The sequence below is a fragment of the Monodelphis domestica genome, chromosome 4 (genome assembly GCF_027887165.1).
Source record: "Monodelphis domestica isolate mMonDom1 chromosome 4, mMonDom1.pri, whole genome shotgun sequence".
Taxonomy (NCBI): domain Eukaryota; kingdom Metazoa; phylum Chordata; class Mammalia; order Didelphimorphia; family Didelphidae; genus Monodelphis; species Monodelphis domestica.
In genome coordinates, this window is record NC_077230.1 from 83,311,930 (window position 1) to 83,599,383 (window position 287,454).

Genomic DNA, 287,454 nt, shown 5'->3' on the forward strand with positions numbered 1-287,454 from the left:
ACCTCACACCTAGCAGATTGGCTAACATGACAGCAGAGGAAAGTAATGAATGCTGGAGGGGATGTGGCAAAGTAGGGACATTAATTCATTGCTGGTGGAGTTGTGAATTGATCCAACCATTCTGGAGGGCAATTTGGAACTATGCCCAAAGTGCGATAAGACTGCCTGCCCTTTGATCCAGCCATAGCACTGTTGGGTTTGTACCCCAAAGAGATAAGGAAAAAGACTTGTACAAGAATATTTATAGCTGCACTCTTTGTAGTGGCCAAAAATTGGAAAACGAGGGGATGCCCATCAATTGGGGAATGGCTGAACAAATTGTGGTATCTGTTGGTGATGGAATATTATTGTGCTAAAAGGAATAATAAAGTGGAGGAATTCCATGGGGACTGGAACAACCTCCAGGAAGTGATGCAGAGTGAGAGGAGAAGAACCAGGAGAACATTGTACTCAGAGACTGATACACTGTGGTACAATCTAAGGTAATGGACTTCTCCATTAGGGACAATGCAGTGTCCCTGAACAATCTGCAGGGATCTAAAAAACACTATCCACAAGCAGAGGATAAACTGTGGGAGTAAAAACACCAAAGAAAAGCAACTGCTTGACTACAGGAGTGGAGGGGATATGACTGAGGAGAGACTCTAAATGAACATCCTAATGCAAATACCAACAACATGGAAATGGGTTCGAATGAAGGACACATGTGAAACCCAGTGGAATCGTGCGTCGGCTATTGGGGGGGGGGGAAGAAAATGATCTTTGTCTCCAATGAATAATGTTTGGAAATGACCAAATAAAATAATGTTTAAAATAAATAAATAAATGTTAATCTAAAAAAAAACCACCAAAAAAAAAGGAATACTAAAGTGGAGGAATTCCATAGAGAGTAGAACAACCTCCAGGAAGTGATGCAGAGTGAGAGGAGCAGAAGCAGGACACCATTGTACACAGAGACTGATACACTGTGGTGCAATCGAAGGTAATGGACTTCTCCATTAGGGACAATGCAATGTCCCTGAACAATCTGAAGGGATCTATGAGAAAACACTATCCACAAGCAGAGGACAAATTGTGGGAGTAAAAACACCAAGTAAAGGCAACTGCTTGACTACAGGGGTGGAGGGGATATGACTGAGGAGAGACTCTAAATGAACACTCTAATGCAAATACCAACAACAGGGAAATGGGTTCGAATGATGGACACATGTGATACCCAGAGGAATTGCGAGTTGGCTATGGGAGGGGTGGTGGGAGGGGGGGGGAAGAAAATGATCTTTGTTTTCATTGAATAATGTTTGAAAATAACCAAATTTTAAAAAATAAGCACATGAAAAGTGTTCTAAATCCCTCCTAATCAGAGAAATGCAAATTAAAATAACTCTGAGGTACCACCTTACACCTAGCAGACTGGCCAATATGGCAGTAAAGGAAAGTGAAAAACCTTGGAGGGGATATGGCAAAAGAAGGACACTAATATACTACTGGTGGAGTTGTGAATTGATCCAACCATTCTGGAGGGCAATTTGGAACTATGCCCAAAGGACGATAAAAGACTGTCTGCCCTTTGATCCAGCCATAGCACTGCTGGGTTTGTAACCCAAAGAGATAATAAGGAAAAAGATTTGTACAAGAATATTCATAGCTGCGCTCTTTGTGGTGGCCAAAAATTGGAAAATGAGGGGCTGCCCTTCAATTGGGGAATGGCTGAACAAATTGTGGTATATGTTGGTGATGGAATACTATTGTGCTCAAAGGAATAACAAAGTAGAGGAATTCCATGGAGACTGGAACAACCTCCAGGAAGTGATGCAGAGTGAGAGGAGCAGAACCAGGAGAACATTATACACAGAGACTGATATACTGTGGTACAATTGGTAGACTTTTCTTCTGGCAGCAATGCAGTAATCCAGGACAATCTAGAGGAATTTATGAGAAAGAACACTATCCACATCTAGAGAAAGAACTGTGGAACCAGAAACAGAAGAAAAGAAGCTGCTTGATCACATGGTTCCATGGGGATATGGTTGGAGTTTTGGCATTAAAGATCACTCTATTGCAAATATGAATAACATGGAAATATGTTTTGAACAATGAAAAATGAAAAAAAAACCCAGTAGAACTGCTTGTCAGCTCTGGAAGGGGGGAAAGAAGAGGGATGGGAAAAATCATGAATCATATAACCATGGGAAAATATTATAAATAAATTAATTAAAATATATTTTAAAAAAGAAATTTTGGTAGGCAAGCAAAAGAAAAGACTCTCAACAAACTGAGCCACCTAGCTTTCCCCATACAGACAATTTTTAGATGAAGAAATCAAAGCTGTACATAGCCATATAAAAGATGTTCTAAATCATTATTGATTAGTGAAATACAAATCAAAACAACTCTGGGATATCATCTCACACCTATCAGTTTGGCTAAAATGATAAAAGGGCAAAATGACAAATGTGAGAGAGGATGTGGAAATATCCTTGGGGATTGGTCAGGACTATGAACTGATGCAACCATTCTGGAGAGCAATCTGAAATTATGACCAAATAGTTATAAACTTATGTATACCCTTTCATCCAGAAATGCCACAATTATGTTTGTTTCCTAAGATGATCAGAGAATAGGGAAAAGAACCTATATGTTCTAAAATATTTAAAGCTATCCTTGTGATGTCAAAGAACTGGAAATTATTAAGGGGATTCCATTAATTGAGGAAAGGTTAAATAAGTTGTGGCATATGTTTGTGATGAAATACTACTGTGCTTTTAAAAATGATCAGCAAGTTAATTTTTTTTAAATCATGAAAAGATCTGAATGGAATTTTGAAGAGTGAAATGAGCAGAACCAAGAGAACATTATTTATAGCAAAATAAATTCTGTCTGCCCACCCCCAGAGGAAGAACTGATACATAAAAACAAAAAGATATAATTAAGTGTGTGTGTGTGTGTGTGTGTGTGTGTGTGTGTGTGTGTGTGAGAAATGATGCCTTCTTTAGTATGGGGAGAGGATATAATTGGGAACTTTAATGTAATAAACAAATAATTATTTTTAAGTTGCCCTTTGCTGGCATAGGGTTGGGAAAGAGAGAGAGGGAAACAGCTTGGGACAAAAATAAAAATATATTTAAAACCATTAAAAATTTAAAAAAAGTAAAAAATAAAAATTTTGTTTAGAGATGAGGGACTAAATAGAAAGAATTACCTTGTTCCAAGGGTTTGTTGGATCTTGATGCAGTCTTTTCCCTAGGGTGTGACATCATACATTATTTTCTAATCAGTGTAAAGGTGAACTTAGGTGCTTTTGTTGCAATTTCCTCATTCTCCTTTGCTAACTTTTGACCAAGAGAATCATAGATTTAGCTTAAAGGGACCTTAGAGGTCATCTGTCCAAGTCATTAATTTTATAGGCTTGGAAACAAGACCAGGAAAATTAAGTGATGTGGCCAAGGTCACCCAGGTAATGTTAGATTTTTTGATTCCAAATAACAGGTGGCAATGTGCTGCTAAATATTTGTTGGCTATCCAGAAAAAAAAAAGTATGTACAATACACTCTTAGAGATATATTAAGAGCACAGAAAATCCAACCATCCTCAAAGTATATTAAAACTGAATTTAATTTGCATTATTAACATTTTCTCCATCACTTTAAGTCTAGACAAAAAACAAAACAAAAAATTAAGTCCTACTTACATCATTTGCTGAGAAAATTAAACACTAGACTCTCAAAAGCTGGTGAAGCTGGTTCTAGCACACCCTTTGGCTGTGTGCCTTACCAGGTAGGAAAAAATGGTGTTAGGGAGTAGCATAAAGTATTTTTACCCTATTAAATTACTAGAAAGAACAGAAACTGTGGGTCATAAGGGACTGTATTCTAGTCCCAACTCAGACAAGAGCTGACGAGACTATATGATCTTGGACAAAAATAATTTACTTTATTTCTCTGAGCCTCAGGCTCCTATTTATTATTTGCAAGGGGTTGTGTTAGATCAGAGATGGTGAATCTTTTACCGACTGAGTACTGGACCCCACCCCCTAGACCAAGTGCCCCACCCCCCACCAAGTGCTGGGAACTCCCTGCCTCTCCCCTACTCTACACAGGGGAGGGAGAAAGCACTCCCATTGGGTTGCTGAGCAGATGGGTGGGTGATATAAAAAAATGTCATCAGGTGCTGTTGAGAAGGGGAGGGGAGCAGCTCTCCGAGTCCCTATGCCTTTCTAGACACAAACTTTGGTGGGGGTGGGGGTAAGGGGGAGGGTGACTGTGTGCCCAAAGAGAGCCCATTGCATGCCATCTTTGGCACCCATGCCATCACTGTGTTAGATTTGTGTTAGGTTTGCCATCACTGTGTTAGATGATCTCTAAGTTTCCTTCTGATTTCAACATTGTCATTCAATATCTATTATCTTATAATTGGGTAAAGATGTATAAGTGTAAAGGCTACTGGTTTGTGTGGGGACGGAGAGGTAGATGACAGGCATGTTGCGGTATACACTGACATGTATGATACATATTGAAAAATGACTGAGGGCCTATCTTCCCATAAATTCCAGAAAAATTCCTATAGAGTTCTAAGAAACTTCTTGGCACCAAATAATAACTTCTCAATATCTGGGAAATTCAGAAATTTCAGTAAGCTTAGGGAAAAGATGGGCTGTAACTAACTCAGAAAGCCACTGGAAGAGTAGGTGGGGAAAATCACTTTCAGTGGTTGCTTTGTTGTCTCTTATACCTGAAAGATTGCCCCAGATTTCCCTTCTTAATCACAATGGATTTAATGAGATGAATATTCAAGTTAGTAATATCTCAATGTATCTGTACAGGGAGTGGCCCAAACGCATGCTAAGGGCACTCATGGGGCTAATAATTTAATGTTTGAAATGCCATCAAACAGGTAAAGTGAGGTTATTATAGTGCAGAATCAGGAATCCAGAAAGTCCCTATCCCAGGTCTATTTTTTTTTTTAATCTCTATGTATCTGTTTTATTTGTGGTGTTGGATGCTGAAGAAAATCAGAAGACCTTAATTTGAACACTGGCTTTGGCACTTCCTAGCTGAATGACTATGGACAACTCATATGACTTCTAGGAGCCTTATTTCTTCATCTTCAAAATGGGAATAACTATATCTTCACTGTATCCAAAGGACTATTGCACAAAAGTGCTTTAAGGTTTAAAAATATGATTTTCAAACTGACAAATATGACTAAAAAGAAATAATCAGCATTGGTTATTTAGAGAGTGGGGGAAAACTGGCACACTTTTATACTGTTGATGGATCTGTGGACTGGTTTAACCTTTGTAGAAAGCAATTTGGAATTTCACTTTTTCTGTTTCTGTCTCTGTCTTTCTTTCTTTACCCACATCTTTATCTGTCTGTCTCCGTATTATTGATCTATGCATCTATCATCTATTCATCTCTATCTCTATATATCTACAGTATATCCTTGCCTATTGTCCCTAAGGGGAGCCACTCCAATCATATACCTCAAAGACAGAAAGAAATAGCCCACGTGATCTGAAATATTCATAGCAATCTTTTTTTTTTTTTAATAGCAAAAAAGGGGAAACAAAGTAGGTGCCTGCCACTGGGAAATGATTAAACAGATTGTGGCACATGAATGTAATGGAATATTATTTTCCTGTAAGAAATGATGAATATGAAGAATTTAGAGACTGTTGGGAAAACATATAAACTGATACTACATTAAATAAACAGAAAGTCAGGAAAAACAATATTTGGAGTGACTACAACAATGTAACCTAAAAGAACAATAAAATCAAACCAAACTAAATGCTATGTCATACTCATGATCAGACTTGCCTCAATGAAGAGTTGAGAAAAACACACCTCATGTAGAATATTGTTTATTCTGTCAGACCTGATTGTTGGACTTTTGGCTTCCTTCCTTCCTCCCTCCCTCCCTCCCTCCCTCTCCCCCCCCCTTTCTTTCTTTCTCTGTTTGTTTGTTTCTCTCTCTCTGACTCTGTCTCTCTGTCTCTCTGTCTCTCTGTCTCTCTTTCTTTCTTTCTTTCTTTCTTTCTTTCTTTCTTTCTTTCTTTCTTTCTTTCTTTCTTTCTTTCTTTCTTTCTTTCTTTCTTAATAAGTCCATCCTTTCCATTTTAGGGTCATACAGTTAGGAAGTGTCTGTGGATTGAGCCCAGGTGATCCTACCTTTAGCCATGGCTCTCCCCAGTTTCTTTTTAATCTTTGTTACAAGGGAGGGCTCCTGAGAAGGAAAGGGTTATTTGGAAATAAGGTGATTTAAAAACAAAATACATCCATAAAAATAAACTTTAAAAAAGAAAAGGAAAAAATACAAAATGAAAAGAAAACGACACCCCACATTTAAAAAAATAAGTGATGGGCTCTGAATAGGGGAGGAGGAAGGACATAATGGGAAATGAACTGATGTAAGAACAAAACTCATCAATAAAAAATATGACATTTGTTTTCTTAAAGAAAATATGAATGCATTAAACTCGGACAGCTCAAAGGCTCCCCACGATCCCTTTTGAAAGGATGTGCCTTGCAGGCCATCCTAAGCCTTTCAAGATATCCTTCCTTTCTTCTTGTTTCTGCCTGGCCTTTGGGTGAAGTCTTCCTCCCTTCCCCCGGCTCAGTTTTCTCATCTGTAAAATAAAATTCCACTTGTAACATTCTCGGATCCTCCGACCATCTTTTACACATTCCTCAGCCCTTTCTGGAGAGGTACAAAGGGGAGGACGAAGTTCGTTCTCAGGGGTTAGGCGGTAGAAGATTCAGAAAGCGAAAAGTGCTCTGGGGCTCCGCTGGCCCGCCCCTGCTCTCGTCTTTCTTGCAACCCCCAAGGGCGCGGCCATCCTGGCCATAGCCTTCCCCTTTGCGCGGTTCTCTCATGGTAAGATCCCGAGCGGGACCAGAGCAGGCGCCTTGAACTTCACCCGATTGGTTGGCTGCCTAGGCTAAAGCTGTGCCCTACCCAAGACCATGGCCGAGTTCCAATCCAAGAGAGCTTTCTCTTGGACGCCACCCGGCCTGGCTTGCGAAGTGGAGGTATTTTGGTGGGGAAATGGGAAGGGGGACTTTGTCTCTCCGTGGTCTCCTTGGCACAGATACGGGGCACGAGCACACGGGGATTTTCCCAGGGATCCCTACGGCTACGCAACTAGCTGTGTGGGTGCCGGGTGCCCGGATCACAAGGCGAAATAGTTTCTGTTCCTTGTGTTTGGAGGACTCTGTGCATCGCCTGCTCTGGAACCACAGCGTCGAGCCAGGATTTCCTGACAATTGCGTCCAAAGCCCTGGATGAGGCTAGTGAGGGGCAGCCAGCCTCTCTCTTTTGTTTCTCTGCCTACGAAACCCCGGATTGTCAGGAAACCACTGTCTGGGCCTTATTTTAGAGCTTCCGATTCTGTAGCTGTGAAAGCGAAGGGGTCCTCACTCAGCCGGCTTATTTCCAAAGCATGCCCTACCCCCGGACGATCTTTCTGTAGGCTATGGTTTAGAAGAAGCAGCAAGAAATTGCGCTGTGGGGTCAGGAAAGGTTTGGGTTCAAAGATCAGTTCTGAGACTTATTTAGTTGTACGATTGCTGGCAAGTCACTTAATGTCTTGAAACTCAGTTCTCTTATCTGTAAAATGGAGATAAAGGCTCCCTACTTACTTGAGGAGGGAGAGCTAAGTCTGAGCAAATGCTGGCTCACCACTTACTGTTTATGTGGCAATGGGCAATCAGTCTCCCTGGGTCTCAGTTAGTTGCCTTATCTATAAAGTGAATGGGTGGTAATACCAGCTCTCTGTCTTTGATCTTATTTACCTCTGGAGGCCTCAGTTTCCTCATCTGAAATAATAATGATGATAGCTGGCATTTATACAGCACTTTAAGGTTTGCAAAGCATTTTAGAAATATGTAATTTGGTACAACAGAGCAACCCCGTGAAGTATTGTTGTTGTTCAGTCGTGCCCAATTCTTTTTGACTCCATGCCCTTCTGTGCCACTATCTCCAGAAGGCTAAGCTCACGTCCATTGCTTCTATGACAGTATCCGTGCATTGTATCCTCTACTGTGCCCTTTTCCTTTTTTCTTCAATCTTTACCACTTATGAAGTAAGTGCTATGACCATTCCCATTTTTGGATAAGTGACTCACCCAGGATCACACCCTTAGTGTGAGGCTGAATTTGAACTCAGGACTTCCTGACTCAAATACTCTAGCTATTCATGGATTAGATTAGATGACTCTTCACAATCCTTCCAGCTCTAAGTCTGCAATCATGTGACCTTTTTGAGTTGTTAGAAAGATTAAAGAAGGAATGTATGAAGTGCTTTATCATGTTAAATCTATTTGTAAATGGTAGCAACACAGTTTAAAGGCTAAGGCCCTGGAGATGATGTCAAGGAAGACTTGGGTGTCCATATTCTGTCTCTGACACTGACCATGTGATCATACCTGGGCAAAGTTCCTTCTTTTCGCTAAGTCTCAATTTGCACATCTCTGAAATGGGCATAATACCAGTAGGACATTTTTCACAGGGTTGCTGTCAGGTTAAAAATTAGATAATGGTAATAATAAATAACAAATTTGCTCTTTGCAGACCTTGAAAGGCTATGTTCAGTTGTTTCAGTTGTGTTCAACTCTCTGTGACCCCATTTGAGGTTTTCTTGGCAAAGATACTGGAATGGTTTGCCATTTTCTCTTCTAGTTCATTTTATAGATGAGGAATCCAAGGCAAACAGGACTTGTGTGGGGTCACACAGCTAGTGTGAGGCCAGATTTGAACTCAGGAAGAATCTTCCTGACTTCAGGTTTGGCAGTCTATCCACTGCCACCTAGCTGCCCTGAAGGACTATATAAAACACAATATCATTTTTATGATTGTTATTAGAATTGCGATAAAGACCATCTTAAATACTTGATGATGTTAATGGTAAATTGACCAATGACTGTGAAAGAAAAACCACACCTGGAAAGTTAGGGTACTGGCTCTGAAAATTCCCAAAGGAAAGCCCAGAGAAAGTAAAAACCCACCCAGTCTCTAGAGGGATTCGCCAAGAAAAGTTAGACTATTTAGGGTAGAAAGACCACTAGTTTGACAATCAGAAGTTTATAGATTAAGAGTTGGAAGGGGTGTTAGGTTTATCTATCCAACTCCTTTGTTTTATCATTGTGGAAAATTAAAACTAGAGAGATTGAGACTTGTCCAAGGTCACATGGAGAGTGATTGGTTGAGGTAGGATTTGAACTGAGGGCCTCTCACTGCAGATCCAATAGTCAAGAAGCATATTTAAGGGCTTATTATATATGCCAGACATTGTGCCAAGTGCCAGAGGTACAAAGAAAGGACAAAAACAGGCTTTCCAGGGGCAGCTAGGTGGTTCAGCTAGGACAGTCAGGCCTGGAGATGGGAAGTCCTGCATTCAAATCTAGCCTCAAATATTTCCTGGTTGTGTGATCCTGGGCAAGTCACTTAATCCCAATTGCCTAGCATCTACTGCTCTTCTGCCTTGGAATCAATATTAGTATTCTTTCTTTTTTTTATTTTTATTTTTTCAATTTCAAACATTGTTCCTTGGTTACACAAATCATTTTCTATTCCTCCTTCCCCTCTCCCCAACCCTTGCATATCCAATGTGCAGTTTCACTGGGTATCCCATGTGTTCTTGATCAGAACCCCTTTCCATGTTTTTGGTATTTGCACTAGGATGTTCATTTAGAGTCTATATCCTTAATCATATTCCTTTGACCCATGTATTCAAGCAGTTGTCTTTCTTCCGTGTTTTTACTCCCACAGTGTTTCCTCTGGATGTGGATAGTGTTTTTTCTCCTGTAACCCTCTGAGTTGTTCAGGATCACTGCATTGCACTAATGGGGAAGTTCATTACATTCGATTGTACCACAGTGTATCAGTCTCTGTATACAATGTTCTCCTGGTTCTGCTCCTTTCACTCTGCATCACTTCCTGGAGGTTGTTCCAGTCCCCATGGAATTCCTCCACTTTATTATTCCTTTTAGCACAATAGTATTCCATCACCAACATATATACCACAGTTTGTTCAGCCATTCCCCAATTGAAGGGCATCCCCTCATTTCCCAATTTTTTGCCACCACAAAGAGCGCAGCTATAAATATTCTTGTACAAGTCTTTTTCCTTATTATCTCTTTGGGGTACAGACCCAGCAGTGCTATGGCTGGATCAAAGGGCAGACAGTCTATTATCGCCCTTTGGGCATAGTTCCAAATTGCCCTCCAGAATGGTTGGATCAATTCACAACTCCACTAGCAATGAATTAGTGTCCCTACTTTGCCACATCCCCTCCAGCATTCATTACTTTTCTCTGCTGTCATGTTAGCCAATCTGCTAGGTGTGAGGTGATACCTCAGAGTTGTTTTGATTTGCATCTCTCTGATTATAAGAGATCTAGAACACTTTTTCATGTGCTTATTAATAGTTTTGATTTCTTTAACTGAAAATTGCCTATTCATGTCCCTTGCCTATATATCAATTGGAGAATGACTTGATTTTTTTGTACAATTGATTTAGCTTTTTGTAAATTTGAGTAGTTAGACCTTTGTCAGAGGTTTTTGTTATGAAGATTGTTTCCCAGTTTGTTATTTCCCTTCTGATTTTGGTTACATTGGTTTTGTTTGTACAAAACCTTTTTAATTTGATGTAGTCAAAATTATTTATTTTACATTTTGTGTCTCTTTCTAAGTCTTGCTTGGTTTTAAAATCTTTCCCTTCCCAAAGATCTGACATGTATACTATTCTGTGTTCACCTAATTTACTTATAGTTTCCTTCTTTATGTTCAGGTCATTCACCCATTCTGAGTTTATCTTGGTGTAGGATGTGAGGTGTTGATCCAAACCTAATTTCTCCCACACTGTCTTCCAATTTTCCCAGCAATTTTTATCGAATAGTGGATTTTTGTCCCAAAAGCTAGGATCGTTGGATTTGTCATAGACTGTTTTGCTGAGGTCATTTACCCCAAGTCTATTCCACTGATCCTCCTTTCTGTCTCTTAGCCAGTACCAAATTGTTTTGATGACCACTGCTTTATAGTATAATTTGAGATCTGGGACTGCAAGTCCTCCTTCCTTTGCATTTTCTTTTCATTAATTCCCTGGATATCCTTGATCTTTTGTTCTTCCAAATGAACTTAGTTATGGTTTTTTCTAATTCCATAAAAAAAGTTTTTTGGAAGTTCGATGGGTATGGCACTAAATAAATAGATAATTTTGGGCAGGATGGTCATTTTTATTATGTTAGCTCTTCCTACCCATGAGCAGTTAATATTTTCCCAATTGTTCAGATCTAGTTTTAGTTGTGTGGAAAGTGTTTTGTAGTTGTGTTCATATAGTTCCTGTGTTTATCTCAGCAGATAGATTCCTAAGTATTTTATATTGTCTAAAGTGATTTTGTATGGGATTTCTCTTTCTAATTCCTGCTGCTGCAATGTGTTGGAGATATATAGAAATGCTGATGACTTATGTGGGATTATTTTGTATCCTGCTACTTTGCTAAAGTTGTTGATTATTTCCACTAGCTTTTTAGTTGGTTCCCTAGGATTCTTTAATTAGACCATCATATCATCCGCAAAGAGTGATAGCTTGGTCTCCTCATTGCCAATTTTAATACCTTCAATTTCCTTTTCTTCTCTAATTGCTACTGCTAGTGTTTTAGTACAATGTTAAATAATACAGGTGATAATGGGCATCCTTGTTTCACTCCTGATCTTATTGGGAATGCATCCAAGTTTATCCCCATTGCAGATGATGCTGGCTGATGGTTTTAGATAGATATGGTTTATTATTTTTAGGAAAGGCCCTTCTATTCCTGTACTTTCTAGTGTTTTTAATAGGAATGAGTGTTGTATTTTTTCAAAGGCTTTTTCTGCATCTGTTGAGATAATCATGTGATTTTTGTTGGTTTGCATGTTGATATGGTCAATTATGTGTTTTATTAGGTTTTCCTAATACTGAACCATCTTTGCATTCCTGGTATAAATCCTACCTGATCATAGTGAATAATCCTCCCGATCACTTGCTGGAGTCTTTTTGCCAGTATCCTATTTAAGATTTTTGAATCTATGTTCATTAGGGAGATTGGTCTGTAGTTTTCTTTTTCTGTTTTTGACCTGCCTGGCTTTGGAATCAGTACCATATTTGTGTCATAAAAGGAATTTGGTAGAACTCCCTCTTTGCTTATTATGTCAAATAGTTTGTATTGTATTGGGATTAGCTGTTCTTTGAATGTTTTATAGAATTCACTTGTGAATCAGGCCCTGGAGATTTTTTCCTTAGGGAGTTCTTTGATGGCCTGTTTGATTTCTTTTTCTGATAAGGGATTATTTAAGAGTTCTATTTCTTCTTCTGTTAGTCTAGGCAATTTATAGTTTTGTAAATATTCATCCATGTCACCTAGATTGGCATATTTATTGCCATATAATTGGGAAAAATAGTTTTTAATGATTGTCTTAATTTCCTCTTCATTGGAGGTGAGGTCCCCCTTTTCATCTATGATACTATTAATTTGCTTTTCTTCTTTCCCTTTTTTAATTAAATTGACCAGTACTTTGTTTATTTTGTTTGTTTTTTCAAAATACCAGCTTCTAGTCTTATTTATTAGTTCAATAGTTCTGTCACTTTTGATTTTATTAATTTCTCCCTTAATTTTTAGGATTTCTAATTTGGTTTTCTGCTTGGGGGTTTTTAATTTGGTCACTTTCAAGTTTTTTGATTTGCATGTCCAATTCATTGATCTCTATCCTCCCTAATTTGTTAATATATGAACTCAGGGGTATACATTTTCCTCTGAGTACTGCTGTGGCTGCATCCCATAAGGTTTGAAAGGATGTCTCGCCGTTGTCATTTTCTTCAATGAAATTATTAATTGTTTTTATGATTTCTTCTCTAACTATCCGATTTTGGAGAATCATATTATTTAATGTCCAATTGATTTTTGATTTGGCTCTTCATGTACCCTTACTGATCATTATTTTTATTGCCTTATGATCTGAAAAGTTTGCGTTATTATTTCTGCTTTTCTGCATTTGAATGCCATGTTTTTATGGCCTAGTATATGGTCAATCTTTGTGAATGTGCCATTTGCTGCTGAAGAGAAGTTGTATTCCTTTTTGTCCCTATTTATTTTTCTCCATATATCTATTAACTCTAATTTTCCTAAGATTTCATTCACCTCTTTTACCTCTTTTATTTTTTGATTTGATTTATCTAAATTTGATAGTGATTGGTTCAGGTCTCCCACTAGTATAGTTTTACTATCTATTTCCTCCTTCAATTCTCCTAGTTTCTCCATTAGAAATTTTGGGGGGGGGGTGCTATACCATTTGGTGCATACATGTTGATTAGTGATATTTCCTCATTGTCTATACTCCCTTTTATTGGGATGTATTTACCTTCCCTATTCCTTTTGATCAGGTCTGTTTTTGCTTTGACTTTGTCAGATATCATGATTGCAACTCTTGCCTTCTTTCTGTCAGTTGAGGCCCAATAGGTCTTACTCCAACCTTTAATTCTGATCTTGTGAATATCTACCCGTCTCATGTATGTTTCTTGTAGACAACATATGGTAAGATTCTGGATTCTAATCTACTCTGCTATTCGTCTATGTTTTATGGGTGAGTTCATCCCATTCCCATTCAAAGTTATGATTGTCACTTGTGAATTCCCTAGCATTTTGATATCCTCCTGTAGTTCTGACCTTTCTTCTTTTTCTATATCCTTTTAAAACAGTGGTTTACTTTTAATCAGTCCCCCTAATCTCCTCCCTTAATATGCTTCCCTTTCTGGCCCCTCCCTTTTTGTTCCCTCCTTGTTTGTTTTTTTTTAGGGTCTGTTAATTTCCCTCCCCCCTCTTCTTCCTTCCCTTTTTGTATTCCCTCTCCCTAACCCCTTAGTTTTAGCTTCTCCTTTACCCTGCTGGATAAGATAGAATTCAATATCCCAATGGATCTAGATGCTCTTCCCTCTCAGAGTTGATTTCACTGAGAGTAAGGTTTAAGTATTACCTATTAGCACTTTCTTCCTCTCCTTCTTGTAAGAGTATTCTTCCCTTCCCCTTCCCATGTGTATCTTTGTGTGAAAAAGATTATTCTATTTAATTTATTTCTATTTCTTCAAGTATCTCTTGGTACCATCATTGATTCCCCCCCCAACTCTTTTTCTTTTTGCCCATATCATCTTAATGCCCCAATCTTTCCCTATGCGTGATTCTTCTAATTACTCTAATAATGAATACAATTTTTGAGAGTTACAAATAACATTTCCCCATAATATTAATATATATAATCTGATCTAATTGTAGCCCTTAAAGAAGAGAGTTTGAATTAAAAAAAAAACATTTTCCCCTTTTCCTTCTCTTTCTTATTTACCTTTTCATGTTTCTCTTGACCTTTGTGTTTGGATATCAAACTTTCCACTTAGTTCTGATCTTTTCTTTACAAATACTTGGAAGTCTACTATTTTGTTGAATGCCCATACTTTCTTCTGGATGTATATAGTCAGTTTTGATGGATAGGTGATTCTTGGTTGAAGACCCAGTTCTCTGCCTTTCTGAATATAGTGTTCAAGGCCTTGCGGTCCTTTAGTGTGGAAGCTACCAGGTCTTGTGTGATCCCGATTGATGTTCTTTGATATCTGAATTGTCTCTTTTTTGACTCCTTGTAAAACTTTCTCCTTAGCTTGGAACCTCTTGAATTTGGCAATTACATTCCCGGGAGTTGTCTTTTGGGTATTTAGTATAGAGGGTGTTCTATGAACTCTTTCAATGTCTATTTCCCCCCTTGTTCAAGAACTTCAGGGAAATTTTCTTGGATGATTTCTTGTAGTATGGTGTCAAGATTTCCATTTATTTCTGGTTTTTCAGGTAGACCAATGATTCTCAAATTGTCTCTCCTTCCTCTGTTTTCCTGATCTGTCACTTTGTCAGTGAGATATTTCATGTTTTCTGGTCTTTAAAGACTGGTTTTCATTTTCAGTTTGGTCTGCCCTGCGTTTTGTGGCTTCCAGCTGTTTCTCCAATTGGGAGTTCTTGTCTCTCAGACTGTTGATCTCTCTTTGTTGATCTCCCATTTTTCTTGCCAGATCTCAGACTGTTGATCTCCCATTTTTCTTGCCAGAAGGTTTCCATCTTTTGGATAAGCTACAATTTGATTTCTTCCAGAGTTTGTGGACAATTTCCATTTTCTTGTGAAGGTTTTGATTTTGTTTGAATTTCATCCTCTTTTTCCTCTGTAGCTTGGGTTTTCCCTCTATAAAAATTTTCAAGGGTCACTGTCTCCTTCATGTTTTTTCTTGGAGGGTTGGACTTGGGCACAATGAGCCATCCCTTAGGTGATTTTCCCTTTCCTTTTTAGTCAGAAATCTGAGTGAGATGAGCAGTTTCTCTGTTTGTAGATTTAAGGAGTGAGGCTTTTGCCTGAGGCAAGCTCTCTAATCTCCACAGCCTTCACTGTTCACTAGAGTGCCCACCGTCTGTGCTCTCTCCAGTGCACAGAGGTTTCCTGTGTAACTGCTCTCAGGGGTATGTCCCCGGCTGTCCTAGTAAGCTCCCAAGGACCTAGGAGTGCCCCTTCCTCACTCTAGAGGAGTCTTTCCCTCACTCGCTGTTTCTGGTGCGTGCTGGTTCTGACTAGATGAGGTGGGGGTGGGTAGATCGGCTCACTTTGGGTGCAAGCTTTTTCTCCTTCTTATAGTGTGGAAATGCTCAAACCTCACGCACCTTCAGTGTTGTACCCTACTGTAGAGTCCCTCCATTCTTCTGAAGATGGTTTTTATGTTCTTTTGAGGTAGTCTATTTCGTTGGGTGCTGGGGAGAGGAAGCGACTCGCATCTAGATTGCCGCCATGCTTACCCGGAAGTCATTAGTATTCTTTCTAAGACAGAAGGTAAGCATTAAAAACAAAGAAAAACAGTGCTGCCTTCAAGGAGTTTATATTCTTAAAAAAAAAGTTTTTTGAATGAACAAAAATCAATTTTCCTCTATTGCCCCTACTAAAAAAAAAAAGACCAACAAAATCTCTGCAATACACCCAGTCTAGTAAAACAAATTCTTCCCTTGGCCACGTCCAAAGAAGTTACATTCTAATATGACTTAAACAGCCAAGTGGCAAGGAAGATAGAATACCGGGTCTGAAATCAGAAAATCCTGAGTTCAAATTTCCTTGCTATTGAATTCAGACTTGTCCTTGGACAAATTACTCAAGTCCTATTTGTTCAGTGTCCTCCAGTGTGCCAGGAGAATGATAATAACACCTACTTCCCAGGGATGTTCTGAGGACTAATTGGGACAACAGTTTAAAGCCATTAGCACAATGCCTGGCACATAGCAAATGCTAATTAATGGGGGTCACTAATGTAATACAATTAATAAAGGTTATTAATGGGGTAGCTAACATGGACATAGAAAGGCCAGTGCATAATATATAAAGTCAATGTAAGGTAGCATCAGATGGTAAGGCACCATATATTTTGAGGACATGAAGAAGGTGGTTTGTGAAGTAAGACTGGAAAGGGTTCAGGGATTCTAAGAAATAGAGATGAGAGGGACAATAGTCCAGTCCTGGGAGAGAGTAAAAACAGAAACTAAGGTTTCCATTGCAATAGGTTGCATGAGAAGGAATGAAGGACTAAATTCAGTGAACATGATGCCTGGCAAATAGTTGGTGCTTAATAAAAGTTTATTGAATTGAACTAAGCTGATAGCTGTGTAAGGGGAGAAAAAGGGAAGTATGCAAGAGATGTTGTGGAGAAAGAAATTCTATGATTTGGAAATTGAATATGGTAGAATTAAAAGGGTTTGGGGGAGGGCAGCTAGGTAGCTTGGAGAACCAGACCTAGAGGCAGGAGGCTCTAGGTTCAAATCTGGCCTCAGACACTTCCTAGTTGTGTGACCCTGAGCAAGTCACTTAACCACCAGTGCCTAGCCCTTACTGCTCTTCTGCTTTGGAATCAATACATAATATTGATTCTTAGTCAGAAGGTAGAGCTGTTTTTTTTTAAAGGCAGGCAGGGAGGCAGATTGGGAAAGACTTTCTATAAAAGATGTGATTTCAGTTGGGATTTAAAGGAAGCTAGGGAGGTCTGTAGGTAGAGCAGAGGAGGGAAGGTGTGTGTGTGTGTGTGTGTGTGTGTGTGTGTGTGTGTGTGTGTGTGTGTACCCGGAAATTATTTGCATAAGAAAAGAAAATTGAACCCACAGGAGCTGATGAGATCATTGAGTGAATTAGTAAATATATATGTGAAACTATGACAAAGCCTTGGGGGATTGTTGTTGCTCAGTGGTGTCCAACTCTTTGTAACCCCATTTCGGAGTTTTCTTGGCAAAGATATTGGAGCGGTATTCCATTTCCTTCTCTAGACCATTTTATAGATGAACAACCAAGACAAACAGGATCAAGTGCCTTGTCTAAAGTCACACAGCTACCAGGTGTCCGAGGTCAGACTTGAACTCGGGAAGATAAGTCTTCCTGACTCCAGGTCTGGCACTCCAGCCACTGCACCACCCTGATGCCCCAGAAAAAGACAAACCTAAGGATAGAAGGAAAAGGTATATATAAAAGGTCTTGGCAAAGAGAAAGGTCACAGTTTCAACAGATGCTGGAGTTGAGGGAACTCTCAGGAGATGGCTTCCATAGTTTTGGTAACGTATGTGGAGAGGTCTTCAGTGAACAGGGTAATGGCATCAGAGGCTTGAGGAGTGGAAAAAGGGGTTCGGAACAGTCAGTGTGGTTATTTGATAAGATCCAGTAACCCAGGGTGGACACAGTCTTAGGCAAACATACCGTCTACATATATTGTGTGCAGAATACTGTATGAGAAACTAGCAAAAATATAAGTTTGGGATAGGAAACAGAGCCTGTTCTCAAAGGAGTTTAGGATAAGACAACATCAATAGCTATAACATGCAAGATTACATGCAAAGTATAAGGCAATTAGAGAGGAATGAAGCAAAATGCTTTATGAGATCTGAGGAGTACAATAATTCTGAGTATGCTACTTGTAGGCACTGTGTGACCTGTTGGATATTTCAAGAGCGACATAGTAAAAGGAGAATATTATTTAACTAGACTGGACCTCTTACAGAATTAAACTGGACTCATAGATGGACTGTTCCTTTCCTTTCTATATTGTACAGATTTCCCCAAAGAAGACACACCATTTGGGACACATCATGTCCACAGGACTGCTAGAGAGATATGTGGCTGCCATGGTATTAAGTGCAGTTGGTGACTCCTTGGGATACTTTAATAGGAAATGGGAGTTCCTGTTGAATGGGGAGCTAATCCACCAGCAGCTTGCCAAGCTTGGAGGACTGGATGCCATCAACATTGAAGGCTGGAGAGTCAGTGATGACACAGTGATGCACCTGGCAACGGCAGAAGCCCTCATAACTGCTGGGAAAGAAGAGGACTTGACTCGGGTGTATTCCCTGATAGCAAGACACTATAAAGAATGCATGGATGACATGGATGGCAGAGCTCCAGGTAGTCATTGTTTTGGGGACTGGGAAGTTAAATATGTTTATGCAGAAGAGAGATGTTGGTTGAATTAGATTGGGATATGGAGCAATTCTTCTGGTCCTTCAACTATTCCCAGTCCATTTTATAAAATAGATGTAACTCCAACAAGAAAAAATGGAAGAACTCTAAATTGGAGTCAGCGGACCTAGTTTCAAGTCCTGCCTCTGCTATTTGCTACCTAGGTAACATTCGGCAAATCACAACTTTTCAGGGCCTTAGTTTTCTCATCTGTAAAATAAATTATCTGACTAGGATGGCTTCATTTCCCATTCTAAATCTATCATCCTATAACATTACAAGGAAATTGATGCAGGCCAGTTTTCCTGGAGGTATTTAAATGACATTTTCTAGCGAATATAATCTACTACTTTTGTTGCCCTTGCCAAGGAGAGGGGTTTCCTATATCTGGAATCCAGTCTGCTTTCGTTTTTCCAACATTCAATATCTTGCATCAGCTATTTCCTGGATATATTCTCTTTGATATCACAGAGTAAACATTAATTCAGCATGCCCCACATTGAACAACTCATCATCTTTTCCCCTGTGAATCGCTTCTCTCCAATTTTTACTTCTCCATTTCTGTGGATGATTCCACCACCTATTATCAAGTCATAGTTTCTTTTGACTCTTCTATACCCGTTACTGTACCTTCCACCCAATTGCCAAGTTTCTTTGACTCTACTGCCTCAATATCCCTTACTTTCAATAAAGGCAGCTTGTTGGGTTAGAGGCAGCATGATATAATTCATAGTGTTGGATTTGGGAGTCAGGAAGGCTCCTGAGTCAAATTTCACTTCAGATATTTACTAGCTGTGTGTGACCCTGGACAAACTTTTCATCTCTTAGTGCAATCAGTTTCTTCTGTAAAATTGGGGGGATGGACTTGATCATCCCTAAGGGCCCTTTTCACTAAATTTAAGATTGATCTTTTCTGTTCCCACTGCACCTATAGTTTAGACCTTCCTTTTTTCTTGTATCAACTTTTATAATAGTCTTCTAACTTCCTACCTCCAAGCTCTTCCCTCTCTGATGAATCACCCAAATCACCTTCTACTCTGATCCTGTCCTTCCTTTTCCCAGAAACCTTCAGGAACTCTCTACTGCCTACCAAAGGCTTTCAGTTCTTGTATTTACGACCTTCCACAATCTGATACTGGTTGACTTCTCCAATCTCATCAGACTGTCCTATTATACATTTTGCCTCTTTTTGCCTTTTATTTTCTGTATGCCATTTGGCATTTGAACCTTTATTTAGACTATTCCTTATGCCCGAAATGGACTTCTCCCACTCCATCCTTATCTCTATTTGTTGAAGTCCCTCTTTTCCTTTAAGGCCCAGCTCAGGATCCACCTCTCCTAGGAAACCTTCCTTCCACCTCCATGAGTGAAAGGCATCTTTCTCATGAACATTTCTCACAGCACTTTGCCTAAACCTCTTCGTTGTCCTTTAGTACAATCTCACGAATCTTAGCTAGTTGTATATACAGACCTTCCCTATATAGGCGAACCGTCCCCACCTGCCTGCTTAGATTTTAGACATCTTTTCACCTTTCCATCCCTAATGCCTAGCGTAGAGCTACTTGTCAACGATTAGATAAGATACGTACCCAAAGAGCTTCACCCACTTAAAAGCTGTAAGTGCTAGCTGTTATTATTATGGCAATTATTGTTGAATTGAAATAACTCCTTTGAGAAAACATAAACTTTCCTATTTCAACCTGCACTGGTACAAGGCTTTGCTAAAAAAACAAACAAGCCATCACAAGTAACCTATCTCAGACTATTTACTGCATCAGGGAGAGGGGGAGAGAATCTGAATCACAAAATGTCAGAAAACAGTTGTCCAAAATGGTTTCTACATGTGTTTGAAAAAAGATTTAAGTTAAAAAAATGTAAACTCATGAATCTATTAAGAAAGAACCCCCACAGGACAATGTTCAGATTTCTGAAGTCTACACTAAATTAACTGTATCTGGTTTCACATTTTTAATAGTTTCTTTTTTCTACTTCATTTTTAAAAGATTTTATTTTTTCAGTTATATGTAATAACAATTTTCAACATACACTTTCTGAAATTACAAGCTCTAAATTGTCTGTTTCTGTCTTTTTCCTCCTCCCTCTCAGAGATAGTAAGCAATTTGATCTGGATTATACATGTATTATCATGCAAAATGTTCTGATTTCAATCTTGGGCATAAGCCCTAGGAGAAAAACATGACCAAAGTAGGAAAAAAAATTGGTTTTAGAGTTGGAAGACTTGAGCTGACATCCAAAATCCAACACTGACTGGTCCTGGCACCTTGGGGAAAAGATTACTTTTTTATGTTGCACTTGAACATAAAAGCAATAATACTTTGACATAAAACTGCCATAAAATTAAAAATAGTAATGATAGCTTGCATTGCTACATGGCAGATTATAGGATCATACATATAGAAATAGAAAGAGTTTTAGAAGCCATTATCACAGATAGTATTTATATGGTACCTACAATGTAGCACCATGGATAGAGTCAGAAAGACCTGAGTTCAAATTTGACCTCAAAAACTTACTAGCTGTATGACTCTGGGTAAGTCATTTTGCCCTGTTTGCCTCAGTTTCTTCATCTGTCAAATGTGCTGGGGAAAGAAATGGTAAACCATTCCAGTATCTGCCAAGAAAATCCCAAATGGGGTCATGAAGAGTCATATACAACTGAAACAATAACAATAACAATATGTGCCAGGCACATAGTGCTAAGTGCTTTAGAAATATCCTCTGGTTTGATCCTCACAACAATCCTGAGAAGTAGGTGCTATTATGATCCCCATTTCAAAGGTGAAGAAACTGATGCATACAGAGACTTAGTGACCCAATGATTTATCTGCTGCACCACTTTGTTGCTATCAGGTTAAAACTCTGGTTTACCAATAGGTAGGCTGAGTCTCAAAGAGGGCAAATGATTTTCTAAGGGTCATCTAGTAAGTGTTATGGGTGAGATTTGAACTCAAGGCTTCCTGATCCCAAGTCAAGTGCCCCATTCTTTAATTGATGCTGCCTCCCTGGGTCTAGAGTCCATTCTTTTTGATGTCTACTGCTCTTTAGACCTAGTTGTCTTCCTGTGATTCTTAGAAACTACAGTTGCTAAAACTTCTGTTAGAAAACAAATTCATCTGTTGTCTAATGATGTTGAATGATAAGTTGGATTGAGTGACTTTAAACTTTGCTGTGTGCTTTGCCTTTTCCTCGAAGGTGTTTCATAAGCCTCAATCCTCCACTTCTTTTTGAATGCAGTTTTTTGTCTCAAGTCTTATAAGTGATGGAAAAGAAAAGGGAGCTTTAAAAAAACTCTTTCTTTCCATCTTGGAAAGAACATTGCATATTGTTTCCAAGGCAGAAGAGCAGTAAGACCTAGGCAATGAGGGTTAAGTGACTTGCCTAAGGTCACACAGCTAGGAAGTATATGAGGCCAGATTTGAACCTAAGATCTCCTGTCTCTAGACCTGCCTCGATCCACTGAGCCACCTAGCTGCTCCTAAGGAAGCTATTCTTGAAGAGTGACACTAACACTTGGGGACATTAGTTCTGAAAGAATGCCAATGGGAAAGAGCATAGGTATTCAGCCTCCATTGTCAATAGTTCCATGGGTAGCATACAGCTGAAGGATGCTGATTCTGATCAGAGGCCCAGATCCTTACAAGCCCCAACTATCTAGAGAACTTTTAGACAAAGAGCTGGTATGGCAGTAATAGGAGGCTTCCCTATCACAAGTAAGGGGATAAAATGGGGTAGTGAGGATCAAAACAAGGATATTCCCTGGGGCTGTCTAAGGGAAATGAGAAATGAGAAGCAGGGACCCAAGAGACCCCAGGAAACTTAACTCCAACTGTGCAGAGGCAGCTGGTGACATGGTGGTAACCTGAGCTCAAATCCAGCCTCAGACATTAGCTGTGTGATGCTGGGCAAACTGCTCAATTACCATCTTCCTCAATTTCCCCAACTGTAAAATGGGTATAGTAATAACCCCTCTGAGGTGTGGGCAGCTAGGGGGTACAGTGGATAGAGTGCTAGACTTGCAGTCAGGAAGAATCATCTTTTTGAGTTCAAATCTGGCCTTCCATGTGACTCTAGAGTAGTCACTTAACTCTGTTTGCTTCAGTTTGCTCATCTATAAAATGAACTGGAGGAGGAAATGGCAAACCACTCCAGTATCTTTGCCAAGAAAACCTCTAATGGGTTCATGAAGATGGTCACAACTGAAATGACTGAACAACAACTCCCAGGGCTGTAGTGAGAATCAAATGAGATGATATTTGTAAAGTACTTGATACAGACTTTTCTACTTTCTTCCCCCTTAGTCCTCACTAAACACGCTCAGGGAAGGGGGAGCAACCCATCCAGGTTAATTAAGCCTGACTGTACAGGCACCCACAAGGCTACAGACAAATTAGTCCAATGGGTTTCCCCAGCCCACAGCTGGTGCTGATGTGCTCCCTACCCTAATCCTTTCCAGGTACTGCCAGTGTGTCCAATGCATTGAAGTTGGAGCCAGATGAACCCGATGGTTGGAGGATTCCATTCAACAAACATGAAGGGGGCTGTGGCGCTGCCATGCGTGCCATGTGCATTGGACTAAGGTTCCCCCACCCTGAGCAGCAGGACACTCTGATCCAAGTGAGCATCGAGAGCGGCCGCATGACCCATCACCATCCCACTGGCTACCTTGGGGCTGTCGCCTCTGCTCTCTTTACTGCTTATGCAGTGAATGGCAAGCCACCTCAGGAATGGGGAAAGGGATTGATGGAGGTGCTACCAAAAGCCAAAAACTACATTGTCCAGGCTGGTTATTATGTGAAGGAGAATCTCGAATCCTGGTGAGTCAGTATGCATGTGTGTGCTATTTGATGGTTTCCAGGATGTCTTGGTCACATGGTGGGATTAACAAAGTGTTTTCCAACCAGTGACTTAGAGTTGGTACCTTTATCTTCTCCCTGAGTCAGACCCCTCTTTGTCCACTCAGGTTTTCAGGTTTATTTACAGCAAAAGCTACTAAAAAGTTGGCTCTAGTGAGAGGATCTCAGTTTCAATCTTACCCTTAATGTTCATGCTTTCAAAGTCTATGTAAACCAATGATAACCAAGGTGATCCACGTGAACATACAAATGATCGATCTAAGCCTACCTACCCCCTCTGCCCCCAACCCCCCATTATTTGCCTACTTAACTAACATAGTGCTTTCCAGTTTCCATTTGCTGAGTGGCATCTACACATTGTGGTGATTTTCATGACGTATTTGTTTGTGTAAATGCAAAGATATCCTTTTTTCCATCTCTTGATTCATGATGCTGATGTAATTGCAATACTTGGTGACGGTCCTTGAGAACTGACTTTTTTCCACTTGCTAATTTTGCAGTGTAGGAAACCAGTTGGGAGTAGCTACATAACTTCCTTTTCTCCCTCATGTTCTGGAGTTCACTCCACATTACTGTTTTTAGAATAAGAAAGGCACTGCAGATTTCTCCTGAAGTCACCCATTGGTTGTGGTTTGGTGAGAGTCTAGCGTTCCCCCTTAAAATGTGAAACCTAACATAACACCCCTCCCCTCCCAACAGCTCCCGTGAAGATCTGAGTTTCATTTCCTATCTTGTTATTCATACTAATCTACTTTGTATCTGTTTCATATGTTGCCCCTCATTCACCTTAAGAGACTTTAAGATTCTTGGGATCAGGGAATAGTTCATTTTTCTCTTTGTGTTCAGGTCATCATAGCTCAATTCTTGTCCTATAGGAAGTACTCAGTGCTTGCTGAATTGAATTCCTTTAGTTGCAAGAAATCCGATTTTGAGTGGATAGATATTTGTATCTGTAGGTATAGACATGTCTCATAGATCAATGCCCTCATCTTACCTTTGGGAAAACACTCCCAGAGAAATTAAGTGGCTTGTCAAGGTCACACAGATAGTAAAAAATAGAGGTGGAATTTGAACCCAGATTCTCTAACTCTAGAACCATTATTTTTCTCTTATACTTTACATCTACCTACCTACCTACCTACCTACCTACTTGTCTCTCTCTAATTATCTATCTACCTCTCTCTCTCTCTCTCTCTCTCTCTCTCTCTCTCTCTCTCTCTCTCTCTCTCTCTCTCTCTTTCTCTCTCTCTCTCCCTCTCCCTCCCCCCCCATATAGCCATGTCATATATCTATCCATGTTTGCCTGCCCGTCATCTATGTCTATAAATTATATATCTCTCTCTATCCATCCTTATTTATCTGCCACGTATACCTATCTGTCCATCTTTGTCTACCTTGTTTTGTCATCTATCTTTGTCTCTCTCTATCATCTGCCCATTTATCCATCTCTATCTTCTGTCTGTCATCTATCTCTGATCATCTCTTTCTTATCTATATCCATCTCTGCCTACTTTTCTATAATCTTTCTGTTATCTAACCAACTGTCTGGCTCTCTATCATTTGTCTATCCATATCCATCATTCTATCATCTATCATCTCTGCCCATCCATCTCTGTCTTTCCATTCCTCTATCGTAGTGTCTATCTAATCTATCTAACCATTGCTGTCTATCTTCTGTCTATTATCTGTCTAGACATCTCTCTCATCTGTATCCTTCTTTGTCTACCTTTCATCTGTCTGTCATGTATTGATCAATCCATCTCTCTCTCTCTCTCTCTCTCTCTCTCTCTCTCTCTCTCTCTCTCTCTCTCTCCATCCATCATCTGTCTATCTTTCTATCTATCTCTATCCATTCTTATCTATTCATCAATCTACTTATCTACATCTTTCATATGTCTAACTAATCATGTCTGTCTATCTAGCCATCCTTATCTATCTATTTTTCTGGAGTGTTTTGTTTGGAGCCCAGATTCTTGGGTTCAGATCACAACTCTGATTTTGCTTGTGACCATGGGCAATTCATTGATCCTCTCCAAGCCTTATTTTCCACTTTCGTAAAGTGGGGAATGTCACGTGCACTATAGTACCTACCTCTCAGGATTGTTGTAGGGAAAGTACTTCCGAAATCCCACTCAAGCTTCATAGAAATGTGAATAATTTTTTTTTTTCTGCAGGCTACCAGTTTGCAATTTTCTTTAGTAAGGCATCTGCCCTGGCTTCTTACTGTTGCTCATTGACTATGGGATTCAGAGTTTCCTATAGATTTTTTCCTTATTTTTTTACTACAGGGACTACTTCCAAGATCAATGGGAAAAATACTTGAAACTTCGAGGGATTTCAAATGGTGGACCTCCTACTTTTCCAGAGCTCTTTGGTGTGAAAGAGAGAGACGAATTCTATAAGTCAGTGAGTTATTCTGGCTGGGGAGGCAGTAGTGGACATGATGCCCCTCTAATCGCCTATGATGCCATCCTTGCTGCAGAAGACTCTTGGAAGGAACTTGCTCACCGGGCTTTTTTCCATGGTGGAGACAGTGACTCTACAGCTGCCATTGCTGGCTGCTGGTGGGGGGTCATGCATGGATTTAAAGGGGTTAGCCCCTCCAACTATAAAAGATTAGAATATAAAGACAGATTGGAGAAAGCAGCCAGGGCTCTGTATGCTCTCCAGTCAAAGGAAAGTTCAGTTATTACCCATTAGGAAGAAACACAATTTTTTCCTCATTGGTTATACCTCTTGGTTGAGAGAGAGATTGATCATAAGCCCCTTTTTGTCTAATTTAGCACTCAGTACAGTATCTTTCATACAGGAAGCACTTAAACGTTTACTGAATGACAGATTGACAATGATGCTTCACCTTTTCCAAAGCCAAGAGATTTAACTAAGTAGTCAGGAGAATCTAAAGCCTTAAGTTGTGTTACCTTTGGAAGATTGTTTCATGGCCGTCCTATTTCCTGGCCCATATGCAGTCCCATACCGGGGGAGCCATATAGTCATTATTCTCTTGAACTTCAAGAGTGACATGGCCAGAATTCTAAAAGAAATCTGATCTAGTGCTTCAAGAGAGAAGGTGGAGACAGTAGTAGGGTCTTGGCCTTCTCTTGCAAGCTTAAATCAAAGATATAGAGCAAATATAAATATAAAGATATAGAGTAGGGGAGTTGAGGGAGGGGGGAAGGAGAAGGAAGGGGAGAGCTCAAATATGGACACGGATTCACAGGATTTTGAATTGCATCTATTCACTTGGGGATCTATTAAGCATCAGGAGCTGGGGACAGGGCAGGTGAGGCCATCGTTTGTTTTAATGGCCAGTGAAGTTGCTAAACAATACCAATGGCAGGGGCAGGAGGGTGGACGCTGTGTCTCTGTGTTGTGCTTTAACATTGATTATCACCTGGTTGCAGACCACAATTAAAAATGTTTTCAGTGGCAGAGGACATCAAAGTTTCTTTGTTTCAAATGGCCTCTAGGTCTTTGCTAACAGTAGGGTGCATGTTCCAGCTTTCCAGTTACATCCACCAAGACAAGAAAAGGAACTGTCTTTTAAAAGAAAGGGCACAAGATCAGAGAGTCCACTCATATTTGATTTAATTGCGTGCAAATGTGGTACATGTCTACACTGCTTTATTACTCAAGGGAATACACTCTTAATATAGGGAAAAAGAACAAAAAACAAATAAAAACTGGTCCTGGGATGTCATGCTGATTAGATGACTAACCCACAAGTAAAAGTAAAAGGGAGGAGATGTGTTACTGCTGTTTCGCTTCTGTAGCTATATTTGCATACATGTGCAGGCACTCAGGGAGACAGAAAATCAGGTGAAACATTGCCCTGATCTCACGAAGTTTAACATCTAGCAGTGTGGAGGAATTTCTTTAACGGAGCTTGTTCAAGCTGCTTCGTGCATTAAAAAAACAAAAACAAAAACAAACAAACAAACACAAAAAACCAACCCTTACAGTCCATCTTAGACTCAATACTGTGTAGCAGTTCCTATGGAGAAGAGTGGCAAGGGCGGGCAGTGGGGTTAAGTGAATTACTCAGGGTCCACAGCTAGGAAGTGTCTGAGTCTGGATTTGAATCTAGAACCTCCCATCTCTAGACTGGCTCCCAATCCATGGAGACATTTAGCTGCCTGCCCCTTGCTTCATGTATTTTAAAGCAAGGTGTATGTGGAACCATGATTATAGTCTGTGATTTCTGTGTGTTCTAGTAAATGACATTTTCTGCGTAGGCATTCATAACAAAATATTTTGACCCGCGGGATTTTCATAGGGCCCACCTTTCTGTCATCTTGTTCCCCTCAGCCTTACTCACTTCCCTTTACATAGCTTCTATCTCACTAATTGAGCAGACTGGAACATCTGCCTCCCACAAGTTTCTCTGAAGAAGCCTTAGAGTACTATGGAATGAAAAGAGCCCCAGAAAGGAGACCTTTATTGGGTTTTAAATTTCCAAAGGTGTGTCTTGACTTCCTTGAAGTCCAAGAGCATGTGGGTTGCCCTCACTGAGTACAAGCCTCCATATGTCCTAGATGCTCCTCAATAGTTCTGATTTCAGATAAAACCTGGAAGGACTGGATCATAGAGTTTTGTACCCACCACTTGTAGCAGATCTCTCTCCAGGTCTGTGATTCTGGTTGGGCACAATCCTGGGAAACCTGAGCTTTAAAAAGCAAAAACTCCCTTTTCTTACCTACATTGGCTCACTGAACCTCCTACTCTAGTACTACCAGGGATAAATCCCATCTCATATCTAGGGTTTTCCCAAAAAAGAGAGAGTAAAAAAAAAAGCATACAATGTACAGAATGAGTAAAATATGAGCCAGGTAATTTATGCCTATATATTGAACAGAACAGGATTGATTTAATCATTTTTTAAAACCTCATCTTCTGTCTTAAAATCAATACTAAGTATTGGTTCCAAGACAGAACGGTGGTCAGGGCTAGGCAATGGAGGGGTTAAGTGACTTGCTCAGGGTCACATGGCTAGGAAGGGTCCAAGGTCAGATTTGATCTCATGAAGATGAGTCTTCCTGTGCTCTACCCCCTGTACCACACAACTGCCCATGTAACTACTGGTATAATGGGCTGGGAGGGAGACACTTAAACCACATCAGAACATAATGTAGTTTATAGCACTGCTACTTAGACATTGTATACTTCCCCTTTGCGTTGTGCTGTCCTTATCCCTCCTAGTCCCTATCTGGTAAATTAGTGAGACTGGGGATGATCCTGTTGTTGGTAGTCGTCTTCTCTGAGGCAGAAAGTTGCTGCTTCTGCAATGACCCACTCCTCCAATTGGACTCGGGGCCCCTGGACCTCTGCAGCTCACAAGGTCACCTCTGAAATAGTGTAGAGAGTAATGGGCACACAGAGAAATAAATGTAACTAACTATTGAGAGCTAGTCCTATTTACAACATCTCCCAGCCTGCATGGCAATATTGGCCCACCTCAAGAATGGTGTTTGTTTACCCATTCCCGAAGGCAAACACAAAGCAGAAAGAGCACACATTCCCACTCTCTCCACAAGAGAGACCAGGTGAAGCGCCCCTCCTTGCTAGACAGAAGAGTGCAGCCAAAAGGCTGAACTGGAAGCTGAGTATCTTTTCATTGATTCAGGTAGTCATTCAGCTAACTAGCACTTAGTAAGCATCTGCTTGTGCCGGACACTGCTTTAATTGCTAGGGATACAAAAAGGGGTGAGACACCCCCTGTTCTTGATCCCCTCATCATCGAATGCAGCCCCTGCCCTTCCCCACACCTGCTGTCAGGAGACAAAGGAACAACCAATGCATCCCTCAGTAGTCACAACATTATTGCAATTGTTGATTAGTCATTTCAATCGTGTCCAACTCTTCGTGATCCCATTTTGGGGTTTTCTTGGCAAAAATACTGAAGTGGTGTGCCTTTTGCTTCTCCAGCTCATTTTACAGATGAGGAAACTGAGGTAAGTAGGGTTAAGTGACTTATCAAGGGTCACATAGCTAGTAAGTTACTTACTTTGACCTGCCCAATGGTAAGTCCAAGCCTATGGTCCTTAAAGAGCCAGAATGTGGTTCTGCACCCAGTGCCATGACAACCTTGTTGGCCATGATGGGTACCATTCTTCTTGTTGGCATTTCCTTCCTTGCTGTCTGGAAGCTGTTTGTCATGACTGAAGAGAGTTTGTGAAGTTCCAGAGTGAATGCTCCAGGGCACAATATGAAATGCCTTCCAACCCTCTCTATAGAAAACTAGCATCTACCCTCACTGTGGATTTCACCTTTAACAAACTCAGCAAATCCTACAATGGCACTGTGGACTGATGTCACTTTCTGAAGAGGTATTGGGGGGAAATTTTTTTTTTAATTCCAAAGACTGGAATACTGTAGACAAGTGCTTGACTGTATTACTGCTCCCTAAGCAGCAAATGATGAACAATCCTTTAAAGTGGCCTGGACAAGAATCCTTTTGTTTAGGTAGGAAGGAAGAAAATTTAGTTTAGTTCTAGATGGTTAATCATTTATTTATTCATTCATTCATTCATTCATTTATTCTTTCATTTATTTATCCATTCATTTATTTATTTATCTTAAACCCTTGCCTTCTACCTTGGAATCAGTATTCCAAGGCAGAAGGGTGGTAAGGGCTAGGCAATGGGGGTTAAGTGACTTGCCCAGGGTCACACAGCTAAGAAGTGTCTGAGGCCAGATTTGAATCTAGGATCTCCCATCTCTAGGCCTAACTCTCAATCCACTGAGCTATCCAGCTGCCCCCAGGTTTGGGAACATTTTGATGAAATGGTTAACAAATTCCAGTAAAAGAAGATTAAAACCAATTCAAGCCTTTTGTCTTCCTTTAAATTTTTTTTTGGTTACATGATTCATATCCCTCCCTTCTTCCCTTCTTGCTCCTAGAGATGGCAAGCAATTCCACTGAGTTTTGCACATATTTTCACTCAAATCCTATTTCCATATTTATTTTTTGTGATAACGTAATCTTTTAAAACAAAAACCCCAATTCATATAAACAAATGATAAATCATATATTTTCTTCTGCATTTCTACTCCCACAGTTCTTTCTCTTGATGTGGATAGCTTTCTTTCTCATAAGTCCTTCTGGATTGTCCTGGATCATTACATTGCTATTAGTAGCAGAGTCTATTACATTTGATCATCCCACAATGTTTCAGTTACTGTGTATGTTTTCCTGGTTTTGCTTATTTCACTCCACATCAGTTCATGGAGGTCTTTCCAGTTCTTGTAGAAATCAAGCAGTTCATCATTTCTCAGAGCACAATAGTATTCCATCACCATCATATACCACAATTTGTTTAGCCATTCCCCAGCCAAGAGACACCCCCTCCTATTCCAACTTTTTGCCACCACAAAAAGTGCAGCTATAAATATTTTTGTACAAACAGGTCTATCCTGTTTTGTTTTTTAAAAATCTCTTTGGGATACAAACCTAGCAGTGGTATTGCTGGATCATGCAATCTTTTAAAGCCCTTTGGGCATAATTCCAAATTGCCTTCCAGAATGATTGGATCAGTTCACAATTCCACCAGCAATGCATTAGTGTCCCAATTTTGCCCCATCCCCTCCAGCATTTATTATTTTCCTTTACTGTCATATTAGCCAATCTGCTAGGTGTGAGGTGGTTCCTCAAAGTTGTTTTGAATTGTATTTCTCTAATTAGAAGGAATTTAAAACGTTTTTTTTCATATGATTATTGATAGTTTTGATTTCTTCATCTAAAAATTGCCTATTCATATCCCTTGACCATTTTTCACTGGGGAATGTTTGGTTTCTTATAAATTTGATTTAGTTCTTAATATATTTGAGAAATTAGACCTTTCTTAGAGAAATTTCTTATGAATTTTTTTTTTTTACCATTTTGTTGCTTCTAATCTTGGTTGCATTGGTTTTGTTCTTTTGTCCTTCTGAGGTGACCTAATAAGGTTAGAACTCATTTTTGGATGTCCAAATCAAGAAGTGGCAAGGTCAGAGCCTCTTACCTCAATGTGTCAATATCTAGAGTGTGTGACCCAGGAAATGTCACAATTTCTAGCATTGCAGAAGCTTTTAATTTTTTATGAAATTATATCTTTCCTTGCCTATTATGAAAATTAATAATTTCCTTATGTACTATTATACTTATACACAGTCAATTTAATAACTAGGTCTAACTTTTTCTATAGATCATAGTTATGGTTTCCCAACTAAAGGACTATGTATGATTGTATATTCCACTAATGATTATTAATAATATAAAAACAATAAATGGCAGTTTCCTTTTCATTGGAAGATTCCCTACCATTCATAGCATGATTTATGTTACTACACAGCATTTGTTCATTATTTTAATTTGATCCAGCCCCTATCAAGTAGCCAAACAGAGACTGTCTCCGTTTTGCAGATTGGGAATTAAGGTTCTGAGAAGTTATATACTTGTTAATATCCCAGGACTGGTATGATCAGTTCTCATCTGTGTCAATGTGGAAATCTAGAAGTCCCCAGTTTATTTAGTTGGGAGGTAGAAACTCCATCTTTTGACCTTGTCCTGTGACATCTGCAATTCTTAATTTTTTTTTCTCCACCTTACCCTCCATCTCACCTCCAAATTTTGTCTCAAATTCCAAGTTTCTACTCTTTTCCCACATTTTGGGATACCTAGCTCACATTTTGGTCTAGCCCAGAGCCTAGCTGTATGCTGATAGGCTAAGGCCACAGGACCTGGTGACTTTCAACAATCTGTCCATCATCTTCTTTCAGGTTTGTCCTAGATTCTTTGCTACAAGACCTGCTTTCTTGATAGGGGATCTTGGCTCTCAGTGAAGAACAGATTCATGAAGAACAATTCTATTTTTGCCTCTATGCTAAGGGATTTTCCCAATTGAGGGAGTGGCAGGGAGGACATAAAAACTGATACCCAGAGTTCTACAATTGACTCAGGAATGGGCAGTGTTATTTCCACATAGAAAAGGAAACACAAAATATTTCCACAAATAAAAGGGAACACAAAAATGATTACAGATGATTATGATTATTTGAAGCCCTACTATACAGACCTCCTTGGGACATCTGCAACAGGGCTGCTCATTAGCTATTTAACATTTCACTACCACTGAACACAGCCCAAGTGGGCTCTTACTTTTCCTTTCCTTTCCTTTCCTTTCCTTTCCTTTCCTTTCCTTTCCTTTCCTTTCCTTTCCTTTCCTTTCCTTTCCTTTCCTTTCCTTTCCTTTCCTTTCCTTTCCTTTCCTTTCCTTTCCTTTCCTTTCCTTTCCTTTCCTTTCCTTTCCTTTCCTTTCCTTTCCTTTCCTTTCCTTTCCTTTCCTTTCCTTTCCTTTCCTTTCCTTTCCTTTCCTTTCCTGTGATTTGACTCTTTTTCTGGGTGATTCTCTCCTTCTTTTGGCTGATTTTCCAAGGTCTCTGCTGCCACCAATGTTTTTGTGACCACTGCCTCAATAGCTGATAACACACTACTAAGGGATTCAGGAATGGAGAGGGGAAGATGCCAGTTGCCCTTTTTTTTAAACCTTTACCTTCTGTCTTCGGATATAAGAATTCTGTTTTAGAAATAACTGTTTATTGATTCCAAGGGAGAAGAGTTCTAAGGGTTAGGCAATAAAGGTTAAGTGACTTGTCCAGGGTCACAGAGAGATAGTGTCTTGAGGCCACATTTGAACCTGGGACCTCCCGGACAGTTGCCTTTTATGATCACACAAAGCCTGGAGGAAAGAAGACACAAAGGAGAGGCTGCCTTATTTTAGATATAGGCGTTCCTAGGAAACCATGTACTCACAGTTAGGCCTGGTAGGGAATGGATCTCAGGGAGTCATCCTTGCATCTGGAAGCTAAAGTTAAAGTTAAAGAAAAGACCTCAGGAGTAGAGAGGTCTGTCCTTTTTTTCATAATCATGAAAGTTGGAGTTCTGGCTCAGTAGCCAATTAAAAGTCTCCATGGTCGAGGGGAAGCAGTCAGAGGATATCTAAAAAGTATATTTAGCCCACCACTAAAGAGAGGAAAAGGGAGAATTTTCCTCAACCTCACCACATATCCTTTTAAAAATGTTATTTATTTTTATATAATATATAATAATAATTTATTATTATATTATATTTTACATGCAATAACAAATTTCCACACTGGTTTTTCAAAGTTATATGATTCAAACCATCTTCCTCCCTCTTCTGGAGCTGACAAGCAATTCAGACTGGGCTATATATGTATTATCATGTAAAACATTTCTATATTGTTCATTTTTATAAGTGAATAACCTTATAAAACCAAAATCCTCAAAAATGCACCCGAATAACCCAAATAAACAAGTGATAACCAATATGTTTTCATCTGCATTCGTACTCCAACAGTTTTCTCAGGAGGTGGATTAGCATTAGCATCATATACCACAGTTCAGCCATTCCCCAATTGCTGGACATCCCTTTAATTTCCGATTCTTTTCCACCACAAATAATTTTGTACAAACAGGTTCCTTTCCCATCTTTTTTGTGTCTTCTTGGGATACAAACCTAGTAGTTCATCACATACTCCTAATGGTACTACACTGGAAATACATCTGGAAGTTAGAGAGTGTCTTCTCAGATTAAAATAGGCTGGGGGAAGGAGGCAGAGCTTATTTAGACAAAGCTAAAAAGCAGACAAAACTTGTTCTCTCCTCTTTTTTTCAGCATCCTTTTTCTATCATGGGAATCTTCCTTCTCTACTCCATTCAAGTTTGCTGGTGACTTCATGCAGTCAGCTCTGTAAGCCAGGATCCTCTCTCTCTCATACTCCCAATTTTGCTTCCCCTTTCCCTTTCTTCCCCCCCTAATTAAAATTTGCTTCCTTTGTCACTTAGGACCTGATAAACTTCTTTGCACAAGGGGTTAAAGAGAAAGATTTGTCCTCTTCCTGCCTCTTTTTAGGGCAAAGCATTAACTCAGCACTTCTTACACTGAGATTCATGAACTTTTTTTTTAATGTTACAGTTTCAATATAATTGGTTTCCACCTTACCCTATATATTTCATTTTATGCACTTAAAAGACGATTCTGAGAAGGAATCTCTAGGTTTCACCCCCACCCCCCACCCCCTGCCAAAGGAGTCCATGATGCACAAAAAGTTAAGGTCTCCTGATTAACTTCAGCAATGAGTCTCTTGGTAGCCTTTTAGGCATCAGTGTGAGGGAGGAGGACAGGGATATTTTTAGACAGGGGAAGCAACATAGTAGAGAAGAAAGAACATTGTACTTCCAGTCAAGATATGTGGGCTCAAGGCTCAGCACCACTGTGTTTTGGGGCAAAGTGTTTCACCTCTTTGACCCATTTTTCTTATCTATCTATTCGGGATGACAATGTCTGCCAGGTTTAAATCTGGGAGCTGCAGGAAGGATTAAAGGAAATAATAGATGTGGAAGAAAAGTACTATATAAAGTTGTAAATGAGTTAAGGCTTTTCCAAGAGTCTTAAATGCCACCAGTGTAGGCCAGCCCTGGGTTGAGGGAGCGGAAACCTGAGGACCTCAAGCGATAAGCAATTTGTGCTGACTGGGGTGTATACTTCTCTTCACTGCCTATTAAAGATTCCAGGTAAGTTCTCTCCTTTCCTTAATAGTAAGCCCCCCCCCCAAACCTAATATTAATTATCTAACAGACTGGGGCCCAGGACAATCCCCAGTCAGCCTGTTCCTAGACTGGTTACTGTCACAGCCTTGGGTAACTTTTAACTGTCACTGTCTGAGAGAGGAAAGTGGGCAGCAGGGGGTGGGTAGTGGGTGGGTGGGGTGGGGGTGGGGGTGGGGAGGAATTTCTTCTCTAAAGATACTAACTTGGGAATCAAAAGGTTTTCCCCTTTCCATTCTACAAAGCTCAGCCTCCTACCATAGGTTCACCCAAGTAGATCTCATACAAAATTAGTTGTTTAAAAGTAAATGCAATGGGATTGGGGTGGGGGGGATTATAGGAAATAAACATGGGATCATAGAATGTTAGAGCTGGCAGAGATTTTAGAGATTATATCGTCCAACCTGCTCATTTTATGGAAGCTTATAAAGATGACTAGCCCAAGGTCACCCAACCATGTGGTGGTAAAAAAAGGACTAGACCCAGTTTTCTTGGATTTCAGCCTAATGTCCTTTCCACTGAACTTCGCTGTAGCTTAATGGACTAGTTGCAGGTGTAAGCCCTCATAAATCATTTTGTTCATTATCAGCCAGACCATATTCCATGTAAAATATAGACTCAGAATTTTAGAGTTGGACAGACCTTAGAGGTCATCTAAAACAAATTCTCACCCAAAGTAGGAAATTTCTGTTTCATTTCTGACCGATAATCACCCAGCTTTGGCTTGTAACAGTTCTAATAGTAGGTTTTAAAAAAAATCCTTCCTTATAGTCATACAAAATTTCCTTCACTGTAATTTCCCCCATTCTCAGTTTTTCCCTCTGGATATATTATATATATATATATATATATATATATATATATATATATATATATATATATATATATATATATATATATATATATATGGAACAGACAGATATAGATAGATAGATAGATAGATAGATAGATAGATAGATAGATAGATGGATAGATAGATAAAGCAGATGAACATTTATTAAGCACTTACTATATGTCAGTCAGGGCAAGTAGGTGGCACAAGAAAAGGCAGCAGACCAAGAATTGGAAGGACTTCTCTTTCTGAATTCAAATCTGGCCTCAGGCACGTAATAGCTATGTGATCCTGGTTAAGTTACTTAACTCTGTTTGCTTCAGTTTCCTCATCTCTAAAATGAGCCGGAGGAGGAAATGGCAAACCATTCCCATCTCTTTTCCAAGAAAACCCATTTGGTGCAGCAGCTATGTTGCTCAGTGGATAGATATACAGCCAGGTCTAGAGAGAGGAGGTGTCGATTTTAAATCTGGCCTCAGACATTTCCTAGCTATTTGACCCTGGGTAAGTCACTTAAATCCCAATTACTGTTCCTCTGCCTTGGAATAGAAACATAGTATTGCTTCTAAGACAGAATGTAAGGGTTTCAACCAACAAACAAAAAGTCCCAAGTCAGACTACAGAAAAATGACTAGACACCAACATCAGCCACCCAGCTAAGAGCTGAGTTTACAACTATATGCAAATATGATGGATCTTACCCTCAAAGAGCTTACATTCTAATGGGGAAAAACATTATTCAAAGGAAGACTGAAAAGTGGAAGAAGTTACCAGACTTGGAGCAAAGTTGGGGGAGGATGGAGGGGAGAAGCAGAAGTCAGGAGACTGACTTGAGTGAGAATGAGGCAGTTTAGCTAGGAGCCTTCCCAAAATGGAAGTCGGGTGAAGTAGTCACCAATCAGGAGATCAGGACCTCAGGGCAGAGGTTTCTCCAGTGTGGGAAGGTTGCTGCTGAAAAGAAATCCAGACTCCTTCAAAATCTTTGAAAACAGTTAGGTTATTCTCCCTTGAATCCACTCTTTTTTTTTTTTTTGCAAAGGACTAATCATTTCCAGTTTCTTTAAAAGGTTCTGATCTCCTTACCCTTCATTCTATTGGGGGGGGCAGGGGGAGTCCTCTACTGGATAAGCTATAGTTTGTCAACAACTCTCTCAGGATCTTGTATCCAGAACAAAACACAGTAATCCCCAGGTAGCAGAGTGTATGATGGTAGGCAGGAAGCTGACTCTAGAATGGGAGGTCCTGAGTCCAAAGAGATGAATTTAAGAGATGAAATAGCAGGTAGTAGGCAGCGTGGTGCAGTGGGAAAAGCCCTAGATTTGGGTCCAGAGAAACTAGGTTCAATTCCTGGTCATGTTACTTATTACATATGGGATGTTGGGCAAATCACTTAACCTCCTTTAGCCTCCATTTTCTCATCTGTAAAAGGAGAGAAATAGTCTAGATAGTCTGAGGTCCCTTTTAGATTTATGAATCTGTAACAATATTGCTTCCTTTGTTCTTAATGCTAACTTTTGAATAAGGCAGCTAGGTGGTACAGTGGCTAGAAAGCAGCCCGGAGTCAGGAAGATGTGAGTTCAAAATATGACTACAGACACTTACTAGCTGTGTGATTCTAGGCAAGTTGCTTAACTGTTTGCCTCAGTTTCCTTATCTATAAAATGAGCAGGCAAAGGAAATAGCAAACTACTCCAGTATCTTTGAAAAGAAAATCCTAAATGGGATGACAAAGAGTCAGACATGACTGAAATGACTAAATAAGAGCAAAAAACTTCAAATAATACTGAGTACTTCCTCAGTTGGTATCCTTGATATCAGTGTCCTCAACTCTAAGATGTGGCTAAAGATACTTGCATTTTACTTGCCTCACAAAGTTATTGTAAGGAAAGAACTTTGTAAACGGTATGGTGCCATATAAATATAAGTGATGATGATAAATCATTGTTCACACTGAGCTTGTAGACCTATAAGACTTTTTTTGTCAAATAAATCACTATTAAGCTAGCTCTTTACTTCCCCTGAACTTATTTTTTTAAAAAACCTTACCTTCTGCTTAGTATCAGTTCTAAGTCAGAAGAGCACCAAAGACTAGGCAATTGGGGTTAAGTGATTTGCTCAGGGTCACACACAGGGGTGTATGGGGTGTTCAGGGAGGGGTAGTATCTCTGGTATGGAGGGCTTGTCGTGCCCTCCTAGGGCAGCTCTCCAGCCACTGACCCCCACCTGACATCCAGCTCTCACTTGTGACTCCTAGTAGCTGCTAGCATGCGGCAGCAGCCACATCCCAGGCAACGGCTTCGACAGGCCGGCTAAACCTTGTGAGGGTAGCCATCGGGTTGTCAACCCCTGGTGAACCAGGGCTTTGCTCACCCAGCATGTGAAGACTGCTTTGGCTGAACAGACGGAAGAAACCAGTAAGAAGGTTCAACGGCTGAGAGGGCGACACAGCAAAGCACTGTGGAGTGCTTAGGACGTGTTGGAGCACAAAAGACAACGCGGCCATCCAATGCAGCTGAGGAAGTCTCCAGGTGTAATGACTTTTCGTGCCACTGGACCCAGGCTTCCAATGCTGAGAGAGTGGGACTGTCTCTGTGCATCGACTCTTCCACTTAAATCTCTGTCTTTGTGCACACTCATCTAGCATAGATGAAAAAGCACAAAGACAATCATCATCCTCGATTACTGAGAGACTACTACCATCAGGGTCACACAGCTAGGAAGTATCCAAGGTCAAATTTGAACCCAGGACCTCTCAGCTCTACGTTTGCTACTCTATCTATTGTGCTATCTAGCTGCCCTTTTCTCCTTTACTCATACAGGTGAATTTTGAGCTGAAATGAAATGCTTTTCATTTATGTGTCTTCTTCGAAAAAACAAGTAATTCCATTCCCTTTAAGCCTATTCTTTTTTGGACTAACCCTCTCCAATTCCTTTAAAAGGTTCTGATCTTCCTCCCCTTCACTCTCTTGGTGGGTCTGTAATAGATAAACTGTAGTTTGTCAACAACTCTCTTAGAATTTTGTGTCCAGAACAAAACACAGTAATCCCCCATGAATCTTCACTTCTACTGATTGGAATTTAACCAGACTAAGTTTAAAATAGTTATATGGATGCAAACCGCAGCCCTAGTCAGTCCCAACTCGGTTATTTGCTAGTCCCAGAGGGGCTAGCAGAGACAATGGGGATGGCTTTGTGTAGTTCATTTCAACCACCCAGAAAACAAATCAAATGTGTGTGTCCTGCTGATGACAGCTTTGGCCAAGCCCAGTCCACTGCATCTTGCGCATAGTTAACTCCTCTTCAGTACCACTCTGACTGCCCTCATCCTGCTCTGGTTGCAGGTTTGCTATGGGGAGGGAATGAAACCTGAGGGGCCAGAGCAGCTGCATTGAACCCCCCCACTTCTCCACCACCTCTAGCGTCATACTGTGTGTGAGGAGGCAATTGTAATGCCAATTCTCATTCAAGATGTGCTAGTTGCCCTTTGGTCACAGAGGCGTTGGCATCATTCAGCAGCACCCATTCACAGTTTTTATAAGTCTTCATTTAATAATCCTCCTGTTCACCTCCTTGCCTGAGGAAGCAGAGGTTTGAAAAGAAAAGTCCAAGAACTAGGAAACACCAGCATTCCATTTCCAGCTCTGATCCTAACTTAGGCGTATAATAAGATAATACAATTTTCCCTGCCCAGCCAGACCTCATTTTCCTCCTTTCTGTAATAAGGAGGTTGGACAATACCAAGAGTTATTTACCTTTTACGTGTCATGGTCACCTTTGGCGATCGGTTGAAACCTATAGTCCATTGCTCTCAGAATAATGTTTCTAAATACATAAAGTGAAATACATGAGGCTACAAAGAAAACCAATTGTATTAGAAAACAGTTCTCAGACTAATAAACTGTAAAACATTATGTTCATAAACCCCCTCGGAGAAGGACAGAAAGATCTAAAAGCCAAGACTTTACCTATTAAAGAGTTTTTCCAACATTCCAAGTTGAAAGACACCTTTGTTGTAATTCTATTGTTATAGACACATTATAATGGGAAGTGGGAGAGGTACAGGAAACAGTTTCCTGAAAATGTTTGTTTCAAAGAGGAAGGAGAATATGTTTAAATAGCCTTTGGTTCTAATAACAGAAAGGGAAAAAAAATTCCAGTACATTTATTTCCATTGGGGAGAAAAAAAAACTTTATCCATTAAACAAACATGGGCTGTCTATTGTTGCATTTTTCTTTGGGGGGAGTCATAAGGTCAGTTAATGATTAGGATAGCATCAGCAAATATTCCTGCCTGTCAGGGGCTGGCTTATTTGGCCCTTCCACTAAGTAGGAGTTCACTTCGTCTTCAGGCCCAAGGAGACCTATTTCACCATGGCAAGCAGCCTCATAAGATGCCTCTGTTTCCTGGGGATACTACTATTGTCTTCTAAAGGTTCAGGTAAGGCTTTTAAAAATCTTATTCTTCTTGATATCTTTTGTTTATATATTACATTCATTTCCAAATATATCTTATCCTTCTCTCCTCCCCACTGAGCTATCTCTTGTAGCAAGGATTGAAAAGGAATGAAGAAACAATTAGTTTAGCAAAAGCAACACATTAGCCATATGTGACAAGCTAGGGAATATTCTCCCACCGCCCCAGAGAAAGCAGCCCAGGTAAGATTTTCCTAGAAGTGGCAGACCCCTTGTTGACTTTGATCAAGTAATTACTTTGACTCTCAATAATTATATTAATTTTGTATTAACTCTGGGATGTCCCAAAAGAGCCTTTTCCCCCTAGGCAGTCTGATTTCTTTTTTAAGTTTGATAATCACATGATTGACAGTAAAGATGGCACTTTCTCATTCTAGAAACACCAACTTCCCCCAGGGTGTCTGACTCATTTTTTTTTAAATTCAGCATTACTCAGATTCACTGGTTAGCTTTGGAAGGGGCTATGGAGGCCATCTAGACTAAGCTCTTGGCTCCACATTTTTTTCTTTACTCAGTCTACTTAGGATGATAGAATCCTAGGTGGATCTGGTAAAACCTATACTGAACCCTTCTTGTAATAATGTTTCCAAATGCAGAATAAATAAATAAATGAGATTACAAAGGAAGTCAGTTGTTGATATTAAAATACAATTCTCATAATAATAATATAGTTGGAAGGGACCTCAGAGCCCATCTAGTCCAACCCCCTTGTTTGACAGATGGAATTGAAGCCAACACGTTAAGTGACCTGCCTAAGGTCTCATATGCAGTAAGTGACCTAGCCATAGTTGCAACCCAGTTCCCCTGAGTCCAAATCCAAGGCCCTTTCCATCATGCCACAATGTGTGGTAGGTACCATTCGCTGCCTTGTCTCTTACAGTTATTCCTTTCATTCTGTTCGTTCTTCCACTACCAAAATCCAGTCTGTTATCACTTCTGGTCTCTACAACAGTAGAGACCTACAACAAAAGAGTCTCTACAACTGTCTTGTCTCTACCTGTCTCTTTCCACTTCTTCTGTTACTTTCTCGCTACCTTAATGTAGTTAATTAAAACTATTCAGCCAGGTATTTAAATTCCATCATAGTCACAAACTTCTAGGACACTAATTTCTTGCTCTGTCAAGTTCCTTTCAGATCCTCTGCTCTGACCTCATTAACTATAACAGATATTACATCTGTTCCACTTGTTTGTTTTTGAATGTGTTACTATTTATTCCTGGAATCTCTCCTAGCCCCTCTTTCTTTCCCTGTCTTTCCCTGCCTTCAAAATGAGTCCTATACCACTCAATTTTTTTCTTCCAAGAAGCCTTCTGTGATTGAACTCAGGCCACCATCTATTTTAGTGCTCAAAATATCATTAACACTAAAGTTCTTGTTATACACTTCAGTAAATTTTTCCCCCTAAACCCTTACTTTCTTCTTGGTAACAACTCTAAGACAGAACAGCAAGGGATAGGCAATGGAGGCATTAAGTGGCTTGCCCAGGGTTACAGAGTTAAGAAATGTTTAAGGCCAGACTTGAACCCAAGTCTTCCCAACTACAGACTTGACACTCTACCCATTGAGATACCTAGCTGCCCCAGTTGAGTATGATTGACTTGTTGCTCTGTAAATATCTTATTTTGTTCTTGCCTGAGAGGTCCTTTCGAGGACCTAGATTCTGCTCCAAGTTCTGCCACATATTACCTATGTGTCCAATTCTTTGGGATCCCATTTAGGGTTTTCTTGGCAGAGATACTAGAGTAGTTTGCCATTTCCTTCTCCAAATAATTTTACAGATGGGGAAACTGAGGCAGAGTTAAATTACTTGCCCAGGGTCACACAGCTAGTAAGTATCTAATGTCATATTGAACTCAGGTCCATCCTGACTCCAGGTTTGTCATTCTATCCACTGTGCCTCTTAGCTGCCTTTGCATCCTCTGACACAGCTACAAAAGTGATTTTCCTAAACCTGGGTCTGATCATGTTACTCTTTCATTTAAGAAATTCCAGTGGCTCTCTATTACTTCTAGGATAAAATATAACCTTCTTTGTTTATATCCCAGCCTGGTCTCAATTTATTCTTCTAGCATTATCATGCATCACTCCCTTTTTGGTATCCTATGGTTCAGCCAATTTGCCACTCTTGATGTTTCTCATACAGGACACCCTAATTTCTTATCTTTGAATCTTTCCATTGACTGTCAGCTATTCCTGGAATCTCTCCTCCCCTGCAGTCCAAAATCCTTTGTTTCCTTCTAAACCCATTTCAAATGCTGCCTTTAAGTAAAGCCTTTTTTGATTTTCCTACCTACCCAGGTTCTACTTAGTGCCCTATTAACAAATTACCTAGTGTTTATTTTAGAAATACAATGTTATAAGTAGATGTTATGTCCATGATAGGGTGAAAAGACTATTTACACTTTGTCTTTATATTCCCATTGCCTAGCACACAGGGGATACAATAAATGTTAGTAGATTGACTAATTTAAATAGTTTTCCTATTCTTAACACAAACATTCACTTTACGTTGCCATTCCTTGCTGTCATTCTATGTCCCTCCAGACTTTCTACCTCTAGACTTTCTAGGCCAAACTCCAAGAACTAGCTACATTTCTTACCTCTAACTTCCTCACCACCCACTCATTTCTCATCTCTTTTCAACCCCTAATACTCAACTGAAACCATTTTATCAAAAGTTGCCAGTGCTGGCCTCAGAAACTTCCCAGCTTTGTGACCCTGGACCATTCACTTAAGTCTCACTGCCAAGTCCTTACTGCTCTTCTGCCTGGGAACCATATATTGATTCTAAAATGAAAGGTGAAGGTTAAAAAGAAAGTCACTAGTGATCTTTTCATGGCCAAAATTGATGTTCTTTTCTGAGTTCTCACCCTTCTTGAACACTGTAGTTTTTGCTTGATGATAATCAAATTCTCCTGGGAATTCTCCCCCCCCCCCCCCCTTGGCTTTATAAAGCTCTTTTCTTCTGGTTTTCTTCATACTTATAAGATTGAGTTGTTGTTGTTGTTGTTGTTGTTTTCTGGGCCATCTCCCTTCCCCCAAGCATGGATGTCTTCTGAGAATGCTCATGTTTTCATCTGCATTTCTACTCCCACAGTTCTTTCTCTAGAGGTGGTTAGCATTCTTTGTTATAAATCCCTCAGAATTGTCCCCAATCATTATATTGCTGTTAATAACAAAGTCTATTACCTTTGATCATCCCATGATATTTCAGTTACTGTGTGTAATGTTCTCCTGGTTCTGCTTATTTCACTCTGCATCAGTTCATCCTTCCAGTGGATCCTTCCAGTTCTTATAGAAATCAACTGTTTCATCATTTCTTATAGCTCTTATAGTATTCCATCACCATCATATACCACAATTTGTTCAGCCATTCCCAATTGAAGGACAGTCCCTCAGTTTCCAATTTTTTGCCACCACAAAAAGCACAGCTATAAATATTTTTGTACAAACAGGTCCATCCCTGTTTTAAAAAAATCTCTTTGGGATACAAACCTAGTAGTGTGGTTGGTGTACTGTGTACTGTGATCCAGTAGTTGCTGGATCGAAGGGCATGCATTCTTTTAAAATCCTTTGGACATGATTCCAAATTGTTAAGGCACAATTCTGACCAGGTCATTCACTGATTTTTTTTAAAGCCCTAACTTTCTGTCTTAGTAAAAACTCTAAGAGAGAAGGACAAGGGCTAGGCAAAAGGGGTAAGTGACTTGCCCAGGGTCACAAAGTTAGGAAATATGTGAGGCCAAATTTGAACCCAGGCCCTCCCCACTCCAGGTTGTTTTATCCACTGTGCCACCAACCTGCTTTAAAAAAATAACAAAATTTCTGGAGCTACCTGTTGACTTGAATAGAAAGTAAATTGGCAGTAAGGCTCTCATAATCTAGCTGCAATTTACATTTTCCAGCCTTATTTCCCTCTATTGCCCTGTATAAATTCCTCTAAACTGGCATTACATCTGGTCTGTACATTTGTATAAGCCATTTTCTTCCTAGAAACCCATCCCTTTATTAATTTCTGACTCTGCATATTTTTCTTCTGTAGAAATTTAGCTCAAATGCCATTTCCTTTGTAGAGCCTCCCCTGATCTCTCCATTCCCCTTGAAGATGGTATTGCTCTCTCCTTTTTAAAAAAAATCTCTTATCTTCAGAAGAGGCAGAAGAGTAGTAAGGGCTAGGCAATGGAGGTTAAATGACTTGCCCAGGGTCACACGGTTGGGACTTGTCTGAGGCCAAATCTGAACCCAACACCTCCCATTTCTAGGCCTGTTTCTTAATCAACTGCGTAATCCAATCAACCTAGCTGCCCCTAATAAATATTTTATTTTGTTGTTCTGTCCTGTCCCATTCTTTGTGATCCCATTTGGGGTCTTCTTGTCAGAGATACAGAGTAGTTTGCTATGTCCTTTTCCAGCTTGTTTTACAGATGAGAAAACCTGACCAAACAGTGAAATTACTTGCCCAGGGTCACACAGTTTATTTCTGTGACCAGATGTGAACTAAGGGAGTTTTCCTGATTTCAAGCATAGTGCTCTATCTACTGAGTCATCTAGCTGCCCCTAGCATAAGGGCTTTTAAGCTAAAATTATAAAGGGGAAGAGTGGAGCACAAAGCAAGGTAAATAATGTCATAAATACAAAAAATGATTGGTTACAGAATTGAGGTACAGGGTACAACATGATTGATTAGAAATTTGGTCCTTGAGACTAGAAACATATCCCTCTTTTCCCGTAGGACTAAGAAAAGCTTAGTTGTTAGAGTCCAGGTGTAGATGGAAGCCTAGACTTTTGGAGAGCAAAAAGGATAAAGGATAGCATGGTGGTTAAAGATAACAGCCCAAACAACTCTCTTTTTTTTCACATGGTCCTCCAAGGCCAATAGACCTTTGTTCAGGAAAATCTCTACGTTAGCTTTTATGTTAGGTTAGCAGGAGAGCTGGATTTCTAAATTTAACCCAGTTGAATTCTGACTAATACTTTCCATCATCAGTTTTCAGAATGAAAAAATAGGCACCATCAAGAACTTTTCTAATATTTCTATTTCATTCTTGACTAAGAATTGCAAATGGTAGGGCAGCTAGGTGCCTCAGTGGATAAAGAGCCAGGCCTGAAGATGAGAGGTCCTGGGATAAAATTTGACCTCAGATACTTCCTAGGTGTGTGATCATGGGCAAGTCATTTACTCTCAATTGCCTAGACCAGTAGGCAATTTAAAGACCAAGTACCCAAACTGCAACCCTTATGACTGCCACATGTGAGCTCCTCTTTGCCTTACTCCAGACAGGGCAGGGAGGAAAGCACTCCCGTTGGGTTGCTGAGCAAGGGGTCAGATGATGAGAGAAATGTCCTAAGGCATGCGTGGAGAGGAGGAGGGCATGTGTGCCATGGATTTGCCAACACAGATCTGAATCTAAACACTTCTGCTTTGGGAGCCATACTGAACATTGTTTTTAAAACAGAGGGTAAGGGTTTAAAAAAAAAAGAATCATAAATGGAGACTGTCCTCAGATTCAAGGATTCCTTTATTTTAGTACTGATACTTAAGCTCCTTCCCAAGTCACCACAATCGTCTTGGTGCCACATAGTCATACCAGTAAAAAGGCTGAAGAGATTACAAAGTTTCAAAGAATCAAGGTCATTATGTTGCCAGTATTATCACTTTGGCAATGAGGTGGGCCTTTAAAAAATATTTGGGAGTACCAAGGGGTGGTATCAGTAATTTTGTGCCTCTGAGAATCTTTCTATAACAGGACATTAGATCCATCAGGGGTATGCTTAAAAAAATTAGTATGCCTAACACAGTTTTAATATTTAATCTGCATAATTAACAATTTCTTCATTACTTTCTTAAGTTTAGAAATCAACAATAAATGAGGCCCTGATTTGTATCATTTGTCAATTCTCAAGGTGTAATGATGCACACTGAAAATCTAACAGCTTGCATGCTCGTTAAGCTAACTCTAGCATACTTTCATACTAAATGACCCTCAGTTCTTGTACCCTCAAACAAACTGTTATAGGCAGAAGTCATTGAAGATGAGAATTTAGGACCACTTTCAATGATTTAAAAAAAGTTACAAGTGACTTTTGTCTTTATATTATAATTATTTTTGGAGAAAACAACTCTTTGCCCCAGCTCCAATATATTGAATTCACCCTTGGGACAAAAAGAAAATAATAATGAATACCAACATTAGATACCCTGATGGTACCTAATAGTATTCTCTCTTAGAAAGAGGGAGAAACATTTCATCTTCTGTTCTCCAGAACCTTTACTGGTTTTTCTTTCATAAAAGTTAATTGTTAATGGTTTATTTAGCATTTGGGTCAGTATGACACTGAAAGAGTTTGCATTGCTATACAACTCTGGAAGCTTTTTCATTATGTAGGTAGTGATAATAACTCGTGTGTGCGTGTTATACAAAATCAGATCTTGTAGAAGGGAAACATGCTATGGAATTCATAAAGACAGGAGCAAATGGGTTCAGCAAAGAACTCCTTTATGCTGTTTCATATCAAAGAACTAAGAAGTTGTCCAACAAAATAAAGATTTACAGAGATTCTTTGGGATAAAAATAATTGAAGCAATATGTGTACACACACACACACACACACACACACACACACACACACACACACACACACACACATATATATTCGCATGGAGGTTGAATCTATTTTATACCAGCTACTTAACGGCTACAGAAAATGAATATTATGTAGCACCAGTATTCAAGTAATAGGTTTTTTTTTTAAAAACCACAAAGAACCACCTTCTCATTTCTCATTTCTAACTTTAGGAGACCAAAGTATGTTCACAGGTTTTACATTTCTGATTTATAGTTAGTTCTCAGTCACTAATCAGATGAAGAATTTGACCTACTTGAAAAGCACATCATATATGCCCCTTATTTATTGTCATGATCTTTGGACATTTGCGTCCAATTCTTCAGTTGTTTTCGGTCATGCCTGACTCTTCCTGATCCTATTTTGGTGGATGGGTGGGTGGGTGAGTTCTTGGCAAAGAGAGGTTTGCCATTTTCTTCTTCAGCTTTTTTTTATAGATATGGAAAGTGAGGTAAAAAGGGTTAAGTGACTTGTCCAAGGTTACACAGCTAGTGAGTTTCTGAGTCAGGATTTGAACTCTGGAAGATGTCTTCCCAACTCCAGGTCCTGCACTCTATCCATTACACCAGTTAGCCTATATGGCTTCTAAACTTCTCTTCCAGCTCTAGCTCAGTCATCTCATGTCTCTTCTATTGTGTAGGAATGTAAGGGATAAAGGATAGAGAAAAATTCATAGATTGTCTTTAAGAGGAAAGGAGGAGAATTTGGATACAAGCCCTGGGGAGAAAGATTCTGGAAGGAGAGGAGGATCTTGGGATTTGACTGTTTTTAACTGTCACTCCTGATTCCTACAGTTGAATGTAAGCTTCTCTTAGGCAGGGACTATTTAATTTGTTCCTTTGTTTGCTCAGCACTTATTGCAGTGCCTGGCACATAACAGGAATTTAATAAAGTTGGCATAAACTACTTTAGTGTGGCATTATGGTACAATTGAATGAATGTTGGGATAGGAATCTGAAGATCTCAATTCAAACCTTAGTTGTTAAAGATATGTATAACTTTAGGCAAGTCACTTAATCTCGGAGCCTTCATTTTTTTTATCAGTAAAATAAGTGAGTTGGACAAAATAATCTTTGAAGTTCTCTTCCAGCCCTAAGCCCGCCCGCCCGTGATCTATATTGATAAACCTTTGTACTAGAAGATCATGGGATGTTGGGGCTGGAAGGAGCCTTCAAGATCCTTTAATCCAATGCCCTCATTCTCTAGATGAGGAAACTGAGTCTTGAGAAGAAAAGTGTCCTGCCTAAGGATTCCTTGGGAGTAAGTAGAAGAGCTAGTATTCCAACACAAGTCTTTTGATTCTAATCCAATACTCTTTTCTTGCCCTTTTTGACTTTGAAGGATGGCATCTTGCCTCCACATCAGCTGCACATCAGCATGACCATGCCCTGGCCCTCACTATAAGACACTGCTCCTTATCAGAGATCCCTCACACAGCATTTCTTCTCTGATCACAACCTTTCTACATGCAATTTCTCCCAAATTAGCATGACAACTGTTCATCTTAAATCACTTTACCTTTCCTATTTTACATGATCCATTAGTCCCTTCCTGCCTGTGTTGGATCTCTCTCCCCCTGACCCCATTCTAAGACTGGTCACTTTATTTTTTAAAATTCTTATTGGTTTTGTTTGTTTTTATGCATATCTTTCTTTCTTTTTTAAATTCTCGCTTTCAGTTGTAGAATCAATACTGTGTATTGGTTCCAAGGCAGAAGAGTGATAAGGGCTAGGCAATGGGGGTTAAATGATTTATCCAGGGTCACACAAAAAGGAAGTATTTGAGACCAGATTTAAACCCAGGACTTTCTGTCTCTAGTCTTGGCTCTCAATCCCTAAACCATCAGCTATCCTACTATGCCTTTATTTTTAAGTACAGTCCTTTCTTTCATTCTATTTCTTGTGACAAAGAACTAAAGAAAAGGCAGCAAAACTAGGAAGTTCTCAAAAAAAAAAGAAAGCACCAACAATCAATTTAAAAGATGCTCCAAATCACCCATAACAAGGGAAATGCAAATTAAAACAATTTTAAAGTTCTACCTTACATTCATCAGGTTGTCAAAGATAATTTTTTAAAAAGGAAGTTGGTAGTTGTTGGAAATGCTATTAGAGGAAGAAACTACTAATGGAAGAGTCATGAATTGATCCAATCATTCTGGGACACAATTTGGAATTATACTTAAAAATCATTAAACCATGAATAATGCCCCTTGACACAGCAATACCATTACTAGGCCAAAGAGATCAAAGAACCAGGAAGTAGACCCATATGTAGCAGAAAACAAATGAAAAAAGTGGTGCCCATCACTTAGAGGACGTATGAATGAAAAGGTGACATGAATTTGTATATTGTTCTGTAAGAAATAATGAAAAGAATGGATTCAGAGAAATATGAGATAGCTTATGTAAACTGATGCAAAGTGAAATGAGCAGAACCAAGAGAATAAACTTATTCAATGACCACATCATTGTAAAGTAGAACAGTTTAAAAAGATTTAAGATCTCTGCTCATTGAAATAGCCAACCACAATTCCAGATGGCTGATGATGAGGTATGTTTTCCTGCCCTTGATAGAGAAGCAATATACTTAAGTGGAGCAGAATGAAATACACACTGTGGACCATTTTGCTTGACTATACTTATTTGTTACAGAAGAGGACTTTTTTTTTTTGAGGACAGAAGGGAGAAGTAATAGTAGTGCAAAAAAAAAAAGAAAAGAAAAATGCCTATAAAACTCTTTTTAGTGCACAAAGAGAAGGAAATTTTGAGAATAACACAGATAAGCAGAATAACTTTAGAATTAATATGTTGAATTTGTTTTATACTTTCAAAAACTGTACTTCATAATCCTTTTTTCTTGACACGTGTTAAATTCATGATAATTAAAACCTCTTAAAGAGGTTGTAAACTTTAAATTATAACCCTACATTCCTTCTTTTGTCCCCCAAAACATGAATAAAAAGCTATTAAATTTCTTGATTTTCTATAGATCATAAGATTCCCCCCACCCAGAAGCAATGCTCTGACTTTCAGAATGCCAATCTCCTACGGGGCACCAATCTCAAGGTTCAATTCCTCTTCTTCACTCCTTTGGATCCTACTTGTGGGAAGCTGGTAAAAGAAAGTAATGACCTTCAGAAATTTGGATTCAATATCTCTCTGGAAACCAAGTTAATTATCCATGGGTTCAGGTAAGAAAGAGAAGTGAATAGGAGCTCCTCAAAGAGCCTGCACTTAGTTATTGTGTTCAACAGTAACATGAATGCACAATAGAAAGAGTACAGTAGAGAGAAGAGGGGATGGATTGACTGCCTGACCACCTGTTCAGATACTCAAGATTTTAACAGTGCTATATATATACTCACATGCATATACTATCCCTAGTTTCTGAACAGTTACTTATAACCTAACCTTTCTGTACCTCAGTTTTCTCAAATATAAAATGAGGATATGAGAATAGATAATATCAAAGATTTCTGTCATCCAACTATCTGCTGACATGATTTTCCAAAGTGATCTTTCAAGTTTGACTATATCACCACCATTACTACTGCCTTGCCTTTCCAACTCAGTAAACTTCAGTGGCTCCCTATTACCCCCAAGAGCAAATATAAAATCTTCTGTTTGGCTTATAAAGTCCTTCACAATCTAGTCCCTTCCTACCATCCCAGTCTTCTTATACTTGACTTCTTTCCCCTCCTCATCTTCTTCTCCTCTCTTCCCTGGCTTACTTTCTCAGCTAAAGTCCTTCCTTCTGGAGAAGACCTTTCCTGATTCCTCTTCTTCCACATCTTCTGGGGCTATCTCCCATTTCCAGCCATTGAGAAGTAATGTCTATATCTTATATGTACATAGTTTGCATGTCACCTCCTCTATCAGACCAGCATGTGAGCTCCTTTAGGGAAGGTATAGTAACTCTCCTAGTCAGTCAGTATTTATTAAGCATCTACTATGTGCATGGCAATAGTAGATGCTTAATAATTACATTATGCTTTCAATAGCCATTGTTGTTTCAACTTTCTGTCTTAAAATCAAAACTATGTATTGGTTCCAAGGCAGAAGAGTGGTAAGGGCTAGGCAATGGGGTAAAGTGACTTGTCCAGGGTTACACAGCTAGGAAGGGTCTGAGGCCAGATTTGAAAGCAGGACCTTCCATTGCTGCCTCTGGCTCTTGATCCACTGAACCACTTGGCTACCTCTAAGGCTTTTTGTTCCTATATATAATAGTCATTTTTGGAAATTTCACGCCCTCCTTGTTAGCCTCCTTGTTAGCACTTGTCTCTAGGTCTGCCTTGTTTCACTCATGACCTTATAGAGAAGGCTTCTAATTCATCCCTGTCACATATAATTTTTGATGATGATTTGCAGGAGGGGGGAGAGGAAGGGAACTATACGGGAACTTTCATGTAACAAACAAATAATTAGTTAATTAAAGAACTAAAACTAGATGATTGCATTATGACAATTAATGATGAATGCTTGATGAAGTTATTGGAACAAAGGAGCCACTAAATATACAACAATTCTTGACTGAGTTGCTTCAGTTCTCTCCTTGGTTGGCATCCTAACCTCCATAGAGCCAAAAATACACTTATTTAGCTTTCTTCTTCCTCTCTCATGATTTATTATTTTTTTAAAAAATTTCCTGACCTAATAAGGCATACAGTGTCCCTTTTCAGTTCAGTTCACTAACAGAGATTTACTGAGAACTAAAAGCTACATGCCAGCCAACCTTAAAACCAAAAAGATGTGGGTTCATTTCAGACCTCAAACACATACTCATTACCTGATCTTAGGCCAAACACTTAACCTTTATCTTTTAGATCATTCTCTGAGATTACATGTCACAAAGCAGGTGCTAGCCTGTATTGGTAGTAAGAATTTCCTGTGGTGGCGAACCTTTGGCATATATATGCCAGAGGGGCCACTCAGAGTCCTCTCTGGGCACGTGAGTTGTTGCCCCAGCACAGAATTTGCCAGAGTTCCTTACTAGAAAACCAGAGGGACACAGAACTGAGCTGCTCCCCATCTCCTCTCCATGGGCTCTTGAGATCATCACCCATCCTTTTAAAAGGTTTGCCATCACTGCCCTATTCCAGTGAAATCACAGGTCCAGGCTTTATCCCTACCCTATGTTTGGGGCCCTCAATGAGATAGGGCATGAGAAGGAGAAGATATAGAGAGTCCTAGATTTTGGAACTGGAAGATATAACAAAGGCCATCAGGTCTAACTTGTCATTTTACAGATGAGGAAGTTAATGAGGCATAGAGAAGGTGTATATGACTTATCCAAAGTTATACAGGTTATAAGTGCTAATACTGGAAATAAAATGATTTCAGCTGCCCAGAAGTTCTAGGTATATTTTCAGCCCACCTTTAGGAATAGCTCATCATTGTTGTTCAGGCATTGTCATATCTGACTCTTTGTGACTCCATAGACAATACTGTCCATTGGATTTTCTTGGCAGAGATACTGGAGTGTTTGCCATTTCCTTCTCCAGTGAATTAAGGCAAACAGAGGATAAATGTTCCCAGGGTACAAATTTTTAAAACCCACATTCCCCTCTGTGATCCTTTAGGAGACTTGTCTCCCCAATGGATCATTTCAAAATTTGCAAACTAAAGATACATACATTTTGTATAAGGGGAAAATACAACAACCTAGGGATAAGGAAACAAAGGGGAAACAAGAACAAAACCAATTAGGAGGAAATCCCCTTTCACACAACATACAAAAATAAAAACATTTAACAAAAAAATTCAGTTAATAAAAACAAATGCATTTTAGCAAAAACAAATGGATTTAAGTCTCCCCTCCCCCCTTCAATCTTGCATATCCTGTTTGCTCAGTATTTCTTTTCACCACCTCCTGTAGGGCATTAGGAACCAAGCCATCATGGATTGACAAATTAATTCACACTCTTCTGCGTGTGGCAGATGCAAATGTGATCGCAGTGGACTGGGTTTATGGATCCACAGGTGTTTATTTCTCAGCTGTTGACAATGTGATAAAACTTGGTCTGGAGATCTCCCAGTTCATCAGCCATCTACTGGTAAGACCCAAAGAGAATGGCTTGTGTAAAGGGGGAGGTAGAGGTGAAGAGGGCAGGGACTGGGGCTGTTAACATTTCAGATGACGAAGCCTTCCTAGAGTTTGACTGAAAGGTCTTATCTCCAAGGTTTGGACTAGTTGAGGAACTTCTTGGAATCTGTGTTGGATTGCTGTAGCATGATTCAACTTGGCTAGCTCATTCTGATTATCCCATTTCAGGTGCTCGGAGTGTCAGAGTCCTCCATCCACATCATTGGGGTCAGCCTGGGAGCACACGTTGGGGGAATGGTAGGCTACTTCTATAAAGGCCAACTGGGAAGGATCACAGGTAATGTTCTACCTTGGCTTTGGGATCATTTGCTCGTGTTTTGAAATAATCCCATTAGACTGCATGTTCCTTAAAAACAGGGACTGTCTTTTATCTTTCTTTGTAATCTCAGTACTTAGCAAAGAACCTGACATACAGTAGGTGTTTATAAATGCTCCTTGATTGACTGACAGCACTACTAACAGCCCTGAGGTAAGAAGAAGGGATTATATCACACTGCTGATTTTTACCTGGTAGTTCCTTTTCAAAACAATGTTATTCTACTATATCGTGACATAAACCAATATGGCATAATAGATTAGAGGGCCAGTTTGGAGATATGGAAGACCAAGGTACTCATATCAGCTATGTAACCCTGAACAAATTCTCTGATCCCTTGGGGTCCCAAGAAACTTTCTCAGACTTTGAGTTTCAGAGAAGACATTGACCTATAATTGGTAAAGGAATTTTTCATGGGGAGCCTTCTATACTGAGATCTGGTTAAAAAAGCATGTACATACTTACACTGGAGTGGTTTACCATTTCAAGTGCTGGGCCTGGAGTCAGTAGGACCTGAGTTCAAATCAGGCTTCAGATACATCCTAGCTGTGTGACCCTGGGTAAGTCACTTAGCCTTGCTTGTCTCAGTTGCCTCATATGTAAAATAAGCTAGAGAACAGCATAGTGCATAGAGTGTCAGACCTGAACTTTAGAGGACCTAGGTTCAGGACTGGACCCAGATACTTCCTAGCTATGTGACCCTAGGCAAGCCACTTAACCCCATTGCCTAACCTTTGCTGCTCTTCTGTCTTAGAACTAATACTAAGGAAGAAGGTAAGGGTTTAAAAAAAGAAAAAGAGCTGGAAAAGGAAATGGCAATACTTCGGGATCTTTGCCAAGAAAATCCCAATATGGGAATCACAAAGAGTCAGACAAATACAAAACAACAACATATATACATGCATAAATATATGATAAATATAATAGTGATATTATATTTTATTATTTATTAATATTAACATTAAAATGTAATAAAATATATTATACATATAAATATAATAAATATACATAGCATGTATGAGAGTATATATGTATAAATGTTATTATATGAAAAGCTGTAATTATTATTAGTATCATAAATCTCAAGTTGGAAGAGACTTCAGAGGCCATCAGTCTAACATGCTGGTTTTACATCTGAGGGAAACCGAGGCTCAGGGAGTTTTACTGACTTGCTTAAAATCCTACACATAGTAAGTGTTCAAGGTGGAATTTGAACCCATCTCCTTTGGCTCCATAACCAGTGCCCTTCCTATTCCTTAGACTTCCTCCCAACCCCTTTTCATGAATAGTTGTGGTGGGGAGATAGATGTGATAGAAAGAGGCCAGGATTTGGAGTCAGCGAACCTGCTTTAGAGTCAGGCCTCTGAAATGTGTGACTTCTGAAACTTGGGGCCATTTAATTATACAAATATTTATGAGGTAGAATGTTCAAGGCACCCCTGGACACTGGAGATGCAAAGTTCTGTTGGGTTTTTTTTTTTAATAACATAGTTCTTGCCCTCAGAGCACTCACATTCTGTAGTCAAGTTCCTTAAACTCTTTAGGCCTCAGTTTACTAATTAGTAAAATAATAGGGTTGGACAAAATCATCTCTTCAACCCTTTTTGCTCTAAATCCTCCATCACTATAGTATAGAGGGAAAAGCTTGAGTCCTTGACCCTGACACTAGCTTTTTTTGGTCACAATTTTTGTCACAATTTTTTTGTCACAATCTTTGAGTTTATTTTTTTAAATTATTTATTTATTTATTTTATTCATTATTTTATTTCTGAGTTTATTTCTTTATAAAATGGAGAGATTGGCAATACTCGGCACTCCATGTTCCAGGGCTATTGTGAAGAAATACTTTGCAAGCTTTATAGCATTAAATAACGTGGGACATTATTATTATTATTCAGTGGTAGTTTAAGCCATTTCTAATTTTATAGAGAAAAAGAGGAGTCAACAATAGCCCCAAATTAATTTTAATAAAAAGCAGGGGGAAGTGTCTGCTGTAAAGTTAATCCTGAACTAGTTCTTTCTCCCAAAGGATAATTAGAACTTTTTTTAATGGGATATGAGACATTTGGCTTCTTTGGGGTGTGGCCCTTTGGGACACTTCTGCAGGGTGGGGTGAAAAGACAGTGCTATTAATACCCTTGAAATCTTCAATCCTAGACAATATCCTAGTTTCCCTACCCTAGTTAAAGCTATTTCCTCAGCCAGCCTCAATGAGCCTTTACTAAAAGACTACAATCTTCAAGAAAGCAACAATGCCATTCCTTTCTTGGATTCAAAATGCATAGCTCTAGGAGTGGCACCAATCCCAGCTTCTAGATGGTTTTTCCTCTTGTGCCAGGGGAAGGTGTTTCTGAAATCAGAGTTTTTATTGCCAGGACTGGATCCTGCAGGACCAGAGTACACCAAGGCCAGCCTTGAAGAACGACTGGATCCTGGAGATGCCCTATTTGTGGAAGCCATTCACACAGATACAGACAGTAAGTTCTGGATTCTTTCCTTCTTTGGGTCTCAGGTATAGTGGGGGGCAGGGGAGTGAAACCCAGAAGACTTGAACTCTGGCTATGACCTTGCCACTAAGTAAATCTGCCTATCTCGGACAAATCATTCCATGGGCCTCAGTTTCCTCATCTGTTCAATGGAAGGGAGGGATAGATAATCTCTAAGGATGCCTCCAGCTTTAAAATTTCTTAAAACTTAAAAATCCAGTGATTAGAGCATCACTGAAGCTAGTGATTTTATTTTTAGCTCTCAGTGGGTAGGAATATTCTCATTCATAGACTAGAAATGTTTCTTTGGAATTCTTGATTTCTGACTCAGGCCCAAACCCCATGCTGATAATCATAAGTGGGAGGGAAAAGGAGAGAGAGAAGGCATAGCACTGCTTTTTTGCTCTTCTGTGGTTTGGGGGGTTTCATCAACGCAATAATAGCCTCCTGTGTTACCAAGATATACTCTGAAAAAAAACCAGCTTAAGCCTTGATTCTGGTGAAGAGAGGGGTCATTTTTATCTTCCATAGTGAATTGTGGAGAGAGAAGAGTGGCCTGGCCTTGGAATTCTGCTTTTGACACATTAGATATGTGACCCTGGGCAAGTCACTTAACCCCCATTGCTCAGCCCTTAGCACTCTTCTACCTTAGGATCAAGACATGGTATATTGATTCTAAGACAGAAGGGAAGGGTTTAAAAAATACTCATTTATTTCACCAAGGGCTCCCACCTCTCAGGTCTATATTTCAAAGGTCAACTCAACTCAAGAAGTATTTATTCAATGCCTCCTATGTACAGGGTTCTGGAGGATCCAAAGACAACCATAATTGTTTTTTGCCCTTACGGAGTTTATATTCTACCAGATATTGGCTGGCATCTCTTCCCAGGGTACCTGAAAAAAGTCAGTTTCAGGACACTACCCCAAAGGGCAAAGGAGGGAGGCACTGCTGGTTACCCTGAAGAGGAAGGCTCTCACTATTCTGGGCTCTTTCCCCCCACTTCTTTCACCTGCTTTGAATGCATTCAGAAGAGCATTGGAAAAGAATCTTCATTCTGCTGTTTACAACTGAATAATTTGGGGTCAACATCTCCCCTCTTTGAGGTCTGGAATTGTTATACCCTTCAGCTCTACTCCTTTTAATCGTTTTCTTTGCTATTCTACATCTTTTACTTTTCCAAATGAAATTTATTATTTTATCAAATTGTATAAAGTAAACCTTTGATATTTTGATTGGCGTAGCATTAATGGGGCAGTTAGGTGAGGAGGTAGATGGAGTGATTGGCCAGAAATCAGGAAACCATCTTCTGGAATTCAAATCTGGCCTCAGATACTAGCTGTGTACCCTGGGCAAGCCACTTAACCCTGTTTACCTCAGTTCCACGTCTGTCAAAGGAGCTGGGAAAGGACGTGGCAAACCACTCTAGTGTTTGTGCTAAGAAAGTTCCCCTGAAGTTTCCTGCTCTGTAAAAATGAGGAAATTGGATGAGGTGATCTTGGAGATCTCTTCTAGCTCTAAATGAAGTTCCAAATCTATGTCCCATTGTCAACGTAAGCATCAAAATGTGGTCTATTGACAAAAATGACACTAGAGTGGGAAAAGTGCTGAATTTAAAGACAAGAAGCTTGACTTCAAGTGCTATAAAATTGGAAGTGGACCCTCTCACCTGGAAATGACTCAGTGAGACAATGTGGAAATACATCCTAATTGTCCTTTTGTGTGAGCAACATAAAGGCATCTGATTCATAAACATTTCTTTAAAATTCAGAAAAGGAATAGGAAAATTAAGCAAGGAAACAAGCATTTAGCAGCATGTCTTTTGCTTCCTCAGTATGGAAATATCTACCAGAGGGCTGGTAAAGGTTTATTTTATTTTATTTTATCTTTTTGTTAAATCCTTACCTTCTGTCTTAGAATCAGTGCTGTGAATTGGTTCCAAGGCAGAAGAGTAGTAAAGGCTAGACAATAAAAGTTAAGCGGTTTACCCAGGGCCACACAGCTAGGAAGTGTTTGAGGACAGATTTGAACCCAAGATGGCCCATCTCTAGGCTTTATTCTCAATGCACTGAGTCACATAAATACCCCCTAGAAAAAGTTTAACAGGCTCTTGAGAAAAAAGAAGTGCAATATATTTTAAAGTTTAATCTTCATTATTAACATTTTCTCTATCACTTAAAAAAGTTCTTATTGATATTTTCTGTTTCTTATCACTGTAGTTATCCCAAGTATCTCTCCCCCCCAAGAAAACTATCCTAATAACAAATTATATTTTTGAGAGAGTAAAAAAATTCAGTGCAAGGAATGAATACATTTTAAAATATCTGAAAACATGTGAAATGTGTAACATCGGTGGACCTCCCACCTCCTCAAAGGAATAGGTTGGGATGGTGTCCTCTCATCTCTTCAGGTATGTACTGTTTGATTTTTATAATTTTATTACATTTGCTTTTGACTTTTTGGTGTGTTTTTCCCCCTCCATTTACATGGTTGTGATCATTGTGGATATTGTTTTCTTGACTGCTTAATGCATTGTATCACTTTACAAAGATCTTCCATATTTCTCTGTACTTATCACACACATCATTTCTTACAGCGTAGTAATATTCTATTATGTTCATGTACCACAATTTGTTTAGCCATTCCCCAGTCAATGGACATTTGTTTCCAATCCTTAGCTATTACAAAAAGTACTGCTATTAATATTTTGGTGTATGTAAAGACTTTCCTCTTATCAGTGGCTTCCTAGCCCAAGAGTGGAATCTGGTTCAAAGGATATGGACTTTTTTTGTCACTTTATTTGAATAATTCCAAATTGCTTTCCACAAAGGTTGTACCATTGCACAACTCCATCAACAATGAGTTAGGGTGATAAACATTTGACAAATCCTCCAACATTGATCACTGACATTTTTGCCAATTTCCAGGTATAAAATGAACCCTTTGGGTTATTTTGATTTGTATTTTTCAATCAATTAGCAATTCAGAACATTCTTTCATGTAATTGTGAATACTTTGCGATTCTTCTTTGGAGAAATACTTGTTTATACTCTTTAACCATTTATCTATTGGAAAATAGCTATGTTTTCTATATATTCATTAGTTATTTATATATCTTGAATACCAAACTCTTATTACAGAAATTTAATGCAAAGATTTTTTCCCTTTTAGATCACTTCCCTACTTTTTAAAAATTAAAAAATTAAAATTAAAAAAATTCCTAATAACAAATTTTCATATGTTTTCTGAAGTTATATGATCCAGATTGTCTTCCTCCCTTCTTCCCTCTCCCCCCCTGGAGCTGGCAAACAATTCGCTCTGGGTTACATATGTATTATAATGCAAAACCTGTTTCCACATTATTTTTGTAAGTTTTTTGTAAGTGAATAATTTTTGTAAGTGAATAATCTTATAAAATCCAAATCCCAAAACATATACCCAAATAAACAAGTGATAAATCATATGCTCCCATCTGCATTCTGACTCCAACAGTTCTTTCTCTGGAGGTAGAGAGCATTCTTTGTCTTAAGTCCCTCAGAATTGTCCTGGATCATTGTATTGCTGTTAGTAGCAAATTTGATTGCTCCACAATATTTCTGTTACTGTGTACAATGTTTTCCTGGTTCTGCTTAATTTCACTCCACATCAGTTCATGCAGGTCTTTCCAGCTCTTTCTGAAAGCACCCTATTAATCATTCCTTAGAACACAATAGTTTTCCATCACCATCATGCCACAAAAGAATTAGTTTCCCTCAATTAGGTAATGGCTGAACAAATTGTGGCATATTAAGGAATATTATTCCTTAGAATATTTTTGTAAAAGTGGATTTGTTTTTTGTAAGCAACAAATTTCAGAGTTTTCTCCCGTATTCAATTCATCACTCTTTGTCATTTTATTGGATGGCTTACTTAATCCATTCACATTTTAAATTATGAGGGGTTTATATTTTCCTCCATTTGTCACTAATATTGTTTTTTGAAGTTATGATTCTCCCCCTCTTCTGTTATAAACACTAGTATGCTCCTTTAGTTATTTTACCTTAATTTTTTTTAAGTTAACCCCTATTCACTGGCTTTTTTCTCCTTCTCCTCCTTCTCCTTGATCCTCTCCTCTCATTCATTTCCCCTTTCCCTTTGAGAATTTGCTCATTAGTTCCTTTTTCTTTCTTGCTTTTATCTGGTTATATTAATTCTTTCCTTTTTCTCTCTTTCAAATAGATAAGTAGATTTTCTCTTCTTCTCCTCTTTTTTTCCTGTCCCTTTCCAAAAAGGATTTCTCTCACTGTTCATTATCTATCTTTTCCTTCTGTCTACTCTAGACCCTCATTCTGACTCCTTACTGCTATGACTTTCTCTGTACTCCTTATGCAGTCAAAATTTCCAAGGAATCTATTCCAGGTTCTCTCCTAGAGGCAATTTTCACCGTTACATTTTAGAGTTTGTTTTGAGTATTGTCCTTTTTCATTGGACCTCTTTCCTAGAATGATGCTACTTATTTCAAGTGTCAAAGAGGATACTTCCCATTGGTAGAGCCACTGCAACCATATCCCAGATTATCCATCCCACCACTGACCTATACTCTCCTCTTGTTACCTTCTCCCCATCCCCACCCCCATTTTCCTCACTTCTCCTCGATGGGTCCATGCTCTCTTCCTCTCTCAGGTTCTAGTTGTTCCTAGGAGTTCCAACTTCCACCTTCCAGAGATAGGACAAGTAAGATTTTCAATCACAAATTCCCCTGATCATAGCCAGCATAAGATCCCCACCTCCTTTCACAGATCATCTCTCTTCACTGATAGGAGCATTCATCAATAGAACTCTCTCCTACCATCAAAGCAAGACCTCCTTCATTCCCCAAATTTTCAATCCTTCAGTCCTCCTCATCCTCTTCTTCCTCCTCCTCCTCCTTCTCCTCCTCCTCCTCCTCCTCACCTGTAGGCTCTTGTCTTTCTGAGACATAAGGGTCACCTTCTCCTCATTGTTTGCCCTAGATCTGAAAAGAGCACATCATGTAACCCTCCTTATTCCTCTGCTCTCATCTCTCCATTCCATTTACTCTTCCATGTTGTAATATATTCTGACAGAACAATAGCAAAACATTGATTCATTGGTAATTAGGGTGTTGCCAGATAATGTCCATAATTCCCCAGGCTCATATCTTCATTGTTACCTCCACAAGATTTATTACATCTCTTTTTGTGTACATTTAGAAAGAAGTTTCTTACTGGTCTCTCTGATGCCACTTTATTGATGCTGGCCTTGGCTGCTGTGTGTATTCACTCCTCTTGCATTTTTTTAAGCCTTTACTTTCTGTCCTAAGAACAATTCTAAAACAGAAGGGCAAGGGCTAGGCAAATGGTATTAAGTGACTTGCCCAAGGTCACATAGCTAAGAAGTGTCTGGGGCCAGATAGAACCCAGGGCTTTTTGACTGCAGGCCTGGCACTCTATCTAATGTGCCACCTAGCTGCTCCCTCCTCTTGTATTTATATGGGCTACTTAACAAGCAAATAAACTCTTGGTTTTCAGTTTTTTTTTAAAATGTTTAAAACACCTTTTTATGATTAAACATCATCTTTTTTATTCATAGTTAAGCTTGGATTTGCAGGGTAGGCCACCTTGAGGTTCATCTAGAGCTCCATTGCTCTTCATAACACATTATTTCATTCCCTCCTACATTTTCTGGGAGTACAAAATAGTCTTGTATGATTCAAATGTCCTTTCCTTTGTATCTGAAGGTCTTTCACTATCTCAACATCTGTATTTGAAAGGCTTCTCCTGATGGCTGACAGAACTTCTGGTTTCTGAATTTAATTGTTAAATTTAACCACTATGAAGTTTGCAACTTTGAGTTTTTTCAGGAAGTGATCTGTGAATTTTTAAAATTAGTATTTTAGTTTTTATGTTCAGAAGTTCTGGGTGTTTCTAACATTTACTGCATTCTGATGTCAAGGGTTCTTTTTGTGGTTGTCACTCTGCCATGTTTTTTTTTTTTATGTCATATTCCTTGAAGAGACCTGTGGGTTGTAACTATCCTGTCTTTCATGTCATTATGTTTTGCTTGCATTGTGAGCATATTTTCTTTTAATATTGTTGTTTTTTGCTTTTCTTCTTCTAGATTGTCTTTCATTTCTGTTTATTTGTATTCTATTTGTATTGTATTATTTGTATCTATTGTTCTTGCTTTTGTTTCTTTGGTGAGATTTGCCATTGGAGGTTCCAGTTTTTCTATTTTATTTATTATGTTTGATTTGCAGGTCATAAATTCTGCCCTTATAATTTTTATTTTGCTTTTGAACTACAAAGAAACAGTGCATTGTTCCATGTTTTCATATTCTACAGGGTCCTCTATCTCATCAAATGTTGGATCATCTTCCTTTGTTTTGCAGTATTTATTCATACATGCCTAAACATTTAGTATCTAAATGTAAATAATATTAATATATAAATAAAATGGTTTACATTTAGTAGATCTAGAGGACATTTTTTATTCTATTGTAAATTTCCCCCCCCTATTGATTATCTGCTCATGTTCAAAGTCTTTGAGTTCTTCTTTTGTAATCTCAATCTTATTTCCTCCAATCTTATTTCCTTCCACTTTCTGACTTCCTCTGCCTGCCCCTCCTCCCCCACCTTTTAAACTTACCTTCTGTTTTAGAATCAATACTAAATATTTATTTCAAAAGCAGAAGAGTGGTAAGGGCTAGGCAATGGGGGTGAAGTGATTTGCCCAGGGCCACAAAGGTAGGAAGAGTCTGGGGCCAGATTTGCTCCCTCCTCTTTGAGGATGGTTTCCCTGAGGGCTAGATCTTAAAATGTTTCAGATTCTTTCCACACTGCACAATTCACAGTTCACCAGTGTAGGTCTCTGTCCTAAGTGACTTTTGGGTGTTCAGAACTACCCCCAGTTCATTTTGAAGAACAAAAGATCAAGAATATCCAGGGAAATAATAAAAAAAATACAAAGGAAGGTGGCCTTGCAGTTCCATATCTCAAACTATACTATAAAGCAGTGGTCATCAAAACAATTTGGTACTGGCTAAAGATACAGAAAGGAGGATCAGTGGAATAGACTTGGGGTAAATGACCTTAGCAAGACAGTCTATGACAAACCCAAAGACCCCAGCTTTTGGGACAAAAATCCACTATTTGATAAAAAAAAAACTGCTGGGAAAATTGGAAGACAGTGTGGAAGAGATTAGGTTTGGATCAATACCTCACACCCAAGATAAACTCAGAATGGGTGAATGACTTGAACATAAAGAAGGAAACTATAAGTAAATTAGGTGAACACAGAATAGTATACATGCCAGATCTTTGGGAAGGGAAAGATTTTAAAACCAAGCAAGACTTAGAAAGAGACACAAAATGTAAAATAAATAATTTTGACTACATCAAATTAAAAAGGTTTTGTACAAACAAAACCAATGTAACTAATATTATAAGGGAAGCAACAAATTGGGAAACAATCTTCATAATAAAAACCTCTGACAAAGGTTTAATTACTCAAATTTACAAAGAGCTAAATCAATTGTACAAAAAATCAAGCCATTCTCCAATTGATAAATGGGCAAGGGACATGAATAGGCAGTTTTCAGTTAATGAAATAAAAACAATTAATAAGCACATGAAAAAGTGTTCTAAATTTCTTATAATCAGAGAGATGCAAATCAGAACAACTCTGAGGTATCACCTCACACCTCGCAGATTGTCTAACATGATAACAAAGGAAAGTAATGAATGCTGGAGGGGATGTGGCAAAGTTGGGACATTAATGCATTGCTGGTGGAGTTGTGAATTGATCCAACCATTCTGGAGGGCAATTTGGAACTATGTCCAAAGGGCACTAAAAGACTGTCTGCCCTTTGATTCACCCATAGCACTGCTGGGTTTTTACCCCAAAGAAATCATAAGGAAAAAAGACATGTACAAGAATATTCATAGCTGCACTCTTTGTGGTGGCAAAAAATTGGAAAATGAGGGGATGCCCATCAATTGGGGAATGGCTGAACAAATTGTGGTGTATGTTGGTGATGGAATACTATTGTGCTCAAAGGAATAATAAAGTGGAGGAATTCCATGGAGACTGGAACGACCTCCAGGAAGTGATACAGAGCCAAAGGAGGAGAACCAGGAGAACATTGTACACAGAGACTGATACAATGTGGTACAATCGAATGTAATGGACTTCTCCATTAGTGTCAATGCAATGTCCCTGAACAATCTGCAGGGATCTAGGAGAAAAAACACCATTCACAAGCAGAGGACAAACTGAGGGAGTAAAAATACTGATGAAAAGCAACTGCTTGACTACAGAGGTAGAGGGGACATGACAGAGGAGAGACTCTAAATGAACACTCTAATGCAAATACCAACAACATGGAAATGGGTTTGGATCAAGGACACATGTGATACCCAGGGGAGGGGTGTCAGGAGGGGGGGGAGGAAAAGAAAATGATCTTTGTCTCCAATGAATAATGTTTGGAAATGACCAAATAAAATAATGTTTAAAATGTAAAAAAAAAAAAAAGAACTGCCCCCAGCTAAGTACTGTGGCTTTCCTCTCAGTCTTAGTGGAGGGCTGCCTGGTCCTAGTGTCCTCTCACAATCCCTCTGGGCAGTTCAGAAAGGTATCATGCTGGTGGTGCTATGGCATTGTCCACCTCCACATCAGCAATCAGCGCTTTGCAGTGCAAGAGAGCTATGTCCTGCACACAAGAGCTGTGTCCCCCAGCATGACTTTGCTCCTGAAGAGCTGTCATCTGCTACAGTCACCTTCTCTCATGGCCTGGCAGATTCTGCAACCTGGAGCAGGGGCCTCAGTGGCACTGGAAAGAGGGAGGAGAGACTAGGGTATGGGGTTCACTTTTGTTCCAAGTCCTGACCCAGATGTCAGGTCCTTGATGCCCATAGCCATAGTGTGGGAGGTGGGCTGGCATTCTGAGTGAGCGAAGAGTCAGTAAGCTTCTCTTCAACGGTTTTTTTTAAACCTTCTTTTGGATTCTGGGTGTCCTAGACCATGGAGGGAGCTGAAGTTGCTCGGTTTTTGGTGCATAATTTCTATTTTGGAGATGTCTGAGAGAGCGTGGGAATCAGAGAAAATGTTTAGCCTTTCATCTTGTTCCTCATATGACCACTCCGTCACCTCCTTAAGTCTAGACAATCAACAAAACAATACATCAAGCCCTATGTGTAGCATCTACCAGTTTTTATAAATGTAAATTTCTTATAAATGTTCACTCTAAAAATTTAACAATCTGCTCTCAGGAGCTAGTTCCCACACACCTACCAAATCTATTTTAAAATTACAAAAAAAAATTAAAGTTCTTTCAAGTATGAAACTGGTATATAGTCATAGATCTTGAGCTGGAAGGGATCTAAAAGGTCATTTAGGCCAATGTACTCATTTATAGATAAGGAAATGAAGGATGATTTGCCCAAGGTCATACAGATCAGAGGCAGGATTGGGATTCAAGTCTTCAGTCTCTAGAACCAGTGCTTTTTCGACTCTCCCCAAACCTTTCATGTATAACCTGCATAGTTTGAAATCTGACATTAGACTCAGTTAAAGTTTATTCTTCAACTCTCAGGGGAAACTGAAGTGACTTTGGGCCTTGGAGAAAGAGGCTAACATATTTTTTTATTCCTTTCAGATTTAGGTATCCGGATTCCAGTAGGGCACGTGGACTATTTTGTCAATGGTGGCCAAGACCAGCCAGGGTGTCCTTCATTTATTCATGCAGGTATATTGGCATCTAACCTCATAGATGAAGAAACAGAAGCAATGTCAGCTATCAAGTCTAACTCCCCTACTTTATAGATGTGGAAACTGAGATCCAGGAAAGCTAAACAAAGTGAGAATTAGAAATGGGTGTAGAAAAAGCTGCTTCCTCTGATTCCAGAGTACTTTCAACTGTCAGCTAAGGAAAGGAGCCCCTTAGATTCCCCCTTAATTCAGGAAATAACTGACAACCAGTGCTGATCTTGGGAATAAAGTCCTTAGACCACAAGGGCTGAGGCTACAATTTCCCTTGCAATTGCTTCCTTCTTAGGATGATATTCTGGGCAAGGAAGGCTTTTGAACAGGTGCCTGTGAGCCCCAGGGCTCTGGTAATGTTTTTGAGACTGGGCTGTTGAAAATAGGAATAACTAAATAAATGCAAGGGAAGGAAAAGCAGATTTGGCTTGGAAGGCCAAATGCAGGAAGAGAATTTGGAATTCTGGGGAGTGTTCTGGTACAGTTAACAGCCAGCCAGGAGGAGGGGGAGAGAGAGAGGAGAGAGACTATCGCAGCAGTTGGACTTAGCTCTCTCTCTCATCCACATCTCCAATTTCCTGCTTTGGTCCTGTGAGCTCCAGCCAGCAATTCCTTCATCCCAGAGACATCTTTGAACTCCTGGGAAGACTTCTCTTCTCATCTGTCTGCTCCTCTACCTCTGCTCACATCAGCTGAACCTTTGGGGCCTCGACCAGCCTGGTCACTAGTTTCCTCCTCCAGCTACCAGATTGGTACTTCCTCAAAGACTCTTTGGTGGTGGGCACAGACTAGGCAGTTAGACAGAAAGCTTGGGAAAGAGGTAGAGAGGCAGTTAGTGTAGCTCCAGCTTTGCTGGAGGCCGAAGAGACCCTTGCGGGTCAGAGGGATCTGGGACAGAGAGGTCTTCAAAGCTTAGGGAACTTCCTAGCCCACCACCCTGAGCCAGCTCCTCCTTTCAACCTCAATCCATCGGCTGCTTGTTTAAAGGATGAAGGCAGCTTGTTTTCAAAGCTCCAGGCCTGCGGTGGCCATCTTGCCTTGCCCATAGGCCAGGGACCATCAACTGCCACAAGTTGATGCTTTACAAACCTTTTGTAAGGGTACAAGTGCCATCTTCCGCTCTGTAATCCAGAGTGCCCAGCCAATTTCTATTTTAATTTTTTAATTTCCTTTTAAATTTATTTTTTAAGTGGATAAGTATAAACAGAGATCAAGGGAGTCTTCCCATGCCAATTTTTGACTACCCCCAGCCAGCATTGCCTTTCTCCTTGACTTTTTGGCCAAGACCTCCACCCAGCAGAGTAGAATTTCTCAGTTGCCTGACAGCTGGGTTGTGGGGTGGGGAAGTGAGAAATAGTTATGTGGGTGACTAAGGTGAACTTAAAAGTGTACTCTAGGGGACACTGAAGGACATTTTTTAGAGGGCAACAAAATGGAGTCATTTTAAGAAAGTGGTATAGAATTTCCAACAAGATGGGCAGAAAGCTACTTCCCCCTTAGCACTTTCCCCAAGATGTAGAACAGTTTAGAAGGCCCAATTTGAGATCACAGTGGATAGAGTGGCCAGCCTAGAGTCAGAAGGGACCTAGGTTCAAATCTTACCTCAGATACTTTCTAGCCGTAGGACCTGGGGCAAATCACTTAATTCCAAATGCCTAGCCTTTTCTGCTCTTCTGCCTTAGAAATGATAGTACTGGTTCTAAGGCAGAAGGAAGATGAGGTGTTTGTTTTTTTTTTCAAGATCCCATTTGATCCTCAAAAGAATCCTAAGAGGTATTATTATTCTCCAAAATTTACATTTGAAGAAACTAGGACAAATAGGCAAACAGGCCAAGTGATTTGCCCCCGGGGTCATACAGTTAATAAGTATCTGAGGCTAGATTTGAACTCAAGTCTTCTTGACTCCAGATCCAGTGCTTTATAGTCAGGCAGTGAGGTAGTAGAAAGAGCATTAACTCAGGATCAGGAGAAAGAGATTTTGTCCCAGCTCTTATACTAACTGATTATTTGACTTTGAAAAATTCATTTCTCCAGGCTCAAGTCTCCTCTTCCTTCAGTCTTTTATGCTGCTCCTCTCCCTGTCCTATCCCTCTTTGGGGCCTCTAGGTGGTAGAGTGGGTAGAGCTCTGACTTTGGAGTCAAGAGGACCTGAATTCAAATCTAACCTTAGACACTTCCTAGCTATGTGACCCTGGGAAAGTCACTTAACCCTGTTTGCCTTAGTTTCCTCTTCTGTAAAATGAGTTGGAGAAGAAAATGGCAAGCCACTCGAGTATCTTTGTCAAGAAAACCCCAAATGGGGTCACAAAGACTCAGACTCGACCAAACAGTCCTGCCCCTTCATGCTCATCTTTTAACCTTAGCTACCTGGGCCTCAGTTTTTTTTCCTCTCTAGAATGGAAAAGAAAACTGTTATCTAGGCTACTTGCATGGTGTAGTGATAAGAGAATACCTGAGTTTATTTTTGGGCAAATCTCCCAACCTCTTTATACCTGAGCTCCACAGTCTGTATGGTGAGAGTGGTTGAAGGGGATGCTCTCCTAAGACCCTTTCAACTCTAGGATCCTTTTAGCAAAGGTTCTCTAAATTAGGAGGTGAGAGTGAATGTCTCATTTTCACTTTCCATGACAACTTCTTTCAGGGTTTATCAAATTTGCTCTCTGTAAAAGGAGAGGTAGACTGACCTAGGAGATAAGAAGCAGGCTTCCAAATGGGAATGATTTGGTTCAATTCTCACCTTTTGCTAGATTTCTTAGCCTCTCTGGTCTTTAGGCACCTCTCAAGCTATAAATGGCTGAGAAAGCACCTATCTGTATGGGTGGAAGAAATTCCTTACCCTGAGTTCCCAGGGTAGTCTCAATCTTCCCCTCTCTACCTCCTTACTCTCAAAGAAAATACAATGACCTACAAAAGTAGGCAACCAGTGGATGGCCTTCTCCAATGGAAGCATGTAGATTGGAATGCGAAGACTTCTACCACTTTAGGCTGTTGATACAGTACAAGCCTGGAGTCATGAAGACATGAATCCAAATCTAGCCTCAAATACTTCCTAGCTCTGTGACCCTAGGCAAGTCACTTAACCTGTTTGCCTCAGTTTCCTCAACTGCAAAATGGAGATAACAGCACCTACCGCACAGAAGGTTGTTGTGAGAATTAGGTGAGATAATGTGTAAAGTTCTTAGTACATTTTCTTAGCACAAAATAAGTGTTATGTAACTGTATATCCCTTCCCTTCTTTCCCTCTGGAAATCTACCTTTGAATACTATTTGTTTCCATGTGGGAATCAGTCTCCAATTGAATAGCTGCTTCTCCACTATGAAGGGGAAAGGGAAGAGGAAATAAAATCCATTCCAAACCATATATCAGTTAACATTCAAAGTAGTGTTTTCAGTGGGACAGTCCCGAGTACTTACAGTCTGCCAATTTAGAGGTGAAGGGGAGTTACTGGCAGTCAGTGGAGAGGGGGGAATTTCCATTTGGGGCCTCACTTTTATATTTCTGTTCAGGTTACAACTATCTGATCTGTGACCACATGAGAGCTGTTCATCTTTACCTCAGTGCCTTGGAGAATTCCTGTCCACTGATGGCCTTTCCTTGCACAAGCTTCAAGGATTTCCGTTCAGGACAGTGTCTGGATTGCTCTCATCCCTTTCAGCATTCCTGCCCCAGAATTGGTAAAGTCTTCATCTTTGCAATGCTAGCAACTGCCCTAAATTTAAGTCCTGATTTTTTGTGATCAAGAAAAATCTTTTCCCTAAAGGAAAACAGGAAGCAACTGATGAAATTCTAAACTAATTCTCATTTGTAGTTGTATTCTGCATTCAGCTCCCTACCATTCACTGATTTAGCATTTCATTTATTTATTCATTCATTCTGCAACTATCATATGAAAGTTGCTGGAATGTAATAACATCTGAATACTTTCACTTAGAATTCCACTGAATTCGAAATCAGACAATCTAGTTTCAAATTCTGGCCCTTTTACTTATTTACTTTTAGAGTAAAAAAAAATAATTTTTATCTTCCATCTTCGAATCAATACTGCATGTTGGTTCCAAGGCATGATGCATTCTGATTCCAAGTCAGAAAAAGGGTAAGGGCTCGGGAGGTTAAGTGATTTGTCCAATGGCAACAGCTGAGAAGTATTAGCTGTCAAATTTGAACCCAGGGCTTCCTGTCTCTACTCCTAGCTTGCCATCCACTGAGCCACCTAGCTGTCCCACCCCACCCACCCAATATAAAGTCATCTTAGAGGAGAAGGAACTAGTCATTACAGTATCCGAAAAGGCCCCATGCAGAAGGTAGCATTTGAACTAAGTCTTGAAGGCAGGGAAGAGGTGAAGATGAGGAATGAGTGTGTTCAGGCATGGGGGACAGCCAGTACAAAGATGCGGAGGTAGGAGATGGAGCTTTGTGTGAGAAACAGTCAGTAGGACTAAACTGGAGGGGAAAAATACACAAGAATATAGGAAGGAGCTAGGTTGTAAAGTACTTTAAAAGTGAAAAAGTTGATATTTGATTCTAGAAAAAATAGGGGATCATTAGTTTCTTGAATAAAAGGATAACATAATCAGACTGGCATTTTGGCATCTAAGGGTAGGATGGGTCAGCAGGGAGAGATTTGACGCAAAGAACTACCTTAGAAAGCTGTTTCAGTAGTCTAGGCAAAAAAGGTGATAAAGGCCAGCCAGAGCAGTTGTTACATGAGGGGAAAGAAGACATTCTATTCAAGAAATGCCATGGGGGAAAAGTATGAAATTTGCCTGTTTATGTGGGGTGAGTGAGTGAAGAAGACAATGAGGATGTGAACCCCAGTACTTGGAAGGATAGTGGCTTCCTTAGCATAAAAGTTCAGAAGAGGGGTAGGTTTGGGGGAGGAGGAACAATGAATTCCATTTTGGACTTGGGTTTGAGATGTCCAACTGACATCCAGTTCAAAATGTCCTGAAGACAATGGGTGAGGTGGCCCTGGAGCTCAGGAGAGAGGCTAGACCTGGCCATTTAGATCTGGGAATTATCTATATAGGCATAAAAACTGAATGCAGATGGGTTGGTGAAAGAGGATAGAAAACGAGAAGAAAGCCCAAGATGGAGCTGTGAAGGATAGGTACAATTAGTGCATGTGACCTGGATGAAGACGGAGAAGGAAGTCATACAAGTAAGAAGATGAACAAGGAAGAGCAGTATCACCAAAACCCCAAGAGGAGGGAGTATCCAGCAGGTGATTAACAATGTTGAAGACCACATAGAGTCTGAGAAATGAGAAAAGATCAATATATTTGACAATGGAAAGATTATTGGTAACTTTGGCTTGGAAGGAGAAATTTTATTTGAGTGATGGAGCCAGAAACCAGATTGCACAGGGTTTAGAACTGAGTGAGGAGAGAGGAAAGCAGAGTTAGTTGAGAAGAACGGATGTAGGAGAATAGTGAACAGGAAACGTCAGATCAAGTGAGGGTGATCTGTAGACAGCAAGAAAGGAATCCAAATATTGGAAGAGATTAAAAATGAAAGAGACACAGAGACGGAAAGAAAGACAGACAGACAAAGAAATTAGGCGTGATAGTGAGAGCAATCTTTTGGAGAAAAGGCAAGAGGGGAGGATCAAAAGTTGATCTTAGAAAGAAGGGTTTACGTCTTCATCTAAGAATTAAGTGAAGGAGAAGTTAATGGAGGGATGATACCAGATAGATATAAAATAAGGAGAAAAGAGGGGGTTCACCCCAAATTACCACAGTTTTTTTCTCTTGTATTTAAAGAGCCTTAGCTGAGAGAATAGGTGAAGGGGTTCCATGGGAGCCTAAAGAGAGAAAAAAAGATTTGAAACAGCCACCATGGTGAGTTGGAAAGAGACTCAATTAGGAAGGAGTAGCATTGTCTAACCTAAGTGAAGGTCCAGCTAAGATTAGAAAAAGTAGATTGGTAGAGCCCCAAGTCAGGACATACTTGTGACCTTCTCGAGCACCATTTAATAGTGTATGAGTAGGAACAAAGAGGGTAGATAGAGGAACTGCTAATCAATCCAGGCTTCACAGAGATAAGATGAGGATATTAAAGGATTCAAGAGCAGAAGATAGTGAAGAATTGAATTAGTTCAGCAAAGGGATGTGTGTGCAGTGGGGGTCTCACCACTATTCAAGAGACCAGGAAAGTGTCCATCACAATGCAGTTGTTTATTGAGAGAGAGAGAGAGAGAGAGAGAGAGAGAGAGAGAGAGAGAGAGAGAGAGAGAGAAAAGCCTGGGGAAAAGTCTCTCACATCCTTGACCTGCTTCCTAGTCTGTTGGAACCCCCTCTCAAACTCCCACAGAGTTCAGTTAGAACGCTCTCTTGCCAGTTAGAGGTTCCAATTTATATTCTATTGGAACACTGATCAGGGTTTGGCTAGAGGTTCTAAACTGCATAGCAGAAAGATATATGGTACATAGGGTAAGGTTTACCGAAACTGGGAGAGAGATGCAAACTTACTCATGATTTAAAATATCAACTTGAAAGATATATCCCACAATTCCAAAAATACTTTGTATAGTATAGTAAAGATATACGTTGTTTCTGCTCCACTCAGTTAAAGGTATTGAACTTGCCTTCTTTTCTGAATGCGGTGAGGCAATCCAGGGAGAGACTAGTTGTTACTAGGGTCCTAGGGAAATTCATTTGGGATATATTCATAATGATTACCTTGGGAATAACTCACTTAATTTCTCACTCCACACAGGATGGATATTGTTGAGGGAAGCAAACGCTGCCAGAGTAGGGGTAATGGCCTAGAAAATACTGAGAGGCAGAGGAATTAGATATTACTGTGAGAGTTTGGGAGTCAAAAGGCAAAGATGCAGTGAGAGAAGAGAGCCCACTTCCAATTACATTATGATTCGATAAAGAAATTTCATAGTTCTTGAACTATGGTGGAACACTTATGGCTGATGGCATGGTCAAGGGTGTGACTGACCTGTGAGCAAGTAGCAGAGATTGAGCTGGAGGTCATGGAGTTGAGTAGATTGAGGAACTGGGAAGTTGGCGTATTTGAGGACCTTAATTATATTTTCAAAATCCTATAGTATGAGGACAACAGTTGGGCTAGAGAGGGAGGCTGTGAGCAAAGCACTGAACTTACTGTGAAAGAAAGGAAATTGTCCTCAGAGTCAGTAGATGATGACTGCCTGGATCTGGATTAGGTGATAAATTTATGTAAATATCAAGGGAGAAGCTTTTGAGTGAAAATGGTAGAGTATTCCAACTTCTTCAGTGAGACCTGTGAGTTGAGGAGCATGAAAGGAGATGTACTCAGACGTGGAAAGGGTAGTTGAGAATGCAGTGCTTTGGAAGGAACCAGTCTTTGTGAATGCCAGAAGAGGAAAGGAACACGAGAGGACTGTGCAAATATTATCTCATTTGAGCCTCATGACAACCCTGTGGAGTAGGTGCTATTATCCCCATTTTATAGTTGAGGTAGCTGAGGCAGGCAGAGGTTAAGGGACTTGCTCATAATTATACATCTGAGTCTAGTATTGAACTCTGGTCTTCATGATTCCAGACTCAGTGCTCTATCCACTGTGCCACCTATTTGTCTCTGTGGAAGAGGCAGGCAGAGTTAAATTAAGTAGGACCATGTGGATTGAGGTGGATGCAAATAGGGGAAGGGACAGCTCTAGTTGGGGAAGAAGGCTTGTTTTTTCCAAAGATAGAGGTATAATATCTCTGAGATGGGGAGAGGAACACTGGAAGGGATTATACTAGATGGAAAATGCATCTAAGCAGAGTATCAGAGGTTGGGAGGAGGTCTGCTCATGAAGGCAACTTTTTAGTAGGTTCAAGATCTGCCGGGCCAATCCTCAAGGTGGTCTCACAGCTTCTGACTCTGGAGATATGAGATAGTGTTATGTCCTAGGGCAGTGATAGTGAACCTTTTAGAGGCCTTGTGTCATGTCCTGGACCCCCCTCTTCTCCCTTATCTCAGATAAGGAAGGGAGAAAGTGTTTCCATTGGACTGCTGGGCAGAGGGGCAGGTTTGGGATTAGGGTTAGAAATGAATTTAGGGTTAGGATTAGAAATGACTTTAGGGTTAAGGTTAGAAATGACTTTAGGGTTAGGGTTAGAAATAAATTTAGGGTTGGGATTAGAATCTAGTGTTAGAGTTAGAATTGAATTTAGGGTTAGAGTTAGAAATGAATTTAGGGTTAGCAATAATTTAGGATTAGGGTTAGGGAGGGGAATGAGTGCTCCCCTCCCCTACAGCTCTGTTGCCTGTCACCTGCCCACCTTATCCCAGACGGGAGGGATTAAGTGGACTGCTGGGCAGATATGTGTGTCAAATAAAAACAGAATGTCCTCAGGTCTATTGAGAGGGGAAAGAGAACCGAGTCCCTCTGCCTTTTTAGTAATGAATTCTGGAGGTGACATGCTCAGAGAGAGGTCTTTGTATGCCTTTTCTGGCATATGTACCATAGGTTTGCCATCATGGTCCTAGGGCATCTGGAAGATTGATCAAAGAGAAAATATGATGCAGGCCTGGCAGTGTTGGGTGAACATACACAATTGAAGGGTCTAAGATTTTCTTAGTGTGGAAACTCTCCACTGATACAAATCATATATACCATCTATGACTTAGTAGACAAATTCTAGGGAATTGCTTGAGTTTCCCAGTGACTTCCCTGAGAATTATCCTGCTACTAAAAGTCAGAAACAGGATTTGAATCCAAGACTTTTGGACTCCAAGCAGCCATATCAGTGGGGTTAAACAAATAGTAACAAAGCTGCTAAATACTACATAAGGATCCCTGTGGGCCACATGTTGATTTAGAAAACCACAAATTGAGGGGGCAGCTGGATGGCTCAGTGGATTGAGAGTCAGGCCCAGAGACTGGAGGTCCTGAATTAAAATCTGCCCTCAGACCCTTCCTAGCTGTGTGACCCTGGGTAAGTCACTACCCCCATGCCTAGTCCTTACTACTCTTCACTGCACAGTACTAATTCTAAGATGGAAGGTAAGGGTTAGGGGGGAAAAATATAAGTTAACATTATCTATGTTATTATTATCTAAGTCTGGCTCTCAATCCACTGAGCTACCTCACTGTCCCCTTCTCAATTACCTTTTAATTTGGTTCAGGACACACTCTGGAGTGCTACTGTCAATATGGACCATGCGTCTGACACCTCCACACTACCCCATACTACCTTTCTGATGTGTGTATTCCAGACCAAAGAGCCCATGAGAAACACACTCCTCTGTCAAGGTGTCACCTAAGGCTTCCTAATATAACTACAATGGCCAAGACCCTTGCCTTAAGAAGAAATTTGTTTTGCAGAAGTTTATCAACATTTCTAAAAGATAAAACAAAACTTCTTATCTGCAAAATCAAATCAAATCATAATTTTTACTACCAGCCAGAGATCAGTATTTCCTCTAAATAAATATGGCTGCTTGCTGGGTTGCTGTGATGACAATGAAGAGAAACCAGAACATTCTTGCTTCTTGACTTGGGCCTTCTCAGCCTCAGTTATTTCTCTTTCTTTTCTTCTAGGTTTGCTGGAACAAGGAGGTCTCAATATGGAAAAACCTCCCAAAGAAGTGAAAGTTTACCTCATGACCACTTCCAAGGCTCCATACTGTTGTGAGTAGCAATGTCCTCTTCTCCCAAATAAAATCAAATGACAAAAATAAAAAAGAGGGGGTCTCTGGGTGGCTCAGTAGATTGAGAGCCAGGTCTAGAGACAGGAAGTCCTGGGTTCAGATCTGAATTAGACATTTCCTAGCTGTGTGACCCTGGGCAAGTCACTTAACCCCCGTTGCCTAGCCCTTACTGTTCTTCTGCCCAAGAACCTATACACAGTATTAATTCTAAAATGGAAGGAAAGGGTTTAAAATGAAATAAAAAGAAGAAATATCCCTCATCTCAGAATCCTAATATTGTTATATTGGCTCAGCCATCCCATGGGCAATTAATGTTTTTTGAATTGTTTAGATTTGACTTTATTTGTCTGAAAAGCATTTTATAATTGTGATCATATGCATCCTGACTTTGCCTTGGCAGATAGACTCACAATTATTTTATATTATCTACAGTTAATTTAACTAGAATTTCTTTTTTCTCTTTCTTGCTGCTGGGCTTTGTTGGTAATGTAAAAATGATTGACGATTTATGTAGGATTATTTTATATGCTCCAACTTTGCTGAAGTTGTTCCTTATTTCCACTCATGTTTTAGTTGTATTTCTAGGATGAGAATCCTAATATTGAAAGTAGTCTAGCAGGAAGGAAAGAGAATAGTCTTGGCTCTGTCCATTAAACAATGCCACATGAGGTCTGACTCAGGAGTCATAGGACTTGCATCCACATCTCACTTCTGCTGTTGACTACTTCTGTGATTTGGGCAAGCCATTCCCTGTCTCTGGACCTCAGTTTCCTCATCTAGATGACCTTTAAAGTCTCTTTCAGATCTAAAGCTATGATTGTATGATAATACAAGGGAGTTATAGAAGTGGATGTTTAAAGTCAAGTCCATGGCTCATGCTCTTCCCAGACATCTCTTCCCTCCTGTACTGGGGGAGAATCAAGTTCCATGACAGGTGACAGACCTTTTCTCTTCGTAGTAGATTGTGCCTTGATGGGCAGACATGAGACAAGGCACAAATCTTTAGAGATAAAGTTTGAGAATTGGCCCTCTCTGGGTATTACTTACTGACCAATAGAAGCTCTCTAATACATGACTCCACTTACCACAAAATAAATATAAGCTATAATAGAACAGCAATAAGCATTTATTGAGCACCTACTATATACAAGTATTGTATTAAGTGCTGGGGATACAAAAAGAGGCAAAAGAAAGTCCCTGCCCTTAAGGGATTTAATATCTAATGGGGGAGATAACATGCAAGCAAATATATGCAAAGTGGCTATACATAGGATAAATAAGAAATCATTAACAGAGGGAAGGCACTAGAATGAATACTGGCTATGGAGTCCGAAGATATAGGTTCAAATTTTACCTCTGATGCTAATGCCTGTGTATTCCTGGGCAGGTCACTAAATTTTTTGGGTCTAGTTTCCCTCAGCTGTAAAATGAGAGTGGAAGAGATGACCATGGAGGCACCTTCCAGATCCAGATCTTGGATGCTCTGGCTTTATTCAAAAGTGCCTCTTTGTAGCCTTGTTCCTTCCAGGAGCTGTCCAGATTCCCTAGCCCTAGCCCACGTTCAGATGGACTGCTACCTTTGCGTGATGCAAGTACAAAGTCGAGCCTCCCTAACCTTCCCCAACAGTCTCTTTCCTAAGTGCTTCTCCCTGCTCTGTTTGGCTTTCCTAGACTACTACACCCTCGTGGAGTTTCATTTACAGACGGTGAGAAACAAGAACACCAACATTGAAGTTGCTTTGCATAGCAGTAATGCCACAACTCCCATTAAGATCACCATGTAAGTAACCCGTGTGCCTGACCGCTCCTCCCTTGGGAACTTCCTTTCTTTTTCTTCTGTATGTGTGGTCTTGCCTGATCAGGTCAAGAATTGTGTCCCCTTTTCCAATGTGTCTCTAGTGCCTAGTATGGTCCCTCACATATAATAGGTGTTAAATAAGCGCCTTCCAATTTTTTTCATTCATTCATTCCTGGCATCTGAGGCTAGAAATAGGGATTATGGGGCATCAGGGCACTTTTCTTACTAAACACCTGGTTGGGTAGCAAGAGTAGAAGCTTTCCTGACACAATATGGCACCATGCTATTCTCAAGAAACTCCCAGTTTCAGATCATACACTTAGAACTAGAAGGGAACCAGAGGTCATCTAGTCAAACCTCAGCATTTTATAGAAGAGAAAACTGAGTCACAGAGGGCCAAGGGTTTTGCCTGAGGCCACACAGGGAGAAAACAAAGGAATTGGAACTGTACTCTCAGCATCTGTGTGCCTGACTAATAGGACACAGTTAAATAGTGAAAATAAATAAATAGGGGGCAGCTGGGTAGCTCAGTGGATTGAGAGCCAGGCTCAGAGATCCTGGGTTCAAATCTGGCCTCAGACACTTCCCAGCTGTGTGACCCTGGACAAGTCACTTGACCCCCATTGCCTAGCCCTTACCACTCTTCTGTCTTGGAGCCAATACACAGTATAGATTCCAAGAGGGAAGGGAAGGTTTAAAAAATAAAAAATAAAAATAAATAAATAAACAAACAAATAAATAAATGAATGAACAAATAAGTAAGTAAATAAATAAATAAATGAAGTTTTACAAAGCATCCGTTGGGGTACAATTTAAAGTGCTGGACATACTGTCCTAGAATCCTGCCTCTCCTACTTGCTGTCTTTGAGATCTCTGGCAAGTCTTTAACTTCTTCAGGCCTTACTTTCCTCCTTAGTGTAATGAGTGGGTTGGACTATCATCAATCAATGAACACTTATTAAATGCTTAGGGTGTCCCAGGCCCTGGGTTAGCCCCAGGGGTACAAAGACAAAAGTGAAAATGCTTTCTGCCATTGAGGACCTGGGGAGTCAATATGTACATGCAAAAGAATAACCAAAGGGGTGGGCAGCTGGATGGCTCAGTGGATGGAGAGCCAGACTTGGAATCAAGAGGACCTGGGTTCAAATTTGGCCTCAGAGACTTCTTAGCCATGTGTCCTTGGGCAAGTCAACCCCATTTGCCTAGCCCTTACTCTTCTGTCTTAAGAGTTGTTACTAAGTCAGAAAGTAAGGGTTAAGAAAAAAAGTTTCCATTCTAGCTGGAGACTATATATACATGCATATAAAATAATGAGGGGGTGGCAACAGGAAAGACATCAAATATTGTAGACCAGAGGTGTCCAACATGTAGGCCATAATATTCCTGTTCTAATTAATTGAGAAATATTTAACAAATTGAATAAAAATACAGTAGTTCATAATTTTTCTAAATATGTGGTTTTCTGTGTTCATCTGTGACTCTAAGAATCCATATGTATGGGTTAGTGGCCCTGTTTTTATTTGATTTTGGCACCACTGTTGTAGAAAGTGAATGACATTTGAGCCAAGTCTTAGATTTAGAGATTTTAAGGACAGAGGTGAGCAGAGAATGATTTTTTTAAACCCTTACCTTCTGTCTTGGAGTCAATACTGTGTATTGGCTTCAAGGCAGAAGATGGTAAGGGCTAGGCAATGGGGGTCAAGTGACTTGCCCAGGGTCACACAGCTGGGTAGTCTGAGGCCAGATTTGAACCCAGGACCTCCCATCTCTAGATTTGTCTCTCAAACCACTGAGCTACTCAGCTGCCCCCCAGAGAATGATTTTTAAAGAAGAGAATGAAGGATGATGTCAAAGGGTTGTTAGATGTAGGTGTAGGGGCAGGGGAATAGATGCCCTCTAAATAGATGCCTTGCAGGGCAGCTAAGTGGCACAGTAGATAGAGTGCCAAACCTGGAGTCAGGAAGATTCATCTCTCTGAGTTCAGATCTGGCCTCAGACAAGTCACTTAACCTTGTTTGCCTCAGTTTCCTTATCTGTAAGATAAAGTGGAGAAGGAAATGGCCAACCACTCCAGGATCTTTGCCAAGAAAACATCAAATGAGATCATTGAGTTGTACATGACTGAATACAACTCAACAACATCACAATTCTCCTTTTAAACCATGGTCATCCAATTGCGGAAGCAAAGTCCCTTGATTTCTGAACCGATAGCTTGTTATCAGATGTTTGGAAATGAGATTTTAATTTTGTCACAAAGCCTCATCAATTCTAAGTGTCTGACTTTGGACAGACCCATTTTACCTATCTAGGTCTTTGTTTGCTTTTAACCTTAAAATGGGGATGATGATATTTGTTACTTGTCACACAGGATTGTTGTATCAAATGAGATTTTATTATATATATAATCTCCAGCTCAGTATTATGGCCCAGAGATTTCTTTGTTTCTAACAGTTAGCCCTTTCTTCTGAAGTTCTGTCTCTCTCTGTCTCTCTGTCTCTCTCTGTGTCTCTCTTTTCTCTACCCCTCCCTCTCTTCTCCTTTTTCTTCTCTCTCTCTCTCTCTCTCTCTCTCTCTCTCTCTCTCTCTCTCTCTCTGTCTCTCTCTCTCTCTCCCTCTCTCTCTGTCTTGCTTTCATTTTCTCCAAAACACTATTTCCCTCTCTCTCTCTACCCTCTCCTTTCTTTCAACAATTTTTATGGAGTATTTTTAGTAAAAAAGAAATTGGCATGTCTCAATGGTACAGTCTCTGCCCTCAAGGACTTCCTAGTCTAGTATCATAGAAGCCATCAGAGCATTTTGAAACAGGAAAGGAACTTTAAGGGCCATGTAATCTACAAGTCTCAAACTGGAAGGGTGTCAGTGCTTTCAATGTCCCCTTACTCCCACCAGGTAAATTACAAAATCCTTTGTTCCTTTCTTTGTTCTGAAGGTAGTCTTATACATGTAACTAGAACACTGGATTTGAAGTCAGGGTGATGGGTTCTAAGCTCTAAGAGTGATAAGAGGTAGGCAACAGGGATTTCAAGAGACTTGTCCAGAGTCACAGAGCTGGGAAGTATCTGAGGCTAGATTTGAATCCAAGACCTTTTTGTTTATAAGCCTGGCTCTCAATCCACTGAGCAACCCAGCTGCCTCTATCATGAGACTTTGAACAAGTTATTGAACCTTAGCTTTCTGATTTGTAATATGGCTTTGGCCTACCCACTGGGTTGTGGTGAGATTTAAATAAATTAAGATCTGGAAAGCACATAGTAAAGTTTAAAACCTATATTAGCGTGAGCTATTAATATTTATTTATTCAGAAAGATATCAGAATCGGATAAAAATAACTCTAGGGACAAAAACCAAAATCTATACATAATTAGTATACAATAGATTCATGTAAAGCAAATTTGAGATTAACCTCTACCTGCAGCATGAATCATCCTACTGAACATCCTAGATGAGAAGTTATCCAGTGACATAAATACGTGTAATAAAAAAAATAAAAGGCATCAACAAAAAAAAAAGAGAAATCTATCCCCAGCTTGAACAACTTGAACAACAGTGTCAGGAAGCTATTGAGCTGAAAATCCAAAACACATGTTAAATTGGGGGTTAATTAAAAGTATCAGATGAAAGGGCAACTAGGCGACTCAGTGAATTGAGAGCCAGGCCCAGAGATGGGAAATCCAAGGTCCAAATCTGACTTCAGATACTTCCTAGCTATGTGACCCTGGGCAAGTCACTTAACCTCCATTGCCTAGCCTTTAATGTTCTTCTGCAGTGGAACTAATATATAAGTAAGAGGTTTAAAAAATATCAAGTAATATATGAAAAGTCTTCCACTATAGGCTTGCTTTGATGACTCCATATGGGGTGGAAGAGGTATACCTGAGAATTCCAAGCTCCAGAGGGTCTTACCAAGTGAAAAAGTTTCTAGTCCCTGACTGTCAATAGTCATTAAACAGTTAGTGCCTACTGTGTGCCAGTCCTGTGCTAAGTTCTGAGGATACAAAGAAAGATAAACGATCATCCCTACCCTCAAGGAGCTCATAATCCAATGGGAGAGACCACATACAAATTTCCACGGTACAAATAAACTATATTCAGGACCAATGGAAGATAATTAATAGAGAGCAGGCACTAGCACTAAAGGGTACTGGAAAACATTTCTGGAAGAAGGAATTTTAGCTGGGACTTAAAGGAAGCCAGGGAATCCAAGAGGTGGAAGAACATGGGGGACACCCATGAAAAGACCTAGAGTCAGGAGATGAAAATGCCTAATATCTTATTTGAGGAACAGCAAGGAGGCCAACATCACTGGATCTTAGAGTTCAAGATGGGTTTCTAAGAGGTAGAGGAGGAGGCAAGTAATGCAGAGCTTTGAATACCAAACAGAGGACTTTATATTTGATCCTGGAGATGACAGGGTTTAATTAAAAGGTAGCTGGCATAGTCAGACCTGCACTTTAGAAAGATCACTTTGGCATCTTAATGGAGGATGGACTGAAGTTAGAAGAGACTTGTGGCAGACAGAACCACCAGCAGGCTATTGCTTTAGTAGAAGCATATAGTGATGTTTCTGTGAGCTGGGGATCAATCTAGCTAAATTTAGAGCTTTACTGCTAGAAAGTTGGCCACTGGTGATTAATTTGGGAGCATAGCATTTAATGGAGACAATCTCCTAAAAGAGTGGTGTGTAAACAACCTTATTCTATACTCCTGAAAAAGTAGTTGTGAGGGCAATTCCAATATGTACATATTTATTTCTTTATAAATTATATACATGCTCTTTTGTAGTATTAAGCATATTATAAAACTTACATGAAAAAGAAAACTGTTAAAAGGGTGAGATAAAGATAAAATAATATTTGATCCTAGAGCCATTGGGGAAGCTCCTGGAATTTATCTGAGGTGGGGAGGATTAGTGACCTGGTCAGATCTGCAGTTTAGTACAATTACTTTAACATCTGCATGGAGGATGAATTTGAGAAAGAAGAGACTTGAGTCAAAGGTGGTAGGTAATGAGAGTTCCAACTAGAGTAGAAGCTGGATGAGTGTAGAGAAAGAGAAAATGTGGGAGATGTGAAGAGAGAAAGATTTCACAACTGATTGGTTATGCAGGATGAAGGCAGATGAAGGAGAATGAGGAGTTACAATGACACTGACAATGTGAGCCTGGGTGACTTGGAAGGCTGGTGTTGCTCTCAATAGAAACAGGGAAGTTTAGAGGAGGAGTGGGTGGAACATCACAACTCATCCCTACTTTCTCAATTTTTGTGCCTCACTCTATCCCAGCCAAGATGGAATAGGAGTAGGGCTCTTACTCGCTAGACTTTTCCCTGTGGCACAGAGATCACCAATCCTCTGAGGAGGATCTGTAACAGTCATAAAGTGATATGAGGGTAGGAGGTAGGTGTGATAAGGGGAGTTTCTTAAAAAAGCTTTCCACTGTGCATGCCTGGGTGGTAGCTAATTATTTTCAGTTATGACAGAAAAAGGCAGCAAAGTACAGAGGAAAGACTTTCAATCCTACTTCTTCTCATTATCCTAGAACTCTGGGCATCTCATTACCTAAACTTTTTTGGGTCTTCAATCTTTTCATATATAAAATGAAGGGTGTGAACTAAATGATCGCTGAGATCTTTTCTAGCTCTAAATCTGTGATCCAATTTCCTCCTCCCTGTTTCCCCCCCAAATTACCCACCCAATCCCCAATAAAGAAAAAGTTGGGAGAGCTTGTACAACAATGGGAGGGGATAGAGTGTGGGTATTTTAGGGGGAGATGTGATCGTACTGTAGATAAGCCCCAGGAATGGTTATTGTGAAGGGGGTGAGATATGATCCATCTTTCCATCCCAAGCCACACCCATTGTTCTGAGAATTAGAGGGGTTTCTTTTAGCACACATGGAGGGATCATTCATATCAATGAAATAACAAATCTTTAGAATATAATATGGAAATATATAAGTACCAAACAAGTGGCCCGGGCAATAGTTTATCTAGGTCTTGACTCTCCTGCTTTCTTACAGACCTAAATTCCAGCTCTTTGGCAAAGGACTGATAGCCCACTCAACCCCACATTGCCACATAAATCAAGTGCTTCTGAAATTTCTTTCCTCCAAAGTTTGGAAAAATGACAAGGACCCCATCGTGAAATTCTGCGCCATCCCCTTGCCTGCTAACCACAGGTAAATAGATCCTTTTGATGACCATTGTCAAGCCCAAATATCTATCCTTTCCATGTGACTATAGCACTTCTAATATAGAAATCTCTTTAAAACAAGATAGGGTGAGGAAGTAGGCTTGTTCGGGACAAAACCTATTTTAATATTGGCTAGCTAGTTCTGCCCTGGGATGTCATTCTGAACTGTTAAGGCTTCTGGGTGATAGCACCAATATGGCCTCATGAAATCTGATACGGAAAGATGCCATTCAGTCACAGATTTCCCATAAGAAAATATACTAATACGAGTCAGCCATGATCATGAGTAAGTGGTGATCAAGACTTCCCTGTCCTGCTTGGTACCAGGTTCTTCTAGCTTACCACGCAAAGCTAAACATATTCTTCTGAATCAGCCCTATGGTTGTTCCCATTTGTTCTCTCTATTTCTCTAAAGTTCTCATTTGTCTGTGACAAACTAGGCCAGCAATAATTGCCAATGTGACATTTCAGTGGCCCAGGGGCTGTTTTTGATGAATGATTGCCAATGAGGATGGGGCAAAGGGAAGAGAGGAATAACTAACTTGAGGTGGGAAGCCACTTATTATAGTCCATCAAATAAATATTTGTTACTCAAAATAGAATTATCGTCTACGATGCTCACAGAATCCAATTCTTGGATGAATAGGCTAAAGACATGTTTGTTTCTGTCTAAGAGGTAGAGGATTTGCTAAGGTTCTAGTGGCCTAGAGACACTCTGAAGCTTACCACCTTCACGGAAGGGTGACTTCAGCCCCATTAACCTCCACTGTTGTCCTTCCCAATTGAGGGCAGACCAACATAGACTGAAGAACAACCATGGGATCTCTCTGCATCGAGAACATATAAAGGAGAATCAGCATGATAGAGCAGATGACATGGTGAACTAGAGTCAAGGGAAACAGACTATCTTGGAGAAGTTAAGCCCAGCATCAGTTTCCTCATTTGCAAAATGGGAATTAAAAATAGCACCTGGGTTCTTGTACGGCTTGAAGGAGGCGATAGCTAGTGCTTCACAAGCCTCAAAGTACAAACTAGACAAGTCTGAGCTATTACGATGGTTATTATTGACTTGGCAACTAGAATCATACTGTGAGTGAGAGGCTCATTCCTAGGCAATGCACGACTCCTGGCCTCAGAGTTGGCTGAAAAAGGGCACCCTTTTCTGTAGAGTGGCATGCCGGCTGCTTCAGTATAATAGTGTCGAAATCTAAAAACATAAATGGTAGCTCTGAAAAGTAAAATGACTAGGTCACATAGGTAGTAAGTGGCAGAGCTTAATTTCTGTCCCCTCTCCCTGAATTTTCCCTAATGGTTGCTTTTCAATATTCTGAATAATAACAATAATAGCTTTAGAATAGTACTTTATGCAAATCACTTTGCACACTTTATCTCATTTGAACCTCAAAATTTTACTTGTGAGGCAAATCAAAGGATCATACATAAATTAAGAGCTAGAAGGGACCTAAGGGGGGGAGGGTAAGTGCAATGCTAGCTACTCTTTCCAGGTGAGAATACTGAGGATTAGAGAAGTTGTTAAAGGACTTCCACGTGGTCACAGCTGGGAACCATCAGAAGGAGGGTGTGAAGTCTGGTCTCTAACTCCAAGTCCAGTGCTCTATCCATCATACCACACTGCTGTAAGGGCTTCATCGCTTAGGCTTTAGAGTACTGATCTTGTAACCCTTTTTTAACTCCAAGATTGTGAGTGTGAATCTTGCACTTGCATTAAAACGGGCTCAGAGGGACTTATAAGAAAGGGTATAGTTGGAAAATCTACAAAAGAAGGCTATCCACATCTAGACAACCAACTGTGGGAGTAGAAATGCAGAAGAAAATAGGATTTATCACTTGCTTATATGTGTATAGGATTTGGGATTTTGGTTTTAAAAGATGACTCTCTTACAAAAATGGAAATGGGTATTGAGTGATAATACATATATAACCCAGTGGAATTGCTTGTCCACTTGGGGTGGGGGAAGGGAGGGAAAAGGGGAGGGAGGCATGAAGCATGTAACCCTAAATTTTTTTAAATAAAATTTAAAATAAAAATAATCTCCACATCCTGAAAAAAAAACAACCAAAACCAGACTCACAACAACCCAACCCACCTCTAATCTCACTTGGCCCGCTATCACTCATTTTGCCCAGTTAATCATCTATGCCTTGATGGCACTCCTAACCCTTTGCTCTTCTTCCCTTGCAGCACGAAGATGTGGTGTGTTTCTGAATCGATGACCTTGAAAACAGATAAAATTACTTATGCAAATCTGGAAATACCATGTACATAGTATAATACCTGGAGATCTTTGGGGAGGAATGAATGGTTTTTGTAAGAGACTCCTAAGAGTCTTATAAGAGACGGCTCTCATCCGAAGGATAATATTTTTCTGCTATTATCTACTAAGTAGCACAAAACTACCACTCAGTATATTTTTATCCATGGATTTTGTTTAGATCTAGGAGCCTACTAGTTCGCAACAAACAGTGCTCTCCCTTGTCATGGACCTTTCTGTTACAAAACAATAATTAAGCAAAGCCATCTAAGATTGCTATTGTGACTGACAGTGCATGTACTTTCTCACTCTTCTAGTTTCTTTCTTAATTGAAAGGAAATGTTATCTGGAACCAACAGTGACCATTGGGTTTGACCCAAATTCCTTTGCCTTTTAGTGTTGTCTTTATTTGCATTATTAAAATCATCATAATATATATTATTCCTTTGGTTTTGCTTCTCTCATTCGGTATATGTCTTCCCATGTTTCTCTAATTTCTTCATATTCACAATTACTTACCATCCAAAAATATTCTGCAATAATTCGTTTGGCCATTCCCAAATCATCGGGCACAATTTGTTCCTAATTTGTATTATAAACAGTGCTGCTATGACCATTTTACCAACTTTGGGGCTGTTCTTTCTGTTGCCAATGTCCTCAGGGAGGTGGATAAACCCAGTAGAGGTCACAGTGCCTGACACTTAGTAGAGGTTTAAGAAATGCTTTGTTGATTGACTTCAAAGAGTATGAGCAGTTTAGAAACTTTTCTTGCGTAATTCTGAATTTTTTTTTCAGAATACATGGACTAGTTCACTGTCCAGCCAGCAGTAAATTAGCATGTCTGTCTTCCAATACTGATTTTTTTCTTATAAGCAGAAGTAACTTATATCTTTGGACTTTCTACCTAGAACTGTACCTGTTATTCAGCAGAAACACTTAAGGGGGAAATCCCACAGATTCCACAGAATAGAGAGATTGTTTTGTTTTAATAAAATTGTGCAAGAGTAAGCATAGGACCAACAACAAGCACATTTGAAATCTGTAGGACCTAAAGGAAAAGGAGCCAAAGTGAATCTTCTCCGTAGTCAAGTGCAAGAGAAAGGCACGTTCTGAAGCCATAGGAGTATCATTCACATACCACAGTATCCCACCTCTCTGTGGTCCTCCTTCGAGTTCCAGGATCCTTTTATTTATCTTGTATTTTGGTGGCTGCTTTGAGAATCTAGATGGGTCTTCTCTAGGGAGCTTGAATGTTTAAGTGGACAGACATGAAGAGAGCTGCTGGGTAACTTATTTTATGGCAATAGGAGTGAAGCTTGGCTAGTCTCTCCCAATTTATAATGCAAACAAGCGATCGAGGGCTTTCATCATAATGAACTTTATGGACAGGGATCAGAGAACACTATCTAGGATCCAAATAAAACAGAATAAATATACCAATGTTATATTAAATATAATTACATAATATAAATATTTAATAAAACATTTTCTTTAACCATTACAACATGAAAATGGCTCACTTAGAATCAGACTGCAAGAGAGGATTTCAGAATTTATCTAGTTGAACATCCCACCTAATATAGAAATCTCTATCTTTGTTGTTGTGTTTTAAAAAACCTTACTTTCCAAGTTGGAATTTTCTAACCTGTTTAAAGTTTTTCCAAATAAAGCATTTGAGGATTTTGAGTCTATTAAAAACAGATGTGATGCCTTCTATTTAGTTTTCAAGAACACTTGTTTGGCATTTGGCAATATGAGGGATTGAAAAATGAGGATCAATTAGTAGATGCAGTCAATAATGAATTTCTTTTATTAGTATCTATGCATCTCTGTGAGATCTTTTTCAACTATGGTAACCATTAAAACTAGTATCAAGGGGGCAGCTAAGTGGTTTAGTGGATTGAGAGCCAGTCAAGTCTAGAAACGGGAGATCCTGGGTTCAAGTTTGGCCTCAGATACTTCCTAGCTGGGTGACTATGTTGATGGGGAAATGGAGGGAAAAGGGAAAGGAAGATATGGGGGGGGGGGGTCCCCTGCTCCAAGTAGGGAAATTAACCAGGTTTTTCTTTTAGCTATAATTATGGCTAGGGAATTCAAGCCAAACTCTAGGGATAATTAGATAGGGTTTATTTAGGTTAGTAAAGTAAAGGTTTGGGGGCTAGAGAAAGTTTGATCTCCAGCCCAGGAGTAAAAGGGTCTCTGGGCAAAAAGACTTCTCTAGAAAAGGCAAAGCTTCTCTCTTTTATACTTTCTCAGACCTTCTCACAAAGGAAGTGGGAGATGTCTGAGGAAGTTGGGGTAGAGAGTCCTGAGAGATGTAGCCATTTTAAAACACATATGACCCTGGGCAAGTCACTTAACCCCTATTGCCTAGCCCTTACTGCTCATCTTCCTTGGAACCAATACACAGTATTAATTCTAAGATGGAAGGTAAGAGTCTAAAAATAAAACCAGTCTTGAATAAAAAAAGATTTCCAAATAAACTGAACTTAGAACCAGAGTTTCTTTTTTATTAATTGTTGTCATGCAAAACACTTCCATATTGATCATTGTTGTAAGAGTGCACTCATGCATAACCAGGACTCCAAAATAAAATAAAAAATACACTGATGTGAAAGACAACTCCAATAGTTCTTTCTCTGGAGGTAGAGAGCATTCCCCATCATAAGTCAGGATTGTTCCAGATCAGTGCATTGCTGAGAGTAACCAAGTTTTCACAAATAATCATCCAATATTACTGTTACTGTGAACAAGGTTCTCCAAGTTCTGATTTATTTTACTCTGCATCAATTCCTGCAGATCTTTTCAGCTTTTCTCTGAAATCATCTTGCTTATCACTTCTTACAACACAATAGTATTTTATCACTCACATGTACCACAATTCGTTCAGCCATTCTGCAATTGATGGGCATCCCCTCAATTTCCAATTCTTTGCCACCCTGGAAAGAGCTGCTATAAATGCTTTTGTACAAATAGGTCCTTTCCCCTTTTCTATTCTCTTTGGGCTACAGACCCAGTAGTGAACCAGAGTTTCAAATTGCTCTATCACAAAGTTTCTCCACTGCCTTCTTCCTCTGGCCCTATGAGCCACCCCCTTCTTCCACTGGTGTGTTCCTCCCAAAACTTCCATTTTTGAAGAAGTGCCAGGTCAGCCATCCCTTCTTCCTTCTCACCCTGACCACATTCTACCCTTTTTAGCTCCCTTTTATATAATGCTTTCTCCCATTAGAATGTAAGCTCCTCAAGGGCAGAAACTGCCTTTCTTTTTGCCTGTATATATATCACCAGACTTAAGGCAGTGCTTGGTACATAGAAAGTGTTTAATAAATGTTTGTGGATTTGTTTAACTAAGAATTGAAAGAATAAGGAAGTATATCCAATCACGATGCTTTTTCTCACTAAATATGAATAACATTAAGAGTAAAAAGTTTTTTGTACCATTGATAAATGAAATATTTTAAAAATGTTATATCATCTGTTATGTTCTATTTTATGTTTTATAATGCATATATTTTTAGTATAGCACAGATATATAATTTCTAAATCAGTAGACATATATATATATATATAATATTGGAAGTGGGTACTCAAAGTCATTTTTACTGAAAGGAATACATGATCAAAAAACTTTTTGGAGACCATTGACTAATCTAATTAGACTCTTTGCCCCCTAGGTCCCCTCCTTACCCCTTCTCTCCATTTAGGAACCTTTGAGCCATTTTACCCATTTCCATGTAAAGTCATAACATCGGAGAATTATAAATTTAAAGTTGGAAGGGATTTTAGAAGCCATCCAATTCAAACTCCTCATCTAACAAGGAAACCAAGGCTCAGAGAAATAAGGTAACTTACCTGTCCAAGATCTCACAGATAGGAAGGATTAGGATTCAGTCCAAGTTGGAGAGCTAGGTAGCACAGGGGACAGAGTACCAGAGCTGGAGTTGGGAGGTCCTAGGTTCAAATTTGACCTCAGATATTTCCTAGTTATGTGGCCATAGGCAAGTCATTTTACCCCATTTGCTTAGCCCTTGCCCTTCTGTCTTAGAGTTGATACTAAGAAAAGGGTTTTAAAAAAAAAGTCAATCCATGTGTTCTGATTCCAAATCCAAACCTTTCCCCAGATCACAGTGTCTACAGTTCTTTAATCATATCAGAAATGAAAAAAAAAGTGAAATGAATAAAAAAAGAATACATGAAATTATCGAACATTAGGAATTTCTAAGCTGCCTGCATTTCCTCCCAGAGCAAGGCATGTATTCTTCTAGGCAAGCCACAACTCAGAGAGACAGGGCTCAGCTTCCCACCTCTTTCTGCTGCTTCAGAGAAGGCACCAGTTGCTCTTGAAGTCTCACAGACTTGATATTCAAGGTGCCAGGTGCCCCAACTGGATCCTGCCAAGCTACTCTTCTGCCAGTTACACCTTCATCTTCGCCCCCATTCTGCCTGCTGCCATGGCCCTGCTCTCTTTACTCAAGACATTTCTCTCCAATCTCACTAGGTTCTACACAAATTCCCTGTTTGCCGTTGGGCAAATTCATGCCTTGGGACCTAGCCTCATTATTAAAGTTTTATTATTGCTCTCTGGTAATCTTTGAGTCTCCTATCTCCAATCTGGCTCTCCAGCTACCTCTTTGGGACCTTAAGCTCCTGACTGGGGGTTGACTGAGACCCACCATGCTTCTGGTCTCTAACCATCTTCATGCCATACCACCATCTATGCCATGTGTATGGCCTCCCAACCCTTTCTAGCTCTAATTTTCAGAATATTAATCAAATGAATAGTGCCCTTTTGGGAAAGGATATGTCGATGGATTGCTTTGAGGCTCTCCTCTTATTTCCCATTCTGAAATGTTCCTCCCTGAAGCTGGAAAGGACCTTAAAGGATATCTAGCCCAACCACCTTCATTTATAGATGAGGAAACTGATAAATTGGGAAGTGATTTGCCCAGGGCCACAGAATCCTTAAGTGTCAGAGGCTGGATTTGAACCTAGCTCCCTTGCCTTGAGAATCACTTTTTACTGTATCACTCTGCCTCCTTGGATTTGAAGGCATATATCAGCTTCTTGTTGCTGTTCTAAAGTTTTAGTAATGTTTGACTCTTCATGACCCTGTAAACTTCTGTCCATGGGTTGTTTTTTTTTTTTTTGGCAAAGAAACTGGAGTGGTTTGCAATTTCCCTTTCCAGGAGCAAACAGAGGTTAAGTGACTTGCTTAAGGTCACACAACTAGGAAGTTTTTGAGGTTTGATTTGAACTGAGATTTTGCCTGTAAGCCCAGTGTTCTATCCATCACGCATCTGCTGAAATGCAGAGAATACTTTATAAGCTGTTCCCATAATACACTGAGACAGTTTGGACCAGAAACGAAATGTATTTCAGTTTTCTACTAGCTGTCTCCTGTCCCCATACATGTAATGCTCTCCCTCCTTCAACCTTCTGGCTCCTCTGGCTTCCTTCAAATACTCAGCCCAAATCCTACTTGCTATAGGACTTTTTCACCTACCTTTAATGCTTTCCCTTTAAAATTACTTTCTACTGTATAGAACTTGCATTTGCAATTTTTCCATGTTGTCTCTTCTATTATAATCTGAGCTCCTTGAGAGCAGGGACTGTTTTTTGACTTATTGATTGATGAGTGAGTTAGCACCAAAAAATACCAACGAGAGAATATGGGTCATCCATACTGCAGCTCAAAACTCTATGGAATTGGTTAGGGAGTTTACTCTCTGATAGGATGGTGTGGTAGAAGCAACATCTATCTAGGGAATCCTCTACCAGGGAAATTCGTATTTTCTCTGTAAGGCAAAGTAGCCATCCCTGAAGTTTGATTGGTCCAAGGGGCTAAGTAAGGCCTGAGCTGTTGATTCTTCTCTGTTCCTGTGTGGAGATGAGGAGGATGAATGTGCTTGAGGCAGTGCTATATCCTTCCTGAGTACTCTTTCCATGCTATGACTGAGTAAACCTTTTACTGTAGATGTCTACAATTATCTCGTTACGTTCTCATTTTGAACCTGAAGCTCTAGACTGGTCTGAATCAGATTTGGCATGGAGAGTTCTCTATTTTTCATCATTGTATCCAGCTCTCCCATATTAAGCTATGCTAAGATCAAAGAGGAAACTTTGTTCTTTGAAGAAGAGTGTGCCTGTAAATAATGCTATTTAAAGGCAAGCAAGGTGTGATTGAAAAGGATTCCAAGGGGTTCTTTCTGAAAACACCCAGAATCCCAGGGGGTTTTCAGGAGGAGAGCCCCACTTGGTTTTCAGGAGAAAGATGGTCTAGACACTGCAAGCTTTTCTGAGCCCATCCCTTTTTAGAACCAGACAAGCAGAAGAATTTTTCAAAAGAGCTGCGGAAAAATCTCCTGATAGATCAGACGCTGAGGGCTGGGGATGGCAAGGCAACCCTTGCCTGATTTGTTAGGAGAGGCCTGGGTGAAAATGGAAAGAGGGAACAAGGAGAAAACATTCATATGTTTTCAGGTTTTCACTCTCTCTAAGTGAGAAAAAGCTCTTTACTTTTCACTAATACATTTCTTGACTACGGCCTTGAGAAATGACCTTTGAGAAAGTGTGTTCCCAGAATCATATAAGACTTCACAGTAAAAGCCCTGGAGAGGACTTTACCCGTAGATAGAGCTTCTCTTTGAAGCCTTATTTATGGTCTTAAATTCAAATTCAAAATAAGCATTATTCAGAATGCAAGAGGTGTGTGGTGGGTGTGGGCAGGCTGTGATACATAGAAAATAAGGAACTCTGAGGAAGAACCAAAGTAAAATATCTCATCCAAATAATGTGTGATTAAAAAAAAATAAAATGGTCTAATGTTGGGAGCAAGAACTAATTGGCAGAGAGCCTATAAGCATCACTGGTGTCTTCTTGATGTTGGAAAAAAAAAAAGGGAGCAATTTCCCAGTATGCTGAGTAGACCCACTGTGATGAATGAATGAATAAATAAAGGGGAAAACCATTTATTGTCTGGGAATATAAATATACAAAAGGTAGCTCTTGTGCTTAAAAAGCTTATATGCCATAGGGAAGAAGGGTAGCATTACACGGAGAGGAACGATGAATGGAAAAGGATGTTTTTGGGGAAGTCACAGGACAGTTATTTGAAACAATCATTTCTGGCAAAAACATTATCAAAGCAACAGTAAGGAATGTGGAGAAGGCTGGTGCCAGCAGTACAGAGCTAAGTAACCTAGTGGTATGAGTAAGGATTCATCAGACCTGAGTGACTTAGCTTCTTGTGAGCATCAGCCTCTGAAGATCTGTTCTGGAAGGTAGAGTAGCAGTAGTGAAATGACTGGGGTGGGGAAGCATGGTGGATTGATGAGAATGTGCAAAAGAGTCACACAGGCTTACAAGGCTGCAATCTATATTGCTGGGGAGAATATATATATATATATATATATATATATTTTTTTTTTTTAAATAAACCCTTACCTTCCATCTTGGAGTCAATACTGTGCATTGGCTCCAAGGCAGAAGAGTGGTAAGGGCTAGGCAATGTGGGTCAAGTGACTTGCCCAGGGTCACACAGCTGGGAAGTGTCTAAGGCCAGATTTGAACCTAGGACCTCCTGTCTCTAGGCCTGTCTCTCAATCCACTGAGTTACCCAGCTGCCCCCGAGAATAGTTCTATTAATGTGGTCACGTTCATTTGAGTATGGCTTTTCTTGTTGTAGAAGGGTTTAAGGTTGCCCTTTCATGACTGTTCTTCAGTTTTGGGAAGTTGTTATTTAGAATCCAACTTTTTTTAATGAGGAAGTTGAGTTTCCAACTGATGATGGCCAAGGTCACAGAACTGATTAAAGGAGTTCCTTTTATCTATTGTTTAGCTCATTGAACCACAGATTCTTCAAGAATAGATCATAGGATATTTGAGCTGGAAAGGGGCATTAGAGACAGAGATCACCCAGTCCAAACCTCTTATTTTGTAGATGTGGAAACTAAGGTCCAGAGAGGTCAAATAACTTTGCCGTGATCAGAGTTAACCAGTAGCAGAACCAGGGTCTGAAGTCAGGTTTAGGTTATTCAGATTTCCAATATTTTCCACCCAGACCAGAGAAGGTTGTGTTCTTCATCCTTTTCCCAATTGTGTAGCATGTCTCCTGACATCCCATCAATTCCCTGTTCACCTTCTCCCTTCCACAAGTTCTTCCATTAGCTGATATTTATTGCCCAAATCTGTTTTGTTCAAAGATGCACCAACATCACCCAATCCACAACTATAGGGTTGCATTATAATTAGAGAAAAATCATCAGTGCAAAAAGTGCATCAGAGCAAAAAAACAAAACTGTCTGGCTAAGCCATATATATAACTAGAGGAGAAACTAGGGAAAGGAAGAAGGAGAAAGAAAAATAAAAGTGGAGCTGATGGTAGTTAGAGATGGCTTGTGTTTGTGCACATAGATGCAGGACTTCTGGGAGTTCCCCAGGGACCTTAAGGCAGTTTCCCTTGGTCAGTGGTCCACAAACTGTGGCTTGAACACTTCAGCAATCAGCTTCCCTCCAAGGGCTGGGGATGTCCTCCCACCTATCCACTGGCCTCTGGTATATTTACATTTAATTTGCCATATGAATGTGAACATCCGGAGTGTTGACTGCTACTTGATCTAGTCTTGAATCTGTACATTTCAGGGGACAGTTTGAGAGTGGGGAATCTTTTTGAGCCATTCTGGGTCTCTTAAACTCTGTGACTTCACTCTTTTCCCATCATCCAGCCCAGTTTTCAGTTCTATGGTTCTTCTTCAGGTTTCTAACTGATGTGGACAGTCTTTATCTCCTTCCTGGTTTTTCTATTCCCTGTTTGAGGGAAGTGGCAGGAGGCAGAAAGGAAGGCTTCCTTCCTCCCAAAGAGTAAATATCCCCTTTCAAGCTTTTGTTTGAAAAGAATTTACTACCATCACTACAAGAGAATACATGTATTAGAATAAAATAACAAGGAAAATTACAGTGGTAGTAGTGGTCCCCCTTCTAATCATAGAATCATAGATTTAGACCTGGATGGGATCTTGGAGGCTGTCTAGTCCAGCCTCCTCATTTTATAGAAGGTTCTTTATTCAGTCAATCAGTCAACAGGCATTTATTAAGTGCCTACTATGTACAAAGGCACTGTTAAAAGCATTAGGGATATAGAGAAAGGAAAAAGACAGCTAATGAAAGATTTAATTCAGGAAGAGGAAAGGAATGAATATTTATTTGGCACTTCCTCTGTAACAGGCACCATGCTAAGCACTTTACAGATATTACATTTGGTAGCTTCCCTCAAGTTCCAACTAAAATCTCACCTTCTAAAGAAAGCCTTCCCCAATGTCTTTTCATTCTAGTATCTTCCCTCCTTTAATGGTTTCCTATTTATTCTCTCTATAAAGCTTGTTTGTTCATATCTATTTACTTGTTTTGTGGGTATTAAAAGGTGATTTGGTTAGTGAAACAGACAAGGTATCTAAGAACCAGAGGCAATCAGATAGGATTTTCATTCATCTTTTTTTAAAATATCAATTAAATTTCCCTCCTCATTTTTAAAAATAGAAGTAGACCCTTGAAGCCCAGGGAGATTAGGTGACTATTCAAGGTCATAAACTTCGATCCCCAGACCCCTATCCAGACTGGCCTGCTTTACAAGTTGATGTATTCCAAAGGGTCCAGGGCCTGCTTACCCTTGATAGATGCACTTGAAAAGTTCTAGTTCTAGTGAAAGGAGCAGAACCCGGAGAATGTTGTACACAGAGACTGATACACTGTGGCACAATTGAATGTAATGGACTTCTCTACTAGCAGCAATGCAATGATCCAGGACAATTCTGAAGGGCTTATGAGAAAGAATGCTATCCACATTCAGAGGAAAAACTGTGGGAGTAGAAACACAGAAGAAAAACAACTGCTTGATTACATGGGTCAAGGGGGATATGATTGGGGATGTAGACTCTAAAGGATCACCCTGGTGCAAATATCAATAATATGGAAATAGGTTGTGATCAATGACACATGTAAAACCCAGTGGAATTGTGCATTGCCTACATGAAGGGGTGGGGGAGGGGAGGGAAAGAAAATGATTCATGTAACCATGGAAAAATATTTGAAATTAATTAATTAAATAAATAGATTTAGTTTAAAAAAAAGAAAGAAAAATTCTAGTTCCCTCTGTTTTTCCCCTCTGCGCAAAGAGAAGTGTTGTCCTATATTAGACTGCAAGGTCAGGGGTTTTTACCTCTTTTTGCAGTCTGTGGGTTTAATACAGTGTCTGGTACATAGGAGGCCCTGATTTATGAATTGATTCTCATCAACCTCTGTTTCCACTCAGACCTAGTTTGCAGTTTAGAACTGACATGGTTTTCTTTTTTCTTTTTCTTTTTTTTTAGTGATTTAAAGCATTTTTATTTATTTTTATTTTTTTCCATTTGAATTAATTTATTTAGTCAATTTAGAACATTATTCCTTGGTTACAATAATCACATTATTTCACTCCCTCCCCTCCACCTACCCTTCCCACAGCCGATGGGCAATTTCATTGGGTATTACTTGTGTCCTTGATCAGAAACTATTTCCATGTTGTTGATGTTTACCCTAGGATGTTCATTTAGAGTCGACATCCCCAACCATATCCCCTGGACCCATGTATTCAAGCAGTTGTTTTTCTTTGGTGTTTCTACTCCCACATTTTTTCCTCTGAATGTGGATAGTGGTTTTTCTCGTAGATTCCTCCTACCTGTTCAGGATCACTGCATTGCCACTAATGGAGAAATCCATTGCATTTGATTGTATCACAGTGTATCAGTCTCTGTGTACAATGTTTTCCTGGTTCTTCTCCTTTCACTCTGCATCAATTCCTGGAGGTTGTTCCAGTTCACATGAAATTCCTCCACTTTAAGGAATAATAATTCCTTTGAGCACAATAGTATTCCATCACCAACATATACCACAATTTGTTCAGCCATTCCCCAATTGAAGGGCATCCCCTCATTTTCCATTTTTTGCCACCACAAAGAGCACAGCTATGAATATTCTTGTACATGTCTTTTTTCCTTATGATTTCTTTGGGGTAAAAACCCAGCAGTGCTATGGCTGGATCAAAGGGCAGACAGTCTTTTGAGCATAGTTCCAAATTGCCCTCTAGAATGGTTGAATCAATTCACAACTTGACCAGCAATGCATTAATGACCCAACTTTGCCACATCCCCTCCAGCATTCATTACTTTCCTTTGCCATCATGTTAGCCAATCTGCTAGGTGTGAGGTGATACCTCAGAGTTGTTTTGATTTGCATTTCTCTGATTATAAGAAATTTAGAACACTTTTTCATGTGCTTATTAATAGTTTTGGTTTCTTTAATTGAAAATTGACTATTCATGTCCCTTGCCCATTTATCAATTGGAGAATGGCTTGATTTTTTGTATAATTGGTTTAGTTCTTTATAAATTTGAGTAATTAGACCTTTGTCAGAGGTTTTTGTAATGAAGATTGTTTCCCAATTTGTTGCTTCCCTTCTAATTTTGGATGCATTAGGTTTTTTTTTTTTTACAAAACCTTTTTAATTTGATGTAGTCAAAATTATTGATTTTACATTTTGTGATTTTTTTCTAGCTCTTGCTTGGTTTTAAAGTCTTTTCCATAAGTCTGACATGTATACTATTCTGTGCTCACCTAATTTGCTTATAGTTTTCTTCTTTATATTCAGGTCATTCACCCATTCTGAGTTTATCTTGGTGTAGGGTGTGAGTTGTTGATCCAAACCTAATCTCTCCCATACTGTCTTCCAATTTTCCCAGCAGTTTTTATAAAAAAGTGGGTTTTGGTCCCCAAAACTGGGATCTTTGGGCTTATCATAGACTGTCTTGCTGAGGTCATTTACCCCAAGTCTATTCCACTGATCCTCCTTTCTGTCTCTTAGCCAGTACCAAATTGTTTTTGATGACCACTGTTTTATAGTATAGTTTGAGATCTGGGACTGCAAGACCTCCTTCCTTCACATTTTTTTTCATGATTTTCCTGGATATCCTTGATCTTTTGTTCTTCCAAATGAACTTTGCTGACCCTGGTTTTCCTTTTTTTTTTAAATTTTTTTTAAACCCTTACCTTCCATCTTGGAGTCAATACTGTGTATTGTCTCCAAGGCAGAAGAGTGGTAAGGGTTAGGCAATGGGGGTCAAGTGACTTGCCCAGGGTCACACAGCTAAGAAGTGTCTGAGGCCAAATTTGAACCTAGGACTTCCCATCTCTAGGCCTGGCTCTCAATCCACTGAGCTACCCAACTGCCCCCTCTGACCTGGTTTTCTTGAAACTCTCACATGTGCTGCTTTGGCTTTCAGAGATCAGAAAAGACAACTGAAAAACTGAATGACCAATAAAATCAGATGAATATTTTCTGAATGTGTGTACCACCACTGATTTGCATATAGTATTATCAGAATACTTTTGGGTAATAGTTAGATTTAAGGAGTATGGGAAATTTGCTTCTATGCTATATATCTAGAATTGGACTAACTCAGTTTTACACATTTCCATGCCTTAGTAAATAGATTATATTGCATGTCATTGAAGTTTTCCATAAGGGGATACTGTTCTTGACCTGTGATATCATTAGCCCAAAGAGTTTCCTCCATCAATGCAGATAGACAACTGTTCTAGGATTTATATATAGTCATAGGGAGTTGCCTCAGATGCTCCTAGATTAAGCTCTGGATTATAGCTGGAATGTTGCGGAGGCTGTATTTGAACCCAGTCCTGTCTGACTTCCAGAAAAAAAAAAAAACGTTTACTAAGTGCCTATTATTCCATTTAACCAGGTTGCTTCTCTTTAGCACTATGAACACAAATTACAGGTACTATAATCTGGCGATCCCTTCAGAGCTTTGTTCCTGAGATATTGAAGGCTCAGTTTGCCCCTGCACTCAGTAACCTCACAATTCCAGGGACATTCTAGGTGCTGACTCTTGTTCTTCTGTCTCTTCCTTGGGGCCAATTTTGCCTTTTGTTGTTACCGATTAAGGAGCCCAGTAGGGTCTGCTTTTCCCCGTCGCTTTCTCTGCTATTCATTCTCCCACTCTCCATTTGCAATATAGAGAAGAACTAAAGGCTGCCAGGGGAAAGCAAATCTCCAAGAGGGTAATAAATAGTAAGTGAAATTGGCACTTTGCCTCTGAAGGGAGGCAGCAGCTGTACTCCTCTCACAGAGCAGAATGTGTGGCTTTGACAAACTCTCTAGCGGGAGCCTTTGCTTTTTTTCTTATTTCCAGGATAACTTTCTCTTCCGGATAGCTAAGGCTGCCGGATGCTTCACTTCCTAGCCCTTTACACATAGTTTCTAGGCGTCATTCAGCAGCAACACCAAATGTAATCTACACGGGGGCGGGGCTGACACCTTGGACAGCTTTAGTCTGTGTGGGGACGAGGTAAGTGAGTGCCTGTTCAGTCAGCCACCTCCAGAAAGAATTAACTTTGACCCTTTTGCCATCCCTGAAAGGTGGAAATAATTAGCCAAATCAGCCACACTGAATCGAATTTGAGCTCTAGTTTCACTGATAAAAAGTAGATGTTTGCAGGGAAAACGATACTAGAAAATATCAGATCATTTTGGCTATGGCTTCAACCTCTCCCCCCAGGGGGTGGGGGTGGGGGTTCCCCAAACAATTTGGAAAACGTTTCTATTTGTTTATATCCTGGGGTGAAAGTGATGGGGAGGAGCAAAGCGCCTTGGGCAGAGGGCCCTTCAGTTGGCCAGACTGACTTCCTCTCAGAAAAGGGAGGGGTAGAAACAGGAGACCTTGGCAGAGTATCATCTTTCCCACAGGGGGTTAGGTTCTGCTGGGAATACTCCCAGAAGCTCAAAGGAATCAAATTTGGACATATACCTCCTGGAAGGGGGAGGGGGGAGCTATGTTTCCCTCACCCAGGGGTGGGGGTTGGGAATCGTGAGAATGGTAGATCAGTCCTTTCTACTTGGGAATGTCTGGTCTTCCTAACAGAAATGACAATGCCTCTTGTGGGGGATAGGGGTGGGGGTAGAGGGAGGCACTAAATGGCTATAAGCCCATAGGCTTGTCCTGGCCACAGAAGCCACCCATAGACAATTCTTGTGAGACACCCCAATTACGTGTCTGTCCCACAACCCTGAGGCATCACTACTTCCCAGTTCTACATCTTACCATTTCTATAACTGATAGCTCCAGAGCAAGGAGGCACTTTCACAATTGGTCCCAGAACCCAGGTTAGAAGAGGTGAGAACCATAGCAGAGGCAGACACTGTTTGATCTGAAGAAAGCTGTAGGCATCTACTATGAAAGTCTGTCCATTTGCAGATGGTCAGAGGAAGTATTTAGGGTCATTTGAGTACATTTGTTCTGACCTGAAGCAGATGACTTTTTTTTTTAAATCACTGTTTAAAAATAGATTTTATTGAATTCTTCCATTCTTATATTCCCATCTTTCACAGGGAGTCTTCCCCACCCCTTAAACCTAGTGTCTCTCTTATTTATTTCCTATGTATCTTGCTTTGTATATTTTTGTTTCCACGTTGTCTCCTCCATTAGATGGAGAGTTCCCTCAAGGGACTGACTATTTTACCCCCTTTTGTATGCCCAGTGCTTAACACAATTCCTGGAATCTAATAGGTGCTTGGTAAATGTTTATCCATGATGAAGTAATGAAGAATGAAATGAGTAAAACCAAGAGAACATGACATATGATGATAGGATGAATATTTGAAGAATGCTTTGTGAATGTCCACCTCCAGAGAATGAACTGAAAAATAGAAACAAGAAAGACACACTCTATGTATACATAGCTTTTTGTCAGATGACACCTTCTACGGTACCATGAGGGGAGGGAGGGGACACCTGGAATTAAATTCTATGCAATAAATGATTTTTTAAAATTATCAATCTTTAAAAAGTCTTATGATCAAAAGTAAAACAAGTAAATGTTTATTAATTGATTGATATTGCCTAAATTTCCTCTATATCCTTTCCCTTTCCCTTCCCAGAGAGTCATCCCTTCTAATAGAATTTTTTTAAAAAGAGGAAGGAGAGAAAAGAAGTTTAATAAAACTGATAAACACATTGAAAAAGCATATGCTACATGCAATATTATATGCCTGGAGTCCCTATCCTTTGCAAAGGAGGGGAAAGGGAAATATCATCTCCTTTCTCTTCCTCAGGACCACTTTTGTTTAATTTCCCAAGATTCATTTTTGATTGCCTTCTGGTGGTTGCTCTTTCTATTTCTATTGTGCATTTTGGGGTTTGGTGTTCTGTTTACCTCACTTTGTATCAGTGTAGATTCATGTAAATCTTCCCATGATTCTCTGTATTCATTACACACATCATTTCTTATAGCACAGTAATATTCCATTACCTACACATACCACATTATGTTTAGCCATTGTCCAAATGATAGGCATGTTCTTTTTTCCCAGTATTTTGCTACTATTGTAAAAATGGACTTGAATCCAGGACTTCAATCCCCAGAAGTCCTTGCTCCACTTCCCCAAAATGCTTTGTAATCTCACTGAATTCTCACCTGGGCGGAGAGCAAAATCATTATTTAAAGGGTCTCCACCCACAGCAGGGCTCTTCTCTTCCTGGCTCTTCTGGCAAACAGACCCGTCTCATGATGTGAGTGAAATTTGGGTGGGCCTCATGGCCTACCTAGCACGTGCTTCTCTTGCTTGTATTTTCTTTAACCCTTGACCTTTAATAAACCTCATAAAATAATACTCCTTTGCAGAGAGAAACTAATTTCTACCTGCCTCAGCTTCCCCCAAATTTTAATCTTTACACTATAGAGCACATTGCTATAAATATTTTGCCACATATGGGGATCTTTTGTTTTGCCAATAACCTCCTTGGGGAATAAATCCTTGTTAAGCTACTTTGAAAGACCTTTGTCTTCTCTTATTTGTCAAAATAAATTTTTATCAATACCTTTTCCTGTATCCTCCCAGGGACCCATTTCTTATTATCAATGATTTTAAAAAGAGGAATTAAAAAGGTCCTTATTAGAGACAAATGATACAGATTCCTGTCTCACCCCACCAGCAGCTGATCATTTACCCACTGAGCCTTTTGTTTAGTCATTTTTCAGTTGTGTCAGGCTCTTTATGATACCATTTGGGGTTTTCCTGGCACAGATACTGAAATGGATTCCTTTTCCTTCTCCAGCTCATTCTACAGTGGTGCAAAGCCAAGATGGTGGCTTTTAGCAGAAAAGCTGACAATTCTTCCAAAATAATCTTTAAAAAGTGCTTCAAGATGGCAGGTGTCAAGAACCAACAGCAAGGTGGACCGAGGGGGCTCTGGCAGAAAATTGATTTTCACAGGATAAGGAGGATCTGGAAGTAAAACTATACAAAGAGGAGTGCTGGCCAACCACCTTGCCACCTATTGTACTAGGTTCCGCAACTGGGCATAGAGCTACTTCAGAATCCCAGGACCTGGGCTTAACCAACAAAAGAGCCCTTGGTTCTCAGGCCCTGGCACCAGGCTATAGTGAAACCCAGAAGTCCATAGTGCTGGGCCCTTTCAATCCTGAACTGCTGTGGCAAAGACCTAGCTCCAAGGCAAAATAGCTCACAATGCCTAGCCCTGCAAGCCAGCAGCAGAGGAGAGTGAATTATCAGCTTTCAGAACTCCCAGTCCACAGGCAATAAAAGACTGGGGAAATGAGCAAAAGGCAAAAGAAATGCTTAACCCTAATAAATGTCTATAGCCACTAAGAGCAAACCACAGAATGAATAAGGAACGGTGACATCCAAGCAACAACTTGCAAAACTTCAAAGAAAAATGGAAATTGGTCATAAGCACTGGAAGAACTCAAAAAGAAATTAAAAAATCAAATAAGGAAGGTTAAAGAAAAATGAGAAAAGAAATAAAAGTAATTCGAAAAGAAAGTAACAACTCCAGTTCATTTTATAGTTGGGGAAATTGAGGTAAACAGGATTAAATAACTTGCCCAGGGTCACATAGCTAGGAAATGCCTGAGGCCAGATTCAGACTCAGGATTTGAAATTACCTTAGCCTAGCTGTATTAATTTTGTGGAAATTAGGTGCCCCAGTGGAAAGACTGCCAGACATGGAGTCATTAGGACCTCAGTTAAAGTCTTGCTTCAGACAATTCAGACACACTAGCCTGTGTGACTACAGAAAAGTCACCCAACAATTCTCTGCCTCAGTTTCCCCATATGTAGAGTAGGGAAAATAATACCTACCTTACATTGTTGTTGAGTCAAGTTAGATAATTTATGTTAAAGTACTTTGTAAATCTTAAAACATTATATAAATGCTAGCTTTTTTTCTCACTCAAAGTCATAAAATCAAGGTTCTCAAAGTCTGAATATCTGTAGGTAGCTTTTTGTGAATTCATAGAATCATGGATTGTTGAAGAGGCAACCTGGACTTAGAGACATAGAACAAAAGATCTGAGAGTGCTAAGGAAGCTCCAGCCAGGTAATCCATCCCAGGCCATTATAGGATTATAATAAATGGTTACCCAGTTTACCCTTGAAGGACTCTTCTGAGGGGAAAACCCACTACCTCAAAACCAGAAAGATCTGATTTGAAATCTTGCCTCTCCAGTACTAGCTTTGTGGCGTTAGACAAGTCATTTACTCTTTTAAGACTAAAATTGTGCATGTTGATTGATGAACACTTATTAAACACTTACTATGTATCAGAAGAACTATGCCACCTAAATGGCATAGTGGATAGAGTACCTTCCCTAGAATCAGGAAACTATTAAAATTTGTACAGTATTTACAAATTCAATAATCTGAAACTGAGAAAAAAGCTTAATTGGGCTTGAAAGATGTTCAAGAGCATCCTGTCTTGATGCCCTGCCATCTTGCCCTTGACCTTCAATGCAGGAGGTCCAGTGGGCACAGGTCTGACAACTGGACATCTGCTCCTGTCTCAAGCAGTATGAGCTCATTGAGGATCCTACTTTGCTTCATTGTACCTATGCAAGAAAAGCAAATGGCTACCCCAAGTTCCGTCACCTCAAACCTCATTCTTGAGCATTGTTTTTGGAATTGGCCCCCTTGTCTTATGCTTTTAAAACTGATAGGATAGAAAAGAAAAGCTTATTCAATGGAAAGACCACTGAGCACCATTTATTAACTCCATGGAAATGTGAATAACATAAGATTGGTATGTATTTAAATCATCATATTACACATCTTGTCAAAAGATGGATTCTTGCTTAAATAAATCTTATGATACTCATTAAAAAAGTCCTTTGACCTATGTGCCTCACCCTTGCACTTCTGTCTTAGAATTGTTTCTAGGACAGAAACTAAGAGTTTTAAAGAAGAAAAGAAAGAAACAAAAACTCAAGGACACACAATGGTCAAAGGTGGAGATGACAACTAAAGCTTCTGCCCAACCTGGAGGCACCCAGTGATTCTTGCCATGCTATTGACAGTAAAGAAAAAAGGCTGAAAGGCTGACAGAGGAAGCGTTTGGATCCTTTTGTATTGTAGTAGATTCAGTTCTTTCATCAGCCCTTCTAGCTCCAAAGCCAACCTGAGTTTTTTGTTTGTTTGTTTGTTTGTTTTTGGTCACTACAGAGCCCCAGACCCTCAGACCCTCCTGGAAAGAAGAATTCTCATTGAACTTCCACATGTTCAAATTAAAAATAGGTGAATGATAACTAAATTAAAATTAGATGAATGTTGAATATACTTTATATAACCTACCACAAAGGGTAGATATGCACCTCTACTAAGGCAGGATTTTTTAACATTTTTTTTGGTATTATAGACCCTTTTGGCAATCTGTTAAAGCCTAGGACTCCTCCTTAGAATAATTTTTAAATGCATAAGAAAATATATATAATTACAAAAAACAACATTAGTGTGAAATAAAGATGTAATTTTTACTATACAATTTATAGACCCCCTGACATTTGTCTGGGGACCCCCAAGTTAAGAATCCCTGCTCTAAGACCTGGACCATCATTGATTAGTCTTCTTTCACATATATAAGGAAGCTGAGACCCAGAGAATTAATTGTCTTGTTTGAGATCACCCAAACCAAGTGTTCTTTTCAATACACACAAAAAACATCCTAAGATGATCTAATCTGACACTCTTATTTTACATATATTGAGTCTTTTTAGATCTAAGGAAGAGAACCACAACTTTACCTACAGGGTGCCTACTTAGCTCTAATTCATTGATTTTTAAACAAAGGTTATAGGGAGAACACATAACCAATGTGTGACATGGCCAACTACTTAGGTCTCTTTTGTTCAATGCTGTTGACATCTCTTTGAATCCTGATTCTTTCATCCAATGTATTAACTATCTTTCCCAGTTTTTTAGCATCTACAAATCTGATTAATATTTTGGACTAGATCTTTTAGTATTAATATTTCAACTAAATCTTTTTCCAAATCATTATTTTTCATTCACTTGGTTCCAAAAGCCCATAACCTCACTATCATTTAATCCATGTCTTCATCTTGTCCATAAATTTAGGCTTGGGGGTTCCAGTCCCACCTTTACCACTTAGTAGCCATAGCACCTCATTTTGGGGAACCTTCATTTCTTTATCTTTAAAATGAGGATAGCACAGTTATATCTTTGTTACCTAGTTCACAGGATTATTATGAGGTTTTCCTGTGGAACAGTGAAGGTTGACATAAATGCAGATTATCATTTTCGCTGGAAGGGACTTTAGAAGCAATCTTTTCTAAGCCCCCTATTTTACATTTGAGGAAACTGGGACCCAGGGATATAAGATGACTTGCCTAAAGTCACCCAGTGAGTTAGTGATGGAGCTGAAAGTAGAACCCAGATCTAGATCATTAGAAATTTCAGTGTTCTTTCCATTGAATCAGTGCCTCATTTATTGCTTGATGGATTCTAAGGAGGGAAAATTCTAAATCATTTGGTATTTGTATCATTAATAAATTTTTCTTCTTTTTCATAGGCAAACGGGGTTAAGTGACTTGCCCAGGGTCACATAGCCAATAGGAGTCCAAGACCAGATTTGAACTAAGGAAAAGGAACCTTCCTGATTCCAAGATCAATGCTCTATACACTGTGCCATCTGGATGATGTTAGTAATCCTTTTTCAAATATTCATTGAGAGTTCTATTGTTTGGAAATAGGGGAACACAAATAAATGATGGAAAGGCACAGTAGGACCACAAAAAGGGGGTATTTTGAGGACTGTAAATTCACCATGAGTCAGCAGCTTGATGTGGCAGCCCCAAAAGGTACTAGGACCATGAACTACAGTAATCAGGGCTTCATGTCTCAGGTTCCCAGGCGACTCTCCAAAACTTCAAATGTATTCCAGAGTAGGGGCCAACCTACATTGCTGGAGGGAGTTTCCTTATTGGGAATTCCCTATGCCCAGGAAATCAGTCAACAAGCTATGAGAAAAGTCCTGCTCTGTTCTAGGAACTCTACTAGAGGCCTGGGGAGAAAAAGACAAACAGTGAATCCATCCAGACTCTCCAAGAGCTTACCTGTGTTTGGAGAAAAGAACACACTTATTTAAATAAGCATGAGGTATTTGGAGAAATAGAGCACTAGCAGTTGGAGGGAGGGCAGGGACAGGAGGAACCACAAGAATCCTCATGCAGAAGGTGCTCATGCACTGCTTTCTTTTTTTTAACCCTTACCTTCTGTCTTAGTATCAGTTCCAAGGCAGATGAGCAGTAAGGACTAGGCAATAAGGGCTACCTGCCCAGGGTCACATAGCTAGGAAGTGCCTGTAGCTAAATTTGAACCCAAGTCCTTCTGACTCTAGACAGGGCTCTCTATTCACTGAGCCCAACTGCCATTGTCCTGAATTTTGAGGGAAACTACTTTTTTTTTTTTAAACCCTTACCTTCCATCTTGGAGTCAATGCTGTGTATTGGCTCCAAGGCAGAAGAGTGGTAAGGGCTAGGCAATGGGGGTCAAGTGACTTGCCCAGGGTCACACAGCTGGGAAGTGTCTGAGACCAGATTTGAACCTAAGACCTCCTGTACTAGATTTTTGAGAAAGCAAAATTCTGATCCTCTGAGCAAGGGCACCATCTTCTGTCCTGGTCAGATGGTTTATGAAATATTGTGTTCAGTTTTAGGCATGATATTCTAAGAAGTGTGTTGACAAATGGGAGATTGACCAGAGTGGGATGGTAGGACCATAGATTAAGAAGTGGAGGTTGATTTTAGAAGCATTCTAAGTCCAATCCTCTTGTTTTCCAGGTGAACAGAGGTGCAGTGATTTACCCAGTCAGTCAAATTGCTCTAAAGATGGGTTTTTAACCTGGATCCTCTGACTGCCAGAACCGATGTTCCACTTGTCTCCCACTGAACAGTGAAGGACTTTGAGTCTACATCATAGGAGGATGGGTTGAAGAAACCGGAAGTGTTTCGACAGAAGACTTAGGAGGGACAGAATATTGGATATGTTCTAGTAGAGTTTCATTCCCAGTGTGGGCTGTAGCAGCTCCATACAGAGGTGGAGAGGCAGCTACGTGGTACAGAGGATAGAATGCTAGGTCTGGGTAAGAAAGATCTGAGTTCAAAACTGGCCTTAGATACTTCCTAGCTGTGTGACCCTAGGTGTCATTGTTTTGCCTCAGTTTCTTTAACTATAAAATGGGGATAATAATAGTACCTACCTCATGGGACTGTTGTGAGGCTCAAATGAAATAATATTTGTGAAAAAATGCTTAGTGCAATGCCTGGCCCATTGTAGGCACTTATTAAATGCTTATTCCTTCTCCTCTCTTACAACCAGAGGTATGCTGGAGCCAATTCATACTAGTTTGTGGAAGGTGATTGTTAAATTATCCATGAGCCTTTACATCTCAAAAACTGGCAAACCCCACAAATAAGAGTTGGATTTGTTTTGTTGATTAGCTAGAATAAGAAAGTGATAAAGGAAATGTTATAAATTTGAGTGTTCATGCACATATTATGTCCCAGAGTCAGTTGTTAAACATTTGCCATCATACCTCTGCTTTCAACTCTAAAAATTCTATGACTGTGAACATCTGCTACAAAGGTAATCCTTCCTCCAAGGCAGGGCCAAGACAGGTAGACCCCAATTCTACCTACATACTAGGGGGTTGTCCAAAGCACATGTTGAAGTGATTTGTTGTTAATCAAGTCCAACTTTCCTGATCCCATCTGGGTTTGGTTTTTTTTGGTAAAGAGACTTGAGTAATTAATTTGTCATTTCCATCTTCAGCTCATTTTACAGATGAGGAAACTAAGGCAAACAGAGTTAAGAAACTTGTCTGGGGTCACATAACTAGTAAGTGTCTGAGGCCAGATTTGAACTCAAGAGGAGAGTCTTCTAGACTCCAGACCCAGCACTCTATCCACTGTGCACTTGGCTGATTTGTTGGGTCAAAGGAATAGTGAGTCATCAGAGGTTTGAAATCAGTTTTTTCGGACTCTAGATCCAAAGTTTTCTATATGCACTAAAATATCTGCTAATTTAATTGAACATTTTCAATGAACAAGAACATATTTTTTTGCTTTCTCCCATCACCCTTCCCCCAACTGAAAAAAGAAAAAACTTCTTGTGACAAATATGTGTAACCAAGACAAACACATTTTGACTATGTCCAAAGATGGGTCTTGTTCTTAAGTCTGTCAGGAGACATCTATAATTTACTTTGTGATTGGTTCCCTGGAATGGTGGTTGGTCATTGCATTGATTTAAGTATTTGAAAAGTGTTGTTGTATAAATTGTTCTGCCAATTCTCACTTCACTGCATCAGTTCATGAGTATTCCCAGGTTTCTTGGAAACCATTCCTCTTGGCACAGTGGCATTCCATTGTATTCACTTCTTTCCTGGGATTTTTTCCACTGTGGCTTTGGGCAGGACTCATCTTGTCTTGTGAAGACAGGAGAGAGGTCCAGCTCCTGCAATAGGTATATTTCTCTGTGTATGGGTAGAAAGAAGAACATATCACTCCCCCTCTCAAGCTGCTTCCCTGGGGTTTTCTGGCTCCCATAGTCCCTCCTGAAATCCCCTGGGCTACTGGTATCCACTCTTTGCCTGCCCCTGCAGACAAATAGATCTAGAAGATAAAGGAGAAAAAGGGAAAAAAGAGCCTGGTAAAGATCCTGGATAAGCACAGCCTGGTGTGCTGATATCCAGTTGCAATGACATTGAGGGCTGTGTGCCCTGAATAGCATAGCAGGGCTCCTGAGCCCCTCTTTCCTGCCCCTCAGAATCTTCTGATGTCACCAGCCAAACTTTTCAGCCCTCGGATGCTCTCCATTGTGGTTTAGACCTGGATCCTGGGTCCCTGGAGGATGTCCAGCCCCAGGTGCCATGCTGCTTCTGTTTTCCCTGAAGTAGGCACAGGGAAGTTAGTAAAACTGTATAGAGACAAGTATCTGCACTTCAGAAAACCCAATGAAACAAAGAAACAAGAAACCAATCTTGAGATACTGTGGGACAGTAGCCCAAGCCAGAGATTTTTAACCTGGAGTCTTAACACTTCTTGGGAATCCTTGGAGATATTTCAGTGCTGTGAGGAGGGGGGGGGGGCTCATGAATTTGGATGGGAAATAGATTTATGTCTTTATTTTCACTAACTTCTCATTGAAATTTACTATTTCCTGCAAGTGTTTAAAATCATTCTTCTAAGAAGGGCTCCATAGGTCTCACCAGACTGCCAAAGGGCAACATGACTCAAATAGAGGCTGAAACTTCTTGTCCTGGGGGACAGCAAGGTGGCTCAGTAGATAGAGAGTCAGGTCTGGAGACAGGAGGTTCTGGGTTCAAATTTGACCTCAAATATTTCCTAGCTTGTGTGACCTTAGGCAAGTCACTTAGCCCTCCATTGCCTGGCCCTTACCACTCTTCTGCCTTAGAACCAACATATAGTATTGATTCTAAGATAGAAGGCAAAGATTAAAAAAAAAAAAACACAAATCTCTTGTCCTAAGCTATATTCAACTACCCTCTCTTTTCTCTGTTTACATTGCTTGAGTCACACCTAAAGTGGCAGAAGCTGAGGGGACCAATGAATATCTTATTGCAGGTGCCAATTATATTTCAATTTGAGGATAGAAAGCAGACATTACTAATTAAAACTAATATCTGTTGGTTGGTTGCTGTCCTCTGTACTTGAAGGGGACCACAATGACATCACTGGGTAATGTCTTCTGACTCACACATAAATTGGATTTAAGTGAGGTAGATGCAGGCATTCTCTCTTCTAGTGATCCAAGTCCAGTGGCAGAAGTCATGTCCACTGGCAATGGCCCAGGATGCAGTGGATGATGTTGGCATTTTTGACTTCTAGACAACCTTTCGGCACTCCAACGGGCCTGTTTCAACCACCTTTGTGGCCATTAGAACAAATTGTTCTCATCCACTCCTTCCACAGGGGGAAGTCCTGTTGGTTACCCTCAAAGTAGTTAAGCCTGCCAGCCAAGATGGTATGCAAGGGTGTGGCCTACAGCTTCATGAAGCCACTCTGAGAGATGGGTGGTAGGTGGGCACCAAAGGAAGACAATCAGCCTAGAAAAGGACTCGGTAGGTCCTCACATCCGTAGATTTCTGGGGAAAAGATAAAAGGAAAGAGTTGTCTCTCCCTGTAGGTAGTGACTTTCATTGTTGGATTTCTTTGCCCATTGCCTAGCATAGTAGCTAGCACACAGTAGGTACTTAAATGCATGTGGGTTATTCATTTGATTGTGATTCAGAGAAGGTATAATGTAGAAAACTTCATCCCTTTCTGCAAGAAATCTGGGTAAAAAGAGACAATGTGGAAAAAAGGGTAGTAAAGGAAGCAGGCCTGCCAAATCATGGGTTGGCAATAGAAATAAAAATAGGGGAACAGTGAGAGAGAGAGAGGGAACAAGAGGTGTTTCTAGAGTTTTAACAAACACTGGCAGGCATCTCCATCGATTTCTGCTCTCTATTCTTAGTGTTTCCTAGGCAAGACTGGCCCATATGTCCTCATTTTGGAACTATTAACTTCTGGGGTCAGAACCAAGGATGTATTTTTGGCTTGTGCCATGACAGAATATACTAATGCTTTAGGAGTATGTGCCTCAAATCACCAAATATTTGCCCATGCTCCATCTGGGAGCTAAAAAATAAAATAGATAAAATCTTCCCCAAATATATATGGCTTCACAAAATGCTCCGGTGGGTCGGGAATGTGAAGATTGTAGTGAAGATACAATGGAATGAGGGAGTATGCCTGGAAACCACAGATCATTTTGTTTTTCTAGAGGAGCTGTGATTCCATTGATAATAGGAATTCCCAGTGAGGTAATTCCCTCTATCAATGCAGACCAGCAGCTGCTCTGAAAATTACAACCTTAGAGAGTTTCCTGGAGCACTGAGGGGGCTAAGGAGTTGTCTAGATTGATATAGACAGTATATGTCAAAAACTAGACTGGAACCCAGGTCTTTCTGATGCTGAGGACATTTCTGGGTCCTCTATGTTGTGCTGTCTTCAGGAAAATTTAGTTGAAGCAGTTTTCAAAGAGAAAGAGGGAAAGAGCCGTGGCTTGAACTGAAAATTAAAAAGGAGCTGGCAAAGGAGAATTAGAAATGTCTGTAAAACCCTGTTTTATATCAAACTGGGCTGAGAAACCTCATTGTAGTAATTTACTCATTTTGGTATTTTGTACTCTGAGATAGATGAAAGTTGTTTTGCACTTCAAATGCCTGAAGTGGAACTATTAAGGCAGAGGAGATACCTCTGAGTACTTGAAAAAGGGACCCTGGAGAAGAAATTCTTCAGTAGTAAAAACTTTAAGAAAATTTTATAGAATAGTTTATTTTCTACAGATCATAGAATCTTGGGGATTCAGAGGCACAGCGGAGTTATAGAAACGATCTTCATTCAGTTTAATAATACGTCAGACTTCTTTCATCAAATCTATCCTTGTTTCCCTCCTAGGTCAGCCCATATTCTTTCTCTATGTATATCTCTCTTTGCCTGTCTCACTTCTCAGTCTCTCTCCCTTTCTTTATCTCTCTCTGCCTCTCTCTCTTCTTTCTCTCTTTATCTCTCTCTGCCTCTCTTTCCCTCCCTCTCTCTCCTCTCTTTCTTTATCTCTGTCTCTCTGTCTGTCTCTCTCTCCATCTCTGTCTCTCCCCTCTCTCTTTATCTCTCTGTTGCTCTGTGTCTCTCTTCTCTCTTTATCTCTCTGGTGCTCTCTTCTCTCTCTTTATCTTCCTCCATCTATATCTGTCTGTCTGTCTCTCCTCTCTCTCTTGCTTCATCTTTATCTTCCTCTGTCTCTACCTGTCTGTCTGTCTCTCTCTCCATCTCTGTCTCTCCCCTCTCTCTTTCTTTATCTCTCTGTTGCTCTGTGTCTCTCTTCTCTCTTTATCTCTCTGTTGCTCTCTTCTCTCTCTTTCTTTATCTTCCTCTGTCTCTCTCCATCTCTGTCTCTTCTCTCTCTCTTTATCTCTCTCTCTGTTGCTCTGTGTCTTCCTTCTCTCTTTATCTCTCTGTTGCTCTCTTCTCTCTCTTTATCTTCTTCCATCTATATCTGTCTGCCTCTCCTCTCTCTCTTGCTTCATCTCTCTATCTCTGTCTCTCTTTTTCTTCCACTTTTCCTTTTTCTTTGTCTCTTGCTTGAGGTCTGGCCTCAGTTTGTTTTATCCCAACAAAATGTTCCCTTCGGGGAATATGACCTACAGAGAAATCAGGAGCAAGTAAGGCTGGTGTGGCCAACAAATGATATTTCATAGTTTCATCTTAGAAATAAAAAAAAAAGACTGTGAGACTGCAAGCTTAAGTGGAGCCCACTTTTGCTAGTGTTCCTTAGCAGTGATTATAGCCTTTTCTTAGTTCATTGCTCATGTGGGTTCTGTCACTGAAGCTTGAGTATCTGTTTCTATTGTATTAATGTTGCTGTGGCAGAGTAAAAATGATGCTGGACTTGGAGCCAGGAGACTTGGGATCAAATCCTCTCTCTGCTGCTGACTTGGCTTGCTATGTGACAGTGGACAAATTGCTTCACATCATCTTCAAAGTGGGAATAAAAATTCCTGAACTAATTATCTAGAATTAGATATAATAAAGAAAGCATTTGGTAAACCTTTAAAACCCTCCATAAATCTAATTATTTTTCTATGATTTTGTCAGTGTGTGTGTGCTAGCATCACTGAGGGAAACTGAAATTGCTCCTTATTAGTGTTAACGAACTTCATGGGCTGTTCTGGCCCAAATAACTCATTACTTGCTCGTACTAGACCAAGATAATTTCTTATATGAATTTCAAGAATTCTCTAAATTCTCCTGAATTTTACTGTCTTATTCTCTAATCCCTCTGTAGATTCTAGGGTCTTAAAAATACTCTCCAAGGCTGGTTCCAAGAGCTAGGTGGCTCAGTGGAGAGAGATCCAGGGAGGTCCTGAGTTCAAATCTTGCCTCTGACACTTCTAGCTGGATAACCCTGAGCAAGTCACTTTACCCCTTTGCCAAGCCTTTCCTTAGCTCTTTGCCCTAGCTCTTCTACCTGGGACCAATACACAGTATTGATCCCAAGAAGAGAAGGGTTTAATAAAAAATACTCTCCAGATGTATGATAAGAGACCAAAGCTTCAGTCTCCCTCCTGAAATCCCTGCATAGGGATCAGTCCCTGGTATCCAGAGCTTCTGAATCTCTGGTAGCACTACAGATATGGGGCCAAACTGTGACTCATTCCCTAAATAATAATAATTAATGATAGCTAGTACTTTCGTAGCATTTTAAGATTTGCAAAATACTTTATAAATATTTTCTCATTTTATACTATCAACAATCCTGGAAGGAAGGTGCTATTGATTTATCCATTTTACAGATGGGGAAACAGAGCCAAAAAGGGACACACTGATTTGTCCAAGGCCAGTAAAGTAAGGATTTGAACTCTGGTCTTCTTGATACAATTTCACCATGCTATCCCTTGGTGCCACTTGCTTGCCAAACTCAGCACAGAATTGGCTCCAAGGAATCACTCTTAGCACCATCTTGGTGATACAAACTATCAAAATGAATCCATGTCCAGATTTTTCTTTTCTTACCCTCAACCAATCTCACCAATTCTACACACATAGGACCAAACATACACCATTCATGCTTTCTCCCTCTCAGTCTCATTCTCCATGGCACTACTCCTAAACCCCTTGGGCTACTTTGGGGTACCCACTGCACCCATCACATAACTATAGGGAAGTTTGTAGGGTGGTAATCAATGAGCGCTGACTACTACTCACAGGTTGCCTCTTCACCCACAGGTATAGATGTCTTATCTTCTACTCAGTTTTCTTGTCTTAACAGCTAGTCTTCAGACAATATACATATAGTCCTTTTGTTCAGTCATTTCAGCAACATCTGATTCTTTGGGAGCCCTTTTGGGGTTTTCTTGGCAAAGATCCTGGAGTGGTTTGCTATTTCCTTCCCCAGCTCATTTTACAGATGAGGAAACTGAGGCACACAGGGTTAAGCAACTTGCCCAGGATTGTACAGCAAGTAAGTGTCTGAGGCTAGATTTGAACTCAGGAAAATGAGTCTATCTGATTCCAGGTCCCCATGAGGTAGGAAATGTAAGTTTGATTATCTTTATTTTACAACTGAGGGAACTGAGACTTAGGGGGTTTATGATTTACCCATCATAGTATACCTACTAAGTTTAAGGGACAGGAATTGATTCCAGGACTTCTATTTCTTTTGCTTTCTGTCGTAGTAACAACTTTAAGACAGAAGGGCAATGGGCAGGCAAATGGGGTTAAGTGACTTGTCCAGGGACACATAGCTAACAAGTGTCTGTGGTCAGATTTGAACCCAAGTTCTCTCAGCTCCAGGTCTGGCACTGTATCCACTGTGCCACCTAAATGCCCCCTCCCCCCGCCTTTTATTTTTAAGATCAGTTCTCTTTTCAATCCACTTTTCACAGTCATCCTGTTCATTCCCACTATCATCTTCTAGAACTTTTTACCCCATTCCTGAATGATGTAGCCTCATTATTAGTCTCTTAATTCATCTTCTTACCTTCAGTTTCTTTTTCCTCCAATTCATTCTACATTCACTCACACAGATTTTTGTACGTATATCTTTAATGATGTCATTCTACTGCTCAGAAACCTTTGATGGTTCTCCATCATCCTCTGTTAATAAGGAAGACCAAACTCTCTTGTACTCAAGGCTCACCATAAACTTGTCTCATCCTGTCATTCTGCTCTTATTTCCCAGTATATCCTATATGATTCCTATGTTCCACCCAAACTGGATAAGTTGCCATTCCCTGAAAATATTCTACATCACTTCTAAGGTCTTTGATCAGGAAGTTTCCAGTCTCATCTTGCCCCATATTTAATCAAACATTTTCCTTATTCATCAAGACGAGACTCAAAGACCACCTCTTTCATGAAGTCTTCCCTGATCACACCACATGAAAATAAATTTTCCCTCAATTGAACTGCTATATAATATTCTGTTTCTACCAAATTTAGGTTTCATCCCATTTAGTCTTATATTGAAGTAATTTCTGCCTATTTTTGGTCCTTTAATAGCTTCTTGAAAGGTAATTCTTTGTGGCTTCTACAATATTTTGGATATAGGAGATGCTTAATAGATATCGATTGAACAGGTGAATAAACAGCCAGTACTGGACTAGATTTGGAATATGTATTTTGGACCATATATTGAAGAATTTAATCTTAACTACATATATGCAATATTATATAAATCTATGACATTATAGAATAGAGCTCCCCAATTTCCCTACCTGCCTCTTGACCCTAAAACTATGACCAGACAGATGGGTCTTGCCCCCTGGGTGCTGAAATTTAGAGGGAGTCACTGTTAGGATTTTCAGTCTTTTGGCAGCATGAAAACTAAGTTTAACAGTTAACAACAATAACTGGTTAAAATATGAAGCCATCAGGTTTCTAACTTTCTCCTCCCAACAGCCATACTCACTTTAGCTTCTAACTATTCCAGTTCTGCTTCCTTACTGATAGAAGCCTCATGGCATACTGTCCTTTTCTCCTTCTACTCTCTTTTTTTAAACCTTTACCTTCTCTCTTAGAATCCACAGGTTCCAAGTCAGAAGAGAGGTAAGAGTTGCAATTGGGATTAAGTGACTTGCCCAGGGTCATACAGCTAAGAAGGGTCTGAGGCCATTTCTGAACCTAGGACTTCCTGTTTCCAGGTCTGACTCTCAATCTATTGAGCCTCCTAGCTGCCTCTCTTCTATCTTCTTTTAGAGGTAGTTAAAATAGTAGAAAGACTTGGAATTAGGAAGATGAGTTTGAATCTGGCTTCATACATTTCCTAGTTGTATGATCCTGGCCAAATCATTTAACCTCTGCCAGCCTCAGTTTCCTCAACTGTAAAATGCAGAAAGTAATACCCCCCCAGGTTGTGAAGATAAAATTAAATAATATTTGTAAAGTCCTTCGCACAGTGCTGGGTACAACATAGAGTTGTTGATATTCAGTTCTGTATGACTCTTTGTGATTCCATATGGGGTTTTCTTGGCAAAGATACTGGAGTGGTTTGCTGTTTCCTTCTCCAATGGGTTAAGGCAAACAGAAGCTACATGACTTACCTAGGGTCACACCACTAGTACATGACTTTTAGTCTTTTAGACTCCAGGCCCAGAGGATAATCCACAGAACCAACTAGCTGCCTCTACTTAAGAGGTGTTCATAGGTTCTTTCTTCTTTTTCTTTCCCTCTCTAAACCAAAAAACCATCACAGGTTAGAACTTACAGAGGTCTTGAGAACAAACTGGTCCAATCCTCCTATTTTATTGATTGGCCCAAAAAGGTCAAGCGATTTCCACAACTTTAGACAGCAAACCCACAACTGTGGTCACTACATGAAAAAGAAACATGAATCAAAAAAGACTTTGTTGACAGCTTAATCACATGGTACTTTCTAGGCATTTTAATTCAATGACCCAGAGGGAAGGAGTGGGAAGAATACAAAATGGCGCACATCAAGATCACTGTGAAGTCACACAGGTGCAGGAGTCTTGTGTGTCTCAAAGGCAAAGTGCAGTGAGTAACCCGGTGCATGAAAAGTCAGGAGGTCAAGTTTGTGAGTGGCCTCCTTGTGAAAATAAGCTTGTGTAGTCAGTGGGGCTGGTCGTCACAAGAACCATTGATCCCTAAAGTTCAGGGGTATGTGTTGGAGCCAAAGGGGCCTGTCCCTTTGAGCATTTGGCTTTAACATGAGGTTGACTCCTAAGAGGACTTCCAGAAGCTAGAAAGAGAGAAAAGAAAAAAAAAATCAGAACTGTAATTGCCAATAGTTAAGCGAGCTCCAACTGGAGAATTTGCTAGATTTTGTATATACTCTATCTACCCTTCTGTTTTCTACCTCAGTTGCCCACATTGTAACAGTCAAGATATAATGTTTTTAGCTAGCAAAATAGTTCATAGAACTATAACTAAAAGAAGCAATTTCAAAACCTAGTTGGTGGTATTCAGATTTTTTTTCCCTATCCTATTCAGAAACAGATATTTGGGCTGTATAGTAAACTCTGGGTTATTTGGAGACTTGATCTCTCAAATGTCCTCAAAATTATGTTAATCCAGCATGAACTTCGTCTATGATCAAGGTACTATTCCCATCTCTGTTTTCTATAGTCTCATTTTTTACTTTTTTTTTTGAGCAACACATGAGGGTCTATGAAATTAGAATATAAATGTGTTGGTTTTACTGTCATTGATGGAGAAGAGCTTGTCATGGATGTCATCACGGATATTTTCTTCTCTATTTTTTTTTGTCTATTTATTGTTCATCCACTTGCATCTTTAAATGCTCTTAGGATTATCTGGCTTCATTGGGTCCCATGCCAAACTTTCTATAAACACATTTTTCTCTTTCTTGTTTTTCTGAGATTTATAAGATGATATTACTCATATCTTTCCATCATCCTCTTATGTAAGATTTCACAAATAAGTTTATACTCTAAACCAATGTTGCCCTTGTCTACTATATTTCTCTGCTTATTAGATAAATTTTTGTGACCAAGGCAATTTCCAGGCTCTTTTGTTATCCACACTTTGGGGACAATTTTATGTTACAGTTTTTTAAAGAAATAGTAATAATCTATGTAGATGTCTGTTCCTTTATCCATTTTCCATTTCCAGATTTTAGTTACCGTGTCTAGACACCATAATTTCTTATTTTTATTCTTTTTTTTCAATTTGGTATTTTAAAATTGTTGCTCTAGTTAGTGGTCTAATTATGTATAGACAACTGATTTGGAAATAATTTCATCAGTAACCAGTCATTTCTCCTCTTTTAAAATAGAATCAATTTCATTATTTATGATATTATTTTCAAAGATATTTTGTTTCTTTTATTGTCAAAAATATTATAAGTATTTGACCAATTTTGTTTTTTACCCTTAAACTATATTTGTGTGTGTATACACATGTATACACACAGTTACACATTATATATGTATGCATGTATTTTTACTAGCCATCCTCTATCTCCAACTTTGTATTAAGGTCACAGAGGATCAATATATATGGTGATTTAATTTTGCAAGTCTTATTGAGGTTTTAGGCTCTTTTGGTCTCCCTCTCATGGGTGCTGACTTGCATTGGCTTTCTCATATTTGTGTGCTAACAGAAAAGATTCAAAACACAAATAAAGTTGCTGGAAATACTATTAGCAACTTCCTATCTGGTCTCAGTTTCTCTATCTGTAACATGAAGGCATAGGACAACATGAACTCTGAAGTCCCTTCAAGTATCTAATTTTGTTTTGTAGATACAAAATGCACATCACATAGAAGATTATGTCCCCAGAGTGATGTGTGCTAGATTTTGGTTACTGCTTCCTCCTCTTAAGTTGTAGGAAAAGATGAACACACAAAACTCTGGATAAAGACAATATTGGTGACAGGGCAGGATGCTTTGATGCTTTTTAAAAAAAACTTTAGTAGATGTCATGGAGTTCTAAGGACTCCTAAGTTTGAATCAACTGTAAAGTGATACTAACAGGTGCAGGATGATCGGGAATTCCAGCCACCAGGGGAGTGTGACATTCCAAGGTCACTAGATCTTATTTAGTGACATGAAGAACACCATTTCATATTGGAGAAAAACCCCATAGTAGCCCAAGCTCAGCCACTGAATGAATCATTGTAAGAAACAAGGATGTCACCTAATTATTCTTTTATAAAATTGAAACAATTATAATAGTTTTATTAATAACATGTATTTAGTAGTTTAAAGTTTTAGTAATTTTATTTAATATGCTATTTATTAAATATTTATTATTTTGTAATTATCAATATATGTTATTATAAATAAATTAGTTAATTATTAAATAATTTTATTGTGGCTTGATAATATTTATATAATATTTGTCTATTATGTATAAAAGTTATAATTTAGAATTTGTTTTATAAATAAAAATTTAAGTATTTAATAATAAGACTTTGAATAATTAATAGCATGTGTTTAGTACTTTATGATTTACAAAACACTGTACATATTATATCATTTGATCCTCACAACATCTCTGTGAGATGAGTTCTATTATTATGACCATTTTACAGGTGAGGAAACTGAGAGTTTAAATGACTTGCCCAGGATGACACAGTGAGTAAGTTCCTCTAATTTCAACATCCTATCCAACACCCAGAGGCCTCTTTGCTGAACACTTTAAAGGGATGAATGAATTTTAGGTCTGAAGAGGTCTTGAGGGACTACCCAATCTGGTGCCCTTATACTCAAGAAGAAAAAAATAAGGCCAAAAGAGGTTTGCAGAAGAAGGAAGAAGGAGGAGGAGGAGGTGGGTGGTGGAGGAGGAGGAAGTGGAGGGGGAGGAGGGGGGAGGAAGAGGAGGAGGAGGAGGAAGAAGAAGAAGAAGAAGAAGAAGAAGAAGAAGAAGAAGAAGAAGAAGAAGAAGAAGAAGAAGAAGAAGAAGAAGCAGAAGAAGAAGAAGAAGAAGAAGAAGAAGAAGAAGAAGAAGAAGAAGCAGAAGCAGAAGCAGAAGAAGAAGAAGAAGAAGAAGAAGAAGCAGAAGAAGAAGAAGCAGAAGCAGAAGAAGAAGAAGAAGCAGAAGCAGAAGAAGCAGAAGAAGCAGAAGAAGAAGAAGAAGAAGAAGAAGAAGAAGAAGAAGAAGAAGAAGAAGAAGAAGAAGAAGAAGAAGAAGAAGAAAGAAGAAGCAGAAGAAGCAGAAGAAGAAGCAGAAGAAGCAGAAGAAGAAGAAGAAGAAGAAGAAGAAGAAGAAGAAGAAGAAGAAGAAGAAGAAGAAGAAGAAGAAGAAGAAGAAGAAGAAGAAGAAGAAGAAGAAGAAGAAGAAGAAAGAAGAAGCAGAAGAAGAAGAAAAGTGACTCAGTGAAATTCATACAGTTGTAAGAGCCAGGTTTTGTGCCTGCTTCTACTGACTCCTAATTCAGCAATCTTTCCATGTTGTTATTTTTGTAGAATGTAAAGTAGGCCAACATGGTCACTGTAGAAGGAGGCTAGACAAGAACAATAAGAAAAGCTGAACATGAACAGAATGGAAGAAAGGAAGGGAAAGAAAGCATCAGGGTGGATCTAAGGTGCTCAACAAAGTGGCAACAGGCTTCAGGATTTGCTACTGAACCAAACCTCTTACATATCTCTCTCTGCTGATACCTACTGCTTTTGAGATATACATTTTATATCTACAAAATCAAATTATAGTTCTCAAACTTTAAGGAACTTTGAAGATCATCTAATCCAAGCCCTCATTTTGCCAATGAGCCAGAGAGGTGAGGTAATTTGTAGAGGTCACACAGCTAATAAGTAGAAAGACTGAGACTCCAAATGGCTCCAAACCCAACGTTCTTTCCCCCTTTCTTACTCAACCTCTCCTCCACAACTCTCCAGCTCGTTCTACAATAATTAACAGGTGTGATGATTATTATTTAGGTAATTTATCTCCTAAAATGTGCAATCGTTCATTAATCTCTGTAGCATAGTATAACCCTATCTTACTTTGAAGCCATGAATCTAGAGAAACATCACTCACTGATCCCCTTTTTGAGCAGAGAAATTTATGGATAGCATTTTTATAACTAGAAAGGAAAATATTCCTAGTGAAGAAAATTTAGAGAGTGAAAGTCCAGAAGTGAAAGTGACTTTGAGCTAGCCTGACCAGGATTGAGGATGTGTGGTGGGAATTAATGGGAAATGAGGTTCAAGGGGCAGGATGGATCTAGATACTGGAGGATCTTGAGATCTAAATAGAAAGATTTGTTTAGATAAGGTAATAGATACCAGTGTGCTGGGCAGGATGTGACAGCTCAAAAGAACTGATTATTAAATTTTCAGTGTATTTACACCTTAGAAATTGTCAAATGCTACAAATCACAGCTTAATTTATTGTTTTGTTCATTGTCTAGATTTAAGAAAATGATGGAAAATGTTAGTGATGCAGATTAAACTCAAAAGTACGTCTTGCTTCCTGAAGGACATCTCCTCCCCTCCAGCTCTCCCCACATCTTGACAATTGTTAAAATTGCACCAGAATACTCCTAGCAATAGGCAAAGAGGAGTTCTGTGTGACTGTGACCCAATTTTACCAGCCCTCAGTTTCCTCATTACTAATATGAGAGGGTTGGATTGGGTTGTCATCAAAGTCTCTTCTGGTTGGAGCATTCTATGACTCTGCACTGTTCACTCAAAAGTGTTTTCTGGGAGATGTACAATGGGATTTTCCTAAGGAAGACCCATGCAAGGTCTGGCTGTGACTAGGTAGAGTCCCTTGGGGAAGTATTAAAGCCTCCTGAGAGATCACTGTGAGATAATAAGCCAGCAAGTCTGGAATTCATTCAGCGGGAGCTTCTGGGGCACTGTCCCCTACTGGGAGAGGAAATCCCACGATCAGCCCCAGGCTTTATGAGATCCCTTTGAGGAAGTGCAACTGGGCCACCTTGATATGCGTAGTTTTCAGGGGAATGCCATCTTCTGATACACCTTAATTCACTAACAGGAGGCTCTGGTCATGGTGGTGTCCTGCTTCCTTCCTAAGGACAGTGGCCAACAGATCCTCCTCCCTCTCTTTGACAGTAAACTAGCCCAGCATTGTTGATCCTCTGTGGGATGGGTATTTTCCAAGTATAGAGACCATCCACCTCCATCCCTCCTCACACCCAAGGGACTTTTGGCATATTTCCGGTGCTAAACAAATAAGACAGCCTGCTCAAAATTAATGTCACTTTTTTCTGTTCAACTCATAGCATAGAGGAAATTCACCTCAGCCCTAATGGTAGCATCTAACGTTAAAAACAACTTTGCAAACCAAAGAGAGCCATCAGCCAGCCCGCTCAAGTGGTTAACCAGCCCATAACCCATAAACACAGGGACAGGAAATGGAGGAAACTCTCCACCAGTGCAGGACAGGAACACTCTTTGCAGCATGGGGTGTTAAACAGTGACCTAGAAAACTCAGAGATTAAGTGATTTGATGAGGGTCCCAGGCAGAGACAGGATGTAACTCCCATCTTCTCAGCTCCAAGATCTGATTTCTGTCTACTAAACCCCACTATAAATCACACACATGTGTCTATACACATGCACGTACATATATACAACACACACCTGCACACACATGTGTATACTACATGCAGGTGTAAGGTGTATATACACATGTTACAGGCATACATTGTGCACACACCAAATGCACAGTTATGGGTGACTATATAAGTAGACTTGTAACACTACATCATATCACAAATTACATGCAACCCACACATGTACATGTATGTTTAAATACACATAGATCATATGCACACAGAACACATGTATTGTGTGTATATTCAAGTATATACTTATAACACGATCACATTATAATGTGCATGCACATACATATTACAACATGTAGAATAAGGTAAATGCACAAGCATGCATATGCATAGGTTACATGACAAACTACACAATATATGCATGTTTGTGTGCACGTGCTACATACATGCAAGTTACACATGTGTAAACCACACACACATAGAACACAAGTGTATTGTGTTTATTTAAATATAGTCTTATGAAAGGGAAGATTTTACACGGAGTTGAAATGGAATGCTGGAGAAGCAGGCGGGACAGACAGGGCGCTTGGAATGGTTGGGGGCAGGGACTTCTGGGAACCAACGAAGGCTCTGAGGGAGTTCAGTTTTGAGCTCTGGAGTGAAACAGCTCCAATTCCCACCTCAGGATTGAAAGCCCACCACTTGCTGAGGATTTCCTGATCACAGCCAATGCCCACGGGGAGCCTGACTCTTAGCTCATTCCAGATGTGTGGGTGGGCTGGACCTTGAGCTGCCCTGCACGGTTTTACCCTGAAGCGGGGCTGAGTCAGTCCTGAAGCCTGACCGTCTCCCTCTGTGCCAGCTTCATCTAAAGACAATTGTTGTTTCTTTAAGAATTGATCAGGGTAGCCAGCGTGGGGGAGTCCAGAAGACAGAGGGGCGCCCAGGCCGGCCGGCTATTGGCCAAAGCCGAAGGGACGCAACATGAGCCTGTGCTTTTAGCCTGGGGATCTCCTGTTTGGCCTCTCCCCTAACCGCCCTTGTTGTCCCACCCCAGATAAATACTGTTGTTCGTAAGTAGCCGTCAGAGCTGTACAAGAGCAAAGGGAAGAAGGGCGGGCGAGGGGCTCCGGAGAGGCGGTTCTAATAGGTTCGGGTTACGCCAAAGCCTGAACCGGAAGCCGTTACTGTCTCGGACAGGCGACGTGACGAAAGGCCACGGAGGGGTGCGGGGGTGCGCCGAGTCCCAGCAACTCGCCAGTACTCTGCCCCAGGCGTGTCCCGGTTGGTTTACAGACTCCTGTTTTAGCTGGGCCTCCATCTCCCGGGATCAGGGGCAGAGGGCAGCGTCAGCTCCGTCCCGACAGCGGGAGAGCTCACCGACGCGCTCTAACTAACCAGGATGCCACCCTCCCAGGGGCGCCTCCTTTCTTCTTTGGAACACTTAACACTATCGCAGTATAATGCATAAACCCACATTACACACAGAATAAGGCACGTATAATCTAAGGATATTTACTACACTATATACATAAACACACACACATTACACACATAAATTATATACATGTAAAGTAAACGCATGTAGAGCACACAAGTATAATGTGGGTATATTCAAGTATATACAGATAGCATCATTGCATTATAGTTTACATGCATATACATGTCTGAATAAGGCAAGTGTATAAGTATGCATATGTAGGTATAGAGGTGTAGATTTACCATGTTACAAATTACACACATTTACACCTGTTTATGCACACACACATTACATACATGTAAATCACACACATCGAGTACACAGGTGTAGTGTGGGTATATTCAAATATACACATATAACACGATTGCATTATAATTTACATGTATATACACTACACACATATAGACCAAGACAAGTATATTATAAGGATGTCTATGTAGATATAGACGTATATATTGACTATACTATAAACTACATATATTTATACACATTACACGCATACATTATATACATGTAAATTACACACATGTAGAACACGCGTGTTATGTGCCTTTAGATACTTATAACACTATCATATTATAATTTACATGCCTATACATATATTACACACATGTGGGATAAGGCAAGTATATTATAAGGAGGTCTATGTAGAGATAGATGTATATATTTACTATGCTATAAACTACATATATGTCTACATATTACACACATAAATCATATGCATGCACATTATACACATAGGACACGTGTGTTGCATACATTTAAATATATGCAGATATCACATAATTTGCATGCACATACACGCTACACACGGAATTAGGCAAGTATATTATAAGGAGGGCTATGTAGATAGATGTGTAGATTTACTATGCCATAAATTACACACATACCTGCAGACTACACAATCCAGAATAGCCAACTATATCGGCTATGTACATACGTGTATCTATAACTACACCCGTATACATCAATATATCTGTTCTGGACTGCAGACAAAACTACTGTTCACCCCCTAGGAAACACTCTGAGAGAAACGGAAGAGCACGCAAAGCTGGGTTAGTCTCTTCACTGCGGAGCCCGTTAGGACGGAGCATCGCTAAGGCGAAACGCCTCTCAGATGCTTGGCGCCTGGTCCTTGCAAGCCAAGTGAACGCTAAGCTCTTGGCACAGCCGCGCAGCAGCCACGGCAAAGGCGGGCACGCCGAGCAGGGCCCCCTTCCTGGGGTGGCAGGTACTTACACGGGGGTCTCAAACCAGATGGCTGTGCCCATCTTAGAACTTCCCTCATCTCATATACTCCCCTTCACTCCCATAATCCATAAAGGATCCTGGCAACTCTGCAAAATCTTCCAACACAAGGCTGGTAGAGTCCTCACCGAGGCCATCGCTGCCCAGACGAGACGCCCTGGCCGGGCCAGGAGGGGCGGGACCCGAGGGAGCAGGGGCCGGGGGAGCTTTCTGGACGGTCGAGGTGGATACCGGGTGAGGCGGAAGGGCCGGTTCCTTACTCTCCTCGGCCTCTTTCTCGGCTTCGGGCTCTGAGGAAGAAGAGGCAGGACCCAGGACGTGATACAGGCTGGGGAGGCGGATGTCAAAGCGGAGGCCAAACTTGGCAAAGAGCTTGTCGTTGAGGGCGTACAGCTTCTCCGAGATGTCGTAGCCAAGCAGGGCCGAAAAAAGGCGAGAGATGTAGCGCTCTTTGGCCAAGAGGTTGTAGAGGGTCTTCCGGGGCCAGGAAATGTAAGTACAGTCTGTCTCGGCGGTCAGGGTGACCTGGGGGTGGCAGATGGCGCAACGAGAGGACCATTAGGCGAGGATTTCCCGGTGCCATGGACAGATGAATAGAAAATTACTTTGGGTGAAGATCGTGGGTGCTGCATTAACTTACCTAGGGTCTCGCACCAACCGATAAACATTTACTAAGTGACTACGATGTGTCAGGCACCGCGAAAAGCATTGGAGATACAAAAAAGGGGCCAAAGGCAGTCCCTGCCCTCAAGGAGCCTACACTCTAACGGGAGGGAGGAATAACCTGCAAAAGGGTCTATACAAGCTTTCCTGATCCTGTCACTACTCCGATACAGGCTCTCATCACCGCACACCTGTTTGCCTTCAAGGAACTTACATTCTATTTTGTAGAGAACAGATAGCTGCTCCGTGATGCTGGGCACCCAACCTCCGGGGGCTTTAGTCTGCTGGAAAAGATAATGGCAGACCACTCCAGGATCTTGGCTTTGGCTTTATGTTCTAAACCACTGTGGGTGAAGCGGAGGCAGGCACTGAAGTGGGGGAGGGCTGCTCTGTTCCCCCTCTTTCCAGTGCCCCAGGAACTTTTTGCATGCCCCACCCCTCTGTCAGGTCTGCTCAGAGCAAGCACTTTCTCCCTCAACTGGGGTAATCTGGGGAGGCTGACAGATATCATAAATTTGCCTTCTGGGCACTCAAACTGGGAAAAAGTTCAGCAACCTTGTTCTCTACAAAATAAATGCAAGGGTAAACAAAAATAAACAAATGATCAAATAAATAATAAATAAATGAGTGAATGACTAAATGACTAAATAAATAAATAAATGCAAGGGGGCAAAGAGGTGGCTCAGTGGATAGAGAGCCCTAGGTTGATAACTGACCTCAGATACTTCCCAGCTGTGTGATCCAGGACAAGCCATTTAATCCCCATTTTCTAGCCCTTACAGCTCCTCTGTCTTGGCACCAATACCAAGTATTAATTCTAAGATGGAAGGTAAGGATTAAAAAAAAAAGCAAAAATAAAATCAATGCAAGGTAATGGTGGAAGAGGGCTAGAAACTGGAGTAGAAAGAAGGGGCCAAGAAAGGCTTCCTAGAGTAGGCAGCATCTAAGATTCTCGAAGCATTTTACAAATATTATCCCATTGGTCCTTGCAAGGACCCTTGGAGGTAGGTGCTATTATTATCCCCATTTTATGAGATGGAGAAACTGAGGCTGAGAGAGGTTAAGTGAGGATTGTTACAGGGCTTCTGTTCCACCTAGCTGCCTGCCATATCTCAGCCTCAATAGGGTCATACAGATATCAAGTGTCTAAAGGCAGGATTGGAACCCAGGTCTTCATGCCTCCAAGACTCATGCCTTATCCACTACCCCTTGCTGTCTCTTTAGTAAATATTTAACAAATGCTTTTTTCATTCATTCAAACAATCAATCAACCAATTTAGAGATTATTTTAAATTATTCTGTAGCAACCATCCCAGTGGGCCTCCTAATTACCTGGAATATCCCTTCCTCCGATGGTTGCAATGATTCCCACTCTGGGGAGTCCATGAACTGGTAGGGGAAGACATAATGCAGAAACTGCCCATCCTGGCTCACACGAATCCTGAAGAATGGAGAGAACACAGGGATTAAGAAATCCAGATTCTAGTCCCACTTGTGCAATTTGGAGCACATCACTTAAATTTCAGCTTCATCATAAAAACTGCACAGGAAAGGGAAAACACATAATAAATGACCTTTTTTTAATGCCTTAAAGTTTGCAAAGTACTCTGCATAGTTATCTCAGTTCTGAGGAAGCACTACAAGTATTGTTGTCCTCATCTTATACATGAATTTAAGAAAGAGGAGGGGTAGGTATCAGGAAGACCTGGGTTCAAATCTAGCTTCTGACACTTTCTGGCTGTGGGACCCTGGGCAAATCACTTAATCTCCAGTGCTGAGCCCTTACCGCTCTTCTGCCTCAGGACCAATACACAGTTTTGACTCTAAAATGGAAGGTAAGGGTTTAAAAAAAATTGAGGGTGGGCTCAGTGTGCCTCAGGGCCTGGGGAGCTGCAAGCCCTGGCCCAGCCCAGAGGGAGGGCTGCTCCACTTTCTGGATGCATGGGTGGGGGAATGGCGGGGGTGGTGGTGCACATCAGGCATCTGGGGTGCGTGGGGCTACCACAGGAGCAGGAGATGAGGAGCGCATGAGTGGAAGGAGCGTGAGCTTGTTTACATGGACAGGCAGGCTGGCAGGGGGCAGTGCTGCTCTCACAGTACACCCCCCCGCCCCCACCAGCCAGCTGGGGAGGAGTGGGGCAGGGTGGGGGCAGAGCAGGTGGAAGATCCATTACCAGACACTTTTAGCACCCTAATAAATATAGCAATGGCTTTACTCACAATTTTTCCCTCTACATACTTTTGTGAGACCTTATTCTCAGTGTTAAATCATATCAAAACCAACAAAAGAAACAGACTGACAGATGAAGTTAGTAGCGCTTGCTTGGGCTTGAAGTGTACAAAATACCAACCTTCAATTGAAGATTTAGCCAATGAAATTCAACAACAAAAAAAGTCACTAATAGGCAGGTTAGTTAAAGAATTCCTCCTCCCCCTCACTCATCTTAGTTCACAGCACCCCACACAAGTTAAATAACATCAAGACCAACAAAAGAAACTGACTGAAGATGAACAAAACTTCCTGACTCCAGTCACTAAGCAGATAAGTTAAATAATTAGTTTTGGGTTTATTAAATACAGTTATATATTACAATTATACATTTTTGTTATTTAAACAATAAATATTATGAAATTATGTTTTGTTTTGTTTTGTTTTTCTCGAAGTGACACACCACCCGAGTTATGCTCAGTTTTTTGGCGAATTTTGACACACCCAGCTCAAAAGGTTGCTCATCACTGCTCCAGGGTTATACATAGCTATATTAAACAGGGATCTTCCAGAGGAGTCAATCCAGTCCTGACCCTATGGTTGAGAAGTTCAACATGGTGCTTCCTTATCTTCTCATTGCTCATGCCTTGCCAAACCTCAGCCCTGGATGACTCCCATTATCTGCCTCCTCTCCTCTCCCTGACCTAGGACTGAATAGCAAGCTAGCTGGGTCCACCTCAAAATGATGTACGTACGGCCCAGGTGTTCACCTTCCAGAATCCCCAAGAAAATTCCATACTTTTCCTGAAAGGTAACTACCCAGAATACCTTTGATTCTAACCTTAGGAGAAAGTGTATAGAAGATACAGAGGTGGAAGCCAAGCCAAGAAAGTAAAGCACACACAAAAAAAGTGAAAAAGAGGAGAAAGTAGATGATTTGGTATCTGGTAGGCTAGGAGCAACCTACAGGAGTCCTGAACTGTAGGGTATTGAGGACAATACAATTAGCAGTTAGGCTGGAGTGAACCTTCTGCTGTTGCTCCCCTCTATCCTGGAAATAGTGACCAATGACCTCCTTACCCCACAATTCTTTGCCACTACAAAAAAAAAAGCTGCTATACATGTTTTTGTACATATAGGTCTTTTCCCATTTTCTTTTGATCTCTTTGGGATACAGACCCAGGGGTGGTTACTGGTCAGAGTATTTATAGTTTTAGGGTCTTTTGGACATAGTTCTAAATTGTTATTCAGAATGGTTGGATCATTTCACCGTTCCTCCCATAGTGCTTTAGTGTCCCAATTTTCCCACATCTTTTCCAACATTTGTTATTTTCCTTTCCTGTCAGCTTGGTCAATTTGATAGATGTGAGGTGATACCTCAGAATTGTTTTAATTTGCATTTCTCTAATCAATAGTGATTGATATTTTTCATGTTTTTTTTTTCATTTTTCATTTAGAACATTTCTAGCTTAAGATAGAGTGATTTGTTCTTCTGAAAATTGCCTTTTCATACCCTTTAACCATTTGTTATTTGGGGAATGGCTTTTCTTCATTGTAAACACTTAACATGCTTACTGACAAAGTACCTGATCATTCCTCTTCAGTTTCTTTTGCTAGATTAATATTTATATCTCACCCTAAACTAAGGATGTACCTCCCGGGTTTTCTTTTCTCTCTATCCTGTCTCTCTATGATATCATGAGCTATGTGGATTTAATTACAATCCTTATGCAGATGTTCCAGCTCTAGAAACAAGGCTAGTTGCTCTCCTGAGCTCCAGTCCTGTACCACCAAGTGCCTATTGTACATTTAGAGCTGAATAGGTTGTAGGTACCCAAAACTCACCACGATCAAAATAGAACTCATTATCTTTCCTCTCTCCCAAACCTAACTTATCTGTTTCTGTGAAGAGTATCACCATCATTCCAATCATGCATTCACAATTTTAGAGTCATGTTTGGCTCTTCATTTTCTTTCCTTCTCTCCTCATACACAATCAGGTGACAAGCCTAAAGTATCTGCCTCTTCCCTCCCCTTTTCTCCCGTTACATGGCCAGCACTCTAGTTCAGATACTCACTACCTCTTCCCTAAATTATCATGAGCTTCCTAATTAGTCTCTTTGCCCTCAGTATTAGCCCTCTCCAATCAATCTTCTATAAAGCTGCCAAAATGATATTCTTAAAGTAGAGAGGTGCATGATATCATGAACCTGCTCAGGAAATTCCACTGGCTGCCTCTTGCTTCTAGGTTCAAATATCAACTCCTTCATTTGGCATTTAAAGCATTTCAAAGCCTTTGACAACCTGGCTCCAACCTTACCTTTCCAGTCTTACTAGATGTTACTCCTCTTCATAAACCCTTTAGTCCAGCCAAACTGACCATTTGCTATAGTTTACACACGAAATTCCATTTCTCAGCTCCATATTTTTGAATTCATGGTGCCCCCATGCCTGAATACATTTATTCTTTACTTTTACCTCTTAGAATCCTTAGTCCTCTTCAAAGCTCAGAGTCTTTCTTGACCCATCCAGCTCTTTGTACCTCCTCAAAAAAAAATCACCTTATGTTCATTTTGTGTGTATTTATATGTATGTATACATGTTGTCTCCTCTCGTACCAAAGATTCTTAGTCTTTTGTGTCATGGATCCCTTTAGCAGAATTTGAACCCCTTCTCAGAACCACTTTAAAAAAATTCAAGACTGAAAGAAATGCTACCTCTGTAGACATACATTTAAAAAAACCTTCTCATAGTTTTACTTTTTAGGCTTTAAGTGGGGCCCCATTGTGGAGAGGGGTTATGTTATGTTTTGTTTTGTTTTGTTTTGTTTTGTTTTGTTTTTGGTAACTACCAATATTACAAGTCAACACAAATGACAAATTTAGATCTACTTCCCCTCCTACTGATGACCAACTGCTCAGATTTTGCAACCCAGGCTTAAAAATGAACCTTCTAATTGTGCTGCCTTCTGTAAATGTTTATGTGACTAGGGCCAATTAGAACCCTGAGCTCAGGCTATGTATCCGTAACTCATTTGTTGAAAAAATGAAGCCTTTCAATGTTGTCGAATTAAATGAATTGAATTGCTAAAAGAATGAAATATGGAAAGAATAATGGATTTTTATGTTATAGGGAGGCACCAGGAGCTGGTGAGTCAGAAAAGGCTGCTGTGTAGGAGGTGACATTTGAATTGAGCTTTAAAGGAGACTAAGGATTCTCATAGGCAAAGGAAAGAGTTAAGTGCATTTCAGGCAAGGGGAGACAGCCTATGCAAAGACATGGAGATGGGAAATGGAACTTCAAGTGGAAGCTGGCAAGAAGGCCAGCTTGGCTAGACTAAAGAGTATAGGAAGAGGAGTAATATCTAGAGACTAGACTGGGAGTTTGGAGCCAGGCTGCAAAAGACTTTAAATGCCAAATGGAGGAGTTGGTATTTGATCCCAGGGGCAAGAGGCAACCACTTACTGAGTAAGATCATGACCACATGGTCTCACCTCTGTGATTTAGGAATATCACTTTGGCAGCTGTGTGGAAGATGGATTGGGGAGGGAAAAATAGAAAGCTCTTAAGATTACTCATAATTTGTAAGATAATTGTGACAATTTATAATTCAGCTACATGACACAGTGGATGGAGTACAAGCCTTAGAGTCAGGAAGACATTTACTCATACATTTACTAGCTGGGTGACCTTGGGCAAGTCACTTCACCCTGCTTGCCTCAGTTTCCTCATTTGTAAAATGGTTTGGGAGAAGGAAATGACAAACCACTCCAATGTCTTTGCCAAGAAAACCCCAAATGTTGTCATGAAGAGTTCAGCTCAACTGAAAAAAAAAATGAACAAATGATAATTCAGGGGAGAGGTGATGAGTACCTGAGCTAGAGCACAAGCCTTGAGAGTGAAGAAAATGCGATGGAAGTAAGAGGTGTTGCAGAGGTAATTTTGAGGAGACTTGTCGCCTGGTGGAGGGAAGAAGGAAAGTGAAGACGGTGCTGAGATTGTGCATCTGCATCACTAGAAAGATGGTGCCTGGCACATAGTAAGTACTTGCTTGTGTTGATTGATTGATTTAAGGTGTTAGATGAAATGGCCTGTAAGGCCATTTTTAGCTCCAAATCTATTGCTTGGTGATATTAATTGGGTAAAAGAATCCATTTGACTATAGTGCTGTGTAAGGAATGATGAACAGGATGATTTCAGAAAAAGCTGGAAAGACCTACATGGACTGCAACAGAGTGACATAAGCAGACCCAGGAGGACAGGAACAGCAATATTGTAGAATGATCAAATGTGAGAGACTTTGATATTATCAGCAATAAGATGATCCAGGACAATTCTGGGAGACTTATGAAAATGAAAGCTATTCATCTCCAGAGAAAGAACTGCTAGAGGCAGAATGCAAATTTATTTGGGTATATATTTTAGGGTTACTCACTTACAAAAATGAATAATATGGAAATACATTCTGTGTGATAATACACATTTAACCCAGATTCAATCACCTACTGGCACTGGCAGGGGGAAGGAAAGGGAGGAAGGGAGATAAGTTCAATCATATAACTTAAGAAAACTTGTGTGGAAATTCGTTATTACATGTAACTGGTTTAAAAAAAAGAATCCACTTGATTATTCCTGGAGATAATTAGCAATAGCATAAAGCCTTCAAATGCATGTTTGGGCTTTTTATTTATTTATTTATTTATTTTCACAAAGAGGGTTTGTTAGAGTCAAGAAAATGAATTGTTGCAGGGCGAATAATCCTGGAATTGGTAGAATATGAAGGAACCAGGGAGGAAGGGAGAGGTGAAAATGGGCTTTAGCAGGTTTGAACAGGTACATGTACATGTAAAGATGGGCTGATTAGAAAGCCATGGAGATGAGGACAGAGACAGGGAGATGTGAGGAAGCAAAGGGGGCAGGAGGGAAAGGAGAGATAAAAATGACCTTCAGGTCAGATTTTGAATTTTAGATCTGCAGTCCAGCAGGGTGAGTTTCACCCTACTCTATCCCTTTCCCTTAGCTTTGCTAATAACTCTGTATTGGCTCCTTCTCCATCTCCTTTAGGAGTGGGAACAGACCCCCAAATACCTCAAAGATTGATTCGCTTTATTAATGATACCTTATATTTCATGTGAGTTCAGTTCAGTCATTTTCCAGTCATGTCCAATATTTCATGATCCCATTGGAGTTTTCTTGGCAAAGATAGTGGAGTAGTTTGCCATTTCCTTCTCTGGATCATTTTACAGATGAGCAAACTGAGGCAAATAGGGTTAAGTGACTTGCCCAGGGTCGCTCTGCTAGTATCTGAGGCCAGATTTTAACTCAGGTCTTCCTGACTCCAGTTCCAGGGTTCTATTTCCTGTGCCACCTAGCTTGTCTTATTAAATGTGAACTGAACTATAATTGGACACTTTTGCTCCCAGAACAAGCACGTCCAAGATAAGCATGAAGGAAAGATGCAGAACTGTTTATCTGGAGTGTGGGCCAGGGTTTAGGGATGCCAACTACCTGATGGCTTCTATTTAAACTGATTATTCTTAATAATTGGGTAAAAGCTCAGTTATTTCAAGTACTGTCAGCATCCCCCAAATTTTGGTGCTCTGCTGTGAATTCTCAGTTTTCCCTCCTTAGTATTAGCTCTGCACATTAATACAATTATCTAATAAAATACAGATATTCAGATACATACATAAACAGTATAACATAAGACATCACATAAAATACAAATTTGTACTTCTATTCTCAAAGGGATGATGAGTCCAATTATTCCCTTGTTCTAGTCACGGAAAGCCACAATACCCTATTTAATACTTCATTAGTTCGTCATCTCTGTAATTTCTTCAGGGTAGGTTCTTCACTCCAGTGACTCATCTCTCTATGACTTAGTAGCCCATTGATTTCATGAGTTAGGACCAAATACATTTTTCACTCATGGAAATGACCTTGTGGCCTCAAAAAAGGGAAATTTACTTGGCTTCCTCTATGATTCATTTTTTCAAATCAAATATTCAAGTTTAAAAAATGTTAATGGTGTCTAATATGCTAAGGGGAAAAAAAAACACTTCAACATTACCCAATAAGAGTCATGGTGGGGGGGAAACCCAAAGTAGAAAATTTTTATAAAAAGAGGGAATGACTTCAAAGTTTGAGGTAGTTTCACCAAATAAGCATGAGGGATGGGATTCTTTCCCTCTAACTATGGCTGAGAGCAAAAGAAAGCAGGATTTTTTTTTTCTAGCTCAGGGATTTAGATAAAGAGGGAAGAACACTAATATTAAAATGCCTGGAATAAAAGATCCAAAGGAGAAAGTCTCATTTTACAGATAGGGAAACTGAGACCTAGAAAGGATTCAAACTCAAATCCTGGGTCTCTAGGCTCAACACTTTCCACTGCACCATTGTATTTTTGTTTGTTTTTTTGTAGCTTTTGCACATTGGTCTGGGAACTTAACTATAATTGTTCAAATTTTTTTTGCATTGGTAAAAAGCTCCAAACAACTGATTTACAAATACATTGGGAAGTGTCCTCTCTCCCTAGAAAGTTATTTGGTGAGTTCAAGGGACTGTTAGGGTGGTAGAAAATTATGGGGGAAAGAACCCCGACTTAGTTCAAAGAGACTTGGGTTACCTACTTACTAGCTATGTGACCCCTGGAGGTCACTTTTTATTGTTTAGTCATTTTTCAGTTGTGTCCAACTCTCTGTGAACTCATTTGGGGTTTTCTTGGCAAAGATACTGGAGTGGTTTGCCATTTCCTTCTCCAGTTTTTTACAGATGGGAAAACTGAGGCAAACAGGATTAACTGACTTGCTCAGAGTAACACAGCTAGCAAACTAGATTTGAACTCAGGAAGAGAAATCTTCTTGCTTTCACACCTGGAACTATATCCATGTGACACCTACAAGTCACTGAAAATCACTTAATCTCACTAAATCTAGATGCCTCAACTGCACAATAGGGATTATTTTTTGATTACCTACTTCATCAGATGGTTATAAAGAAAGTAATTTATAAGTTGGTCATGGGGGCAGCTAGGTGGCACAATGCATAGAGCACCAGCCTGGAATCAAGAGGACCTGGGTTCAAAACTGGCCTCAGACATTCCCTACCTGCATGACCCTAGACAAGTCACTTAACCCCATTTGCCTAGCTTTTGCCCTTTTTTCTTAGAATTTCTCCTAAGACAGAAAGTAAGAGATTTTGTTTTTTAAAAAGGTTGTACAGTGCTCTAGGCACTGTAGTATAGTAAATCAGGACCCAATCTTAGGAAGATGTGGGTTCAAATCCTACCTCTACCCAAGCTGGCTGTGAGACCCAGAAATTAACCTTTCATTCTGCCAGGCAATTTTCTCAGATCATAAATTACAGAATAATCACTGATCTGCACTGTCACAAGGGAATTTTCTATGCCAATAGTGTTAAACTCACATAGAAATGGGGACCACTAAATCGTGCAATCACTGTGGGCCACATATTAACTCAGTTGTAACACATAATATTATTATGTTTTAGTGGATTTTTATTTATGTTGTTAAGTATTTCCCAATTACATTTTCATTTGATTTGGACAGTATCTGGGAGTTCTGGGAGCCCTGTAGGGGCTGTGGACCATGCATTTGACATCTTTTTCCTACACCAGTGAAAATAAAAGTCTGGTCCAATCTGCCCATCTCCACCCTGTGTTGTTCTATGCCTGTCTAGGTCCAACCAAACAATTTTATTAGATCCTTTATCCCACGTTAGTGCTGATATCAGACATATCAGACAGGTATGTATCAGATCATACATATCAGTGTATGATCACTAAATGTTAAGTGATGATGGATAGTCCCATCTAGCTGTGAAATGGCTTAATCATGCAGTTTGATAAAAGACTACACAGTTTTCCACCTCTAAACTGATCATGGGATTTTTGTTGTGATTGATCTTGACAAAAAACCATTTCTAACCAGTTTGCTTAAAGGTCTACCATTTAATGAGCTATGTATTTTTATGAAACTCTTAGTGGAACAATGATGAATATCATGAATCTTCTTCTCTTGAATATCAAGCAGTTCATAGGTTTATGGATTTGCAGCTGGGAAGGACCTCAGAAGCCATCTAGTCCAACCCCTTCCTTCATTTTGCTGATGAGGAAAGAGAGGCTGAAGGACTTTCCCAGAGTCACACAGCTAATAAATAGTAGTTCAAGTCAACAAACATTGTTTAAGCACCTAATATGTGTAAGGCCTTAAACTAGGTACTGAGGATACAAAGACAAAAAAAAAAGGGATAGTCTCTGGCCTCTAGACATTTATAGTCCCCTGGAAAGATACAACATGTAAATACAGAGAGATAGAGGAGAGAAAGAGCATTATTGACTAGGGAGATCAGGGAAAGCTTTAAGCTAAAGGGGGAAAGGAAGATAAGGATGCTGCAAGGCTAAGATTCCCGCAAAATCAGAGTAGTCAGGGGGAAAATAAATCTAAATCTACAACAAAGGCAAAGTACTTCATAAGGAAAAAGTTTGGAGAAGGAAAATTTTGTAGAAGGGAAAGTCCAGAGCTATGATTTCAGCAAAAAAAAAAATTGGATAACATGTAAAAGATCTTGGAAAGCTTAGAGTACTATCTGCAGATTAGGCTGCAGTAGTAGTAGAAATAGTAGTTATTTTGTTGATTTAGGGAGCTCCTGGGGAGTAAACCCTCTCTACTGTATTTTCTCCTTGGACTTTCAGACCACTGCTTGGCCAGTGCCCTTCCTAGATTTTTATGGAATAGTTGCTGGGAGTGGGAGGAGGAAGAGTGCTGGGCTGTAATGCTTCCTCACACTCCTCTGCCTTTGTCTTTTCCCTCTAGAAATCCCTCTTCCAATGCAGATCTGAAATTGTTTGACAATTTAAAGTTTTAGGGAGTCGCTTGAGGCACTAAGAAATTAAATGACTTGTCCATGATCACCCAGATAATATATGTCAAAAGTGAAACTTAAATTTAGCTTTTCCGGAATCCAAAGCCAGTTCTCTATTCTCTATGCCCTACTGACTTTCAAATCCATTGTTATTGCTCTTATTTTGTTACAATTGATGTTACTATTATTATTTGTTTTCTTAACTAAAATGTACATGGTCTATCTCACCTGAGTACCTTGCCCCTTTATCCTAATTCTATTCATATCCAGCCAGTCTTCACCCAGAGGCCACCCCCACCTCTGCCTTTACTGCTTCTGCCTCTAGGATGCTAAACAATGGGAGAAGTGGTCCACTGCATTGAGTGGGAACACTACAAATTTATGGCAACTCAACCCTTACTTCTGCTTAGCAAAACTTTCATTGTTTCCTGATTGACGCACTCTCCTCCCCAAAACAGCTTCTGTAAAACTTCCCCTTTCTCCTTGCAAGCTCACCCCAACTCCCACACTCTTGTTTCTCATCTGATGACGTCCTCTCTTCTTCTGCTAAGAAATAATTGTGGACAGATCCAACCATTTCAGTTGCAATTATGGCCAAAGGGGCTATACAACTGAGTATACTTTTTGGCTCAACAATACCGCTCTTGTTTATTTCTGAAGGTGATCAGGGAAAAAGGAAAAGAACCCATATGTTCTAAAATATTTCTAGCAGCTCTCTTTGTGCTGGCAAAGAACTGGAAAGTAAAGGAATATCCATCAATTTGGGGGATGGCTGAATAAAATGTGTCATATAATTATGATGGAATTCTACTGCACTATAAGAAATGACTGAGCAGGTTAATTAAAAAAAAATGGAAAGATCTACATGAAATTTTAAAGAGTGAAATGAATAGAACCAAGAAAACATTATACACAGCAACAGGTGTTGTTTAAGTTTGCCTCTAGAGAAAGAACTGATAATTACAAACAAACAAGATATAGTATTATTATACACATACATATATCTTTCTTTAGTAGAGATATTTTGTTTTATCAATACATGTAATAACAAATTTCTGTATAAGTTTTCTGAAGTTGTATGATCCAAATTGCCTGCCTCCTTCACTTCCCTCTTCTTTCCCAGAACTGGCAAGCAATTCAATCAGGGTTATACATGTATTATCATGCTAAACATGTTTGCATATTGTTCATTTTTGTAAGAGTACTCATATAAAACCCAACCCCCCAAATAAAAATCCAAATAAACATATAAAAAATCAGATGCTTTCATCTGCATTCCGACTCCAACAGTTCTTTCTCTAGATATGGATAGCATTCTTTTCATAAGTCCCTCAGAATTGTCCTGGATCATTGTATTGCTGTGATTAGCTAAGTCTACCACAATTGATCATTCCACAATATTGTTACTATTATACTGTCATATCTTTTTGTCAAATGATGCTTTCTCTAGTGTGGAGGAGGGAAGGGAGGAAGGGAGGAAGTTACCTGAATGTTTTAATGTAACAAACAAATAAATACATTTTAAAAAGAAAGAAAGAATATACAGGCAATTTGTTTTCTTAACTTCATGAACTCCTTTAGCTTTCCCCATTTGGAACCTCTTGGAACTTTGGAACCTCTCTGCATATTTACTTATCCTCTCCATCTTTGCTCCATTCTCTGAGGAAGAGGTAGCTTTGCCAAAGATAAGCCTTTGGTTTGTGCCCTCAACCCTAACCCTTCCCTTTCCTTCCTAGAGCTTACCATCTCCATCCTTTCATGCCTCTCATCTTATGTCCCCCCTCCAAAATTGGCTCCTTAATCACTATTTAATTATTATTTCCTTGGGTACAGAAATAATAAAGGGGTCTCAAGTCAGGAAGACTCATCTTCCTGAGTTCAATATGACTTCAGACACAGGGATGACCCTGGACAAGTCACTTAATCTTGTTTACCTCAGTTTCCTCATTTGTAAACTGAGCTGGAAAAGAAAATGGTAAGCCACTTCAGTACCTTTGCCAAAAAACCCAAATAGGGTCCTGAAGAGTAGGAAGTGATTGAAATAACTGAACAACAACACAACTATCATCGTCATATCATTTCATATAAAATCTTTGAAGATAAGAGATTCATTCTTGTTCTTATAGCCCAAGAACATAGCAGCAGAGTACATGGAACATAGTAGGCATTTGCCTATTGTGTTTCTCACATATCACTAAATCTTTCACGGTCACACCGCCGGTAAATAGCAAAGCCAAAACCTCTGCCTCCAAATACAATGTTCTATGATTCCAGATGCCACTACCTGCCCTTCGCGGGAGAGGTTCTGAAGTCCCTTCAAGGAAAGGGAACAGGTTGGAAAAGGAGACTTATCAGCTCTGGGAGGGGGGAGGAAAGAGAGGACGGAGAGAATGGAAAAATATTCCAAAATAAAAAACATTTTGTTAAAGAAAAAGGAGACTTGCCTGCCTTCAAGCAACAGGGAAAGGCGGTTGATAGGTGTCTCCCCTTCCACAGCATACGTCTGCTCCGTGGCTAAAGCCAACACTCGACCCTCACAGCAATGGACAATTTCTTTGTACGTCTGCCGGGGTACCTGTAAGGGCATGTACAGGGTCTTGTACAGGTGGTCGAACTCTTCCAGGAAGATGTCCTTCCGCAGTTGGTACACCAAGTGAGCCAGCTGGGTCAGGCAGACAATGGCCAGTAGGAAACTCCAGACGAAGATGTCCAGCCCGCAGGCGAAAAACCAGCCCCAGAGTGCATAGCACAAGAAGCCAGTCGCTAGGAAACTGAAGAGATAGAAACAGCCATAGACACCACTTCCCGCCATGAAGCCCAGCAGTAAGAAGCAATTGGCCAGGTGATAAAGCGCCCCTTCCAAATCCTGCCTCCAGCGTTCACAGAGGGGCGCCTGCCAAAGGAACTGGTCCGAGATCGTGGTGTTGGGACCCATCTTTCAGAGGGCTCTGCTCTCTGAGTACTTGACTTTAAAACCGCCCCGACATGGGAGATCCAGAAAATAAAGGAATCGGCCTCTAAGAACTTTCTCACCTCCTGGCAACTGGCTGGTCCACCTCTGACTGCCTTCTTCGGGGGGAAAATGTCAGCCCAGTTTGGGAGTTAAAGGCACAGCAGCTTCCCAAGCCTGGGAGATAAGGGGGCTTTTTTCTCCTTGGCACTTTGTGCCGGCCCTTCCCACTGTGGCCCTGGGGGATCTCTGGCTACAAGCCCCTGGCGACGCCACCCAACTGCTCGAATTGGAAGAAAAGAAAAACCCAAGAAATTTGCATCAGAAAAAAAAAAAATTATGGCCCGTGTCTGAGATTTCTCCAGGTTATTGAAGGAAGCCAGGCTCAGGCTGTTCACTGCTTCACAGGAGGGAGAGTAAGGGGAGAGAGAGTGAGAGCATTCCCACGTGTTTCACTTGGAATGCCTATCTCCTGGCCACGGAAATAGGAGTGACCCCACATGGATACCATGTTTGGAATTAGAATGCAAGGAGCAGGGACGGTGAGAAAAAGCAGGGACCAGTAGGACAGGCGGACAGGCAGGCAGGGCACTTAACATAGCTCAGGAAAATTAGATAAGCCCATAGCCTAAGAGAGGGGGGAAAGGGTTAGAAGGGAATAGAAGTAGCCCCTTTATTTAGAAACTAGTGAAGCACACCTACTCTCCATTAGGAATCTCATGGCTTTCAGCGCTGAGGTTAATAGGAGTTTGAATTAAAATTGGCCCAAGCTTGTAGGAATGCCTTCCCATGATAGGAAGGTTATTCCAGAATATAGCTATACATTTTAACTGATAGTTTATGAGGGGGGGAAGGGGGACTGAGAAACCATTGTTTACGTAGTCTAGTCTACCCAGTATCCCCATGAGGGTGACTGAATGCCTCTCCTGAGATAATATAATAGAGGAAAGAGAATATTATGTTTGCTAATGCATTACAAAAATATGAGATTATTGGGGGGGGGGGTAGAGGGGGACTGTGTTGTCTCGTGCAATCTAGTAAACTTACTTAAATTCTACCTCAGTTGAATTGTCAGCATCACTGACAAATAGTGATTCTAGTGGCCAGAAGATAATAGGAATATAGAATTTAGGACTGGAACGAATCTTAGAGATGATGCTTCTAGACTGATCCCTTCATTTTCCCCACATGTCTGCTGCAATCAGAGTTTGAGCTAGCTGGGAAGTTAGAGATTGCCTATTCCAAAGTCATCATTTTTGAGGAAACCCAGGCCAAGAGAAGTAGTCACACAAGTATGATTTATTAGCCATTCAAGGTCATTCAAGTAGTACGTTAGGATTTGAACTCTGGCTCTAAATCGAGAATTCTTTCCATTGTTACTACTTCCACTTTGTAAAACACGATGCCTAGACCCTGTGGCATACTTTAGAAAGAACCCTAGAAGTCCTAGTTCCTCATTCAGGTCCCTGTGAGATATTGGGCAAGTCATTTAACTTCTCTGGGACTCAGTTCTTTATCTATAAAAGGAGAGAGTGAGCTCTACGTGACCTCCAGCTCTAAATTCTGGGATCCGAAGAATCATCGTGAGTCATAGTCCTCTTCTACGAAATGTGGATAGGATGCTAAAACTTGCCTCACCCCACATGTGCAATACTTTGTAAACACCCGGGGAAATGTCAGTATTATTATTATTATCCTTATCATCATCAGTATTATTTTTGCTTCCAGAGTCAACATCAGAGTTAGAAAGGCTACCCAAACCAAGCCACCATCTCCTATTTCCCACTAAGTATACATGCCAAATAAAAAGCAGCACCCAAACAGATGTTTTTGATGTTTACAAAGGCTTTGCCCTGTTTCTCAAATAGATACACTTTGAGGGGTAGTCAATTAATTGACTCTAAACTGGAAAAATAAACTTGATATCAAGGGTTGGCTTGATCACTGACTCTGTAGGAGGATAAATCTCCGCCTCTGCTACCCCAGTTTTCTCCCCTATAAAAAGCAGACCATCTGATGCTCTGATTATCCTCAGTAGGCCTGAATGAAGATGATGTCTGCTGATATAGCTAATAGTAATAATAGCCAGTGGTTAGTAGCTAATAATAGTTTGTGGACAGAGTGTCAGGCTTGGAGTCAGGAAGAACCGAATTCAAATCTGGCCTCGCACCCTTACTAGTTGTGTGATCCTGGAGAAGTCACTTAGCCCTGTCTGCCTCAGTTTCCTCAGCTGTAAAATGAGCTGGAGAAGGAAATGGTAAACCATTCTAGTATCTTTGTCAAGAATCCCCCCACCCAGGATGTAGACTCCAAATGAACATCCTAGTGTAAACATCAACAACATGGAAATAGGTTCTGATCAAGGAATTGTGTGTCAGCTGTGGGAAGGATGAGGGGAGGGGAGGGAGGGAAATAATGTGATTATTGTAACCAAGGAATAAGGTTCTAAATTGACTAAATAAATTAATTAAAAAAAAAGAATTCCCCCCCCAAAGAAAAAGGAGTCACAAAAAGTCAGACATGACAGAAAATGACAAAACAACAATAACAGTGATAGCTAGCATTTATATAATATCTTCTATATATCAGGTACTTTACAAATAGTTTCTCATTTTATCTTTTCAACAACTCTGGGAAGTAGGTGCTTGTATGCCTGTTTTATAGATGAAGAAACTGAGGAAATAGGAGTTAAATGACTTGCCCAGGGTCCCACAGCTAGTCAGTGCCTGAGGCTATATTTGAACTCATCTTACTGACTCTAGACCTATCACTTTCTCCACTGAAACCACCTAGCCAGCTGCTTCTCTTTTGCTGCTTTTTTGTTGTTGTTATAATTATTTGAACACAGACAGAGCATTTTCAAACACGTGGTCACATCTCACTCACCAGAAGAATGGGATGTGATGGCAGGGTCAAAGGAAGGCTCTTCAGGAGATCTAGATAAGTAGAAAGGAGGGAGTGGAGAATTCAGGGAGAGGAACTGTGGTATGAGATTTTGGAGGTGAGCAAACAGGGCAACAAGATCCAAGAGGTGGCCATGCTGGTAGATGGCTAAAAAAGAGCTCAAGTGAAGAAAACTCTGAAGATAAGAGCCATTAATGTTGGGGGCAGCTAGATGGCTCAGTGGATAGAGCCAGGTCTAGAGATGGGAGGTCTGGGGTTCAAATCTGACCTCAGATACTTCTTGGGTGTGTGACCCTAGTGAGTCCCTTAACTCACCATTGTCTAGCTCTTACTTGTCTTTCTTAGAGCTGTTACAGACAGAGGAGTGGGAGAATTCAGGGTTAAAAAACAGGGGGTGAGGGTTAAAAAAAAACCCAAAATTTGTCTCCATGGACAACATGGGGAGCGAAACCATGAGCCAGGGAATGAAGTCATGAGGGAGCTTGTACAAGTTCTGATTTCATGGGCTCTAAAATGACAAAAATGGACTATATCATGGGAAAGAAGGTCATCTGAGGTATAAAACCTTCAAATATGCCAGGGAGGAGATGCCTTTCTTTAAACAAACACAAGAGCTCACCTAAAATCCCCTTCCCCCCACCATCCCACAGGACTTCAAAGCCCTATGCCAGGGACTGGGGATATAAAGATGAAATCTAGCATCCTAGGGTGGAAAAAGGAAACCAAGTCCCCCCAAAAGGCAGGCTAGGGCAAAAGACTGCCACAAGGTAAACGGATAACATCCCTTCTTCACAGCAGTAATAGATCACACATGTCACTTTAGTAGCTAAACCAGGGGATTTCCTCGTCTTTCCCTGTGCACCCCCACCTTATACATATTTACTTGAAGCCACAATCACAATCTTCCACTCTACTCATACACATTCGGGGCTGCCAAAAGAGCCATTTTTTACTGTCAGCCTTAGCAAGGGGGTCAGGAAGCCAACAAAACAGTGAAACCCCATAAGCCTCGGCTAGAGATCGAATTTCAAAGTAGGTCATCTTTCTGGGCTGAATTCCCAGTGCACATACCTGGCATGCTCTTGTTGCTGGCACGGGTCCTTTAAAGAAACACTAGCAGCTGCTGACTGTTTTCACTCTCATTCATTGTCTTTCCTACCAAACTCATTCTTTTATGTAGCTACCTACCCACTCTTTGGAGTTTGCCAGTCTCTAGGGAGAGTTGCCATTCTCTCCACACAGTAATAAGACAATCAGGAGTCCCCAGCTTCATATACCGGTGAGGATTAGCTGGAATAATATCCCGTAGTTAACTCCATTAAACTAATATTTAATTAGTGCTTACTACGTGCAAGGCTCTATGCTAGGAACTAGGCATACAAAAATGAAAAACAAATTCCTAGGGGAGCTAGTTAGCTCAGTGGATATTCAGGCCTGGAAAAGGGAAGTCCTGGGTTCAAATTTGGCCTCAGTCACTTCCTAGCTAGGTGACCCTGAGCAAGTCACTTAACCCCAATTGCCTAGCCTTTACTGCACTTCTGTCTTGGAATTAAGATTCTTATCTTATTAGAATTCATACAAAGAAGGTAAAGGTTTAGGTTTAAAAAAGAATTACTGCCTTCAAAGAACTTACAGCCTAATGAGGGATGAAGATCTAACAAAGACACAAATCTGTATGATGTAAAATAGCTGAATGGTCCAGCGAATTAAGTACTGGACCTGGAATCAGGAAGATTTGAGTCTGAAGTCTTGCTTTGGACCCTTCACCAGTTGAGACCCTGAACATGTGACTTAACCTCTGTCTGCCTGAGTTTCTTCATGGAAAATAGGGATAATAATACCCCCCTCTCCAGGTAGAATAATAAAAAAAGATAAAATATTTGTAAAGTGCTTTCAAACTATAAATCAATGCTAGCTGTTATTATTACACAGTGAAAAAGACAAAAGAGAGGTAGAAGAAGTGTCTTCAGAAAATTTAAGAAGTTAGAGATTCCTGTTTGCTGGAGAATGAGGGTAGAGAGCATTGGGAAAGGCTTCATGGAAGAAGCAGGGCCTGAGCTGGGCTTGAAGGATGAGAAAGATTTGTATAAGTGGAGAGAAGAAAGAGGAAGTACCAAAAGAGAGTGGAGCAACTGAACTGTGCAAAATGCATGGAGGTGAGAGTGGGCAGAGCAAGCTCAGAAAGCAACTAGCAGTCAAGATTTTCAGGTAGTAGGAAAATGAGGCTGTAGTCACATTGTGGATCTTCCTTACTTGTGTCTGAGGAAGGTGTGGAGCTTGTCCTTGGCCAGGAAGACCCCTTTACTATTGCTGTACTCAATCTCATTACTTTCTGTCTCTTCCAAGAGTTTGTTCCCACCATAATTCCTTCTCTTCCCCCCTCTATTCTTCTCTTTCCTCCCTGTCTACTGCCTATTTCTTGGCTGTTTCCAAACCTCCCCTTGGGTAGTGCTCCCTTAAAAGTCCTGAACATTAGTTGCTGTAATATTCTACCAGACTGCTTCTTCCTTAGGTCTCTCAGCAGGAAGGTGTCAAGCTTTCTCCGTGGTTCTTGCTCAACAGGAAGAGGTTTACTGAATAATTCCCAAACAATCGCACGAACCGTTATCTCATGAGGAATATTGTAACATATCAATGCTTCAGGCAAATAATCTGATCCATCTACTCAAAAACTGCAAGTGGTTCTCCCTTGTCTATAGAAAAGAGGATATTAGAGCTTGGCATTTAAAATAATTCAATCTGACTTGCATCTAATTTTCCAGCTGTATTTCATGTCATTACTCTTAATTTGTTCTATGTGCTGTTCAAATTGAACTATCAGCCACTGATTCCCCAAGCAATACTCCCATCTATGTACATGTGGTTTCCCATCTAAAATGTGCTCCCTTATCATCTAAGAAACCCTCAAGGTGTCACTTACTTGCCACCATCTTCAGCAAAGTCTTTCCTAATCTTCCAAACGGTAACTGCCCTCTCCCTAATTATTACTTATATTATTGATACTTGGGTTTTTTCCCCTGCTAGAATTCAAGGGCAGAAACCATTTCATGTTCATCTTTCTATCTCCTGAAAAAAGAACAGTATCTTAGACACAAGTAAGAAATGTCTGTTGAACTTACTATAGAAAGCCAGGCAAGGGGTGACTAGGGCCTGAACTAGGGCTACTTGGCAGTAGAACAGAAAGGAGGAAAAGATGCAGTGGAGATGGCAGACCTTAGCATTAATGCCATTATGTTGTCTGTTCCAGTAGAAGGTAGCCTTTAAGAGTACCTCACCAAACAGACAAGTTGGAAAGTGGGGTACAGTGAAGAGTATGGCACTGAGTTTGAGTCTTGATGGGAACCACCCTGACTGGATGATGTTATTACCAGAATAGTCAAGATGGAAAGGGCAGGATGGGTTTGGGCACTGAAGGGAGGGAAAAAGGACAGGAAAGGTTATGTATATACTGAGTTTAAGTTGCTTGTGAGGTGATGCAGGCAAATATGGATGGTAAGAAGGGAATTCAGGACATTTGGGGGAGTCTATACTAAGCATACAAGTAATTACTAAAGTAACTGAATAAAATTGTTAAGAGAATGTAGAGAAAGGGGCAGAGGTCAGCAGCCACGTGTCTATCCACACTTAGGTAAGAATTTGTATTTGAAAGGAATCTAGAAGCAATTAGACAAGAGATGTCACAAAAGTTAACTATTCAGGAGGGTGTGAATAGCAGCAAAAGCTATAGAAAAGTCAGGTGTGACTCGGATTGAGAAAAGGATGTTAGATTTGGTGATTAAGATCTTGGAAAGAAGTGTCAGGATAATCCTGGTCTAAGAAAACAAGGGCGCAGTCAAAGTGGACATAGACCAAGACTCATCTTGGAAACCTACAGTGAAGTACCAGTAGTTTAACTGAGGCTAATCCTATTATGACATTAAAGATGATATCTCTGATTAAAATTGTGAATGTGATTGTACCTAGATGAGACTGTAGGAATAGCGAGTTGTTCTCTACACAAGCTGCTTACATAACTATCTTACACATTTGTTCACAAACAAAATAATAAAGGAGGCAGCTAGGTGGCACAATGGGTAGAGCCAGGCCTGGAGTGGGGAGGACCTGGTTTCAAATCTGACTTCAGATTCCTTGCTATGACTTTGGGTATGTCACTTAACCAATCCTCTAGCTCTTGCTCTTCTGCCTTAGAATGGATACTAAGACAGAAAATGTGTTTAAAAGTAAAATAACAAAGGAAATTAATTGCCGAGCTAATAAAAGGTTATCAGTGCTGTTAACTCTTAGCTAAAATTCTGTGATGGTGCTTCCTTGAGTGTTATAATGGCAATTCCAGAATCTTGAAGGGAAATCCCAAGGAGACTCCAACCAACTGAAAAGTACAAAGGAGGAAGGCAGCTTGGCACAGGAGACTACTTTGAATCCTGGCACTCAGGGGAAGTCCCCTAATCTCTCTGGGCCTCAGGTTCCTTACCGGAAAAATGAGGGGGCTGGACAAAATAATCTCTTAAGGGTCCTTCCAGCTATGAACTCATGCTCTAAATGACTAAGTATGAACTGTCCTCCACCTACCAGAGTAATAAAACCAAACCATCAGTAGCAGGGCATGTGGTTTTGCCCAATACTATCAATTTATTGGTAATGACATATATCTACTCTCGTCCATATTCCCTTCTAACCAAAGCAGCTTTTTTAGTATTAGGGCCATAGAGCAAGTATAACTGGCTTATGTAGGGACTTGAACACGATCTTGATGTTAGCAAATATGTTAAGCATAGACTAGTAAATTTTTGAACAGAGATTCTTCCAGCCATGGTACTGATGGAGTACAAAATCCCGTTCTTCCAAATGAAGACAGGTGAAGAATGCAACAGTGGCACAATCCAAGACTGAAATCTTGTTTAATTGTTGCCATTAAGTTATTCCAATATTTCAATGATATGAAACTTCTTCATTGATTACTCCTAGTTATAGATTATAAACCCTTAAAGTTCCTTAATAGTTTTCATAAGCTGTGGCAGGAAAAAAAAAACCCTCTACATTTGGTGGCAGATCCTCTGGTGATGAATTTCCCCAAAGTTAGTCTGGAGGAATCCTGGGAAGATACTCATCCCCTTCATCTTACAGATAAGGAAGGCCTAGAGAAGTCAAGAGACTTGCTCAAGTGTAGGCCGCCAATTGGGATTCAGAACTCAGACTGACTCTATGCCAACTCTTTCCACCCCCTCATACTGCCTCCCACAAATACAGCACTGCAAATTTGGTGGGATCTACTAAAGTTGACCATCTCCTACCAGAGGTTTTTAAATGTCATAAGGAAGTATAACTGAGGATTGTTAGTAGAAGATTAGTCACAATCTTGTGGCTTGCAGGGGAGCAATAACACTGACTTACTTTAAAGTGGTGGGCCTACCTCCCAAGAAATACTTGAACTTTCTCTGAAAAAAAGTTTCTTACCAATAATTTCCAGAGGTCTCAAAAAAATAAAAAATAAAAATAAATAAAAGCAGTATGTGGCACAAATACTTTTAAGGGGAAAAAAATGTTGCAAATATATACCCCAAAAGATATATACCCAATAAAGAAACCTTTTACCAGGTGTGTAGATATATTTTATTTTGAAAAGAAATTATAAATATTTACGCATAGGAATTTCTTCCTCAAAGAAGCCCCCAAATAATTTAATATTATTCATTCTTTAGGAACTATTCTTCCAACATCAGCAACCTAGGGGAAAAAAGACACATTTTAGAGAACTGGGTTTCAAAAAAGCATGCTGTTTACTCTGACATCACTTAACAAGCTGTACTTGGAATGTCTCTCTCCACTGAGAAACTGCCATAGCTCCCCTAATGTTACAGAAATCATACATAAAAATAAAATTTTTAATAGTTTTAATTTTACTTAACTTAAAAAGACCACTGAAGTGGTTTTCAAAACCTTAAAATATGCTTAAATCAGATTGCTTTGAGGGGAAACCTTTGCATTAGGGCATCTATTTTCTTAAAACTTTTCTAATGAAAGCAAAAGGTGTTTTGTCATTCTAAAGTTTTGGAGAACAGAGAGGCCTACAGGGCATTTTGATTGTGCAAATGTTTGGCAAAGAAAGGTAAAGTCGAGAAAGTTGCAAGGTCAGCTCAGTACATCATTGACTTCCTGTGGAAAGTTTTTCAATCAGTACTCAGTGTAAACTAAGGATACAGCTGCTAATATCCACCCTTAAAGAATAGAAAGGAACACTGGTCCAGATGATAGCAATAAAAACAGCAGACTTCCTCTCCTACCACATTTAATCATATTTTGGGACAGCAAGGCAGCCAAGTACTACTAAAAAGGTAACAAGATAAGTCTGGCTGATCTGCTCCTCAAGTTTCAAGCAAATGCCTCTCCATCCAGCTGTGATACAGTATTCTGTGTACACACCTAAAAATCTCTTTTCTAAAGTCTGTGGAAAGAAAAAAAAAGTAGATAAGGTTTTGGCAGACAAGAGTACCAGAAAAAATTAACCCACACTCTTGCTCAGTTCCTCTTCTGAGAAACCTGTTTCTGGTTTTTATATTCTGGTTATTTTTATTAGTTCATTAATAAACTATCATGAGTCACAGCAGTAGGTGATAAATATAATTCGGTTGGCATATTCTCTCATTACTCATTTGTAGCCATATTAAGTTGCTGGAGGAGAGGAACTTATTAATCCTTGTGTCCCCCAACTGTGCCTAGCTGAGTGTTCTGCCCATTCTGTTTTGTAATTTTCCAGTCATGTCGTAAACCCTTTTGGATTTTCCTGGCAAAGATACTGGAGTGGTCTGCTATTTCCTTCTCCAGCTCATTTTTCAGATGAGGAAACTGAGGTCAACAGGGTGAAATGACTTGTCCCGGGGCATATAGTTAAGTGTCTGAGGCCACATTTAAACTCCAGAAGAGGAGTCTTCTTGACTCTAGGCCTGGCACTCAATCCACTGAGCCACCTAAATAACCCTATTCTACCCAAAGCAGAGATGATGTTTCCATATACTCTCTTCAGAGGCTATCTTTTTTTTTTATTGGCAAGTCTTCATTATCTGCACACTGGCACTTCCATCCCTCTTAATGTTCAATTCAATTAAACAAGTCAACTCATCTCTCTTCTCTGACTGAACACCCTGGAGCTCTAGGATTAATAGAGTTGTCAGCTATCAATTGCCACATCTTTCTTAGAATTTTCCCCTTCAGTAGATACATTGCTTATCATCACTACAGTATAATCTCAACCTCAGTTTCTTCAACTGCAAAATAAGGAGCTTAGACTAGGCTTCATTATGGTCCTTTCTAGCTTGAAATTGTATGGATTTCTAAAATTAGGTTTGCTTTCTCTAGAATCACAATGTTGCCAGCGGCAAAATAAAAATGTTTGGATTTACCATCTTCATTATTTTTCCCAATACAGAACTTTGGCTCTTAGTTGCTTTATGTTAAGAAACCCTAGCCATATTAAATAATTTTTGTATCCTTGCTAAATATACTTCCTTGGATTAGTATTTTCCAAATGTTATATCCTAGTGTTTCATATAATTAGGGATTCTGTGAAGAAATATTGATGTTAGTGGTATACCTCCCTAAAATATTGAATATGAAAATTATGTGGTAAAATTATACACAATAATTTTTCAGTATGAAAACGAAACCCATTTCCCCTATTTCGTTCCCAAATTTATATAACCTCACTTTATTCCACTGGCATTAATGGATTTCATCAATACACATCAAGCCTGAGAACAAACTTCATAATTTTAAGCTAAATCAACTGATCTCCAGGAAAAAAAAAGCCAATTTATTAATAGTAGAAGCTAGTTAATTAGATTTACCCTCATACGACAGAGTTCCATATTAAGTATGTCTTAGAATTTTGTGACTTGGCTCACATTTACTCACCCTGTTTGGCAAGGGAGCTTTATAAATAGCTTTCATGATAAGAGTTTTAAGGTTTATAGCACAAAGTCTAAATATAAGCCTAATAACTGACATTCTGGCAATAAAAGCTCCCTACAGTGATAATATAAGAAAAAAGCTTGAAATTTGAAGAGTCCAAAGACCTCAGTTATAGCTTTAGCTCTACTATGAATTAACTTGTGTGACCTTTTCTCATGCCCCACCAGGGTACAAGGTACAAGGCAATTTTAAAAACACTCATCCCCATTTCATAAGGATTAGATGATCACATAGATTTTTGTGCTAGAAGGAATCCAAGAAAACATCTAGCCTAGGCCCCTTATTTTATAGATGTAGAACTTGATTCCACAGAGTAAGTGAATTGCCCAAGGTCATTTGGATAGTAAAGAACAGAACCAGAATTAAATTCAGGACCAATCATTGCAAATCTAGCATTCACTTTCCACTAAATCATTCTGCTCTCATAAAAAAAAAAAGATACATGAAATGTACCAATTTCCTGGCATGGCCTCAAATTCAAGTTGCAATCAGGATAATTATCACCCATTCTTTACACCTCAGTCTGGAAAATGAAACTAACAACCTTTTTTCTTCAGGAGACACTAAGAGTCCTGGTGATATCATCAGTGTAGTTCATGTTAGGTCACTGCTAGGTAGAAGGGCATATAATTTGCTCTCATACAGATGAATCCAAATTTAGTTAGCAAAAAAAAAAGCCAGATCCTGAAGTTTAGTTAAAGATAAGAGGACTTTGCATCTACAAGTATACTCCCACTTAAGTCAATTGACACAAAAACCTGAGATCACCAAATTAATTAAGGGGGAAGTTTGCTATACAAAAGGATTCACTGATTTAAGTAGTTAAGTCTAAGGTTATTTAAAATATTATTTGGCAACCCCCAACAGCTGGGTGCAGAGATGGGTCCCCATGGCAACAGGAAGCAGCTTGGCATGCAGTCTGGGGGAGGAGCCTGGCATGAGGTCCTTATAAGGTTCTAAAAGGTTTGCCATCATTGGTGTAGATTAAGGCTTAGATAGCCCTACTCAGCTCAATGCTCAAGTTCCATTTCCTTGCCCTTCCTCTTTCCAGCTGATGGCACTAGAATGATTCTAGAACCTGAGAGAGAAAATGAGAGCACACAGAAATGTGGGTAATGAAGTATATGGTTTTGTTATTACTCAGACATCCTGATATTTAAACTAACAATACAGTTTTGTGGGAAAAGTGCTAGACTAAAAAATTAGGAGTGATCGCGTCTCTGGGTCTAAGATGCTTGACTGCTAAAACTCCTTCCAATTCTAAAAGTCTAATTCAAAATATTCCACCAAAGTCTCAGATTTTAGTTTAGTAAGGAACAAGTTTGAAATTTAAGAGATGCCATAGAAACTTTATTAAATTCCATTTTATACCTAACAAGTGCAGTTATGTGTCATCTACACTATCCTACAGTCTTTTATGAGCTCAAAAGCATTTAAGATTGAGGTTTAAACTTTTCCCTTTTGTTTTCTCTAATTTAGAATCTGATGATTATTAGTCAAGCAAGCACTCTGGGTATAACTCCCACTTTTTTACCATCTATTTACCAACTTCCATGAATTTGAATAAGATCCCTTTTTAAAACTATCACTGCCTTGTCTAAATGAACTCTTAAGCTCCCATAAAATTAATCAATCTTATTTTATTATGCTTCCCATCCCACCTCCCAATGCTTTCAAGGCAGAAAAGTTGTACTTTTTATTTTGAAAGCAAATCATTACATTCCACACAACATCTGTTAATAAAAAAAATCTAGCAGGCTTTTAAAATAAAAAGTTAGGGTTTTAAAAACAGAATTAAAAGCTCTACTTAAGCCTTCCTTTGTTTAAAAAAAAGTTTTTCTTGACTAATCAAAAGTTACATTAATTTCTTCCTCTCAAAACTACCTCTTCAAATGAGGTATTACCTAAGAGATAAAATGTTCAATTTTTTACTTTGTTGAATTTGTAAAACAGCATAAATTAAGTCAAAGCAGCACCCACATTCTCTCCTTACCGCACACTCATCATATATATTCACATTTCTTCTTTCATTCATATTTTAAAACCCAGGGCTCTCATACACTCCTTGTGAGCTTCAATTAGATGTCCACAGTGTTCTTCTCCTTTCTCAATAATGCTGCAAAACATAGTTTAGCCATTATCCAGCAAAGTAGGCATTAAGTTTCCCCAGGTAAAAAACATGAATATTTATGGCAGACAGGAAGAAGGCAATGTATACAGGCTATAAGAACTCATTATGACAAATGATATTACATAGAGGGTTTTATAATTAAAATGATTTTGATACCATGGAGTCTCCTTCAACATGTTTAAATTCCATATGATAAATGCTGGGCCTAGATTTCTCTGGAATTTTCTTGAATGAATGTAAATTATGGGACATCCAAGACAAAAACTGAGTTTTGGATCTGCCACCAAATAGGAATTATCTGTTGACTTTTCTTTATTCCCCCTTTACCTGCCCTCTAGCTTAAATCTGATTAAATTTAAATTAGAAATCAAAAAAATTAAATCTTAAAATAATAACCTAAATAAAAAGCACCTAAATTCCTAAAGAATCCAGCAAAATAAAGACAAGAAGGTCCCAGAGACTATGGCAATATGGAGAATATGGAGAAGGCTGTTACTACATATTCCTTCCTACACTGGATTTAGAGACACTTTTTCATTTGTTAGAAAGAGGCTAAAAGTCAGAGATTACTTCTGGTCTTGGGATTGGTTTTCTAGCAATGCAATTTATTCCCTCCCTCCCCCCCCTCTCTCCCCCCTCCCCCCCCCCTCTCCCCCCCCCCCCTCTCTGTTTCATACTTTGCTGGAGTAGGAGGAGAATAAGAACTGTTCCCAAAAAGAAGGATTGGGATAAGGAATAGAACTAAACAATTTCCTGAACAATGCAAGTTTTCTAACTCAGCAACTGGAAGGGCATCAAAGAAACCTTCATGGTCTAGTTTCAGAGTTATTGACAGATACATGCATTCCTAGGTATCCAGTCAGCAGCACAGCATTTTTCCCCCATGGAAAAGAATTCAGAAGTACTGAGATACAAATGTACATCAGAGTATTCAATTCACTTATTCAAAGTCTACTCTGTATCCAGTCCAAAAATAGCATCTGAAGGGCACAAATAAAGAATAAGAACAGTTCTTTATTCTCTAGAAACAATCTAACTGATGTGGTAAGATACATACATATGAAACAGGTGATGACATGTCAAAAGATATACAATGACTTTAAAAAAGCCTCAAGTACTATACTATTGGATAGATGCTGAAAAAATCATCCAAGCAAATAGGTAAAAAGAGGTACTAAATGGGAGAAAGAAGATAAAGGAAAAAATGGGAACCAAAGAATAAAATAATTGAGTTTCATATAACACTTTAAAGTTAGCAAAGCACTTTATATCTATTTGAGCCTCACAACAACTTTGTGATATGGACACTATGGGTATTGTTCTCATTTTACAGATGAGAAAACTGAGGCGCCAAAAAGTTAAATGACTTGCTCATAATTACACAGGTAAGAAATGTGAGAGGGAGAAGAGATAAGCCAGATCTTCCTGACTCACAAGGTAGAAGAATAGGTAAAAATTGTGAGTGATGAGAATACTAGCCACTGCCAGTGTAGGCCTTCATCACCTCACATCTGTTCCATATCTCTCTTTTCTTCATTCCATCTTTAAATCAGCAAGTAAGGTTTTTTCCTAAAGTGCAGGTCTAATCATGTCATGCTCCTACTCAATAAACTACAATGGCTCCCTATTACCTCAGGGATCAAATACAAAAGCTGTTGGAATTCAAAACCCTTTATAATCTATGTTCCTCCCATCTCTCCAGACTTCTACTACCATGTACTATTTGATCCAGTAACAGTGGCTTCCTGGCTATTCCACAAATGAGACATTTTATTTCTCAGCTAAGCATTTTCTCCTGGAACATTCCTTCCTCAACTCCAACTTCTCTGCCTTCCTTTAAGCCTCAACTAAAATCCCATTTTTTTACAATAAACTTTTCCTAATCCCTCTTAATTCCAGTGCCCTCCCTCTGTTAATTATTTCCTACTTATGTTGTATATAGCTTGCTTCATATATATCTGTTTGTTGTCTCTCCCATTAGATTATAGGGGCAGGGACTATGTTTTGCTTCTTTTTTTATCTCTAGAATTTAGCACAGTATCTGGCACACAGGAGGCACTTAATAAATGTTTATTTATTGAATTACTGATAATTCCAAACTGCTTTCCTAAATGTTGTACTGATCTACAAAGCACTGGGAAGGGAATGAGGGTAGGGATGGGAGTGGGATTAGGTGTCCTAGTGAATAGAGAGTCTGGCCTGGATATGAGAGGTCCTGGGTTCAAATATGACCTCAACTACTTCCTAGCTGTATAACCTTGGGCAAGTCACTTAACCCCAATTACCTAGGCCTTGCCCCTCTTAAGAGTTGTTGCTAAGATAGAAAGCAAAGGTTTTTACAATAAAAAAAGAACATAGTAACAAATTTATTTTTAAAATGAAGTTTAACTTCTAATACCTTATCTAAAATCCACTTCTGCATTAATCCTGGACATCTATCTTGAAATGCTATCAGCAACTTAAATTCAATATAACTCATCAACTTTCTTCCTAAATCTTGTCCTTCTCCAAATTTCCCTATTTCTTTTGGGAACAATCATCTTCCCAAGTTGTTCATATCCATGAAATCATCTTTAATTTATTCCTTTTCCTTATTCTTTTATCAAATTGGTTACCAAGTCTCATCCATGGTAGTATCATTCTACCCATATTACATCATCTCTCCATAAGTCCTCTTTTTCTACATTTCACCTATCAGCCTAACCTACCTAGTTCAGGCCTTAATCACCTCTTGCCCAGACATTTTAAAAGTGCTCTCCTTGCATATGACTCTTACAACTCCATCCTCCACACAACCATGAAAATCACCTTCCTATGTCTAATCAAATCATCCCCTAACTAAAAAGTCTTCTGTTGGCTTCCTATTCCCTTTAGAATTAAATGCAATCTACGAAGACTAGAGCTAAAGGCCTTCCTCAATCTGGCTCCAGTCTACCTACTGAGCTTTATTTCATGAGTGACCTTCACACACTAGGCATTCTAACCACACTGAGCTATGGGCCCCATGAATGCCCCATGCTCCTGGTTCTTTCTCCCCTTCCTGGGAAACCAACAGGTTCCATGACTCCTCAGCCTCACGAAACCAACCAACCAACCACGAAGTTAATATTTTAAAAAGGATAACTCACTCTTTCAAACCACCATAAAATAAGATGTAGCTTAGATGTAGCAGATAGAAAAGTTGTTTAAAAGGCAGGAAGACCCGAGTTCAAGGTTTGGTTATGACATAGGGTGGCTTGAGCCCTGGACAAATCATTTAACATTTCAGTAAACCCTCCAGAGTTGTAAGTTGTAGAGAAGGTGTTTTAACCTGCCCTTGTAGGGAGTTCTCTATGCAACAGGAATCCAAACACATAACAAAACACACTCAAAATTTAACTAGGAAGATAGATAATGTTAATTGTGGCTTTCTAAGACAATATGCTGCTCTCAAGGAATTTAAAGGCCACTATTTGAGCTGGATACTATTGTAGTATCCCAAAGAAATCACAGGTCCGGTCCTCCTTTTCTCCTAGCCCTAATATACTACAAAGAAGGTACCATACCCAAAGCAACCTCAAAAGATGACAATATCAGATCTGAATGATTATTTAATTAAACTTTTTTATTTTAAAGATGAAATAAAGGTTTAGAAAAGTGACTTCCCCAAGGTCACGAAAAGTAGGCGATTGAGCAGGGACATGACCTAGCTCACTTTGGACTTTCCCCTGCACATCACCCAGTGCTTCGAAGAAAGGAAAAAGAAAGTCAATGACTATGGGGAAGTTAACCTTTCCGGGCCTCTACTGGCTCCCTGGAAAATGAGGAAGCCAAAGAGGGGGGAAGGGAGCCTGTGAACTTAAAATAAATGTTTTATAATTATTTTTGAATAAAATTGGTTCCCTTTGTAATCCTTTTTAGTCTATGCACTGGAAAAATAGGATCGTGGAAAGGGATTCATAGGCACACGACATGCAAAAAGTTAAGGGCCCGGCTCCGGACACCGGAAGACCCCTCCTCTGGGTTTAGGGATTTGGCTTACCAGGCATCCCGGGCTTTCTTCGTCTCCGGGCATGCGCAGCACGGTTTCAGCGGCTTCTTCTCTGCAGGTTTCTCCGAGGACTCGGAGTCACAGCTGGCGGCCGCCAGAGTGGACATCTCAGGGAGCACGCGGAGGGAGGATCCTGGATATCCAGGACAACAGAGGTCATTCAATTCATGATGGCCGGCTCACCCTCCCTCCCCACGGGATTCCCTAATTCCCTTAAGCGAGGGCTTGGGAAGACCCCTAGCTCGTGAATTCCCAACTAGGCAGGAAAAGGGCCGGGTCTTACCTCCGATAACTTAGACCGTGATATGTTCTTCCGGACCTCGCCGGAAGCTGTTGAAAACAAGGGAACCGGATGTTGCGCCTACCACGCCGAAGCCGCCATTCAACACGACTTGCCATCGAAGAGATATCAAGCACGCATAATACGTTGCTACCCGGAAGCAGTGGGACCGGAAGTGTGTTTGCGCAGGGGGACGGACAGGAAAAAGATTATGGATCTGTCACGATCTGGGTTCATAGGCACTAGGTTTTCTTTGCTTGTTTTTAATCTTATATAGGTACAGGTAGTCCAAGCAGTATGGCCCCAGGAAATGAGCTTTTTCAACTGAGACGACTTAAAGCTCAAATAAAATTTTATTTTTATGGTATTTCGTCGTTTTCGGTCGTGTCCCCACTCCTTGTGACCCCATTTGAGTATTTTTTGGCAAAAATTTTGCTATTTCCTTCTCCAATTTATTGATAGATGAGGAAACTGGGGACGACAGATTTAAGTGATTTTCCCAAGGTCACGTAGTTGTCTTGCGTGTCTGAGCCTGCATTTGAGTTCAGTTCTTCCCAACTCTTGGCCAGCTGTTCTATTCACTGCGCCACCTAGCTGCTCTTTCTAAAAATTGGAGCTATCTAAAAGAAAGGGCCGGCTTTAGAAGTAGCGAGTAACCCCTTGGGAAGTAGTTAAAAAACATAGACATGTCGGGCATATTTCAGAGGTTTTTTTTATTCTTCCAGAAATAGGCTTTTTAGATTGCCAGTGAGGTCCTTGACAATCTCCAAATTCTGAGACTTTGTATTTTATGTTACTAAGTGAAAAGCATTATGCCAAGCTCTAAGTATACAAAGATTCAAAGAGAAAAGAAAGGCCTGCTTCTCTCCCCACCCCCCCACCCCCAACCTCTACCCAAGTACTTCTATTCCAGAGGTTGAATATTGTCAGAGGATTCGGGTCTTAATCTTAGCTCTTCTACTTATCACCTGTGTAACCTTTGGAAAAGTATTTAACTTAATCTGGATTTATGTTCCAAGTCTATAAAATGAAGGAATTGGATTCGTTTATTTCTAAGGTTCCGTTCACCCCTAAATCTTACAATTGGGTTTTTCCCCTTAGCTGTTTTTATCTCTCAACAATTGCTGTTTGAGAATGAAATACTCTGTAGTCCAAGTAAAAAGACCGTATGTTGGTATCAAAGGATACTGTCTTCCAAAAAGGAAATTTAAGAGAGGTCATTTATTTCTATTGTTAGGAAAGTTTTCAATCTTCCACTTCATTGTTCTTTCCTCTTGTATTGCTTAATGGATAATGAATCCAGAATATGCTACTTTTTATTTTTCATTGCAAAAAGTTTATCTTTTGAATCTATGAAAGAAAATTAGTTAATTTGAAAATATTAGCTTTTAGCTAATGACTGTGACTTCAAATAACTTTTTTTTTGCCATTTAATTAGGGAATTCTTATATTTTAAAGGAAAATTTCAATTTATAAAATGATACATAAAATTTTTCCCCTTCCTCTCATAAAACATTAACAGCAATACCAATACTTCTTCCACAGCCATCCAAAAATTCAACCAAATGTCAAAGTCCAGAAAAGATTTTAAGTTTGTGTGTGTGTGTGTGTGTGAGATTCACTTGGTTTTGAGAAGAGGACAAATGATGATAGACTATTATAAATCTCCATTGTATGATCTACTTTCTTACTGTGCTTTTAGTATCACTTTTATACATTCTCTTCACTCACAGTTCTAATTTTTATCCAAAAACATTTTCTAATATAAAATGATATAAATCCTTGGGCTCTTTGTTTTGCAGTTTCTGTTCAAGTGTCTCCTTTGTCACAGACACATCAAATCCTTAAATGGTTAATATTTGTTGGTAGAAGTTGGCTTTCCTGATAGGTGGTTTGGTCAGTATAGTGAAGAACCTGTTAATATGACAATACTTATTTACTTTTTGTATTTTAGTACTTAAATGAATATGATTGTACTTAAGTGAGTACTCTTTCCAGTGATATAGCTTCAAACCCATTCATGTCTTTTCATTCTGAATAACTCTAATCCATAGTTTCCCATAAATCCTCCAAAGGACATTCACCTAACAAGCTAGGGACCTTTCTCTTTCTATTGGTCTTTTAAAATTACATCAGAACCAGTGCATCCTTGGGTGGTCCATCTTGTTTTCTCTCATTTTCTAAGCCATAATTCTCTACAAGAACAAGATTGGATTCAGTTGAGAGAAGATGTAATTGTGGACACTCTAGGACAATAGGATTATTGCTAGGGAAGTCACAAGTTGCGTGTAGAAGATGGATGGGTGAGTTGGGGAGGACTTCCCCTAGAGTGTATAGCTGGGATTGGGAAGAAGTATGTGCTCTTCATAATTATTACCTGACTCACCTATCTTCTTTTCTGGTCATATTTATCTTGACTGATATGTTTACTCTTCTTGTGTGCAATTCTTACATCCACCTTACACCTCCCCATTTTCCTTGGATGGCTTTCAAATTTGCATCTTCATAAATTATGATTTTTTTTATTAGGGCTTTTTTTATTAGGGCCTATGTATCATATGATATTCTATCTGTCTTTCATAACTTCATAACTATTTGACGTCATCTTAAGAATACGGGTTTTAAAGAGATGGATTTTTGTTTCAAAGAAATGCTTTGAAAGCACTGCACTATTTCCTCAATATAATCTACTCCATTTTCTTCATTTTGAATCAGATCATTGTTCATTTGCAGTTTTTATATATACTGATTTTTTGGATCTAGTACTAAATGTGGAACCTTTACTAGTTCAGCTTTGTGGAGTAGGAGTGACACCATATGTTGAGATAGAAGACTTACAGTGTGATTTTTTTTAGTTTTGGTTTATCTTAAAACCTCATTTCCCTTAAAATGAACTCTTCAGATATGTTAGAAAGAATACTTATTGTACAGTCGGAGGTTATTGATTTAAAACTACTCAGTGTGTGAGCTTGAACAAGAACTCCTTTAGACCTCATCTTGCTCTTCCATAAGATGAAAGGTTTGGAGTACATGATGATAAGATTTTTTTTATTAGGGCCTATGTATCATATGATATTCTATTGCTAAGTATAACTTGGTTAGCAGTTTTTAAAAAGTGCTATATACTCATGAATGACCTCCTCATATCAACAACATATTGTTTCCTGTTGAAATATAATCCATCTTGGGGGGGCAGGGGGGAGGAAAAGAAAATGATCTATGTCTTTAACGAATAATGCTTAGAAATGATCAAATAAAATATATTTAAAAAAAATATAATCCATCCTTTTTTAGTGATAGTTATATGGTGTTCTCTAGTCCTTTGCTGTTTATAATATGTAGACATAAGGCTTTGGTGTATCTACAAGCCTTTGTCTTCCCTGATTCTGTACTCCTATGCCATATTTTCTTTTTTATCATTTTAATTTTTCTTTTTTATGATTATGATTTTTGACAAATATGTAATTTTCCTATATGAAGAACAAAGAAAGAGAATTGTCATGACACCATCAAACTATTTGTTTATTTTACACACACACACAATTTAACATTGTTGTTCCAACATTACCCTGCTTTCCCTTCTGAACTTTTTGCTTTCTTCTTTGTAGTTTAAAAAATGTTTCATGGGCACTCTTTTTTTTTCTTTTGGTAATCACTATCATCATCTCCTACCTCAACCCAATCAATCACTTCCCCAAGATCCTCTTTTATAACAAATGAAGATAGGAGGCAGCTAGGTGGTACAGTAGATTGAAAGCCATACCTAGAGGAATAGAGGTCCTGGGTTCAAATGTGACCTTAGGCTCTTCCTAGCTGTGTGACAATGGGCAAGTCATTTAACTCCCTGCCTAGCCCTTACCCTTCTTCTGCTTGGAACCAATATACCATTTTGATTCTAGGATGAAGGTAAGGGTATTTTTTTAAATGAATGTAGCTAAACAAGACAAATAAACATGGAAATGAATGAAAATTCATTGTCCAATCTTATCTTCTGCTACAATAAGCATCTCACAATTATATACAACACAAACATCAATTTATGAAGTGCCCAGTACATTCAAGACACATTGTTTGATGCTAGATGTACAATCACAAAACAAAAAACAGCATCTGGTGATTTGTAATTTTTGCATTATGATACTTATCTAAAGATGAGGAAACTGAGGTTCTATACAATTCAACACATTTTAACTTAGTGATTTACCTACTGTTGCCTGGTTAGTAAAGAGGAAAGCCTTTAACTTGGGTCCTATTCCTTTAAGTCCAGTACTCTGAACTACAACTGTGTTGTCTCTCACTTCCTGTTATTTTCTGTAACAATCTACTTTAGCTGCCTTTTAACTATTCTCCATATAACTTAAACATATTTATTCTTGTCTTTGTTCCTTCCCTTATTCTATTCACTGGCCAGTAGGATTTATATACCCTGAAGGGACCTGAGAGATCATTTTGAACAACTCTTTCATATTATATATAAGGAAAGTGAAGCCTAGAGAGTAGTGATCAGAAGTCTGCCCATTTAATGAGTCAGTAGTTGAACCTGGGTCCATTCATTGCTCTTCATCATACCCTCCTCTTCTTTGATTATTCACATTTTACCTGTACTTCAAGATCACAAAGACCACACATTGATTAACAAATATACCCATATCCAAGGCCATAGCAAAAAGAAATCAAAGAAGACATTCAGATGAGAATATACCAGACACTTAATAAATGAGCTCTCCCACAGAAAGTGAGATCTTAATTCAACAAAAAGAATGAGTCCCAGATCTCACCCAAAGGGAAGTTCCTCAAAATCTTAAGTGTAGTAAGCTGGGGATAGATACAGGACTGAGGTGCTTGCTCCTCTACATGTTAATTTCTTCCCAGACTCATCTTCTACCTTCAAGGATCTGTTTCTGAAAATATTCTAGAATCATGTCTTCTCATTGGAAGTAAGAAGCTAGAAGACCAGGATGTCTTCTCAAGCTCTAGCCAACTCTGCCTTTCTTAAGAGTTGAGGAGTATTGGATAATCAATCTCCACTAAAGAGGAGAATTATATACCAAGAGACTTTGAGCCAAGGTTTTGCACATGGAAATGAAACAGAACAACATGACTTATAAACACCTAATAATTCAGCCTGAGATGTACACAGAATTTAGAAAGGAGAGTAGTAATGTACAATATAATTTGAAAGGAATATTAGTTATTTTGTGGAGGCTTTTAGAGTCCACATTACGGTATTTGTATTTTAATAAAAGCTAGCATTTATGCAGTACCTTAAGGGTTTTGATATACTGTACCTTATCTCAATTGACTCTCAAGATCAAATGATGGAGGCTTTGTCCATTTTTTGTCCAGTGTCAGTTTCACAGCTGTTAATTATAAGAGGTAGGATTTAAATTCTTATCTGTTCTTTAAAACCAGAACTCTTAAACACTTTAACCCTAGATACCTCAAATTTTCTTTTTTTTTTTATCCTTTGAGCCATAGAAATCATGAAATTTTTTGAGGAGGACTGAGATATAATGTAAACTATACATGAAGATATTTTTGGACAGTTGTGTAAAGAATAGACGAGAAAGAGGGCATGGTGGGTGGTAGGAAGGTGGGTGGTAGGAAGGGTAGGTAGGAAGCTACTCTAATAGAAGGCTAATAAAATAATCAGATGAAAAGTATTGAGGACTTGAACTAAGTTTATAGCAATAAAACTTGGATAGAAGAGAAAAAATTGGAGAGATTTGAAATTTGAGGGGAGCTTGCAATTGCTTTGATATTGGAGAGTGAAAGGAAGGGAAGACTTGAAGAATATAGTATGGTTCACAAAAATGAAAGAAATCAGGAGAGTGAACCTGTTTGGGATGGAAGACGAGTTCAATTTTGAGCATGTTGTGTTTGAGGTATTATTGGGACATCAAACTATTGATATCCAGCAGGCAGTTAGAAACCAAACCCTCTATGCTCAGCAGTTAAAATCTTGCAGTGTCATACAGGCTGGAAGGTATGGAGACTAGAAGCAGCAAGACAGCCCTCCACTGATCTGGGTACCAGATTCTGAACTACAACAATTTAGTTTGAATGGGAAGTAAAGCTGTAAAGCCAATAAACTTATGAGGAGAATTAATAGGATTTGGGTATACCTTCCATATGAGGTTTCAGTCTTAGATCACCCCAGAGAATGGCAATTATTGGCAGAAATGGGGAAGTAGGAAAAGGAATCTGACTTTGAAGAGATGAGAGGTAGAACAGACTTCTTAGGTCATCTCATTTAATTTTTTCTTTTCATAGAAGAGAATATTGAGTTCCTGAGAGTAAAAGTGACTTTGACCAAGGTCACATACATAGGTAGTGTCAAAGGTGGAATTTGAGTTCAGATGCTCAGAGAACTCCAGAGTCTGGAACTGAGGCCTAGAGAGGTTAAGGGACTTGCTCAGGGTCACATCAAACAGTTTTTTCCACTGCAGTTGTGGTATGTTGAGTTTTGAAGTCTTCTAAGAAGGAATGTCCTCATATCCTGATGACAACTGAAGGTAAGAAGGGCTAGAGGTCTGATGAGAGGCCAAGGAGATAGTGGTTTTGAAATTACCAATATTTAGAGGTGTTGAAAGCCAGAGAGGGGATGGAATCATAGGGTAGGACTCAAGAAATCACATTATAGAAACACCACCGCCTATGAGCAAGTTGAGGAGGAAATGCTCAATATAAGAAGCCACTGACATAACATCTCCTGAGTGTCAGCAAAGAAAGGGTAATAAACTAACATAAAAAGGCCTTTATAAAAATTATCTTTTGAAATCTCATGACTACACAGTTTTGAGGTGGAAAGCCCTGGATTAGCGGTCAAAGGACCTTCTACATGAGTGAATGGGGAAAAGCATTTAACTTCCCTATAAAATAGATGTAACCTTAGTCTTTCTTGTCCCCAGCTCTTATTAAGCTCGACCTCTTCTGAGTCCTGCTGGGGGCTGAGTCTAGGCTTTGGGGGTCCCTGGACACGTAGTGAGAGCCAGGTCCGGGCACGGGCAGCCAGCAGAACACAATCCCTGGGAACACAAAGAAAGAATGGAGGATTTTCCGAAATAAAACCCCCGATTTTTCCTGAAGGTTCTGGGATTTCCTTGGGATTTCCATAAAAGGATGGATTTATACAGTAAACCACTTAGGGATTTTTCCTGGCCCTTTGACCTCGCCCCGAACCTCAAACCTCGAGTGGGCGGAGCTGGCTGATAGGCAGCTCACGCCCCCATCCCAAGCCTTCTCGTCTCTTCACATTGCGCATGTGTAGCAGTTGCCATAGCGACACCGCCCAACAATCTGCAGGCCAAGCCAGCGGGGCTTTACCCCGGGCGTACAGGCCGCCACCATGAGCCGAGTGGTGACCATCGACCAGCCTCCTCCTCAGCATCCCCGGTTCCGGCTAAGGCCTGGGCTTGGGGGTTCAGTAGCCAGTGGGCGACTGTATGACTACCTGTACGGTAAGGATGGGATCCACGCGTTCCCCGCTCCCCACCCCTTCCCAAAGTGGGCGGGAACTCCATCTTCCGGTAGAGGGAGAGGAGGCTAGATCTGCTTAGACTCAAATTGTTGATCGTTCCTACCCAGTCAGGGGTTTCTGGGATTCGGAATTGCGTGGCGCTTCCCCTCTCAGCCGTCCGCCCCTCCCGCCCCTTACTATGCAGGCGCAGTCTAGTTCTCCGACTTGGCTTAGTCCTCTGAAACTCCCTGGGAGCAGAGGCACCTTCAGTTCTATATAAGCAAACTTTATTAAGCGCTTACTGTATGCGTGGCTCCGTGTACCAGGACGTGGGGATGCAAAGACAAAAATGACATAGACCCTGCGCTCAGGGAACTTTAGTTCTTCTGGGGTGGGAGGGTATCTTGTACACGAATAAGGTGTCAGTCAACAAGCATTTATTAAATACCTCCGATAAGCATTGGGGATACAAAGAATAGGAGAAAAAACAAAAACAAAAACAAAAAAAATTGGGGCCCCGCCTTCCAGGAGCTCACATTCTAAAGAGGGAAGACGACATGCAAACAAAATAAACAAGTTAAATTGGAGATAACCTTACAGGAAAGACTTTTTGTAGGAAGTAGAATTTTGGCTGAGACCAGCGTAAATACAGTGATTCCCTAAGGAGATGGTGCATTCACCGCGGAGATCCCGAAGGTCTTCTTACTAGAGGCGGTCCCTTGAAGAAGACCAGATTGTATTGCTTGATAAAGTCAGATGGTATAGGACCATGCCAATCCAAATCATAGACTTACAGGTTTAGAACTAGACTCCACCTTCTCGGAGATGGAGTCCAAATCCTGTAATCCAGGCCCATAAGAAATAAGCAATTTGCTCAGTGTCACATAACTGGTAAATTATGTGGTCCCTTAAGTCTGGTATTTTCTCACTGACAGTGGCAACTGTGGTAATGTAAAGAGTCTATATTTCAATAACATTTTCCCCAAAACATTAGTTCTTTCCATTTATGCCTGAGATGGTATATATATGGGAATATACTATAGGAACATAAATATATAATAGCTCATGTTCCTATAGTTCAACATACACAAAGCGCTCTCCCCACAACCCTTTTGAAATAAGTAGTGTAAGTATCATTTTGCCTATCTAATAGATGAAGTTTATTTTTTTTTTATGAAAATTTTATAATAGATGAAGTTTAGAGAGAAATGACTTGCTTGGGTTTATAGCCAGGTGTTGAATCTCTTGTTTCCAAGTCTAGTACTCTTTTCTTGATCTCATCATCTACCATAGGTTCATCTGATTATTATTTCTATGCAGATGACTTCCAAATCAATCACCTAATCTATCTACTATCTTCAGTCTTGTTCTCACCTCCCTTCCCCCTCTTTTCTGCCCCTTTGCCTCCTTCTTCTTTCCTTCTTCTCTCTCTCTTTGAATCCCAGGCCTTCATTACCAGTTGTCTACTGGACATTTCAACAAGATGTCCTATAGACATTTTAATTTTGACATGTCAAAAACAAGTCATTATTTTCCTGAAAAAACAAACAACCAACCAAACAAACAACCAAACCAAAACAAAACTTAACTTTCATGCTAATTTTCTATCAAGATTATTTCTATCCTTCTAGTCACCCACATTCACAATTTTGGAATAATACTTAACTTTCGTTCTCCCTCAACCTCTATTTTATTTTCAATCCAGGTTATAGCAGATTCAAACCACAGCAGCACTTTCATCTGTTATCTTCTCTTCATTTAACATGATTGCCATCCTAGTTCCATGCCTTTAATAATTCATTTTTGAGCAATTGCAGTAGCCTCCAAATTGGTGTTTTCAACAAATTTCTCTCCTCTCCATGCCATCCTCCACACAACTGCCAAGTTGATATTCTAAAAGCACAGGTTGGTGCTCTGTTCATTAAATTCCAATGGTTTCTTCTTGACTTTAGAATATAATTCATTCTCCTCTGGGAATTTAAAGTCATTCACAATTTGACTATAGTTTACCTTTCCAAATTTTAAAAAAGAAATTTAATTTAATATATAACTTCCAAACTGTTCTGCCAGCTGTTCCCCATACACAGCATTCTGTCTCTCCATGCCTTTATACACATTCCTGAAATGCAGCCCCTCCTCACTTGTCTCAGAATTTCTAGCTTCTTTCAGAGCCCAACACTAAGTGCCATACCTACACACACTTTTCTTCTACTTCCCTCTTCTCATTGTTAATGTCTTCCATCCCGAAATTATTTAATTTTTTTGTATTTATATATTTGTGTATATATATATATATATATATATGTATGTTATTTCCTTCAATAAAATGTAAGCTCCTTGAGCCCAGGAGGGCCTGTCTATCCCCAGCACCTAGCACAGTCTAGTAAAGGTTTAATAATTGCTTTTTGAATGGAATAACATAAATCTGTCTATCTTTTGCTATTAAAAACATAAAGCTGTATACATAACTAATTAAAAAAATTTGAGTTCTAAATTTTCTCCCTTCTTCCCTTCCCCTCCTCACCCACTAAGAAGGCAAGAATTTTGATACCCATATCCAATGGGTATCCAATGAAGTCATATAAAACAGACTCCCACATTAATCATGTTGCAAAAAAAAAAACCCGAAAAAAAGCAAGAAAAATAAAGTGAAAGAAAATATACTTCAATATGTACTTAAAGTCTGTCATTTCTCTTGTTGGAAGTAGATAACATTTTTCATCATATGTGTTTGGGAATTGTTGTGGATCATTGTATTGATCAGAATACCTAAATATTTCACAGCTGATTATCATTTCAATAATGCTATTATTGTCTATAATGTTCAAGTTTTGTTTTGCTTTGCATCAACTCATGTAAGTCTTCCCAGGTGTTTCTGAAATCATTCTGTGTGGAATGGAATTCTGGGGAGGCTGTACCTCCAGAAATCACTCTAATTAGCAGACAGGAGACTTAATAAAATGTTGTCAGAAAAAAAGCTGCTTTATTTGGAGAAAACAGTGGACAGCAGAGAGGGGGAGGAGAAGGGGAGGAAAAGGGATTCTGCCCACAAAAGTGACTTGCTCAGGGCAAAAACGTCCCTCTTCTTCTAGGTACAATCACAGACTTTTATAACAATCCTGACACAAGATTCTCCTCCTTCCTTCTGTCCAATCCCACAGAAGTGGGGACTGTGACCTTTACAGTTGAGCTCATGAATTTTCAACATTCTGTACCCCTAAACACCCCCATGATCCATAAAAACCCTTGACTATCATGGGATTCCCAGGCCAGGACCATAATAATACTTCTGAAACTCCCTGTACTTTCCCTCCTTCAGCTATCTTATAGGTTTTTGAAAATAGGTTAGGAAAACTAGAAGTTTTATGGGGGCAGGAGAGGGGGCAGGCAGTTTTAGTCTAAGGAATAGTAACACTAAGGGGTCTTGAGAACTGGGGTTGCAATAAGCCAAATACCACTCTGAGAATTACACACTGAATCTCTTCCTACACAATCCTCTGCCTAATAATTTCTTATAGTGTAATGGTATGTCATCGCAATCATATACTGCAATGTATTTAGTAATCCCTCAATTGATGATTGTTTTTATTTAGTTGTTTCAATTATGTCCTACTCTATTTGAGTTTTCTTGGTACTGGCTTGCTCTGCCATTTCCTTCTCCCTCTCATTTTATACATAAGAAAACTGAGGCAAATAAATAGGTGACTTGCCCAGGGTCCAGAGTACCTGAGGTCAGATTTGACCCCAAGTCTTCCTGGTTCTAGCTTAGCTCTCAACTGTGACTCCTAGTTGCTCTAAATGCCCCAATTGATGGGCATCCCTTCAATTTCCAATTCTTTACCAGCACAAAAAGAATTGCTCTAAATATTTTTGTACAGATGGATCCTTTTCCTTTTTCTTTGATCTCTGTGAGACCTAAAACCTAGTAGTGATATTGCTGGATCAAAGGATATACACAGTTTTATAGCCTTGGGAGCATTGTTTCATTTTCTGTCAGACTGCTTTTCAGTTTTCCCAGAAGAGTTTGTCAAGTGGTGAGTATTTATTTGCCTCAGGAGCTTGGACTTCAAGGTTTATCAAACACTGGATTAACAGTGTTATTTGATTCTGTTGAACATGTACCTAATCTATTCCTTGACCAATCATGCTACATTCTACAAAGGTCTCTTTCTCTCTCTCTCTCTCTCTCTCTCTCTCTCTCTCTCTCTCTCTCTCTCTTTCTTTCTTTCTCCTTCCTTTCTTCTCTTCCTCCCTTCTCTTCCATCTTAGAATCAATATTGTATATTGGGTTCCAAGGCTGAAAAGTGGTAAGGGCTAAGCAGTGGTGGGGTGTGGTGGGGTGTGTGTGTGTGTGTGTGTGTGTGTGTGTGTGTGTGTGTGTTGCACAGCTAGGAAATGTCTGAGGTAAGATTTTAACCCAGGACCTCCCATCTCTAGGCCTGGGCTCTCAATCCACTGAGCCACCCAGTTGCCCTCCAGTATTAGATTGTTTTATTTTTGAGTACTTTATGGCATAGTTTGAGATCTGGTATTGCCTTCTTTCACTTTTTTTTCATTTATTTCATTGAAATTCTTGACCTTTTGTTCCTCCAGCTGAATTCTGTTATTATTTTTTCAGTTATGTAAAATAATTCTCTGGTAGTTTGGTATTACATTGATAAAGAACATTAATTTAGGTAGTATTGCCATTTTTAATATATTGGTTTGCTCTACCCATGAATAAATTAACATTTCTTTAATTATTTAGCTCTGGCTTTATTGGTATTTTACATGTAGTTGGTATGTGTGGCTTGACAGACAGACTCCCAAATATTTTATGCTGTTTGCTGTTATTTTAGATGGAATTTCTCATTTTATCTCTTTCTACTGAGTTTTATTGTGACTAAATAGAAATGCTGATGATTTGTGTGGATTTATTTTAAATCCTGCAACTTGGTAATTCATTGTTTCAGCTGGTTTCTTTAGTTCACTATCTAGGGTTCTTCTAGTGTATTCATATCATCTGCCAAGAGTTATAGTTTTGTTTATGTATTGCCTATGCATATTCCCTCAATTTCTTTTTCTTGCCTTTTTCCTTTATCTGCCATTTCTAGTAGCATATTGAATTGCAATGGTTGTAATAGACATCCTTGCTTCACTCCCACTCTTATTGGAAAGATTTCTAATTTATTACCATTACAGCTAATGATGGTCTTGGTTTTTACATTGGTACTACATTTTAAGAAATGCTTTACTTATTCCTATGTTTTATAGTATTTTTAATAGGAATGCATGTTTTATTTTTCCACATCTCTTGATATAATCATATAAATTATTTTTTGTTTTTGTTATTGATATAGTGAGTTTTCCTTATGGTTTTCCTAATATTGAATCAAATCTACATTTCTGATACAAATCCAATCTGGTAAGAGTATGTGATTTTTCTGTTATATTGTTGTAATATCTTTACTAGTATCTTATTTAAAATTTTTGCATCAAAATTTATTGTGGAAGTTGGTCTACAGTTTTCTTTCTCAGTTTTGGATCCCTCTTGTTTAGGTATCAAAATCTTATTTGTGTTATGGAAAGAATTTGGTAGGACTCCTTTACCTATTTTCCCAAATAGTTTATATAATTATGGAATTGTTTTTTAAATGTTTAGTAGAATTTACTTATAAATTCATCTGGTCTTGGTTTTAATGTTTTTGCCCTAAGGAGGGAGACCATTTATGGCTTAATTTCTTTAACTGATATTCTATTATTTTGGACAGTTTGCATTTTTTCCCCCATTTCGTTTAGATTGCCAATATGATTGGCATATTTTTGGGCAAAAATAGCTCTTATTACTTTAATTTCATCTTCACTAGTTGTACATTTACCCTTTTTATTTTTGATACTCATAATTTGTTTTTTAATCAAATTAGCCATTTTTTCCCATAAAACCAGCTTCTTAGTTATCTGTTCAGTGAATTGCTTTCAATTTTATTAATTTTTCCTTTGGTTTTTAGAATTTCTAATTTGATGTTTAAATGAGCATTCTTATTTCAGGACCAAATTGAAATCCTGAAATCTACTTTTTATCTTTTATTGATATAAGTGTTCAGAGATATAAATTTTCCTTTAAGTACCATGCCATGAATTTATTATATTGTCCCATTGTTGTCATTATTTTAAAAGAAATTATTGTTTCTATGACTTGTTCTTTGACCCACTCATTCTTTTAGTATAGATTAATTAGATTCCAATTAATTTTTAATATATTTCTCTAACACCCTTTATTGAATATATTTTTTATTGCATTATGGGCTGAAAAGAGTGCATTTAGTACTTCTGCTTTTCTGCATTGGTTTGTAAGATCTATTTTTACTTTCGTTTTGTCTAAGATCATGATTGCTACCTTTGCCATTTGAAGACTAGTTTCTCCTCTAACCCTTTATTTTAATGAAGTGTTTAACTTTTTTCAAGTGTGTTTATTATAAACATTACTAGATTCTGGTTTCTAATCCATTCTGCTATCTTCCATTTTATGTGTGGGTTCATCTCATTTACATTTATAGTTATGATTACTGTGTATTTCCCTTCATCCTATTATTTTTTTATCTATCCTTCTCTTTTTTAACCTTACTTCTCAAAAATCTGTTTATCTTGTCCTTCCCTCCCTCTTACCATCTTTCCCCTTCACCCCACCCCACCTTTTCTTAGCCATTTCCTCTCCTACTTCTCTGTTAGGTAAGATGAATTTCTAAACTCAACTCTGTGTATGTATATATTGTTCCCTCCTTGAGCCAATTTAAATGGAAGTGAGGTCCAAGCGTTAGCTCCTGTTTTGTAAAACCTCTTCCTTATGCATCTCCTTTATGTGAACTAATTTCCCCCAGTCTACTTCATCTTTCCTTTCTCACCTTTCCATTCTTTTTTTTTGAGATCATACCAATATAATAGATTCATACCCATGCCCTCTGTCCATGTAGACTCCTTGTAATTTCCCTAATATTAATAAAGTTCTTAGGAATTACATTGATCATCTTTCCATATAGGAATGTAAATAGTTTAACTGTCTTAAGTTCCTTTTGATTTCTTATTCATGTTTATTTTTTCATGCTTTTCTTGAGTCTTGTACTTAAAAATAAGATTTCCTACTCAGCTCTTATTTTTTAGTCAGGAATACTTTGAAAGTTCTGTATTTAATTAAATGTCTATTTTCTCTTTTATAGAATTATAGTCAGTTTGGGGGGATAGATCATTCTTGGTTGTAATCTTAGCTCCTTTGACTTTTAGAATATCATATTTCAAGGCCTCTGCTTCTTTAGAGAGGTAGATGCTAAATCTTGTATGAGCTTTTTACTGTGATTGCATGGTATTTCAGTTATTTCTTTTCAAATGCTTTCAATATTTTCTTGTTGATCTAAGAGCACTGAAATTTGGCCTGAGAGTTTTCATTTTTATATCTCTTTCAGGAGATGATTGGTAGATTCTTTCAGTTTCTACTTTACCCTTTTGGTTATATATCTTGCCAATTTTCCATGACAATTTCTTGAAATATGATGTCTAGGCTTTTTTTTTTTTTTAATCATGGCATTCAAGTTGTCAAATAATTCTTAAATTATCTCTCTTTTATCTATTTTCTAGGTCAGTTTTCCATTAAGCTATTTCACATTTTCATCTATTTTATAATTTTTTTGACTTTGTTTTATTGCCTCTTGATGTCTCATGGAATCATTAACTTCCACTTACCAAATTCTAATTTTTAAGGAGTTATTTTTTTAGTGAAGGTTTGTATCTCTTTTACTAAACTGTCAATTCTCTTCATAATTTTCTGGCATAGCTCTCATTTCTTTTCCCAGCTTTTCCTCTAATGCTTTTTAAAATAATTTTTTTTCTCTTTTAAAAACTCCTTTTCTTTAGCTCTCCTAGGAATTCTTGTTGGGCTTGTGTCCAATCTGCATTTTTCTTTGAGGCTTTGCATGTAGATGTTTTCAAGTTACTGTCTTCTTAGTTTGCGTCTTGATTTTCCATGTTGACTGTAGAAACCTTTTATGAGCAGATTCTCTTTTTGTTATTGCTGTTGTTTGCTTGTTTTTCCAGCCCAATTCTTGACTTTTAACTTTATGTTAGGGTCGGGTTATACTTATCCCTTGGCAGTGGTAGCAAGGAGGCTTTCCTGGGCTTCTATGGCTAGATTTGACCTTTTGTAGGTTTTGGATGTTTGCAAGTTGATATGATCTGGGGAGAATTCTGGTCATTATCCTCCTACTCTGAACTTTTGTCCTTACCCAGATATAGCCTAGGTTCTCTCACAACTGCAGACTGTAATCACTCTTCTACACCCTGTTGATGCTATCTGAAACTGAATATGGGCAAAGAGGATGCCAAATGGTACTGAGTCCTGCAACCAGTGCTAACAGGGGCCTCCTGTAATGTATTTCTGTCTACATGTTTAGGGCCTTTATGGCCCTTACATAGGTCCTCTATCAGGTGCTGTTTCCACCCCACCACTGGACTCCAAGCTAGTACCAGTTTCAGTATCTTTATATATCTCTTTCTGTACTTTTAATCTATCTTTAGCTAGAAGAATGAGTCACTGTTCTTTTTTAATTTAATTTTTATCCTACTCAGAATTTGACTTAATACATTAAAAAATATATTTAGAGGGTTTAATTGGTCAAGTTCCACAGAAATGTTTACTCGGCTGCTGTCTTGGCTCTGACCCATAGATGATTTGTTAAAAGTAATATGATTAGTCTCCATGATTGTCTACAAAATATCATTACTTTATAATTTCCCATACATAAATACTAGCAACTTGCATTTAAGAAGCACTTTGCTTTATGATTGAGAAGTTCTTTAATAGATATTAACTTGCTTGATGCTTAGGATAACTGTTTCAGGTAGTCAGCATATTTTATTTTTCTCATTTTACATTTGAAGAAAATGAATTTTAAATAAGTTTAAATAAATTTAAATGAGTTAACTTTGCTAGTAAATGGCGTTTCTTTGCATCAAAATCTGTATCTATATGTATATCTACATCTACATCTCTGTTTCTGTCTCTAGAATCACAAGATTAAAATCTATACGTATATTAATTAGTTCTGAATTCCATGTTAACTACTCCCTGTTCAAAAAAATTTTTTTTGTAAACTCCTTTCAGATTTTGAGATCTGTGCCCTAGTTCTGATGGCATTTTAAAGATTCTACCCTGTCCTCATGTGTCATGATTTTATGAACCTTAATCATATTTTGTTTCAGCCTTGGTCTTTTAGGACCAATGAAGTTGTTTATCTCTGATTATCAAAATCAAACTAAATGGGGCCAGTTTAGGGGGTGGGGGATCAGTGGATTGAGAGCCAGGCCTAGAGATGGGAAGTTCTAGGTTCAAATCTGATCTCAGATACCTCCTAGCTGTGTGACCCTGAGTAAGTCACTTAACCCCTATTGCCTAGCCTTTACTGCTCTTCTACCTTAGAACCAATTACACAGTACTGAAAAGGTAAGGGTTAAAAAACAAACTAAGAAATATTTATTGAGCGACTATTATGTGCAAAGAAATCATTTTAGTTATCCTTCTTTGAACTTTGTTCTCTCAATTTTATTGACTAGAATTGCATGTTGCTGTATTCTAGTTGCTAATAATTAATCATGGCTTTGTATAGGGCTGTCAGGTTTTCCTACTGATATCTATCATTTTGTTGGTCTTTTTGGTTTTATGAGTGCAGTTATCTAATTTTTGAGGTCATCCTCTTTTTGGGGGGTTGTTAGCTAATATCTTATCGCCTTCCTTATTATAGTTCCGTTTTTTCCCCTGCTCTCCTGGTCTGTACTCTGGTCCTCCCCCAGGAAAAGCCTCTGCTCCCTTGAGAACCCTAAGCATTCGTCTCTGGAACTGTGTGAGGGATATGGAGCTGCCAAGCAATGTTCCATGCTGTACCCAGTGCCAGCACAGAGGTTCTCTGGAATCTCTTTCTGACCAATTGTCTGGTCTCTTTCCTGACTTTGGTCAGCGATCTCCCAAAGCTGCTGCTGTTGTTATTGTGTGTCCCACACTTTCCCCCATAGTTCTAGAATCTTCTCTCTGCATCTGCATCTCCCTGCAGATCCACATCATCTGCTCTCTTACTTATAACAAGCCACATGCATTCTGAGCCTGCCCCCACCCCTGTGCCATAGACCTCTCCTGAATTGTCTTCGGCTGGAAGAAAATGTTGTATTTTGACCTTTTGTTGTCTATGCTACTCCAAAATTTGAATTTATGTGTCATTTTAAAGTTGTTTGGAGGAAAATGTTAGGAGAATTCAACTGGGTTACTGCTGAACATCATATTGACTCCTTTCAGTGTATAGTTTCTAACAAGATAGGAAGTTTGATTTAATAACATTATTAATAATAACAGACATTTACATAATGTTTTAAGAGTTGCAAATTCTTGTATTATCTCATTTGATCCTGACAACAGTTCTATGAGGTAGGTGCTATTATTATCCTCATTTTTACAGAGGAGGAAACTGAGACCAAGTGAGATTAGATGGCCTGCCCAGGATCACATAGCTGGTAATTATGTGCCTGAGAGAGCACATCATGAACCTGTATCTTTGAGTTTTAATGTTAAAATATTCTATTTCCCCCCCAATTACATGTGAAATATTTTTAACCATTTTCTAAAATTTCAAGTTCCAAATTTTCTCCCTCTTTCCCTCCTCTGCCCCTTCTCTGAGACAGCAAGTAATTTGATATAGATTATACATATGATATCATTCAAAACATTTCCATATTGGTCATGGAAGACACACATAAAAAAAAAAGGAGATTGGGAGGGGTGGCTAAGTAGCACAGTGATCAGAGTGCCGGGCCTGCAGTTGGGAGGACCTGAGTTCAAATTTGACCTCAAATACTTCCTGTGTAACCCTAGGCAAAGTCATTTTACCCCAGTTGCTAGCCCTTAACACTTTTCTGCCTTACAATCAATACTTAGTATTGATCCTAAGAAAGAAAATAAAACAATGTGAAAAGCAATATACTTCAATCTTCAGACTCCATCAGTTCTTTCTCTGGAGGTGGATAGCAATTTTCATAGTAAGTCCTTTAGAATTGCCTTGGATCATTATGTTGTTGAGAATAGCTAAGTCATTCACAGCTAATCATCATACAATATTGCTCTTACCATGTACAATGTTCTCCTGGTTCTGCTTATTTCACTTTGCATCAGTTGATAGAAGTCTTTCCAGGTTTTTCTGAAATCACCCTGCTCATTATTTCTTATAGCACAATAATATTCTATTACAATAACATATCAACTTATTTAGCCATTTCCCAATTAAAGGATATTTCCTCACTTTCCAATTCTTTGCCACCACAAAAAGAGCAGCTATAAATATTATTGGGTCAAAGAGTATGCAAAGTTTTATAGTCCTCTAGCTTAGTTCCAAATTTTTCTTCAGAGTGGTTGGATCAGTTCACAACTCCACCAACAGTGCATTAGTGTCCTGATTTTCCCATATTCCCTCTAACATTCATCATTTCTCTTTAATTTATAATCTATCTTTTTGATAATTGATCATCTTTATCAAGAACCCATTGTAATCCTAAGCTTTGAATGGAAACCTTTCTAAAATTAGACTTATATACTTCTCTGCCTTAAAAGGCAGATGAGGAATTCAATATGATTTTACTTGACTGAGTTACAGCACAGAAATATACTCAGACTTTTGAATAGAAAGTTATTTTCTCCATATGGCTATATGGAGAATGGCTATACATTTTGGGTTCTTCTCTCTGTTTTTAAAATTGTTGTTGTTTTTCTATCTCCTCTTATAAAGTCTTCACTTTTCCCTACTGATTCTGTGCCAATTTCTAGTTGCTACTCACCACACCTCACCCTTAATTTGTTGTTTCTAATTTGCTAGTATTGTTGAATTGTGCATAAAAAAAAGAGTAGGTTCTTAGTGAAGACCTATGAGTTTTCCTAGGAATAAAATTCATGAGCTTTAGTGCATAGATTTTATGACATATTCCAGCTGCTCAGAAGCTGTTCTTTCTATTTCATATTTTTGGTTCTCTTTTGAATAGTTGAATTTGTAATGACTTCATAATAGAAGGCATGCTTTGTAACCATAAAGTGATATATAAATATAAGTCAGTGGTTCTCAGCCTCTCAATTTGTAGCAATGAGAATACATAATGCATACCAGGTATTTACATTCCGAATCTTAACTGTAGCAAAATTACAGTTTTGAAGTAGCCACCAAAATAAATTTTTGGTTTGGGGTCACTGCAACACGAGGAACTGTATTGTGGGGTCACGGCATTAGAAAGGTTGAGAACCACTGAATTATCAGTGATTATAATTCCTACTAAATTTTCTACCACTCTTATGAATAAGTTTCTTCTGTAGATATCATATTATGTTATTCTCTCTTTGCTCTGGGCATTTTCTTTGACTGTCTTCCATGCTTTTAACACTCTCTCTTTTCTGTTCCAATTAATGATCTCCTCCCTGGCTTTAAGCCCCAATCAGAATCTAATCTATTATGAAAGTCTTATCCAATCTATCTTAATTCTGGTTCCTTCCCTCTGTTAATGATTTCCCATTTATCCTATGTATAACTTGCTTTTTATATATTTGTACATGTCTCCCCTATCAGATTGTAAGCTTCCTGCTGGCAGGGGACATGCTTTGCCTTCTTTTATATCCCCAGTGCTTAACACAGTGCTTAGCATATAGTAGGTGCTTAATAAAGGATTTTTGATTGTCACTGAACACAAAATGGTCAGTTGTAAAAATTTCTGAATTAAGTTTAAAGACTAAATTTATACCTTAACTTGATTTTTTAAAGGAAAAAATTACTGGTTGCTTTTTAAATTTTCACAATGGGCAGGGTGAACATCCATGGCCTTTCTTGGGTACTTGACATTTCCTAGGCATTATAACCTTCAAAGAGATTCAACTTTGTATATGTATGTAGGGTTGGTGGTGGTAAAGGGGGTAAAGTTGGGAACCTGTTATACCATTTTCTATTTCTATGACCTCTTTAAGCTGATTTTGAAGTACAAATTTGCATGTGGATTTAAAAATTTTTTTGGCTGTGGTAGTAATGAGGACCTTGACCTGTTCTAGTATTGGGCAATCTGGTAGATTTTCTATTTCATTCTCTGAGAGATTGTTGTTTTGACATTTTCTCCTTAGCTTGTGAATAGATTTGCTATATTGTTTATTCTTCTGCTTATGTTCTTATTGCAGATCCATTGTTTATAGTATCAAGTGCAAAGGACCATGCACAGGCTAATATCCAGGCTACTGTGATGAGAAACCAATTGGTAGGCTATTTCATTTTCCCTCACTTATTCAGGCAATTTAATAGGCCTGAATCAGGCCTGAATTGTCTAGTTGATTGTGTATATTGATCATATAATTGAATAATTGCTAGATCTTCCCTAGAATTTGTGTTGTGAAGATGCAATTACTCGGGACAAGGCAGTTTGCCATTTGTTGACTCTTTTGAGGGTTAATGAAGTACTGTGAGTGTGTGAAATGTTTTAAAATTGATTATATTACTCCCTCCATTTTTTTCCTGTTTTACTTCTATTAGAAAAAAGTTCCCAGGTTTAGAGCTATGTTTAGTACCCTGCAGAATTATCCAAGATGCACGGTGTTTTTGAACCCCTCACATCCTATCCCACTATTTATTGATCGAGAATGGCGAGGATGGGCGGAGCAACGTAAAGAAGCTCTCTACAAACTTGCAGCGTAAGTGTTGGGTGACTAGCTTTCAAAAACTCTACTCATACTATTTGTTTTTCTTTTTCCGGTCAGCTTATTCTTTCGAGTTTAAATCATTTTGTCTTTAATGACCTGATGACATTTTTGCAGGTGCTTCCACACATTAAACCAGTAACAATGGTCATAGAGGACTGAAGAGTATAATCTGGCCAGTGGGTCAGAACACACATGTATAGGCCAAGTAGCAATCTGCCAGGGTGAATAGGAATGTCTGAGACTTTGTGGACCTGCAGCATACTTTATACATTCTAGATTTCCTGGGGAAAGATTTTTAAGCAACTAGTACATTTCTTATAATAATTTTCATATATGTTCTTTAGAGAATTATAGGCAATACATATTTAGCAGAGAAATCTGGAGTTTCTTTGCCTTTTGTTTATCCATAAATTTATTTTTAGTAAACACTTTTTGATAATAATGATGAACATCTTCAGGCTAGGAACCAAGAAACGTGCTTTAAAATTATTCTTATTGTTTGGCACTTCAAGAATAGAACATTTTGTAGCTTTATTGTTAGTTAATTTTTGCTTTTATGTGTCTGTCTCCCAACCTAAGAGTAACTGAGTGACTAAACAGGAGCTTCCACATTCCTCACTGTTGCTGCTTGAAATTTCTTTCCCTTTTCTTCTGAAGATACTATATTGCCTGTGAATGCCTTCTCATGAAGACTTCTTTCCTTCCATTCTACCTGTCACCCACCATATGCTCATGCATAAATCTTCCTTAGCCCTTGGGTCAATCCTGGGCAGGATCTTGATTGTCAAGGGAAAAGGGCAGCTATTTCTCTAGTCCTAGCTTTGGACACAATGCTCTCTAGCCTTTGTCTAGCCTTTGCTTCCCCTCACACTGAGGTGTCTTAGTTGCTGCCTAGCTCCTGTTGCAAAGCACTTAGGATAACATATATTCAATCTTCCTTTAAATGCAGGATTTTTCTTTGAAGTTTAGGTGAATCTTCAGTCATTTGTGTATCCAAAGATCCACAATTAACACAATAGGCCACCTGTGTAACCTCTACGTGAAAACAGAGAGTTGCTAAGAATAAAAGAAAGCTATTTTTAGTCCTTTATGCTCTTATTTACAGAAGTAAAAATTCTCAGTAAACTTCCAAAAGACACTGTCATGTTTCAGGGACAGGAGAATTTTAGGTATAAGCTGGGAAATTGTGTTTTCTTTTGCAGTGGAGGATTCTCATAAGAGGAGAAAAACCCTGGTTGAAAATTATGGCATTTGGGGTGCCTCCTCATATTCCAGCCTCCCTCAGAACTATTGCAGGTATATAGTACTCAGTGGGTCTTCAGCTACTCATAAATATAGCACATAAGCTCCCTTCCCCCAATATTTTTATTTTTACCAGTAAGCCAGAAGACTCAGTGCAAAAGCAGTATGTAAAATAGCATAAAAAGAAAAGTAGTAAAGGTAGCAATAGAATATTTTCACTCACAAATTCAGGGCACAGTCTCACACAAACAATTTTCACCATCATTGAGAAGAGTAGGCACACATAGAGATCATGCATGTGAAGGCAACACAGGTAGAAATACGTGTGTTCTGGACATAGGTGTGGCTAACACAGATGAATGAATGGGAATCAAGCTGCCTTGATATTTGTAGGGCCACTGATGGCTTCTATTGTCTTCTCTCTGCTCTGCTGAGTCCCTTGGCACTGTCTGGTCACTGAATCACCACTGCTGCCTGTTAGGTGCTGTCTCCTGTGTGTCTAAGCCAACCTCTTCTTACTGCTTTCATCTATTCTGCCTCAGCTTATAGTCTTCTGCTTAGGAATCTCCAACAGAGGTTCTTCTTCTTCTCCGTAGAAGAAAGATTGTCTCTGTCATTGTTTTGTGTTCATAATCTAGAGACTAAACTTCAGTTCTTTGAGAAAGGACCCAGATGGTGTAGGCGAAAGTGCTTTTTCAGTAAGTTGCTTCTTAGTCCTTGGGCTAATTAAATTCTTTTGCTGTACAGATCTACCATCTAGCTAATTAGAATCAAGACATTTCAATTGTCTTTCTTTTGTTAGCATGATGATGAATTTGTACCAAACCTCCGATTTAGGATGAACCCCTTATAGGAATCCGGTGCCTTCAAGACCACTTTCAAGAACTCCGTTCATAAGATAGATATATCTTCATGATATATTTGTATTTACGATGAGTGTGACATAGTGGGATAGATTGTTGGACTTGGGAGACCAGGAACTGCTCCCCCTCCCCCATCAGCTGTGTAAGCTAGGAATCCCGCTTTAATTCTCAAAGCTTTCTCAGGATTTAGCTGAAATGAATGTAAGCAGGCATAACAACTAAGCTTGGAAGACAGGATCTAAGTCCTCCATCCTCTGCTCTCCAGGCCTACAATTTCTCAGAGTTGTAATTTCCCTGGAACAATGTCAGTAGAAGGATTCAGGCAGGCTAGTCTCTGGGAGGTAAGGAAGGGCAGTATTGACATAAACTCGGGATGAAGAACTCTTCCGAGAAAATCACACTAGTTGGACCTTACAAGCTCCCTAATTTTCATACTTCGTGGCACCCCAAACTTCTCCTTCAGGACCTACCGCCAATATTGACTTGGAGCTGACAGAGTCCCCACATTTGCTGCAGAAATGGAATTTGCCAGTATCCCAGGTTGAACTGGAGAAGGCATTTTCCCATGAAAACATTGCTGCATATGGGAGTTAGAGTCGGTTTTGCTATTAGTAGAGTGTACTATATTGGGTATATTCACATAGGTGAAGAATCTGTGGTTTTGTCAGTGTGGCAATATATATCAAGTATATTATAATTTAAGTAGATTTTGTGGGTCGGCATGAGCACTTCATCACCAGGTTATAGCTTTGGGAATGTGGGAAAATGTGTTTAAATCCATAAAAATAACTTAAGAGACACTTGAAAATCCTGTTCATAATTTAAAGGCTGTCTCTATTTTTTTTAACTAATGAAATATTTATACTTGGGGCCAGTACCAGGTGGTGAGTAGTGCTAGACTTGGGAGATAGGAAGGCCTGGGTTTGTATTCTATCTTAGACACTACTAGTGGTGACTCTTAACTTCTCTGAATCTCTTTCCTTGTCTATAAAATGGGGATAATTTTAATGGCATCATTTTATAGAACTGTTAGGGTTAGTGTGAATCAAGGAAGTATAGAAATAGAGAGTTTGGAGAAAGAGATTCGTCCAGATTGCTTTGAGTGTAGAGTGCATGGAATCAGTAAAACTGTGATGGGCTTTGCATTCTAGGCAGAAAAGTTTATTGGGAAGCTCTGTTTCCAAGTGACTAGTAATGAGAGAGATGAAACTTAATGTCTAAGTTAACAATAAGAAACAAAGAGGATTGGATAGATTCAAACAATACTTCAGAGATGGGCTTGACAGGGACTGGTAAAAGATGAGACACTGAAGATGGAGAGAAAAGAGTCAAAAGATATTCCCAAGTTTACAAATGTGGAAGATTAGGCAAATAGTGGTGTCAATGATAGAAATAGTGAAGTTAGTAGTATGGGAGAGATAATGAACTCAGTTTCTAACTTAGGTACTAGTTGGATATCCAGGCAGAGATAATAAAATTATGGTTTTAGGGCTGAAATGGATCTTAGATGTCATCTAGTTCAACCCCTTCATGTCACAGATGAATAGGCTGCCTAATAAATGAAAGAACTGAGATTTGAACCCAGGTCTTTTGACTCAGCAAGAATTAAGCATTCTACTGTATTTTAATACTGTATTTAATACTGTATTTTACAGTACATGTAATCATGTACTGTATCTACATGTTGTTTCCAATGGCCAGTAGATAGTTGAGAATCTGGTCTGGATGTCAAGAGCTTTAGGTGAGAGACATTTAGATTGAGAAGTCATCCATGTAGGGGCAGGCAGATGACTCACTGGATAGAGAGCCAGGCCTGCAGAATAAAGGGAGGGTTCAAATCCGGCCTCAGATACTTCTTGTCTATGTGACCCTGGATAAGTCCCTTAACTTCAGATGCCCAGCCCTTCTGTTCTTTTGCATTGGAACTGATACTTTGTATTAATTCTAAGACAGAAGGTAAGGATTTCTTAAAAAGTTAAAAAAGAAGTCATAATTCAGAGCACGTGATTAAAGCTGCAGGAATGAAGGGGATTGTCAAAGATGGAGAGTACACTCTCCATTTTTCTCTTTTCTTCCCAAGAACAATCTAGGAGCAAAAGTATGAGAGTATATACATCATCAAATTCCTATAGGCTATTTTGTGTTTCTAGAAACCACGAGATAAAAAGGGTTAGACTAGACAGCTTCTGACATTCCTTCCAACTCTAGCTAGGAGCCTTAATGTTCAGGATGCCTTAGAATTGTTTAACGCTGTGGTTCCTCACCTTCTGGGTATGGTACCTCTTGATTGTGTTAAAATGTTTCTAGGACCTTGACATGAAATAATTGTATTGTGAAAATTCTCTCATAATCAAAGTATATGATGACAGAAAACTTCTATGGATTCATTAATATTTGAAAATACTTGTATCATATTAATAATATCAACACATTTTATTAGATGATATATTAATGTGCAAAATTATATAATTACTAATAATAACTATATTAATATAAACTTGTAAAGAGTAATATATATGCAGGTTATAATTTATTTAGTCTACAGATGATCTGCTTGCTTGTTATACTGAGTCATATAATGTATAAAATTGAAATGATATAACGATCAAAATTACAATGGATGCTGAACCGATTGGGTTAAGAACCTTGTGGCCAACTTTGTGGTTTATGACACAGTGTGAACATTGTTTCTTCTTGTTCACTCCTCTAATCTTAAAGGTGAGCCTGGGCCAATTCCAAGATCTGCTTTCTTGGTCCTTGCTACTAATACCTTCAATTTGTTATCCATTGTTAAAAGTAGGTGACCTTTTATCTCCGAGGCAGAATTTCCTCATTAGAAGTGCTTTTATTTATTACTTAAGCTTTTTCAGCTTCCAGACATATCTTTCCTTCCCACTTATTTATAGAAGCCTTTCCTCCAGTAACCAGTTGTGACTATATTGACATCCTAGAGAATCTGTTCAAGAGGATCCAAAACCTCTCAAAATTTAGTAGTGGTATAGTCTATAATATCACTTATCTGTAACATTGCCAAATGCTGGCTGTGGAACGTTTCACTTAGATGTTATCAGCCAAAGCCTGAGATGCCTGTGGCTGGTAGCAGCCATGATTTCCAGAGGTATAGTGGCACAGATTCCACGATGAGGTCAGATACTGCCTGGCCTACTGCTCCCCTGTAACTTTGCTTATGGTAATTAAAAAAAAAACCCTTACGTTCTGAAGTAGAATTGATATTAAATATCAAATCCAAAACAGAAGTGAAGTAAGGGCTAGGTAGTTGGGGTTAAGTGATTTTTCTAGGGTCACTCAGCTAGGAAGTATTCAAGGCTAGATTTGAACCCAGAACCTACATTCTCCAGTTCTTGCTTTCTATTCACTGGGGCACCTCACTGCCCCTTATGATAGTTTTTATATGAAATCATGTGACTTCCTTAACTGCCTAAGAATGATTTTTAGAAGCTAAACCATCACGTAGCATATCAGGAGAACTGAGTATCATTTTAAGACACATACCTAATAACATAGAGTGCCTATAAAAAGTTTGAAATATGTATCTGAACTTAAGAAACATGGAGTAATAAATGGAAATTGTATGGAATACTGATATAATGTAAACTCCTTAAGGGTGGTGGTTGTTTCATTTTTGTCTTTGTATCCCCACCAGTGCCTGGCACATAGTAAATGTGTAAACAGCAAAATAGTAAATCAAAAAATAGTCAAAATAAGAAGTCTTATTGCTTGATAGACTAATAGAAGAGTTACCTCTTTGAATAAAGTATTGTGAAAATAAAATGCCAAATAATAAAAAATTCCAGATCTGAATTTTTTTCTTGCTTCATTTTAGTACGGACCCTTCTTTTAAGATGCCTAAAGAAGAGCACGAAGACCCTCAAGTTACTGGAAAGAATCGCTATAAATATTTTGAATGGTAAGAAGTTAATGTTAATATTGAATGAATTCTATCTGGCAATTAAGGCCTGTTGGAATATGTGCACTTAGAATGAGAGAAGGGAATTTCCCTATAATTCACAAAAAGTTCAGTAGTTTGAGCAGATGAAAAATGACATGGGGTGCTGAGTGGTGTGGGACCTAAGTAATGGAAATGGAAAAATATTAGAACTGACTGGAAAGTAGTATACATAGGCTGCATGATCAATCTAAGCAGGACTGAAAGGATTCAGTTTGAATGAATAGCTCAAAAAGGTAGCTATAAATTGGCAATTGTGTAAAATTGAATCAAAAGATGGACCTGAGTTTCTGGAACAGAAGTAAAATCTTGAGTCTTTCTTTGCCTAAGCTCCCTTGAGAAAGGAAATTTCTAATGAACATTGGTATTTATAAGCAATCTTTTTCCATGCAACTAAGTTACAACTAAAGATGGACTGTCTTGCTAACTGCCTTTCAAGATGTCTTTCCACTTTTATTTCCAAACATTCTAGACTTTAAGGATGTTATAAATCTCTTCTTTTAGACATGATCTTCCCATGTGGGAGCCAGCTTTGTAATTTCACAGAAATATAATCCAGTGTAGGTGAGAGCTTTGGAAGAGAATATGAAATGGTATACAGAAAGCAATATTTAAGAAACCACCCCCCAAGGAATTGAAGAAGGCCAGAGTTACCGTGTTAATGTGTGAATCATAGCATCTTAGAATTGGAGACCTCAGGAGTTATATCATCAGTCTTCCATCTAAGTCAATAATCTCATTTAATTGTCTTGCCTCATTTTCTCCCCAGGCCTTTTCTTCCATTTTATAAGCAGATGCCACTCAATGTTGTTCTTGCAACACCAAAGTAAGTAGTAAACAAAATTACTTTTTTCAGTTAATTTTGTTTCTTCACTTTCAGAAATGTAGACTGTTTGCCTTGGGATATTTGATTTAAAAAAGAAATTAATCAAAAAATTTTGCTCCTCTGCTAAATATGTTTGTTTTTTGATGCTATGACTCAACAATTTGTCACAATATCCCATCAATAAATATTCTGTGAATCTTGCATTTTTTCCTGTACTGTCTTACTTTAATGGAATTCATCAGTCCTATCAGTTAAACGTTATAAAGGTCCTGTAAAAGGATAAGCAATATATGGCCTGCCATAGCTCATTTAAGTTCCATATTTCTGAAAAGAAATGTATTTAGTTCTGTGCATGCAAACATGTTCTTCCTAATGCTCATATTCTTGGGGTCCTGGCAAGTAGCATATGATGAACATTTGTCCCTTGGTCTTACAGAGAGGAATAGACTGCGGAGAGATGCCTTTATCTTTAAACAGATACCAAAAAAAGTTTGTTACACAGAGAACTAGCAAGTAACTTCATGGTTAGTCTAGGGTGTGAAGCCACCAAGGGCCTTGTGTGGGCAATTGAGGAATAAAATGGAGTTAGCGAATCCTCCAGCTTTTCTGGTTTGTCTTGTTAGTTTTATGTTCACCTAGATGGGATAACATGGCAATGCCCCCCCCCCCCATTTTATCTGATAACAAGGAAACAATGTATCTGAAGGTCCAAATTACTTTCTCTTAAAAAAGGAAACAAATAGCAAAAAAAAAAAAACAACCCAAACCCCACCTTTATTTCAGCTTTGTTTGAAACTACTTATTTCTGCCATCCTGAGAGGAACTTACCAGATCAGTGCCATATAGCTGGTTATTACTGAATCATATCTGCCTGGTTCATAGGCTAATAATAATAACAGGTCATTTTTGGTATATAAAAATGATCCTGCTAGTCAGGAGAGAGGCCAAGTTTAGTTAGCCACACGTTTTCACTTATCCACACGAAGACCAATGGTAAGCATTGAGGAAAAAGCTTGGGGGATTGAACAGTTCAGTCTCTGACTACTGAAGAGAGCAAATCTACCTTTCTCACATGGCTTACTTAGCACAGTATTAAAATATCCTTGTGCAGTTAATCAATATGGTCAGTGGTTGAATGATTGAGGACTTACTGTAACACCATGATCTTCCCAATTGATTAAATCTTCCTGATTTGCTGTTTGTAAATTAGGCCTCTTCAGTTCTCTGTAGATGGGTGCTCTGCTTCCATGCTTAGGTATTTCAAAAATCTTCAGTGCTGTTTGTGCACCACACCTGACCAGTGCTCACGTCACATTTCAGGCCCTTAGTATGTCAAGAGAGTATTAACAAGCATTGACAGAAAAATTGATCTCCCTGTAGCCAACTTAGTAACAAACCTTTTTAAACTTAACTAATCTGATCCTTGATAACAGATATATGGCCCCATCACTAGCCTGTTTTGGAGCCTTTCTAGCTTGGTAGGACCTACCATGTTTTGTGTCCTTTGAGAACCGAGCATCGCCACCTACTACAATGGAACATTTGAGTGGAGTGTCAGTGGTAAATGAGGATAAGAGAGCAAGAGGAAAAGAAGGCACTTTGGTATAGAGACACGGCAGTGACAGGATTCTGTCCTGCTCCCCCCTTCCCCCCTATCTAGAAGCACAGCTGACAGTGATAGCTGTTCAATTCAGCAGTGCTTCTTTTATTGCCAGGCACCATGCTAAGCCGTGGGGGATGCAGAGACAAGAATGAAAATGGTTCCTCCCTCGAGGAGCCTACATTCTACATGAAGGAGACACTTTATACATAGTTAAGTAAATACAAAATATATGCAGACTAAAAACAATGTAGGGAGCACTGATATCTGGGGAGACCAGGAAAATCTTCAGTCTAGGAGGGTGGCATTTGGGCTGAGTCTTGAAGGCAAGTGAGGAATTCTATGAAGCAGAGGTGAGAAGGAAGAGCATTCTTGGTGTGGTAGATAACCTGTTCAAAGGTACCTCTGTGGGAAATGGAAAGTGGGATAAATGGAAGAGTGAGTGGGGCTGTTTGACTGGAATGTTTAGTATTAAAAGGAGAAGTCATAAAATAAGCTTGGAAAAATAGATTGGATCTATCTCTTAAAAGGGCTTAATTGAAAAACAGAGGTGTTTATGCTTTATCCTTGAGGTGAAGGAGAACTATGGAGGTTTCTCAAGGAAGAGGATGACATGGCCAGACCTGCATTTTAGAAAGATCACTGGCAGTCTGGTAGAGGATAGATTGGAGAGGGGGTGAGACTGGAGGCAAGAAGACCACAAGCAGGAAGACTCCTACAGTAACCAAAGTGGGAAGTGATGGGGGCCTTTATTACCAAGTCTGTGGGAAGTACCATTGATAGGCAAAGAGATTGGACCAGAGAAGAGAGCAGCAACAATAGCAAGAATATCAAGATATATCAAGATATAGGAGAGATCAGACTGAGCAGGAATATAGATGATCAGAACAGCATAGAAGTATTGTTTTTAGACATCTTTTCTCTTTTATATGCCACCTTGACCTATAGACTAGCCACTTGGCCACAGTTGGCCTGAGGAGCCCTTATAGAATTCACTTGGCCAGTAGGGTCAGAGGATAGAGAAGAAAAGGGAAGAACTTTGAAGAAACTTTACAATTGCTGAACCATTGTGATATTTAGCTCCTATTTTTCCATCCTCCAAAACTCACCAGAATGAGAAAATAGAACAATTTATAGTAGTTAAGGTAAGTAACCAAGAAAGTGGTCAAGAGAGAAAGAGTATTTGTCAAGTTGTCATGGAAATTGTAACATAGCAGTATTGTTTGGTATCCATCAGATCTTTGGGAGTATAATTGATGGGTCATATGTCAGGAATCTGGATTGGATGGATTCATTAAGCCTAAGCCCTCATACAATCCACCTTTGCATGTTTGATCTGATTTCTTAAAATATATGTTATTAAATAAATTATCTAGTGATTATTCTAGTTGGAAAAATTAAAAACCACTCCTGTTTCCTGCTGGCAATATAATGAATATCATAGGCACTTGTCTCTTAAGAGCATATACTTACATGCATATATAGGTGTGTGTGTGTGTGTGTGTGTGTGTGTGTGTGTGTGTGTGTGTGTGTGTGTAAATGCAGTCATCTGTCTTGTGCTACCAGGTAGCTTAAAACTGAACTGACTTCACCAGCCACCATATGATACCTACCACTCATTTTATTATTAAAATTTTTTTAAACCCTTATATTCTATCTTAGAATTGATACTGAATATTGGTCACAAGACAGAAGAGTGGTAAGAACTAGGCAATTGGAGTTAAGTGACTTGCCCAGGGTTGTATAGCTAGGAAGCATCTCAAGCAAATTTGAACCCAGGACCTCCTATCTTCAGGCCTGGTCCACTATCCACTAAACCACCTAGCTGCCTTATATGCCACTCATTTTAGATAACTATGGTTTATACTCTAGACTTAGACCAATACTCCACTACCTAGAAGAAGAAATGTTTCAGGCTCTAACCTACCTTATGAGTCCTTGAATTCAGCCAGGAGAGATCACCTAATTTGGGGGCATGACTATGAGAGAGAAGGTAAAAATTTGGGGCACACGTAGCTTGAGGGATTCTACTGTACTTTAAGGTATGCCTGTAGAACCCAGAATCTACCTTTTTATATTCACAGATGGCCTCTCTTCAAGTCTCCCATCCCCTCATCTCCCTTCATCTTGCCCCTCAAGTCAGCTTGTGGGAGAATGACTTTTTTCTAGTTCTTATGGAGATGGCAGGAAAATTCTTCAGGGACATCTGGGAAGAACCCTAATCATGCTGAAGAATCTGAAAGAGAAACAGAGGGTTTTCTTCCCACCAGAGATGGCAGGGTACATTACTTTGTGTTCCCTTGAGTTTAGGGGAGAAAAGGCCAATATGTGTTCAGAGTTGGATTTTTAACTTCTGTTAGTACTTGAATGATGGTAACACGATGTAATTTTTTTTCTTCTTTCTATTTCACCTTTCAGGCAAGATATTCCACACAGCTATATTACTACAGTCAAGAAATCACAGTCACACATTGCTTTGGTGCATACTCAAGGCACCCAGACAGATTATCGGGATAGCGAAACTCAAACAGATCCATATACACCAGAATATGTAGTATGCCAGGAAACCATCCCTGAGATCTTGACCCTGGCTACTCTCACTTGGGGTAAGTTGGCTAATGCGTTAATAATAGCAGGTTAAGACTACTATTGTTGATGGATAATTGTATGTTCAGATGGAGGAGACAAGACTCCAGGAATGATCCTTGTGTGTGACCCATTGTTCTTTCTCTACTGTAGGTTCATGAAGGTTGCCTTTAGTTATAGTGCAGCTGCTATCTGGAGAGTCTTATTCTGTATAGCTACTTTTTCAATCTAGTCTCTCTTTAAGACATGATTCAAAGATGGCCATCTTAATTTTCACAAACATCTTTTGATTGCTTTGCTTACCACTCATTCTCTCCTGTATTCTCATTCACTCTCTAAACCACACATCATTTCTCATGTAGGCTTTTCTTATCCAGTCCCTTAGTTTCTCCTTTTTACCAATCCATTTACCCTCCAAGAATCAACTTGTTTGAATGTATATTCATGTGTACATATTAAATCAACTCAATGAGCATTTATTAAACACCTACTATGTTCCAGGAACTCAGCTAAGCACTGCAGAAAAGCAAATATATATGTTTATATATCTACCTGCTCTCAAGGAGCTCAGTTTAATGAGAGAACATGTAGACAACTTATTTACAAATAAGAGATATACAGTATACATTTGAGATCATCAAAAGAGGGAGAGCACTAGCATTAAAGAGGGGCCTGGAAAAAGCTTCTTGCAAGAGTGGGAATTTGTGGGAAGGCAGGGAAGCTAGGAGGCCAAAATGAGGAGGGAGAGAATTTCAGGCATGGGGAGTATCCAGGGAAAAAGTCAGAAGACGGTGGGCCTTATTCACAGAATGGCAAGATGTCACTGGATTGAAGAGTGTGTGGAGGTGGTGAGTAAGGTAAAAAAGACTGTACAGGGAAGAGAGAGCAGGGTTATGAAAGGTGTTAAATGCTGAACAGAGGCTTTTATATTTGATCCTAGCGCTAATAAGGAATCATTGTGATTTAGGGAGGGGAGGGAAGGGAAGGAGAAGGGTGCCTTGGTCAGACTCTTACTATTTTAGGAAGATTAATTTGATAATTAAGTGGAAGCTGGACTGGCGTGGAAAGGGCCTGGCTCAGGGGGCCTAGTCAGCAGGCTGTTATGATGTCAGGCCAGAGGCGCTGAGGGCCTCCACTCAGGGGGTAGCAGGATCAGAGGAGAATAGGGTGGGGTGGCATAAGCAAGATGTTAGGAAGATAAACTTGGCGGGGTTGAGGAACCATGATGGGAGAGAAATGAGGAGTTGAGGATAACATCTTGGTTGAGAAACCTGGGAGATTGGGAGGGTAGTGATATGTCCTCAAGGAGTTTAAAAGTGGGGAGGGTTTGGGGGAAAGAGAACGAGTTTGGTTTGAGACAGGTTGAGTTGAAGATATCTACAAGATTAACTGTTGGAGACATCTGGTAGGCAGGATGGTGTAGATGCAGGAAGTGTCTATGGCTGGTTTTGTAGACAATTTTAAATACAGCTACATGCACGAGCGGTTCCTCTGACATTCAGACTGACTTCTCCACATAAAATATTTTTTCTTTACTTTGTTTCCATGCCATTTCTCTATTGTATATGTCCTTCTGCATAGTCATATGTATCTGTATGTCTCTGTCAGTATGTGTATCTTCTGCATCAGAGTATGTGGACTCCTGATTTTATATGAGAGGTATGTACCTGTGTTAAGAATACATCAGACAGTTTATAAAGAGGTCCTTTTGTTATGCTACTTATTAACCTTAAAGAAATAAATGTTTACTGATATCTTCAGGTTTTACATTGCTTACATTTGTGCCCCTGTATCCCTCCACCTCGACACTCCCTGAAAGCCATTCTATATAACAAGGATTTTTTTTAAGACAAAAAGAGGAAATATAGAAAAAATATTAGTAAAATGGATTAGTACATTGAAAGTATATACATTTTTACCTAGATTGTGGTAATGGTGTTCAGAACTGTTCACATGATTCAAATAACATCAAGGCTGGATCTGACCAGGGGGCAGGCGGAAGGACAGGAAAACTATTCCAGGTATAAGAAATTGACTGAGTCCAGTCCAGTTACTGAACTTGAGTCAAAGTAGGAAGCTCTAACTAAAATAGGAACACTATCAAAACCTGCTGTTGCTCACCAATTTATACCCACAATCCTCATTCATCACTAATACAGATTTTATAAAAACTGTTTAATATTAAATAGTTCAAAGAAAAGGGTCATTATATGTATGTAGGTGTTTATGATGGAGGGGGAAGAGTTTATCTAGAAATTCTGTGATATAAAAACAAAAGGCAGAATTTTTAAAAGTTTAGGCTTCATTAAAAAATCATTCAGATACAGTTAATATATATATAACTACCATACCAAAAGAATATCTTAAATATAATGATCACAAAAAGAACAAGGATATGTATAGAGAGAGTTCTTACTCAAAAACAAAGCAGTGCTAGTATAGACTTATGCCTGGCACATGGACATTAACTTCATTCTATAGAATTGACATTATAATGGTATTTATTAATATATATTTTAAGTTCTTTTTTTCCTCAATTAGGGGGTGGGGGAAGAGTAAAAGGGTGAGTAAAGTATGCAAATCAATACTTTTGCTTTGTGACAATTTGTAATATTTCTTTGTAAAGTATTATTGTTACTCTATCCTAAAGGTAGAGGCCTTCCAGCAGGCCTAGCTGAAGTAGAGATGATTGAACGTGCCAGAGAGAAACGTGCTTGGGAAGCCACTCTTCCACCTCTGAGTAATGACTTATTATTCAATAAGAGGAGAAAAATGATGAATGACATGGAAAGGAAGGAATGGGCTTTTAGAGAACATGAAATTGAAAAGTAGGTACTTGATCCTCAGTATCATTATTCCTTTACTCTGTACTATATATGTTATCACAGTTGCTTTTTGTTTTTATATATCAAAGTGTGTCTAATAATTGTTTTGCTCTTAAGTTAAGACTCAACATGGGGACAGCTAGGTACCGCACAGTGGAGAGAATACCTGGCCTGAAGTTGGGAGGACTTGGGTTCAAATCTGCCCTCAGATACTTCCTAGCTGAGCAAGTCACTTAACCCTAGTTGCCTAGTCCTTGCTGCTGTTCTGCCTTAGAATTGATACTGAGACTGAAGGTAAGGGTTTAAAAAACAAAAAAATGTCAATATGCAAAGAAGCATTAATCAATTCAACTCTAAAGTACTTAAGTATCCAGAGACCTAGCTAGTAGCTCCCCAAACCATATACATAACTTGTCTAGGAAAGATGTGGTGAGGTCAGATGCCTCAGCATCTTTAACTTTAACTAGCTGGAAGGAATAGGGCTCCTCTGACTTCAGGTTAGGGTGTGTTTGAGCTGAGTATATAACTGCTCAACTTTGCCCATTATAACCACATCTTCAATGGCCTTTTCACAGTATTTACCTTTATGGCACCTTTGACCTTGTTGATTTCCTTCTTCTTCATGATACTCTCTTCTCTCAAGACTTTCAGGACACCATTCTCTCCTGGTCTTCCTCCAACCTATCTCAATCTCCTTTGCTGGATTTTCTTCCAGGTCATGCCTGCTAACTATGGGCATCCTAAGAGCTAGTCTATCCTCAGCCTGTATGACTGATATATTGCAAAAATAGAATTCCTAAATGCTGTTAGAAATTACTGGAACATTGTCCAACTTACTTCAGTTCTTCCAAGTTTGACTTCAATGGTATGAGTTTCTCTTTTTACCAGTGCAGATTACGATCCCTTTTTACATTAGTTACTAACGTTTTGGTTTTTTTTTTGAGAATTGCTTTGGCCAAAATATTTATCATCCTGCCATGAATCTAGTGATCAATCTCTTTGAATTTAGCTAGGCTTGAGGTTGTCAGCTGACAGATATCTTGTCTGTGCCAAAAGTTTTTCTAGTGAGTAGGCCCTGCAGAGCTTGGCCCCAGGTCTTCTTGTCTCTAGACCTGGTGCTCTGTCTACCCAGCCACACTGCTGCCCCCATTGATTATCTTTTGATATGGATGGATTATATAAGTATATAAATTAAAGAAAGCCTGGGGTAAAATAGAGCAAGACAGTCTGGTACAGTGTAGAGTGTGATGGACAGATTTTTACTGCCTGTGGCAAACAAAAGAACTTGAAAACTAGTGAGGAAATGTTTAAAATTACCCACAGATTTAAGTTACTCACTAGTGTTCCAAGAAACTGTGCTGAGTGACCTGTGTCCATAAGATACTGAATTAGGCAAGATGATCCACAAAGAGGTTCTGGGAGGATTTCACCAGACCTGGGGGCAAATGATGCCTTTCCATGTACCAATATCCAACATCAAATATCCTCAAAGACAGGTAGGGTTTCACCTAATAAACTTCACCTCTACCTAAAAATCATGCTATAGTCAACAGCCTGGAAGGATTCTGGGAAGATTCCAATTCAGCCTCTGTAGTGTGTGGGCCTAGGAGCCCACAGAGTTATTTTTCACATTGTTCCTGATACAGGCATGAACAAGCCTCAGAGTCTGGGATGTTGGGTTTCACAGAGGTTGCTCTCTTCAGTGTAGAAGAGAATTTAAGTGATATTGATATTGGCAGTGCTTGAAAGGTGACCTATTTTAGCCTGACCAGATAAGCGGATCTGTCTTAAGGCTTAAATTACAAGATGCTAGGAGTGGTTACAGGAGACTAGATGTGCTAGGGGAGGTTTGAAGGAATCTAGGTAGATCAAATAAAAATGAGCAACCTTTCTGATCAAGGACATATGCAATACTCAGTGGAATTGCATGTCGGCTATGGAAGGGGGGAGGAGAAGGAGGAATAGAAAATGATGTTTGTAACCAAGGAATAATGTTTGAAATTGACCAAAGAAAAAATAATGTCAAAGAAAAAAAAAAGAAATGAGCAACCTTCCAGCCATGAAGGAGAAGTCATAGGTTCAGGTCTCATCTTTCTGTACTTCCAGATGTACTGTGGATATCAAGCAAATTGAATGAGTGGAAATGGGCCAGACAGTGTCCTTACACCATGCTGACCCCAATGCCTACCTCAGGGGAGAAATTCTTACACTCCTTAGGGGCAAAGTAAAAAAGAACTAAGAGCTGTATTTTTTTTAATTGAGACTAGATTCCACAGAGTAGAAGAATATAACCAACCTGTGAACTGCTAAAGCCTTTACAACTATTATTATTTTTATTTACATTTAAAAAAGTATTTTAAAAATTATTATTTTAGCTAGGGGCTCAGTGGATAGAGCACTGAGCTTGTCATCAGAAAGATTAATCTTCATGAGTTTAAATCTGACTTCAGATTCTTCCTAGCTGTGTGATCCTGAGCCTGAGTAAGTCACTTAACCCTGTTTACCTCAATTTTCTCATTTGTAAAGTGGGCTGGGGAAGGAAATGGCAAACCAATTCAGTATCTTTGCCAAGAAAACCCCAATAGGGTCATAAAGAGTCAGACATGACTGGAAAATGACTGAGAAAATTATTTTTATAAGCATTTATCATCTTTTTCTCTCTGTCACACATTCTGTCTCACTGCACAATTTATTTATTTAATTTATTTTTAAAAGTGATTTATTTTTAAATATTTTCCCACAGTTACATGATTCATGTTTTCTTCCTTACCCCTCCCTGAGCCAACAAGCAATTCCACTAGGTTATACATGTATTATTACTCAGTACCTACTTCCATATTATTCATTTTTGTAATAGAGTAATCTTTTAAAACCAAAGTCCCAAATCCTATATGCATATAAACAAGTGAAAAAGCACATTTTTTTTCCTGTGTTTCTACTTCCACAGTTATTTCTCTGGATGTGAATAGCGTTTTTCTCATAAATCCCTCAGGATTGTCCTGGATCTTTGCATTGATATTAGTAGCAAAGTTGATTGTTCCACAATGTTTCACTTTCTGTATATAATGTTCTCCTGGTACTACTCATTTCAATCTGAATCAGTTCATGGAGGTCTTTCCAGTTTTTATAGAAATCAAGTTTTAAGATTTTAAGAAATCAATTATATCATTCTTTATAGTCTAATAGTATTTCATCACCATCATATACCACAATTTATTCAGCCATTCCTTAATTGTAGGACAGCCCCTCATTTTCCAATTTTTTGCCCCAACAAAGAAAAGAGCATGACTATAAATATTTTTGTACATTTTTATCTCTTTGGGGTACAAACCTAGTAGTGGTATTGCTGGATCAAAAGGCAGGCATTCTTTTAAAGCCCTTTGGCCTTAATTCCAAATTGCCTTTCAGAATTGTCAGATCAGTTTCACTGCACAATTTTTAAAAATCCTCAAAACAAATGCATGGTTTAGCAAAATAATTTCTATATTGACCAACTCCAATTTAAGTCCACCACCACTTTGGCAAGAGATTTGAGGTGGTTTATCACTATTTTAAGATGAAAGCACTCCCTATGTTGGCCTTGCACAGGACATCTGCATGGGGTAGGAAGGAGGTCAGAGGAAGAGGAAGGTGGTCCTGAGAAAAAGAAACTTGAACAGAAAAGCTGTACCTGATAGGTGGTTGGCGATTTTATTTCTGGAGAGGCAGGGAAGAGGCTAGAGCAGGAGCCTATGGTAATATGGGCCTTTGGAAAAAGTACTGATATGTTTGAGGGCGTAATTATTAACTTGGTGGGGGAGAGGGGGACAGCAACACTTGACATCAAAGATCTATAGATTTTTCCTTTGCTGTTTCAACAATTACTGCGAAAACATTCACTGAAAAATGTATAGACAGATGGAATTATACAAGTATTTTTCTGTATCTTGTGAAGCTTTTTTTTTTTTAAAGCCATGAGGCAGTAAACCATGAAGGGAATTGTAAGCTGCACATCACTTTCTGATGTTTCAGGAGTTTCGTTAACTATTTCAGGCATTTGTAGCAGAAAGACTCCTATCTTTATAAGGTCATCCACAAGTTCTTCATTGTGCGAAACAGCATTCTGATGACATTAAGCTAAAAGATGACCAAATAATCTTCTGAAAGCATCACTGGTCAAATAAGAAAGAATGTTTTGGTTTTTGAATGGCAGCTTGTATGTCATTAGGTCCTTAGGGGGCACAGTGAATAGTGGAATCAGGAAGAATTAAGAATTGAGCATGGAGTCAAAAAGAACCAAGTTCAAAACCTGCCTCACATACATTAGATACATACCTGTATGTATCTAATGTATGTAGTGGTAGTCTCTTGGTGATCGAGAATGACTATTGTCTTTGTGCATTATCATCTACGGTGTACCCTCATGTGGCTTTGGAGTCCAAAGACTGAGGCGCAGAGTTTGTGGCACATGGGGCCTGGGACGCCAGTTGTTACGGGAGGTGCGGTTGTGGCCTGGTGTCGGCGTTCACGCGCAGCGGCAAGACATCGACGTCGCTCATCTTCAAAGGTGGTGGCGGCATGGTGAATGTGGGTTCGCCAGCTGCTTCTGTCAGAGGCAGTGAGTTCTGGTTGCTTTGGTGTAATGCCAGCCCACTTCAAGTTGGACTTTAGCTGATCCTTGAATCTTTTCTTTGGTCGGCCTTGTTTCCTGAGTCCAGCTGACAGCTCACCATAGAATACCTGTCTTGGTATTCGCTGTGGGTTCATGCAGATGACGTGTCCAGACCATCGTAGCTGGGTTTGGAGGACCATGACTTCGATGCTGGTGGAGTTGGCTCTGTCGAGGACTTCCTGATTGGTGATTCTGTCCTGCCATTGGATCCTCATGACTGACTAGAGGGAGCGTTGGTGGAATTGCTCCAGCTGTTTCATGTGCTTCCGGTACAGTGTCCATGTCTCACAACCGTACAGGAGCGAGCTGAGGACCACTGTGTTGTACACTTTGAGCTTCGTCACAGTGCTTACACCTCTGTGTTGGAGGACTTTGGAGCGCAGCCGCCCGAGTGCCTGGCTGGCCTTTTGGATCCTGGCATTAATCTCGTGGTCTAGGGACCCATCGTTGGCGATGGTGCTGCCCAGGTACTTGAAAGTGTTGATGTTAGAAAGCTGCGTGCTGTCGATTGTAATGCACGGCTGGTTCGTTGGCCTCCCTGGTGCAGGTTGGAATGGCACCTCTGTTTTGCTGAGGCTGATAGTCAGGCCAAACAGTTTTGTTGTGGTGGAGAACCTGTCCACAATGGTTTGGAGATGATTTTCTTGGTGGGCCATGAGAGCACAGTCATCTGCGAAGAGAGCTTCCAGGATGAGTCTCTCTGTTGTCTTTGTTTTTGCAGTCAGGCGGTGAAGGTCAAATACTGAGCCATCCAGTCGGTATTTGATGTAGACGCCCAGGTCTAGATCCATCACAGCATGTCGTAATACTTGGGTGAAGTATAGGTTGAATAGTACTGGAGCAAGGACACAGCCTTGTTTCACGCCATTGGAGATGTTGAAGCGATCGGAAGTCTCTCCATCAGATAGGACTTCCCCTGTCATGTCGACATGAAAGAGCTGGATCAGTTTGATGAATTTTGCTGGGCAACCGAGCTTGCTAAGGATCACCCACAATGCGTCTCTGTTCACTGTGTCGAACGCCTTTGTCAGGTCTATGAAGACAATGTAGAGACTCAGGTTCTGCTCAAGGCATTTTTCCTGCATTTGCCTCACCGTGAAGACCATGTCAATGGTGCTGCGATCTGGTCGGAAGCCACATTGTGATTCAGGCAGGTTCTGCTCTGAAACAGATGACAGGAGTCTGTTGAGTATAACATGGGCAAGGATCTTTCCAGCAGTGGAGAATAGGGAGATGCCTCTGTAGTTGTCACAGGCTGCTCGTGCGCCTTTGTTCTTGTATAGGGCTATGGTGGAGGCATCTCTGAATTCTGGGGGCATGTCTTCCTCTTCCCATATGCTGGTCAGCACTATGTGGAATTCCTGGAGCGCCTTTCCATTTAAGGCCTTGTACACCTCAGTTGGGATTCCGTCTTTACTGGGTGCCTTACCTGCACTCATTTGTTTAATGGCTTTTTGGACTTCCTCTATTGAAGGAGGGACGTCAAGTTGTTCAATGGAGCGGTTTTGGGGGATCTGGTCAAGGGCACTTTGGTCAACTGAAGAGGGTCGGTTGAGAAGCTGACTGAAGTGTTCTTTCCACCTGTTGCTGATGCCTTTTTTATCTTTTATGAGAGTGTCACCGTCAGAGGATAGCAAGGGAGTGGTGGTGGGTTTTAATGGCCCATAGACAGTCTTGAGGGCACTGAAAAATTGTTTGTAGTTTTTCATATCAGCAAACTGCTGGATTTCTTCTGCCTTTTTTCCCCACCATCGGTCTTGCATCTTCCTGATCTCACGCTGCACCGTGGCTTGGAGAGACTTGAATCTGTCCTTTATAGGAGCAGAGTTTGGGTTATTTTGCCACTCCATAAAGGCTTTGTTCTTCTTGCTCAATAGGTCTTCAATAGCAGTGTTGTTCTCGTCAAACCAGTCCTGGTGGTTGCATTGTTTTGGGCCTAGGACTGCCTTTGATGTTTCCTTCACTGCGTCTCTGAACTGGTTCCATTTCTCGGTTGAGCTTCCAGTGAGTGGTCCCTTGGCAGACAGCTTGTTGTCCAGGCAGGACTGGAATGTTTGCAAATAAGATGGATCTCTAAGACAACTCACTTTGTAAAATGCGCGAACTGTCTGGGCGCATTTTGGATGGTGAGGCACAATGCGCATTTGAAGAGTCGCTCTAATCAATCGGTGGTCTGTCCAGCATTCAGCTCCTCTCATGGCTCTGGTGATCTTTACATCCTGGATGTCTCGCCGGAGTACAATGATGTAGTCAAACAGTCATACCTGTATGACCCTTACCAAAACATCCTCAGCCTCAATTTCCTTATATATAAATTGGGCGTCATGATAACTCTCTATAGTGTTGTATAGATTAAAGTAAAATGTAAAGCATGAAATATCTTTAAATATATCTCTGCTTTAAATCAATCTCTTCTCTCTCTCTTTGTCTGTCTGTCTGTCTTCTTCCTCTCTCCCTCCCTCCCTATTTGGTGATATATGTGTGTGTGTGTATGAATGCTAGTATCATTATCAGAAATAATGATTGCAGAATTGAAACCTCTCATGACTATAAGAAATTATGAGCAGAATGCTCACAGAAAAACCTGGACCTATGTGAACTGATGCAAAGTGAAGTGAGCAGAACCAGGAGAATATCATACACAGATACTATAAAATAGTTAGCTGTGAATAACAGCTATTCTTAGCAATACAATGATCCAAGACAATTTTGAAGGACTTATGATGAAAAATGCTAACTACCCCAAGGAAAAGTTGATAGAGTCTGAATGCAAATAGAAGCAAGCTCTTAAAAAACTTTATTTATTTATTTTGGAATCTGTGGTTTCTCTGACAACATGACTAGTATGGAAATGGGTTTTGCATTACTGCACAGGTATAATTTATATCAAATTAATTGCCTTCTCAGTGAGGGGGAAAGGAATAGAGAGAGAATTTAATACTCAATTAAAAAGAATGTTAAAATTGTTTTTACATGTAATTGAAGAAAATAAAGTATTAAAAAATAGAAATATGAGCTGAAAGGGCAAAGGTATTTGAGATCAGTGTTGCACATTCTTAGTTCTTGCTAGAGAAAGGAAAGCTTTTTTAGATAAGTTGTCAGATAATTTCAACTTAATAAACATTATGTTGGTCATAGTTTCTTTAAGAGGTTACCAAAATAGGTGTCAGGTAGAATTTACCAAGTTAATCTTGCATTTCATGTTTCAACTATAGACTGTTAAAATATACTCCTACAATGATAACAGCCAAGGTATTGTGGAAAGTAGAAGAAGCCTTTGAAATTGCCAGAAACAGGTAGAAAATCTCAAGGACATCTTGACTTATGATCTGCTTCTCTCTGCAAGTTTCTTCTTTAACGGGTGATGCTGCAAAATTGGGGAAATGAACTTTGATGCTAAAATTACCCATGTCTGACTAAGTATTAGAACCAACATCTCAACTAGTAGCCATTATTGATTTGTTAGAAACCCTTACATTCTGCCTGTGATAGAGGATTTGCACTCTAGGAAGAGTGCCAGGCTGAAGAGTTTATGGATCTGCTCACCTCAATGGGGTGAGTCTAAGTATTGGTTCCAAGGTAGAAAAATGGTAAGGACTAGGCAATTGGGGTTAAGTGACTTCCCTAGGGTCACAAAGCTAGGAAGTGTCTGAGAGCAGATTTGAACCCAGGTCCTCCTGACTCCAGGCCTGGTGTTCTTTTAGCTGCTACCTAGCTGTCCCCTTTATTGATTACATGTCACAGATTTGAGCAATAAATTCTTTGAAAACTTCTCATCGAATACTAAGCACAAGGGTCAGATATTATGAATATGTCCTCTATTACACATAATACATGTGTTTTGTCTTTGGTTGCTATTTAGAACTGTTGGTGAAGAGATCACAAGAGAGCTGCTGAGTTGAAATGTAGCAAACTGCTAAGGGTTAGGGACTGAACCTGTGATTTCATTGGCACAGGGAGCTTGGCCAGGTGAAGAAACTCCCTCACCCAATGCATTTCAGCTCCTTTTCTTTGAGCCTTATGGGCTTAGATAATTGCCTAGAGTAGAGGGGTCAGACTTGAGCCTGAATACATACAGCTTGCAAAACTGAATGCAGACAAATCAGATTAAAAAGTAATTGAGAAGTATTTAACAAAATTATAAAAACAATACAACTTAGTAATTTGTAATGTTTTTTTTTAACCTTTACCTTCCATCTTAGAATCAATATTGTGTATTGGTTCCAAGGCAGAAGAATGATAAGGGCTAGGCAATGGGGGTCAAGTGACTTGCCCAGGGTCACACAGCTAGGAAGTGTCTGAGGGCAGATCTGAACCCAGGACTTCCCATCTCTAGGCCTGGCTCTCAATCCACTGAGCCACCTAACAGCCCCAATTTGTAGTTTTCTAAGTCAATATGGGACCCAGAGTCTTGTTCCTATTTGAGTTTGATACCACTGTCCTACAGTACTCAGAGGTTGAACTTGCCCAGGATCATATATTCATTTTGTGGCAGAAGCAAGACTTGAACTCTCATCTCCCTGGCTCTGAGGTCAGCTTTCTATCCACTATGCCACATTGCTTCTCTTTTAACCAATTGGTGAAATTGCACCAACTAGCCAATAAACTATTAATCATTTTTGGCTATTTTCTCCACTTCTGATGCCTCTGTAGTAGGCAGCAACCCTGAATCCTTGAAGGCTATGTGATAGGACCACAAGCCTGACAGATTCCTCGCCCCTCCCCCCCAATCTTAGAGTTTATTGACTTAATAGCTGATTCTGATTTCTATCATCTGAGGATCAATGAGTCTAGCAAGGTTGGAAGAGGTTTACTATAGCTCATGGGTCAGCAGGTGATGATATGGGGGTGGGTAAATAAGTCTTAGAAGGGAATGTGATCTGCATTAATGGAAGAAGTATGTACCCCAAATAATTTCAAATATTGTTGTGGTCTTCAGTTATGAAACCGCTGTAGTTATTTGGTCATTTTTTTAGCCATATCCTATTCTTTGTGACCTGATTTGGGGTTTTTGTGGCAAATAAACTGGAGTAGTTTGCTATTTTTTTTCTCCAGCTCATTTTAGAAATGAGAACTGAGGCAAAGAAGGTTAAATGATATAGCCAGTAAGTGTCTGAGGCCAAATTTAAACTCAGGTCTTCCTGACACCAGGTATGGTGCTCTATTCACTGCACCATCTACCAGCCCAATGAAATTACTACCATATAGATACGTAGAAATAGCAAGAATTAGGAAGTTCTAAATCTCAGAAGCAAAGCTGATGAATTAATGCAGTTGGACTGCCCAGTTTAGTAACCCAAGTCAGTACTGTTCCAATACTGGTCTCTCATCATATAGTTACAATGGTATTCACTATAACTTTTTTTACAATTATTTACTATTGTATGTACCTGATAATACTTATTTATTTTCAGAATTAAATTTTATTTTATTTTCAGGTCCACATTTTCTCCTTTTTGTTTCCATTTCTCCCCCAACCCCAATTGAGAAAGCAAGAAAAATAAAGCCCTGGTTTATTTTATATATAAAATATATATATATATATATATATATATATATATATATATATATATATATATAAATAAAGCCCAAGCATAGTCAAGCAAAATAAATTCTTACATGTTCTTTTTTCAGTTGTTTAATCATGCTTGACTCTATGTGACTCCATAGACAACATCCATGGGGTTTTCTTGGCAAAGATAATGGAATGGTTTGCCATTTCCTTCTCCTATGTGGCCCTATTTTACTATGGGGAACTAAGGCAAATAGGAGTTAAGTACTCTGACCCCTGTACTACCTAGCTTCCCTTAAAATTCCTACATAGGCCATGTTAAAGAAAAATATTTCAGTCTGCTTTCAGAGACTATTAACTCTTAATCAAAAGGGTGAGTTGTATGCTTCACCATGAATCCTTTGGAATTATGGCTGATCCATGTGTTTATCCAAGTTTCGAAGTCTTTCAAAGTTATTTGTCTTTCCTATATTATTATTGTATAAACTATGTCCTAGTTCTATTCATTTCACTTTGCATCAGTTAAAACTGTCTTCTCATATTTCTCTGAAACCATTCCCTTCATCATTTCTTATACAATAGAATTCTATCATGCTTATATATACGATGACTTTTTCAGCCATTTTTCAACTGATATGTACTCTGCCATTTTCTAGTTCTTTGTTACCTCTCTAAATCAACTGTAAGTATTTTTGTGTACACGAGCCCTTTCCCTCTTTCCTTGATCTTTTTTGAGGTATCTCTGGGTATTCATAATTAATGACTTTTGGGACATAGGAGAGGAGCCAAGATGGTGGAATAAAGGCAAGGACTTGTCTGACCTCTTCCAAATTCCCCTCTAAAACATTAAAATAACGCCTCAAAATGATTTTGGAGCTGCCAAACCAAAGGATGGAGTAAAACAGTTTTCTTGCACAAGACTTAGGAGGGTAGCACAAAAGGTCTGTCTCATTGTGGGGAGGGTGGAATATAATCCACTGTAAGTCAGGCTTCAGAACTCTGTTGAATTGCCCATACATAGTTCCAAGTTGTAGTCCCAGGGCTAGCAGGAGCACTGGGATACTAAAGTGTGAGGTTACAGGGGAGCAGGGATCCTGGTCACCATTTTAGGAAGGAAAAGAGTGCTTGTGGTCAAGCATAGACCAAGAGAGCAAGGACTATACCTTGTAGATCATACTACCTTAAAAAAACTGAAAACTTAGAGACTCCTTGCCCAGCACTAACTCTGGAAAGAGCAGCATGAAAGAGCAGCATTGGGACAGTGGCCCCCCCACCCTGAGAGCAGAGCTCAACTTTTATATAAAGTTAAAAGTCAGGAAATAGGTTGGAAAAATGAGCAAACAACAAAAAAGAAACCTGACCATAAAAAAGTTACTATAGTGTGTCAGGAAAGAACAAAACACAAACTCGGATAAAGACATCAAAGTCAAAATAACCTACACACAAATCCTAAAAAGAAATATGAGAATTGGTCTCAGGCTCAGAATGGTGGACCAGTTCATAGTTCTATCAGCAATACATTAATGTACTTATTTTACCACAATCCCTCCAGTATTCTTTTCTTTTCTTTTTTTGGTAGGGAGAGTTCAGTTTTGCTAATCTGATGGGTGTGAGATAGAACCTCAGAGTATTTTTAATTTGAATTTCTCTAAGTAGTGATTTTGAAGCATTTTCCATATGGCTTTTCGTAGCTTAGATTTCTTCATTTATAAACTACCCATGCATATTGTTTGACTATTTATTAATTGGGGAATGACTCTCATTCTTATAAATTTGAATCATTTTTCTATGTATCTTAGAAATGAAAGCTTTATCAAAGAAATTACTGCAGAATTTTCCCCCTTATATTTCTTCCATTTACTATTATTTTAATTTGAGCTGCATTGGTTTTGTTTGTGTAAAACTTTAAAAATTTGAAGTAATCTGATAATTCTTAATATCAAAGGTTTGAGGGATTAAGATGATATTTTATCTGGAAAAGACTTCAAAGGTCATTTTCTCAAAACTCAAGCCACCTTCTAAAGGTTGTGTAATCTTAGAATGTATTATGCTTTGGGTAAAGTTTACAGTTTAACTGGAAATAATGCTTTGAACAAGATTATTGCCAAACATTAGACATTGAGTACACAGGCTCAGCACTTTTCACAGTTTGGTAAAACAAATGCCTTGTGACAAAAAGACATTGAAAATGTAGAGAGGCATCTGGCTAGCGTGGAAACACAGTACCTTCAAAATGAAACACTTTTGTCAAGCCAAGGGTTTCTATACACAGATCATCTTTTTCTTGCTGATCTGCCTCCAACTACTATTTCTATTGGATGATGCAGTCAGCAAGCCTTCCCTGCTGTCAGAGAATCCTTCTAGTTCAGAGCTTCTTCCTCATTGATTCTGAAGGTGGGAAAAAGTGAAGGGTGTTTTACAATAAGTAACTATTACCAAAACAACTGAAAATCATTTAGGCCACAAAACATTTCAGATGCAAAAATTTCTTAATATTTTGCTTTTCTTTTTACAAGCAATAAAAGCTATCTCAGAAGACATTTTAAATGAAATTAAAGTCAGAGAAATATGCACATGTAGTTTGAATGTTTTTTATTTTAATTTATAAAATTTTTATTTTACCTAATTTTCCCCATTTCTAACAAGGAATTCATATGTTCCATCCTCTTATAATGATATTCTTAGCACTGACATGAAAGAAAGCCCAGATGGCATACTTCTCACATTTGCAGATGATACAAAAGTGGAGGGATAACTGAGTAATGTCAGATAAGATTTAAAAGTTTTGATAGACTGATGCTAATAAGGTGAAATGTAATGAATATAACAGCCTATACTTGGGTTTAAAAAAAGTCAACTACATAAATATAGGAAATTCATATGGGAAAATTGAGTAGTTTTGGTGGAATCAAAGTTCATAATGAGTCAGCATTGTGCCCTGGCAGCCTCAAAAAAGCTTACAAGATCTGAGGCCCTGTATTAAGAAAAAGGACAAGGGAAATTATTATCCTGGTCAGGACACATCTGGAATATTCAGATCTGGGCATCCCATTTTAGAATGAATTTTGTCAAACTCTGAGTACATCAAGGATGACCAAGATGGGTTGGGTATAGGACTGAAGACTGTCATATGAGGATGATTTGAAGAATCTGGGGAGATTTAGCCTATAGAAAGGAAAATATAGGAATGATATAAAACCCAAGTTCAAGTACCTGAGGGGGCTTCTGTATGAAATAGGGACTAGATGTGATTTTCTTATATCTTGAGGATAAATTTTGGAGGCTTATGATGAAACAGATTTAGTTTAACATTTAAACAATTTTTCTGCTAATCTTTATCCATATTTTAATGTCATCTATCCTTGAAAATGGCAGTGACAGTTAATGCCACACAATGGATTTTTAAATTATATAGCCTGGAAACAAAAAGAAGATACTCTTCAAGGAGATATGTGGCAGATCTGGAAATATAAGGCCTGGGGATATATAATATATCCTTTTTTGCATCATTTTCAATCCTTAACAAACACCTGGAGGAGAGATAGAGAACTTTACAACTAGAAGGGACCTTTAGGATAGGCATTCCAATAAATTTCTACTGATTGGTTGATTTGCCCAATCACCTATAGCAAAAGTAACCTATGCTTTTTCCATGTTAATAAGGCGAAGAGGGAACAGCAGTGATTTGCCACCCCTGGAAGTTATTTTTTATAATAAAATTTCATTTTTAGACAAAGTTTATTTTCATCATTCAAAATCTATTTTCATCATTAAGAATCTGTTTGACCGAATTTGTTAATGTAATCAAACCCTGCCACTTGCAAAAGGATTTTAATTAAATTGACCCCAGAGAGGTCCAGAGCATTGGATGATAGCCATTATTTCCTCAAAATGTCTACTAATAAAATAAGCAATTGATAAATGAGTGACAGCAGAATAAAAGGAATAATTTTTGGCAGGAACTCAGCTGTACTTTGTTGGAAGATTCCTATTTGAGATGTTCTATATTTGTATATCTTGTCATTTAAAGACTACAGGAGCTTCAGCTGGAGGTCTTGAAACATCTGTTGAAGAAACGTGAAGAGGATCAAAATGAGGTGAACATAAAGCGTTTGAATGCCCAGTGGTCTGAACTTCAGGAAGAAAGGGAAATGAAAATGTCAAGAATTAGACATGCTCATGTAACAGGTAATTTGTGTCACAGGAAAGATCTTGGAGATTGAAAAATTAGGTCAAAATAAGCTCTTAGATCAGCTGTGCAATTAAATATGCTGAAAATTATCATTTTAGTGTATACAACTAGAAGTGAGAAATGGATAATAGTTTATCATTAAAAGCCAGAAAGGATAAAAGGCAAAAATAAAATTCTGGAAAACACTGATAATTACGTGGCAGTCAAGTTGTTTAAATGAGGAGGCAGGAATATAGTTGACAGATCCTTTCTCTAAAGTTTCCCCCATTTTGGGGTACTGAAGCTCTAGGGGATTGATCTTAAAAAATGGCATGAAATTTGGACAATAAAGTGAAAGTAGCCAATTTAAATCTTTAGTTGTATTTTCCTTAAGTGTTTGTAGCAGTGGCTTTCTTCTGGCTACAGAGAATCCTAAAAGCACACAATTGGAGCATTCTTTAGTCCATCTTGATGCTATCCAAGGTGGACTGGAGATTATTAAAAAATAGTCTTTTCTCCATGCTTCTAGGTTCTCTCAGCTTTTCTCTCAGAGAAGGATTTAAACTCAATGTTGAAAATTATTTTGTGTTCACTTACTTCTGAAGCTGTTGCTGTTGAATCAGACTAAGTAAGTAATATCCAAGTCCAATGGTTTCTAGCCCATGAGGCTTTCTATAGACATAAACTCCAATAGGAGAGAAGGGTATCTTCTCCACATTTTTGTACCCCTCCTGTGTAGCATTCCTAAGATCTGTTTAATAATTGTTTCTTGAATTCAGCATGTGAATACACTAGACTTTAGTTATTTTCTATGTGCCTATATATTTTTTGGTACCATATATGTGATTTTCAGTATAGTATTGCAAAATATCCCAACCTCAAGCATCAGTATTCCTCATGGGGAAAAAAAATGCTCATTTAAAGAAAAATAGCAGTAGCTGGGATTAATTAATATTGGACACTAAGTATAAGATATATTAGATGTGAACCTTGTTTAGTTTGGGAGCTGGTCTTTGGCTAAATTTGATATGGTTTGTTAGGTAATTTTACATTTTTAGAATAACATTTTTGAGGCAATTTCTCAGGTAGTTGAATTATATTTCAGCAATCAGAAAGATGACAAAGAAGGGAAGAAATGTAGAAGGGAAATTAGAGAGAAGAGACATCATCCGTGACTATAATGATTTTGCATCTCAAGCCTATGGACCTCTTTCTCGATTGGGTCGCTTTCCAGACAACAATTCAGAGCGTTTTGTTGTCAAAAACCACTTTCTCAGCACCTTTGAGGGTAAGTGTTACAGATGTTTATCAAAATACAGGTGTGGCACACTTAAAGGAAGCCCAATATAAGGAAGCCATAGCTATGGAAAGAATAAACTAAGGAAATTATTCTTTTAAAAATACTATTATTTTGAAGAACAGAAACTCCTGCTCAGAAAGAACATATAAAATGTACTATGCCTATCAGATGTACTAATAGAATCAGTAATCATCCAAAACAAGGCTTTTGAAGGAAACCCTTAAAGAGGCTTATGACGGAAACCATCCTATGAAAGCAACCATTAAGAAAATGTACTCCTTTAGAAGGAACAACTTAACGTTTCATGGGGTGGCCTGGGGGACACCATCTCTGGGAGAAAAGAGTCATAAGTTTCTCTTAAAGGTCAATGAAGTAAGTATCTCTTAGATACTTGGAAGTATCTTGGAGCTTGGAAGGGACACTTTAATTGGAAGAGACAGTTTAATACTTGATGACCACAGACTGCTCCACCTCTAATTCTGGACAAACATCTCACACAGATTTGTGCCATTGCATATGAGAAAGATTTGGCAAGAAATTAAAAAACAAACTAAAGAAACTGTACAAATTATCATTACTACCTGAAAAAGAATAAGTCCGAATGATCCAACAGTGGATCAATAGTATCTTTATATGTGAAAGGCTTACATATGTAGTGTATCAACTGTAACATCTTTTGAGTAGTAGAATAATAATGTTTCAGAATTATTTTCATTATTTTTCAATTTTCTGGCATGTTTTATTAAATATTAAGCATTTATATATTTTTTAGTTATTTGGGTTTTTTCTTTTTTAAAAATTGTTTTGATTTTTTATTACATTCTCCATTTAGCTGCCCTCCCTTAGCTCTTTTTCAAAGCACCATAACCAGTGAGGGTTGGGTGGGGAAAGGTAGGATGAAAATCTCTTCCCTTCCCCCATTTCCCCCCTCAAAAAAAGAGAAGAGTAATTGGTTCTTGCTTGATTGCTATCTCTTCCCTGGCTCAACATGAATTGTGTTCCTGTTTAGTAAACTAACTTTAAAAAAGTGACCAGAGGCATGACCAGTCTTCTGCCTTTCTAATTCCAAAAAGAGAACTTGATGGAATAATAGGGGTAGTAGTGGTGTTTGTAGCTGATTACACAAGATTTCATAATTTTGGTTACCTTTTCCTTTACTTTCTGAGATTACCCAAGTCTTTACACTTGGTTTAACACCATCTTATTTCTGATTACTGCCCAGACTGGGAGAATTCAATTGGTCGTTGTGATAGGAGCAAAATCCTTAAGAGCTTGTCCCTACTGTAGTTTTTCTTTACCAGGCATCAAATTAACTACCCTCAAGTGTTAAATCATGAGATTAAAAGATTAGGCCATTAACATGAATTTTGGATGGTTTAGGTATAAAAGACCTGATTAGGTCTCAAAGAATCAGCATCAACTCCTCATCCTCTTGACCAGCTCTCATGGAGAAGACAGTGACGGGGAAATTATATGGAGTTGGATCAAAGCTATGAACTTTTTGAGTCATTATCCTTTCTTTATCCCTGCTGTGGATAAATAAATCTCCTTTTGTTAACTGACAGATGCTCTAATAGTGTTTCTAATATTGAACTTGAACTCCACCAAGGCCAATCTGAGTTGGGGCTAGACTATTACAACAGGGATCAACTCTTCTCCTTCCCTCCCCCATCCCCACATTCACATGTATTTTTTTTCCTTCCCTAGCTTCTAGCACAGTATGGTATGCACAGAGAATAATAAGTTAATAAGCACTAATTTATTGAATGTATACCAGATACCTTCTTTTTCATGTATTTTTTTTTCTTCTAGGAATACTTGAACTTGAGTCCACCCTCCCAGATTTTGTAACACAGCCTCGGATCAAAACTCCAAAACCCAAAGCTATCACCACGAAGAATAATTTTCTTAAAAAGGCAGCAAGACTGGATCTTGAGTTAGCTGAAGTTCACCAGGTAGAAAACATTCACATTTTCTTTTCTTACAAATGACTCTCCACTACCCTAGAGCTGGACTATGGGATAGCCGGGGCAGTTCATGTGATTGGAACATGTTACTAATGATGACACCATGTTACAGTGAGATGAAAACATGGCAACTCCCACAATGGAAGATGAAACCAGAGACCCACTAATGAGCAGCAAATGTTATGCTGCGTTTCAACATCTGGTAGGGAAAGGAGATGCTACCTTGTGTAATAGAGAGGGTAAAAGGAAGGGCTCAAATTAGTTATAAATATATAATAAAAGGTTTATTAAACTAAAGAGAGAAGGATGAGAAGGGAATCAGGGAATGACTTACTTCTAAACTTCACCCAATTATTAAACCCTAAACTTTCTAAATTATCCTAAACTATCTAACTAAATGAGTAATTAAAGATAAAGAGGGATTTCTAAAGTCCAGAGGGCCCAAGATTCTCACAACACCAGAGCCCTCCTTTGGGTCAAACAGCCTCAGGATGAAGAGTCCTTGACAGGACTCAAGGGGGAATGAGGATTAACACACACACACACTGTCCACACCAGTGTGGGGTGATCACTCACTCAACCCCTCCCTTGAAGATGGTCCAATTCCCTGGCAGAGAGAGACACCTCCACACCTTCTCCATCTTCTTCCAGAGTCCACCAACTCTCTCTCCAGCAACTTAGGAGTTCTGAGTAGAATGTTGGCCCTGCAACATTTCTTGCATTCAGCTTTGCAAAATCTCCTTACTACACTTGCAAAGTGTAATTTCTGAAGGATCCTTAGATTGAGGATTTAGAGGTAGAAAGCCACTTCACACGTCATCTAGTCCACCCCTTATCTTACCAAAGTGGCAGATGAGACCTAGAGAAATGAAGTCTGTTCCTCAAGGTTACCCAGGCAGTCACAGTAAATAGGGGAATCAGGATCCTCATTTCTCTGGGAAGTAGGGCTACGGGTTTTATAGGGGAGACTATTGCTCTCTGGGTGAAGATTCAGATCTCTCTTACCATCTTGGCATTAGCCATACTTATTGTCCTTCACAAAGTAGCATCACCGCCTTTTGGGAGGTTTTCCCCAGTCAGGAAAGCCAACAGAAGTTACACTACTTTCTGAAAGATTAAAAAAAATCATGGTTGGGGGCAGAAGGGAGAAGGTATGGGACAATGGAGTTGGAAAAGGGTGCCAAACTCTCTGTCCTTTTGTTAAAGTACATTTTAAAATGTTTAATTAGGTGTAATATAGTGAAGCTCTGCTACCCACATATTTGCTCTGAGTTTTAATCATTCCTTGTTTTCCTTTTTGCTTGACAATATACATGATTCCTGAGGAATCTACTCCTTTCCACCTGGTTTAGGCTCAGGTGAAGAGGAGAATTTCTTCACCATTTTTGTAACTCCTATGGGTCCTCGGTAGCACTTTCTTTGTAATTACTATTTTTTGAATAGTATTACTGCCCTCTTTCAGATCCTACTTCCATCCCATATCAGTATCTAGTTTTGGACTACACACCCAGGATGTGGAGAGCAGTTATTTCCTTAATTACATATAAATGAGTTCAAGGTGAGGTCTTTGGAGATTATGCTGCTTTCTAAAAGGAATCAGTCAAAACAACAAGCGTGTTTTCGATGACTGTTATTTGCCTGGCACTGTGTTGTCACTAGTCATGAAAACACAAAAGTGGAAGCAGCCCCTGCCCTCAGGAACCTTAGAGTCTAACTAGAGGACACAACGTGTACATATAGGCAGGTATAAAATGGATACAGAGTCATTTTAAGGAGATACTAGTAGCTGGCTTCATCCTTTAAAAACTTATGTGAAAGGTAGAACTTGACCTGAATTTTAAAGAATTATATAGAGAATATAAAGAAATAAAAAAAAATATGATTCCTGAAAAACAAGTGAGAAAAGAGTACATTCTAGGCATGAGGGACAAAGGCCCAGAGTTGGGAGATAGTGTATTATGTAAGGGAAGCTGCAAAATACAAAACAAAAAAAAAAGCCAAATTAGCTACATCATAGTATATGTGGAAATGCACTGTGACCCAGCAATATAATCTTTTCTGTAGTTTAGCTAAATGTGTCATAAAGAGGACTCTAGTATGTTTTGTTACAATTAAGGCATATTTTGGAGCCAAAATATTTATGCATATTATATTGACAGATAAAATGTTAGCCATTACTATTGGGCCCTGGGGCAGTTAGTTGGCACAGTGGATAGAAAGCCAAGCCTGGAGTCAGGAGGTCCTGGGTTCAAATTTGACTTCAGATATTTCCTAGCTATGTGTGACCCTGGATAAGTCACTTAACCTCATTTGCCTTAAAAACAAAACATAATTAGTTCTAGGTTTCTTATATGATTGAAAGCATAGGTCTTGTCCCTATCCTTATCCCTTTCTATCTCCCCCATCTCTATATACACACAATCTACTAGGAAGAATCCACAGGAATTGTACTACTTTCTGAAAGATAAGTATGGGTGGTTATCCTAGAGACTTGCATTAAGCCACAATTTCCCCTATACCTGGAAACATTAGAAGTGAGGATGTAGTGGTAATATTGCACTTATTAGTTTTAATAGTACTCATTTTCCCTTGTCCAAAATGCACCCTAAAGGTAGAGGGACTTTTTTCATCTTCAGATGTCTCTCCCCACTTTTTTCCTTTGAGAAAATATTATACATACTATGAAATCAACTTGTTTATGTTTTGAACTTGATCAAATAATATCTTAATTATTTAAATAATTTTAGTCTATACATCTGTTCTCCCAAGTTAGAGTCTGTTCTGATGCCACCCTTTGGTATGGTGTTGACTTGGGTTTTCCAAGGTGATGTCAATGGAGCCTGAGCTTTAGGAAATGTCACCAACCTGGAAAATTATCCAGTAACAGACGGTGTCTTATCTGAGGACCAGTTCAGCCAAGTTTGGCTCATCAGCGTAGAACTGATTGCCAAATAATTTCCTTTGGCTGTAGCAATTCATGAAAACATACATGAAAGTATATATAGTTAAAATAGGAACAAGAAATTAAACAAGTGAGAGAAAATCAATCTATATTACAAGCAAAGCTTTGGGAATCAGAAAAGCCACGGCAATGGTTTTCTAGTGAAGACTACAATGCCAGAAGTTCAAAGTGTGCCAGCAATCTTATTGATCCTTCAAAAATCAATAATTGTGACACCAAATGAAAAAAATTAAAAAACACATACCCATGCTAGAAAATAAAGTTCACCTAAAATAGTGATTGGTGGAGAACATTTTATTTTATTTTATTTGTTTTAAAAATCCTTACCTTCTGTCTTAGAATCAACACGAAGGCAGAAAAACAGTAAGGGTTAAGCAATTGGGGTTAAGTGACTTGCCTAGGATAACACAGCTAGGGAGTGTCTGAGGCTCGATTTGAATGGAGGGTCTCCCATCTCCAAGCCTGGCATTCTCTCCACTGTGCTACCTAGCTGCCCCACTTATAATATTTTAAAAGATACCACCATGGGGGCAGCTGGGTAGCTCAGTGGATTGAGAGCCAGGCCTAGAGACGGGAGGTCCTGGGTTCAAATCTGGACTCAGACACTTCTCAGCTGTGTGATCCTGGGCAAGTCATTTAACCCCCATTGCCTAGTCCTTATTTCCTCTTCTGTCTTGGAACTAATACATAGTATTGATTCCAAGGTGGAAGGTAAAGGTTTAAAAACAACAACAAAACACTACAGAGCTAACTGAAACAGAAGAATAATAGAAGTAATACAAAGAGAAAAGGATACACCAGGAGATACTCCATGAGACATCCTCAAATGGATATATGTGTAAAGGTATTATGAAAGAATTAACACTGGGCAAGAATTTCCCAAGAACTGGTAAAAGAAGAGCTGGTTGAAAACAGAAGATCACACTGGCAACAGTAGCTAGAGAATGGACCTATGTTTTCATTGGTATAGAGGACTTCTAGATGAAAAAAACCCTGTAATTTAGTCTTGGAGAGTTCCCTGAAGCACTGAGAGTTAGTTAGTTACTTAATTATATAGCCAATGTATGCCCAAGGGGGGTCTTATATCCATATCTCTTTCCCTTTCTCTCCATATATCTCTCCATATACCTCCCTTCTCGGGGTACATTCCCTTTCCTTCTTCTTTATTTTTTTAAAACACCTGCCTCCAAGATCAGCTCTCTGTCAAATATTACATTTTTGAAACTGTGAGGAAATTAAAAAAAAGGATTCATAGGGACCACACAATGAAAACAAAGACTAGATCAAATCAAGCTTATAGTAGAAAACATGATTATAAATGACAGAGACCAACTGGAAAAAGTGATTTGAAAATATTATTTTATTAATTATTAAATTTATTATTCATCATTATATTATTATTTAATAACATGATTATTATTAAATGACTAATAGATCTAGAAAACTCATAGACTCAAGTGACAATCCTGGAGGATAGGTCAAGATATAGGGAACTCAATTATTAACAACCCAAAAATTTAGCAGAGAAAAAAACTCTATTATAGGAAATCATTCAAGAAAACTTTCCAGAATTATCCCAAACCAGTGTTAATATGGTCACACAGAAAAAATTGGCAGGACCTTTGACAAGGAAAAAAAACCAAGATTTAATTCTCCTAAACTGAGGATAATTAAATTGCAATATTGTAATATGGTAACAGTTCTGTAAATCTTCAAGAGTACAGACAGAAAATATCACACTAAAGTATTCTAGTTGAAATTACAATAGAATTCTCAAGGATGACAAGGAGATAAAAAGAGAAATTGGACTATGACACATACACAAATTAGCATGGGCCATGAACCCAAAATTATCTACTCCGCAAAACTGAGAAAAAGCTTCCTATGAAAAAGCAAGAGATAGAAGATTGAGCAATATGTAAGCTTTAAAGAGACATGTATGATTCAATGAAATCTTTGAACAACAATCAATCCTACAAGATAAAAAGAAAAGTATTTAAAACAATCCATATTTCCTTAGCAGATCCATATAAACCAGTCGCTAACAAAACGTGAGACACTTCAGACTGTTAAACTGGCTAAACTAACTAAATATTGTAGAAGTTAATCCAGATAGACAAAGGGAAATATGAAGCAGTGAAACAATCCGCATGGTACAGTGCAAGGAGCTGTAGAGTCAGAGAGCATGGGATCAGATCCCATCTTTGACGTTTATTCATACTCATGTGAAATTGGGCAAGTTACTTAATGTCTCAAACTCAGTTTCCTCATTTCTAAAAAGCAGGGTTGGTCTAGATGACCTCTGAGGTTCCTTCCAGTTATAGATATATGGTTCCATAATATAGGGTAATCCTAAAGATAATTATCTATTTAAAAGAAATGGGAAGTCCAACTTAGAGAAAGCTGGCAAATTCTGTTTTCCTTAGTTTTCTTAATTTTGGGATAATAGCAAGAAAAAATAAGAATAAAGAAGCTTGTATTGACTTCCAGTAAATTTAAAAATAATCCCAAAAGAAGTGGTGGGAAGAAATATAATAATTTTAATGCTAAATTAAAATTGTCAAAATTCTTTAACAAAAGAAAAAGACAGAATGAATTTTAAAATAGACTCCAACAATTAAAAAAAAATCCTTACCTTCCATCTTAAAATCAATACTAAATATTGGTTCCAATGCAGAAAAGTGGTAAGTGTTAAGCAATGAGGGTTAAGTGTCATACAGCTAGGAAGTATCTGAGGCCAGATTGAACCTAGGCCTTCCCATCTTTAGACCTGGCTCTCTCCATTGAGCCACATAGCTGCCCAGACTTCAACAATTTTTATAGTAGTTCATTTTGGAATTAATTTGCAGGATTTTTTATAACTAGCTTGGAGTGGTCATATTTCTTCCAATTAAGGAATGACTATGCTGTTTTGATCTAGTTATATTAGAGAATGACTAAGATAAATAATAACATTACATGCTTTATTTCAGGCACTATTGGAAAAGAAGAGGAAAGTTCCTGAACCAAAGAAAAAACTCTTCTTTCTTCAGAGAAGACCAGTACCAGTAGCTCGACTTCCAACACCAACCTTGGAAATGTGTTCTTCTGTAAGTCAGAAATGCTCATTCCTGTGGGCAACTGGGTGACTCAGTGGATTGAGAGCCAGGCCCAGAGATAGGAGGTCCTCGGTTCAAATCTGACCTCAGACTTTTCGTAGCTGTGTGACAGTGAGAAAGTCCCTTGACCCCCACTGCCTAGCCCTTACCACTCTTCTGCCTTGGAGCCAATACACAGTTTTTGATTCCAAGATGGAAGGTAAGGGTTTTTATTTAAAAAAAAAAGAAAGAAATGCTCATTCTTAATTAAAAATTCATTAACAGTTATTTTAGATTAAAAAAAAAAACACCCAGGTTACATTGCTCCTGAACTACAGCCCTAATTTAATTAATACTTTCATTCTTGTTAAAAGTTAAAATATCCAAACTTTCAAGAATGAATAAATGAAAAATCCACCAGTGAAAAATTGGATTTTTAGTAGTAGATTATGAGCAGTTAGGTGGCACCATGGGTAGTGTTCTAGGCCTAGAATCAGAAGGACTTGAATTCAAAACCGGCCTTAGACACTTAGTAGCTCTGTGACTCTGAACAAGTCACTTAACTCTGATTGCCTCAGTTTCTTCATCTGTAAAATGAGTCAGAGAAGGAAATAAACCACTTCAGTGGTTCTGCCAAGAAAACCTTGGTAAAGACTGAACAACAAAGTTGCAGACCATTTCCAATGAGGAGAGAAGAAACTATAAGCCAAAAGAAACTAGTAAACTGGAGTATTAGCTATAAGAAAGGATTTACTTAGAGTTCTGTTCACTTAAATAAGCATTTACTTAATGCTTCCTGTGTACGAGGCTCTAGAACCTAATTCAGAATAAACCTGGACAAGTAAACCTTGAACCAGATTGTGAAAGGATTTCTTTATATGTCAGTCTGAGGCATTGTATTTTGTCCCTGAGGTAACTGAGAAACACTGAAGATTTTTGAGCAGGGAGAATGATACGGTAACATATTTTAGGAAGACTATTTCATCAGTAATATGGCATAGGATGGAATGAGTGGAGAAAAATCTAAGCTTAAGAGGTTCTTCTAATTAGTCTAAAAGAGAGATAGTGTGAGCTGAACTCAGGTGGTGTCTGTGTAAATACAGAGAAAGGGGATCCATGTGAGGGATTTTGTTGAAGTAACATTCACAAGATTTGGCAGCTGATTGGAAAAGAGGAAGAGTTGAAGATGATTTAAAGGTATGAGCTTAAGGGACTAAAAAGGGGTAGGGATTCCAGCAACAAAAATAGAAAAGGCTAAAGGAAGAAATAGTTTATGGTAGTTTTGAGAGATATATTTGGACATGTTGAGTTTGAGATGCCTGAAGGATATCCATTGGAGCTTTCTCTAGCAAGCAGTTGGTGATGGGGGTCTGAAGCTCAAGAGGCTGGTTGGTAGCCATCTTCATAGAAGTGATGATGGAACCCATAGAAACTGAAGAGGTGACCAGGAGAGAGGAGATAAAAGATGAAGAGAAGAGGACCCAATTTAAAGGCTTTAGAGGATGTTCACAGTTAGGGGATGGGAAGGATGATCTCGAAAAAGGGACTGAGGAACAGGTAGATAAGAGTAAGACTAGAAGGGACTGGAGTCACAGAAACAAAGAAAACAGAACATTGAGAAGTGTGGTGAATGGCATAAAAAACTGTAGAGGTTGAGGAAAGGCTATTTTATTAGGCAATTAAGTGATTTTGGGTCATCTTAAGGAGAGCAGTTTTTGTAGTAAGATTGGAAACCATTAGTGGAAGAGGTAGGCCTTGAAAGTGAGGAGAAATATCAAACAAAAATTTGAGGGCATGACTGTCAAATGAATGGCTGGAAGGGTTCATTGTTGTTTGTTAAAAGGATGAGGGAGCCCAGGGCTTGTTTGCAGGTAGCAGAGAAAGAGCCAATAGGCAAGGAGAAATTGAAGCTAAAAAGAGGATACACTGGGGAAGGGTGAACGCCTGGAAGAGTCTGAGAAGAAATAGAAGGCTGAACACTGGTACCTGTTGTGAGATTGGTGTAAAACTACAATGCAATTTCACTTGCCTTGGGGTGGCCAGGGTATTGACTTTCCCTGATTCAAGTGCAAGAATTCCTGAATTTCTTTCAGACATTAGATTTTAGTTAATTAGAAAGTGAGAAAATTAAATATAAAATAACTGGTATGTTTATTTAACACTAATTTTAAAATATGACTACTTTTGTGCAAGGTAAATTAAAAAAATTAACAGCATATGCTTTTAGGATATACGTATTTCACTTCTGACCAAAAATACCAGCTGGTGTGTTATGCTTATTTGTCATCTTGCATTTTATCTGGGATTATATGAAAATCATGTTTATTTCTGATTTCTGCTTTATTGAAAGGACTTTTCCATACTTGATAAAATGTCATTGCAAATCATCCTTCAACCTTGTTGCCATCTTTCCTCTGGAAATCAGTATAGATCAACAGCATAGAGAGGGAAAGGTTGAATGGTCATTCCCAGTTTACAAATGGGTGGTGGGGCAAAGCTTCTGAATGAGTCTGTTTGAAATTCTGAAGATCTTTTCCTGTGGAAAACCATGGTGGGTTGGTTATCAGATCCAGTCTGTGCTTGAAGTACTTAAACTAATTGGCTAGGAGTTGCGCCTCTGGTTTCATGGGTGTAGGGAGCTCCCAGGTAAGGAAACTCTACCCTTGCGGGTCGACTCCTTCCCTGCAATCTATATAGCTGCAGAGTCATCTAGAGCAGAGAGGCCAGACACTTAACCCATGAAAATATAATGGGGAAACATTTAACAAAAGAAATGAAAATATAGTAGAACATGGAAAATGTTAACATGTAATATGCTAAGTCAGTATGCCACCTGCTGGGATCTTTTATGTAGGGCCTCTGTTTCTCTTGAACACACCACTGGCCTAGATCCCTAAAGAGGTTAAGTGCTCATGGTCCCCAAACCCTCTTGTGTCCGAGGAAGGACCCCATCTTCCTGGCTCCAAGACCAGCGTTATCCACTGTATACCTTGCCTCTTCTCCTCATACTAATACAATCTAATTACCCTGGGTAGCACTGTTTTTCTGGGAAGACATCTTTAGATCTGTGTGTCTGGTTTCCAGATATGAATCTTTGCCCTCTTGTCGAGTGGTAGAATTATGTACACAGCTAGAAAGAAACCTGCCAGAAAGAGGGAGTGGGGATTTTCCCTGCTCCAGACCTTGGACACTGGTTCCTGTGGTCTTCAGAATTCACAGCAAGGCTCAGAGCTCAGAGGTGAGAAGCAGGATGACCCTCTGACTGGAGATGATGCCACCAGATTGTCTGTGCTACCAAGTAGGGACCAGGGCATCAGGAGCATTGGGGTCTGGAGGGTGCTCTGGAAGGAAGAGCAGCTGTAGGGGTCTATCCTCCCTTCCTTCTCACCATTACCAGCTCTACCACTGAAGATCCTGTCCAGAACTGCCCCTGGAACTAATAATCATTGAGGATAATGTGACTGAGGTAGAGGGAGCAGAGTAGAGAAGTAAATTTTCACATGGCTGCAGGGAAGACGAGCTATGGCCTCTGTCCACTAATTGTCAGTGAGGAGCCCACCGAGCCCACCATCCAGATGTTATTGGAGGAGGGAAGCTCTTCCTGAGCTCCTCCCTTGCTCTTTCAGTAGGTCCTCAATCTCAGGGCTGTACATTCATTCCACAGTCTAGTTTGTGTCTGTATCCCAGGAGACCCTGTGGCAAGCTAGTGACGTGCATTTTAATCTCTGCACTCTTCTGTCTGCTTGTTCATTCTTTTCAGGAAGAAGAGGACATTGAAATGGCGATCGTCTACTTGCAAAAGTTGCTTCGTGGCCGGGTCATCCAGAACATGGTACTGAGGCTCCTTCACTCTCCTTTCCTCCAAATGTCCTTTACAGTGGAGTTTGATTTCAGTGAAATCTTTATCTTGAACTCTGCTTCCCACTAATTTCTTTTTAAAGTAAGAAACCTCTGTTTTCCTGAGTTTGAATCACCTGCCAGTTCTTCTGATAGGAAGCTGGTTCTTCTGGTACTGTTTTTATTCTCATTGCTCCAGCTGGGCATCACAGCAGAAAGGGACAGAAGGCTATTGTTACAGTGGCAGCAGGATACCCCCTTCTCTTTTTGGAAATGCTGAATGAAAGAATTTCCTTCACTTGGGAGTTTCCATCAATTTACATATAGCACAACCATAAAATGAGTTTATTTCCTAATTTAATAAATTTCCAATTCAGAATTTTGCTCTTTGTTTTTTCACAAAACAAGAGATACCTGTATTCCAAAAGAGAAAACAAAAGATGAAGAACTATCAAGGCACTTAGATAACCGTGTTCCAAAAATGTCTGGAAAATTATTTTGTCACAGGTTCTTTAGGGGCCCACATGGTAATGAGAAAGGTCAGGGAGCCAGGTGAGTGGGACACCTGTCATCCTGTATTACTAATATTTCCCTGAGGAAACCATCCTTTTGATTGTAGACAGGGAAAAGTGTATCATAGATCGGTGGTGGCAGCTTTAGAAATAAATGAAGATGAGGTGATTCAGAAAAATGAGGCACCTCTTTTCAAAGGGGAGAAAAGAAAGAAAAGGTTTTGGAGAGGAAGAGAAGCTGCTGCCTCAGGCAGCCCAGTCTCCCCAAAAGCAAAAGGGGCTTTGGAACAAAAAACCAACCTTGTTTTTATGTCCAGGGCCCTCTACTGGATTCTCTTCATTTAGGGATAAGAAATTAGGAATCTGCTTAGTTTGAATAATTCAGACAGATAACTTTTGGCATGCTCTGATTGTATTTTTGTTATCACTCCCTCCTCCCAATGGAGGACATGCCATGTGTGGGTTCTGGAGCATCATGAACCCAAGCACCTGGAAAAACCTCCCCCACTCCCATCCCCTCATCACAATCCACCATAAAGAAACAAATGGAGATTTCCAGGCTGTCACACCAGCCACTGTGCAGTTATGCCATTTCTCCTAGCCTTGGCTGAACTTCTCTGCCACTCGTTGTCATTACCCACCCACTCCCCATGATGTCTGGATCAGCTTAATCATAAGCCCTGTTCCCACTCTTTGAATCTCTTAAATTCTCTGGCAGACAAGCTTGTGCACACAGCCTGCAGCCCCACTTATCTGTCCACTGCAGCCCTGGCACAGGAGCAGCATTTCGGGGAAATCTGTGGGCTGCACACAGTCTCTACCTCCTGGATCATCTTTACTTCCAGGATCCTTCTGAGCTCATTCTCCTCTTTCTATAGATAGACTTTGAAAAATCAGTAATAAATTAAGTTTGTTAAATTGGATAATATACTTTGAAAACCAAGAGAGTACACTCATCTATATTTTCCCCAAAGACAATCAGTCCCTTAATAGAGCTCTCTTGGCAGGCCATGTTTACAACATTAGAGGCACTGAAGGAGAGAATATTCTTTTTTTTAAAACCATAACCTTCCATTTTAGAATCAATACTCTTTATTGGTTTCAAGGCAGAAGGGAGGAAAGAGTTGGGCAAGGAAGGTTAAATCACTTGCCTGAGGTCACACACCTAGGAAGTATGTAAGGTCACATTTGAACCCAAGACCTCCCATCTTCAGGCTTGGCTCTCTTATCTACTGAGCTGTCCAGTTGCCCCAAGAATATAATTTTCCATGGGTTCTTATATTATTCCAAGATTTCAAACAAACAAACCCTTATCTTCCATCTTAGAATCAATACAAAAGATCAGTAAGGACTAGGTAATGGGGTTAAGTGACTTGACCAGGGTCACGTGGCTAAGAAATGAATCCAGGGCCTCTCATCTCCAGGCCTGGCTCTCAATGCACTGAGCCAGCTAGCTGCCCCCCACCAGTCCATCTTCTTAAGGACACATCCTAGCCTTCGGTCTCCCAGTCTTTGAGGAGAGCTCTAGACAATCTGTCAGCAGGCTCTTTTGGGGGCCGATGGCTCCTCGTTGCTTTAGCCCAAAGAAGGGCAGGCGCATGTTGGCAGAACAGTGACCCCAGCTGTTTCTTGGGAAAACACGTTGTTTCCTTCACATGAACCAGGTTGGGGTGGGGGTGAGGGTTACCCTTGCTTAGTAGTCCCAAGTGTTTTAAGGCAAATCTCGGTGCTTAGAACAAAGCTGTGACTGTCCTCAGAATCCCTGACTCACTTCTGTGCTGTTTGCTTTGATTAAGATGTTTGAGGGAAAAGAAAAGCGGTTGGAATTGATCCAGGAATTGCGCACCAGCCATTCGCTTCAAGAAGATGACAGACTGGTGAAAAAACTGGAGAAGCAAGTGACGCTGGCCTTGCAGCGGCAGCGGAACTTGCACGAGGAGAAGGTCTGTTAACCGTCCAGTCTTTTTTGTTCTCGGTCAGCCATGCTATAGACCAGCTGTGTGCTGGGAGGCCAGCAGGCAGTGTGGCTCGGTGAAAAGAACACCACCAGCCTGGGGTTCAGGAGCCAGAGGTCCCTGGACTGCTGGTTAACCGTATGGCTTTGGATTAGTCACTTGTGCTTTGTGGACCTCAGTTTCCGTATTATGAAAATGAAGGTGTTTGGGGCAGTTTTTCAATCTAGCTCTAACATTTTGTTTTCTGGTTAAAGTAAAACTTGAAGCCCTCCGATACAAATTTAATAGCACTCATCATTTCTGTTGTGCTATATTTTAATGGGTGTCAGTGGTTTGGGGTATTGATGAACTGCAATTGGCCTAATTTCTATATACCAATCATGCCTTGGGTCGTGGGCTCCTGAGGGGACAACATAATCACTCTGCCAAAGAGATCTGGTAGCCAGTGTCCCAGGAGAGCAATTCGGCAGAGTGGAGGTCATCGGGGTCCACTGTTGGTGCAGCAACATACAGGCCCCATCGCACACCGTAAGGGAGGGCGCATTGGGTAAAGGCAGGGGGATGGGATGCATTGTCCTCCTGGTACCAATCCAGCCATGGAAAGTAGGTGCCTTACGGGGCCCTGGTGTTTGATTCTGCCAAGGAAAGTGGCTTCCGCCAAGGGAGAGGGGAATTTCCATCCGTATGGAGGGCAGGAGGCCTTGCCTGTGTTATGGGTCGTGAAGGGTGGAAGGGGATAAGAAACTGCCAAACCAGGGAGCCACCATGTCGCAATGACAAGTGGCCGGGCGGCTGCGGGGGGCATTGCTCCTGATTTCTCCCCAGAGAGAGGACTGTACACTCCCCATTAAGAGCAGGACTGTACACTGTAAGATGCCTCTTCTGGGCTTAAGACCAGCCATGTTGGCTCTGAGAAAGATAAAGTGAGTGTAAAGAACCACTGGTGTGGATTGTTTCTGGTCCAGACCAAGATAGGCCTGTGGAGACAGGGAACTCGTGTATTCTGAGCAGTCTGGGATTTTAGCCCTGTGTGTTTTTGTGCATGAACTGGTACTATAAAGAATCGGCTATTCCCCAGAATTGTGTGAAAATGCCAGGTATTTAAAAATAAATAAGATACTGTGCCTGACCCTGAAGAAACTCATATTTGATTAAAGCTTTGCTGAATTCTTAGAAAAATGCTAGCCTGCTTGATTCTTGCCTTCAAGCCTGAGAGAATATTGCAAATTCACCTATCTTACTCTGTAACATAATAGTGTGGCTAGACAGGAGATACTCTTAAGAAGGACACTTGAAATGAGGTCTTATCTAGAAATTATATTAATAATTTGATATTAAAAAAAATTAGGGTCAAAAATGACCACACAGGCAGGAGCTTTAGATGCTCTAACATGGACTAGCATAGCAGTCCTCTGTAGTGATAAACAAACTACATAAGTTTCCTTTTGAAAATTTGTTTTTCAGATGTCCATGATTGAAGATTACTTAGCTGGACTGGAAGGGAAGTCCCTAGCAGACATGTTTGACTTCCTCTCCAAAGAACTCATCCGGCTGCAGGAGGAGAGGCGGATCCATGCTTTTGCCATGCTTGCGGAAAGGCAGCGTCGCATTCGAGAAGCGGAGGAGAGTGGCCGTCGCCAGGTGGAGCAGAGGCGCCAACGAGAAGAGGATCAGATATTCAAGGAGGTGAGAACAGGCAAAGTGTGCTAGTCATGAGGATGCCAAGTCAGATGGGCAGAAACTGGCAGCACAAAAACCAGCGCAGTTATCTCTCTGGCATCTCAAGCCACAGTGAGCGCTGCTTTCCTGATCTAGGAGTGGCGGAGTTTGGAGAGGCTTCTTTTAGGAAGGTGGTTGTGCCCTTTGAACTAGAAAACTCTCATGAATGATGGGGCACACACGGTACCATCCACTGTTGTGGAGAGGTAAGTAACAACATCTTTCATACCGTTGGAATATCCCAGTCAATATGCCCCTTTCGTTTTAATATATGAAATAGAGTCATTTGGGGGCATTCATGTAATTTCTCCTTACATGACAATTTATTGAAATTTGAGTTGGTGATTTGAAAACTTTTATCCAATGCCATTTTATTTCAAGGTGGCAGACTAAACCAGAAATCTGGCTTAAGGCATATCTTGACACCCTCCAGTAGGGCACCACATTTGGCCCAAATCAGCCAAGTATAGCCAGAATTGTGGAATAGACCAACATGAACAGCTGAGAAGTTAATAATAAAAAAGAAATGACTTGAGTCAGGAGTAGAACAGGTCATTTGCATGTAAACTAAATACAGACATAAATGAATTCTTGACATTAAACAAAGTTAAAGAGAACTACATCTTAAAACCTCTCCTGGAGATGGGAAAATGTCTAGGATTAAAATGTTAATTAGCTTCATTAACAGAGACAGTTCAGTGGAAAGAGCACTAGGTTTGGAATCAGAAGAGCTGGGTTCAAATCTTGCCTTGGTCACTTACCTGTGTAACCAAGAGCAATTCCCTTAACCACTCTGGGCCTCTATTTCCTCATCTGAAAAATTAGAAGAACTAGAAGGTCTGTCAGGTTCCTTCCAGGTCTAATTCTGTGAGCCTGTCATCACTGGAAATCAGAAGACCCTGGCTCTCTGTTTCATCATGCTGTGCCATTGGTGCACTTTAATTCATTCGCTGAGTCAAAAGACTACCCTGTGCAAAAGAAATATGACAGCATTTATCGTCAAATAGGAAAGCAAGATGATCCACTGTCAAGGAGTTCATTCTCATTGAGGGAGGCAACTCATAAAGGAAAGGCTGTTTCAGAGTGGATGAAAAGGCCCAGAGGTCCAAAAGGGGCAGTGTTAGGGTAGATAAAATAAGGCCCTGGGATGCTCCATCTTATCAGGAGTTGGTGATTCCTTGCTGATTAAAGTAATGAGTGGAACAAAAGGCAAGGCTACTGTAATTTTGTTAGTGCAAAGAAAAAAAATTAGTGCAAAGCTTGAATGAAAATGAGAAAAAAAGATAGGTAACAAAAACAAGTCCATCTTTGAGCTATTGAAGTTATCGGTGCTACAAATTAAGTTAGACGAAAGAGAAATCATAGATACTGGCCATGACAGCATTATCCAGAAATTTAACCAATGTAAGTCAGTGTCAGAAGCTTACAAACTGCCTTATCCAGTAGACAGTTGGTCTCCTTGCCAGGTGGAGAGCTGTGGCAGCCAAGGGAAATTCCAGTCTAGAATATAAACTCATTTGTAAAAATCTTATGGAGGATGATGGAGAATTAAGAGTATGATATTGCTTCATAAAACATTGATTAGAGCAAAGTGAAAAACAAGTCACTTAATATCTGTTTGCCTCAGTCTCCTTATCTGTAAAATAAGGATAATAAAAATGCCTACCTTCTAGGGTTGTTGTGAGCAACAAAAGATATAATAATCAGAAAGTACTTAGCACAGTCCCTGGCATATAGTAAGTGGTACACACATATGTTTTTATACACATACACACATACATGTATGTTTACATATATACACGTATATACATTCACACACAGATATCCCTTCCACATCATTCCCCATGGTGATTTTGATGTATCACAGGCCAGAAATTAAATGGGAATTTGGGGAGGGGGGAGTTTTGCAAAAGCCACAGGTAACACATGAAAGCCTGCAGATGACAAAGGAAAAATTTAGAAACACATTTTTACTTAACATTGACTTACACATTGCCTATGGCTAAATACTTGATCCAGATTTTACAATAAGGTACAGTAAACATCCCATAAAAGAAAAAGAAAAAAAATCAGACTTCTGTGGTACAAAGGGAGGGCCAAAATTTTAGGTGGATTTTCCAGATTATGAGGGTACCATGCCACATCCCTAACCCTTGTGATGTAGAAGGGATACCTTTGTGTGTGTGTGTCTGTGTGTCTGTGTATTATTTTATAAAGCTTGATGAGAGATCATACTTTAACAAAGTCATCCGAAAGGCTTTGGAGATGACCTCAAAGGAGAACAGCAAATGGATAAAAAATAGAAAAAATCTGTAGCCTCCACATTTGAACTTCCAGTATTATAGTTCTGACTGTGTTACTTGAGGAAGTGGATATGGCACTGAAGAAAACAAAGACAGGAAAATCAGTAGGATGTGCAAGATAGTTTTTTTTTAAACTCTTACCTTCCATCTTGGAATCAATACTATATATTAAGGCAGAAAAGCAGTACGGGCTGGGAAATAGGGCTTAAGTGGCTTGCTTAGGGTCACACAAGAAGTATCTGATGTCAGATTTGAACCTTGGCTCTAGACCTGGATCTCAATCTACTGAGCCACTTAGCTGTCTCCCCACTCCCCACTTTTATTCTAAAATTATATTCTATTTTGTTAAAATGATGGGAATGATCTTACACCTATCAGATAGATTTATATAAAAATAAAGATTTAGAAAGGATCAAAGCAAATGCATCATTTTTGTTTAAAAATTTAAGTGAATTTGATATTAAAAAAGTAATTTTTAAATGGTGCACACAGTTTTAAAGTTTGGAGTTTTATTTGGAGAGTTACTCAATATTTAATTTAATATTTTTAATCAGCATTTATGAGTTCTTGCTTGAACATACCATTTATTGAGTGCCAACAGGATGCGTCAGTCCTAATGCTGAAGTGGTTATGTCTTGTACAGCCCAGCCATTACTCACTTTTTATAACTAGGCAGGATATTTCATGTTTTGCACAGGTGATTAAAGTTCACCAGAGTACCGTTACCTCCTATCTGGAAGACATAATACTAAACACTGAAGAAAGCACAGCAGAAGAGCAGGCCCGGGAAGAAATTCAGAAGATGGCTGAGGAAATCAATGACATTGCTTACGAAATAGAGAATCGGTATGTACTCAGAGAACACACCATGGGATGAAAAAGCCTATTCATTGGCAGCTCCAAGTATTTTTCAGTGAACTCAGCCTTCACAGTACAGGACTAGCTAGCCTTAGGACTTAAGTAGCCTCTCTCGTTGGTCGTTTGTGTATTTATTTCCCTTTCCTTTCTCATATAAAAAAGCATGAAGAACACAAGAATGAGGCTTTGCGATTACTAAGAGGATTTCAGATAGTGCCAGAGAGCTGCTCCAGTTTTAGACATTTGCAGCACAAACCCTGTCCTTTGTAGCCCTTTTCCCCGGGGATGTGTTCATTTAAACAGAATTGAGTTTCTGTCTGCCATGCTCTCAGGATTGTGTGTTTCATGGTATCTTTCAGCCCTCTCACCCCTTCTGCCACACAAGGAGGGTCTTAGTGTAAGAAGGGAACTAAAATATAGTAGGGAAGGAAGGAACATTGTAATCCACTTGATTTTATTCATCACTTAGTCGAACTCATCTTCAATCAGAAGAGATTGTTGCAGAGCTGGTTTATAGTTTCCTGATTCCAGAAGTTCAGAAAACATTTGTGAAGGAGAAAGGTAAGATCATAGAAAGGCCTCATTTCTGCTTTTTTTTCTTTTTTTTTTTAATCCTTACTTTCTGTCTTAGAGTCCATCCAGTATTGGTTCCAAGGCAAAAGAGCAGTAAGGGCTAGGCAATGGGGATTAAGTGACTTGCCCAGGGTCACACAGCTAGGAAGTTTCTGAGGCCACATTTGAACCCAGGGCATCTCTAGGCCTGGCTCTCAATCCACAAAGCCACTTAGCTACCCTGCCCCTAGCCCCCACTTTTATTCTAAAATTATATTCTATTTTGTTAAAATGATAAGGGTGATACCACTCAGATTGGCCAATATTACAGTAAAGGAAAGTGACAATGTTGGAGGGGATGCAGCAAAATTGAGACACTAACACATTATTGGTGGAGTTGTGAACTGATCCAATCATTCTGGAGGGCAATTTGGAGCTATATCCAAAGGGCTATAAAACTGTGCATACCCTTTGATTTGGTAATTCCACTACTGGGTCTGTATCCCAAAGAGATTGTAAAAAAGGGCCCTACTTGTACAAAAATATATAGCAGCTCTTTTTGTGGTGGCAAAGAATTGGAAATTGAGGGGATGTCCAAGTAGAGAATGGCTGAACAAATTGTGGTATGTGCTGGTGATGGAATACTATTGTACTGCAAGAAATGATAAGCAAGATGATTTCAGCAAAAGCTGGAAAGATCTGCAGGAACTGATGCAGGGCAAAATAAGCAGAACTGGGAGAATATTATATACAGTACCAGCAATATTGTACGATGAGCAGCTGTGAAAGGCTTAGCTACTCTCAGCAATACCATGATCCAGGACAGTTCTCAGGTATTTATGACAGGGAATGCTGTCCACCTCCAGAGGAAGAACCATTGGAGTCAGATGCAGATCAATGCATACTATCTCCCACATTAGTTTATTTAGAACTTAATTTGGGGGTTTTGGTTTTATATGAGCATTCTCTTACAACAATGACCCATATGGAAATGTGTTTTGTGTGATAATACACTTATAATACAGATCAAATTATAATACAGATCTATGTTTATCATCTCTGAGATGGGGGAGGGAAGGAGACAATTTAGATCTCAGCATTTCAGAAAACATTTTTTAAAATGTTACGTAATTGAGAAAATAAAATATCTCTGAATAAAAAAAAGTAATGGGGATGGGCATTAGGGAAGACTGAATTTCTAGGATCAGATCTGAGGCTAACGGCTCTTGGCCCCAGCAACACTCAGATCAACAGCAGCAACTCCAAGAAGAAGAAAAATAGCTGACATTTTTACATAGCACTCACTACGTGCCAAGCACTGTACTAAGCACTTTACATTTCTTATTTCATTTGATCCTCACAAGAAGTAGGTGCTATTTTGATCCCTAATTTACACCTGAGCAAACAAAATGACTTGCCCAAGGCCAAACAACTCAAATTTCTTGAGGCTGGATTTGAACTTAGCTTTTCCTGATGCCAGGCCTAGTATGCTATCCATTGAGACATTCAGCCACGTCCTTTTACTCCATTAGTGTGGTACGACCCACCACCCGTCTCCAAGTCACTACATTTTGAAACCATGTCAGATCTTACCAGGAACCTTAACCCACATGATACTGGATTTAATTGCAGTCATAGCAGAAACAGCAGTATAGAAGGCACAGCAGGAAAAGAATCTGTCCAAACCTATCTAGTTTTTGTTTCACAAATATTTACATATGTGTATGTTTATTATATTGTCTGCTAGGATAGATGGTAAGCTCCTTAAAGGCAAAGACTCTTAAGATCACTTTTGTCCTTGTCTCTATAGGACCTAGCATAGTGCCTGACATATAATAAGTGCATATTAAATGTTTACTGGGTTCAATTTATGTACACTTTGTTTTTGTCAATCAATAAACATTTATTCATTGCTTTATGCTAGGCAATGTACTATGGCATTTTAAAACCAAAAATATTTTCATGACTACCTTTTCAAAATACCTTTTGAATTATATTGCAGAAAGAATTTTCAGAGTAAAAATGTCTCTCCTTTTACTCCAGTGAGGAATTTGCAAAAGAAGCACATTCGTGCAGCTCATCAGATCATCCACCAAAATACTGAAAAAGTCATCCAACAGTCTCAGAAGGAGCTAACCTTGACTTTCAAACCAAGAGCAGAATCAGAGATTGATAAGATGTATGCCAGATTTCAAGCCAAAAAAGAAAAAAGAAGCAAAAAAGACAAAAAAGACAAAAAGTCTGATTAAGGTGAGTTTGACTTTCTATGGTTTGCTTCTTAGCATTTGTCACATAACTTGAGGTGATCTATGGAATAAAAAGAGCTGTGGGCAAATGAGTATGTCTTTTATATTCAGTGAAGACAAAAGACAGTTCTTCTCTGAGGCTTATACAGGCCATAGAGAAGCCTGGAGTGTAGTTGTCAGCCCAAGGACAGGACACTGAGTGATGGCCCTAGGCTAAAAGAATAAAGGGTTATTCATGGAGTTAGTATTTACACTTGACTGAAAATTGCTGCTTTTAGATTCTTCTGAATTTCCTCTTCTGGTAGGAAGAGAAAAGGTTAGAAATAAAACTATTTATTAGTAAGGCTCTGAACCTGGCTATCAAGAAGGGATAGGGAAGAAAGGACTGAACAAAAGGGCCATTGCTGAATTCTATCTCTGTAGTTCCTTATTAAGAAAACATGGATCAATCAGCAGGAATTCGGGTCAGACTAAAAGGCATCATAATGAAGGTTACTCAGAGTCCCAGACAGTTACTCAAAAGTCTTAAGCAAGATTGGGAAGCTCAAATCATGGCTTCTTCCCAATAGGGGGAGCCATGGATGTTTGATAGCCTTGGGTCAAAAATAGGCCTTGTTATAAATCCTGTTTGGGATGTGGTAGCATCAAGAAAACAAGGTCACGAACCTATGGCCTAGTTTCAGAGGTATAGGAAAGAAACTAGAGACTAGATTCTGCAGTCAGGTGCTGCAAGAGTCAGAGGAATTTATTTAAGGTATTAGAGAGGCTCTGTCCCTGGCTCCCCTGACTATATTTCCCTAATTGAGAGAAGCAAACCAGCAGAAATGAATCAGCGAGCATTTTATGTATATTATTTATTAATATTTGTGAATTAATATTGACTATATTAAGCACTTGCTATGTGCCAGACCCAGCTCTACAGAACAAAGACAAGTGAACAACTCCCACCTTCAGCGAGCTTCCATTCTATGGGAGGAAGATGTTATACACACATACAGACACACACATATGTTATTTGTACATGTGTATAGTACTGGGCATCTATTATATATCCGTTTGTTGTGTGTGCATATCATATATGTTATGCATGTTGTGCACATCTATAGCATCTTGGCACACAGTGCATGTTATATGTGCTTGTGTATATGTATATATATATATTATATTGTATGTTGTATACACACATGCACATGTGCTATATATATATATATATATATATATATATATATACACATTATGTATGTGTGTTATATTAATTAAGCCATAGGGCTAATGAGGACCATTTGGAGTAATTGGGATCTTAGTAACTAAGGACAGGGTAAAGAATAGTGGGTAAGGTTTCTTTAAAGCCAGACAGAATCTTGGGAAGTTGGCCTGTTGGGATTCTGGGTTGCCTGAGTAGTTGGGGTTTTCCAACTGCCAATAGACTCCTGGAGTTTTTTTCCCAATGAGTAATCTGGTGTTTCTGTTCCCTGGAACACTGAAAAAACCCAGTGGCAGGTGAAGGAGGAGAACAGGTTAGAGTTTCTAGAATAAGTTTGTGGGGGAAATCAACAGAAAAGAGAAAGAGAGAAACTGTTTTTCCTCTGTGGGGTTGCTGAGAGGGTCAAGCCATTTTGGGCTTGCTTAGGCCTAAAGCCTAGCTAGGCCCAGAAAGGCTGGCAGTGGGCAGAGAGTGAATAACCGAACTGATTTAAATCTGAAAGAGATCTAAGGATCTTATATAACTTATGTAACTGAGTAGGCCCAGAAGAATTAATTGTTGGATTCCAGGAGACAGTAACTTTAAGACTTATATAAAGATATTAACAAATTAACATAGATTTATTTAGTATAGATTTCTGGGTTTTAGCGATAGATTTAAGGAGTTCATAGAAGGCCTGGGACTCCAGGCAGAAGAGACTCTGTGAGGGGTCTTAGTTTGGAAGTGGGATAAGGTAGTACCCCATTAGGGTTAGGGATCCTATCCTCAACCTTTTTCGTCTATCTTTACTTATCCTTAAACCTTTTAAACCTTATTAAATAGAGGTTGGGTTTTTTTACATCTGTCTCCAGCAGTTATCCTTGCATAGGCCCATAATAGTTACACAAAGCTTCAGTAGCCACAAACTATTAGGTACCTGCCCAATCTATTACAAGCAGTAAAAAATATTGTTTCTAATTTACCCCTCCCCCCTTAACATTCCTATTTATTAACATTATTGGTGAGCTAAACAGAGACAGAGCCTAAAGAATTGATACTAGTATCCATAACAAATACGGTCAGGACTTTTAAAAAGGCAATTTTTTTCCCCCTTCACTGTCATCCTAGAAGGTGCTAAAGAACTAGCTAGCCACAGCCACAGCTTAGAAGCCTGCTTTTACAAGCAGTGACTTTAGTAAACAATGTGGTTTTACAATACCATGTACCTGGGAGCTGTACCCAAATTCTTTTACTTGACTATTCCTTCTTATATTAAGGGAATAGTATTCCCTAACTGTGTGATGGGATGACCTACCATTACATTATTGGATTTTTTGAGCTATATACCATTAGTAGTGGGTATAATACTGTTATTGTTACTGGTAAAGATGGTACTCTCCTACATCTTCAGCCAATTTAAAAAATTGAAACTACAGCAAATAAGATTTAATGAATTAACCTTAAAAGTGAATTACCTGGAGTCTATAATATAGAAATATGAGACAGAAAAATGGTGCTGATAAACAAGAGGGCACAACTAAATTAGAGGGGGAAATGGCATAACTAGAGAAGTGAGGGCACTTTTTTGTTGATAGAGATTCCAATGATGACCCCTGACCATGAATTAGTTAATGTTAAACAGCATAAGGGCTTTACCCCAAGTGACATAGATAGTTTTAAAAAGGATACTCCATCTTTTGAGGAGGAACCAAAAGCAGTTATAGAGAAGTCCCAAAAAATTAAACAATTTAATCCTGACTACTATGATTTTGATACTCTTTTAGATGAATTGCTTACAAAATGGGAAAAACAGAAAATCATTGCTGAGACCAGTGAAAATTATAGTATCCCTGATTGGCCTTTATCTAAACCAAACTGGAATATCAATTCAGATTATAGATATCAACAATTGGTCAGGGCAAGACAGGCAGTAATCCAAATGATGAAAGACTGTTCCCAAAGACCAGGTACATAGACAGAATTCGAGAGAGTGAATCAGGAAGTTGGGGAAACACCTTCTACTTTCCTAGATAGATTGATAGACCTGGGGGAACATTGGATTGGATTGGACATATGCAAGGAAAGGGACATACGTCATTTAAGGAGGCAATTTGTTAGAAATGCCTGCCCTGTAGTATGTCATTATTTTAGAAGTCAGTGTCCAGACTGGGATTAAATGGAACTGGACAAGTTGAGGAAAGTAACTTCTTACATGTACTAAGCTGAAAAAGACAAACAAGAACAAGGGGCAAATGAAATAACTGAAGATATAAAAAGGGAAATTAAAGATCTTAAACTAAAATTAAGTCAGATCAACAAGGAAAAACAATGGCAGTAGGAAGGAAATATATACCACCAAGACAGATTTATTATCCACAAAGAGGGTTTAACAACCAATGTGTGTTCATTGTATGGCAGTGTGTACATTATTGGTACATGTGTGCATTCTATGTATGCACACACATGTATATTGTATATTTTATGCATGTATATTACCTATGTATATGCATATATCATATCATCGCTGTGTGTATGCATGTGCATTACATGTAAACACACCACATGCAGGCATATTATATTGCAGATGTGTATGTGTATGTTGTATGCTTGTTATGCGACACAGTGTAGAGTATAGATACTTTTATGTGTGTAAATACATGTGAATTGTATGTGTTTGTGTTTCTGTGTTTTATATGTGTGTGCTGTGTGTGTTATATATGTATATGTACATACATCCAGCAGCATCTACAAAACAAACATTAAGCAGTTGGTGAGGGAGCCCCCTGTGGCTGCAAGGCTCAGTAAGGGTCTCTTGGAGGAAATGCTGCGAGGAGGGTGGAGGCTGTGGGTCTGGCAAAGCTGTGGGGACAGGGGCTGGGCAGTGCCCTGTGAGGGGAGCAGCTGTGGGGTGGTGTGTAGGAAAGGCCGCAGGAATGCCGACAGGGAGGGGGTTTCCAAGCTAAACAGAGGAGTGTGTCCCGGAACCTCGAGCCCCAAACTTGTTTTTTAGTCTTGGTGTTCCTGAGTCTCCATGTGGTTGGACTCCTGGGCCATCCTGGCTCTTTCATTCTATGTGTTTAGCGACGTGATTCTGAGAAGGGCTCCCTAGATCAGAGGGTTAGGGAGGCCCTGGCCTCTGTAGGGGCGCTGCCACAGATTGGCACTGGGGCAGAGTGGATGAGAGGGGAAAGCCAGGGAGCAGGTCCAGAGGCTGCAGCAGCCCCGCTGAGCGCTAGTACTTACACACAGGAACTTTTACGGTTTGCAAAGCACGGTGCCTGGCCCCAAGCGCCCTGGGAGGTGGGGGCGCTCAGAGTCTCTGGGAAGTGTCTGAGCCAGGCCTCGAGCCCAGGCCTTCCTTCCTCTGGGCCGCACTCTTTTTCCTGCCACCGAGTTAAGCGGGGGCTCAGGGAGCGGAAGAGAGAGGACGCAGCACAGAAATGTGGAGGTGGCGGCACCGTGGCTGAGGGAGACACTGAGCCCAGATCTCTAGAGGGATGGTGGCGCTCCCAACAGACACTGAGGCATTGGGGAGAGGGACAGCTCGTCTGGCTTGGGCCCAGATGAATGTGAGAGGCCCCGGGAGGCATCCACTTCCAAGTGTCCCCTAGGGCCCGGGGATGCAGAGATCTGAATGGGTCAAGGCGGGTTTGGCGGGGGGCCAGTTGGTTAGTCGGTCCCGTCAGGAGCCCTTAGGTTCACTCTCTCCTCATAAGGTGAGCATGAAACCAGCCGCGAGGCCCCTCCCAAAGGGGCAGCATCGGTCCCCCGACTGGCTCTGGCTGCTGCCAAGAACCAGAGCAAGGCAAAGCGCAATGAACGGCCGTAGCCCAATGCTCCAGTCCTACAAACACTTTATGTTCTCTCCTCTATACTATGTACGACATCAGCCTAGTGTAATGGACAGACTGCTCAGGAGGGACCCACGCCCCACCTTTGACACCAAACTCCACCGAGGAGAATAGGGGCAAAGTGCTTACAAACCTCCTCTGAGTGTTTGCTGGTATGTTTACTGAGCCCCTCGCTTCTTTTGTAAGGGCAGCTTCACAGAGCTGTCAGAGAGAATAATATCCCGAGTGCCTCACAAGCCCGAAAGGCTATAGAAATGGCAGCCATTCTTATATTCGTTCATATAGCACCGAGGAAAATACCCCTCGCTATTGTTTGCAACTCCCCTCTGACTAAGCACCCGGAGTGCCGGGGGATGGAGTCTAACTGTGTGACTGCTGTGCAGCGAGGAAACAAAGGTTCCTCTTCTGAGCGTATCAATGTATTAAGCAGCGCATCACCGGCCTCTTTCTCAGCTTAGAGCTGGACCCTGAATGGGGTGGGTGGGGGGGAGAAGACACACTTTTATATATTTAAAAAAATCAACTGAGACCAGTTAATTAACAGGGAACAATACAATACTAGGTAATCTGAAAGGTTAGGTAGTTTTTGGAGGAGCAAGTACAATTCCCTGAATTGAGAAAAAGAAAGTCTCACTCATTGAGTATCTGTAATCAGGTCAGGACCAGGTGTCAGATGAGCCATGTGGGTTGTTTGAAATGTTCAATTATAAGAAAACTCCTTTATTGACCTTAGGATCTGACTGCATTTCTGGTCAACATAAGATTAAGGGTCTCTAAATAGAAGGTATAAGTGATCCATTTTTCTAGTCATGCAGGGGTAGGTTCAAACAATGCTATGACATTTTCTCCCAAAACTTAAAATTGAATAAAAGTTTTCTCATAAGACAGAATTAGCACTTGACCATAATTAAGTAGAAAGTGAACTAAGCCAGCTCCAGAATTGAGTCACAAGATGGAGTCAGTGTGATTCACTTACTTCCCACAATTAACCACTTATTGTTCCAATCCCCTCAATTCCTCACACTTTTCTCACAGCAATGGGGCTTTCCACGCTGGGTCCTCCATTTTATGTTGAATATTCAACCTCAGCCAGCACTTTTGAGGGAAGACACTTCTAATAAAGAAATAACACCCCCCCCTTAAGTATTACCCAAAAGATGAAGAGAGCTATTTACGCAAATGTTTTTTATAGTAATATTATTTATTCTTGCAGAAAACCAGAATCAATCTAAATGTCCAATAATAGGGGAATGGTTAAATAAATCATGGTGCCCTGATGTAATGGAATTCTCTAGTGTAATTCATGCCAACCAGTAAAAGGAATGCAAAGAAACCTGGAAAACCTTTTTGAAATCAAGCAAAGTGGAGACAAAACAAAACAAAAACAAAAACAAAAACCCCACCAGTCTGAAGAACACAATCTATGCTAGCACAACCATATATAAGGGGAAATAAATGAAAGATAATTAAACTAAGACACCCAATGGAGTATTAGTTCTGGTGTCAGAAGACCAAAATTCAGCTCAGACCTGAGTTTACTCTCCATGTGCCTCTGGGCAAGTCACTTAAGCTCTGCTAGTTCCCTGCATCTCCCCATCTGTAAAAAGAGGAGGCTGGACTAGGGGGCCTCTGGCGGTTCTTAGAACTCTCACTGACCAGTGACTATGACAGATTTAGAGCTTGGAGTAACTCAAAGGTTTATGGCACTTAATGCATTGATATTAATGTAAATGTAAATTGTTACAAAGCAAGTTTAATTGGTTACATTGATGTTTAATAAGATTGTTTCATGTAATGTATCAGCTTTGACAATAAAAATATAAATAAAATCATGATTCATGAATTTGTGGAGTGTTGTTTCCCACTGGTTTCTATCCAAGCACGATGGTTTTTAATGATCTTAGATACATCTATTTAAAGCAAAAATTTCTCTTTCATTTAGTTCAGTTCCCCTCAAGTTTCAACTGTGTTTTGAAGAAAAATGGGATATAAACTTTTTAGGCCATAGATGGGGTAGGTAATCTAGGTAATCTTATGGAATAAGAAGTTAATTATTTCAACCTTCAAAGCTATTTAAAAACAATTTTTTAAAATTTAAAATATTTTCCATGGTTACATGATTCATGTTCTCTCCCTCCCTTCTTCCCTCCCACCTCCTGGAGCTGCTAAACAATTCCACCGGGTTATACATGTATTATTGCTCAAAACCTATTTCCATATTATTCATATTTGTAATAATCTTTTAAAACCCAAACCCCAAATGATATACCCATAGAACCACATGATCAGTCATGTTTTTTTTCTGCATTTCCGTTCCCACAGTTCTTTCTCTGGATCTTGATAGCGTTCTTTCTCATGAGTTCCTCTGGATTGTCCTGGGTCATTGCATTGCTATTAGTAGCAAAGTCTATCACATTTGATCATCCCACAGTGTTTCAGTTTCTGTATATAGTGTTCTCCTCGTTCTTATTTCACTCTGCATCAGTTCACATGGAATTCCTCTAGTTCATTATTCCTTATAGCACAATAGTATTCCATTTCCATCAGATACCACAATTTTTGTTGCCACAAAGAGCATGTCAGCCTTTAAAGCTTGCATAGCTTCATATTTTGGAGATCCATTGCCTCTTCCTGTACAGGAATTGTTTAATTATTAATTATTAAATTAATCTTAATTTATTGAGAATGGTGAAGCTGGGAAACAAGAGATCAGGTATGCTTGGGATCCTGAGTGAGTGGTAGCAGATGGGGCACTGGACCTGGAGTCACGAAAGACCTGAGTTTGAATCCTGCCTCTGACCTTTACTGGCTGAGTAGGCAGTTAGGTGGCACTGTGTCTCCAGCACTGGACCTAGAGCCAGGAAAGATTCATCTGCTCCTGAGTTCAATTCCAGCCTCAGGCACTTCCTGTCTGTGTGACCCTCTGGTCAAGTCATTTACCTCCTGCTTGCCTCAAGTTCCTTCTCTGTAAAATGAGGATAATAATAGAACCTACTTCCCAAGATTATGAAGCTAAAATGAGGGAATAATTGAAAAGCACTTTGGGAACCTTAAAGCACTCTATAAAAGCTAGTCGTTCCGATTTGTACTAGTTGTGTGACTTGGGCCATCCTCATCTGTGCAACATCTCAGTCCCTTCCACTAAAGCAGTCTACAGCCCAGAGGTTAGGAGCAATCCAGTGGTTGACCTTACAGAGAATCCACCAATTATACTGACCCTGGAGCCTCTGGAGGAGCCCTAGGCTAGGGAGGCGCAGAAGCTCTGTGGCTCCCCACCCGCTGGCTTGCTGCCCTTCAGGGGCATCTGGACTGCCGGTCAGCGGGTTAGAAATGCCATCCTGCCCAGTGGTGGCTTATCCCTTGTTACAGATTTTCTTAACATGTGCCTTTCTTGATGCAAGCCCATCTCCAAATTTACCCAGACTGAGCACGTAACACAAAATTCACCCGAGCATCCGCTTCATTCTGCTAAGACAGACGTTCGCTCTAAAAAGAAATCTTTCTTGAAGACAGCAGCCCAAATGAGCTACCGTCTGCGTTGGGTAAGGCAAGAATCTGCTCACTGCCCACCGACACGCCCCAACCAGCAGCCGGCCATGGCAGGGGGCATTCTATTGTAGTGGTCCCCAAGCAGTTGCTGGAGAAGATGCTGCCCAAAGGCCAGGGCCCAGGCTGGTCTGCACACATTTCTGGGCCCCTGGGACGGTTCTGGAGAGACCGCTGGGCCCCGGAGGAGAGAGAAGTTTCAACAGAGTGCTGGGGGATCAGACCCCAGATTTCAGAGTCGGAGGAAGCGAATCAGGGGTGGGAAAATGGACACAGTGGGCACAGGTCACTCCTTCAAAGAAGTTTGACAATAAAAGGAAGGAAAGAAATGGGAGGGCTGTTAGAATAATTAGCAGAGTTGGGTGACTAACATACTGAGTTCATTTGTAAAGACTGCCAGGAAGAAAGCATGTTTGGAGTATCTCCATAATATTTTTTAGTCCATGAACATATGCAGTACTTGTGAGAGTCATAAAAACAGAAAATTTAATATGAAAAATGTAATTAGACTCTCGCAATAACTTTAGAATTCTCACACTGGATTTCATGATATGTACATTTGTTTTGTTTGTTTTTATAAATGCTTATCTTCTCTCTCAGAATGGATATTATGTATCCATTCCAAGCCAGAAGAGCAGTAAGGGCTAGGCAATGGGGGTCAAGTGACTTGCCCAGGGTCACACGGCTGGGAAGTGTCTAAGTCCAGATTTGAATCCAGGACCTCCCGTCTCTAGGTCTGGCTCTCAATCCACCGAGCTACCCAGCTGTCCCTAATGTGCACATTCTTCTGAGAAATAGTAAATGTTATGATTAGGAAAAATCTGATAATGATTCTAAATGAATATTAAGTTGCATTCTGAATTCTTTTTAAAATGCAGACGTTTGTGTATGCTTTTGTTTTTTTGTTTTGTTTTTGCCAGATTATGAATGTTATAAAGAAGATGTACATATTGGCAAGAAGAATTCCAGCCATCTCTGCTTCTTCCAGCTTGTGATAAACATAAGATTTTGTCAGTGTGTGGTTCATGAGGAAAAGAAGAATGGTCTTGGGAGACTTTTATCTTTATTAAATATACAATAATTTAAAATGTTTTTTAGAAATAAAGATCTAATGTAGGAACTTTTTTTTTTCCTAGACTTCCTCCAGAGCTACTTAACTGTTGGGGTCATTGGCTTATGGGTCCTAGTCCTAACTCCTTGGCCTTCTTTTCATGCTCTCTACATCCTAGATTAATTTTTATCACTTTTTACTGAAAACTGCACTGAATGCTAAAATCTTCATCTTTTCAATAAATTCAAGAATGGCAAAGCACTAAAACAAAACATATAGCCAATAGCTATTGCTGCTTTTCTCCTTGGGACAATTTTAAAGATTTTTTTTTTGTCACAGAAACAGAAATAAACTATGCAAAAGCTCAAAATAAGCCATCTTTTTAAAACAAGAATATAATGATTAAAATTTTTTATCAATGATTTAAAAAGTAGTTTTTTCATAGGTCACTAACAAGTCATTATGAAAACTGTTTGCTGAGACATATTGATATAATCCATTAGTATTCTTGAGTTCTTTCAGCTCAAGACTTTCCACTCAATAAAAAAGCTGAGGATCTGAAACTGAAAAAAATATATTTGAATTCAAATGGCTTATGAAATTCAATGTCTTTTCTTAACATCATCAGAGTTTTAACATGAGAAAACCTTTTTCTCATTTTTGTGATAATTTCTCCTACCAGCCAAAGAAGTAACTAGCCATATGTAGATGGAAAGAAGAAGCTATGGTCACATACTGGAGTTTCCTCTTTGACATTTCATATTTGGATACTTGGATTTTTTTGATGCAACATTCTAAAGCAGATGTTTAGAAACTACAATTGAAAAAAAAGAATTAAGAAAGGAAGATCTATTTGTTCTTCTGATTGATGTACAAATGGAAAAAATAACAAATAGGAAGTTGGTTATGTATCCCATCCTAGCAGAGATGATGTCTTCAGGGTTTCTCCCAAGTCTCTCCTTCAGATCTTGTGTTTTTAATTTTGTACCATCAATTGCACCAACTATGTATGAGTCCAGAATCAACTTTGTACATTCTGTATCAAATTCCTTTTCTAATAATAATAGTTCATGCTTGTCATTCAATGCCTCTTCATCCCAAGTTCGTATAATTATTTGCTATTGCTAATTGGAGTGCTCTCTATCTCCCCTCTGTTTTGTGGGCTTATTAGGAGCTTGGTAAAAATGTGCCACTGTTGATATATTGTGAATAATGGCAGGCCTCCTGGAATATACAACCCATCCTCAATCCAACTAGATGAGCCCCAAAATGATACCCAACACTCCTGTAGCCTTGATGTCATTATTACCTTAAGGCTGCATATCTGTACAATGACCCCTGAAGCCTTGAACTTTTCTAGGACTTCCTGTGATATCTTGTGGCTCCAATGCTTCTTGGATCTAAGTTGTTTGTGTGTCACAAAAAGGCCACCAGGGCCACCTTTCAAAATATTCATCTCCAGGGGGCAGCTGAGTGCTTCAGTGGATTGAGAGCCAGATCTAGAGAAAGGAGGTCTTAAATTCAAATCTGGCCTCAGACACTTCTCAGCTGTGTGACCCTGGGCAAGTCACTTGACCCCCATTGCCTAGCCCTTCCCACTCTTCTGCCTTGGAGCCAATACACAGTATTGATTCTAAGATGGAAGGTAAGGGTTAAAAAATGTTCTATCTCCACCATATAGTCTGGTCCATCAGGGCAGGTGCCATTCATGAATTGTGGGCAGACACCATCTCTGAAACTTATGTTTATCCATCACAGCTATTCTTGCCTGAATAATGTCCTGAGACACCCTGGTTCTAAGAGCACAGCAGTCTTCTTAGGAACACTCCTAGTGGTCGGTGTAACGAGGCAAAACGAGTGCATGAACCATATAGCTCAAGTGGCAATGGAAGCCCACCAACACCCTTGATGAAAGCCTGGGGCTGGCTGAGCTCCTTGGATCACCCAATGGCCCAGGCTGGCCCAGCCTGGTTGGCCAGGGTAGGACAAGGCATGGCGGCCCTGTGCTGTGCTTTTCTGATAGCCTGAATTCTTCCTCTTTCCCTCCCCATCCACCCAACTTACTTCTCAGCACAAGCCCTCTGTCCCAGCCACACGGTGTCCTTTTTTCCCCCATCCCTGACTCTCGTTCCTCTCTTCATGCTTATGATTCCTCCCTAGAATTCATCCCCATTCTCTCTGCTTCCCACATCCTCCTCATCCCTAAAGGCCCAGCTGAGATCATGGTTCAGAGCTGGAAGGGATCTGAGAGGCCACGTCGCCCTTGCCCGCTCTCTTCACGCTTCTCTTCCACCTCTTCCCCTGCTCATCAGAGATGGAGCCTTTGTTTAGATATCGTTTCAGGCTAGTCATTTCTACAATTTTAGATCATTGCTCAATTCAGACAAAGGCTAATAGAGTTGAAATGAAATATTTCAAAATTCCAAAGACTTTCATTTTCTCAGATAAGACGGACAAGTTTCATTTGTGCGGCTCGTTGGACTTCTGGTCCCAAGAGAATGAATCTTTACAGCAGAAACTTAGTTTAAGGGCCTCCTCTGAGCTTGGTGCTTCAGGCTGGACTTCCCCCCTGATAGAGCTAAATGCCAAGTGCTTAACTATGACCCTAATTGGACTCTTACTAATTTCTCCATCCTTTCAGCTTCTAGAGCCTTCCCTTCTATGACTGGCTTCCATATGCAGTCCATATGTCTTGTGTGTACCTATTTATTTACACCCCATCGTCCCCATTAGAGGGTAAGCCCCTTGAGGGCAGGGACTGTTTTTGCCTTTATTTGTCCTAACTTGGCATAGTGCCTAGTACACAGAGCAAGTACTTAATAAATGCTTGTTGAGAATTGATTGATCTTATTGCTTTTAATGAGAATCTTTTAATTTTCTTGCTATATTAACATATTTACTTGATTTGCTCTCCAAAGAACAACTTTTTAGAAGTAGAATTTTTCTTTTAACTAAAGAAAGAATTCTTTTTTTTAACCCTTACCTGCTGGCTTGGAATCTATATGTATACATACATACATTTTATATATATATATATGTATATGTGTGTGTGTGTATATATATATATATGTATATGTATATACATACGTGTGTATATATATATATATATATATATATATATATATATATATATATATACAGAAAAAAAGGCAAGAGCTAGGCAGTGGGGATTAAGTGATTTTCCCTGGATCACACAGTGAGGAAGTGCCCGAGGTCACATTTGAACCCAGAACCTCCCAACTCCAGGCCTGGCACTCAATCCACTGTGCTATCTAGAGATTTCTTGGAAAAGGACTCCCAGAGAGAAACTGTCCGTCAGTGAGACCAAAATAAATTGGCTTTATCTTGTGCTCATCACAAAGTTAAACTAACTAGAAAAATTGTTTACACTAGAATATGAACTATCATGTTGTGGTTTTATCCTCTTCAAAGTTCTTTAACAAATTTGCTCATTTAATCCTCATAATGTGTGGCAAAAATTTATTAGCAGTATTAGGATAAGAATTAAATTAGCTAATTAACTTAGTTACAATTAAGGATTTGGTCTAGAGAAAGAGTTTTGAATTTTACTTTGGCTCCTTTAAGCAGGGAAGAGCAGAATTGTCTGTGGGTCGCTTTAAGAGAATTGCATGATAGGAAAGACAGTTAGAGAACTGGACAGAGGGGTTTGGGGTTATAGTTAGCAATCTTAGTATTAGATTGAATAGATGCTGCTTTATTCCTACCTCCTTTTCCTGTCCCTGCCTCTTCTCATAGAAAAAAGTCATAAATATTGTTGGATTAAACCAACTGGAGCTCCCTGACAGCATTAGTCTATCAATATCAACCGGCCATCAATATCAAAATCTCAATCAGCTCGCTATTATCCATAACAGCAGAAGCATCAAAAAGTAAAACAAAGTCTTCAAGCCCCAAAGAAATAAGTTTATTTATTGAGAGAGGGCCAGTCTCACAATGAAGCCAGACTCTGGTTAGCATCTGAAGACCCCAAGCCTTGTTTCTACCCCTTAAAAGGATTTGTGCTAGAAAGCTACTTTGTAAAGGCTGTTTGACCAAGTGAATTAAATACTGGTCCTAATGACCTGACTAAGATTTGCCTCTGGAACTTGCTAGTAGGATTGACTGTGGACAAGTCACTTAAGCTGTCCATGCCTCAAGTATCCTTAGACTATCAATTATAGAAAGACTGCATTTTCTTGGAGACCAATGTTTTCATGTGGGGAGTTGGCCACACCAATTGAATCATGGGTCTAGACTCCCTGCCCCCTAAAAAAACCTTGGAGCTTAAAAAGGGAGTACTATAGAGCAGGTTTCCAGATGCATCGATTAGGAAGCCTGGCTTTCCTCCAAGGTACATTGCCTACAGTTTGAGTGAACTGATGAGCATCCCCTTAATTTCCAACTCTGTCACCACTGTGAATTTGGATGGATTTGGGTAAAACAGATATAATAGTGGTTGGGCTTCATTTGGATGTGGATAAATAGGAAAAGAAAGAATATGCCATTCAGTATATTTACCCATTTTTCCTTAAAATGAGGGAATATATACATGTAATTGCTTATCTAACAGCATAAAAATTGGTTATTTTTACTTATTGGGAAATGAGCTTTTCAGAGAAGAATGAAATCACCAACCTCGCAGAATTATTTTCTAAACATTTTTCTAACTTATTATTTTATTTTTGACATTCTTTCTTTTCAAATTTTGAATTCCAAATTCTCTCCCTCTTCTACCCACTCCCTCACCTACTGCGAAGGTCATTATACATGTGAAATCATATGAAATTTCCATTTAGTTGTATTTTTAATAGGCAAAAAAAGTGAGATTATCCTTCAATTTGCACTCAAAATTCATCAATTCTTTCTCTGTTGCTGAATAGCATTGTTTCATCAGTAGGCCTTTGGAATTGTCTTGGATCATTGTATTGATCAAAGCAGCCAAGTCTTTCCCAGTTGATCTTCACTACAACATTGCTGTTACTGTGCACGATGATCTCCTGTTTCTCATTTCACTTTTCATCAGTTCATATAAGTCTTGCCATGTTTTTCTGAAACTATTCCCCCTTATTTCGCACAGCACAATAGGACTCCATCACAACATATGCCTTAACTTGTTCAGTCATTCCCCAACTGATGAGCATCCCCTTAATTTCTAATTCTGTCACCACAAAAATTGCTACTATGAATATTTTTGTACATACAGATATTTTTTTCCATTTTCTTTTATCTTTTTGGGATACAGACTTAGTAGTAGCATTGCTAGATCAAAGGATAGGCCCAGTTTTAGATTCCTTTGGGAATTGTTCCAAATTGTTCTCCAGAATGGTCAGATCAGTCCTCTATCAACATTATTGATTATTCATTATGTATAATGATTATTCATTAGTGTATCTACTCTTCCCTTATCCTTATCCCTTCCACCATTTTGCCATTTATAATAGCTGTGAGGTAGTACCTCAGAGTTCTTTTAATTTGTGACTAAGAGCATTTTAAATGTATAATTTGACTCAGTTCTATACTCAGCATATATTTGAGAAATGAGGCCTTTATCAGAAAAATTGGCTGTAAATTTTTTTTATATTAACAGGTATTCCTTCCACATAGCAGGGATTAGGGGTGTGGTGCCTCTGGGATCTGGAAAGCCCATGTAAAATGTTTTGTACCCTCAAAGAAATCTGAATTTGTTCTCTTTCTTTTATGGGGTGTCTACAGTACCTTATATACATTTATGAGTTACAAAATGTTTAAAGCTAGTTCAAAATTTCTAACCTTTGTGTGTTGTCTGCTGACTTTCATGTTCTTTTCACAAACTTTAACTTTAAAAAGAAATTGCATATATGTTTAGTATTAAAGGATAAAATATGTTGATATTATGCTATACACATTTTATGCATTTCTGAGCTTCTGAACTTTGTTCTGTGTTGTCTACTATCTTTTGTGTGTCATCTGCAGCTTCTGCAAAACTCCCCCCCAATCCCATTTAATTTCTTATTCTGACCCATGATATAGCGAAATTGCATTGGGGAAAGTCACAATGTGGAAGGGATTCCTGTACTTAATTGTTTGTGATACCTTTTAGCAAAATGTAGTTTCTTCGGTTATCCCTTTTAATCAGATCCTTTTTTGCTTTTGCTTTGTCTGAAATCATAATTGCTGCCTTTGCCCTTTTTTTAAGTTCAGCTGAGCATATTGGATTCTGCTTTTTATTTTAACCCATGTGTGTGTTTCTGTTTTAAGTGTCTCTTTTAAACAACATATTGTTGAATTCTGGTTTCTAATCCGTGTTGCTATCTGCTTCTGCCTTGTGGGTGAGATCATCCTATTAACATTCACAATTATGATTACTGTCTATTTCTGTTTCTTCTTCTCTCTTTCTATTCTGTCCATCCTCGTAAATCTATTTTGCTTCTAACCATTGCCTCTTCATCTGTTCTTCCTTTTATCATCTTCTGCTTTCTTTTATCGCCTTCCCCTCCTATTTCACCTTTGGCTAAGTAACATTTCTACTTAGAACTGAGTGTATATATGTATCCTTCCCTCTTTGAACCAATTCTAATTAGAATGCAATTCAAGCATCGGCCTCCACTTCCTTATTTTCCCCTCCACTGTAAAAGCTCTTCCCTGTGCATGTCTTTTATGTGAGAAAAATTTTTCCTATTCTACCTCTCTCTTCTCTCTTTTCCCAGTGCATACCTCTCACCCCTTCATTTGTTTTGAGGATCATTCCAACATAATCAAAGCAAACACTTATCTAAATTCTTTTTAATTCCCCTAATAATGATAAAGTTCTTTGGAGTTGCAGGCATCCTCTTCCCTTATAGGAATGTAAATAGTTTAACCATATTGATTTCCTTATGATTGCTCTCATGCTTACTTTTTTATGCTTCTCTGGAGTCTTGTGTTTGAATGTCAAATTTTCTGTTCAGCTCTGGTCCCTTCATCAGAAATGCTTGAAAGTCCTCCATTTCATTAAATATCGATCCCCACCTCCCAAGTTTATTCTCAGTTTTGCTAGGTAGGTTTTTCTGGTTGTGATCCCAGTTCATTTGCCTTCTGGAATATCAGATTCCAAATCTTCTTCTCCTTTAATGTGGAAGCAGCTAAATTGTGTGATCCTGTAAGCTCTATGATATTTGAATCATTTCTGTTTGCTGACAATATTTTCTCCTTGACCCGAGAGCTCTGGATTTTGGCTCTAATATTCCTGGGAATTTTCATTTTGGAATCTCTTTCACAAGGTGATTGGTGGAACTTCTTTCTATTTTACCCTCTAGATCCAAGATATTGGGACCTGGTAGTGGTATAACTGGGTCAAACGATATACAGTTAGTAACACTTAGGGAATGGTTCCCAATTGCTTTCGGGAATGCCTATACCAAATTCCCAGCTCCACCAAGAGTGCATTAATGTGCCTGTCTTTCTGCAGCCTTTCTAACATTTTCATTTTCCTTTTTTTTTCTGCCAGCTTTGCCAACACAATAGATTGAACTTCAAAGTTGCTTTAATTTGCATTTCTCTAACTATTAGTGATGTGAAACATTTTTTTCCCCATTACTCTAGGCAGCTGGGATTTTTTTCCCCATGGAAAGTTTTCTTCCTTCTTTATATTCTTTGACCAGGGTTTATCTTTTACATATTTCTTTGAGGATCTTAAATGCTAATTTTTGCACAATATTGACATCCACTGCATTATCTCTATTGTTTTTGGCCCATTGCTATTCTGATTCCTTAGAGATTATGGTATTCCATAATTTGAAGTCACATAGCATCACAGGAAGAATACTGGCATTTAGAAGATGGGTTTTTGTTTCAGGAAAGTGTTTAGGATATCTGAAAGTGCTATATGGCTTCCTAAAATGAATCCACTCTAGTTTTTTTTCTCCTGTTCATTTCTGGGCCCAGTTAATCTTTTATCCAGTTGTTTGTCCAGTTTAGATGACTTTCCATTGAAATGGATAAATCTTTATAAGCAGGCATTCTTTTTTTTTTTTTAACCCTTACCTTCCGTCTTGGAGTCAATACTGTGTATTGGCTCCAAGACAGAAGAGTGGTAAGGGCTAGGCAATGGGGGTCAAGTGACTTGCCCAGGGTCACACAGCTAGGAAGTGGCTGAGGCCGGATTTGAACCTAGGACCTCCCGTCTCTAGGCCTGGTTCTCAATCCACTGAGCTACCCAGCTACCCCCTAAGCAGGCATTCTTAATCCACTTAGTTTGTCCCATGTGGATAGTTAGGCTGTATTCTTCTGAATAATTATAAATCTTTTTTTAAAAGGCTCTGAAATGTTCTAAGGATTGATGTAATCAGTATAATGTCATATGAAAATATTAGCATCTGAAATACTTCATTCTCTATAGAAAACCCCTCTCCTAGTAGGGTTCTGAATGGAAGCTTATGGATAACCTCTATGACAATGGTCAATATCTTTCACAAGCATTCAACCCCTTATTTCACTTCTCACTTGTTAATAATCAGAGGATCTTCAAAGTAATAACTTTTTATGTCTATCAAGGGAGCTTTTACATTTTTTTTAAAACCCTTACTTACCTTCCATCTTAGAATCAATACTGCATATCAGTTCTAAGGCAGAAGAGTGGTAAGTGCTAGGCAATGGGGGTCAAGTGACTTGCCCAGGGTCACACAGCTAGGAAGTGTCTGAGGTCAAATTTGAACACAGGACCTCCCATCTCTGGGCCTGACTCTCAATCCACTGAGCCACCCAGCTGCCCCCAATCTTTTTACCATTTTAACATACATAGGAAGCACATTTTTTTTTTGGAGAAGAGGCATTAAGGATGAATTTTGTTTGAATAAAATGCATTGTAGCATACCAGGCATGAAAGTATGTTTGATGTGATAATATTGTATTACCAGGCCTCTTGATAGTCAGTGTATGATTCCTGAGCTAGGCTCTTGACTTGGCCATGTTGCCTTTGTTCAGGGCAAACTCATTTGCAAAGTGCAGGTTGAAGTTATTTCCCAGAAGTTGTCATCATTACCATTTCAACCAATGTGAATCAACTATGCTTTGTTACGTATTCACTGATCACCTCTCAATCCACAATAAAGACTGGGGTGAGGCACACTGCTCTCTCTCTTGTTTCCTGCAACCTTGGAGTTCTCCCTGCTGTCTCTATCTTTCCTAGGGCCACTCTTGCCTATGTGCTTTCTATCTTGGAATTCTTACTTCCAAGTGTTCTCCCATTTCTCATATTTTCCTTTAACTATTTTTCTAAGGAAAATATTATCAGGGGCCATTGCCGCTCCCCATTTCAATGAACTTCTCTGTGTCTCTTAATTTATCACCCATTTTCTCCGACTCCTTTCTCCTTCTCAAGCCCAAACCCACTAAGGTAATACTTTATGTAGCAGCCCCAGCTCGGACTGTTATAATGCATATTGGTTGTTCATCAGTGGGATTTTTCATTCTCTAACCATGTCAGTCAGTTGTGCAAATGTATAGATGTTTCTACGGTAGAATATTATTTATGAAAACCTACTTCTTATATTTGTCATATAGAGTGCCTTTGATCCATGTATAAATTAAGACTTTGTAAAAATATGAAAGCCATAATATGAGTTCATATTGATTGAAAGTCAATAATGTCTCCTCATTTACATCTTCTTTTATTTTTTTTAAAGAAATAACTTTTATCCAGAGCAAGAACTGTGGGAGTAGAAACACAGAAGAAAAACAACTACTTGATTACATGGGTTGATGGGGATGTGATTGGAGATGTAGACTCTAAATGATCACCTTAGTGCAAATATCAATAATATGGAAATAGGCTTTGATCAATGACACATGTAAAACCCAATAGAACTGCTCATTGGTTATGGGAGGGGGGTAGGAGGAGGGGGAAAAAGAACATGAATCATGTAACCATGGAAAAATTATCTTAATCGATTAAATAAAATTTTAAAAAGAAATAACATTTGTTATTTTTTCCCTATTTCAGTCCCTGTTGAGAATTGATCCCTCAGTTCCCTCAAAACTGTATTGGCTCCAGAACAAACTTTTTTGGATATGCTTGGTCTAGCTGCTTACTCTTTCCATCTTTGTTTTCTTTAGTGCTGTTTCTGCTTTCTCAAGTAGAATATCAGAGGCTGTGGTGATAAGAATCTATGCATGATGGCTCTATAGTCCTTGATTGAGAAGATGGTTTGTTGTAGAAATCTTAAGAGACATTTCCATTTTTATCTTTTTGTCATTCATGGCCAATGGAAGGAAATGTAATAATAATAATAATAACATATGACATATAGTATTTTAAGATTTAAAAATGCTTTATATAATGAAGAGAAATTGATCAGAGGAGTCCTTGGTTAGTTTATTAAGACCCTTTAATAAGTTGATGAGATTATCATATGTTCCTTTGTCAGAAGAGTACATCTCATAGAGATAAGAATGTAGCCTAAGAGGATGGAGTGAAAGGATTCCTAACTGGTTTCCAATGACCTTAAAAATTCATGGACCTCTGAAAACTATCCATGGGTCCCTTGGGAGTCCGTTGACCCCAGATTAAGATTTCCTCATCAACATGTTCCTTGTATCAGGAAACAGAGCATCATCATGGTCTTCCGAGCTAGAGAACTGAGGCCATGCCCTGGAGACCAGGAGATCTGAACCTTGCTAGCCTGTTCTTTGTTATTGTGAGCTGCTTGGAGAAAATTTTGTTCAGTAGCCTCCAAAGTCACCAACAGGTGAGTGTGGGATGAGAATCCAATGGGCTACTTGAGCATTTTGTATTTCTGTGTTTGTTCCTGGGTTCTCCAAAGTCCCTGGAGTTTATGCATTTTGTGAGAGTAATGGATGAATTAAAAGATGGCCCATACTCCATATGTGTGTTATATATCAAATACCTGTGTGAGAGTTGGAGACCATATGACATACTTTTTGGGAAACCCTGACATGAACCAAACTTATGCTTTATTTTGGAGATTTCTTTACTCTGGAATGAGAACTTAAGGTAATTCCTTCTATGATAATGGATAGCCTCTTGTCACAAGTCACTTATCTTGGATCCTTGCATTGATGATAATGGCTGTTATTTACAGCTGATATTATTGTTACTGTGTACAACATTCTTCTGGTTCTGCTCACTTTGCATCACTTCACATGAGTCTTTTTCAGGATTTTGTTTTGTTTTTTCATGATCATCATCTCTCATGGCACAGTGGTAATCCATCATGTTCATCATCTCTCATGGCACAGTGGTAATCCATCATAGTCATATATCACAACTTGTTCAGCCATTCCCCAATTGCTGGACATTCTTTCAGCTTCCAATTCTTTACCACCACAAAACAGCTGCTATTAATATTTTTGTACAAGTAAATCCTTCCCTCCATCTTTGATATCTTTAGGATAGTGGCATTGCTGAATCAAAGGGTATGCACCTTTAGGTATTGTTCCAAATTGCTCTCCAGAATGACTGTTATCAGTTCACAGTTCTACCAGTAGTGTGTTAGTGTAGAGATCCCAAGAGGACAAGAATCCCAGAAATATCATCCACGTTCCAGAACTCCTAGGTCAAGAAGGAAATATTGTAAGCAGCCAAAAAGAAACAATTCAAATATCATGGAGTCACAGTAACAATAGCACAAGACTTAGCAACTTCTACATTAAGGGATTGGACAGTCTGGAATATGATATTCCAGAGGGAAAAGCAAAAGTGAGCATATTCCTTCAGGGGAAAAAATGTGTTCAATGAAATAGAGAACTTTCAAACATTATTGATGAAAAGACCGGAGATGAATGGAAAATTTGACTCTCAAATACAAGACTCAAGAGAAGCATAAACAAGGTAAGAGAGAGAAATAAAAAGATATTCAATAAGGTTAAATTGTTTACATATCTGCATGGGAAGATCATTCTTGTAACTCCTAAGAACTTTATCATATCATATCATATCGTTAAGGCAGTCAGAAGTAGTACATAGACAGAAGGCAAGGGCATGAGTTGAATATGGTGGGTTGATATCTAAAAAAATAAAATTAAGGCATGAAAAAGAGGAATGCATTAGGAGAAGGGGAAGGGAAAAATAGAATGGAGCAAATTATTGAACATAAAAGAGGCATGAAAGAGCATTGACAGTGCAAGGGAAGAATGGGAAAGGGAGGGAGGAAAGAATGTGAACCTTACTCTTTATCAGAATTGGCTTAATGAAGGAAGAGCATACACAGTCAGTTAGGTACAAAAACCTATCTTACCCTATAGGAAAGTAAGAGAGGAGGAAGATAAGAGGAGGGGGGGTGGGACTGATAGAAAAGAGGGCAAATTGGGAAATGTGGGGGTCAAAAACTAAATAGGGAAATAGATGGAAAATAATACACATAGGAGGCTTCTGGGTGACTCAGTGGATTGAGAGCCCAGGTCCAGAGACAGGAGGTCCTGGGTTGAAATCTGGCCTCAGACACTTCCTAGCTGTGTGATCCTGTACAAGTCACTTGACCCCATTGCCTAGCCCTTACCACTCTTTCTTGTAACCAATACCTAGTATTGATTCTAAGATAGTAGATAAAAAATTTTTTAAGTAAAACATAGTAATCATAATGCTGCAAAAATGAAGTCTTAATTAGCGAGATTTAAAAATGAGTTGGATATATATAAGAATACAAGTTATTCCCCAATTGATAGATGGTCCAAGGATATAAACAGGCAGTTCTCAGACAAAGTAATTAAAACTCTCTATAATCTTGCAAAAAATGCTCTACATCATTATTAAATAGAGAAATGCAAATCAAAACAACCCTGGTGTACTATCCTACACCTATCAGATTGGGTGTTATGACAGAAGAGGGAAAATGATAAAACTTGGAGGGGATTTGGGAAAGTAGTAGTAGTGGTAGTCTCTCGGTGATCAAGAATGACTATTGTCTTTGTGTACGGTGTACCCTTATGTGGCTTTGGAGTCCAAAGACTGAGGCGCAGAGTTTGTGGCACATGGGGCCTGGGACGCCAGTTGTTACGGGAGGTGCGGCTGTGGCCTGGTGTCGGCGTTCATGCGCAGCGGAAAGACATCGACGTCGCTCATCTTCCAAGGTGGTGGCGGCATGGTGAATGTGGGTTCGCCAGCTGCTTCTGTCAGAGGCAGCGAGTTCTAGTTGCTTTGGTGTAATGCCAGCCCACTGCAAGTTGGACTTTAGCTGATCCTTGAATCTTTTCTTTGGTCGGCCTTGTTTCCTGAGTCCAGCTGACAGTTCACCGTAGAATACCTGTCTTGGTATTCGCTGTGGGTCCATGCGGGTGACGTGTCCAGACCATCGTAGCTGGGTGTTGAGGACCAGGACTTCGATGCTGGTGGAGTTGGCTCTGTCGAGGACTTCCTGGTTGGTGATTCGGTCCTGCCATCGGATCCTCATGCTTGACCGGAGGGAGCATTGGTGGAATTGCTCCAGCTGTTTCATGTGCTTCTGGTACAGTGTCCATGTCTCACAACCGTACAGGAGCAAGCTGAGGACCACTGCGTTGTACACTTTGAACTTCGTCGCAGTGCTCACGTCTCTGTGTTGGAGGACTTTGGAGCGCAGCCGCCCGAGTGCCTGGCTGGCCTTTTGGATCCTGGCATTAATCTCGTGGTCTAGGGACCCGTCATTCGCGATGGTGCTGCCCAGGTACTTGAAAGTGTTGATGTTAGAAAGCTGCGTGCCATCTATTGTAATGCACGGCTGGTTGGTTGGCCTCCCTGGTGCAGGTTGGAACAGCACCTCTGTTTTGCTGAGGCTGATAGTCAGGCCAAACAGTTTTGTTGTGGTGGAGAACCTGTCCACAATGGTTTGGAGATGATTTTCTTGGTGGGCCATGAGAGCACAGTCATCTGCAAAGAGAGCTTCCAGGATGAGTCTCTCTGTTGTCTTTGTTTTTGCAGTCAGGTGGCAAAGGTCAAATAGTGAGCCATTCAGTCAGTATTTGATGTAGACGCCCAGGTCTAGCTCCATCACAGCATGTCGTAATACTTGGGTGAAGTATAGGTTGAATAGTACTGGAGCGAGGACACAGCCTTGTTTCACGCCATTGGAGATGTTGAAGCGATCAGAAGTCTCTCCATCAGATAGGACTTCCCCTGTCATGTCGACATGAAAGAGATGGATCATTTTGACGAATTTTGCTGGGCAACCGAGCTTGCTGAGGATCACCCACAATGCGTCCCTGTTCACTGTGTCGAACGCCTTTGTCAGGTCTATGAAGACAATGTAGAGACTCAGGTTCTGCTCAAGGCATTTTTCCTGCATTTGCCTTACCGTGAAGACCATGTCGATGGTGCTGCGATCTGGTCGGAAGCCACATTGTGATTCAGGCAGGTTCTGCTCTGAAACAGATGACAGGAGTCTGTTGAGTATAACACGGGCGAGGATCTTTCCAGCAGTGGAGAGTAGTGAGGTGGCCTCTGTAGTTGTCACAGGCTGCTCGTGAGCCTTTGTTCTTGTATAGGGCTACGATGGAGGCATCTCTGAATTCTGGGGGCATGTCTTCCTCTTCCCATATGCTGGTAAGCACTGTGTGGAATGCCTGGAGCACCTTTCCATTTAAGGCCTTGTACACCTTGGTTGGGATCCAGTCTTTACTGGGTGCCTTGCCTGCACTCATTTGTTTAATGGCTTTTTGGACTTCCTCTATTGAAGGAGGGACACCAAGTTGTTCAATGGAGGGGTTTTGGTGGATCTGGTCAAGTGCGCTTTGGTCGACTGAAGAGGTTCGGTTGAGAAGCTGACTGAAGTGTTCTTTCCACCTGTTGCTGATGCCTTTTTTTATCTTTTATGAGAGTGTCACTGTCAGAGGATAGCAAGGGAGTGGTGGTGGGTTTTAATGGCCCATAGACAGTCTTGAGGGCTCTGAAAAATTGTTTGTAGTTTTTCATATCAGCAAACCGCTGGATTTCTTCTGCCTTTTTTCCCACCATCGGTCTTGCATCTTCCTGATCTCACACTGTGCCGTAGCTTGGAGAGACTTGAATCTGTCCTTTTTAGGAGCAGAGTTTGGGTTATTTTGCCATTCCATAAAGGCTTTGTTCTTCTTGCTCAATAGGTCTTCAATAGCAGTGTTGTTCTCGTCAAACCAGTCCTGGTGGTTGCATTGTTTTGCACCCAGGACTGCCTTTGATGTTTCCTTCACTGCGTCTCTGAACTGGTTCCATTTCTCGGTTGAGCTTCCAGTGAGTGGTCCCTTGGCAGACAGCTTGTGGTCCAGGCAGGACTGGAATGTATGCAAATAAGATGGATCTCTAAGACGACTCATGTTGTAAAATGCGCGAACTGTCTGGGTGCGTTTTGGATGGTGAGGCGCAATGCGCATTTGAAGAGTCGCTCTAACCAATCGGTGGTCTGTTCAGCATTCAGCTCCTCTCATGGCTCTGGTGATCTGTACATCCTGGATGTCTCGCCGGCGTACAATGATGTAGTCAATGAGATGCCAGTGTTTTGATCTTGGGTGCATCCACGTTGTTTTATATTTGTTCGCCATTCTGAACACAGTGTTTGTGATGGTGAGTTCGAACTCTGAGCATTTGCTGAGTAGTAGTAGGCCGTTGTTGTTCATTTTGCCCACACCGTGTTTGCCGAGCACTCCTTTCCATCTTTCATGGTCCTGGCCAACGCGGGCGTTGAAGTCTCCCAGTAGTATCAGCTTGTCATTTGTGGGCACTGAGTGCAGGATGGCACTCAGGTCAGAGTAGAACTGCTCGATGGTCTCCTCTGTGCCGGTCAGTGTTGGGGCATATGTGCTGATGATTACGGCATACCGATCTTTGCTGAGAGGAAACAGATCTTCATGAGCCTCTCGCTGATGCCCACAGGCAAGTCTGGCAGCTGTTTGAGCAAACTGGTCTTGATAGCCTGGCCAACACCATGGATTCTGTCTTCATTTGAGGCTCTACCTTTCCAGAAGAAGGTGTATCCAATGGTGGATTCGCTGAGTGATCCCTCTTCTGGTAAGAGTGTTTCACTTAAGGCTGCGATGCCGATGTTATATCGTGCCAGTTCTGTACCGATGAGAGCTGTTCTCTCAGGTCTTGGGGTATTCTCTCTATCAAGTAATGTCCTGATGTTCCATGCTCCTAGTAGGAGTTTCTTTGTATTTTTTCTTTGATTTCAACCACTTAAAGGGATGACCCGCCAGCCGCGGTGTGCTGACCGGGTGTTTGTAGGGCAGGCAATGTTTGGGACACCTTTTCTAGTCCCCTCCCTTGATTAGGGTGAGCAGTGCTGTCCTAGAGAGGGCTGCTCAGTCGCCCAGGATGCTGCTCAACGTCCCTGCTGCCCACAGGGCCGAGCGACCACTGGCCCGTGGGCCGCCTACGTGCAGGATCGTGACTACAACTGCCAGTGGTCACCTCCACCTGTTGCGTCCTCACTCCCCCATCACCGCAGGTCTTAAAGAGGGTGGACAGGGTTAGGATAGATGAGTGTGAACAAAGATACTTGTGCGTGAAGGAGATTTAAGTGGAAAAGTCGATGCACAGAGACAGTCCCACTCTCTTGGCATTGGAAGCCTGGGTCCAGTGGTACGAAAAGTCGTTACACCTGGAGACTTCCTCAGCTGCATTGGATGGCTGTGTTGTCCTTTGTGCTCCAACATGCCCTAAGCACTCCACAGTACTTTACTGCGTCGCCCTCTCAGCCGTTGAACCTTCTTGTTGGTTTCTTCCGTCTGTTCAGCCGAGTCAGTCTTCACATGCTGGGTGAGCAAAGCCCTGGTTCACCAGGGGTCGATGACCCGATGGCTATCCTCACAAGGTTTAGCTGGCCTGTCGAAGCCGTTGCCCGGGGTGTGGCCGCTGCTGCATGCTAGCAGCTACTGGGAGCCACAAGTGAGAGCTGGGTGTCAGGTGAGGGTCAGAGGCTGGAGAGCTGCCCTAGGAGGGCACGACAAGCCCTCCTTACCAGAGATACTACCCCTCCATGAGCACCCCATATACCCTGGATTTGGGAAAATTGAGACACAAATATAATTGAGACACTAATACACTGTTGGGGGTGTTGTGAACTGATTCAACTATTCTAGAGAGCAATTTGCACCTATGCCAGAGGGTTATGAAACAGTACAGCCCCTTTGACCCAGCGGTACCAAAGCTAGGTCTGTAACTCAAAGAGATAAAAAACAAAAAAGGGAAGGTCCTATATGTTCAGAAATACTTGGTCACTTTATTTGTGGGGACGAGTGAGGGGATCTCCATCCTTTGGAGAATAGCTGAGTTATAGTTATAGTATGTGATTGTAGTGAATACTATTGTGCTATAAGAAATGATGAGTACAAGTTGCTCAGAAAGATCTAGAAAGACTTATACAAACTGAAGCAAAATGAAGTTAACAGAACTGGGAGAATATTGTACACTGTGACAGGAATACTGCATGATGAACAACTGAATAACTCAGATAATCTAAAACAATCCCAAAAAGCATGATAAAAATGCCATCTGCTTCCAGAGAAAAAAACTGATGGAGTCTGAATCTAGACCAAAGCAAAATTACTTTCTTTTCTAATTTTTTTGTTCAAGTTTTTTCCACAAAAGAATTAATATGGAAAAATTGTTTTCATGATTGCACATGTAAAATTGATATCAGAATTGCTTTCCATCTCAGTAAGGAGTGCAGTAGGACAAAAGGAAGGTAGGAAGGAGAATAAAGACTCTAGAATCTTTTTTAAAAATTCGAGAGATTCCATATTTTTTTAAATATTGGAAACTTTTTACCTGCAATTAGGGAAAAAATAAAATAAAATTTTAAAGCAGCATTAGTGTCTCAATTTTCCAATAACCCTCCAACATTATCATTTTCCTTTTGTATCATATTAACCAAGTTGATGGGTATGAGGTTGTTTTAATTTGTATTTCTCTCATCAAGTTATTTGGAGCATTTTTTCATATGATGAAAATTTTAATTTCTTCTTTGGAGAACTACCTGTTTATATATCCTTTGACCGTTTATCACTAGAGTAGTCTTATAGATTTTACTCCATGCCCTCCATTTGAGTACTCCATACTCCATTTGAGAAATGTTTTAGAGATACTTGCTATAAATTTCCCCCCAGTTTTTTCTTTCCTTTTTTATCTTAGTTGCATTGGTTTTGTTTGTACAACCCCTTTTTAATTGAATGTAGTCAAAGCTACCTATTTTACACCTTGTTATGTCTGACAGGTAAACTATTTTGTGTTCCTCTAATTTTTTTGTAGTATATAACCCTTTATTTCTAAATCATATGTCCATTTCAGCTTTATGTTGGTATATGGTATGAGGTACTGGTCTGTCTCTAAGTTTTTCAACATTAAAGAAAAAGACAGATCGTATTTTATAAGTTGCCAAGGAAAGAGGCCAAAAAATATCCAGAAGTAGAAGGATAAGAAGGACTCTTAAGCTTATCCCTCAGACTCTGCGGAGGAGAATTTTTTGCCAAAAGGTAAAAGAAAAGGAAGCAGTCAGCCTAGCTTTTCTCTTCGGAGGCAGGGAAATGCTCCAGAACCTCAGGGCCCAAAACCAATTTTCAACAAAGCTCCACAATTCCAAAGGTCACTACAGAGAATCACCACAGACCTGAGAGGAGATTTGAATATTAACAAATAGCCAAAACCAAGGATATGAAGGAGCATTGATTGGTATATCAGGCTATGACTATGAGACATGCAAGATAAAACATAACAGGTGATCACTGGATAATTAGTTCAAGGAACCCGAGTTCCCTTCCTGGCCCTCCCGCTTACAAAGCTCCAATGATCAACACTCCTGCTACATCTTACTTTTCCATGAATTCATGGATGACCTAATGCTGGTGTTCTAAGCTTCATTTTCTCATCTATAAAATCAGGTCACTGTACTTGACTTCAAAAGTCCTTTCTTAACCTAAATCCATGAGCCTACAATCTGTAATGATCTGTCCAGTCCAGGTCAATTGACCAGTTTATCAGGTCACCGATTTTGAGCTGGAGGGAACCTAAAAGCCCATCTCTTTCATTTTATAGATGAGAAAACTGAGGCTCTGGGTCACACAAGTAAATACATTTTTGTTCAGTTATTTTTTAGTCATATCTGACTCTTCATGATATCATTTGGCGTTTTCTTGGCAAAGACCCAGGAAAGCTTTGTCTTTTCTTTCTCTAACTCATTTTATAGATAAGGAAATTGAGGCAAACTGGGATAAGTGACTTGTCCAAAGTCTAAGAGCTAGTAAGAGTCTGAGGCCAGATTTGAATTCATAAAGATGAGTCTTCCTGACTCCAGGCCCTGCACTCCCTCCACTGCATTTTCTAGCTGCCCCAAGTAGAAGTAGCAGAGATGTAATTTGAGCTGAAGTCTCCCAATTCTAAATCTAGTACTCTTTTCATTATGTCACATTGCCTTTTCTCTGCCTGGTGCCAGTGGCTCTGCTTTCCTGATAGCAGACAAGTCAAAAGTAACCCTAAATGGCAGGCCTGAACACAGGTGAGATACACAAGCCTTCCCAGCTGAAAGACAGAGACATCCCAGTACCAGCCTGGGTTAAGATCTAGTTACTGTGCTTAAGTCTCAGGCCTGGCATTCAAGTTCTGGGTAGCTTGGCCCCCTCGCTGATCCCTGAGCCCAGCCCACCAGAACCCACCCCAAGGCTGCCCCAAATCCTGCAATTCCTCATTTGTACCTCTTAGATTCCTTACTGTCTTTCAAGGCACAGAGCAGGTGACACTCCCTGTGGGAATCCTTTTCTGAACCCCCTTGTTTTAAGTGTTTTCTCTCTTCTTAGTTATCTTGCATTAGTTTATGCGTGATCATAAGAGCCTTGAAAGCAGAGCCTTTTTTGGTTTTGCCTTTATCCCCAGCACCTCGCATAGTGCTTTGTACAGACAGGGCACTAACAAAATACTCATAAAATTGAAATGAATTCAAATTTGGGTAAAGTTGGAATAAAGACAAAATAAAGAAAGACAGGATCACCTTAGATAGCAAAACCTGTGAACTGCTGCTTTGAAACAGCCATTTTATAGGCTCCCCATTTCTATTGTAAATAATTCACTACATTTCACAAGGGAGGTAAGACTAGAGCTCTGTGGGAGAGAATAGATTTGAGATGATGAAAGTTTTGCGTAGTAGGTATGACCCATGGACTCCTGGCAAGCCACCCCAGAGGAGCAGAGTTCATGCCCCTATTCCTGGAAATAGGCGAGGCCCTCTTGTTACTCTGGAATGGTCAACCCTTAGATTTGTTCATCTTGGAAAGAAACTTTCCTGGATAAAAAAAAAACAATAACAAAACTCTAATTTTTTATTCATTCTTCCCTTCTCCAGTGGCAAGCTCTTCTCTTCCAAGGAAGGCAATTCTTGTTTTATTCATTACCCAAGCCTCTCTTGGTTATTTCTTAGGAAACACTGGTTTGAGGCGACCCTTCCTATCCTTCCTCCCACTCCCATACCTTCTCTACCCAAGTGCTTTGGTGCTTGAAATGCCCCCATTATAGAATTGTAGACAGTTTGGACTGGAAGGAAGCCTGTCCATCCCTTCACTTTATAACCTGCTCCAAAGGCAATCTCTCCTTCTCTCTCTCTCTCTGTCTCTCTGTCTCTCTGTCTCTCTCTGCCTCTCTCTGTCTCCCTATGTCTCCCTCTCCCTCTCTCTCTCCTCTCTCTCTCCTTCTCTCTCTCTGTCTCTCTCTCCCTCTCCCTCCCTCTCTCCTCTCTCTCTATCCTTCTCTCTCTCTCTCTCTCTCTCTCTCTTTCTCTCTCTCTCTCTTTCTTTCTTTCTCTCTCTTTCACCCTCTCCTTCTCCCTCCCTCCCTCCCTCCCTCCCTCCCTCCCTCCCTCCCTCTCTCTCTCTCTCTCTCTCTCTCTCTCTCTCTCTCTCTCTCTCTCTCTCTCTCTCTCTCATTAGAATTAGATATCAAACTTCCTCATTATTTCAGTGCTCGGGTCAAACTTGGCTCCCCAAATGGAATTCTTTTTCCTACTGATGAATCCTTAACTTCAGATGCTTTCCATTTGCAGCTGAAAGCCCCTTGACCTTTGCCAAAAATGAGAAATTGCATTCAGAAACCTAGCTAAGAGGAAGGGGCACGGACTTACCTTGTCAAGAGTCACAGTTCTCTACAGCTAAGTGTAAGTGTTTACGGAGGAAGTGTGGTAGATGACCTTGATCCCAGGGAGTCTGCAGAATGAGGTAAGGCCCAGGGCAGGACAGGAGAAGCAAGAGGCATCTTTGAATTGTGTTCTTCTGGCTTCTTGTAAGATTTTTTTTTCTTTTGCTTGGAAGCTTTGGAATTTGGCAATTACATTCCTGGGAGTTGTCTTTTGGGGATTTAGTGTAGAGGGTGTTCTGTGAACTCTTTCAATGCATATTTTGTCCCCTTTTTCTAGAATCTCTGGGCAGTTTTCTTTGATGATATCATGTATTATGATATCAAGATTACTGTTTATTTCTGGGTTTTCTGGTAGACCAATGATTCTCAGATTGTCTCTCCTTCCCCCGTTTTCCAGGTCTGTCACCTTGTCAGTGAGATATTTTATGTTGTCTTCTAATTCTTTAGTCTTTTGACTTTGCTTTATTAATTTTTGCTCTTTTGCAAGATTATTGTCTTCCAGTTGCCTGATTCTGACCTTTAAAGACTGGTTTTCCTTTTCAGTTTGGTCTGACCTGTTTTTTTGAGGCTTTGAGCTGTTTCTGCATTTGCATATTTTGGTCTCTCATATTGCTGAGTTCCTTTTGCATTGTTTCCCATTTTTCATGCCAGAAGGCTTCCATATTTTTGATAATTCCTGATTTAAATTCTTCAAGAGTTTGTGGAGAATTTCCATTTCCTTTGGAAGGTTTTGGAGCATTTGTTTGTGTTTCCTCTTCTATCTCCTCTGTATTTTGTATTTTTGCTCCATAAAATGTGTCCAAAGTCACCCCCCTTCTTCTTGCCTTTCTTGGTGTTTGGAGGATTTTGCACTTCTGTACTGTTTGCCATCTCTATCTGAGTGAGGAGGATTGGCTCTTAGTGTATCTGTCTGATGGTCCGAGGCTTTAGCCCCAGGCAAATTGTCCATTCTCCGCAGCTGCGCTATCTTCCTGGGGAAGCCCAGGGTCTGCCCTCCCCTGCCTGCTGGCATTTCAGGTGTTACTGCTCTCAGTTCCCTCCAGTTGCTTCTCTGCTGCCTTACTTCCACGCTCTGTGCCTGGCACAGCACTCTCTGCAAGGTACCTCAGTGTCTTTGCTGGTCCTGAGGCTTCTGTCCTTTCAGAAGACCCTGCACTCTAAGGGGGGAGGGGTCCTGGCCTCCCTGAGCTCTGAGGGCTCCTGATGGGACTAGGTTCAGCTGGGTTGGTCTGGATGTGCCCCGAAGTAAGAACCTCTGCTGCTTCCCTGCTTCCCTGCCCCCCACCCCAGACTGGCCCAGGTTAATTTCAAGGTGAGCCCTTTGGAGCAACCCCTTTGCAGGACCCGAGGTTTCTGTCCTTTCAGAAGACCCTGCACTCTAAGGGGGGAGGGGCCCTAGCCTCCCTGAGCTCTGAGGACTCCTGATGGGATTAGGTTCAGCTGGGTTGGTTTGGATGTGCCCTGAAGCAAAAACCTCCAGTGAGACTCAGATGGAGGCCCCCCCCCCAATCTCTCTCTGTTTCCCTGCCATCTGTGTGTCTGTGTTGGATGCCCCCGAGACTGACTCAGGTTGCTTTCAAGGTGAGCCCTTCAGAACAGCCGGCCCTGAGGCCTTTTTGCCGGCCCTGAGGTTCCCGTTGCTGCTGTGGGCTCAGTGCTCTGGATTGGGGGGGAGGGGTCCTGGGACCTTCCTTCTGCCTTCCCCTTAGACCAGAGCGATCTAGGATTCTGGCTTTTGGGGGGGTGTACCTTTTGATCCGAGTCCATAAGGAGGGTTCCCCAGCTCTGTCCTGTTGTTAAGTTTGAATTTTAGTCCCCTAGGAGCATTCAGTTTGTGATCAGTAAGGAAGGGTTTTCAGAGGTCTGAGCTTTTGCTGCCTCTAAGCCGCCATCTCGACCGGAAGTCGCAAGAGGCATCTTTGAGCACGAAAAGAAAGAAAGGGACAGAGCTTTAGTGAACACATGCAGATACTGTGGAAAGTTTCACAGCCCGAGTTCTGTGAGAGCCCAGCACCCACCATGGGGGCTGTAAAACTGGGGTTCAAAACAGGAAAAGCCAGACTGAAAGGAAAAGAAATTTAGTAGTGGCATAAAGAAAACTGCTCCCTGGGAGCAACTGCAGTTTTTAGTGTACAGATTGGATTTCCATAGAGCTTTTTAGGTTCCCTTCGAGCCTATCAAATGAGCTAAAGGGCTTAGCACAATGCCTGGTACATAGTAAGCGCTATATAAAAGCTATTCTAGAGCTACATGGTCTAGCACCGCACTAGGTCTGGAGTAGAAAAGACCTGAGTTCAAATCCAGCCTCCAACACTTATTAACTGTGACACTGGGCAAGTCACTTTAACCCATTTGTTTCAGTTTTTCATCTGAAAAAAGGAGATAATCACAACTCCTACCTTGTGGGTTTGTTGTGAGGATGAAATGAGATATTTGTAAAAGCACTTAGCATCGTGCCTGTCACACTGAAGACACTATATACTTATTCTTTTCTCCTTCTCACTTAGCGTGCAAGGGCCAATCCGTCAGTGGCAGAATGGAAACGAAGGACATAGACAAGCCTTGGGGTAACAGGGGCTGTTAAGGCTCAAGTTTGTTCCCATGGGTAAATGCTTTTCTCTTTTGGTGAAGCGTCTTATCAGAATATCCTGTGTTAACAATAAGTCTCTAAGATGGTGGAAGCCTCCTTGAAGATAGGCTCATCCTACTGGTGCTACCAAAATGGAGAATAACATAAAGCATGGGGTTCTCTGCTTCTTTGACCTCCGAGGTCCTTCTCTGGGGCGAAGACCATATTCATGATACTCATATTCATTTGCCTCCTTCAAACAGACGTGCATTTATTGAAGGAATATTGACCCCAAGAAAGCACCCAGACAGAGGTAAAATGAGATAAGGGATAAAATCCTTTTAGATCTCATTGAGAGATGAACAATAAAGAGACTAAACCAGCCTAGTTTTGTTTAAAAAAACACTTTGCATACTGTAACGTGTGAACTATTAATAAAGCTATGTTCATAAAAATAAGAAGTTCTTTAATTAATTAATAATTAACTATATAATATATATAACTATATAATAACTAAATAATTAACTAATAATTAATTTTTAAAAAATTAAGAAGTTCTTTAAGAGATTGTCTCAGCCCCAATCCAGACCTCAGGGCCAAGACCTTTGGAGCATCTGAATCTGATTTGCTATCCACTCCTCCCTAGAAGTATTTGGGTGTCCAACAAGCACCAAGCCAACATAGCCTGGAGCATAAAGCAGGTTTATTAAAATGCACATAAGGATCAAAGGGACAAATGTCCTAGCACATTTATTTTTTAAATAATATTTTATTTCCCCCAATTAAATGTAAAAATAAATTCTAACATTCCTTTTTTGCTTTGTATTCCAAGTTCTCTCCCTCCTCCCTACCCTCTTTCTCTTACCCCCTTTCCCCCTCCCTAAAAAGACAAGCAATCAGATATTTATTTACATGTGCAATCATGTAAAACATTTCCCTATATTAATCTTTTTGTGGAAGAGATCTTAAATGAAAAGGAGGAAGAAGGACAAGAGGAGGAGGAGGAGGAGGAGGAGGAGGAGGAGAAGAAGAAAGAATGTTTCATTCTGCATTCAAACTCCATCAGTCCTTTCTTAGAGGGCAGATGGCATTTTTCATCATGAGTCTCTGGAATTGTCTTGGATTACTGCACTGCTGAGAATAACTAGGCCATTCACAATTATTTGTCAGAAATATTGCTGTCATAAAGCTAATAGGTTTATATTCCAAAGAGATAAAAAAATGGGAAAGGATCTATTCAAACAACAACATTTATGGCTGTGCTTTTTGTGGTGGCAAAAAAAACCCCTAGAAAATAAAGGTGTTCCTTGATTGGAGAATGGCTGAACAAATTGTGGTATATGATGGTGATGGAGTACTATTGTGCTATTATAAGGAATGGTGACTTGGTGGATTTCTATAAGAACTGGAAAGACCCACATGAACTGATGTGGGATGAAATAAGCAGAACCAGGAGACCATTATATACCGTGGGACACTCAAATATGATTGACTTTGCTACTAGCAGCAGTGCAGTGATCCAGGACAATTCTGAGGGACTTAGGAGAAAGAAAACTATCTACATCCAGAGAAAGAACTGTGGGAGCGGAAATGCAGAGGAAAACATATGATTTATCACTTGTTTGTATAGACATATGATTTGGGGTTTGGGTTTTTAAAAATTACTATATTACAAAAAATAATAACATGAAAATGGGTTTTGAGTGATAATACCCGTATAATCCAATGAAATCGTCAGCACCAGGAGGTAGGAAGGGAGAGGGGAGGGAGACAAGAATCATAAAAAAAGTTTCTAAAAATATTGCTGTCACTGGGTAGAGTTCAGTGCTGCTCACTTTACTTTTCATTGGTTCATGTCTTCCCAGATTTTTTCCAAAATCATCATGTGTCCTAGCTAATTTAACAAAGCAGCAATTATATCCCATCTTCCGAGGGGTAGAATTTGTAGCATTAGGGGCTCAGTGGGTTGAGAGCCAGGCTCAGAGGTCCTGGGTTCAAATTTGACCTCAGACACTTTGTAACTGTGTGACCCTGGGCAAGTCACTTAACTCCCATTGCCTAGCCCTTACTGCTCTTCTGCCTTGGCACCAGTGCACAGTATTGATTCTAAGATAGAAACAAAACTCAAAATTCATAGCATTCAAGCTCCTGCCGCAGACAAGTGCTATTGCAGATCTCTCAACTTCACTCCGCCTTGTCTCCCAAGGCCTTATCTTTTGGCTCTAGAATCTGCTGCCTTTGTCCCAGCCCCCAGCTACCACCACGTATCCCACAGTATAGTCGCCGGGGCTCCCCGCTCAGTTCCACGTTCCTGACTGCCAGCCTCCAGGCGGTTTCCACGTCCGCCTCTTGGGTTTCTCTTGACTCCAAGAGACGTTGGTGCACAAATGAGTCCTGCAGTTTTTCTCCCCTTGTCCCCAGAGGCAAAGCCAAAAGACGGTTCATGTTCTTTCAGCTCGAATCACCTGTCCGCGCGCAGGCTACATTTTCCTAGTTACACATTCACTTCCCAAGCAGAGTAATAGACTTTTTTGGTGGGGAGGGGGATTGGGAGAGGCGGCGGCAGCTCAGGACTCAGCTGTGCTCACAAAATGATTTCTGCTCCCCCATCTGGGGGTTTTGGAATGAAAACGTAACATCAAGTTTGGTGGGGAGAGGGAGGATTAATGTGAGCAAATACGGTAACACATTCATTTACTTGGCCCGGACTCACTGGACTTGGGACCCAGGAGTGCCAGACGGAGGGCTGTGGCAAGGAAGGGACTGAACACTAGGCGGGAGCCGGGATTGACTTAAGCCTCGGGGAATGACCCGGGAAGAGGCTGAAAGGAGAAAGTGCTGCCCTCATTCCCGACTTGCAGCAGGAAGCCACTGCGAGAGCAGCTCCAGGATCCCCTCCTGCTAACCCCGGCGTCGCCTTGGAACGTCTTTCTTTTAGCATCTCTTGCCGGCGGTTCCCCTGGGTTTTCCCAAAGTGTCTTCTCCCCTCCTCCGCCCTCTTAGCCCCGAGGAGCGAAGGTGTCAGCGCACAGGTACGATTTCTTTTCTCTTCGTTTCCGGGGACTCCCAAGTGTTGACGCCCCATCTCCCCAGGAAGAAATGGTGTGGAGAGCAGAGATCAAATCTCATTCTGTGTATCTGAAAGGCTCAGAAACCCAACTGACTGGCTTCATTTTGTTTCTTTAAAATTTTATTTATTTGTAAAACCTGAGAATTGATACTAAGCATTCAGTCCAAGGCAGAAGAGCGGGAAGGGCTAGGCAGTAAGGGAGGTTCTGTTATGATCCCCATTTTACAGTCGAAAAAACAGGAGAAGAGTTAAATGACTTATCAAGGGTCACACAGCTAGGAAGTTTCTTAATTCCAGATTTGAATCCCAAGACTTTCCTTCTCCAAGTCTGGCTCTCTATCCACTGAGCCACCTGCCCCTGATTAGCTTCATTTTTATAGACCAACAGTTCTTGACATAAGAGAGTAATCACTTTTTAATTTCAAGATGAAGATAATTATAAGAAAGGGACTATAGTACTAATAGCACCTTGGAGTCCTAGCTATTCATCACATTTACCCTTGAAGAGATGACCACAGGGCAGTATGTAAGCTTCCTTCTTCAGCAGAATCAACATGATACCATGAAAAGAGGGTTGGATTTGAAGCCAGAAGACCAGAGTTCAAATCCTGCCTCTGCCACCATCCATGTGACTTTGGGCAAGTTACTCTGCTCTTAGTCAAGACTGTCATCCTCCTCTGGCCCTCACTCCCCAAGTACTCTCCATTTTCACCTCTACAGTAGTTTGTTGGTGGCTATTAGCTGAGTATAGTTTACAGTCCAATAGAGCGACATAACTCTAAACCTCCCTTTCATTATTGCCAAGGTATTCACCCACAGCAACTGCCATATAGGAAGGGAAGAGCTAGGTAGTACAATGGCCAGAACACTGGTCCTGCAGTACAGAAAGATCTGATTTCAAATTTAGCCTCAGATAATTACTTGCTGTGTGACCCTGGGAAAGTCATTTAATCTTTGTCCACTTCAATTTTCTCAACTGTAAAACTGGGACCATAATAGAACCCTCACAGGGTTGCTATGATTTCTTTGTAAAGAAAAGATTTGTAAAATGCTTAGGATAGTGCATATGGTAGGCGCCTAATAAATGTTTATTCCCTTTCCTTCCTACTGGCTGGGTCTTTGTTTCCTTACTTGCAAAATAGAGAGAAGTGGAATCAATGGCCTCTAAGATACATTCCAGCTAACTGTATCATTTTAAAATGAATGGCAGTTCTAAAAACAGCAACAAATTCCAGCCAAGGATATTGCTCCATGCTTGTTGCTGTGTAATAAATATTCAAGAGAGGATTTGAACACAGGCAACTCTAACTCCACAGCCAGTGTTCTGCCCTTTACACCATGACCCTCAGTAAAACTATAAGGAACATATATGCTTAGTCAAGTAAAATAGATTCTTGTATTGGCCACAGACAAAAATGTGTCTCATCCTACATATTTACTTTTGAAAGACCTAACACAATGATAAGCCATGATTTCAGAGCACTGATGATGAAGAATGCCACCGACTTCTTGGCATTCCCCTCATTTTTAAAAAAGTTTATTTAATTAGTCAATTTAGAACATTTTCCCCTGGTTACAAGATTCATGTTCTTTCCCTCACCTTCCCCCAACCCCTTCCTGCAGCTGACGCACAATTCCACTGGGTTTTACATGTGTCATTAATCAAGATCTATTTCCATGCTGTTGATGTTTGCACTAGGATGATCATTTAGAGTCTACATCCCCAGTCATATCCCCATTGACCCATGTGATCAAGCAGTTGTTTTTCTTCTGTGTTTCTGCTCCCACAGTTCTTTCTCTGGATGTGGATAGTATATTTCTCATAAGTCCCTCTGAACTGTCCCGGATCATTTCATTGCTGCTAGTAGAGACATTCCTTACATTCAATTGTGCCACAGTGTATCAGTCTCTGTGTACAATGTTCTCCTGGTTCTGCTCCTCTCACTCTGCATCACTTCCTAGAGGTTGTTCCAGTTCCCATGGAATTCCTCCACCTTATTATTCCTTTGAGCACAATAGTATTCCATCACCAACAAATACCATAATTTGATCAGCCATTCCCCAATTGAAGGGCATCCCCTCGTTTTCCAATTTTTTTGCCACCACAAAGAGCACAGCTATGAATATTCTTGTACATGTCTTTTTCCTTATTATCTCTTTGGGGTACACACCCAGCATTGCTATGGCTGGATGAAAGGACAGACAGTCTTTTAGTGCCTTTTGGGCATAGTTCCAGATTGTCCTCCAGAATGATTGGATCAATTCACAACTCCACCAGCAATGCATTAATGTCCCAATTTTGTTTGGCATTCCCTTTAGAAAGTAGATCTACATAGGGATCTCTGGGCAGTTAGAAATGAATATACTGAATTCTTAAGGAAAAGGAAACAATCTAAGGAGAGAGAGGGACAAAGATAGGGGTGATGGGAAGTTGCAGGAGACCCAGCTTCATCACTTCATAAATTGACCTGGACCGTTCTCCATAGAAACGTACAAACAGGTTCCTAACAAAGATTCCATGATGGAAGGTCCCCCAGGAGAGCCCTACAGTCCCCAGAATTGTCTCACCAACTCTTCCTCCCCTTATTGCTGTGTTATTGACTGGCAGAAGCTCCCCTAGGTCTTCCTAACTTCTTACCCCAGGGCTCTTGGTACTCCAAGTGCAATCCTTGGGTGGACCAATCGGCTCTCTCCTATCCTAATAATAAACCACAAGGTGCATTTTTCAACTAGACCAGTCTTGCAATAGATGAGGTCCCAGATCACAAATGAAAGGAGGCAAGAGCTTTAGAGGAAACTATTTAGCATTTAGTGTTGTTGTTCAGTCATTTAAGTCATTTCCAACTCTTCATGACCTCATTTGGGTTTTTCTTGCCAAAGATCCTGCAATAGTTTGCCATTTTTTTCCTCCAACTCATTTAACAGCTGAGGAAGCTGACACAAACAGGGTTAAGTGACTTGCCCAGGATCACCCAGCTAATAAATGTCTAAGGCTGAATTTCATGAATGCAGGATGTTGAGACTTCCTGACGGCAGGCCTGACACTCTATCCCCTGTGTCACTTAGCTGCCCCTTGGCACATAAATATGCACTCAACCAATATTTGAATTGCATAGAAAGATGACTCAAAACAAATGCTCTACACATGATCCTTTAAAGATAGCTGGATAGACCATAAAAGCAGGGGATTCAACAATTGACAGAATTGACCACCTTCCCCTCGTGGGTATTCTCTCCTCTCTGGGTTTTCAAGACACTGGGCTTTCTAGCTTTTTCTCTTTACTTGTCTGATTACTTCTCAGTTTCCTTTCCTGGATCTTCATCCTTGTCACAGATACGGTCCCATTCACAATTAGTGGATACTCCCAAGGCTCTGTGACCTGTCTGTCTAGATCTCTGTTCTCTTATCTATAAAATGGGGATACCTACCCTACTTACTTTAGAAGTATTACAAGAAAGAATCAAATGTAAAAATGCTTTAAAAATCCAAATGTAAAGATACTATAGAAGGAAAAGATATCACCCTCCTTCCTATTTTATATGAAAGATCACAGTCCTACTTTAAAGAAGATTTTCTGGAAGAAATTGCTGAATATTTTTCAAAAGTGATCTCCAAAGATGGTCAAGTCCTACAAATAATATAGAGTTAAGTTGGTAAGTTTCCTTGGCATTAGAAGCTTTCCATTAAAGACTGGAAAACCATTTGCCATGGTTAGGGGGGACTTTATATTTTCATCAGACTTGAGAACCTGAGATTTTATGAATTTATACACAATTCCTTTCCTCGGCTTCTCTCGATCCCTAGACTAGGATCTTTCTAGGTTATATTGGGATCCTGGTGATAAAACCAAAGGAAAGAGGTGTGTAAAAAGATGACTGATTAAAATCAGAGGTAACCTGGTGGACAGCTAGCAAAGAATAACAGAGCCCTGAACTTTTTTTTTAATCCTTATCTTCTGCCTTAGAATCAGTACTGTGTTTTGGTTCCAAGGCAGAAGAATGGTAGGGACTAGGCAAAGGAGATCAAGAGACTTGCCCAGGGTCACATAGCTGGGAAATGTCTGAGAACAGATTTGAACCCAGGACCTCCCATCTCTAGGCCTGGCTCTCAATCTACTGAGCTACCCAGCTGCCCCTAGCCCTGAACTTTTGATTTGAATTGGTGCCAAAGGATAATACTGCTTCTCTCGTCAACTCTCTGACCTCTTGAATCTGGTGATCAGTATAATTGCAGCCCAGAAGACCAATATTCATTTACAGCAGTATGGAGATAACCAATGACTTTTCAGTTGTTTTAAACTCATTGAACTGAACAAAGGTTTCTCCAAGAACTCAACTCTCTGACTTGCAGCTGGCTAAATCTCCTATAAAGTTTTGAAAAAGGAGAGATAGTACCTGCCCAAGAGAAAGACATGTGGAAGAGACAGAGGAACACCTAGTCTCCTGATATTCCACAGCAAGACCTTTGGAACTCATTGGCCAAGATATGGAGGGGAAAGGGTGAGCAAACTAAAGGAACGAAGAGTTTATGAGGTCTTGTTTAAAGGAAAGCAGAAGGAGGAAGGGTAAAGAATCCCAATCTGTCACTAAAGACTGGAATGGAAGGATTGCTGCCATTTAGAAATGAAGGAGTCAAGAAAAGAAATGACTATTACAAATACTTAACTATTCTGAAAGGAGTTACTCATCATAGCTAACCATTGCCATGTTTCCCAGATCTGGAGAGTTTCTATTCTTACCATGGTATGATCTGAAAAGATGGTGCTTTCTACTCTATGCCCAACAAATGCTATTCTTTATTGACCACAAATCCGATTAATACCACTTATCAACTTCTCTTTTTAAAAGTCTGTTGGCATGTGCACCTAAGTAAGCATCTTTCATTCCAGGCTGGCTCAATTCAGTGAAATAATAATTCAACACACATTAAACGATGACCTTGTCCTTAGCTCTCTGCCAGGCCTGGAGAAGAGTCAAAATTTATATAAGAAACACTCCCTGCTCTCGTGAACCTTGTCTAGTAGAGAGGAATGAATGGAATGTACACAGATAATTGTGATACAAGATAAATAATGGTAGATGTTATTTGTATGTCCCCCTTTTCAGGCCTGCATAGCACTTAAATACAGTCTCTGAATTGATTTTCACAACAAGCTGTAGTGGGTGCTATTATTATTATCCTGTTTGGTAGATAAGAAGGCTGAAGTTCAGAGGGGTTGAGTGACTTTTTTAATCTTTTTAAAATTTATTTCTCAATTACATGTGACAATAATTTTTGACATTTGGTCACCAAAATTATAAGATCCAAATTATCTCCATCTTCCTCCCCCTCCTGGCAATGGTAAGCAATTTGATCATAGTTACACAGGTATTGTCGTGTTAAACTTCCATATTGATCATTTCTATAAGAAAATACGCAGGTAAAGCCAAAACCTCAAAATAAACTGTAAATAAACTGATGTGGGGGATAGTGTACTTTGATCTGCATTCCAACTCCAACAGTTCTTTCCCTGGAGGCAAATAGCATTCTTTGTCATAAGTCCCACAAATGGTCCTGGATCTTTGTGTTGTCGATCTAAGCCTTTCACAGTTGATCATCTCATGGTATTATAGTTACTGTGTACAATATTCTCCTGGTTCTGCTTATTTCACTCTGCATCATTTAATGGAGTTCTTTCCAACAGCTAATAAATTCTGAGACAGGATTTGAACTCAAGTTGGCTTGATTCCAAGTCTAGTATGCCACCCACTATGCCATCTAGCTGTCCTATCAAAGGAATGAAAGTGGCGTGCTATATGATATTTTACCAAAGGAGGATAGATATGTTCCTACCAGTGCTTCCCTAGGGAAGGCTTGCCTTTGATTTGGGTCTTAAAGGATGGGTAGGTACAAAACAGGTACAGGGTGAGAGGAAGAGCATCTCAGGCATGAAGACCAGTGTAGTGTAAGCAAAGAGAAAGAGGTGGGAAAGTATGATTGGGGAAGGGGTGGGGATGGAGTCCAATTTGCCTGGAAAGTAGAATATAGAAAAGGAGTAAGAGAAGGCTAGGAAGGTAGGATGGTGCCCACTCCAGGGGGGCCTCAAAAACCAGACTATCTTACCTTTTATTCAGTAGGCAATAGGAAGCTACTGAAAGGTTTTGAGCAGAGATATAAATCTCTGACTGATACTATTGGATGTGAAAATACAAGATGACTCCATATGAAAATTCTTTTTGGTGTCCAAAGGAAAGCACTTGTTTTCCTCACTTTGGATTTCTGAAAATACTGGACTTATGCAGCAGAAAACAACATTAGATGGTTCTAGGGGAGATAAATCTAACAATCCTACTAATGGCCCATCATCCTGGGAAGAAACCTTTTGAAAAATCATCTTCTGTCGACTGTGTATGAATCAAATCTCATGACTTCCATTACAGTGGCAGGGAACCAGTTCACTGGGCCTCAATTTATGAGGGCATTGGACTTTGGTAGATAATATCTAAGGTCCTAACTCTAAATTCCATTATCATCTGCTCTTGCATAATTTCTAACAAAAAGTAATTCTTGTCACTTGGAAAAAATGTAGAAAACGGATGCAGACAGAACAGCATCTAAAACTTATTCCTTTTAATTTAAATTTTCAAATGTCTATGGAGATAATCAAGGTAAGTCTTGGACTTCCAGGCTAAGATGGCTAAGTCTTCTCCTCATAACTGACTGATATAAAGCACCTCAAAAGGACAAAAATCAAAATCAGATGAGCAAGGGGCTCTACTGTAGGTCACAGCCTTGAAGGTAGGCAGGGTTTGGGCACTTACATGCTATACAGGGTAAAATTACACCTACCAAAGTGTGACCTGATTACCCCTTCCCCACTCCACCTACTGAGCCAGAGTCAGAGCAAATGAGGGGCAATCTTGAGGTTCTTGGTGGGGCTGGCTGAGTACACCACAGACTTACCCCTGAGGGTAGCAAGACTATGGACCCCAGGAGGCTGAGGAACAGGAAGCTTGGACACAGAGATAGGGCAGAGAGGGACTGCCCACAGCAGATGTGGTGGAGACTAAAAAATAGCCTCAGGGCAAAAACCACTCTGTAGCTCAATACACAGAGAGTTTCCTACCCTCCTCACTCAGACTTCTGACTGGAAGGGAAGAAAAAGGCTAACACAGCAATGGCCACCAACACTCAAGAACTATAATCTATAACTACCAAAAAAAATACGAAAAAGCCTCTGACCCTGAATAACTTCTATGGAGAAAAATAGCAGTCTACAGAGAAGACAGCAAAGAGTGACAAACAAACAAACACATCCAAACTTTCTCCCCCCAAAATTGGAAATTGGTCACAAGCTCTCCACAAACTGAAATTGGAGTTCAAGAACCAAATAAGAAAGATCGAAGAAACTTGGCAATAAAAGTGGGACATAGTTAAAAAAAATAACAGTTTAAAGGACAGAATCTCCCACTTGGAAAAAGAAGCCCAGTAATCACATAAAATGATAAGAAAATTGAAGACCAGAATTGACCTACTAGAAGCCTTGAAAAGCAGGATAGACCAAACTGAAAAGGAAAATCAAAAGATCATAGCTGAAAACCAGTCTTTAAAGACTAGAATTGGGCAAGTAAAAGCTAATAATCTCAAAAGATAGCAAGAATTAATAAAGCAAAGTCAAAAGAACGATAAAATAGAAGGAAACATGCAATATCTCATTGAGAAGATGACCAATCTGGAAAACAGGTCCAGGAGAGACGATTTGAGAATTATCATAGGTCTACTTGAAAACTTAGAAAAAAACAGAATCATTGACATCATATTACAAGAAATTATCCAAGAAAACTGCCCTGATATTCTTGAACAAGAGGGCAAAATAGACATTGAAAGAATACATAGATCACCCTCTATATTAAATCCTCAAAAGACAACCCCAACAAATGTAATTGCCAAATTTAAGAGCTTTCAAGCCAAGGAGAAAATATTTTAAGAAGCTAGAAATAAAAAATTACTAAAGGACCACAAAGCTTGAAGGTATTCAAGGTAAGTCTTGCCAAGTTGCCCCACTCATTAGACCTGGTTGCCATTGTTGCACATAGGCTAAGACATTGAAAGATGTCTTTTTGACCAATCTCCAAAGATAGCTTCAATATTTTGTACCACTGTTTCATCTGGACCATTTACTTGAGAGTGATGAGGGGCAATGCTTCAACTCAGAAAAGTTTCTAGTCTACAAATTTCTTAAATAGTTGAAATATGTACATTCTTATTTTCAGAAAATATGGTGTCTACAGTTTCAAAATGATTAGGGCAGATCTTTCTAGCAAATGTTTAAGATGGAGTGAGAAATGTTTTGAGCTATTTTAAGATGGGATCTATCACAATCCAAAAATGTCCCCTTTAATAGGAAAAACTTCATTCATTGTTGGCTGAATTATAAACTTATAGAATCTTTTTGGAAAGCAATTTGACAGTATGCAATATACATTTAAAAAAATATATCCTTTGACCCAGTATTTCCATTTGGAGGAATCTACCCTTAGCTGCATTATTTGTAATGGCAAAACAAAAACAAAAAATGCCTAAAAACTACCCAACTGCCCACTAGTGGGAGAATGATTGAGCAAATTGTGATCCATAAATGTAATAAGATATTATAATGGAATTGAGAAAGACAACCATGTGAAACATTAGGAAATATGGAGGAATCGTTATGAAACAATGCGAGGTAAAAAAGATAACCTCAAAAACAGTGTGCAATAATTTGAACTATATAATAGAAACATGAAATGAGAAGGGATATACAAAGATTCCTGGAGAAAACTTTGAATGAATAAAAATGTATAACATGATTGAATTTTATAGCATAGTATAGTGGAGAGATTCTTTTTTTTTTTATTCCTTACTTTCTTAGGATTGATACTAAATATTGGTTCCAAGGCAGAAGAGCAGAAAGGGCTAGGCAATTGGGGTTAAGTGACTTGCCCAGGGTCACATAACTAGGAAATGTCTGAAGCCAGCTTTGAACCAGGTCTTCCCAACTTCAGGTCTGCCATTTTTTCCCGGGAGCCACCTAATTACTCCTTATGAAATCATTTCTAAGATAGAAGGTAAGGGTTCATATAAAAATGTGGGGGCATTAATGGTCATAACTTCTTTAACATTCCCCTCTTTTGTTAGCTTTGCCAGTTTGCTGGATGTCAGGTGAAACCACAGATTTGTTTTGATTTGTATTTCTTTTATCATAGTGATTGTGAACCATCTTTGATATGGCTGGTAATATTTTATAATTCTGATTTTGAATCCTATTTGTTTTTATCCTCTAGCCACTTACCAATGGCTTTAGGTCATATATTTTTAATCTTATCTATATTTTTATATATTGGATTCTAATCAGAAATGTTTGATACAATAATTTCCCCCAGTTGACTGCTTCCTTTATTTATGAAATAGCTTTTCTCATGTAATTGAAATTATATCTTTTATCTTTTGTAATCGCTTTTATCTGTTATTGGTTAAGAACTCACTTGTTCCCCTTAGCTGCGAGAAGCATATGATGTACTTCTTTTCTAATGTTTTTCTGGCACAACCTTTGACATTCCAATCAAGTATCTATTTTGAATTTGTTATGGTATGTGGTCTAAGATGTTGGTCTAAACCTAAATTCTCCCAGACTGCTCTCTAAGTTTTCCAAGAAATTCTTGTCAAATGGGGATCATTTTCATAGTTATCAAGCTTTCTATGAGCCTGGCATTTGGGATGACAAAAAAAGACAAGAACAAAGTTTCTTCTTTCAAAGTGCTTACAGTTTATTGAGGGGAGGTAATGTGCCAACAACTTACATACATACAAGAAATATGTATAAGCTGCGCTCTTTGTGGTGGCCCAAAACTGGAAAACGAGGGGATGCCCATCAATTGGGGAATGGCTGAACAAACTGTGGTATATGTTGGTGATGGAATACTATTGTGCTCAAAGGAATAATAAAGTGGAGAAGTTCCATGGAGACTGGAACAACCTCCAGGAAGTGATGCAGAGCGAGAGGAGCAGAACCAGGAGAACATTGTACACAGAGACTAATACACTGTGGTATAATCGAACGTAATGGACTTCTCCATTAGTGGCGGTGTAATGTCCCTGAACAACTTTCAGGGATCCAGGAGAAAAAAAACACCATTCATAAGCAAAGGATAAACTATGGGAGTGGAAACACCGAGAAAAAGCAACTGCCTGAATACAGAGGTTGAGGGGACATGACAGAGGATAGACTTTAAATGAACACTCTAATGCAAATACTATCAACAAAGCAATGGGTTCAAATCAAGAAAACATCTAATGCCCAGTGGACTTACGCGTCGGCTATGGGGGGTGGGGGGGGAGGAAAAGAAAATGATCTATGCCTTTAACGAATAATGCTTGGAAATGATCAAATAAAATATATTATAAAAAAAAAGAAATATGTATAGTATATATAGTATAAATAGGAGACAATTTCAGAGGGAAGGTATTGGGGAAGGATAGAAAAAGGGACAGGCAGGAAAGGTTTTTTATAGAAAATAAGATCTAAACTTGTAAAACCCAGTGGAATTGCTTGTTGGCTATGGGAGGGGGGCAGGAGGAGGGGAGGGAAAGAACATGATTCTTGTAACCATGGAAAAATATTCTAAATTAATTAAATAAATAAACTAAAAGAAATAAGATCTGATTTGAGTCCTGAAGAACAGAAGAGGTACAGGAAAAGAGAGACAGTATTCCAGTCAATTTAAAAATCAATTCTGGGGCATGATTGTAGCTTCTAGACAATGCTTTCATGCAAATAATTCCCTAGCATGCCACATGTAGTTTGGCTCAAATAACACAGATATCCAGCTTAGGGAATAGTATCACAAATTCTTCAGAGAAAGCATCCTTTGTGAACAGGCAACCTATATTGATCACTCATGAATTACTTGAATCCCCGAAGTAGTTTCTCTTTACGCTCTCTTCCATATTCAGTTCAAGACCAAGCTGTTGGGTTCATGCATACTTAATCCTGTATCTAAACATTCTGAGGAGATTGATCTAAGTCTTCTAATACCAAAACTCGTAATCAAGGTCTTAGTGTCAGTTTACAGAAGAAGTTCTCATCCATTTTGTGTGTATCATACCCCCTTTGGCAGTCTGGTAAAGCCTGTGAACCCCTTCCCAGAATTGTTTCTATAATTCCAGTTGTGTCCAACTCTTTGCAACCCCATTTGGGGCTTTTTTTTTTTGGCAAAGATACTATAGTGGTTTGCTATTTCCTTTTCCAGCTCATTTTACAAATGAGGAAACTGAGACAAATGATCTGCCCAGAGTCACCCAGCTAAGTAAGTTTCTGAGACCAGATTTAACTCAGGTTTTCCTGACTCCAGACCTGACACTCTATTCATTGCTCTGCCTAGTTGCCTGCCTTCACAGAATGGTGCTTTTTAAATACATAAAATACATAGGAACTAAAGGTATAGTATTTTTTTTATCGAAGTTCATGGACCCTCTGAAATTTATCCATCGATCTCTTGGGAATATATAGACCTGTGGCTTGGAAAAATTATCATTCTATATTGCCTTTGCAGGCTTTCAGACATAATATAAGCAGTAAACTTTATAATGCTTATAAGTACTGCTAAGTGCTTCTAACTTGTAATTACCCAAGAAACACTGAGAAAAAGAGTTCAGCACTGCATATATTGTAGAATAATTAAGGGATTAGGCTTGTCCTCAGAAGAGTGCTGAGGGAGGCTTGCAATAAGTGTAAATGGTTGGGGCCCACATGCAGAGATTCTGTAGAATGGCTCAGCTCCCAAAACAGCCTGGAGTTTTCTCTCTTTCACCCAATGCCAAATTCCATTCTGTACAGGTTCTTAAGTAGGAAGCAATCATGCCTCTGTGCTTTCTGGCATGGGATTAAGCACAGCTCTATGCTAACACCATCAGGTGAAGCTTCAGCCCAAGAATCAGTTTATTTAACAAAAACCTTCCATTCAAACATTTAATGAGTTCGCATGCTGGCAGGAGGCCCCTGCTAAAATCCTATCCCATGCTTCATTGGGGTTTCAAAGATTCGTCAACTGAAAATGCTGGCAGACCCTACCAAGATAGAAAGACTTCCAATATGGCAGATCCTAACAAGATAGAAAGACTTCCAATATGGCAGATCCTACCAAGATAGAAAGACTTCCAATATGGCAGACCCTACCAAGATAGAAAGACTTCCAATATGGCAGACCCTACCAAGATAGAAAGACTTCCAATATGGCAGATCCTACCAAGATAGAAAGACTTCCAATATGGCAGACCCTACCAAGATAGAAAGACTTCCAATATGGCAGATCCTACCAAGATAGAAAGAATTCCAATATGACCCAGTGGACTGTGTTTTTGTCCTCAAGGACCAGCCTATCTAAGTATGAAGAGAACCATCACCAAAGAGTTTATTATCAAGGAAGGACTTTCTTTAGCTACAGTAATTCATTTAACCTTCTAGCAAGCAAGGCATTGAGAGGTTCCAAGTGGATCAGTAGAGGGTTACCCACACCGAGGAAATAAATGATCTTTGTAGTGTAGAAGACTATATAAGGCATAGTTTAGGTCTACCATCTAAGCATTCTAGTATCATAGTCCCCCACCTTTCCAGTGTTGAGAGAAGTACATTTTCTCATCGCCATAGTCAGGCTTGGTCATTATAATTATGTATTATTAAGTTTTGTTTGATTGTTCTTAAAGTTCACATTGTTATAATCATTGTGTGTATTGATTTTCTGGCTCTGTCTACTGTCTATTATGAATCAGTGTATGTTTTCCCATGTTTCTATGAATTACTCTTAAAAAATAACCTCATTTTCTATCTTAGAATTGAGTCTAAGTATTGGTTCTAATGCATAAAAAAGTGATAAGGGCTAGGCAATAGGGGTTGAGTTACTTGGTCAGGGTCACTCCACTAGAAGTCTGAGGCCAGATTTGAACCCAGATCCTCCTGATTCCAGGCCTGCCTCTCTATCTTCTGTGCTATCTAGCTACCTCTTGAATTAGTCTTTTTATCTTAATGAATAATAATATCCTTTTGCATTTATATACTTTGATTTTTTAAAGGTATTGTCTAATCTTTTAGCATCCACTTTGTTTTCAAATTTGTTACCATAAACAGTATTGCTATGAATATTTTGGAGTCTTTGACCTCCCAGCAATAGAAACTCTGAATCACCTAAAGGTGAGGTCAAAATCACCTCACTTCATTTCTGCTTTAATGCCTTCTCTAAAAACATATTTCAGTCAAGCATTCATAGGCCTTAGGTTAAGTTCTAAAAGACCTAGAATGAGATTGTACCAAGAAAACCTGGCCTCTCCTTAGACACATTATAAATTATCAAGTGAGTAGAGAAGGAATTTCAATAAATTGGAGCAAGTGTATGCCCTTGAGCAGTACCCCTCACAACCAAGTCTATCCCCCTTCCCCCCCCCCCCTGCCTGGGAGAGTGTCCAGAAGACACGAGGGCTCTCTCATGTTGGCATCTTAGCCACATCCCTGGATCAGTTAATGATGGTGTCTGCAGGGAGAGCCAGGGATAAATTGGACTTGTGGTTCTAGAAGGAACTTAGCAAAGAAGCTATAGCACCTAAGGGAAATTTCTTGAGCATCCCACAAATGGGAGAAAAAAACTTCCAGTAGCCAGGACCAGTGAGTTACCCTTTTGCCACATGTACTCTCAAAATTTGAGTCCCCTTTCTCCTAAATTCTTTGTAGATTTGTGGGAGAGCATGTTATTGACTTTGGGAGTAGGGAATTATTCTTACTGAACGCCTTTAGTAAACATTAATCTAAAAGATAAGTAATGATGGCTAAATGGATTCTCAACTGAGAATCTTGGAGTTCTCACACACAGACAACACAATGGTAGAGACATGAGCCAATGGCATGAGAGAATCAACTTGAATCAACTCAAGGGAAACAGAGAATCAATCTGACTCACCATCTCTGAAACCCTGAGGGGGAGATATAGCCAGCCTCTATCTGAGAACTTACCTTCTCAGTGGGAACGTAAGTTGGGATAAAATCCTTAAGAGCTTATGTGGAGTAAACAAGCAAGTGGAAAGAACAACAAAGCAATCAAACCTGAATTGTGGAATGACTTGGCCCCACACAAGACAAGTGAGAATGCATGTCCCTCTCTTTTTCAAAGAGATGGAAATTTAAGGGTTATGATGTCAAACTTGGTTGAAATGGTAGGTAGTGTTGTTAAACTGTGTTTTTCCCTTTCTTTTTAATTCCATTGTAAAGGATGGCTTCCTAAGGAAGGGAAGAAAGGAAGATATATTGGGAAATGTAGGTGGTATAAAAATAAAGCATATCCATAAAAATGAAAAATGAAAAAATAATCTTATCCTATCCATAGTGGCAAAAGATAAATCAATCCATTTTTTCCTTCCAGTTACTTATGATATGACCTTTTATATTTAGGCCAAATGTCTATTTGGAAATTACTGTGATACGTGTGTATATAAACCTATTTTTTGCTAAAATACAGTTTTCTCTCACTATATGGTGGTTCACTTATCGCAGCTTCACTGTATTGAGGGTTTTTAAAAAAATAATCTCATTCTGTATCGCAGAATTTTCACTATATTGCGTGTTTCTATGAATGAATAACATACTGTACGCAATGGAAATGCAGTGCGCCACTATGATTTGCACAAGTTTGCCAATGTGAGATCATACACAACTGAGCACAGAGAAGGAATTTCTGTATTGGCTGATGGAATGAAAGGGGACCAACCATACCGCTGTGTTCTGTATCCTGGGTGCTGCTTGACTCAGTGTTTATAAGAGTGTGGGAAAGGTTAATAAGTATGGAAAAGGTTTATAGGAGAGCAGGAAGGGTTTATAAAGCCTTAATATGTATATAAATGATAAAATAAATATAAATAAACAGTATAAAATATAAAAATTGCATGACAACAAAAAAGTAAAATTAATTGCATAAGAGACATGGCTAAACAATCATTTTATCAAAAACACCTATGGGCATTTGTGTACTAAAGGGAGTCAACATATCGTGTCCTTTATCCTATCAGAGTCTTATTTTACTCATTCAAAAAAATGGAGATAATAATATTTGCATAAGAACAAGGTGAAATGATTAAAAAAAAAAGTCAGTACCATCATAAGCAATAGGAGTAGAACTTCAGTGTCATGAGCATTTACTTTCCCCTGGTTTTATCACTCCTAGATTGTTCAGTTCTGGGAATTACATTATAGGAAGAGTGTTATATACACTCTCCACATACTATTTATACATACATATATATATGCATACATATTTATGCATCTGTACATACAGATTGTATTATGTAGCAATTTTGAGGACAAGAAAGTACTAATAATTCAGAAACAAAAAACCCAAGTTACCTTGAAGACAGTTAGGGATTCCATGGGTGTGGGGAAGGAGAATATTCCAGGCAGGGAAAACAGCCAACACAAAATCCCAGATGTGGGAAATGGACTGGTATATCCAATAGAAAATGGTCCTAAAGTAGGAAAGTTGCCTGGAAAGTAGAGTAATATGAAATCAATCAGGAAATATAGATAAAACCAATTCCTGAAAGGCTTTAAAAGCCAAGAGCAGAGTTTGTATTTCATTCTAACAGCAATACAAAGCTACCATAGATTCTTGATTGGAGAAATCACGTAAGTCAGGCCTTAGGGATGTAATTTTGTCAGCTCTGGGGAGGATGGATTGCAAAAAGAAAAGGTTGAAGGATGAAAGATGAATTAGGAATTTATTATAATACTTTGGGAGAGAAGCGATGATGGGGCTGAATAAAGGTGGTAGCTTGTGTCAATAGGAAGGAGAGAATGTTTATGAGTGATGTTGTGGGGATAGGAAAGATAAGATTTCATCTGATTGAATATAGGAGTGAGAGAGAGGGAAGAATCAAGAACTCCTGGGGTTGAAGTCAGGGGCTGGGAAGAATGATACCCTCATCTAAAGGAAGATAGAAGGAGGGTGAAGAGCCTGAGGCAAATAGGATTAATTAGCTTGTGTGGGGTCACAGAGCTAATAAGTATCTGAGGTCAGATTTGAACTCAATTCTTCCTGATTCCAGGCTTGGCACTCTACCTATTGGGCCACCTTATTACCCAGAATGCAAAGCAATACCATACAAAGATCACTGGAAGGAACCAGGGATGTTTATCCTAGTGAGGAGAAGAAGAGTTGGGGCTACTGATATCTGTCCTCAAGTATTTAAAAGGTTATCATGTAAAAGAGAGGTAAAATTTACTGTGTTGGTTCCAGAGGGCAGTAGGAGTGAGATAAATGATAGAAGCAAAACTGATTTCATCTCTTGGAACAAAAACATTTCCCATCAATCAGTGCTATTCAAAAATGGAATGAGTTCTTTTGTTAGGTAGTGAGTTCTTCATGACTTGAGGTCTTCAAGTGAAGGCTGGATTATTTTTCAGGACACTGAAGAGAAGTCATCTATTTCAACCTCCTCATTTTACAGATAAAGAAACAGACTCAGACAAGTGACATGAATTTCCTTAATTCCCATAACTAATAAGTAATAAAATGGGATTTGAGCCCAGATCCTCTAACCCCAAATAGAATACCTTTTTCTGTTAAAGCAGAAGTCCTACCAGATTCCTATGTGCTTGGGCCACATGCCCCATCAAGTCTCCTTCCAACTCTGGGATTTTAAACCTATGATCTAGATAATGTAAAAATACAACCCAAACAAAAGCATTACTCTCTGATCCATATGAGATATTGATCTTACTTTGCCCCCAGCCTAAGGATAATAATGGTGATCATATGAGTTAGTAGTAATATTGTCAGTTTGGAGGACACCTTTCCCACTGGGTAGTCCTTCCTCTGACTGCTGCCATTTTCCTTTGCCCGAGGAATGAAGGAATTCTGAGTCAAACTGCCTGATAGGAAAGAGCTGCAACAAAGTCAATATAACTTGACATATTTGATTCACAGTTATTTCCTTCTTGACATTGCCTTGAAGTTTTGGCTTTTCCCTTTCTTGTATGGATGATGACTTGGGGATCATATATAGAGAGATGAAGTACTATACGATGATTTCTTTATAGAGTTCCAAAAAATAGGAATGAAATTTGTCTGGAGGAACAAAAGATTAAGAATTTCAAGAGAAATGTTGGGAAGGAGTGGGAAAGGAGACTTAACAAGAATAGATTTTGAACTATACTGCAATTTAGTAGTTATCAAAATGATTTGGTAGTGGTTAAAAAAATAGAGATGTTGACTAATGGAACCCATTTGTTACACAATATACAAAAGCAAATGAGTAGGATCACTAGGTTGCTCTTCTGCCATGGCACTAATACCTAGCATTGGTTTTGTAAAAAAGAATTCTTTATTCCTTTTTTAATTTAACAGGGGACCTGGAGGTCCTTTTACCATAGAAATGTGTGGGGATTAACCAGTCCACAGTGACAAGAAGTAGAAACCATAGAGACAGGAAATGATATAGAAAAAGGGTATAAAAGGGGTCAGCATCAGTTAGTCAGGTGGTCAGTTGTGGGGAAGTTGGCTACTGGGAGTGTGTTGGGTTGGTTGTTGGTGTTTAGTTGCTAGAATATAAAAGGTGAACCTAAGCTTACTGATAGGGCTTTTTGGCTTTAGCATCAGTTAGTCAGGTGGTCAGTTGTAGGGAAGTTGGCTACTGGGAATGTGTTGGGTTGGTTGTTGGTGTTTAATGATAATGTCAAAGATCCCTATTTGGGGAGCAGGAGCTCACTCTCTGACAAAAACTTCTGGGACAACTGGAAAGCACTGGCAGAAACTAGAAAACTTCCAGGAAAACTGGAAAGCAGTCTGGCAGAAACTAGGTATAAACTAACATTTCACACCACACATCAAAATAAGTTCCAAATGAATACTTAACATAAGACTCAAAGAATGGCATCCTAAACAAATTAGAGGAGCAAGGAAGGTATTACCTTTCAGATCTATAGAAAAGAGGAAAGAACTCATGATCAGATAATCGAAAATAACAAGATATATTGGCCATTTTTTATTATATGAAATTTAAAAGCTTTGCACAAAGAAAACAAATGCAACTAAAATTAAAGGGAAGTAGTTAATTGTTGGAAAAAAATCGTTGTGTTTCTCTGATAAAGGCCTGATTTCCAAGATATATAGGGAATGGATTCAAATTTATAAGAATAAGAACCATTCTCTAACTGATAAATAGTCAAAGGATATGAATGGGCAATTTTCAGAGGAAAGTATCCATGCTATCAATAATCATATGAAAAATGATTTAAATGACTAATGATTAGAGAAAGGAAAATTAAAGCAACTGTAAGGTTCTATCTCCCACCCATCAGATTGGCAAAGATGAGAAAGGAAAATGACAACTGCTGGAGAGGTTGTGGTAAAACAGGTGTATTAATGTTATGTGTTGGTGGAGTTGTGAATTGCTTCTGGCCTTCTGGAAAGCAATTTGAAACTATGCTCCAAAAGTTACTAAACTATGTATACCCTATGACCCAGAAGTACCACTACTAGGTCTCTACCCTCAAAGAATTCAAGAACAGAAGAAAAGGACAGGTATATACAAAAATATTTTTAGCAGCTCTTTTTTTGACTCAACCAAGACCTAGAAATTAAGGATGTATCCATCAATTTGGAAATGGTTCAACAAAAATCATGATATATAAATGTAAAGAAATACTATCATCCTGTAAGACATGATGAAAGTGATGGTTTCAGAGAAATATGAAAAAACTTGTGTGAGTTGATAAGCATAATCAGGAGAACAATTTATATGATTAACAACCCTGCTTTGAGGACAAAACAACTTTGAAAGATTTAAGAACTTTCTTTAGTCATTCCAGTCATGTTCAGCTTTTTGTGTTCCCATTTGGGGTTTCATGGCAGACCCTGGAATGGTTTGCCATTTCTTTCTCCAGCAAATTTTACAAATGAGGAAACTGAGGCATGTAGGGTTAAGTGACTTGCCCAAGGTTACACAGCTAATTGTCCAAGATTGGATTTGACTTCAGGTCTTCCTGATTCTAAATCCAGTGTTCTACCCACTGCATTATGTCGCTATCCCAATCAACACAAAAACCAACTACAATTGCAAAGGACTTATGATGAAATATGCTACCCTCCTCCTGACAGAGAGATGATGGATTCAGGGAGCAGACTGAGACACATATTTTTTGGATATGGTCAATTTGGGAATTTGTTTTGCTTGGCTGCTTATTTATCACAAGGATTTCCTTTTTCTTTTTCAATAGGGAGAGGCAGAGGTAGTAAAGAGAGAAAATGAATTTTTGTTAATTAAAAAAAGCTGAGCAGCTTGAGGGGAGGGTAGACTAGGATGGTCTGAAACCAAGGAGACCCAGTCAGGCTACAGTTGGCAGAAAAGAAAGAGGGACTAAATGGATGATCTGCAATGTTCTCCTCAAACACCAAGCTGAAGAGCCCTGGTATCAGCAAGGTAGAATTTATACTCCATGCTGACTGCTGAGAGTGAGCTAAGAGGGACTTGCAGTTTTCCTTAAACTCATTTCCCCTGCCCTGGGAAGATGACTCTATGAGCATTTTCCAGGGGGTTGATGACCACTGCCTTATGGGATTTCAAATGATTCATTGTTGGATTTTCCATGATCACTTTGCTCTTCTCCCTGAAGGGGTAGCTAAGTGGTACAGTGATAGAGCTCTGGCTCTGGAGTCAGGAGGACCTGAGTTCAAATCCAGCCTCAGATGCTAGCTGTGTGACCTAAGGCAAGCCATTTAACCCTGTTGGCCTCAATTCCTTAGCTGTAAAATAAGCTGGATTAGGACATAGCAACCATTTCAGTATCTCTGCTGAGACATCCCAAATGGGGTCATGAAGAGTTGGACACCTGTGTGACCCTGGGCAAGTCACTTAACCCTCATTGCCCAGCCCTTATGGCTCTTCTCTCTTGGAACCAATGCACAATATTGATTCTCAGTTGAGCAGGTAAGGGATTGAAGCAAAAGAGTTGGGCACAAATGAAAAACGACTGAAAAATTCTTCCAGAACTCTGGTTACTTGAGGGGGGAAGGTGGAGAGGAGCCTGCTGGGTTTTGCTGTTTTGGCCTGGAAACTGAGAACTTTGAGGTCTTCTAATAAGCTAGAGTAGGAGAGTCCAGAGCTGGGACTGGAATGAGGAGAGCTGAAGTCTAATGCAGTGGGGGAAACCAAAGCATCCGGTGAGGTTACCCCATCACCCACTTCTGTTTCAGTTTTAACTATTTGAAAGAAGATGTCCCAGATTGTGGCTCCCCATCCCATGGTCTTCCCATGGCTTGTAGGAAAAGAAGGAGTTTGGGGAGTCCATGGGACAATGAGCTTCACAGAAGGTGTGCTGGGGTCTTTTCCTGAAGCTTTGTCATGTTTAATAAACCACGTGGCCAAAAAGAAAAAAATTGGTTCTAGTGTGATAGCAACATAAAGCAGGTTTCTTATCTCTTCTGGTGTTTGGCAGTGTTTTGTCACCTACATTTGTAATTTGAGGAAATGCTAAATTTCAAAAAGGATTAATAAAAATGAAGGTGCCATGGGGTTTTTTTCCCCATCCAATTTCCCAGACGCTCTGAAATCTATGCATGGACTCTAGATGAAGAACTCTTGATTATAGAGAATCAAAATTGAGCTGGGGAGGGGGGGCAGCTGGGTGGCAGCTGGGTGGCTCAGTGGACAGAGAGCCAGTCCTAGAGACTGGAGGTCTTGGGTTCAAATTTGACCTCAGACATTTCCTAGCTGTATGACCCTGGGCAAGTCACTTAACCCCCATTGCCTAGCCCTTACCACTCTTCTGCCTTGGAGCCAATACTGATTCTAAGACGGAAGGTAAGGGCTTAAAAAAAAAATGGAGCCAGGAAATTTCTTAGGGGTTGGCTAGAGGCAGATATTTACATTTATTTTAATGCAAAATGAGCCATATTTCCTAATCTACCCTAGATTCCTTCAGCACTTGAATCAGCCAGGATTTCTTTCTTTTTTGAGGCTCTAACACTTTGGTGGGATTGGGCTATGGGCACTTTTAAGGGAAAAGGAGAATCTTTTGGGCATGTTGTATGTCCAAGGCTCTTTAATGGAACCTCTGGACTGGTGGCTGGAGTCGCACTCCACCTGGTGGGCAAAATGGAGAACGACACCCCTTTGCTCACTATTGGCAAAGTAGAACTGGCTTTCTGAAGACCCAGAGAAGGAAGGACCCAAGCCAGTGAGGGCTGCTGTGAAGGCATCTCCTTCTTTGTTGCAGGACCGATGCACCCGTCGAGCATGCAGCCCACACCCAGAGCATATATATTATCATCTCCATTTTACAGATGAGGAAACTGAGCCTCAGAGACACGAAATAAACGTGCCAACACTGGGACTGACTCCCCGGGAGTCTTTTGCCTCCAAGACCACTCTATTTCCCCATAGATCCTGCTTTCAGACATTCACATTACGTCTGCAAAACAAACATTCCATTCCAATGTGCCATTTCCTCTGTCTACAATAACTTTGCCTCCTTTTTTCATTCACCCAGCTTTTCTTCTTTGGGGATCTTGTGGACAACAACTCCAGTCCACCCCCCTTCCTTGTTCTTATCTTATCTTATAGCATGTGTGCATGCCAGCCCTTTAAGCTGTGCTTTAGCCTTAATTGTGTTATTGCATTTGCTTCTTCATGGCTTCTCCTGAACTCTCCCTCCTCTTTCTACTTTTTGGTCCTAGATTAGGTCTTCCATTTTTC

The 287,454-nt window shown here is 39.6% G+C and overlaps 6 protein-coding genes and 2 long non-coding RNA genes across 17 annotated transcripts in view; 5 read left to right on the forward strand and 3 right to left on the reverse strand.

Moving 5' to 3' along the window:
- Positions 1 to 6,747: 6,747 nt before the first annotated feature.
- ADPRH (ADP-ribosylarginine hydrolase) lies at positions 6,748 to 26,841 on the forward strand. 4 transcript variants are annotated; one of them, XM_056793497.1, is made up of 5 exons: positions 6,901 to 7,031; positions 15,789 to 15,883; positions 18,133 to 18,481; positions 23,010 to 23,370; positions 25,698 to 26,841. In XM_056793497.1, the coding sequence occupies exons 2-5, from the start codon at positions 15,842 to 15,844 to the stop codon at positions 26,107 to 26,109; spliced, it is 1,164 nt and encodes a 387-aa protein (XP_056649475.1). In that variant the 5' UTR covers positions 6,901 to 7,031; positions 15,789 to 15,841; the 3' UTR covers positions 26,110 to 26,841. The 4 variants fall into 4 exon arrangements, with proteins under 4 accessions (XP_007493796.2, XP_007493795.2, XP_056649475.1 ...); XM_056793498.1 differs by having other exon boundaries at positions 6,928 to 7,031; positions 15,785 to 15,883; XM_007493734.3 differs by lacking the exons at positions 6,901 to 7,031; positions 15,789 to 15,883 and adding an exon at positions 6,748 to 6,876.
- Positions 26,842 to 34,641: 7,800 nt separating this feature from the next.
- PLA1A (phospholipase A1 member A) lies at positions 34,642 to 85,936 on the forward strand. The gene is made up of 12 exons (XM_007493735.3): positions 34,642 to 34,984; positions 40,199 to 40,287; positions 49,936 to 50,137; positions 52,822 to 52,999; positions 53,218 to 53,326; positions 55,741 to 55,842; positions 65,502 to 65,591; positions 69,113 to 69,280; positions 75,127 to 75,216; positions 76,908 to 77,016; positions 83,050 to 83,208; positions 85,426 to 85,936. The coding sequence occupies exons 2-12, from the start codon at positions 40,221 to 40,223 to the stop codon at positions 85,508 to 85,510; spliced, it is 1,359 nt and encodes a 452-aa protein (XP_007493797.1). The 5' UTR covers positions 34,642 to 34,984; positions 40,199 to 40,220; the 3' UTR covers positions 85,511 to 85,936.
- Positions 85,937 to 105,422: 19,486 nt separating this feature from the next.
- Positions 105,423 to 108,207, forward strand: LOC130453653 (uncharacterized). Its single transcript, XR_008911116.1, has 2 exons — positions 105,423 to 105,551; positions 106,693 to 108,207. It is a non-coding gene; the product is annotated as an uncharacterized LOC130453653 (long non-coding RNA).
- Positions 108,208 to 116,204: 7,997 nt separating this feature from the next.
- Positions 116,205 to 139,815, reverse strand: POPDC2 (popeye domain containing 2). The gene is made up of 4 exons (XM_007493736.3): positions 138,865 to 139,815; positions 126,658 to 126,766; positions 124,791 to 125,187; positions 116,205 to 116,677 (listed from the first exon to the last, which is right to left on the reverse strand). The coding sequence occupies exons 1-4, from the start codon at positions 139,353 to 139,355 to the stop codon at positions 116,583 to 116,585; spliced, it is 1,092 nt and encodes a 363-aa protein (XP_007493798.2). The 5' UTR covers positions 139,356 to 139,815; the 3' UTR covers positions 116,205 to 116,582.
- Positions 139,816 to 147,860: 8,045 nt separating this feature from the next.
- LOC100016508 (cytochrome c oxidase copper chaperone) lies at positions 147,861 to 156,832 on the reverse strand. Of its 2 annotated transcripts, XR_467202.2 has the most exons (5): positions 156,684 to 156,832; positions 156,392 to 156,533; positions 152,233 to 152,355; positions 148,695 to 148,716; positions 147,861 to 147,998 (listed from the first exon to the last, which is right to left on the reverse strand). XR_467202.2 is itself a non-coding variant. In XM_007493737.3 (4 exons), the coding sequence occupies exons 2-3, from the start codon at positions 156,505 to 156,507 to the stop codon at positions 152,271 to 152,273; spliced, it is 201 nt and encodes a 66-aa protein (XP_007493799.1). In that variant the 5' UTR covers positions 156,508 to 156,533; positions 156,684 to 156,831; the 3' UTR covers positions 147,861 to 147,998; positions 152,233 to 152,270. The 2 variants fall into 2 exon arrangements, 1 of the variants encoding a protein (XP_007493799.1); XM_007493737.3 differs by lacking the exon at positions 148,695 to 148,716 and having other exon boundaries at positions 156,684 to 156,831.
- Positions 156,833 to 161,177: 4,345 nt separating this feature from the next.
- Positions 161,178 to 163,967, reverse strand: LOC103100262 (uncharacterized). Of its 2 annotated transcripts, XR_001629824.2 has the most exons (4): positions 163,870 to 163,967; positions 163,571 to 163,708; positions 161,969 to 162,040; positions 161,178 to 161,279 (listed from the first exon to the last, which is right to left on the reverse strand). It is a non-coding gene; the product is annotated as an uncharacterized LOC103100262 (long non-coding RNA). The 2 variants fall into 2 exon arrangements; XR_001629825.2 differs by lacking the exon at positions 163,870 to 163,967 and having other exon boundaries at positions 161,178 to 161,284; positions 163,571 to 163,863.
- A 32-nt stretch (positions 163,968 to 163,999) lies between these two features.
- On the forward strand, positions 164,000 to 239,103 carry CFAP91 (cilia and flagella associated protein 91). 5 transcript variants are annotated; one of them, XM_056793499.1, is made up of 18 exons: positions 164,012 to 164,140; positions 177,353 to 177,429; positions 177,702 to 177,859; positions 183,818 to 183,901; positions 184,710 to 184,766; positions 188,785 to 188,972; positions 191,603 to 191,780; positions 205,971 to 206,128; positions 207,217 to 207,399; positions 209,224 to 209,366; positions 215,313 to 215,429; positions 219,178 to 219,249; positions 221,563 to 221,709; positions 223,186 to 223,407; positions 226,441 to 226,589; positions 227,071 to 227,162; positions 229,197 to 229,403; positions 238,900 to 239,103. In XM_056793499.1, the coding sequence occupies exons 1-17, from the start codon at positions 164,029 to 164,031 to the stop codon at positions 229,400 to 229,402; spliced, it is 2,343 nt and encodes a 780-aa protein (XP_056649477.1). In that variant the 5' UTR covers positions 164,012 to 164,028; the 3' UTR covers position 229,403; positions 238,900 to 239,103. The 5 variants fall into 5 exon arrangements, with proteins under 5 accessions (XP_056649479.1, XP_056649477.1, XP_056649478.1 ...); XM_056793500.1 differs by lacking the exon at positions 238,900 to 239,103 and adding an exon at positions 235,647 to 236,276; XM_007493743.3 differs by lacking the exon at positions 238,900 to 239,103 and having other exon boundaries at positions 229,197 to 229,488.
- Positions 239,104 to 265,186: 26,083 nt separating this feature from the next.
- Positions 265,187 to 287,454, forward strand: part of NR1I2 (nuclear receptor subfamily 1 group I member 2) — a 70,433-nt gene continuing 48,165 nt past the window's right edge. Inside the window, 1 exon segment of the mRNA XM_056793503.1 lies at positions 265,187 to 265,668. The gene's annotated coding sequence lies outside the window, so the exon portion shown is untranslated.

Bases quoted from the DNA above. Each gene is read 5' to 3' on its own strand.
- ADPRH (XM_007493733.3), top strand. From the start codon at position 6,966: ATGGCCGAGTTCCAATCCAAGAGAGCTTTCTCTTGGACGCCACCCGGC. The intron at 7,032-18,132 runs GTATTTTGGTGG...TATATTGTACAG, and splicing joins GCCTGGCTTGCGAAGTGGAG to ATTTCCCCAAAGAAGACACA. The intron at 18,482-23,009 runs GTAGTCATTGTT...AATCCTTTCCAG, and splicing joins CATGGATGGCAGAGCTCCAG to GTACTGCCAGTGTGTCCAAT.
- PLA1A (XM_007493735.3), top strand. From the start codon at position 40,221: ATGGCAAGCAGCCTCATAAGATGCCTCTGTTTCCTGGGGATACTACTA. The intron at 65,592-69,112 runs GTATATTGGCAT...ATTTCTGTTCAG, and splicing joins TCCTTCATTTATTCATGCAG to GTTACAACTATCTGATCTGT. The intron at 77,017-83,049 runs GTAAGTAACCCG...GCTTTCTTACAG, and splicing joins ACTCCCATTAAGATCACCAT to ACCTAAATTCCAGCTCTTTG.
- POPDC2 (XM_007493736.3), bottom strand. From the start codon at position 139,355: ATGGGTCCCAACACCACGATCTCGGACCAGTTCCTTTGGCAGGCGCCC. The intron at 125,188-126,657 runs GTAATTAGGAGG...TGCCACCCCCAG, and splicing joins CGGAGGAAGGGATATTCCAG to GTCACCCTGACCGCCGAGAC. The intron at 116,678-124,790 runs GTGAGGACTCTA...CTCTCTTTCTAG, and splicing joins TCTGGGCAGCGATGGCCTCG to CTTCTGGAAGTCCTCTTAGG.
- LOC100016508 (XM_007493737.3), bottom strand. From the start codon at position 156,507: ATGTCCACTCTGGCGGCCGCCAGCTGTGACTCCGAGTCCTCGGAGAAA. The intron at 152,356-156,391 runs GTAAGCCAAATC...TATGTTTTGCAG, and splicing joins AAGAAAGCCCGGGATGCCTG to CATTATTGAGAAAGGAGAAG.
- CFAP91 (XM_056793499.1), top strand. From the start codon at position 164,029: ATGAGCCGAGTGGTGACCATCGACCAGCCTCCTCCTCAGCATCCCCGG. The intron at 177,430-177,701 runs GTAGGCTATTTC...TACTTCTATTAG, and splicing joins CTGTGATGAGAAACCAATTG to AAAAAAGTTCCCAGGTTTAG. The intron at 227,163-229,196 runs GTAAGATCATAG...CTTTTACTCCAG, and splicing joins AACATTTGTGAAGGAGAAAG to TGAGGAATTTGCAAAAGAAG.